The sequence below is a fragment of the Diceros bicornis genome, chromosome X (assembly GCF_020826845.1).
Source record: "Diceros bicornis minor isolate mBicDic1 chromosome X, mDicBic1.mat.cur, whole genome shotgun sequence".
NCBI lineage: Eukaryota > Metazoa > Chordata > Mammalia > Perissodactyla > Rhinocerotidae > Diceros > Diceros bicornis.
The window spans coordinates 35,682,742-35,971,099 of record NC_080781.1 but is presented as its reverse complement, the minus strand read 5'-3'; the positions used below and the strand labels follow the sequence as shown (position 1 = coordinate 35,971,099).

At 39.6% G+C, this 288,358-nt stretch overlaps 1 protein-coding gene and 2 pseudogenes across 6 annotated transcripts; 1 reads left to right on the top strand and 2 right to left on the bottom strand.

Moving 5' to 3' along the window:
• Positions 1-40,091: 40,091 nt before the first annotated feature.
• LOC131400259 (GTP-binding nuclear protein Ran-like) lies at positions 40,092-40,735 on the bottom strand (annotated as a pseudogene).
• Positions 40,736-65,199: 24,464 nt separating this feature from the next.
• USP9X (ubiquitin specific peptidase 9 X-linked) lies at positions 65,200-233,722 on the bottom strand. 6 transcript variants are annotated; one of them, XM_058535664.1, is made up of 45 exons: positions 233,605-233,722; positions 168,261-168,517; positions 163,894-164,039; positions 161,401-161,480; positions 158,770-158,882; positions 157,224-157,442; positions 154,141-154,256; positions 153,683-153,934; positions 153,468-153,606; positions 151,365-151,517; positions 150,092-150,196; positions 145,958-146,164; positions 144,387-144,523; positions 142,417-142,565; positions 127,931-128,018; positions 124,894-125,236; positions 122,711-122,806; positions 121,686-121,897; positions 120,081-120,321; positions 119,585-119,734; positions 118,795-118,915; positions 109,425-109,555; positions 108,954-109,232; positions 106,615-106,740; positions 104,988-105,113; positions 103,617-103,783; positions 98,140-98,248; positions 97,355-97,501; positions 96,618-96,764; positions 95,572-95,794; positions 93,004-93,224; positions 90,352-90,542; positions 86,051-86,224; positions 83,494-83,635; positions 81,588-82,341; positions 80,872-80,995; positions 79,909-80,134; positions 79,351-79,480; positions 75,412-75,597; positions 74,494-74,714; positions 74,315-74,403; positions 70,668-70,824; positions 70,025-70,285; positions 69,583-69,678; positions 65,200-67,931 (listed from the first exon to the last, which is right to left on the bottom strand). In XM_058535664.1, exons 2-45 carry the CDS (start codon positions 168,354-168,356, stop codon positions 67,794-67,796), a joined length of 7,728 nt encoding a protein of 2,575 aa, XP_058391647.1. In that variant the 5' UTR covers positions 168,357-168,517; positions 233,605-233,722; the 3' UTR covers positions 65,200-67,793. The 6 variants fall into 6 exon arrangements, with proteins under 6 accessions (XP_058391647.1, XP_058391646.1, XP_058391645.1 ...); XM_058535663.1 differs by lacking the exon at positions 233,605-233,722 and adding an exon at positions 231,991-232,196; XM_058535662.1 differs by lacking the exon at positions 233,605-233,722 and adding an exon at positions 209,022-209,695.
• Positions 93,356-94,686, top strand: LOC131400646 (large ribosomal subunit protein eL33-like; annotated as a pseudogene).
• Positions 233,723-288,358: the final 54,636 nt, after the last annotated feature.

Sequence of the window (288,358 nt, the reverse complement as noted above, 5' to 3'; positions counted from 1 at the left end):
TTATTTACCTCTATGGCAGTAGTGAGCAATCTCTCTCTTTTTTTTTTTTGTATGAGTGCCCATTTAAGAACTATATCCATGTTTATAAGCTATTTTTTTCCACATAGGGGAAAAAAGCTCAAGCCTGCTCTTGATTGTCCCAGGAACTTCCTCACTCCCCTCCTGCCTCATTCTCTCCCCCTCTACCCTACCCTTTACACATCTGCCAGAGTTTTCTTCTTAAAACAGTCCTATTGTATCACTTCCCTGCTCAAAAACATTTGACACCTCCCACTGCATTCAAGGTCATTCCCAGCCTAGCTTCCATGGAGCTCTCCAGTCACGTTTTCTCCTGTCCCCCACCATTCCCCACCCCTCTTGTCCACCTTGCCCCCTGCCATGACCCCTGGCACCATCCTCGCACTTTTTGCTCTTCACGGCACTGCTCACTATTCTCTGAATATAATCAGATTTCTCCATCTCTGTTCCTTTGTTCACAATGTTCCCTCTACACAAAATGCTCTTCCCCTCTGTTCCTGCCTTTCAGATTCCTACCTGAACCTTCACATATACATGCACACATGTACACACGCACCCATCCAGTCTATGGTGGTTAATTTTAATGTGTCAACTTGGGTAGGCCACCATACCCAGATATTTGGTTAAACCCAGTCTACATGTTGCTGTGAAGGTATTTTTCAGATGAGATTAACATTTAAGTCAGTAGACTTTGAATAAGGCAGATTACCATTCACAGCGTAGGTGGGTCACATCCAATCAGTTGTAGGCCTTAAGAGAAAAAGATTGAGGTCCCCCCAAGGCAGAGGGAATTCTGCCAGCAGATGGGCTTTGGACTCGAGCTGCAACATCAGCTCTTCCCTGGGTCTCTAGCCTGTCAGCCTACCCTGCAGATTTCAGACTTGCCAGCCCCCACAACTACTTAAAATCAATGAGCCAATTCCTTAAAATCAATCTCTTGGTAGATAGATAGATTAGATAGATAGATGGATGGATGGATGGATGGATGGATGGATGGATGGATAGATAGATAGATAGATAGATAGATAGATAGATAGATAGAGACACACATCCTACTGGTTCTGTTCCTCTGGGGACTCCTGACTAACACACAGTTTCTCCTTGCTCTGTGCTTCTGCAACCCGTATTCCATTCCCATTGCTGCCTGTCTTGTATAATATGCAATCGTACACAGGTCAGTTTCCTCCATGCGTATACATCCACTGAGGGCAGAGACAGTTTCTTCTCATCTGCACATCTCCACAGAGCCTAGTGCCTCTTAAATGTCCTGCTCCACCCAGAAAAGAGATGCCCCAAAGCAAAGGCAGGAGAACTAGGGAAATGGAGGGCTTGAACTAGTCAAAGGAGAGAAAACCAACCCGGAAAGGAAACACACATGCCAGGGGTTATGAACTCAGATGGCTCAGGGCCAGACAGTTCAAATGGATGAAGGAAGGCAGCCAGATAGCAGACATGGAGTGGATTGTGGGAAACTGGAGGGGCAACCCAACGCAGGGCCAACCCATTATTTGCCTACGGGAATGTAGGCCCATGGTGCCAGGTTTTTCAAGAGAAGCTGGACATCCAGATTTTTGTGTGAAATGTCCTTATTTTTAACTGTTGCCACCTCATTCAGATTATTTCACGTACTGCGTATGCCTAGAAGGCTTCAGGGCTGTTGGTACTGTTCTATTTGTTAAGCTGGCTTGATGGGTACATGAGGATTTGTTTTTCCTGTATTCTTCTTGCCTCTTAGATATGTTATAAATATCCTTTTATACGCATTCCAAATTAAATTGAAAAATCTGTAAACCCTTTATGTGAGTCCAATTTTGCCAGCAGACCACCCATTTCCATCCTCTGCTGTATGTTAGTTTGTTGTTTTGCAGAACTTGCAGATTAAATGAAGGTTTGTAGCTATACACCTTCACTTGAATAATAATTAGATTAGTGAAGTGTTACTTGGTGCTGAAAATAGTAAAAGGAAGCAATGCTGTTCCTTCCACAAGAATTGTTCTATGAAAGGAAAAATGTTGCAACTCACCAACTGACACCCACTCTTTCCTCTCTGGAATGTTTTTGAATCTATCATATGTTACCTTTTCACACAACTTGATCTTGAATGTAAGAATATTAATTATTCTGCACAAACCAAACTATGACTTCAAACACAGACACGTTCCTCTTCGTGATTTTGATGAAGTCTGTATGTGCGTGTAATAGGGCACAATCTGTAGTCAGCGTCTAGGAGAGATATCTGAATACTGGCACCATTGAGATAGAGCTGTCTTTGGTTCCAAAACTGTTCAAGTTCTATTTTGAATGAAGCAACCATGACTCACTTGCAGTCTGGAACAAGTTACTTCACCATTCTGTGCCTCAGTTTCCTCAATGCTAAAAGACGGATAATGAGAACCATCCCCTAAGTACCACATATGGGTGATAGGAAATTATTTTATCTGGGTGGAGGAAGAAAACCACAGAGAGGGGAAAATATCAAATCAAATCAAAGTATTATTATTATTATTTGTGTGTGTATGTGTATGTGTGAGGAAGCTTCGCCATGAGCTAACATCTGTTGCCAATCTTCCTCAGCAAAAAGAGGAAGATTTTTTTTTTTTTTTTGCTGAGGAAGATTGGCCCTGAGCTAACATCTGTGCCCATCTTCCTCTATTTTGTATATGGGGTGCCTCCACAGCATGGCTTGATGAGTGGTGCATTGGTCCGCGCCTGGGATCCGAGCCTGTGAACTCTGGGCCGTCGAAGCGGAGCATGCAAACTTAACCACTACGCCACTGGGCCGGCCCCCACCAAGTATCATTTTAATCATTCAAAAGATGTTTATTGAACACCATGCTAAGGGCTGGGGGTGGGGAGGAGACAAATCAGTTTAAAACATGGCCTCTGCTGTCACAGAATTGGGGAGACAAGACATACACACAAAAAGGTCATTGACCCAACATGAGGCAATATGTGGTAAGTGGCATCTAGACCGTGAGCTCCTCTACCGCAGAGCCTGCATCCTGCTCATCTTAGTAAATGTGGAATGAATGAATGAGGAGTAACAAAAGTTCAGTAGCTGTTCTAAGGAGGAAGATACCATGGTGGGCTAGAAAGTTCTGGAAGCCTTCAAAGTTGGAGCTTGAGTCAAATCTGGAGACATGGACAGGACTCAGATAATCAGCGGGGAGAGGAAAGGCCGTTTCTGGCTGTGGGGATAAGGGAGAAGATACCTAGTGTGTGGAAACTTGGGAGTTAAGGTGGGAATGGCCAAGGAGCTTTTGGAAACTGACTTTTGGAAATGATGGTTGGAGGAGACAGTTCATTCACTCAAGAAGACACACAAAGCAGGAATACAATGGTGTTGAGAAAGACCAGTCCTTGATATCATGGAGCTGACCATTTGTTGACCATGTTTAAATGTGTGTTTAGAAAAATAGTGAGAGATAAAAAGGTAGGTTGGAAAGGTAGATTGGGGCTGATCATGGAGAATGAAGCATTTGGACTTTATTTTGTAAGCAGTGGGGAACAACTAGAGATTTCTAAGCAGGGGAGTGACAGAAGGAAATGTTGCATTTGGAATATAAATCTGTCCTTGTTGCTGTCTTAGTCAGCTTGGGCTGCTATAATGGAATACCGTAGACTGGGTAGCTTATGAACAACAGACATTTATTTCTCACAGTGCTGGAGGCTGGAAGTCCAAAATCAAGGTGCCAGCAGATTTAGTGTCTAGTGAAGGCCCACTTCCTTCATAGATGATGCCTTCTGGCTGTGTCCTCACGTGGCAGAAGAGGTGAGGGAGCCCTCTGGGGTCTCTTTTGTAAGGGCATTAATCTTATTCGTAAGAGCTCCACCCTCAGGACCTAATCACCTCCCAAAGGTGATTGTCTGTCTCCTAATATCATCACATTGGGGGTTAGGCTCAACATATGAATTTCGTGGGAACACAAACATTCAGTCTATAGCAGTTGTGTACAGGGTGGGTTGGGGCAGAGAGAAGCTGAGGCTAGGCAGCTGGATGTCAAGTGTCCCAGGACCAAACTGTAGTAGGAACAACAAGGAAGGAAGAATATAAGGGGGGACATCACCCAGGGAGAATTGACAGGATGAGGTATTGATTAGACATGAGGACAAAAAGCATTCTCAGGTTTTGAGCCTCAAGTATTTGTTATAATGATATTACACTTAAAAAATTCTTGGAGGAGAACTGTGGCCTAAACCAATGGTTCAGTCCTCTCTTCTCACTTAAGGATCTCTATGTTCCTCCCAAATGTGTCACTGGACATACTTTTCTAGTTACCTGGGAAGAGAACATCATACTCGGAATATAGGCCACTGCATAATAAATCTCATCTTGCCTTCCTTGAAGAGTCAGTGCAAAATGAGGCAGCTTGTCATGTGAGTCAAGTCCTTTAAGCTTCTCAGATGAACGTTGCTATATTAGGACCAAGAACTGTTATGCAACAAGACCCAGCTACACCTTTCCCTGATGCCTGTACTTCATAATGAAGACCACCTGTTGAACTAACAGGTGTCATTTTATTTTTGAAAAATGATCACATCCAGGGGTGAATTCTCCGTTAATCTCATGGGATCTCAGTTTTGGTATTAGTCATTTGGGGATGTGGAAAAAATATTCTAGAAAATGAAGCAGTGGTAATTTTGATGAAAAGAATGGATGGAAATGTTTTTACACAATACACTATGACCTGTGTATAGCTAGAATAACACTGGGATTTCAACTGGTCCGTAACTGACAGTCCCTCAGAAGCTGTGTGAAGGAGACAAGCAAGGAGCAGCCTTTCTCACCTCCCCCAGCCAGAGCAGGTGCTCTGTCTTGGGTTCCCACAGCCTGCTTTACATCCCTTACCACACTCTGATGGAAGGCATGTGCTCCATGTGCCTGTCCCCACTAGACTGTGAATGCTTGAAGGCAGCTGTATTTTATTCCTTTTCAGATCACTAGTACCTGGTACTGAACCTGAAACATCATAGGTGCTCAGTAAACACTGACTTGAATGGACAGATGCATGGACAGACGGGTGGATGAAATATGTACATGCCCTTGTTTGGCATGGAATACAGGGCAGGCCAGGAGGTCACTGTTATTTTTTTCAACTTTAAAATGAAGCCACATCAAAATTAAAAACTTTCATCTGCCAAAGACCCTGTCAAGAGGATAAAAAGACTTTAACTTGAAGACTGGGAGAAAATATTTGCAAATCACATATCTGACAAAGGACTTATATCTAGAATATATGAAGAGCTCTCGAACCTCAATGGTAATAAACAATCCAATTAGAAAATGGGCAAAAGACGTGAACAGATATTTCACTGAAGAGGGTATACAGTTGGCAAATAAGCACATGAAAAGATGGTCAACATCATTAGTCATTAGAGAAATACAAATTAAAACCACAATGAGATAGCACCACCCACCTATCAGAATGGCTAAAAGAAAAAATAGTGACAACACCGAATGCTGAAGAAGATGCAAAGAAATGGGATCTCTCGTACATTGCTGGTGGGAATGTAAAATAATGCAGCCATTCTGGAAAGCGATTGAGCAGGTCCTTTCAAAACTAAAAATGGACTTATCATATGATCCAGCACTTGCACTCAGGCATTTATCCCAGAGAAATGAAAACTTATTTTCACACAGAAATTTCTGCACAAATGTTCATAGCAGCTTTATTTGTAATAGCCAAAGACTGAAAGCTACCCAAACATCCTTCAATGGGTGACGGGTTAAACAAACTGTTACATCCATACCATGGAATACTACTCGGCAATAAAAAGGAATGAACTGTTGTGTTATGGACTGAATGTTTGTGTCCTCCCAAAGTTCATATGTTGAAGCTCTAACTCTCAAAGTAATGGTATTTGGAGGTGGGGCCTTTGGGAGGTAATGAGGTTTAGATGAGGTCATGAGGGTGGTGCCCTCGTGATGGGATTAGTGCTCTTATAAGAAGAGGAAGAGACGTCAGAGCTCTCTCCCACCCCCCACTCCCTCTGCCACAGAAGATAGGCCATGTGCGGGTACACCAAGAAGGCGGCCATCTGCAAGCCAGAAGGAAGGCCCTCCCCAAGAACCGAATATGCTAGCACCTTGATCTTGGACTTCCAGGCTCCAGAACTTTGAGAAATAAATGTCTATTGTTTAAGCCACCCAGTCTGTGGTATTTTGTTATAGCAGCCCAAGCTGACTAAGACGTATTAATACACATAACAGCATGAACAGATCTTCAGGGAATTGTGTTGAGTGAAAAAAAAAGCCAATCTCAAAAGGATACATCCCGCATGATTCCATTTACACAACATTCGTGGGATAACATAATTCTAGAGATGGAGAACAGCTTAGCATTGCCAGGGCTTAGGGATGGGGGAGGTGAGGGGAGTGGATGTGGCTGTAAAGGGATAAGCTGACAGAGCATCCTGGAGATGGTAGAGCTCAGTGTCTTGATTGTGGTGGTTACACAAAGCTACACGTGATAGCATTGCATGGAGCTACACACACACACACACACACACACACACATGTGCATGTAAAACTAGTGAAACCTGAAATAAGGTCTGTGGATTGTACATTTTGTAGTTTTCCTTGTGTACTATAGTTATGCAACTTCTTGTGAATTTATTTCAGAATTAAAAGTGTAAAAAAAAAGAAACCAGTCAGCATTTCTGACTTGCAACTTTGTTTTTTCTTATGCACGCCCTCTCTTAAACACTGCTTCTTACATCATGATGTGTGAGAACCTTGAGGGAATTAAAATATATCTAGAGCCTTCAAAGGTGCCTTTAAAGTTGTAATCCTTTTGTTATTGTTTTGTGGTGGTAACAGTGGGAGCAGATTTCTTTTAAAGGCCCAATACCGATTCCTTCCTTGATTGAAATCATCATCACCTTCCTCCTTGGTAAACTCTTCTGACAAATGTTGGGTGAAGTGTTTTCTGAGGATCCTGGAAGATTAATAGGATGTCCAGAAATGTAAACTAGTCAGCAATGTACTTTCCTTTTGTCGCTTCCCCCAAAGGTTTATTGGACAATTATGCTCTTCAATTAACCTAACTTTAATAGCAGGCAGGGCTCCTTACTCAGTAGTTAATTGACCGTCACGACCTGCTTGTGTTATTTCTTGACCTCATCACAAGGACAAGTGGAGAACTGTCAGTCCGTTCGGGCTGCTATAACAAAATACCACAGACGGGGTGCCTTATAAACAGTACGCAGTTGTTTCTCACAGTTCCGGAGGCTGGAAGTCCAAGATCAAGGCACCAGCGGATTTGGTGTCTGGTGAGAACCCGCTTCCTGATTCATCTTCTTGCTGTGTCCTCACACGGTGGCGAGGCTAGGAAGCTCTCTGGGGTCCCTTTCATAAGGCACTGGTCCCATTCATGAGGGCTCCACTCTAAGGACCTAATCACCTCCCAAAGGCCCCACCTCCTAATACTATCACATGGGGGCTTAGGATTTCAACATATGAATTTGGGGGGACACAAACATTCAGTCCATAGCAAGAACATTTCTTTTAGGTCCTCCAGTTTGAGAGGACACCTGGCCGGTTGGTTGGGGAAGCAGAGAGAAAAGAAAGGCAAGTCCCCTTCAGGGAAATGTTTTTCGAGAAAGACCTGAGAGTTGGCGGCTGTGGAAGTGGGATCAGGACCCTTCTTGTTCTGCTCCTGCCTTCCCTGCCATCGCTGTCACCATTACTGCTTCTGAGGGACCGGCTGGGGAAGGACTGGAGTGAGGTAACCCTTCCTAGCGTGCTGCTGTCTGCCGGCTTCTCAGGCCGCCTGCTTCTATCCTCGCAGTGCCTTTCGGGAGCCCGAGAGAAACCAGCTGTCACAGCCTGGCTTACAAGCACCTTTGTCACTTCTGAGTACCTCCTTCATACAAGGCTCCTTGGCAGTGCTAACAATAGGGTTTATGCTGCTTTGAACAAAGCCTTCCAAAACAAAAAAGATTTGTTACAGCCTCTGAGCTCAAACCAATAAAAGATCAGAAATGTTTGATGTTAATATACAGGATGTCCATAAAGTCTGGAAATGTAGATACTTTTTTTTTCTGAAGATGTCCTTGATGAGATTCTATATTTTTGCCTATTTCCAGCCTGGATGAATACGCTGTCTAGTTAGCTAGGGTGTAACTCAATTACAGCATGAATGGAGCTGTTTTAAGCCTGCCTATTTATAGCATCCCTGTGGGTTACCTGACTCCAAGTTATGCAGTTTCAGGAATTCTAAGTCACAGATGCATTCATTAGGCAGACATTTTTGAGTATCATCTGTGTTTCATGACAGGATTCCAGGTAGAGGAGGAAAGTGACTCCTGTTGATTATCTACCTTGTAAAGGAAACTGACCTAGGACAAATTCTTTGGTCTTATCAACGCCTCTAACATCATCACATGTGTCGTTCTTCTGAGACGAAGGATTTGGTGAAACTGGGATCTCTCAACCAGCTCGATGACTATATTGTCTTAACTGCCTTAATTTGTGTAATTGTTCAACAGTGAGTCTACCAACCTTGTCATAAAAACAACAACTCAGTGAAAACTCACCAAGAAAATGACTACTTTGTTAAAGTCCCTTCCACAGCACAAGGAATCTCAGGCAGTGTGCCCAGATGGTCTTTCTTTACTTAATTCCTTAAGCTAGGCCCTGAAACACACCTGCACTGCTCTATGTCTCCAGAAGGACCTGGTTCTTAGAAAGAGATCATACAGAAATGTGTAAGAGATTTTAACTAATAGCAGTAAACTTATAGAGACAGGAAGCTCTTTTTCCAGTCAGCTATGGAACACTGGCCCAGACTTACTTCCAGGGTTCCACCAAGACTGCCCCACCAGAAGGCTAGGAGCAGCTAATGTTACCTTTATTCATTCAAGAGGTTCATGGTCGTTGTTACTTAATTTCTTTTCCTTAATTCTAATCACTAGACTTCTAACCTAGCAAAGAGCCCATGAGTGAGATTTAAGGAGAAACTAATTGAGTTTCTCTAAAAGCTGAGCATGCTGGGAGATTCTTGATGTTCTGTTGTACTAAGCATGTGGAAGGATGGGGCAACACATCCTCATGGGAGTTAGACGGTACTTTGGAACTGAAATGTTGATGTGCTTTGTAGGAAAGCAAGTTTGGGGCTTAATCTGGGTGCCAGTTATCTCTTGCTGTGTAAAAGACACCTCAAAACTTAGTGGCTTAGAACAACCATTTATTTATTATTCCTCATAGTTCTAGGGGATGATAACAGGCTCAGCTGTGCGGTTCTTCCTTGAGGTTCTGAGTTCAGTTGCAGTCAAATGGTGGATAAGGCTGGACTTACCTGAATCTTCTTCACTCATGGCTGGCACCTGGGCTGGAGTGGCTGGAAAGCAGCTGTGGGCTTCCTTATAGCATAGCAGTCTCAGAGTACTTGGCCTTCCCTAAGCCAGCATGGCGGCTGGCTTCCCCTAGAGCACATGTTCCAGGAGACCCAGGTGGTAGCTGCAAGACTTCTAAGGATCTAGCCTTGGAAGTCACGCAGTGTCATTCCACAGCATTCTATTAGCCAAAAAGCAAGTCCCAGGGTCAGCCAGAATCCGAGAGCGTGAATCCCAGTCCATTGGGGAGGCATCTTGGGCGATGAGCTCTGATAACTACAGAGCAGGCATGCTCTCAGTTAAAAACACCAGGTATTACAGCAAGTCTTGAAAGTGAATGGCTGGATACACATGGTGCCTTCCATCCCTTTCCCAACACTCTAGGTACAGCACCTAAGCTCTCAGATGCTGATGGAGCCATCCTGCAGGCCCAGGGCACTGGCGGACCCAAGCCTTCTTTACCCTCGCTATTCTTTCTCCTCGCTGCCATCTGTCACCGTGCTGGGCGAAGTAATTTCACCTCAGACTATCTTTTATCACTTAAGTCCTCTTTAACTTTCTACCTTTATCTCCTAGAGCTTCTTTCCAACCAGTATGTAGTTACTTCAGTAAAATCTCTCCCTCTTTTAATTCCATGTAGGAGCCCAAACCCCACCCAGTCATGGCTGATGTTAAACCAGAGCGGTTTTAGTGTTATGATTGTTTTAAAAATAGAAAGGCCAGGGCCGGCCCGTGGCTTAGCGGTTAAGTGCACGCGCTCCGCTGCTGGCAGCCCGGGTTCGGATCCTGGGCGCACATCGCTTCTCCGGCTATGCTGGGGCCGCGTCCCACATACAGCAACTGGAAGGATGTGCAGCTATGACATACAGCTATCTACTGGGGCTTTGGGGGGAAAAAATAAATAAATAAAATCTTAAAAAAAAAAATAGAAAGGCCATAAATTGTGAAGTAAAATTAGACAAAAAGAACCCATGACTTCAAGTCCCAAACCCTTTGAGGGTTCCCAGAAGTACCTATTAACGTCTTCGTCAAAGTTAATGGCTTCCTCCCTGCTTTCTATTAAGTCTGATTTCTTTAAGCACTCGTGCTTCAGATGAATAAAACCTGTCTTATTTTCTGTTTTGAAATTTTTTTTTGAATTATTATTGCAAAATGACATTTTGTTTCCTACTAATTTTTCATTGTAAGAGATGGGTATTTCAGCCATAATATGAATTATATACAATTCTGAGGTCTGGCCCAAGAATTGAACAAGCATTTTAAACGTTGCTCTGTTTTTCTCTGAGAAAAAGCATTCCAAGCTCCAAACCACAAACTTCAAAATGGCATTTTGTGGACACGCCCCATTTGTGTGTGACTCCTGCCTGTTCATTTGCCTCTTTCCATGAAGTTATGTCATGAACTTGGATTTGGTTACATTACATTAAGGTATTGAAAAGCAAAGTTGATGGGGGACTTAAGGAATGTTCTATGTTGGTTCAGGACCAAGTTGTTCGTCTCCCTGCCATGCTGTCTCCATCCGTCGAAACCTTTAGCCTTACTGTAAACCAGAGAAGGGCGGGAATTTCCCTTTAGGAACAATTTTCCATTTAAACAAAGTGCTGGTTAACATTGCTGGCCAGTTTTGGGACACCACTGTCTGGGCTGGTGACCTCTGGGGTCACTTTCCACATTTATCTGCTTTCCCTCAGCTGTGCCCTTCCGGCTGTTGGTACCCAAAGGCCGAGAAGACAGTGGGAACACTTGTGACAGCAGCAGTGCCCCCAGCAGGAAGGAGGGACAGTAGTAGACCCAGCCTGTCAGGGTCTCTGCCACACTGCTCCATAAAGCCCCGAGGGACAGACCCAAACCAAAAGTAAAAATCCCTCCAACAGCTCCTAGCACAATGTTCTTCATACTTAGGCTCCCGGTAAGCGAACTAACTGACGAAGTGACTTTCCGCACTCCAGCTAGACAAAAATGTGGATTCGCAACAAATGGTATTTACTTTACAAACCAAATCAACCTGGGCAATCCTAGAGCAATTAGAAATAGGATTTCAGTCACACACAACATTCTGGAATCCCCACCATGTCCGTTATGTAAAATAAGAAATGCCTTTATGCAGATGTTTGTTAATTATGAGTGGTTTTTATTCAGACATGCTCATTTTTCCTCGAATTATCCAAAAAATTAGGGCATGCCAGGGGGGCTTTGGGATGAGCCACAATTCTTAAACTTTCACAGGACATAGAAATTTTGACTTAAGCTGGGGGTGAGAAGAGGGAATCTTTTTAAAGAACCACCAAATAATTATTTGCTGCCACTCAATTTCATGGACTCTAATCACTGCCTGGAATTAAGCTGTTACCATGTCTCAGGTCTCCTAAACAGACAAAGAAAATCAGAGTCATCTTCTATTGAATAGCACCTGTCAGAGGATTGCCAAAACTCTAGAGAAAATTCTCAGGCAATATTAACTGTGCAATCCACAGCTACAGCACGGACCAGCTTCCACATGAGACTCCAGTAAAACCCGAGATGCAATATGTCACCTATCAAACTGCAAATATTCCCCTCCCAACCTCACAAAAAGATAACACTGAATGACTACTGATCACATGAGGATGCAAGGGAATAAGAATTCTCACAAGCTGCTGTGGAAGAATAAATTGCAGTCAACCTTTATAAGGAATAATTTGGCACTATCAAAATCTTTAAATAAAAGCATTTACACCCTTTAATTCAAAAATTCCACTTCTAGAATTGTATTAAAAGAAAACAAAGAAATATTTTTAAAATGTATGTAAGAGGATGTTTATCACAACATTATTTATAATAGCAAAAAAAAAAAAACCCAGAAAGCAATATAAAATACATAAGGCACCCAAATGATTGAATACTATGAAGGCATTTAAGTCATAGTTCTAAAAGGATATGTAATGAGGTGAGAAAATGTCTATGATATTTTAAGTGGAAAGAAACAGGTTACAAAGGAGCATCTTGCCCCGATTTAGAGACATAATGTGTGTCTATGTTTGCACAAAGAAAGGGTAAGAGGGATGCACACCAAAATGTCCACATGGTTCTCTCTGGATGCTGGAATCAAGGGTGATTTTAGAGTCTTCTTTATGCTCTTCTTATTTTCGAACTTTACAATGAATATGGATAACATATAATCAGGATAAAACATATTCTAACAAAATAGTGCTTCTGCAAGACCCCTTGGTTCTACTTTTCTGAACATCATTTGCGTCACAAATCCCTTTGAGAAGCTGATGAAAATTGTGAATCTTCTCCCCAGAAGCACGAATACCCCTTATCAGATTTTACCAATAATTTCTGGGCATTCACCACCTAGGGGTTTGTAGGTCCCGAGTTAAGAACTGTCCACCCACAGTCTGGGTGGCTTCCACCCCATGGATTTGGTGGCTCTTTGCACATGCTCCAGTGGTACCAGTGTCCCCTCGGCCACTCCAAGAGCACGCTAGGCCTGCCCATCAGCCTCCGCAGATCCAGGGACCCAGCAAGTACTTTGAAAGTACCCCAGCTGGCCCGGTGGCATCATGGTTAAGTTCATGCTCCACTTTGGCGGCCCAGGATTCACTGGTTCAGATCCTGGGCGTGGACCTACGCACCGTTCATCAAAAGCTATGCTGAGGCAGCGTCCCACATAGAGGAACTAGAAGGATCTACAACTATGACGTACAACTATCTACTGGGGCTTTGGGGAGAAAAAGGAAAAAAGGAGGAAGATTGGCAACAGATGTTAGCTCAGGGCCAAGCTTCCTCAAAGAAAAAGGAAAAAAAAAAAAAAAGAAAGTGCCCCAGGTTAGTCTCTCAGGACGACATCAACAACTGAGAGATGTGGGTGGAGAAATCACAGTGTTCTGGAATCCTGCCCTCAAAGCCAGCGTAGTAAGAGTGGAGCAGGCAGGCACTTGTGTAGCTTCCTAATGAGCCTTGGCCACTCGGTGCTCCCAGGGGATTGAGGAGCATGTAGTCAGATGACTGTTATTTGGATGCAGTCAGCATGATCCTGAGACTTTGAAAATTAATAGCAAGCAGTCATCATTGAGAAACCTGACTCAATACAGAAATAAAACGATGAGAGCAGAAAGTAGTGACCGAGGACTGGAAAACCACACTCGCCAGGTTACTGTCAGAGACTAGAATTCAGGGACTTGGTGGTGGAAGTGAAGAGGGACATAGAGCTTCAAACCACAGTCCCACTGGACCCAAGGCATTGACCTTGGAGGAAGACCTCGTACGTGGGCCTCATACGTGGGCACAGGCTGAAGCTGAGGCAGGCTGTTAAGGCTGGTTTGTGAAGACTCGTATCTCTTGCTCATGAATTGAAAGCTTGCTGATCAGATGGCCACAAAAAAGGCTGCAAAAGTTTCTAACCCCAAAAGTGCTGTGAGTTGACTTGGAGAAAGATAACTAGAGATGGGAGGTCAGAGGAGGCAGCAGGCTGGAGAGATGTGAGACATTTGAGGGGTAGAACACAGAGGATCTGGGGATAGGTGGGATCAGATGGGGAGAGGAGGAGGAGGCAGAGCCTTAGGAAAGTCTCTGAGGTGGCTAGCCTGGGACACTGGATGACTCCATCCACCGAGACCACAAATACATGAGGCAGAGCTCAGTGGGAGGACAGGATGAGCTGCTGCGGGCTCGTTAACATGAGGAGCCTGCGGGCATCCACGTGGAAATGTCCAGAAGGCATCAGGAAATAGTGATCGGGAACTGCTAAGTAGCCAGATGACACAACTGCTAAAACGAACACAGCATTAGACTGCATTAATAGCTGCATAGTATTTAGGCAGAGGTAATCAGCCACTGTTTGCCAGTCAGGTCTGAGGTCGAGTGTGCCTCATTTGTGTCACTAGCAGTAAGGAAGGAGTGGGCATAGTTTCAGACTGACGTTAGTAACCCAGCTCAGAACAGGTCCGGGGGCGGGGGGAGGCAACCAGGATGGAAGGAGAGCTGGAAATCGTGTTACATACACTAAAAAAACTAGATGTCATTGTTTTCCGGAAAAGGAACTCTGGGTTAAATGATTAGTGTGTGAAAGGGTATGAAAAAGGAAGCTTCTACAGAGACACCAAGTGACAGTAAATGTCAACTTTCAGAGTGAGGTGCCAAGTTGGCATATATCACCAGAGAGAAATTTACCAAAAAAATGGTTTCCAGACCCGTTCAGTGAATCTGGGGGGTCAAGGATAAGAAAAGTCTGAGAGTGGGAAGAGGAAAATAGATGAAGAGATTTGGGGGCATGGCGGGAGTAGTTGCTGTGTCTGAGACCCCACCCACCCCCTAAAAATGAGAAGTTATATGGGGAAGGATGTATGTGGGGAGGTGAGGCCTTTTAACCCAAAGCCTAGTGAGGGGTCTCTGAGCCTGTCTCCTTACCATCTCCCGAAAGCAGAGCCTGAGGAACGGGCTTCCTTGCACAGTTTATTTGTGGCGTGGTCCCAAGGAACAGGAGTGAGGGACAGGGAAGAGTGAAACACGGAAGGACGGAAAGCCAATCGGTGCTCATCGTTATCACAGGTAACTGGGGCCTGATGTCACTGGGGACTTTCTGAGGAGCCATGCCTCAGAGTTGTCTGCCCCAGGATGGAAGAAGGCAGTATTTATGCCCGGGGTTCCAAGCCCAAAGAGGTCAAGGGTCACCCCCAGGGTGTTTGCACACATGTCAGAGTGCCACAGTGGGGTCCTCCAGCCCCCACCCAGGCGCAAAGAAGCCCAGGGCCAGAGTGAGAGGTGCAAGTACAGCAGAGGGACACGCTGCTATCCGGGACGTGGGGGACCGTGCCAGCTCCACATTCGAGAAAGCTAAGGCGGGCTGTGGACTGGAGTCTGCTCCCGCCGGGACTTCTTAAGGGCAGATGACGGTGGGCTCACTGCCGTGGTGGCCAAGACAGGGGGCGCTGCCGCACTGGATCAGCCTACCCTTCCAAGGTGTGTTGGGAGAAAGGTTGTCTGGGTGCTTCGTTGGCCCCCAAAAGAGACAGCCTCCTTGGGGTTGTCTTAGAGACTGCCCAAGAGGACTTCCAGGGTGCTGGGTGAGGAGACATAAAGAAGTTGGAGGGTACTGCCCAATGCCCAGGGCTGAGGAAGCTGATGCCTATGCCTCAGTATCCGAGACCTCTGGAGAGGCCCCCAGCAGTGAGACTCTTTGAAGAGCCCATGAAAACTCCCAAGGGAGAGAGAATTGGCTTTAGACACCTGCCAGGCCCAGAGAGAGAACCAGGTCAAGAGAGACACCACTCCTCCCTCAACTCACTCCACCCTGCCCCTGAGGAGCTACAGGTGGGGGAGGGAAGAGGAAGTGCAAGGTGGAGAAATTGACTGGAAGCCAGCCACACCCACTTACTGCAGGAGGATTCCAACGGGAAGCAGGCCTGAGCCGGGGGAGAGGAGAACTCATGAAGATTATCTTGGACTGGATACGCTAATTATGGAAGAGAGGCTGTATTTATGACTTTGAGGAACTGTAAGGCTACCTAAGACTGAGTTGAAAAGTCATGGGGCCTACTGGAGTATTTATCCGGTAACGGGGTTTATTTATCCAGTGTATTAGAGTTCTTCAGAAAAACAGAACCAATAGGATGTGTGTATATATAGAGAAAGAGATTTATTATTAGAAATTGGCTCATACAATCATGGAGGCTGACAAGTCCCAAGATCTGCAGTGGGCAAGCTGGAGACCCACAGAGCTGATGGCGTAGTTCCAGTCCTAGAGACAGCAGTCTTGAGATCCCGGAAGAGCTGATGTTTCAGCTCCAGTCGAAGGCAGGAAAAAAGCAATGTCCCAGTTCCCAGGCAGTCAGGCAGGAGGCGTTCCCTCTTACTCAGCCTTTTTGTTCTACTCAGGCCTTCAACTGATTGGATGAGGCCCACCCACATTGGGAAAAGCAATCTGCTTCACTCAGTCTACTGATTCAAGTGTTAATCTCATCTAAAAACTCTCTCACAGATACACCCAGAATAACGTTTGACCAAATATCTGGGCACATAAAATAAACCATCACATCCAGGTAATGTCCACTGAATGGATTTTAAAGGAGACTCAATAAAAGTAGTGTTTCATTATGTACAAGTCAAGCATAGATGACATTCCAGTTACATTATTAGTACTGGCTCAGGACCTCCTGTGGGGCCTGCTGAACCTGACCCTGCCCTGGGCTCCTCTGTCCCCTCTCCTTTCCTCCTCTGTCTTGACGCATGGTTAGTAGCTTCCTGGCTCTCGGTTTTGGCCTCCATCCTCTAAATTGCAGACAGCATCCCCCCCAGCCCTGGAGCAGTGTCTCCATAGTCATAACCCTGATGAACCCCGTTAGACATGGTCTCAGAATCATCTCAACTTGCTGAGAGACACAGTGGGTGCTTCAAGCCAGGATCTGTTTGGTTTCAACCATTCCAGGTTGGATGGAGGAAACAAATATTTATGAGACTGGCTCTCTGCCTCAGGGAGAAATAAACTCAATTACTACGCTGTGTTCTGAGGCTGAAAATCGAGAGAGGAATAAACTGTGCATGCACACGCGCATGTGTGTTGCTGTGTGTGTGTGCGTGCATGCGTGCATGTGCTGTAAGGGAGTGAGAGATGCAGGCGAGGAGAGGAGAAGCCCAGCAAGGACAAGCTTACAGAAGTCTAGCCTCAGCCTGATCCCACAGGCAGCTCCAGAGCACACATTGTAGCTCGGAATGTGTTCTGCCCTGAGACAAGGGAAAGGAGCTTTAATGCCTCTACACCACTCAGTCCTTGAAGATGCCTGACTCCGAGGAGCCTCTGGCCTGAGTGGCTCCAATCACCTAAGGGCCAGCAGGTGAAGATTGCAGGTGTGCACCGTTAGCAGCAGCACCTGGAGCACTCAGAGAGTGGCCAGCGGAACTGGTTAAAGAGATCTCAGGGCATCTGGGTGATGCTCCCAAAGTGTCTGCTGCAGCTTCCTAGTGGACAGACTGTCTGAGTTGGGCTTTTAAGAAGCAGATGGAGGGGCCGGCCCGGTGGCACAAGTGGTTAAGTGCGCGCGCTCCACTGAGGCGGCCCGGGGTTCGCCTGTTCGGATCCCAGGCGCGCACCAACGCACCGCTTGGCAAGCCATGCTGTGGCGGCATCCCATATACAATGGAGGAAGATGGGCATGGATGTTAGCCCAGGGCCACTCTTCCTCAGCAAAAAAAGAGGAGGATTGGCAGATGTTAGCACAGGGCTGATCGCCTCACAAAAAAAAAAAAAAGAAGCAGATGGAGTGTTTTGGGCAAAGAGGCTAGGAAGAGAACATTCCAGGCCTGTGCCATGGCTCAGAGACATGACGTGGCAGGCTGGGTTGAAGAAGAGTACAAAGCAGGTGGAAAGGAGAGCTGGAGAGGTGTGTGTGTGCGCGGGGGGTGGGAGGGAAGGGGAGGAAGGTGGGTTGTACAGGCCTTGAATGCTGTGCTGAGGAACGTGGACTCCGTTATGAGAGACAGAGGCAAACTAGAATAGGTCGAGAGGGTGGTGCCTGGGATGGCGAGAGGCCTAGATACACACGCTGTCTCTCGACTCCATTGCCGAGGATTGGACTGTGTGGTGGTGAGGGGACGGGCGGGAGCCTCCTAGAAACAGTGGCTCTTCTGCAGCCAGGAGCCAGCCTGACTCCCACTCTTCCTTGTGCCTGCTCTCGGCTTGCCTCTCCTCTCCCTACTTTGGAGAATTCCCTTTCCACAACCTCTCCTCTCTTCTCTTACCTCTTCTCATCATCCCAGCTTCTCTTTTCTTTTTCTCCTTTGCCAAGTGGCTGAAAGTCTACCTACAATGGGCATGCTGTCCTGAGAATGGCATGGATTCTTTATCCATCTCCTCTTCTGTTCCTGTGGGTTCCCTGGATTCAGTCCTGTGTTAAATGTAGTGCAACAAGGAAGGCAGCTGTACATATATATGCATAAACTTTTATTTAAAAATGTTTCAACTTTTTATAATGAAAAATGTCAACATATACCCAAGTAGAGAAGATAGTATAATAAACCCCTATGAACTTATCACCCAGTTTCAAAACTAGCAACTCATGGGGCTGGCCCAGTGGTGTAGTGGTTAAGTTCATGTGCTCCACTTCAGCAGCCTGGGGTTCACAGGTTCAGATCCTGGGCACAGACCTACACACCACTTGTCAAGCCATGCTGTGGCACATATAAAGTAGAAGAAGATGGGCACAGATGTTAGCCCAGGGCCAATCTTCCTCAGCAAAAAGGGGAGGATTGGCAACAGATGTTAGCTCAGGGCTAATTTTCCTCACCAAAAAAAAAAAAAATTATCAACTCATGGCCAATCTTACATCCTCTATTCTTTCACCCACTTCGCCACCCCCAGAATGCTTTGAAGCAAATCCCAGACATCATATGATTTCATCTGCAGATTTTTCAACATGTATCTCTGAGTTCAAACTTTTATAAAAGAACATGACTACAAAACCATTAACACTCCCTATAACAATAATTAGTTCATATCAACTATCTAGTCAATGATCACATTTTCCCACTTATACAATTTTAATAGTTCGTTTGAATCAAGGTACAAATAAGTCCATACTTTGCATTCCGCTGATATGTTTCTTAAGTCTGTCAGTCTGTTTACCCTCCATCTCATTTTTTTCCTGCAATTTATTATTGTTATTGAAGAAACTGGATAATTTGTCCATAAGAGTTTCCCAAAGCCTGAATATTGCTTAGTGCATCTTCATGGTATGATCTGACATGTTCCTCTGTCCTCTGTATTTCCTGTAAATTGGTAGTTAGAGCTAGGCCGATGCTGTCCAATAGAACTTTCTACAATGACAGAAATGTTCTATATATGCACTGTCCAGTATGGTAACCACTAGCCACATGAGAGTATTGAGCACTTGAGATGTGGCCAGTGTGACTAAGAAACTGGATTTTTAATTTTATGTATAATTTTAATTCATTTAAATATAAATAGCCACATGCAGCTAGTAACTACTGTATTGGACAATGCAGATCTAAAGGCTTGATCAGATTCAGTTTTGTTTTGTTTTCAAAACTACTTCAGTGGTGGTATGTACTTCCGTCATCCACCACTGTATTTAGTCCAGATGTATTTATTCTTGTCTGTAATCAGTCTGCCCTAGTGGTGTTCATGCCTTTTATGCATTTCCCAACGGGCCACAGGGTGGCACTGTGGGCCTGACCGCCTCTGAGGAGCCCACCAGCACTGTGGACACTTAGCCAGGACCCAGCTATGCAGCAATTTTTCCCTTCCTGTTTGGTTGAACTCTATGGTGTTTCTTTCACAAAGCTTATAAAATCATGGAATTAGAATATTTCTTCATTTTACGTATGAAGAAAATGGAGCAGGGAGGGGAGCAGGCTGCTTCTCAAAGCTGCGCTCCCCTCTTTGGTGAAGAGCCCCTCCTGAGAACCCCTTTGGAAGTGGGGGCGGGCACAAAAGGTTATACAGCTAGTTAATGGGAGAACAGAGAACTCAATTCTGTCTCCTAGTGCCCACACCAGTGTTCTTTCTTATTCTATCAACACTGTGAATTCCATGATAGATTTGCTGATGTTGAACCATCCTTGCATTCCTGCAGTAATTCTGCTTGGCCATAATGTTTGAGTCTTATAGACTGCTGGATTCAACTTGCTAATATTTTATTCAGGATTTTTGGATTTGTATTCATAAGTGAGTTTAGTCAATTTCTTTCCTATCTTGTTATTGTACTTGTCTGATTTGGATATCAAGATTCTAATGGCCCCATAAAATGAGTTGGGAAGCTTTCCCTCTTTTCTATTTTATGGAACAGTTTATATAAGGTAGGATTTCCTATTGTTTGAAGATTGGGTAAAATACATCCAAGAAATTGTTTGAACCTGGTTCTCTTCCTTTCTTCCTTTCATCCTTCCTTCCATTCTCCTTTCCTTCCTTCCTTCATTCCTTCCTTCCTTCCTTCCTGCCTTCCTTCCTGCCTTCCTTCCTTCCTTCCTTCCTCTTGTGGAGGGTGGAGTGGGGGCTTTGGGAGAGTTTTTTTTTTTTAATTTTTATTTATTTATTTTTTCCCCCAAAGCCTCAGTAGATAGTTGTATGTCATAGCTGCACATCCTTCTAGTTGCTGTATGTGGGATGCAGCCTCAGCATGGCTGGAGAAGTGGTGCGTCGGTGCGCGCCCAGGATCCGAACCCAGGCCACCAGCAGCAGAGCACGCGCACTTAACCGCTAAGCCATGGGGCCGGCCCTGAGAGAGATTTTTTTACTTTCTGTTTCTTTTCTTTTCTTTTTTTGCAGAGGAAGATTCGCCCTGAGCTAACGTCTGTGCCGGTCTTCCTCTATTTTGTATGTGGGTCACCACCACAGCATGGCTACCAATGAGTGGTGTATGTCCATGCCCAGGAACCGAACCCAGGCTGCTGAAGTGGAGCACGCTGAACGTAACTACTAGGCCACGGGGCCGGCCTCCCTCTGTTTCAGTTTTTTTAAAGTTATTGTCTTATTCTTATATTCCATTTCCTATTGAATTGATTTTGTTATTTTATATCTACAAGATTGTCTCTTTCATCTAATTTTCCAAATTTATTGACATCAAGTTGTTCATAGTAATCACATATGATTTTCAAATCTCTTCCAGCACACTTTCCTCTCCACCCTGCTGACTCCTGTCCAGTCCTGTGCCGCAAGGCCTCCGTAATGACTTTGTAATCATGATTCTGAATGCCAACCCCAAATGTGCAGTAAAAGTATATTGTCCATATATTGATGAGACAGGGAGTGTTAACCAGATCTGGAGAGAAAGCCATAGTCCTTTGGGCTTGCAAAGGACATTTAGTTTCGTTTAGTTTTTTTCCCCCATGGGAAACACAAATCTGCATAAAATACTGCTTGGTTTTGTCACTGCCATGCTTAAGAATGCCCCACCACCAAACCCCCAGCACTGAGTCTAACTTGTTTGGCCAGGCTCTCAGGATCCTATGGAATCAGTCCTCCATAAATCACTGTGTCCCGTATTGAACTTAAAGCCAGGGAGAATATAGAGACAACAACCACATATTCAAGGGGTGCCTACAGTTAGTTGGGAAGTCATAATCAAACAAACAAGAGGTAAATTATGTGCTAATCTATAAAGTGCTGCTGTGGGTACAAAGAGCAGGAGCTATTGGACGAGGAGAGAGTTAGATGAGTCGGGGAGGCCAAGAAGGTATTGGCTAGGCAGGGGGAGCACAGAGAGAGTTTTAGGCAATAAAAACTGCTAGAAGAAAGGCAAAATCAGTGGGACAAAGGCATGGAGGCAAAAAGCACTACAGGTTACAGAGTGTCAGAGGGGCTTGGCCTAGGGGACCACCTGATTATAGGTGGACATGGAAGGCAAGAAGGCACACCTGCTGATCGCTTCTGTGTAAAAACCAGATTGGGATGAGAGAGAGAATCAATGGGATTACCAATCTTCTTCCATATAAGAATAAATTCTTATATGTAAGAACACATTCTTGTGGAAACAACCCAAATGTCCATCAATGGATGAATGGATAAACAAAATGTGGTATAGCCATACAATGGAATATCATTCAGCCCTAAAAAGGAATGAAATTCTGACACATGCTACAACACGGATAAAACTTGAAGACATTCTACTAAGTGAAATAAGCCAGTCACAAAAGGAAAAATACTGTATGATTCTACTTATATGAGCTCCCTAGAGTAGCCAAACTCACAGAGACAGAAACTAGAATGGTGGTTGCTGGGAGCTGGGGGGAGGAGGGAATGAGGAATTAGTGTTTAAGGGATACAGAGTTTCTCTTTGGGAAGATGAAAACATTCTGGAGATGGATGATGGTGATGGTTGCACAACAATGTGAATGTACTTAATGCCACTGAACTATATGCTTAAAAATGGTTAAAATGGTAAATTTAAATTTTTATTTTAAATTTTATAAAATTAAAAATTTTTTATTTTTATATTTTATACAATGTTATAAATTTTTTAATGTTATGTATATTTTATCACAACAAAAATAAAAACAAAATAAATACATTCTTATATATAAGAATATATGTATATATCCTGAGGAATATAGACCAGAGTGAGCAGGGGCTATTTCTGGAAGGTGGAAGCATGGAGAATATTCTGTATTATACATTTCCACGTTGTTTGAATGTCTTCCAAGGAGCATGTAATTTTGTAATCACAAGATAATTAAAGATGAAAAAACTCCAACAGAGGATGTAATGTGATGGATTACCATGAAAAGTGCCTGTGCTCTGGCTGAAAGTCACCTCAGGTCACCTTTGGAGGAGGGAGGGGGTCTGCTTTCGCTTAAAATCCCAGGGGATGACTGAAAAGGCGGGGAGCAGACAAAAGGTTAGGGTTCTGGAGGAAGATAACCCCCAGGAACTTCTGACGATTCTCCTCCTTGAGCAGAGGGGACGTGGAGGCTGGCAGTCAGCAGAGCAAATGTACCCCTCCTCCCCCCAACCTGGGGCCTGGCCAGGGGTCTGAGGTGGCCAAGCGCACAGCAGCTGAGAGACACACAAGCAGAGGCCCCGAGACAAGGGCATCTGGCTAAAGGGCACAGGCCAGGCCTCAGGGCTGCACACTGGCCTCCCACCCACGGGAGACAGGCCCATCAGAGATTCTGTAAGGCCGGCCTGCCTGTGGGAGAAGCCAGCAGGGTCCAGGGGGCTGGGAGGGAACTGGCATTTGAAATGTTCGTTCCTCCGCATTGCTCCCAGGTTGCTAGGGTAAAATCCATAAACACTCTGACTGGCTTCATTACTGATTAATGAGCTCCAGCTTGATGTCTGAGAATCCCTGGACTCAAACCAGGCGGCTGGCTCCCTGCTCCTCCTAACAGCAAGTTCAGAGCCTTGGGCTTCTCTGCCAGCCACAGGCTCCCACAGCGCAGTCCAGGCACGTAACTGGGCCCTCCTTCTCCACCCAGGCCTGGTGAACTCGCAGCTGTTGTGTGTCTCCATTGCCTGTTAGGTCCTCCCTGATTCAGAGACTGGCTGAGTGGCGTGCATCTTCCCAAGGCTGCCCCAGCACCTGTGCCCTTGAACCCATCCTTCTCGTCAGCCACCTCTGAGGCCTTTCACGACTTCCCTAGTCTCTCTCATGTTTTCTCTCTCTCCTGCACCAGACTTCATCCTCACAGGCTGTACACATGATCTATATTTCCTCTGTCCTTGAAAAAAATAAAACCCAAATCGGGACCTTAGTGCAGCCTCTGTCCAAGGCCATACTGCATCTCTCTTGTCTCCTTCTTGCCCCCAAACCACTGCAAGCCGTTACATAGCTCGAACACCTCCCGGACACCTCCCACGCATTCTGTATTCTTTTTTTTTTTGGTGAGGAAGATTGTCCCTGATCTGTGCCAATCTTCCTCTACTTTGCATGTGGGACGCCACCACAGCATGGCTTGATGAGCAGTGTGCAGGTCCACGCCCAGGATCCAAACCTGTGAACCCCGGGTCGACGAAGCTGAGCATGAACTTAGCCACTACGCCACCGGGCGGGCCCCTGTATTCTTTTTGTAAAAACAATTTTATTAAAGTATACTTCACATACAAGCAAACGAACCAATTTTAAGTATACGTTTTGATGAGTTTTGACAAATGTATACACACGTGTAACCACTAACACACTCAAGGTATAGAAGACTTCATTACCCTAAAAAGTTTCATCCTGTTCCTTCCCAATCTCCTCCTGCCACCCCCATCCCCAGGCAACCACTGATCTGCTTTCTGTCATTCTAGATTAAATTTGTCTTTCTATACTTCCATACAAATGGAATCACACAGTATGTATCTTTTTGTGTCTTGTTTTATTCACTTGCCATATTTTTGGAGATTCATCCATATTGTTGTGTGTATCGATAGTTCATTCCTTTTTATTGATGAGTAGTATTCCATTGTGTGGATATACCACAATTTGTCTATCCGTTTACCTGTTGATGGATTTTGTGCTATTTCTAATTTTTTTAAGCTGTTATGAATAAAGCTGCCATGGACATTTGTATATGAGTCTTTGTGTGGACATATGTTTTCATTTCCCTTAGGTAAATATCTAAGAGGAAAATGGCCAAGTCATATGGTAATTCTGTTTAAATTGATAAGGAAGTGCTAAATCATTTTCCAGAGTTGCTATAACATTTGACATTCCCACCAGCAGTATATGAGCAATCTAGTTGTTCCACATCCTTGACAGCACTTGGTATTGTCAGTCTAATTTTAGCCATTCTAATTGGTGTGTAGTAGCACTCTGTTTTCTTTTAAATTTTTATCATGAAATATTTTCAGCATTTGAAATATTAACAGAAAATAATATAACAAATACCCATGTACCCAGCACCCAGCTTTGTCAGATGTTAACATTTTGCCATAATTACTTCAGATCTAATTTCTTTTTATGCTGAGAGTCTATTGAAAATTCCATGTGCTGTACAATCATATTTTTACATCTTGTTTGAAGAGAGAATTTAATTTTGACCTTAGAAATAATTTCATTAAGCCAACCATCAACAATTTAATAAATTTCAGTGAATTTTAGTGACTAGCAGCATCAATATTTGTTTTAAATAATTATTTAATCTTGATTAATATTTTTCCAAATGAGCGCTTTTTTTTTGCTGAGGAAGATTAGCTCTGAGCTAACATCTGTTGCCAATCTTCCTCTATTTTGTTTGTGAGCCACCACCACAGCATGGCCACTGACAGATGAGTGGTGTAGGTCTGCATCTGGGAACCAAACCCAGGCCGCCAGAGCAGAGCACACTGAACGTAATCACTAGACCACTGGGGCTGGCCCAAATGAGCACATTTTAAAAAAATTATTTTATTGAGGTCATATTGGCTTATAACATTGTGTGTATTTCAAGTGTACGTATTATGTGTCAGTTTCTGTATAGACTGCATTGTGTTCATCACCAACAGTCTAATTTTTAGGGTTTTTGTTTTTGGTGTGTGTGAGGAAGATTAGCCCTGAGCTAACATCTGTCACCAATCCTCTTCTTTTTGCTGAGGAAGACTGGCCCTGGGCTAACATCCGTGCCCATCTTCCTCCACTTTATATGGGATGCTGCCACAGCATGACTTGACAAGCGGTGTGTCAGTGTGTGCCCGGGATCTGAACCCTGGGCCGCCACAGTGGAGCACGTGCACTTAACCGCTACAGCACCAGGCCAGCCCAATAGTCTAGTTTTTATCTGTCACCATACGTATGTGCCCCTTTACTCCTTTTGCCCTTCCTCCACCCCCTTCCCCACTGGTAACCACTAATCTGTCCTCCTTATCCATGTGTTTGTTTATCTTCTACATATGAGTGAAATCATATGGTGTTTGCCTTTCTCTGTCTGGCTTATTTCACTTAACATAATACCCTCAAGGTCCATCCATGTTGTTGCAACTGGGACGATTTTGTCTTTTTTTATGGCTGAGTAGTATTCCATTGTGTATATATATATACCACATCTTCTTTATCCCTTCCTCAGTTGTTGGGCACTTGGGTTGCTTCCACATCTTGGCTATTGTGAATAATGCTGCAATGAACATAGGGGTGCATAAATCTCTTTGTATTGTTGATTTCATGTTCTTTGGATAAATACCCACTAGTGGGAAAGCTGGATTGTATGGTATTTCTATTTTTAATTTTTTGAGAAATCTCCATACTGTTTTCCATTGTGGCTGCACTAGTTTGCATTCCCACCAGCAATGTATGAGGGTTCTCTTTTCTCTACATCCTCTCCAACACCAAATGAGCACATTTTTTAAAATCAGAAAATTCAGTGTAAAGTATGAAGTGGTGAAGCATTTTCTTTTTTTTAAGCAGCTTTATTAAGATATAATTTACAGGGGCCAGCCTGGTGGCGTAGTGGTTAAGTTCACTGCTCCGCTTCAGCGGTCCGGGGTTCGAGGGGTTGGATCCCAGGTGTGGACCTATACACTGCTCATCAAGCCATGTTTTGGCAGTGTCCCACATACAAAATAGAGGAAGATGGGCCGGCACCGTGGCTTAGCGGTTAAGTGAGTGCGCTCCACTGCTGGCGGCCCGGGTTCGGATCCCGGGCGCGCACCGAGGCACCACTTCTCCCGCCATGCTGAGGCCGCGTCCCACATACAGCAACTAGAAGGATGTGCAACTATGACGTGCAACTACCTACTGGGGCTTTGGGGGAAAATAAATGAATAAATAAATAAAATTACAAAATAGAGGAAGATTGGCAACGGATGTTAGCTCGGGGCCAATCTTCCTCACCAGAAAAAAAAAAGATATAATTTACATACCATACAATTCACCCATTTAAAGTGTGCAATTCAATGCTTTTCAGTATGTTCACAGATTTCCAGGAATATGTGAGAGCTTTTCAAAGCCCCCATGGACATCTCCTTCCTCAGCTCCTCCTCTTCCTGTTGTGCCTGTCTCTGTTGACATCTCCAGTTTAATTGGGAGTTTTTAGGTTATAGGAGACAGTTACTCCTCAGTGAGGTCAACTGTAGTTCAGGGAGACAGGCCTCAAGGCCTCGTCAGGCCACAAGAGGCAGAAAGGAGCCCAGATAGCAATAGCTGAGACTCCTCCAGGCCGCCCTCTCATGGCTTCTCCCCTGCTCCTGGGCAATCTGCTGTGTTCTCTCCCTGATGACCACATCCTCTGCTTACTCATTCATTCTTTCTGTTCCCTCATAACCTCTGCTTACTCATGGCCTACCCACATCATGACCTTTTAGCTTCTGCTCCCATAGTTAACTGATGAGTCCCCCTGCGTGTCCTATTTTCAATCCCAAGTGAGAGGAAATCTTGTCCAGGCTCATCTTCTCTTGCAGGCCACCTCATAGGATGCCATTCAGCAGTGGATTTACTTGTCTCAGGTCATGTGCTCACCCTTGTCCAATTGGCTTTTGCTAAGGGAGTAGGGTGGAGTCAGGTGTTCCACTGAAAAACACCTTCCAGCTGCTGTGGGTGGGACAGTCTCACTCAGAAGGTGCTGAGAATTGGCAGACATCATGAATGACATCTCCAGGGCTGTCGCAAGCTATGGCAGAGCATGATGATTAAGAGCATGGTGTCTGAAGCTAAACTGCCTCAATTTTTATCCCAGCTCCTCCACTTACCAGTTATGTGTCCTTGGGCAAGTTAACTTCTTGGGACCTCAGTTGCCTTATCTGTAAAATGGAAATGGTGGTAACAATTATGCCCACTGCAGGAGGATTAAATGAATTAGTGCACATCAAGTGCTTAGGACAATGTCATGTGTATAATAAGTACTCAATAAATGCTAGGAATCATTATCCAGCCACTGAAGGTAAAAAATGCAGGCCCACTTTTCGCTCTCTTTTCTTTACATCTCTGACAAGAGATTTTCACATATTGAGATACATGGAGTAACTTCTGGTTCAAAACTGATTTGGCTTGAACTAAAGAAGCCTGACTTTTGGCCTAGCAAACATGCATTGTACGTCTGCTTTAAGCATTAAAGTAAAGAATGCACTCTCTTAAGATAAGAATGCATACTTTCCCTCCTATGCCCTATCAATAATGCCCTATTGGTAACGCCCATATTAGTCCCTTTCCCAACACAGGGTCTTGTTGACCTGCTAATTTGCTCCTGGATACCTCTTTGAAACTTTGATGAATATGTATCCTGGGTGCGTTTAATGTGGTTTAATGGTTCTTTGTTCTAAAAAGGTACAAGACTGTACTGAAAACCATGCTTCTCCAGATGCTTTCTTTCTTTGTGGAAACTGCCCTCCTGGGTTATAATCCTCACCCTGGCTCAAGTAAAACTCACCTGATTTCTCTTATCCATAGAATGGTTATTGGTTATTTTGCATTGACATCTCCCACTTCCAATGTCCCTACATTCTGTCAATTCTGTAACCAAAATCCCTTTAAAGGTACCATCGGGACTGCCTCATTGTTTCTCTGTGAGAACCTGGCAGGCACCTCCCCACTCCAGTCCAATCTCCCTGCTGCCTCCAGAAGCATTTTTCTAAAATGTACATCTGGGCGTGCCACTTTCCTTCTCAAGAAAATTCCAGTAGCTTCCCATGCCTACAGAATAAAGTTTAAGCTCTTTAGCATTCCCAGTGACAAGAAATTTTCACATATTGAGGGATATGGGGTAGCTATTCTGGATTAAACGTGATTCAGCTTGAACTAAAGAAGCCTGATTTATGACCTGTCATACATACATTGTACATCTGCTTTTTTTTTTCTTTTGCAGGGAAAGATTTGCCCTAAGCTAACATCTGTTGCCAATCTTCCTCCTTGTTTTTACTCATTTTCACCCTCAAAGCCCCAGTACATAGTTGTGTATACTTGTAAGTTCTTCTGGTTCTTCTGTGTGAGCCACTGCCACAGCATGGCTACCGACAGACAAGTGTTGTGGTTCCAAGCCTGGGAAGCGGAGCGTGCCGAACTTTAACCACTAGGCCATCAGGGCTAGCCCTGTACATCTGCTTTAAACATTAAAGAAGAGAAGGCACTAAACATTATCTCAAAGTAAAGGAACGCACTCTTTGAAGATAAGGGTGCATAATTCCTTTCCTACAACACCAGTACCAGTACTCCTGAAGACCAGTTTCCTTTCCTGGACGTCAGGGTCATGTTGACCTGCTAATCTGCAACTGAGTATCTCTTTCAAACTTGGATGAACATGTATCTTGGGCATATTTAATGTATGTTCTTTGTTCTAAAAAGGCATAAAACTGTAGTGAAAACCAGGCTTCTCCAGAGCGCTTTCTTCCTTTGTGAAAGCTGCTCTCCCGGGTTATAATCCTCAGCCTAACTCTAGTAAAATTCACCTTATCTCTTCTATCTATAGAATGGTTATTGGTTATTTGCACTGACACCAGCTTGATCTCAACCTATCACTCGAAGCAGGATAATGTATTGAACTATTATTTGACACACTCTCTGGGCAGGCCTAGCCAGGCCTGTCTAGTTACTTGCCTCAGGAGCTTTAGAGGGATGAAAGCTGAGCTGCCCAAGGCAAGTCCTCTTTCCAGTGTTTAGGAAAAGCCTGGGCTGACTGAAGAGGTCCTGCTGGGCGACAAGGGAGGAGCAGGGAAGGAGGCGCATCCCTTAGAATGGGTATGAGGGGGCAGAGAATCCCAAGGACAGATGGAGGGACAGAGGTTGGCAATCCTGTGAGCAGTGGGGGTGCTCTGCTTCGTGGCAGTGCCCTGGGAAGGTGGCTAGACACAAGAGAGCTGGCTGAGTGACACACCTGAGGGGCTGGACTCCAGTCTCCAGGACTGCCACCCTGAAAAAGATTCCTAGACCCCCACAATCAATCCAGTCTCGCAATATCCAAAGGCCCCCAAACTGATCTGTAGGCTAGGTGCCACTATATTGACTTAAAGAAAGACATGTTCTTTTACACTAAACAGGTTTACATGGACCAGAAATATCCATGTTCCCCATTAAGAGCCCTCCTGTTCTGAATAAAGGAACCTTGGAGACTAAGTTATTTTGTGGGAAGCTTGCTCAGCTGAAGTGGTAGACATGCGTACCCAGTGCCCTTTCTCACCTTCCCCCTTACCAACAGTACTCTGATATTATCGGAGGTAGCAATGTGCCAGATAGAAAATGATGTTCCCAGCCTCCCTTGCATCTAGGGATGACCATTGAGATGTAAGTGGAAGTTGGTAGGTGAGGTTTCTAGGAAAAGTCTTTTGTCCCTTGCCTTTCCCCTACTTCCTGCCTAGAATGTGGGTGTGATGATACAATTCCAGCAACAATTTTGTGATCTGAGGCATGGAAGTCCTGCCCTAAAGATGAAGGAGTAGAAAGATAGAAAGAACCTGAGTGCCATATGCCTGTGGAGCCACCGTATCAGCCTTGTTCTGCTTATCTCTGGACTGCTTTTAAGTGAAAGACAAATCAACTTTATCTTGTTTAAATCACTTATTTGTTTTCTGTTTTACCAGCCACATCTAATCCTAACTGGTAAAGCAAGCACAAAATCAGAGCTTAGGAAGGAGAATAGCCCAGAGGGATAGTTCACACAGGCCAGAGTACGAGTGCAGAACCTTAGCTGTCCACCCCAGAGGCCACCTGTGGCAGAAGCCTCAAAGATGGCCCCAATGATCCTCATCTCTGGGTGTTCACTCTCTTGTATACACCCCACTCACAATGAATAGGGCTGGCCTGTGTAGCCAATAGGATACTGCGGAAGTGACAGTACGTTTCTTCTGAGGTTAGGCCATAAGGGACACAGCAACTTTCACCTTGCTCTCTCTTGGATCACTCGTTCTGGGGAGGGCCAGCTACCGTGCTGTGAGGACAACTCTCACAGCCCTATGGGGAGGCCCATGTGGCGAAGAAGGTGAGGCCTCCTGCCAACAGCTAGCCATATGAGTCAGCCATCTTGGAAGTAGATGCTCTAGCCCCAGTCAAGTCCTCAGAGACTGCAGCCCAGGCTTTACTGCAACCCTATGAGAGACCCCAAGTCAGAACCACCCTGAGAGCCACTCCCAGACTCCTGACCCATAGACATTGTAAGATATGTCAAGGCAAAATAACCAATAACCATTCTATAGATAAGAGAGATAGGTGAGTTTTACTTGAGCCAGAGTGAGGATTATAATCTGGGGAAGGCAGTTTCCACAAAGGAAGAAAGTGTTCTGGAGAAGCATGGTTTTCAGTACAGTCTTATACCTTTTTAGAACAAAGAACACACATTAAACGCACCCAGGATACATAGTCATCAAAGCTTCAAAGAAGTATTCAAATTGCAAATTAACAGGTCAACATGACCCTGATGTCCCGGAAAGGGAACTTATGTTTAGGAGTACTGATATGGTGTTACCAATAGGGTGTTACATAGGAGGGGAAGTATGCACTCTTATCTTAAGAGAGTGCATTCTTTACTGTAATAGTTAAAGCAGACATACAATGTATATTTGATAGGCCATAAGTCAGTCTTCTTTAGTTTAAGCCAAATCAGTTTTGAACCAGAATAGCTACCCCAGGGGCTGGCCCCATGGCTTAGTGGTTAAGTGCGCACGCTCTGCTGCTGGCGGCCTGGGTTCGGATCCCGGGGGTGGCACCGATGCACCGCTTCTCCAGCCATGCTGAGGCCGTGTCCCACATACAGCAACTAGAAGGATGTGCAGCTATGACATACAACTATCTACTGGGGCTTTGGGGGAAAAAATAAATAAATAAATAAATAAAAATTAAAAAAAAAAAAAAAAGAATAGCTACCCCATATACCTCAATACGTGAAAATCTCTTGTCAGATAATAAGTGCTCACTGTTGTTTTTTGTGTTTTTTTCGGGGTTTTTTTGTGTGTGTGAGGAAGACCAGCCCTGAGCTAATATCTGATGCCAATCCTCCTCTTTTTTGCTGAGGAAGATTGGCCCTGGGCTAACATCCGTGCCCATCTTCCTTTACTTTACGTGGGACACCGCCACAGCGAAGCGGAGTGCATGCACTTAACCGCTGAGCCACCGGGCTGGCCCTGCTCATTGTTGTTTTAAGCTAAGTTTTGTTACACAGCCATGGCTAACCAATATACCACCACACAGGGACTTCTCGGCCAGCTCGTCCCTTGCCTCTGGCAGGTGGAACACTGCCAGATTCCTGCTCTGTGGGCCAGTGGGTTCTGGAGCAGAGCTTCCCAGCCAGAGTGCCATTGCTCTGTAGATGCTGGGAACCGACTGCAGGCCTGCCCCAAGAACTGATGGTTGTACATTTTATAGTAGTTTTGTAACCATGGGCCGATTTAGAGCCAGTTCAAACAGACCCCATCTCTTAGCAACAAAGTGATTAAGGATTGTCTTTCAGAAAAACTGCAAAGTCCCATAGCCAGGGCATGCGCAAAAGAAGAAATCATGACCTGAAGCAACCAAAGATCCTCCTTCTCACAGAACCCAAGGACTGGGACACGACCATAACTTGCAAGTCAGACTCTTATCAGAAGTGAGAGGTCCCTCATTCTGGAAGATCTGGTGTTAAAATTCCTTTCCCACCTCGTCAAAAACATTCAGAACCCCATCATAAAAGTTTAGAACCTCATCACAAATGCTTGAAGCCCACCAATCAAAACTTGTCCCACTAGTGTTTCCACATGCCAGCCGGTTCTCCCTAACCTCTTAAATTTTGCCCCAAGTCCTGAATCGGGGAGACAGATCTGAGGGCACACGCCCCCTGTCTCCCTGCAGATCGATCTTGCAGAATAAAAGCTGATCTCTTTTCCCAAAAGCTGATGCTGTAATTAATTGGCTTTTTTTATGCGCATCAGGCAGAGAACCCCAATTTGTGCAGTAACAATTTTATTCGAATTTTATACAAATTCCATGTTTTATATCATCACCAATCCTTTTTTATTCCCATAATTTTATGCTGTAAAGGAAATGTAATAGTTTTTTCTTTTACCAAGCCTCTTACAGGGACTCTCAACTGAATAATGCAAATATTATCATTTTCGGTGTGTGAAAAGGTTAGGAAGCCCTGGGCTAGACTCCCTACTGACCACTCCATTCTGTAACTTGTTCTTTCTTCGAGTGGGGCCATCACATAATTACCGAGGGAACCTCCTTCTTGGATGTGCACCCACATTTCTCTGAGACCACTACTCTAGTGAATTTGGCTATGGCCCCGATTTCTCAGCTGAAAGCTCAGACCATCGCCTCTTGTGCAGGATGGAGGTTGGGTCTGGTTGCAGAAGTTGCATGTTGATGTCTCCAACCCCACATATCTCCCCTTCCCAAATCTTCCTCCATTGTCTGTGGGATTAGCTCCACTTCTCAGGCCACACCACCTGGTTAGATAGCAGCCGGGGCTGAGATTTGTTCTGGAACCTGGGGTAGCCCCAGAGGAGGAAAGCTTGCTAATCAGAAATGGCTGGTAGCTACACTTCTCCTTTGTAGCATCAGTGGTTCTCAAGGTGAGCTTCCAGGACCACCAGCAGCAGCCGCCCTTGAGAACTTGTTAGAAATGCAAATTCTCTGGCCTCACCCTAGACCTACTGAATCAGAAACTCTGGGGGTGGGGCCCAGCTCTTTGTGTTTTAATGAGCCCTCCAGGGGTTTCCAGTGCAGCTCAAGGGCAAGAACTTGCAAAGCTCTTTTAAGTCTTTCCGGAGATTTGATTAGAGTGCTTCTTTCTTCCTCACTGAGTCACTCAGGGTAGTGTGGACCAGCGCAGTTCCAGAGCTAAGCTGGCAGGCCCTCTGGGATCTCAGTACTGCTAGGCAACCCCAGAGCTCTTCCAGGTTGGGGAGTGTGTGGGGGTGGGGGTCACTAATCCCTTAGGAAACTGGGTAGATGTGAAACCGGGAAATAGCCGTTGATGATTAAGTAGCTAGTAACTAAAGTTTTTTTCCTTTTTGCAATTACTGGTGGTTATAGCTTTCAGTTGTTCCCCTGCCCATTGTTAACTGCGCTGTTTAGGCAATATGCTATCTGACTCCCACTAGGGTCCTATAGATAACATCTCCTTGGAGCCTGGGTCACCATGGTAATGGACGTTTGAGCTGTTTTTCAGGAATTAGAACCCCTTGTTCACTTCAGGCCAGTTGAGACCACCAACCCATCAACCAGGCCTGCGCAGATGTCCGATAAGTGACCTTTTTGACGTCAAGGAGCTAAAAACTCCACGCTTGGATCATGGGCGGCCATTTTGTCAACACACATCCTGTGACGAGGCATGAAGCTTGACTACGCTTCTGCAGATCATCAGTTACCTCACTTCTTCTTACCTCCAATCATCTGTCTCCACACTTCAGACCACATTGCCCTTCATCCCATAAATTGTGCCCCAAGCCCTGGATTGGGGAGAAAGATCTGAGGGCAGATGCCCCCTGTCTCTTTGCAGATCGATCTCACAAAATAAATCTACGTTTCTTTTCCCAAAAGCTGATGCAATAATAATTAGGGTTTTTTATGTGCCTTGGGCAAGAGAACCCCAATTTTGTGTGGTAACAACCTCAGGTGCAGAGGATCAAATTAATAATACTCCTCTGTTTGTGCATATTAACAACATTGATCCACATAAGGCCTGTTGTGTGTGTGCATATGTGCACGTGCACATGTGTATATTTCATCTCCATTCCTCACTCCCACTCCCCTTGCCTCATAGACAATGATTTTAATGTATATCTTTTCCTTCATATATGCTCTTGCAAAATGGATATTGCTGTTTTCCTTGAATATAGTTTTTGTTTTAATGTAAGTTGTATAGCGTGTAACATACATACATAAAAATGCACACATGACAAGTGCATAGCTGGATAAATTTTCACAAGGTGAATACACCTGTGTAACCAGCTTCCCGCTCAAGAAAGAGAACATGACCAGCACTCCAGAAGTGCCTCATGCCCCCTTCCAGTCCTAGCTCTCCAAGGGTAATTTGTATCCGGACTTCTAACAGCACAGATTAGGTTTCCTATTTCTGAAATTTAGAAAAATGGCACCTGTATGTATATATTTTAAATTTACATTAATGGTATTGGGTTATATATTTCATCCCGTTTCTTACCTTTTTTTCACTGAGCACTAGGTTTTTCAGATCCATTCCTGTTACTACCTGTATGTATAATTCATTGCTTCTAATTGCTGCATGATATTCCAGGATGTGCCACCACCACACTGAACCACGTCCCCGTGACAGACTGCCTGGGAATCCCTGCCAGGGGTCTTTTCATCCATCATCTTTTCATCTGTGTCTGTGTTGGGAACAAGGTCAAAGGGTAATCATGTTCTTACTGAGTATTTACAGTAACCCTCAGGTACCCGGCTTCAGACCTGTGAGCAGTCCCATGGGATACATGTTGTATAAAAAGGGGTTAACACAGCAGGCCTGACTGCTTGTCCTTAGAAAGGCCTGCTTGCAAAGTTGGCCTTTGGCTAGCATCTGGGAACTTGGATTTCAGGAGGACCCCCACCATTCCAGCTGATAATAGTGGCTCACTGTGCCTAGTCTGTTTGCAAACATTAAGATTTTTGCTGAACATCTGCTTTCCCCCTAGGAGTCTGGAATTTGGGTACCTGACAGGCAGAGGGTGCCTATGTGACCAGCTCCCAATAAAAAGCCTGGGCACTGAGTCTCTAATGAGCTTCCCTGGTAGACAACATTTCACATGTGTTGTTACAACTCATTGCTGGGGGAATTGTTTGTCCTGTGCGATCCCACAGGGAGAGGACTCTTGGAAGCTTGTGCCTGGTCTCCCCTGGATTTCATCCCTTGCGCCTCCTCCCTGGGCTGATTGTGCTTTGCATCCTGTCACTGTGATCAATCTTAGCCGTGAGGACAATTATATGCTGAGTCCTGTGAGCCCTCCCAGTAAATCATCGAACCTGGGGGTGGTCTTGGGGACCCTTGACACACATGCCCAGGAGGGGACCTGCTGGGTCATACAGAATGCGTATTCTAAAGCTCACTAAGTCCTGTTCTGCCACCTCTCTCCTCTTCTTCTCTTCTATCTCCAGCCTCTTTCTCATGACCTTCCTTGTTCTCTCTTCATACATCAACTTGGTAAATAATTTGTAATTTGCTTGTCTGTGTCACAGTGTCTCTGCCCTTACTCTGCCTAGAATGCCATTCTCTCTCTTCCCTAGCCTTTCTCATCACTTCTTGAAAATTTGATTCACTCTTCACTTACAGAAATTTCCACTTTTACCGAAGCAGGTTTGTTTTGCCCACCACATGATTATCATCAAGACAACGAGTTTGCAAAGAGAAAGGGTTTAATCACAAGGCAGCCAAGTGAGAAGACAGGAGAGCTAATCTCAAATCCACCTCCCCAAAAAATGAGGATTAGGGATATTTATGGGATAAGGGGGAAGGGTAGTCTGAATTGTGGGAATAGATGATTGGATGTAAGGAGAAGTGAGGTAATTGACGATCTACACAAGCATAGTCAAGCTTCATGGCTCTTCATAGGATGCACATTCACAAAATGGCAGCGTTACCATGATCTGAGGGTGGAGTTTTCAGCTCCTTGAAGTCAAAGAGTCGCATATTGGTCATCCTTGTAGGCCCAGCTGATGAGTCAATGGTCTTTTTTGTGTGTGTGTGAGGAATATCAGCCCTGAGCTAACATCTGCCAATCCTCCTCTTTTTTTGCTGAGGAAGACTGGCCCTGGGCTAACATCCATGCCCATCTTCCTCCACTTTATACGGGATGCCTCCACAGCATGGCCTGACAAGCGGTGCATCAGTGTGCGCCGGGGATCCGAACTGGCAAACCCCGGGCCACCGCAGCGGAGCACGCACACTTAACCGCTTGCGCCACTGGGCCGGCCCTGAGTCAATGGTCTTAACCAGCCTGGACTGGACAAGGAGTCAACTCTCAGTTCCTGAAAAACTCAAGCATCTGTTACCATGGTGACCCAGGCATCAGAGATGTAACTATAGGGTGGGCTTCAGTAATGCATTATCTAACTACTTTTGAAACAGACAACAAAGGGGACAAAAGAGTATAGTTAAAGCAAGTTGGCCCCTGGTTTCACTACCACTTTGAGGAAGTTTCTAGGGAGCCAGTGGGATGTCACTTCCAAAGTGAAACAAGTTGTAACACATTGTACCACCTACCATCAAGAAAAAGGCACAGTGTTTGGTGTCATTTTGGATTTTAGAGGCAACGCGCACGCCATTCGAGCAAGCTGCTCTGACCCAATTGCCAAGTAACCCAGAGGCAGCCAGTTCCGAGGGGGCCTGGAGCAAGAGACGGCTATGCTACAGTCAAGGCTTCAGTACAAGCTGCTCTGCCACTTGGGCGGATGGTACTCAAAAAAGTCGCTGGCAAATAGGGATGCTGTATGGAGCCCCTGGCAAGCCCAGATAAGAGAATCTCACACAGACCCCCAGGGTTTGAGACAAGGTTGCGTCCCCTTCTGCAGCCAAGTGTTCTCCTAGCTTCCCATTGGATGCCTGACCATGGAACATCTTCTTAAAAATTTGGTTCACCACTTACTTTCAGGAACACTTCCATAGATAACTACATTCTGTGGCTTCAAGTTCCTTGGACTGAATTTGTGTTCTATTGAACTGGACTTGTAGCCACTTGCAGATACTAGGCGGTGTGTAGGGCTGGTGGCTTTCAGCCGGGCCTACTTCTCTGACATGGGACTGCTGTCCCCCCAGGAGCAGGAATATTGTTAGCTGCTGGCAGAACTTCGTCCCACTTTCTGTGCTGGTGCTGGTGCTGGTGCCGGCTTTCCCTCCGGATTTAAGGCCGGTGCAGGGGCTCTGATTTGGAGCGTGGCATTGGAGGAATTCTTCACTGCCAACTAGCTGAATTCGTCCTTCTTATATAACTCAATGGCAACAGAGAGGATGTTTGGATTCTGCTTACTTTTTTTTTCCCCCGTTGCAGTAGTTTATTTATTAATTCGTGTGCAAAAAAATAAAAAGGAAGTAATAAAATAACCTTGTTTATGTTCTAGTCCGCGTGTTCTGTGTGCTCATTTGTCTGCAGCCTGGCGTGGGGAACAGGAACGCGTGGCCCCGGGGGAGGGGGCCGGACCCAGGGTGTCAGCATCTTCCGCTGCGGATGCGCGGGGCCAATGCAATTCATTCCTCTTCCTCCCTCCACCCCAGCCCCCGCGCCCTCCTCCCTCCTTCCCTGCTCCCCCTGCGGGTTCTGGGCGTCCTTGGAAGGAAAGAGGGCTTCCTGAGAGGGTGGCTTCGAGGCCGGAGGACGCGCATCAGTCATTCCAAACGTCTTCAGGAAGCGGGGATGGGATCAACAAGGAGGTTGAAACGCGGGTTCTAGACCGCCTCGGGCGGCGCTGACCGCGGGGCCCAGCCGCGCCTCCCCCCTCCCCGGCCCGCCCGGCGCCCTGCTGGGGACCGCGCCTGCCGCCGCCACCGGGCACTGTGCGCGCCCCTTCACTTCGGGGCTGCACGCGGGCCGGCGCGGACCCCACAGTGCGGGGTTTACAGTCGTCGAGGAGGGGAGCCCGGGGTGCCGGGGCTCCCGGAGAGTGTGACTCGAAGGGGCAGAGGGTCCCCGCTCCCCAAAGCCCGGGAACCCCAGGGCGACAGTGAGCCCCAGGGCGGCGCGCCTGCCACCCGTCCCCCCCGCAAGGATGGACGCGGGGATCGGACGATGGCCTGATCGATCCAAGAGAAGCCTCTGGCCCCTCCCCGGATGGTTTGGAGCGGTTCGTAATTCAGGCTGGCCCGCCTTTTCCGGCCGCTCCCAGCACCCCTAGCCCCACCTCGAGGCCGGAGTCCGCGCCGTCGGGCAGGCGAGCCTGGGCAGGATCACTACTTGAGCTGCGACGGGAGGGAGGGAAGGAAGGCCAAGCTGGCTGCCCAGGACGCTGGCCTGCCTCATCGCCCCCTCCCACCCCAGGCAGGGGGGGCTAGGGCTCCTGCCCTGTTAGAGCCCTGCCTGGTGGGGGCGCGAGCTGCCTTTGGAGAGGTTTTTGGAGGTGAGGTCAGGACCACATCCTTGTTCACAAGGCCTCATGCTTGTTCACCTCATGACACACCCAGAAAATGTATATAATATTTCTGTGACCTTCAGGGGTGAACTGGAGAGTAGTTGGAGAGTCAAAATGGGGTCTGGTGGGAAAACAATGTATTTCATTCTGTGTATTATGCAATCATGTAAAGAAAATTAAATATAAACTATTAGAAAAGGTGTTACATATCAAGTATGTATATATATTTTTCTAATGAAATCTTTCCAACCCTCCCTTTTATTTTTTACTTTTTACTATGGACAATTTCAAACATATGCAAAAATAAATGAGTAGGTGATGAATCCCCAGCTTCAACAATTATCAAGGTATGGCCAATTTTGTTGCCGCTCTACCCCCAACCACTTCCCCCTCCTATTATATCTTTTCATTTTTTAATGGTAACTTGATCTTGTGTTTTAGTTAGCGTTCGCTGTGTGACAAGCCATCTCAAAGCCTAATGTCCCCAAACAACAATAGTTCATTATTTCTCGGGACTGTGGTGGTTGGCTGGGCACTTCCTCTGCCTGTTTTCACTGGAGTCGCTCAGGAGGGAGGGTCAGCTGGGCTGGAAGGCCCCAGATGGCCTCACTCTGATGTCTGACTATGGTCTAGGACTTCTCAGGTGTCCTCTCCTCCATGGCTTCTCATGCTCTAGTAGGCTAGATGGACTTCTTTATGTGGCAACCAGAGCCTTCCAAGAGAATCAAGGCCTCAAGCTTCCTGACCTAACCGTGGGAGTCCCAAGTCACTTCCGCCCCCTTCTATTGGCCAAAGCAAGTAGTCACAAGGCCAGCCCAGACTCTGGGTTGGGGGGATAGAGAAATATCCCCCTGGATATTTCTGGATGGGAAGAACAAGGGGGAGGGACACATTGCAAAGTGAATACTAGCATGGGAGGGATTGGTGGCCTTTCAACAATCTACCAGAGTTTGCTTTCATCGACGTAACTTTTTATATGAGGTTTTATGCTTGCAACAGCCATACACAATTCCTGACCTAGACTTTTTCAATGATGAACACTTTGAATGCTTGATGGTCACCATCAAGGAGAAACTTTGTTAGCACAGGTAAGCAATTAACATTTTTTTATCATCCATTTAAAATTGTGCAACAGTTGAAATTATATTTAAAGAATCTGGCAGCTCTTCCTTTTGTGGACAGGTGACACATTGAAATTTCGTGTGGTGATGCAAATGGATTTTGAATACAAACACATCTTTTCCTATCAGGCACTTGAAAATAAAGATGAAGGTCTAATTTGCAGAAGGCACATGGATTATGAGAGCAGCTGGCTTGCAGTTGGCTTGGACACCATAAAATTGCCCATCAGCCACAAAAGGATGGAGGTATCTAATGAATGTGGGGATGGTGTTTCAGGGCACGCTGCAGGGGCCCTGCCCTACCAGCCTCATATTGCATTACCAAAGCTCTGTCCGTGATGTCTGGCGGGGCAAGAGCAGGCATGGCGACAAACGTCACGTTAGGGTCTCCAATTAGTTTGCAAACAAGCCAAAGGAAGAACTTTTCAAAGTTGTACTTACTTTTAGCAAGAAATGTCATAGTACTGAAGATTCTTCTTTCAACGGAAGATGGTGGATTTTGCCTTAAATTTCCTGTCCTTAATATCCACTTTGTTGTCACATGACATGATGGGGATGTTTTCACATACTTGTACCAGATCTCTATATTAGTTAGGCACATTCTTGTAAGTAACTCTCAGATGTTACATCAAACATTATAATGGCACACTGGGTTTGGATATAATAGCCATCTCTTTCAGCCCACCAAATTTCTCCTGACCAGCTATATCCCATACATTGAACTTAATAGGTCCTCTGTTGGTGTGGAACACAAGCAGACGGAGCTCAACACCCAGTGTGGCTACATACTTCTTCTCCAGTTCACTAAATGATGTTTCACGAATGTAGTTTTCCCAGTACCAATACAACCAATACAAGTTTGAACTGAACTTGTGATTCTCCTTGGGCAGCCATCATGCAGTTTTTTCCAGAACCATCTCTGTGCCCCATCTGACTGAGGGTGCTAGAGCCATTATTCTTGCATTTACTATTTTTTTCCCCCAAAGCCCCAGTAGATAGTTGTATGTCATAGTTGCACATCCTTCTAGTTGCTGTATGTGGGACGCGGCCTCAGCATGGCCGGAGAAGCGGTGCGTCGGTGCGCGCCCGGGATCCGGACCCGGGCCGCCAGCATTGGAGCGGGTGCACTTAACCGCTAAGCCACGGGGCCGGCCTGCATTTACTATTAATATGATAGCATTCCGCATCTGTGTACCCCCTTGTGAAATTAGGCAACAATCTACAAGACCACCCTCACTTCCAACACCAACTGCAGAGTTCAGGGGTCCCCAAAACCACCCTTAGGTTTGATTATTTCCTAGAAAGATTCCTAGAACTTACTGGAAGCTGTTATACTCATGGTTACAGTTTATTACAGTGAAAGGATACCAGTTAAAACCAGTCAAGGGAAGAGATGCAGGTGGCAGAGTCTAGAGAGGTCCAAACATGGAGCGTCCAATTGTCCTCTCCTAGTGGTGTCATGGACTCCTCCCAGCAACAATGTGTGACAATACGTCTGGAGTATCGCCAACCAGGGAGGCTCACCCAAGCTTTGATGTCCAGAGTTTTTGCTGGGGCTCAGTCATATCGACATGGTTGGTTGCCCACCCTCCGGAGGCTGAGCTGATACTGTCTGATCCAAAGCCCCCACCATCAATCACATTGTTAGACTATCTGGTGTGGCCCAAGGCCCCCAGGTAAACAAAGACACTTTTTTTTTTTTTTTTGCTGAGGAAGATTAGACCTGAGCTAACGTCTGTTGCCAATCTTCCTCTTTTTTTTGCTTGAGGAAGATTAGCCCTGAGCTAAAATCTGTGCCAAACTTCCTCCATTTTGTATGTGGGTTGCCGCCACAGCATGGCTTGACAAGTGGTGTAGGTCTGTGCCTGGGATCCGAACCCACAAAACTGGGCCACCGAAGTGGAGCACACAAAACTTGAACCACTTGGCCACGGGGCCAGCCCCAAGAAGCTCTTATCAAGCCAGATAGTCCAAGGATTTTTTTTTCCCCCAAAGCCCCAGTAGATAGTTGTATGTCATAGTTGCACATCCTTCTAGTTGCTGTATGTGGGACGTGGCCTCAGCACGGCTGGAGAAGCAGTGCATCAGTGTGCGCCCGGGATCCGACCCCGGGGGGCCAGCAGCAGAGCACACGCACTTAACCGCTAAGCAACGGGGCCAGCCCTATTCCAAGGATTTAGAGATCACCTCCCAAGAGCCAGGGGCAAAGGCCAGACCTTTCTTTGAGCAAGGTTCATTCTTTATTGCACACCCCTCATTCTGCTTTTGCTGTCTCTCCCTTTCTCCACATCCCTTTACCTTCCACCTCTCCTCTGTCCTAGGCTGGGAGGGGTCACACTATTATCATAGGAGGTTTGAAGGTCAATGAAAGGGATGGGACACCTCAGTGGTTCCATCCCCAGGGTCTCCACAGCTTTGTGTCCAGAGCACTGTGTGGCAGAGGCCAGCCACATTGCTGTCTGCCAGGTGAGCTCAGGGAGACAGCACATGGATGTGGAGAGTGCAGTGGGTCTGGGCAGCTAGTGGGGCTCTTGATCCCTCCACGACCTGGCCAGCTGGGGCACGTCAGAGGCATCATGCCTGCTCCCTGGAGTGTGAAGGAACTGACACTGAAGGGACAGAGAGAGAGGCCTGAGCAGGTCTGTGCTAAGTTGTCTGTGGCACTGACCACCACTCCCAAGTTCAAGTTGAAACTTGAGCTTCAGGCAGAATAAGATCTTCCACCACCACACCCTAGGTGGCCAGGCGCCTTAGAGATTACATGTGACTCTGGGAAGGATGCCTGCATCCAGAAGGCGAGACAGAAGTAGATGATGAAGAATTTGGAGCCCCATAAACCTACCTGTTATGCATTGTTTGCAAAAATGGCCACAATTCCACTTATATACGGTATCTAGAATAGTCAAATTCATAGAGACAGAAAGTAGAATAGAGGCTACTAGGGGCTGGGGACAGGGGAAAGGGGCAGTTATTGTTTAATGGGTACAGAGTTTCAGTTGGGGATGATGAAAAAGTTGTGGAGTTGACATCATCTAGTGCTGGCGAGGATGTCGAACAACAAGAACTCTCATTCATCGCCAGTGGGAATACAAAATGGTACAGCCACTTTGGAAAATAGTTGGGCAGTTTCTTACAAAACTAAACGTACACTTACCATATGACCCAGCAATTGTGCTCCTTGGTATTCACCCAAAGGAGCTGAAAACTTATGTCCACACAAAAACCTGCACATGGATGTTTATAGCAGCTTTATTCATAATTGCCAAAACTTGGAAGCGACTAAGATGGCCTTCAGTAGGTGAATGGATAAATAAACTGTGGTACATCCAGACAATGGAATATTATTCAGCACTAAAATGAAGAGTTATCAAGCCATGAAAAGACATGGAGGAAATTTAAATGCATATTACTAAGTGAAATAAGCCAATCTGAAAAGGCTGCATACTGTATGATTCCAACTATATGACATTCTGGAAAAGGCAAAACTATGGAGACAGTAAAAAGATGAGTGGTTGCCAGGGATTGGGGGAGAGGAAGGGATGAATAGGCAGAGCACAGAGGATTTTTGAGGCAGTGAAACGAAATGGGCCTGTACTAACTGTGAAAGTGCTAAATGAACGAAAGGTAGCATTTTTTCAAAAAAGTCTATTAAAAGAAAGTTCTGGAAATGGATGGTGGTGATGGTTGCACCACAACATGAATGTATTTAATGCTGCTGACCTTATATACCTAGAAATGGATAAAATGGTAATTTTTATGTCATGTCTATTTTACCACAATACAAAATTTTTAAAGAAAAAAAATGGCCACAGTTATTACCCTCTCGGTACTTGCACCCTGAACCTGAGCAGGTCTTGGAACTTGCTCTGATCAATCAAATACAAAACTCTGTGCCTGGTCCAGGCCTTTCTCAAAAAGCCTTGAATGTTCTTGCTGTTTCTGCTTGTCCTCCTGCAACCGGGCCACCTCCCTATGAACAAAGCCAGGCTAGCCTCCTGGGGGGTGCGAGACCACGCAGAAGAAAGAAGATCTGACCAGCCGAGGCCATCCCTGATCAGCCCGCCCCAGCCAATCTGGTAGCAGATATCGCAGCCGTGGCCTCGGGCCAAGGGCATCAGCGGAGCTCAGCCCAGATTGCCCGTCAGCAGAACGGAGCGCTAACTCAAGAGTTGGTGTCTGAAGGCACTAAGCTTTGTGGTTGGTTTGTTTTGCAGCAAAAGCTGACTGACTCAGAGTGTGGTGATGGAGGTAAATAAGGACCTTCCTGGTGAGGAGCCTAACCCACTCTGATGCTGGTTTCCCTTAAGTTGGAGAGTTTGAGGGACACTGGTTGCTAATGGTTTTGGAGAAATCTTTTGGAAATAGCCCTTACCTTCACTGATGCTGAAGAAGCCTAGAACTTCTTGGAGGTCAAGTTTCCAGCCTCACCAGGTTCAAGGTTCCAGCCTTATGGGTTTCGGACGTCAGAATCCAATATGAAGGAAATGTGGGTGAGTCAGAGAGCGCCTGGCTGAGGACTCCCGGTGTAAGGGTGGTGGGGGTGTGGGGATAGGAAGCGGATGGGGAGCCAAGCTGGCCCCCAAGAAGCAGGCCCACGGCTTTCCCGTGAGCCTCCAGGATCCTGTGCGGGCGGCCCTGCAACAACACCCCAGGCAGGCTGGCGGGCCCACCTTGCTTTGCCTGGTGGGAGGTTCAGAAGGCCCAAGGTTCATGCTAAATGTGGCGATTCTTACTCAGAGCTGGGTTTCACGCCTTCTGGCATTCAATACTAGCCTAGTTTTTAATAAAAACAGCACTATTTTTGTGCCGTAAACCTATTTTTCACCATCTGGCATAGCCTTATGCCTCTTATATTTCTTCTAGTACAGCCTAACAGGAAAAAACCATCGTGGGACTGGAAGCTCCCCATCCACGGGGACATTATTGTACATTCAAGCGGACAAGGCACCTCTCTTCAGGTTGCACCCGCTTAACTCTGAGCAACTGACTTAAAAAAAAAACCTCTTTCTACAAATGTCAATAGAACAAAATAAAAGAAGTTTAGCTCATGAAATATTAAGGTAAAAATGAAAGTTTGATTTTTTTTTGCATAACAGATGATGACAATCTTAAAATACCCAAGAGACTAAGGAGGAAGAAAAACCACTCCTTCCGTCGGAGGAAATGTGAAATAATGGCCCAAAGCTGTCCCCTGCAATTTCTTTGGAGGTGACACTGAAGGAATGGAAGGCATTGGGGGAACCAACAGGAAAATTAGCTTGATTAGTAAAATTAGCTTAATTAGTAAAAATAATTCTCATTGGATCAAGCTTTTAATAAATCTGTGGTAATTTTGTGATTCTATGAATTTTCTGGAGTAGAAGTCTGATGTTGGACTTATGTTCACCAGCACCTTTTTACTGATAAAATGACCTACTCCAGGGGCCGGCCTGGTGGCACAAGCGGTTAGTGCACACGCTCTGCTGCCTCGGCCTGAGGTTCGCCAGTTCGGATCCCGGGCGCGCACTGACGCACCGCTTGTCAGGCTATGCTGTGGCGGGGTCCCATATAAAGTGGAGGAAGATGGGCACGGATGTTAGCCCAGGGCCAGTCTTCCTCAGCCAAAAAAAAAAGGAGGAGGATTGGCAGATGTTAGCTCAGGGCTGATTTTCCTCACAAAAAAACAAAAGCTGCTCCAAACCACACCAATGTCTCCAGGGAAGGGGTCTTGTGCCTCTTTTTACCCAGCAAGCCTGTAGTTCTTCTTAGTTCTGTACGTGAGATGAGTGGGTGTGCGTGGGTGCTCGTGTGGGGGTGTGTGTTCGGGTTTAGGTGTGGGGTGGATCCAGGTTTTCTTTCTGAAGATTACATAATTGGGGGGGGCTTTAAAAAGAAAACAGAAAATTATGAATGCAGAATTAGATAGGAAAGGAATGTTATTTAGAATCAGAAAGAAAACACAACATATAACATTTTAAAAGCTGAGAAAGATCTCAAATATCACGTAATTCAGAAAACTGACATAAGGTTTTGTTAACTGCCTGACAAACCTTTACAACAACTTTCGTCCCGGCAATTTTTGGCTGCAGACTCTTTGATTGCCTTTTCGCATGACAACAATTTTGTAATATCATTTTACAGCAAGAGGATAGAAAGATAATTCATTCCATTTTTCTTCTAGCATGGTTGATGGAAATTTGGTTTATATTATTGATGGTGTAGAAAACTTTCAGCTCCACAATTTTGTTATTAGTAATGCCGTATACATTTTTAGGACTGATATCAAATTTGAAGAAACCTCTATCAAGTTTCTTTTATACAAAAGCTATAAATTTTCAGGGCATATCAAGGTTTCATATTCAGGGGCCAATCTTAAATACTCTGAATTGACAATACACATCAGCCAACTTGACCTCAATGTCTTGTAGAGGTCTAGTATGAGATTGATGTTATCTTTGTCAATGTCAGTATTTTGGTCAAATCAGCAAGAAATTGAAATTTTCCCCCAGCGTGTTCATATACTTCACTTCTTTTCATTAAGTAGATTATTAAACAATCCAAGAACCCATATATATTACCTCTATTCAAAATTTATCTCTTTCTCTTTTGGTATGATCTGAAAAAAAATTTTGTTACAATTTACTTCTCCATGCCAGAATAGCTTCTATTGGTTACATATGGACATACTTGAAAATAATTTCATTTTATAGGGAGTTTGCAATTATATTCACTGCATTATTGACGATATTCTTGACAGAAAAATCTTCCGTTTTGCTCTGCTCACAAGTTAAAGCATTTGATAATTGGAAGAATTTTCCACAGACTAGCTTCCGGCTCGGCACATTTCAAACCTCGTTTCTCCTCCTCCTCCTACGTCCCAGCTGCTGTTGTGCTCAGTGTCATGATGCCAGGTGGGCAGTGGGATTATTCCTGGAAGTCATTCCCACCCCAGGATGGCCAGTAATAACTCTGTATGTAAACAGAACCCATTCAAGTCGCACTCAATGTATCCCCAACTCAACTTCCCCTTAGCCAGCTCCCCAAGGCCCTCGGCCTCTCCAATGCTACAGGAACGGAGGGGAAGTGTGACAGAGTCAGGGTGGGAAAGAGAGCGATCTTAACCAATTACAGTTCAATACAGACCTTAGCCAATTTGCAGTTCACGTCTGCAAATTTTGCAAACACACATGACCATATGAATGTACTTCCGGGGCCCCACCAAGGGTCGTCTGCAAATGCGGGGCCCTGACACTTAAGCTTCGTTAGCTCTGTGTAGGTATGAGTGTGTGAGAGGTGTTTTGTTTTCTTTCTTTAAATTAACAAGCGGCAGCGGAATACCAAAGGGCCGATTCCGGAAGGCTTGGATCTGTGGCTCCCCGTGACCTTGAACAGATGGCTTACCTCTCTGGCCCCCTTGGTCCCGGACCTCCCAGCCTGCGAGGCGGGAGGGGCCCCCTGGCGCCGACCCGGTCACGGGCCGTGTAAGCCCGCGGCCTCTAGAGGGCACCACACCCCCATCGCGGCGCAGGGCGGTCGCTGGCTGCCGAGGGGCTCCGGCGTCTCGCAGCGGGGCTCGCTCTTGGGGACTTCCGATGCTTTGCGCGATCGTCTCCACGCGGAACGTCGACGCCGGCAGAAAGCGGGTGAACCGGGCAGGGCGTCGCGCGGCCCCGCTTGGTTTTGAACGACTGCTCGTGATGGGGCAGGAGCCTCAGGGGGCTTCCCCACTGACGTTCGTGGAGCCGTTTCGGGTGCACAGAAGCGTTTTCATTACCCACGACCCCCCATGAGCAAAGGGCCGTGACCCCTGCCGAGGTCTGTGAGGGGCCTTCCCTGCCATCAGGCCTCCCCTGGGGACTTTGCTACCCTTCAGGCTCTTGAAGCGCACAGGACACTCTTGCTCTTGATTTGGGGTGTCTGCGATGGGGGGCTCAGTAGGTGACCCCGGGGTGCTTGTGACGGGGGCGGGGCCACGGGCGCAGGGCCTCTAGCTGCCGCTCTCCCTGCTCCAGCCCTGGAGGGCCTGTGTTGGTGGCACCGCCCAGGGTTGGGCGGCAGGATCTGCTGGGGCAGAGCCCCCATTTGGAGGTCAGGCCATGCACCGGGAGGAGAGCCCACCCTGCCGTGGGGCACCCTTAGAGGGTGACTGGCTTCCCTCAGGGAGCGGTGGAAATAGCTGATGTCTTCAAGGAGATTCTGTCTTTGACCTCTCGGCCTCAGGGGCGGGAGGGGGCTCCGGGAGACTGTCCAGCGCTCCCCTCCCACCTCTGGGCAGAAGGGGTGGGGCGAGAAGGCAGAAGCAAAAGATTTAGGGGAGAAAATCACCTTGATGAATATGACAATTGCCAGTCCCCACAGCCCAACCCTGGGATAGCCCCAGTTCAGGGGTGGGAAGCTGCTGGGCTTGGCCCTTTGTGCGTGGAACCACTGTGTACCAGGCGGGGGGGGGGGGGGGGGCGGGGTACGAGAGCTCTTTGCAGCCACACGCAGGGAAGGCACACATATTTTTTTTGTTGTTATAGTAAAATACCCATAACATAAAAGTCACCATTTTAAAGTGTACAATTCAGTAGCATTTAATATATTCACGATGTCATACAACCATCAACATTATCTAGTCCCAGAACATTTTCATCACCCCAAAAGGAAACCCATACCCATTAGCAGTCACTCTCCGTTCCTCTCTCTCCCAGCCCCTGGCAACCACGAATCCACTTTCTGTCCTTATGGATTTGCCTATTCTGGACATTTCATACAGATGGAATCATACAATATGTGGTCCTTTGTGTGTGGCTTCTTTCACTCAATATGTTTCCCAAGTTCATCAGTGTCATAGCATGTATCAGTACTTCATTTCTTTTTATGGCTGAATAATATTCCGTTGTGTGGATATACCGTATTTGTTTAGCCATTCATGTATTGGTGAGCACTCAGGCTGTTTCCACCTTTTGGCGACTGTGAACAGAAACACATATACCTTTTCGTCTGTGTCTTGCCCACATCTTCAGGCCTCTCTGGGTCCAGTGCTCTCTGCTAATGCTGGGCTGTGAGCAGGTCTTCCAGCACCTAACCTCCCCCCTCCGCCACCACCCCAGCCCAGGGAATCTTTTTGTGGTCCGGGGAGCTTGGATTCATCAGGCACCACCTTAAACAGAGAGGGTCCACCCAGAGTTATTTTGTTTCCTCTCAGAGGCTAGGCCTTTACAGCTCAGATGCCAGAAGCAGCTCATTTTTCTCTGTTTTCTGCCAATACATCCCTAAGGCGAAAAACAAGACTGGTCTGGCTGCTGCCATGATGAGAGGATGGACAGGCCAGGGACAATAGGAAATTCTGAAAGGTAGAGGAGCCTGGGGGAACATGATCCTGCATATTTTTATCTTTATTTACTCTCTTTTGGATGACAACTGGTACAAATGATTGGAGGCTGGGACATGGAGGCCACGAACAGCCCAGGAAAGGGGAGAGGGGAGATCGTGAGGGGCCATCTTCCCCCACAGCACCCCCAGTCTGCCCAGGCCCTGATATGCAGCAAGAATAGGGGAGACTGTGTGTGTATGTGGGGTGGGGGGCGCCTGTGGAGGCCTCGCCTGGACAAGCAGACCACGGTGGTCCTTCTTTGCCAAGGGAGATGGGCAAATTTTGATGGCCAGTTCTAGAAAAGGTAGCCAGTGGGCCCTGAAGGGGAATTCTCCCCAAATCCACATGCAGGGAATCGTCCCTAGGTCCGTGGATCAGTGAACAAACCATATCAAGGTAGGATTTTAGTGGCCTGGGGTCCTTTGATCTGTCAAGTCCTCTAGTTACAGAAAATAAGCCCACCTCTTTCCTCTCTGTTCTACCCTGCCTTTTGCTAGACTCTAAATTGGCTGTTGAAGTGAACATGAGCAGCCCCATGCCAAGTCACCTCATTTGGAATTCAGCATTCACTAACCCAGATGCCAGAGACGAGCTGCTCTCAGACTTCCAGGTTTCATTTTCTTTTTTAAAGGGGACCAACATTGGTTTGCCAACTTTGTGTCGTCCCAAGTTAGAGAATTAAAAACAACAACAACCCACCACTACCACCATCATATAAGGATGGACATTTGAATTTCAAAAGTTTCAAAGATCCTATAATCTCATAGAACAGTCTTTTATTTTTTATTTTTCTTATTTTTATTTTTTTGTGAGGAAGATCAGCCCTGAGCTAACATCCGTGCTAATCCTCCTCTTTTTGCTGAGGAAGACCAGCTCTGAGCTAACATCTATTGCCAATCCTCCTCCTTTTTTCCCCCAAAGCCCCAGTAGATAGTTGTATGTCATAGTTGCACATCCTTCTAGTTGCTGTATGTGGGACACGGCCTCAGCATGGCTGGAGAAGCGGTGCGTCGGTGCGCGCCCGGGGTTCGGAACCCGGGCCACCAATAGCAGAGCGCACGCACTTAACCACTAAGCCACGGGGCCGGCCCAGGACAGTCTTTTAAATGGAGCAAATTCAGTTTGAAGATCTTACTATGTTGTCCCGATTTCTCTCATTCTGCCTCATTTTGACCAGACAAATCCTCAGAGTATGAGGTATGGGGACCAGCCCAGTGTTTAGAAACCCCCTCCTGAATCCCTTCCCCAGGGCCCCTGGGAGCTTCCTATCTGGTTATCTTGTTTCCTTCTTCAATTATTCTTCCTAGTTTGCTTTTTTAAAACATCTTTATTGAGGAAAAATTGACAAATATAATTGCATATACTTAGAGTGTGCAACGTGATGATCTGATATACATGTATATTGTGGAATGATTACCAGAATCAAGATAATTAACACATCCATCCCCTCACACAGTTAACATAGTTAACTCTTTTTTTTTTTTTTTTTTTTTTGATGTGGTGAGAATGCTTAAGATCTACTCGCTGCAACTTTCAATTACACAATACCATATTGATACCGGCTCAAGACAAGGTTGACATAAGGGAAGCCATCTTGTAGAAAGGAAACCCTATTGTAACTTTGAATGATCTCTGACAAACTAACCCAGCTAGATATGCAACCTCCAGGAGATCTAACTGCTCTGTAGATTTTACCACCTCTGCTTGTGCATGTACCTCCCAGCTGTGGTAAGATGATAACTTTGGTCTTTTGAGTTCCTTAGGAATGTGATGACCCCCGAACAGAGAGTCTATGCTGATAGCCATCATCAATGAAAACTGAAAGATCTGGTGTGGTGACTCTCAGTCTGTAACACCAGAAGGTCAACATTCCTAACACCCTCCCCTGTAAGCCACCAGCCTATATAACTGCTATAAGAATTTGTGCCCCTTAAGGTGGTTCTTTCAGACATTCGTCGGCCATCTTCCCCCTCGCTAGCAAGCTGTAATAAACTGCCCTTTCTTTTCCACCATCTTGCCTCTGGACAATTGGCTTTTGTCTCATGGCGAGCAGATCATGCCCTTTGTGTGGTAACAGTGTTATTAACTATATCACCATGCTGTCCATTAGATCCTCAGAACTTATTCTTCTTGTGATTGAAAATTTGTACCCTTTGACCTACATCCCCCCCGCCCCCCCAGTTTTTTTCCTCTATTTTGTATGTGGGTCACCACCACAGCATGGCTGACGAGTGGTGTAGGTCCACACCTGGGATCCGAACCCTTGAACCCCAGGTGGCCGAAGTGGAGCATGCTGAACTTAACCACTATGCCATGGGTCCCCCCACCATTTTCTTCATTAGGCATTCGTGGGGTCTTCGGTTAATTAGAAATCATGCTGCTCAAATCAGAACCTCTTGTAGCTTCCAGAAATCTCTATATTAGTGGTGAGCAACCTTTATTTTCCCCTACAAGAGCCAATTTAGGGGAAAAAATGATGTTTATGGGCTGTATTTATTTTCATTCCAAATGAAAACAGCTTTGAGTCCCGTGGGGGGAAAATGTATTTTCTTCCAGGGCAGAATGCCTGTGCAATCAAGTAGATTTATGCTAATGAGCAAACGGGGCTGCTTTCCCGTTACTAAAATGTTAATATCTGGCATAGTTGAGAACTAGTCACATAGAGCCAGCTTTCTAATTTTTTACCCTAAAATTAATTTAAAGCCTAAAGGTATAGATCAATAGAGAGGCACAAAACCATTTATTACCAGTGATCGGCTTCCTTTCTCCTCCTTTGATCAATCAGTTAGACTTGTTTTGATCCAACACAGGAAACCAACTTATTAAGAATTCTGCTTGTGGTTACTACATTGCAAACTGCACATTTCAGCTGGAACGCTGATGGTTTCTAAGGTGCAGCTATAAAGGCTGGTGCTCAAAACAGTTGCTGCCCACGGGGAGCAAAGGCTTCCTAAGAGGTCCTTAAGGAAGCCCAGAGAGAATCTACTGGAATCGCTCTTTTTAAAAACAATTACAAAAATAAGTGCTTATGTGTTATCAGGCAGATTTTACATACAGAGCATAACCCAAATTATTGTGTGGTTAAAACGTCTATTTACTACATTAGTCAAGTCGGCTTTAGCTGACCAAAGCTATGATATGAAGAATTGGATCCGTTTGATGCTGAGGAGCCCGAGTTTGCCCTCTGGAGTGCTGCTGCCTGGGTTGGAATCCCTGAGAAAAAAGCACCGTTCACTAATCCAGTTCCTGCTATGTTCTCGCTCCTGGAGCAGAGGGACTTACAACAGGGCCAGTGGAGGGTAAGGAACTTAGCAAGATGTCAAATATGGTAAGTGTTACTAATGATACGGCAGAGGAGGAACAGATGTAGGATACAGAAAACCTGGAGGTATCACATGGTCAAGGCTGAGACGCTTCAAAATTCATTTCCTTATGCTTGCAGTTTCAAGCAAGAATGTTCTTGACCATATCAAGACGAAATTGAATTGTCTGCCAGACTTTAATTCTCAAGTGGGTTTTCATTGTTAAGAAGTGATGTTGCAACTCCTGAAAATGGAGCTTTCTCTGGAACCTGCAGCATTGCAGATCTCAACACATCGGGGGCCATGAAAGCTACGGAAGTTGCACTTCTCCTATTTTCTGCGTTTCCAGTTTTATGCAATTTCATTAGATGTTCTGCTTTGGTAGTAAATTTAGCAGAAGAAAAAAGATCACATATTTCAAAATACAACACATTAGATTTTATTCACCAATATCATCTCTTAATGATACTCTAATCTTTGCAGCTCAATTTTTTTTTTTAAGAGGGTCTATTTTTTTGTGTGTGTGAGGAAGAGCAGCCCTGAGCTAACATCCGTGCTAATCCTCCCCTTTTTGCTGAGGAAGACCAGCTCTGAGCTAACATCTATTGCCAATCCTCCTCTTTTTTTCCCCCAAAGCCCCAGTAGATAGTTGTATGTCATAGTTGCACATCCTTCTAGTTGCTGTATGTGGGACTCGGCCTCAGCATGGCTGGAGAAGCGGTGTGTTGGTGTGCATCCGGGATCCAAACCCGGGCTGCCAGTAGCGGAGCACGCGCACTTAACTGCTAAGCCACGGGGCTGGCCCTGCAGCTCAATTTTTTTATTGAAATATATTTGACATATAACTGTGTAAATTTAAAGCTCAATTTTTCCTCTGTTTTCTGAAAGATAGCGTAAGCTGTTTCTGGACAAAAAACATCTTCAATATTTTCTCCTCTGGGTATGTGGCAGTTATCTTGTGGAGGTAGAATTGATTAACAAATAGCAGCCACAGAGCTGTGAAATGCCAATGATCTCCTCAAAGAAATAAAACCATATGTATACATACATATATATATATATATATATTTTTTTTTTTTTTTTGGTGAGGGAGATTGGCCCTGAGCTAACATCTGTGCCAATCTTTCCTCTCTTTTGTATGTGGGACGCCACCACAGCATGGCTTGATGAGTGGTGTAGGTCCGTGCCTGGGATCTGAACCCGAGAACCTGGGCTGCCGAAGTGGAGCACGTGAACTTAACCACTACGCCACCAGGCCAGCCCCTAAAACCATATATTTTTGTCCCCAATGCTGCAAGTGAAACCTTTCATGATTAAATGCTGGCAGCTTGCACAGTCAAAGGCAGGACACAAGAGGTCCAGCGGCCAGTGCCGTTCATAAGCCATGGAGTGCATTTGAAATGCTACCGCCTGTTTGTTTGATTTATTTGACCAATAGTTTAATACAAAGAAAGCAATTTCTCGTTTTTCTCTCTCCATGCTGAGCAACCCCAGAAGAGTCTTTTAAGCTTTGAGCTGAAATTTCTTGACACAGAAGATGAGGCTATTTTACCTACCTTATAGGGTGATAAGGATTAGGGCTGTCCTACTGCTGGCTGAGAACTAAATAATCCAATCTTCTCATGTCATCCTATTCTATAGAAAAGACAAAATAAATATAATACTATCTCGTGATCTCATTCAGCAAATCAATAGGAAAAAATCTCCATTGGAGTTTCCCAAAGCAAACAAAAAGTAAAGGTAACACCATTGGTCATCTGTGAAAATCATTTCCCAAGCATGACCAAGAACCACTTGGCGGCCAGCCCTGTGGCCTAGTGCTTAAGTTCAGCACACTTTGCTTCAGCGGCCCAGGTTCAGTTCCTGGGTGCAGACCTACACCACTCATTGGTGGCCATGCTGTAGTGGCAACCCACACACAAAATAGAGGAAGATTGGCACAGATGTTAGCTCAGGGCGAATCTTCCTCAAGCCAAAAAAAAAAAAAAAAACCACTTGGTGAACTAGTTAGGCTGTTGTTCCAGAAGATTCTTATTACTAATTTCAGCAACAAAGCCAAATTTAAACATAAAAACATAACCCCAAAGTTGTGACATCTCCACATTTTCTTTGCTTTTCTTCAAAAAGGAGAGGTGCCCCAGCAATACCAGAGCAGAGCGCACCGCATTTGTTGCTCTAAAGCAAATCACGTGTTACCAAAACATCTTGGATAAAAATAAATTAAGTTGTGATTCTTTCTGAGATAGAAATTGCTTTTGGCTGCTCCCCCAACCATGCTTTTTGCAAAACCCTGGGCTTTGTATTTGCTTTTTATTGAAGCAGGTTTATAAACACCAGAGGCGAAACGCACCAACTCGAACAGATGGTTTGAAGTGCTATTTCATTTGTCATTATTTGTTTGGGGAATGTTGCAAAGTTGGGCTGCTGGGATTGCAGGCTTAAAGCTAGAGGAATTATCTTGGGCAGAATCAAAGCCCCCTAGTAGCAAAGCTAGGGCTCAGTACTTTCCTTTTTAAAAGGAAAATTCGACAGACACAGAAACCATCCTCTTCTTGCTCATGAGACTAACCACAGGTGAGAAAAATTGGATGACTAGAAATCTTGTTTCCACTAATGGTGGAAGGCAGTCATGTTATATGCCACGTCTGTGGAGGAGAACACCACTTCTAATCCAGAACCCCATTACCACTTCTGCAGAAACACTATCAATTCCTTTGGACCTCAACACCTTTCCCTAGAAAATACCACGCTAAGGTCGTTTTGCTCACACAATACATTATCGATGTTCCTGAATTTACCAAATCTTTTTCTTTTTTCTTGGAATTCTTTAAGATCTTCCTCGTCCTTCTCTGGAGAAACACTACTTCCAGTTTTCCCTGTGAAATTCCCAGCCTAGGGTTGCTGCGGCATCCTGAATTGGCCATCTGTCAGCTAAGGTTGGGCACCATTACAAATTGTGCCTGAGGGCTACACACTGAATCACGACTATGGTGACTTCTGGAGCAGGGGAAGGCAATGAGACTGAGGACGGGGGAAACAGGGACTTTATTGTACTAACTGATTTCTTTTATTATTTATTTATTTTTGGTGAGGAAGATTAGCCCTGAGCTAACATCTGTTGCCAATCCTCCTCTTTTTGCTGAGGAAGATTGCCCCTGGGCTAACATCCGTGCCCATCTTCCTCTACTTTATACGTGGGATGCCACTATAGCATGGCTTGATGAGCCGTGCGTAGGTCCGGACCTGGGATCCAAACACGCAAACCCCGGGCCGCCAAAGCAGAGCATGTGAACTTAACCGCTGTGCCACCCGGCCAGCCCCTGATTTCATTTTTTTTTTTTTTGGTAGGACTCCTTTTTTATTTATTTTTCCCCCAAAGCCCCAGTAGATAGTTGTATGTCATAGCTGCACATCCTTCTAGTTGCTGTATGTGGGATGCGGCCTCAGCATGGCCGGAGAAGCAGTGCGTTGGTGCGCGCCTGGGATCGGAACCCGGGCCGCCAGCAGCGGAGCACACGCACCTAACCACTAAGCCACGGGGCCGGCCCCCCCTGATTCTTTTAATGAAAATAATGCTTGAAGCACATATGCCAGTTCCAGGTAATAGGTACATGGGTGATATATTTGTCTATATACTTCTCTATATTTTTAAAGTTTGGTAAACCCCTTCCCCATTTTTTAAGAATAGCAGTGCACTATGGAAATGATTTTCAAACCTGACTGTAGTTACATGGGGAACTTAAAAAATGTCACAGATTCCTGGCCACACTACACCTATACTCAGTTTCCAGGAGTGGGACCCAGGAATTGGTTTTTAAAAAAGCTGCCCAGATGTTCCTCATTCAGCCATTCCAGAGACAGCCCTCGGACCAGCTTTGAAGCACCGCTGCCTTGCAAAAGTCATTCTATGTGTACTTACAATTCACCCTATACAATGCCCCAAACCGTATTAACTCACATACTTAAAAAAAACAACAACCCAGCAGTGTATGCCCAGTGGAGATTCAATCCTTCTAATGCAGCATAAATCATTACTCGAACAAGAACACAAAAAGTTCTCTTTTAAGTCTCTATGTGAAAACTGGGTCAAAATTCATTTGACGACACATAGACTAGGCTCCTCATGCCAGTTTTAAAACTAAGGTTTTAAACTTTAATAGCTTAGATTACAAAAAATCTGTAAATGGCATTTCAATATAAATGGAATTTCCTTCTCAATCTGGAGCTTTAATTCTGCCAGCCTTAGGGCAGGTCAACTTGACAATAGCATCTTTTCATGGTAGGATTAGATATTATAGAATTATACATAGACTTTCTTCTTCTTTTTTTTTTTTTCTGTGAGGAAGATCAGCCCTGAGCTAATATTCATGCTAATCCTCCTCTTTTTTTTTGCTGAGGAAGACCGGCTCTGAGCTAACATCTATTGCCAATCCTCCTCTTTTTTTTTTCCCCAAAGCCCCAGTAGATAGTTGTATGTCATAGTTGCACATCCTTCTAGTTGCTGTATGTGGGACGCGGCCTCAGCATGGCCGGAGAAGTGGTGCGTCGGTGCGCGCCCGGGATCCGAACCTGGGCCGCCAGCAGCGGAGCGCGCGCGCTTAACCGCTAAGACACAGGGCCGGCCCAGATTTTCTTCTGATTGTCCTTATTTTTAGCTTTAACTTTGTTTCTTCTCTCACGTCCACTCAAAATGATTTTTTATGTTTTGAAGGTAATGAGTTTAAGCCCACCATACGCGTACCTGCATTTACATGCACACACACTCACTCCTTGGAACTGATGAGTCCCAAGCTGCGCACTTGAAGTCCTTCACTCAGTTCTTGCTTATTTAATATTATTTTTTGCCATTACCCCCATCCTCCATCAAATGGTGAGCAGCAAAACAAGGAAGTGAAATTAAATAGTCCTCTTTGCTACTTGACAGCAGCTTGGTACCAGGTAGCTAAAAAATAAAAACCAAGAAAATTTGATGACCGTCTATGGCTTCCTATCAAGCATATTTTATGGCTTGCTTCCATCATGACAGCTAAGACTGGGCTGTATTTTTCTTTTTCCTTTAAAATTTAAGATCGATCCTGTAACAGGTTAGAAGAACTTCCAGGTTAAAAGGGGCTCTTCAGGCCCAACTCTCAGGACCATATTCAGAATGAGTGCGCCGGTGAGGCTGGCCCGCTTGAGGTTGGGCAGGTTCTTGACCCAACTCAGCAGAAATCATCAGGTATTCCTGGGACACCTGTCACAAGTCCAACAGTGAGTGTCATACACACATTTCAGTAAAGAGCCAAAATTGAGAAGATTCCCTTCGTCTGAATGTAAAATTCTATCCTATGATTTGTTTACGGCTTCATTGATACGGAAAGGCTTATTACAAGAGCAGAGCCGGAGACCTAGCGATCTGCTGGTACTTGTGCCAAGTGTCCCTGCTCTTTTTGTCTGGCTCCAGGCCTTTCTTTTTCTTTATTGTGAAATTTTGGTTGTACATTATCGTTTGTCAGTCACCATATAAACGCCTCCCTCCACCCTTTGTGCCCACCCCCAACCCCCCTAGCCCCTGGTAACCACCAAACAGTTCTCTCTGTCCATGTGTTGGTTTATCTTCCACATATGAGTGAAATCATGCACTATTTGTCTTTCTCTTTCTGGTTTATTTCCCTTAACATAATACTCTCCAGGTCCATCCATGTTGTTGCAAATGGGACGATTTTGTCTTTTTTTTATGTCTGAGTAGTATTCCATGGTATGTATATACCACATCTTCTTGATCCAATTATCAGTCGAGGGACACTTAGGTTGCTTCCACTTCTTGGCTATAGTGAATAATGCTGCAACGAACATAGGGGTGCATAAGCCTCTTTGGATTGTTGATTTCAGGTTTGTTGGGTAGATACCCAGTAGTGGGATAGCTGGATCATAAAGTATTTATATTTTTAATTTTTTGAGGAATCTCCATCCTGTTTTCCATAGAGGCTGCACCAGTTTGCATTCCCACCAGCAGTGGATTAGGGTTCCCGTTTCTCTACATCCTCTCCAACATTTGTTGTTTTTGTCTTGGTGATTATAGCCATTCTAACGGGTGTAAGATGATATCTTAGTGTGGTTTTGATTTGCATTTCCCTGATTAGTGATGTTGAGCATCTTTTCATGTGTCTATTGGCCATATGTATATCTTCTTTGGAGAAGTGTCTGTTCATTTCCTCTGCCCATTTTTTGATAGGGTTGTTTGTTGTTTGGTTGTTCAGTTCTGTGCATTCTTTATATATTATGGAGATTAATCCCTTGTCGGATATATGGTTTGCAAATATTTTTTCCCAGCTGGTAGGTTGCTTATTCATTTTAATCCTGGTTTCATTTGTCCAGGCCTTTCTTAAGGGCACTGCAGTCCTTGCTGGTTTCTTAACTTTATAACATTAGAAAAAGGAAAGCAAGTTCAAGTCTACAGGAGCATTGGAACAGCAAAGAATTCAATCATTTTCAATGCAAATTAATTCAAACAAATACAAAGAGAAGTGCTAAAGTTGGACAAAATAATATTTGTTAAATGCGTATATGTTCAAAATCTGAGTAAGATATTAAAGAAAAAAGTAAATACAAGACAAAGAAACCACTTTGGGTTGTATCAACCTATCCAGGTAACCAGGCTAATGTAAGATTTTATTTACAGGCAATCTTCAATTTATCAATTTTCAATTTTAATTCTAAGCTGAGAGATTTTCTCGGTTCCCTTTCTGTAAACATGAAAGTTGCATCGACCGTCTGTCTGTAAAGGAAGTTGGCTTTTCTTGTAAGAAGACACAAGTACATCTGAAAAACCCCAGCAAGGACATGCCTGATGCTAGCATTTCTCCAGACCGAATGCAAATGACTTTACACAGGTTTAATGAATGTGCACCTGGGGACCAGAGACCAGAGCTTTCCAGAGACCAAGTTGGGACCCAAGTCCCCATATTCAAATCAAGAGAGCAACTGAGACAGAATACAATTTAAGGCATTGTCAAAAGACTGAGTTTGAGAGAGAAGTGCACTTCACACGTAGAACTTGTGCATCAGCTCTGATAACCACCCTCCCCTCCTTTCTTTACGTTATTTCTTCAGCGCCCGTAACATGTTTGCAATATTATTATTCCTGAGACTGTTACAGCAGAATTAACTCCCGATGAAAACTCATTTTAATAAAGACCAGAGTGAAATGCAAATGAGAAAAATTCCTGCCCTGAGGCTACCAATGTGTAGTTTAAATTGAGTCCATTTCAGAAAGCTTTATAAGGAGGTGGATCTTTAATCAAAATTACCATGGTAGGGTTTAATACGAACAAACAAGTCTTTTATTTTTTAATGGGAGAAAACCTTCATAGTTGAGATCAAACCTAAGAACGATACACAACGGAAGACTGCTTTCTTAGTTGGAGGCATTGCTATGTGACTGGGCAAGAACGCAGAGCTCACAGGCTCGCCTCTTCTTTGGTGTTGTACTGAAGTCACCACTGGGGCCTGTGACATTCACACTTTAAAGCTGCCGAGGAAACTGCATGGCTTGGTGCTGGGTCAGGGTACATCCTGCTGTCACTTGAAAATATGAGTTGCCATTTTCTTTTCTCCATGGACTTGTGTTTTTCGAAGAGCATGTTAGCACTTTTTCTTCTCATTCCAAGTAGGGGCTACAAGAAACCCCTCATCCGAGCTACCAGAAACGTGTCAGTATAACTTTTCAATGCACTGATTTTCAAATCGGAGCTAAGAAAAAGTAAAAGGCATATGTCAGTTTTCAAAGTTGTAACCTCACATGAAATTCATAACAAAAGCTGTTCCTCTGCGGGAGCTCACACTAAACGCATGGCCGAGAACTACTGCAGTTGATGCACGGACAGCATCATTTAAAAGACGGGATAATCTATTATTTCAGGCAGCTGTACTTCCTCTTTTAATCTAGACACAAAATGTAGCACCACATTTCAGATTTAATATATACATCCGTAAACAAATTCAGAACACAAAAAAACTTTAATCGGCTTTTTTTTCCTTATTCACTAGCCAAGTTTAGAAGGCCGAGGTTTATTGTTTTTTTTTTTGGTGAGAATGATCAGCCCTGAGCTAACATCTGCCAATCTTCCTCCTTTTGCTGAGGAAGACCGGCCCTGGGCTAACATCCTATGCCTATCTTCCTCCACTTTATATGGGACGCCGCCATAGCATGGCTTAGCCAAGCGGCACATCAGTGCGCGCCTGGGATCCGAACCAGCAAACCCCAGGCCGCTGCAGCAGAGCACGCGCACTTAACTGCTTGCGCCACCGGGACGGCCCCTGGAAGGCCAAGTTTTAACAACTGCTTTTAAACCAACCTACCATCAGACTTGGGGATTTCTTAGGAGATTCAGGTATGACATAATTTATGTCTTCCTTTGGTTCTAGCTTTATATTTTCAGTTCTTTCTTGACTTCAAAAAAGCATTTAAATATAAGCATTCTAGAGTCAAACCAGCTTCCCTATGATATAACTACTCTTCTTACATTTCAGCCTCAAACTGATTTTGTGATGACTATTGCCCATCATACTTCGGCATAGCGGAATAGCAATTAAAAACAAATGTGAATTGCATATGATAAATTATTACCGCTCAAAAGCACCTGAAAATATAAGTGCTGCTCCTGGTGACTTGGCACGGTGCTTTTCTAGACACAAGAACACGAGAGGGACATCCTGTAGCCATTTCTATTTTATCACGAGTCGTAAGGGTTTTTCAACACCACATTCTCCTCCATCTGCACTCCTTCCAAAACAGTACGTTGGATTCTTTTCCCTCTAAGAATGGAGTATCTGCTAACCTCAGTGTAAGAAGCCTATTTCAAGCGTGTAATGCCGTGTCATCGAGAAGTGCTCAACAATAACTCAACATCCAGTTTATCTCACACTTAGGTTACTAGCGACAATTACTAAACCAAGCTCCAGTGGCTATTAGAAAGACAAATCTGTTCAAATTTTACTGCAAATTTGCATTTTTCATTTCTGCTTTTTAATGAAAAATCCCAGCCTTGGGGCAATAGAGAAGACTACAATTTAAGAGCTTGGTATTTAAAACTTAGTAGCTTTAGCTTTTAAATCTCTTGAGTACATTCATGGTCTTAGACTTGGAGTAAGCCAGACTTCCTAAGGAAGATGTTGAACATAGCCTTTTGGGAACCTGCATAAGGTCCGTTCTGCTAAGAAAGCATTTATACTAAATGCATAAGAAGGCGTTCTGAAAGTAGATGGCTGAAAGAACTAATTACTAGTACTAGCGATTAATATTTTCAATAAAGGAAGGTACTCACCAAAGCCAAGCAGTCACACATCTTGATTTCTGATTTTAAACACACAGCCTGTAAAAGCTGTTTGTTTCCCTATTCACCCAACAGAACACACTAATTGACATGAAGAACTGTATCAGGGAGGCATCCTAAACCTATAGGGACCTTAGGAAAATGGATTATGAAGGGCTTTTCCTCAACACACACTGAGCCCTAAGTGTTGACCTATTTCCTTGGCACTCTGCAAATGCTTCCTCTTGCGAACAGCCTGGGGGCAGGCGGTATTTATGCAGGTCCGAAGGGAGATTCTGAACCCTCGGGATGCAAATGCTTCCTTCTCTGGTGCCACCTAAAACACCAGATGTAAGACCCCAAATTATCTTTACTTCTGAATTCTGAAGGTGTACTCAGTGCTTTAACGGGTGGGGCAGAATTAGATGAGAACTTGACAGAATGGCAGGTGATTCACAGCAGCACTGTGAGACTACTTTTCTAATCCTCATGCAAGTGAATCCCTCCTAAAGGACTCACGGAAAAACTTTCCAGTGCAAAGCATCTATTTTGGATATTTTTACATCTATACAATCGAAAATAGACAATGAACACAATTCTTATTATCTTGCAAGGTGGCCCCTACTAAGGATACCTTTGGAGAGGGAGGGTAGTGGTGGGAAGGGCAAGGAAGCCAGTTGCTATACTTGTTCTCTGACAGGCAGTGCTCTGACGGGCCCAAAATGAGGCCAGGGCAGCTGGAGAATACTGGTGGAGCGAGCAAGTCTGCTTGGTGTCTTAACTATAACGTACGTGAAAAGATAACTGGAGGCCACGACACAGAACTCTCTCAAGAGGGCCGTTTATATATGGCACTCCAATAATAGGTAGGCGACTCCTTAGAGGTTCAGTTCCATGAAGCTTTTTCTTTGTAAACTTGTAAAGTGGCCAGCTTTGTTACTAATTACACATAAAAATACGGTTTCTGTATTCCACTAGGTTAATGGAAAAACAAGCAATGTGAGAAAAACCCGCTACAATGAAAAACTCTCTTTTCAGATATAAAAAAGAAAGTATTTGCCATGACATGGATTACTACCAAATGGGATTTCCCCACATTTTAATACCCCTGAAAGTCAGTGATTTTGCTTACTGGTGCACCTTATAATACATGTATACATGTATAAGGTGCACCTTATAATACATGTATAAATACAAATAATCTTTGACTTGATGAAATGCAGTATATTCTAATATTGATGGAGCACAATGAGGTGACGCCTCGTTTTCAGACAGCTAAAAGCATTCCCATTCTACTCTCGAGTTCCGTACATCTTAATAGAATGCCTTTAAAATAATCAACTGATTTTTATATGCGTCTAACATTTGTTTTATGGAGGCAAGTTTCTTAGTATGGTTTAAAAACATTTCCCTTGAGATTCTACATCCCCAAAGTTATTAAATAAAACCTTTTATGTAACCCCAACTTCAAACTTGGAGGTATACAGATGAATAAAAATTTAACTGTCAATTTTTAACCTACCTAAATTTTTACCTACCTAAATTATCAGATTACAATGAAGCAGTTCAAAATACTGGTAGCTATGTAAATTGTTAGGTGTATTCATGTAGCTAATACTTGAAAATCAAATTCAAACGGTGCAATCCAACTGGAGTGTTCCGAACCGCGGAACACTAGTTTGTTAAGTATTAGTCTTCTGTTTTTAAAAGTACATAGAATTTCATGAAAATCTGGGATGTGCGTCTTCAGCAGCAGTCCTTGAAGTAACTCGAACTTAGGGGAGGACCAACAGGTTTCTACATAAGTCGTACTTCTTTGGAACATAGCAACAAAGAATTACTTTTCAAATACTAAAAAGCAGAGCAGATGGAATCGGCTAGAGAATTAACTGAATCTCCACTTCTATAACTCCCCTCAAAAGGTGTGACCTGCTTTATTTCTGATTATGTAAATGAACTTTGAAATACCAAAGTGTCTGCCGAATCTTGGTTTTAGAATGAACGGTTAGGCCAGCAACTGGAATCACAGCTCAACTTTGGAACTGCTCAGATGTGAAGATACTCTGGATAGAAGGCCGGATTCCTGTACTTATAAACATTTCCCTTTTTAAGTTCCCTTCAAATCTATTACACCTCTAATTTACCTTCTGTTTAGAAATCTTATTTTAATAAATAAAAGGGAAAATCGAAATTTAATTTATAAAGTTTTATTTTTGTATGTGCTAAATCTTAGGAACTGTGGACAATCTTCAGTCAGTCTGTTGGCTTGTAAAAGGCTGAGAAGTGTGTGATCTGGGTGGTGAAATTTCCTTTAGGGAATCTGGATTTCAAAATAAAATTTCACTCATTTGCAAGTTTAAAACATGGCGCACCTTTCCCCCTTTTTTCTTACACCTATAAATTTGGGGGAAAAATGCTACATTTCTGCGAACGTAAAATAATCATTATAAATACAATCGGCAGAAAGTTCTTAATACATTTAGCACTCCTGTAGTGATTTATCACACTCAAAACCTTATTTTCAAACACTAAACACTCACGTAGGTGCAGGGCCAATTTTGGTTGAGCCCTACCATGAAACCAGTACTGAATGGTTTTTTCTCAGTAACACAAAAACTGCAGGGAGGGGGGTGTTGTTTTACTTTCTCAGCAGTTATGTAGTACTTTCAAACTAGAGACCAAAATTGGGCACTTACAATGAAAAGGCAATTTGCTTGTCCAGTTATAATTCTAAGGCAGGATATATCCACCAAATTAACCACAAAATTCAGCAAAGAGTTCATGGGAGAACATAAGCTGTAAAAACACTAAGAAAAAACTGAAAGTAACTATTTTGGAGTGGTCATATGAATATTCAGACTGTTGCTTCCACTTACAAAGGTAATTCAAATAAAAAAAGGCTCTTCATCTTTTTAACCACTACTAGGATTAAGTACTTATCATTCACTAATAAAAGTTAATCATGAAAAAAATATAAAACATTTTAATAATTCTAAACTTGTATTCATAACAGCTGAAAGACACAAGGTTGGGAAATTATCATTGAAAGAAAAATTAACAGAAGACAAAAACCCCAAATGTGATTATGTTCTTATTTCTGCCTCTACAATGCTGAACATGAAAATTTGGTTGGTGGAGGGCTTAGAAACAGCAGCAATATGGTTTCTACCAAGTTGTGCACTGAAATACTTAGAGCCACAGGGCAAAGCCCTTGTTCACACAGATTAACAACAAAAATATCTTCAGTCTTTGTGTTAAGAGATTCTACTGTCTTCTACAAAGTAATCATGCCATTTAGAATCCTGGGGGTACTTCTCTGATAGGAAGACTAGCGATTCTGCAACAAACATTTAAAGTAGGAAATATATATATGGCTCAAGAAATCAGTTGAGGGAGAATTAAATAATCTTTAGGCACTTTGAAGACTTGAAGTTTAAAATGTGCCATTTATGTTCAAAAAAAGACCTCAAAATCACCACTATGTTGCTCTTACAATAACATGCATCTTAAAATTTCCGGTTATACATTAATGTTTCCTTACGAGTTAAATATAGAAAATAATTTTCACAAACAAACAAAAATAACTCTCTCCGTTCACTTTCCCTTGATCCTGGTCACAACACAGACCATGTTCCTCAAATGGAGGGGAAAATGATTCACAAGCCCTCACCTGGCACAAGGGGACTCATAAATTCAAAGCAACCAAGGCGGGATCTCCCTCCAAGGAGAAAAGTTCACAGCCTTTTAAAAATGGCAAGTTTTCCATATCTAGGAAGTCAGTCAAGTTTTTAAATTAAGTACATCACATACTTTTGTTAAGGAGCAGGAAATAGAAAAATCACCTCTCAGATGGTGAGATGATGTATTTTATGATAGCAACTTGTCCAAATAAAGTTAACCTTTTTTTGCTCCTTGTTAAGGATGCTTGAAATTGAGGAACTTTTAAATTAAAATTACCAACTGGAAAATTGCAGACTGTGTGTACAACTTCCGCTCAAACTTAAACTCATGTGAAATACACTTAAGGTAAAAACAGGATCTATCTGGTTCAAAATTTACTAATGTTACAGAAAACCTAGAAGCATAGATTGACTAGAGTACTGCAAATAAGATACCCAAAGCTTTATCTTAAATACCTGCCCCTTTTAATCACAAAATAATGCAATTCTCAATTTTGTTTCTGCTTTGTTCAGATCCAACTATAGCCTTATTGACAAAACATTTTCCTATTAACTGAATTGTAAAAAATACAACCAAGCTTGTGCTCATTAAATATACACGTATATAAAAAACATACAAAAAGTACAAGATTGATTATGTTAGGAAACTTTTACAGTGTTAACATCCTGTTTTCTCTAAATCTTTAGTCAAGGGCCAAGGTCAAATATTTCTGTGCACAGAAACTCAGTGTGACTGAACTCCTGAATTCAGTGTCATGCCTAGGCACGCTATGCACAGAATTCATTTTAATACGCAGTCCTTCAGGAAAAAGAAAAAAACAAAAGGACAAAAAAGTAACCAAAAAACCAAAAACACACCACAGGACAAAAAGTTCTTCTTAAATCAAATTCTATTTGTGAATTCAGCAAAATAATTTCTATAAAATAAAACAGCAAAATATTTAAATAGAATAGGGTGGACTGTATCTGTTTGCAGGGGGTATTTGGTTTTTAGACAGGTTCCAAAAAATTACACACATTCAAGTTACCAATTTTCTTTTAAATACAGTATTAACTGAGTTCCCTATCTTTAATTAAATGTTTATTCTGAAATTATGATACCTCAATGATATTAACTAACTAGTAGTTTCCTTTTTAATTAGACCCTGCTTCGAATGTTAAAATTTTTGGAATAATGGAAAAGGAGCTAGGACAATTCTTGCTTTCAAGTAAAATTGTGACTGAGCAGAAACTCAGCCAGACATCTTGGTGCAATGGTACTCCAAGTACTGTGGGATTCTGATGACTTCCACTTCACTGGTATCCAGCAGAAGGAAAGTTTTAGAAGATTCACCTAATAAGCTCTACCAAAGAAACACAACAAGCACACCAAATACAGTCTTCTATTATGCTTCAAGCATCCTGGCATAGCAAATTTTTGCATATTTGTTTTAAATCTTTTAAAATTCCCATTACTGATACTTAAGTTTCTTTATCCCACCCAGAGAGTGACCTGTCAAACATTAGATGTAAGTAACACATGTGTAACTGAAAACCGCCTGTTTATCACATTTCTCCCCTTGTTTTATATTTTATATTCTAGGTGTAAGAAGGAAAAGCTCTGAGCAATACAGCTGTCACACTGGGACAACTGCTGTCATTATGGTAATTTTTTTCCTCACTGGCTACACTAACCTGGTGTGAAGCCATGCTAAATGTTACAGCGTAACTATAGCTTCAAAGTGATTAACCTAATATCAGAATAAAAAGGCAATGAAAAAGATCTAGAAACAATGTTACATCACCAATTTTCCACATCAACCAAATAATTTAAAGGTTACCAGCCTTACATTGCTCATAGTAAAACTGACTCCAGTGGCAAAGAATTAACATGAAACTGTTGGTGTGGTTGACATGGATGGGCTCTGTTTTGTTGCTGTTGGTTTATTTTTTGTTTTGTAAAGGAGTTGATCCAACTGCCACGAGGCAGGCAACACTGGTTGCAGAGTGCAATGGGTATAACAAGAAAATTAACTTTTGTAGTTTTTGTAGATTTGTGAGTCTCATCAAGAAAAAAGTTTCTTGCTTAAGAATTAACAGTCAAACATTAATATACTATATACACCTTTGCCATTTACACATTAGCATCAGGCCATTTATTACAAAACACTATACACTTTCCACTGCAGGCGGGTTATATATTGACAGCAAATTTCTGCAGATAAGACAGTGAATAAACTCTCCACTCCATGTTGATTAGGAATAGTTTTTCTAGTTTTAAATATTAGCCAGACACAGAAAAAGGTTGGACTGTAAGGCCTGGGTGCACAGTCTTGATGGAACCAGTTAATTATGTGCATTTCACTGATCCTTTGTCTGAGGTGGGGATACTTCTTCACTGCCTTCATAATTTTCTTGTGCTCGTTGGCCAGTTCTCTGAGGGTTGTTCATGTGGTGTGCTGCTGGGCCTGTATATGGCTGTCCATGCACATGGTTATTCTGGGAGAGGAGAAGAGATCTGCATGTTAAAACTTTTCATGTATTAAACTTAATCACAGGCTGAAGTTTGTGGAAATGCAAACATTTCTTTTATTCTTGGGACTTACAAAGAATAAATATACTTGGGATAATGGTGGGGAAAAAAAAATAATTGGTTTCAAAAGAGAAAAGCTACCCTAAATGCAAACTCCAAAGCCCCAAATAAGAGCAGTGTAGGTCTGTATAAATCTTTGGCCAAAGTGATTTTTAGTGCCAAAAATTATTTAGACCCAAGTTTGACAAACAAGGGATCACAGCTCATGGTCAAAAATATTCACAAAAAAATGATATGTAAGCTAGAACACATCTATTCCAACTCTTCCAGGCACCTTGAAACTTCCATATGATAAATCTGATTGAGCATATGAAATCTGCATAAGCAATAACTAACACAGAATGATGTTAATGAAAACAAAATAATGTTGAAGAAGATAATGGATTAACCAGGCATGATTAATAATATATGAGCTTTCTCAGGGCTGAGGAAAGTAACATTTCCCCTTGAGGATTTGGTTCCATAACCTTTTATAATCCCTGAACCCGCACTTTTCTGTACATTCTCACCAGCCAAGCCAAGAAGATTTTGGGCTTTACTTTCTATAATTTGTATTATGAAAATAAATATGTTGAATATGCATTTTCTAACTACTCAGCATGCTTCAATTTCCACCCTGAAATATAAGAAAGAATACCTTAAATAATTATTTCTGAAAGTATGGCTCCAGACTAGCAGCAGCATCCCTTGGGAACTTGTTAGAAATGGAGAATTTCTGGTCCCATCCGAGAACTACTTAGTCAGAAACTCTGGGGTGGGACCCAGAACTCTGTGGTATAACAAACGCACCAGGGGATTTTGATGCTCAATCAAGTTTGAGTACCACCGCCTCAAAAGATCTGCATTAGATGTGCAACTATGACATACAACTATCTACTGGGGCTTTGGGGGAAAAAAAAGGAGGAGGATTGGCAACAGCTGTTAGCTCAGAGCCGGTCTTCCTCAGCAAAATGAGGAGGATTAGGAAGGATGTTAGCTCAGGGCTGATCTTCCTCACAAAAAAAAAAAAAGATCTGCATTAGTCACGTCTAGGTTTTAGAAAAAAAAGTCCTCATTTAGAAAATTTCTTCATGTAAATTTTATTTATTTAGTTATTGATCTTACAGGAAATTTTATAGAAATCTGTCAAATCCTTGATTTTTTTCAACAATTTTTGTCATTGAAGTCTTAGGCTAAGTAACCAAGAACTTCTTCCTTCATTGCCACATCTTAATGTCTACAGAATCCATTTGCAGATTTAGCCTAACAGAAAATGTTATCATAATCCTTTGTACTAAATAGTATCATTTTATGTTGACATGAATTATCACAGTTTTACTAACTTTAACTACTAGTACAAGAGGGGCACCTGTTTGACAAGGAAAACACCACAGGGGCAAGTTCAAACACACCACACTGTGATCCCACTCTAACCATTCCTCTTTTGATCATGCCCCCAAAGCTAGTTTAGATAATCCCTCTATTATTTTACAGTCACAACAAAAAACTTAGCCATCCTTTAAAGCAAGCATAAAAATTGGTTCTAAGGGATAAAAACACAAACCGATCCCTATTTACCTGTTGATACTGAGATCCAGGTGAATGGGGGTATAACGGGGCATCTTCAGGTGGAGGTGACTCATGCTCATCTGGGGCATCTTGGTCATCTGGTTCCTAATTTAAAATATTTAAAGATCAAGAATTATGTAGGCAAATTCAAGTTTATTTTTGTTTTTTTTTGTATTTGAAATAAATGTTTTAAAAAAATCTACAAAACTGACCCACTAACAACTTTCCTTTTACTGCAGATAAACAAATTAAAGCAACTGAAAAAAACCTAACTTGGGTTCTCTTAGAAATACTACATTTCAGGCAATTTCACAGAAATTTCTGTAAAAGAAGGCTCCCTCATTAACTTAAGGCCATATATAGTAAACATTAAAACAATCAAAACTTCAACATAATTTTTTTTTACATTATCTTTAATACATAAACACTGGCCTATAAAGTAAAGAATTACTTTGCTTTCTTCCATTTCTATCTGCTGCACACTGGTGGCTTTTTTTACCTCCTCTGGACAGAGTTCACAAGCTTTTGCAAGTGTCATCCTAGCACTATGTGATCTCTCCAAGAAATAACCATTTGATGTTTCATTGCTTTGCACCGGAGGAGACCAATTGTTGTAAGTGTATTGAGGATTGCCAGTGTATGGTCGTCTTTCAAGTTCATCTCCAAGCCATTCCACTGCCCAGGTCCACTTTCTTTTAAGATCTCCATTGCCCTTCAAAAGAAAATGAAACTATATATGTAAAAGGTTTCAGAATACTCTTCAAAGTTAACTTAAAACGACAACTCCAAATTCTCACGATTCTCTTCTTTTAAAACAGAATCCTTAATTATTAAGGTTTTTTTTTTGTTTTTTTCCCCTAAAGCCCCAGTAGATAGTTGTATGTCATAGCTGCACATCCTTCTAGTTGCTGTATGTGGGACGCGGCCTCAGCATGGCCGGAGAAACGGTGTGTCGGTGCGCGCCCAGGATCTGAATCTGGGCCACCAGCAGCAGAGCGCGCGCACTTAACCACTAAGCCACGGGGCTGGCCCAGAATCCTTAATTCTGATTCAGATTTCTACCAATTTATTTAAAAAAAAAAAAAAACCCTCACCTGTAGAATCTGGTAAGCAACAGGACAATTGCTAAAGAGAGCTACCATACATTTTATACATTGGTATGCTCTTTTTTGATAGTGATTCTTAGAGCGCTGGATTGTGTCAAATAGCCCATCTCGGTCATCTGGGATTCCTTTAAGTGCATTATGAATTCTGAAAGAGAACCAGATTATAAAATAAAAACTTCTAAAATCAAACAGCAGCTAACATTTATTGATTGCCTACTAAGAGCCACTCAATAAATGTCTTTGGTGTAGTCACGTAATCTAATGCTCGACGACAGATACTGTTATTAAACCCTTGAACAGATAAGAAAATGGGTACGGAGAGGTTAAATAGCTTGCCCAAGGTCATATAGCTGCCTAGCAGTCTGACTCAGGAGTCTGTGCTCTTACCAACTTATTACCAATCCAAAATGATTTTCCTATATATTTAATTCAAATACATTACCAGAAGTTAATTCAGGACACTAAGAGTAATACCAACTTTTAAAATTAAAGTTAACAACTGAGTTTATGGCCGTTGTACTTGAGAAGAATTTGCTTCAAGTCAGTTCCTTTTATAAAACTGCATTTCTGAAGGTAAGTTAGGATCCAGTGACTACGAAAAAGTAATATAATTTGAAAGTATACAATTTCTTGTTCTTGCCCCTCTAACAAATAATTTAAAAAATGACTGTAGGGGCAAAAATGTTTCTAGTTTCTTTTTTAAAAATATCACCTGACAGTAAACAAAATGTGGTACATACATACAGTGGAATATTATTCAGCCTTAAAAAGGAATGAAATGCTGACACATACTACAACATGGATGAGTCTTGAAGACGTTACGTTAAGTGAAATAAAACAGACACAAAAGGACAAACACTGTACGCTTCCACTTACACAAGTTACTTAGAACAGGCAAAATCAGAGAAAGAATAGTGGTTACACCAGGGGCTGAGGGGAGAGAGGAATGAGGAGTTATTGTTTAATGGGCATAGTTTCAATTTGGGATGACGGAAAAGTTCTGGGGATAAATAGTGGTAATGTTTGCACAACACTGTGAATGTACTAAAAGCCACTGAATTGTATACTTTAAAAATGGTTAAAATGGTGAATTTTATGTTAAGTGAATTTTACCTCAGTAAAGAAACATTACCTGTACAGTCAGTAATTTAACAAAAATATCTTATGTACACCACATATTTTACTTAATAGAATGTTCCAAATCAAAACGCAAGTACTTTTTTGCATTACACACATTCATAAAATCTTTTTTGTTTGGAAATTATTACTTCTGTAATTTTGCAAAGTTTAATTATCTCAGACCAAACAATCAACCATGTAGAGGCTTCTTGCTGTTTAATCTGAAACACTGCAGTCACTGTATATTGTTTTTACTTTCAGTTTTGTCAAGCGATAGTGGAGTGTACGCCATTATTTCCGCCATATCATGTTTTCTTCCCATTAGTATTAACTGGATTTGACTGCCGTTTTTTCAATATTATCTTTGCCTGCCTTGTTCCCCAATGCCTAGCAGTGCTGGGCACATGGCAGATGCTCCATAAATATATACATATATTTTTTGGGAGGAAGATCAGCCCTGAGCTAACATCCGTGCCTATCTTCCTCCACTTTATATGGGATGCCGCCACAGCATGGGCTGACAAGTGGTGCGTCGGTGCCCGCCGGGATCTGAACCAGGGCCGCCAGCAGCAGAGCGCGTGCACTTAACCACTACGCCACGGGGCTGGCCCCTCCATAAATATTTGAACACTGCTTATTCAATGAACTAAAAGCTCACTATGAGTAAATTATTTTGAAGCTTGGGCCAAAGGATTCATAACAACATAATAATCTTACTAATCGCATTACACAAATCAATTTCCCATATTTAATCCAGCATATGTGCCTTTACCATTATCACTTGCTCTAATGAAACAAGATAGCTAAGATGTGACTAATAGGTTTAAAGATATACATGCTTAAAATATTTTCTTGAAAAACTAGTAAAACATTCCATTAAAACCAACTCTTAAGAAAAGTTTCAAATCCTTTGATCATATTGAGAAAGCTGCTGGATAGTGCTCAAAATAAATGACTATAGTTTTGAACTACCAAATTTTGTGTCTCACGAAAATTGATTTCTGGTTTAATGCTATTTTTACAACATTAATTTGACTATTCAAAATCTATGATGGTAATTGTGGAGATAATTTGAAAATATTAATTCATTAATTCTGGCATTTGCAATCTCCACTAAGATTCAAGACTGTAATTTCTCTTTAAGCATTTTGTTGTTACAGAACTTGATTTGAAGTTTCTGTTTTAATTATTATATTGACAGATGGGAGGCAGTCTGTTATACAGATTTTAAATTGTTTCCCAAAAAAAACTATTATACTTTCGTTCACATGGGGAGGGAAGCTATAAAATCTGCCAGAGCTGTCAACTAATTCCATAGTTTATCATCATTTATATAACTCTTGGGATTAAAGATAATACATTAAGCTTTTACTGTAAAAAAACAAATAAGAGGAACTCTGGAAGAAGCCTGAGGGATAGTCTGGATAGTCTTAGTTCTTAAAAAAAAATTACACTCTAAACTTCTCATATACTAAAAAACTAACGATAATCGATGCTCATTATTCAGATTCCATATTTGCGAATTTGCCTACTTGCTAAACTTTATCTTTAATGGCAAAAATCAACACTCAAGGTGCTCGTGCGGTCATGTGAACAGTGGCAAAAAATGAGTTGCCCAGCATGCATGTTCTCAGCTGAAGTGGAACAAAGTGATACTCTGCTTGTTTCAGCTCATACTGTCAACAAGTGTCCTTTTTGCTATTTAGTGCCACGCTTTCCACAATTTTGTGCTTTTTGTTAAATTTCACTGTTTAAAATGAACCCCAAATGTGTACTGCTGAAGTGCTATCTAGTATTCCTAAGCCCAAGAAGGCTGTGATGTGCCCTGGAGAGAAAATAACATGTTAGATAACCTTCGTTCAGACACCGAGTTATCATGAGTTCAGTGTTAACGAGTCAGCAATATATATTAAATAAGGTGTCTTTAAAAAGAAATACACATAAAAAAAGATTATGTATTAATTGATTGACAAAAATGTAACTAGAGGCTTGTAGGAACCTAACTCCATATTTCTGCTAGGAGTATTCACTCATTCAGTGTTTTCAGTAACTTTATAGAATGTAACCATCATGAATAACGGGAATTGACTATATACTTATCTAAGGACTATTTTTAGATAACCAAATGTTATCTCATGTGACTAATTCTAAAACTAATGTAATCTAATCCTAAAATAACCCTAGGGCATGATTAATGAAATTAAAATATTTACCAAATATTACCAAAATATTTACCATTTATGCTAGTTTTCATTAACTTAAAAAAAAAAAAATCAGTTGAAAGAAAAGAGTTGGTATATTAAGTATACTCGGGCAATGAGAGAAAAAAATGAAAAACGAAATAAAATTGTGAGCGAAGGGAGGCACTTCTTATTCATTCTTGTCTTAAGTTTTTGTTTTTGTTTAAGATAAAACATTTATCAGATCCCCCAAGAGGTAAAAAAAAAAAATACACACTGACTGGCAATTTCAGTTATGACTAAAAGCTGGGCAAGTAACAAAAAAAGGGTATCTACCTGTGAGTCTGCCAGGAGTCCTCAATCAGTAAGATCTGCAAAAGCAGATCCAAATAGGGCCGGAGTTCGTAAGTGTAGGAATATGCAACCTAAAAACAGATTAAGACATGGTGAATAACTTATTTAAAGGAATAAAAAATCAAATCATGGAGACATATGAATATTTATTTTCCTTTAACCTGCCAGAGAAGTTCACTGAGGACAGTAGATGAGAACTGAGGATTTTCCCAGCAGCAAAAACGAAGCAATTTGACAGTTTCCTCTGAGTTACTGCAGTCCTCAATGATTTTCTTCACATAACTTGTTCTCACAAATAAAATGTCTGCCACATTCTGCTGAATTGGCATTATAGGTTGTGATAAATTAGGATCACCAAAAGGATTGGGAAGAGGAGGATTACCTAGAATACAGATTTGTCATCAATGAGAAACTAATAGGCTTCTCCACAATAACACACAGCTTTCACCATAGAAAACAGTTTGAGTTTTTTGTTTTAGAAAAATAACATTTTAAATCAAGTTTCCTAAGTACAATGAAGAAAGTAATATATTAGGCGTTAACAATGATCAGATATACCAAGATAATAAAATGCAAAGTTTAAATGACAACACTGGCATTTGCCTATATAAAAAATTCTTTTTTTTTAAATAATTTTATTTATTTATTTATTTATTTCCCCCAAAGCCCCAGTAGAGAGTTGTATGTCATAGATGCACATCCTTCTAGTTGCTGTACGTGGGACGCGGCCTCAGCACCACCGGAGAAGCGGTGCGGCGGTGCGCGCCCGGGATCCGAAACTGGGCCGCCAGCAGTAGAGCACGTGCACTTAACTGCTAAGCCATGTCGCCGGCCCAGTATAAAAAATTAATTCTTAAATTACTTCATAAACAAGGTATCCTCAGTAGCAAGTAGACAGAAAAAGATCTCCTTTAAATGTGAAAAAGGCGTAGGACTCAAAATACTATAAAATATTCCAAAGCATGGTCCTTTTAGACTCATTTTATATTTAATCATCTTCAGAATTACTTTTAATCAAGTACTATATATGCCCAGCAGTATTTTAAAACCAATGCAAAGCACGGAGAATTCAACTTTACCATTGATTGAAGACTGCATTCTTGATGAGACATTGCAGCAACGGATCAGCTGTGACACTACTGAGTATAATTTGCCTAATTCAGCATACTGATATTTAATTGGAGGACCTGGACCTTCATCTAAAGACACAAGCATAAAGGTAGCAGGTACACTCAATTTCAGAAGCTGTGTCTTCTCTGCCACACCTATAATAAAGAAGGGAGAAGTGGGAAAAGAGGGAGAATTATATGAGAGGAAAGAATTAGGAAGGCAAGGGCTTCATAATAAACTAGTTACCTAAGAAATATTTTTCTATCATTTTTATGATCAGAAACAGATCACTTTTACTGAGCATTCAGAGAATTATTTAACCAGAACAAAAAATCCACTGAGTTAGTATAACTGGATTTAAGTATTAAAATGGTTAAATAATGACCAAGACATTCCAATCCTACTGGGCCATAAGAAAGATGAATACTTTCTATGGCCTGCAGAGTCTGGGGGACTAGCATAGACTGCAATCCTACCATTAGGTAGGACGGTAAAAACCAAATTAAGTGAGAAATAAGAATTCTTTTATCAATTGCTGTCTCGCTTCTTTCTTCCACAGTTAAGCTTCTTGAAAAAGATGCCTAAATTTGGTCTCTACTTTCTCATTTTCCCATGCCTCAACCCATGCCAATTTGGTTTCTGCCCTCTTTCCTGGTGTAAAGCTAAGGAATAATTCTCAAACCATAACTCTCCTCCTTCTTGGATTCCTCTCATTTTCTTTCTACCTCTTCTCCTTGGTCTCATTTGTGAGTCCTCCTTCCCGTCTCTTAAAAACTGATGCTCCTCCTTGGGGGCCGGCCCAGTGGTGCAAGTGGTTGAGTGTGTGCACTCCGCTGCGGTGGCCCAGGGTTCGCAGGTTTAGATCCCGGGCGCGCACCCATGCACCACTTGTTAAGCCATGCTGTGGCAGCGTCCGATATAAAGTGGAGGAAGATGGGCATGGATGTTAGCTCAGGGCCAATCTTCCTCAGCGAAAAAGAGGAGGGTTGGCATCGGATGTTAGCTCAGGGCTGATCTTCACACACACCAAAAAAAAACCAAAAAAAACCCCTGATGATCCTCAAAGTTACTATGCCAGGCTATCTTCTCACACTGTATGCTTTCCCTGGATGATCAAACCCACTCTAATGGCTTCAAGTTCCAGCTATTTCCATTCAGATGATTCCACAATATTTCCAGACAAATATCTATCTCTATTTGGGTGTCACAGAGGCTCAAACAATTTGCCCAAACTGAACTCATCATCTTTCTCCTTCATCCCTGTTCTTACTTCTGTGTTTCCCCTCTCAGCACACGGCACCACTATTGGCTCAGTTCATCAAGTCAGAATTCTAGGCAGCATTCTTAACATCTCTTCCATGTCCCCCTTCCCTGAATATCCAATCACCAAATCCTACTGACTCTACCTCTAATAAAAAGCACCAGAATCTGTCCTACTTATATCCCTCTCACTGCCAGTTCCTCAGTACAGGCCACAATGATCTTCTGCCTATAGAACATTTTAACAATCTCTAGTCTTACTCTCCCTGTAATCCATTCCACACTGGAGCCAGAGTGATCTTTCTGGAAGGTATGTCTATTCAAAACTCTACAATGGCTCATCAATGCTCTCAGGGTAAACTCCAGAATCCCTCAGGAGGCTTGCCAAAATAGCATGATCGGAGAATCCTGCTCTCCACTCCTGCTATCCCCATCTTACATCAATTTGCCAGATTGAATAACTTTCATTTCCTCCAATGAGCCACGGTGAGTTTTTTCCAAGTCTTCGCACCTGCTGTTCACTCTGGATGGAAAACTCAACCAACAGATCCCCACATTTGATCAGGTATGATGTACTTCCATAGCACTTCGTATTTTCCCTATTACAGCCATTAACATACTTTATGGCAACTACCTTTTTATTTGCTTCTATATCCCATTAGACAGTAGATTGTCTTATTTATTGCCACGTTCCAAGAAGTATAATAAATACAGGCCCACAATCCCTTATCTGAAATCCTGAGATTCAAAAAGCTCTTATCATAAATATAAACAAAGTTCTTCATAAAGTTGGTATCAAAATATGTTTGGTGGGAACATCTGGCCTGAACTGACAAGAGGCTATTTACAGTCTTCATTTATCCTCTTCTCAGTGTGAACATCCATGTGTTACTGTAGAAATATTAATGTGTATGATTATAAGGTGCTGTCTCAGACCGTGCTAAAGGGATGTTACATATTGCATGGTACATGCACTACCTTACCTTTCTTAAATCCAAACAATTGTGAAGCCCAAAGCATATCTGTCTTAAGGATTTCATATTAAGTTTATAGACCCATATTTGCTTTTAGCAGGGAAATTTTAATTAGATTACATTATGGACAATGATATATGCTTTGTGAATAGGCAATAGCTAAAAAGAGAGTTAAACAAAATAGGATTTTTGTGATGGCCTAAATTTGGCGTTTCTAAGTTTGAAATACAGATTCCAATCATGCTTGTTTGTCTAATAAATATTCTCTTCCTTCTCAACTACAAATACCTAAACATCTCCAGTATGGAAAGGAAAGGGAAAAGGAGACAAACGGAAAGGAGAATGTTATGTTAAAAGGGCCATTGATCCGGGGCTGGCTCCATGGCCTAGTGGTTAAGTTCGGTGTGCTCCACTTCGGCGGCTTGGGTTTAGATCCTTGGCGCAGACCTACACCACTCATCGCAGGCCATGTTGTGGCAGCGCCCACATACAAAATAAAGGAAGATTGGCATAGATGTTAGCTCAGGGTCAATCTTCCTCAAGCAAAAAAAAAAAAAGGGCCACTGATCAATTGATGATTAGTAAGTTCACACACAAAAAACCCAGAATGACAGGGATGTTTGGGTACAGAACTTAATTCTGGATATAAGTTGTTTTTCTGTTTTTTAACTTTTAAGAAGTTATTCAAAACTATCTGCTAAGTCTCCAAATTAGTTCCCAATCTGGTCAAATATACATTATTATTCATTAAGATTCTAACTGGAATGTCTCAATAAATTAGTCATTTTGGGATCAGTGTACTAACATCTGATTGACTGATACCTAATTCTTCTAATTCCAATCATAGGAAAGTTATCCCCCCCAAAGCCAATTAACAAACACCAAAATGACAGTGGAAGCATTTTTGATGATATTCCTAACTATCCATCTATTCATTCAGCAAACATTTGCTGAGTGCTATTGTGCAAAGCTCTGATCTCCGCAATCTAGTCAGGGGGCAACACAAAAATATGAATGCTGTCACAAACAACAGAGTAAGTATAAGATTCTATAGCATTTTTTACGGTAAGTATTATAGAATCACTGAAAACAAACCATCAGGTGATGTTAGAAAGAGCAGGTTACTTTGAGAAGGAGACTTATTATACAGAGATAATAATGTATCGATAACGGGGTAATTTATGTGAATTCCTTAAGTGAATATTTATATTATCCTTAATTTTAATTTAGTTTACTTCAACAAACACGTACGTACGTACAAACTAAGTCTTCTACCCAAACTTGGTGAGTATCACAACCATCTGGGGACCTTTTGAAAATATAGATTCCTTTCACTAGCTTTGAGAATTCTGATTCAATTGGTGTGAGATGAGGCTTAGGAATTGGTATTTTCAAAAACCAGACAGATCTGGCATCACTGTTTCAGGAGATAAAGATATGATTAAGACACAGATTCTGACCTGTGTCTACTACAGAGATAAGAAAATGCATAAATTAAACTATAAAGTACAAGGTGAAAAGCACAGTAAAAAAAAGTTTCAGATAAAATTTACAATAGGTTTTATGGAATATTGTTTCTATTTTAGATCAGGTTATATTTCATCACTTGATTTAAATGACTTCACCACTTCATATAATACATTAAAACAGAATTATGAAACCTTAAACTCTTACCTAAATTGGCATACATTACAAACAGGTTGAAATATTGCTGTAAATGACGTCCATGTTCTGAAACTTCCCTTCTCAAGAGATTTAGTACTGCTCTTAGTAAGTGATCACTCAGGCTTAAGTTGTCATAAGCCTATAAAGGATAAAACATTGGCTGTTTTTTCAAAAGCAACAAGGTGCAGGTATGATATAATTCTATTTGCATAAAAAAGGGCATGCATATATATCTATGTAGAATACAGGCAGAAATTTTTGGAAGGACTGATCACACAAGAAAACTAAAAACGATTGCTTCTTAGGGAAGGGAATGAAGATCCCAGGTAGATTTCATTATAGAGCCTTCATGCTGTTCTAATTTTTAAAGAGCCAATAATCATTATTCATTGCTGTGAAGTACTTTTAATGGAACTCATATACATCAGATTGCGTGTTGTGTGTGCATATGTGCAGACATGTTAGTTATGTAAACATCAATTAGATGTACATATTTTTGTGACTTCAACTTCCAGGAAACAGAATTAATTTGTAAGCATTTAAATCATTAGAAAGTTGTGCAATTACCTGACTAGAAGGTCCAGGAGATGCAAAAGGTGAAGGACATGGTCCATCTTGCAAGGAAAAATGTGCAATAAAAACTATAAGTTTTGCAAATGCACCCCTCACTTCTGCACTAGGGCACTCCAGAAGGTATTCAGAGAAGCGATTTGAAACATTAAAAAGGACATTATGAGCAAACCAAAAACGTACATTCTTGCTGTGACGAAGGAGAATACACAATGCGTCATACCTAAGACAAAACAAAAAAACTTATGAATATCAATTCAGTAACATGTTTCCTATAGTCTAGGGATGGGTCTCTTTCTATGAACCAAATAAAAATCAAAGACCTTCTTTTACTACTGGAGAGAGCAGCAATGATTGCTTCTAATACTAACATTAAAAAGACAGATGAATATCATGACTTGGTCTATTCTCAGTGTGACAAAATACATAGATAAAAGCTTATACAGTCCTCTACAAGTCCATTACCAGTCTCTTCCTAGGTTCAATGACAAACAATATCTGCCCTCCAACCTTCCCTTAACATCTTCCTACTGGATGAGTAAGTAAAAATTGTTAAATCAACGTATCACAATGGCCTCTGAACTTTCACAATTATAAACTTAGGAAACATTTTAATTTTTCACCTTTTTAATCTACAGCAGAATTTAATCTAGGGAAGCTAAAACCTAATAATTTCATGGTTAAATAGCTTAGACTTAAGCATCATCCCATAATCTTTTGTACAGGAATGTCAACAACGTGATACAAAGTAATACTGCCAAAAGCCAGCTTTTGAATAACAAAAGGCCATGTTTAAGTAATTACTTCAATATGCTTTCTCTCACTATTGCTACCAAGAGTTTTTTATTCTGCATTCCAAATCTGAAAAAAGATTATCATGGTTTGGAAAAAATAAAGTAGTATATTAAAGAACCAAACTAAATGTTAGTATAATAGGAATGGAAATTCAAAGCAAGGTACCAATCACTGGCAGAGCCACGGATTACTTTCTTGGTGTGAAATCCTGTGGTAAAGAGGAACCTAGCAGCAAGCTGAATACTAATCATAGTAATTTCTTCTGCTTCAGGCAACAGGTGATCTTGCCCTATAAATAAAATGCAGATGAAAAAATTCAAACAAATTTCTATGTCCAAGCCCCATTTTCAAACAAGTCTGCATTCCCACTAATTTTCAGGAGTCCTAACTGTGTCAAAACCTCTTTTAGGCTACTTATGAAATAATTCTTAGTGGTTCACTAAAGCACGTTTCAAACTAATGCTTGAGTCAAAAACAAACTTAAAATAAACAAAAACTTCTCTGTTTCCAAATAGCAAGACAACATATACCACTCAAAGATAACAGTCATATGTTGCTTAACGATGGGGGTACGTTCTGAGAAACGCGTCGTTAGCCAATTTTGTCATTGTGTGAACGTCAAAGAGTGTATTCACACAAATCTAAATGGTGTAGCCTACTCCACACCTAGGCTATATAGTACTAATCTTAAGGGACCACCGTCATATATTCGGTCTGTTGATGACTGAAACGTCAGTATGTAAGACGACTGTAGTCATCTGAAATATGACTTTAAAACAACCAAAAGTAAAAAAACAAACATGTTAATACCTGCTAAGAAATCCTGCAAGTAAAATAAGAATTATGCTTTATTATCAAGAAGCTAAATTTTTGATTCTTACCTGGAGGAGGATTTAAGTAAACACCATTACATGTAAGCAGTTTTTTCATAAACTGAAAATATTCCAAACTGTACTGCATTCGGTTATGCATGAATTGCACATTCTGTTTCCGTACACTTCTCTCAATGACTGACGGCATAATAATCTGATGGGGTCTTGTGCTGATAGCAAGCTCTGATATATATCTTATCAACTCATCATCTTGGTCTATTGTGTCCAATCGTTCATAAAAAAGTATATAAGCATTCCACCACCTTTTCTGGCGCCTGTATGACATGCGCTTCATCATGTGATCAAATACTTCTCCCATGTACTCCCCACCAAAACACTGGTTTTTCATTTCTTCATCGTCATCCATTTTACACTCTGTTACATCTCCATCATCAAATTTATACCAGCGATTTCTCTCACCATCTCCACCATTCCTTTGAATGATATAAGAATAATAATGTCCCCCACTTGCTTGACCACTGTGTACAAGCACACCCACAAGTCTGTATTTTGTGCTTCCTGCCGTCTCACTTTCAGACTGCTCATTCTGTTGTATCAACTGACTCTCTGGGTTTACATTATCTCCTTCCAGCTTTGCAACACCTGCAACCGTGTAAGGTTCCATGTCCAGCTCTCGAGGAAATTCAAAATAATCATTGAACTTGATTGCACATTCTCTTTCCCAGTCATAGTCGAATCGTTTTAATTGGATAGCAAGAACAGGAGGTAATTTTTTAATTAGCAAGCGCTTTACAGTATCAACCTAAAATAAACAGAGTAAGTTACTAGATGTTCTCTTATAATCCACTGCAAAAAAACAAACGAACTTTAAAATTGTATTATTAAATTGTCTTAAGACTAGTATGAAATTATTTATAAGTGTAAACAACATGATAATGAACAAATCAAGGTAATTCTGTCACAGTTGATATTTTTTAAAATGTTAACTAAAATTAATAATATGAAAATGGCTTATGCCATTTGTTACAAATTGCAAAAATTAGTGATATAGACATTACTTGCTGCCTGGTTTCCATATTGTCATTGCTATCTAACCGTTATTACTTGTTTGATATTTACTGTTATTCTAATAAAAGTGGTTTGCTGTGAGCAAACTGAAGAAACACAATAATAGCAGTAATAGTTATTGGGAAATTAGATGCCAGGTAATATGTTAAGTGCTGCCCAGTACTAGTGAACCTTAAGAATGAGGATTAGGAATAGCAAAGCGATTAAGCAACTTGCCTCAAGTCTCAGAGCCATGGGTAGGTGGTAGGCAGTATGGCTTTACAGCTCAAAGTCTCAACCTCTAGACTTTAATACCTCTCTAAGTGGTGCGTAAGCTCACAACAATAGAGGTGACTTGGAGGTGAGAGGGTGTGGGAGCCCAGAAAGATACACATTGTTTACTTTATGTACGTGTGAATTGTCTCCCCCAAAGAGCTGTTAAGTGCCCACAGATAAAAACTAATCAGGTGAGAGAAGAAATCTCATGCAGCTGAATAAAGTAACTGTCTCAGCAAACTTCTTGGTCTTCACAAGTAATTCTAGACATGAGAGGAGAAATGTTTTCTGCTGTGGGCTCTGTAGTTTTGAGGAGTTCAACAGCAGTTTGGCTGGGTATAGATGGCAAGTGTGTAATTCAGAAAGGAGAATGTGGTATTAAGCTATTATGACTTCTAAAATGATTCACTCTTATTTACCTGTTTTGCCTAGCCCTTCTGGCACAACTTTCTCTCAATCTTCTTTCCCTGATAAGCCTTTAAATCAATTATCTTAACTACCTCTCTGCTACCACTATAACGAAGCAGGGTAGGGAAGAAAAAGAGGGTGAATGTTGAAGACAAAAACAATCAGCTTCTTCCAAATCCATTAAATGTGATTATAATTATTTTAAAAAGTGGACAATTCGTACCTTTTTATTGCATTTTTCACAATGATATGCATTTGCACCTTCTAATAAATCTCCTTTGACATACTGTTCCAAAGAATCAAGAAGATTTTGGTGATTTCTAATGTCTACATTCAAAGTTGTAAAAGATTCTTCACACTCGTATCTAAAGATATTTAGGAAATGATCAAAAAGGATTTATTCCTTAGTTTTCTAAACACTTTATTTAGTTATGGACTTAATGAAAACTACATTTGCAATATTTATAATACAAAACCTTTAAGTCATAGGATGTTACCAAAAAATGACAGTTATCATTTACTGGTCACTTATCCTGTGCTAGGCACTTTATTAGGTTGTTTACACATTATACATACTAGGTTCTCTGTCTTCATTACAAACCTGCTAGAGAACTATCTATCACCATCTACACTTCAGAGATGAGGGAACAGGGGTTCAGAAAAGTTAATTTGGTCAAGACTAGATAAAATGGTGTTTTGAAGCATGGTCATTCTGGCTTCACAGCTTAAGCTCTTTATAATCTACCATGCTGTTTCCTCTGTTATCTGGTTTCCTCTGTTATCTGTTTAGATAGTAATTCATGCCAAGGCCAAAGCATGAATTCATCAACTTCTGAAAAGGATATTTTAAACTATTAATGGGCTGAAGTTTTAAATGTTCCTCCTTTTCTGTAATGGAAACCTTACTAAAGCACAAGTTTGAACACAAATAAATAGGGGACAAGCAATTTGAGTAGGAGCCAGAATCCCATACTGTGGCAATTTTCTACCAAAGGAATTTTCAGATTTTTGATGAGACATATTCATAAATTGAGACCATGGGATGTGGGGAATACATTCTCAACCATCAAATTCATTCATTCAATAAATATATCGAGGGTGCCTTCCATTTGTAAAGCACTGTGGAATAGTCAATGTTCAGACAGTCCTTCATATTTTGTTTGATTAAGGGCTTAATAAATCTCCTTTCAATTTAGTTAGGGAAAAAAGACAGGTACACAAAGGCATTTATAAGTGACATGAATGGAAAATGAAGTAGGTATTAAGCAAATTGCTACTATAATCAGGGAACAGCCTATAGAAGAGAAAAAGGAAGTTAGATCTTATAACTCCAGTTAAAAAGTAGGACATCCCAAGACAAGAAGTCTGCCAAGTTTTTCTGTAAAAAGCCAGGTAGTAATATTACAGGCTTTTTCGGACCGTGAAGTCTCTGTGGCAACTACTCGACTACTCTGCTGTTAACAGTGAAAGCAGCTAGACAGTAGGTAAAGGAGTGGGTATGTTCCAATAAAACTTGACAAAAACAGATGCCAGGCTGGATTTGACCTATGGTCCATAGTTTGTTAACCCCTGTTCTAGACAAATAATGCCCTAAAACAGATAGACTTGAGACTTGTTATGTCACCTTCTGGCATATAACAAGAACAAGACTAGTTGTGGAGCAGGGATCTGAACCTTAGAGATCTTACTTAAGATCATGCTCTCCGGACATTTTAACTTAGCAAAGAAAACCAATAATTTCCAAATAATTTTGAAAACTGTCTAAAACAAACCAAGAAGGACTGACAAGAACAGATGACAAAAAGTTGGCTACTTGATCAGTAATTAAAAACAAGAGATTAAAATGACAATTTTATTGTCCACCTAATGCAAAAGGTCTTTCAAAAGGACCAACAGTTGTCCAGGTTACATGAACAATTATATGTCCTTATTCTCGACGAATGGTTTAACCTGATGGAAATTTCTCATTTATACAGTGTTACCTCTCTCCTAATCATTTCCCCATGTTCAAAAATGAAGCACCCCCACCAACCATGTACACACACAACCCAAGACTAACATATGATACTGTTTGGGCTTGTAGAAAATACTATCTTACTGTGATATTTTGGTGAAAAAGGATTTCAAACCAACATTAATTGATAACACAAAAGAGAAGTTCCAAAGTAAAACTTTCATGTAATAAGTATAAACGTGTATTTATCAGTAACAAACTTTAATAGTTATTTAACTATTTTCAATAAGAGCCCTTAATCAAACAATTTCCCTTTTAAGTCAAAACAACAATCTGTTTAGTCAACTCTTGCTGTAAATGTTTTGTGTGGAAAACATACCTTAAGGATAATGACAATAATCTACACTATTTTAAAAGTCAATATTTCATTTGTATAGGAAATACTGCTCCATGTCTGTCTGTCATCTTCTAAACTTAAAAATAATTATAATATTGTAAACACACTAACTCTAAAATAAAGGGCAAATTTATAAGTAATACCTGTAGATATATGCAAAATGCCATTTTACTTCCCCAGGAATGACCATACATGAAAGAATGTAAGAGTATGAAATAGTTAAGAGATTAAGTGGAGTAAAAGTTATTTGACAACAATCAAAAAAATGCCCACAGTACTAAGGTATGTACAGTATATAATTCATCCAGTCTCAGGTATTTAGTAATTGGTGGCATACTCTACTTTCATACATAACTTCCAGCAAAAATTTTGTTTTTGTTAGTAAATAAACAGTATGAAATATACTTTAAATATGTAATTAGCACTTACCTATGTGGGCAGCCTTGGCAAATCTTCTGATCAGCAAAGGAACCTCCTAAGACTTTACTTAGCATAGCTGGATGTCCTAAGGCTTTCAAAGCTTCATCTAAACTATCCACCAATGAATTAAAAAATTCTAAAGCATCATGTTGTTCACGCAGATTAACAGGCTCACCCCAAAGCCTAAGAAATGATGGAATAAAATATGTAATGTGCAACACTCCCAGAACAATATATACAATATATTTTTCAGGAAAAAAAAGCAATACAACCACAAATAACAGTATATAAACTGAGATTTTATTCCTCAACTACATGAGGAAGTAGAAAAAAAATAAATGCTCTTTACATATTGAGTGCAGTGGGGGAGAAAGTGAGGCTCACAGTAAAAGTGGTACTATAGTGGGAAGAATTACCATAAAACTACTGGTGTGGTTGATGGACAGCATGGCTCTAAAAAGGATGGTTACTTTAAGTGATATGATATATGCATGCATTTTGAATCCAACTGAAGATGCTATTAAAATGGGGTGGTGGATCTCACTCTTATGTAGATGTTATAATTACTGTTTTATTTGTTTCATTTTGCTTAAATTTCGGGTTATAGATACAGTGCCAAGATTATATCTATTTACTCTTAATTACACTGATTTTTCCAAGTGAAAAGAGAAAGATTTGACTTCTTCTAGAGTTGATCTCTTTTGAGTAATCTGAGGACTTAAATTAGGCAAATCAACCTTGAGAAAACAAACTATCAATTGTGTGTACCACAAAATGAGGACTGATACTTCTAAAACTTAGGCACTGCTAGAAACTATCAATGACATTGAATTTTGTATTTACAGAGTAATATACAGAGAATATAAATGAATTCATTTTAAGCGAGACATATGACCGCATTTTTTTCTTTTTTAAATTTAATTAGTTTTTATTGAGGTAACACTGGTTTATATAACACTATGTGAATTTCACGTATACATCATTATATTTTGACTTCTGTGTAGACTACATCATGTTCACCACCCAGTCTAGTTGCCATCCATCACTGACAAATGTATTTTAAATACACTACAGGAACTGACTTTTGATATTCTTTTATAGTAGATAATCTCATTCCAATTATATTTTAGACTTTAAATTTGCACATAGTGAGTTTAAAATCAAATACATCATTTTTTGTTAAAATCCATTTGTTTCATTATTGGAGATGACACCAATCCATTCTATTTACTTTCAAATTGTAGTTAACTCCCCATACTTTCAAACGTGTAGTCAACTATTAATTAAAAAGGGAAAAGGTACCTTTACAATGAGAGATCTGTTAAGACACCAAAAGATCAAAGTTAATATCACCAATAATCAGATAAACTGATACCACATGCCTCCCGATGCAATGCAATGAGAGGCATATAACATCACCTACACAGTTTTCTTACCAAAAAAACCCCACAAAAAACAAAACACCCACGTTTAACCTGAATCTAATCATGAGGAAATGATCACACAAATCAAGAAAGTGAGAGAGACTCTGCAAGACAACTGGCTTAGACTCTTCAAAAATTTCAGTGCCATAAAAGTCACTGACAAGTTAGGGAGATTATTTTAAAGAAGACTAAAGAGGTAACAATCAAATTCTTGTGATCCCTTCCAGGATATCAGACTAGGATTGAAAGAAAAAAAAAAAAAAAAAGTCAGAAAGAGTATTTTGGAGAAATCGGGATACACACTGACGAATTTCAGACATTATTAAATCAATATTAAATTTCGCGGGTGTGATAATTGTATTGTAGCTAAGTAGGAAAAAGTGCTTATTCTTAGAAGGTAAATGTTGAAGCATACAGGGGGGTTAAGTGTCATGTTTGCAACTTAGTATCAACTGGTTTAGGGAAAAAACAAACAAACAAACAAACAAAAACCAAAACCCAAGTATACACATAAGCAAATATGGCAAAATGTTAACACTTGGTAAACCTGGGTAAAGAACATAACATAAAGGAGATTATACTACTACTTCATCTTTTCTGTTGGTTTGAAATTTTTCAAAATAAAAAATTAGAGGTGGGGTGGGGAATGTGGTCAACTAACCCACATGTATCAAGAATATATTACGTGTCTCAAGTGTGGATAATCCAAACGTGCTAGTCTGACAAACTGTGAGATCCACTAGCATAGGAAGTAAATGAGAAGTCAAAAATGCAAATGAATTATAAGAAAACTACTTATAACTGAATGACAAATTTTAAGACAAAAGCTCAAAAAGTGTGAGAGTAATTTGGAAGAGGAAGAACAGAAATGCTAAAAGCCTAATGGCTGAGATGGGATGGGCTAGGGAAGAAAGAGAACAGGAACAGTCAGAGAGGAGTGTGCCAGGTGATGGGACTGAAAGAGCAAAAGTAGAGCTGGGAAGAAGGGTGGCGCATGCAAGCCAAGAATATGGATTAAGTAGTAGCCTAGGCAGGGGAATCAAAGGAGTTTACATGATGAGTCATAGGGAAGTTATCGTACTATAAAGCAGTGGTTTCAGAAAGAAATCTAAGTCGTATCCTTGTAGGGAAAAGGGGAGCTGCTCTGATCGAAGTAGGGAAAGCGGACCAGAGTGGCAGTGTCAGGTGACTCTTTGTGTCCCCTGTTCTCAGCTGTCTGGGAGATACCTTGAAGGGATTCTAAGGAGTATTATTTTAAAAACCCATTGTGGGCCGGTCCCGTGGCTTAGTGGTTAAGTGTGCGCACTCCACTACTGGCGGCCCGGGTCCGGATCCCGGGCGCCCACCGACGCACCGCTTCTCCGGCCATGCTGAGGCCGCGTCCCACATACAGCAACTAGAAGGATGTGCAACTATGACATACAACTATCTACTGGGGCTTTGGGGAAAAAAAGGAGGAGGATTGGCAATAGATGTTAGCTCAGAGCCAGTCTTCCTCAGCAAAAAGAGGACGATTAGCATGGATGGTAGCTCAGGGCTGATCTTCCTCACACACACACACACACACACAAAAAAAGACATTAAAAAAAATAATAAAAAAAATAAAAACCCACTGTCATGAAAGATTATAGCCTTTTTCACACTCGGTACCGAGTTACGTGGTTGTACTGTGGTATTTTAACACAGTGCATGACATAATAGGCAATGATTTTTAAAAAAGTGAAATAAATGAAGTTAAAGAAATAAGATCAAGATGTAATTGATGACTTTTAACGAAAAAGTTTTCTAAACGAAAGAAAAGAAAAAATGAATTTATCCCATCTTTCCTATAAAAATGTACATTAGGATAGCCAAATAGTTGGTGAAGGCAAGTTTCCCTTTATAGATCTAGTCTAGCTAATATAAACTTAGAATATTGCAACTCTGTAACCCCAATGAAATACTGTATTTAGGCAATGATGATCAATGGCTGTTATCATAAGAGAAAGAGACAGACACTATGTACCTCTCCTCACTGAGGTAAACATTACCACCTAAGAAGTAGCCTTGCCTACCCATTCCAAAAAAAGAATACCTCAATCTGATCAAGCCTCTAAATCTCACTGTCTATTTATAGGAAATACAGGGGACTGAGGAAAACAGAAAATACTAAAATACCACAGGGATCCCATCAATAAAATCCAGATGGTGGGAAAATTTACAGGGTAAACTACCTGTTTTTTTTTTTTTTCCAAATAATTGCAAGGTTGAAAAAAGATTAGAAAAGACTCAAGAGTCACAGCAACATTTGCCATTTACAGACTTCCTTTGGATCCTGATTTCAAAAAACACACAGTAAAAAATAATTATGAGATAATTGGGTAAATTCAAAGACTAACAAGGATATTAAGGAATTTTTAAAAGACATGATAATAGTATCATGGTTACGTTAAAAAAAAGACATTAGAGATACATACTACAATATTCATGGATGAAACTATGTATTTAAGACTTGCTTCAAAACAATCTGGAAAGAAGTAGATGGGAACGTAGATTAAACAAGATTGGCCATGAGTTGACCACTGTTGAAGTTGGGTGATGAATACATAAGGGTTTATACCCTTCTCCCTACTTCTGTACACATTAGAAGTTTTCAAAATAAAAAGTTATTAACACCTTAAGAGACTAAAGAATGCTGCCTCTCCTTACTATGACACTTTCTACCTCCTCCTTTGGGGACAATGAGAAAAAAAACCCAACTGAGAAGCGGGGTTTGAATATTACTATTGCTTATATATTAAACATAAAAATGCCTTCCAACATATATTTTAGAAGTTTAACATTAGTGTATTGAGATGTTCATAAAGCTTTAAGCAGTATCCCTATTACTATCCATCCATAGTTTACCTGAACTGTTTCCAAAATCCTCTTGGCACATAGTACTGTAGTCGAGAAGCAGCTAAATGACCAAAGATGACCTGAAGGTGTCTTAGAACACCAATATTGTACTCTTTCCTATCTTCTGTTTTACTTAATGCTGGTTTGTCTTCAAATTGTTGAGGATATCCAAATACATCATCTCTGGGATCAACATTGCTCTAGAAACCAAAAAATACCATTAATGAGTGAATCTAACTTTAAAGTGTGGTAAAATATGTTGAGACAAATGCCAGTTAGTGAACGAATGATCTGTACTTCTATTTCTTATCTCCAAAGCACTTAACTTTCAATTTATAAATTTTAATTTATAGTATTATTGCTTATTCCCACCACTTCACATAAGGAGTTGTCATAAAGGAATAACCCTATGTATTGAAGAGTTAGATAATACAGCAGAGTATAGTGATTAACTAAGACTGAACTGGACACAAATGCAGGTTCTGCCGCTTATAAGCTAAGTATCTTAGAGCAAGTAAGTTACTTAACCTTTCTAAGCTTCAGTTTTCTCAAGTGTAAATGAGGATACACATTCTTCATGTAGCTACTCTGAGGATTATATGAGATAATGTATATAAAGTGCTCAGAACTGTAAACATTCAATAAAATTCAATAAGATATACATATTAAGAGAAGCAGTACTCTTCAACCAATGGTGGTGGAAAAACTAGATATCAATATGCAAAAGAATGAAGCTGGACTCTTCCCTAACACTGTATACAAAAATTAACTCAATACGGATCAAACACCTGAAGGTAAGAGCTAGAACTATGAAACTCTTAAAAGAAAACATAGGGTAAAAAAAGCTTCACAACATTGGATTCAAGCTATGACTTATTGGATATGACACCAAAGGCACAAGCAACAAAAGACATATTGAACCTCATGAAAATTAACAACTTTTGTGCAAAGATTGGAACGCTTGTGCACTGTTGGTGGGAATGTAAAATGACGTAGCCACTATAGAAAACAGTTCCTCAAAAAACTAAAAAGAGAATTACCACACGATCCAGCAATTCCACTTCTGGGTATACACCCTAAAGAACTCAGAGAAAGGTCTCAAAGCGGTCTTTTTACACTCATGTTCACAGCAGCATTATTCACAATAGCCAAAAGGCGGAAGCAACCCAAGTGCCCAGTGATGGATAAACGGATAAACAAAATGTGGTATACCCATACAATGGATTATTACTCAGCCTTAAAAAGGAAATTCTGACACATGCTATGTCATGGATAAACCTTGAGAACATTAAGTGAAATAAGCCAGTCACAAAAGGAGAAACATGGCATGACTCCACTTACAGGAGGTACCTAGAATAGTCAAATTCATAGAGATGGAAAGAGATTGGTGGTTGCAGATCAAAGGTCTGAGACCCTTGATAGAGGAACAGACAATATCCAGTTCCTACCCATGAGAAACTTACATTCTAGGGAAGGAAACAAGCACATAGGCAAAAACCAAAAAACCCAAAGAAATCCACAGTGCAGTGGGGTGCCGAGACAACACAGAGCAGAGGGTACCATGAAGGCAAAGGTGGGACATCTTATTTGAAATTGTATCATATTTTGTCTGCCTTGTTTACTTCTTGCTGGTACAATTAGCTATCTCTACTCGTGCTTAACTCAACATTGCAGAGATATGATGGGCTACAGAACTAGAATTTCAATTTCAATTTTCACTCAGAGCAGTGGTATGAAGCTTTTTTAAAAAGTAAAAATGCTTAGACCCCAATTCCTGAATGATGCGGTTCAGTAGATCTGGGAAAGAGTTGAGGCAAGTGTATGTTTCAGAAGGCCTGTAAATGATCAACTACCTCAGAGCAAATAGTTCTGGTGACTGAAGGAGAGGGAATGAGGAAAGAACCATTCAAGATATTTACTACAACTAGAACACACTCTTGGCTTCTCTCTTCAGTTCTCACCAACACTACGAACAGGAAAAGGTAAACTAAAAATCGAAGCAATACAGGGTAGATAGAAACATGACCACAACTTAAGTCTTGCAATATTCTCTTCTTTAAAGAGCCATGCCACAGTTATGTCCACTCTGATCTGCCACTACAACCTGAACTTTCCCATAGCTTTTTCCTGCATTTTTTCGACTTGGCAGGCAGCCTTAATTTTGCCACGAGACCATGTAATATTTAAAATAGACATCTGTTTCCTAAGCAAGAAGAGCTATGATCTGGGGGAAATGTAAAAGTAACCTAAAAGTAAGCACAGATAACGAAACTGCCATAGTATACAACTTGGCATAAATTAATGGAGATATATAATTTAAACTATCAAATACAAAAGTGAAAATATAATTTAAACTATTATTAAAAATGAAGATTCTTATCATTATACAAACTCCAAATTATACTAAACACTTCACACAAAAGTGAGTATATTAACTTGCTTTAAAGACATATAAACTATCATAAAAATTAACTGTAGTTTAAAGTCTGGTAGATAGTGAACACTATATTATGTCAAGAGGTAGCAGTTCATACCTGAAGATTCTACCTTTATTTTCAAATATACATCAACATGTCCAATGAAAGTACAACAGTCTCTAAGAGAGAACAGTATCCAGTATCAGAACTTCAAACAGAAAACAAAGCACTAAATAAAATTTACCTCATTGTCTTGCTTCTCATCCCCAGACATATCATCATCTACATCACTACCTGTGCCTTCAATTGCAAGAATACCATTCCTGATGGAGGGAATCATGTAGAGCTGCTGAATCACAGAATTCATGTAACAAGTAGCACCAGCATTCTTTAGTCCCACAAATCCTTTTGGTGGGCGGGGTCCAACAGGTGGCAGATATTCCCACTCAGTAAGTGCTTCACAAGCTGAGAGAAGATAAAAGATTCTTATAGGATGAATACAACCATTTTGTCCACTTTCAGCGCTATTAAGCTGATAAATTAACATTATCAACAAATGCAACACTCCTATAGTCACCTGAAGCAGTACTACAAGCATGCAGTTCACCCTCGACAAACCTAAGTATAGAGCAACACTTACCACTATACAGATTCTTATCCCACGATCCACGAACCCATGTTTTATCTGATATTGCCTCCAAGCCAATCTCAGAAGCAGTCTCACAATATGGTATGATGCTAATTTCTACGTGCTAACTTTACTCTTAGCTGTACTGTTTAGTCATTATGAACTTTAATTTTTTCTACTTTTCTATGTTTTTAAAAGTGCCTTCAAACATTCTGGCATGAAACGCTATATAAATACATCAAGATTTTTATAGCTTGCTCAATTTTAAATAATCCTAAGACTACCTGGGTTCACATCCAGGTTCAGATACTTATCAACTCTTTCACCTTCAGGTAAGCCTGTTTCCTTCCTAATAAATGTAGTAATAAGACTAACACTTGGTTTGCCTATAATCACAACGTTATTTTGAGGAGCAAATGAGATAGTGGGTTTGAAAGTTCTGTGAGAATTATAAATTACCATACATCTCTCTCTACCTAGTATAAACCTGGAAACAATGTAAATATCATTGTCTACAGGACAAGTTAAATAAATTACAGTATACTGAACTGAAAGTTATATAGCCAATAAACGGAATTAGATAAATATGTGTTGATAGTGAACAATCACAGATATATTAAAGGGAAAACAAAGTGAAGAACACTGTGTGTACTATATGCCAATCTGTGGTTGAAAAATGAAACAAAAAAAGATCTTGTATGTAGATTTTGCGTACACAGAGATGCCGGGAGACAGACATGAACTGATGCTATTGCTTACAGTTATCAATGGATGGGAGGGGGGCATGGGGGCCGGGCAGGACTAGAATGGGCAGGAAACATACTTTTTAGTATATACTCTCTTTGGTACTTGAAATTTTTACCATGCAAATTTTTGAGATTTGTTTAAAAACAAGTGGCCTTTCTCTTTCTGCCATCTTGGAGCCTATGGAGGTGTGCTGGCAACAGGACTTCTAAAACAGCAAATATATCTGGAAGGCTGTGGTCCAAGGCTATTTTTTCTAGGCTATAAACAGGGTCCTCCGAAACCAGCCCATAGCTCCTCTTCTTAAAACTGAAGGTGTTCATGCCTGAGATGAAACTGAATTCTATCTATTCAAGAGATGTGCTCACGTGTACAAAGCCAAGAACAGCACAGTGACTCACGGCGGGAAAGTGAACAAAACCAGAGGAATCTGGGGAAAGGTTAACTCATGGCCATGGAAACAGTGGCATGGTTCGTGCCAAATTCCAAAGCAACCTTCCTGCTAGGGCCATTGGACACCGAATCCTTGTGATGCTATACCCCTTAGGGGTTTAAACTCATTGAAAACTAAATAAGGAAAAGTATGGATTTGTTTTAAAAAATGAACAAACAAAAAACCCCCCTTTAAGTTAAAACAAAACCCACCTTACTATATATACATTGGGTAAAATAAATAGCTAAAGGACTAACCTTTTAAGCAGTCACTTTAATCAGAATCTCCTAAAATGCTATTAAAACATTCTTATATTCAGAAATACAACATATCAAAATATAACTTGACATGCTTACTACAATCAATTGTATTCTTAAGATTTGTAGATAGTCGTTTTCTCTTAAAACAAAACAGCCTCCTTTGTGTTTGATTTCTTATTTCTCCTTTTTCAGTCATTTTATATTGGCCTCATCTCTTCTGAGCGTCAGTTCCATATCTGTAAGATCTGGAGTCTGCAGCCTATTTCATGGGCTTCATGTAAGCATTAACTGAGGACATAAAGTGCACTAGACTGTTTTCTCACATTCTAATTTTTAAAACCAGATTGTCTTAGAGTTCATATGAAAATAACATTAAAGAGCTTCTACATGAGGTCCTGAAAGGTTTTCCAACGCATGCAATTTGAGTTTTATGTTTGAACTCCAGCATTTATTTTGACTAATTATTACTCTGGAATTTGGGTTTTATTTCAGATGAGACTGAGATGAAATGTATTTTGCTGAATATCACCCTATAGGAAGACATTTAACAAACATTTGAAAATTTTTCTACATTAAGTCTTTTAGTTTGTAATCGTCTTAAATTATACATCCATTTGCTAAAAACGTTAAACTAGTTGCTGAAAGAACGAAAAACCTGAGTTGAAGATGTTTACTAAAAGAAAAACAGGAAAACAATTCCAACACATACAGAATGGTCATCACAACTCTGTATTTTAAAACACTTACTAGTTATTGCTGTGCCAATGTAATACATTTCAGTCAAAGAATCTACTATCTGTTTGAGATTCCTCACACAGCCAACAGCTAATGCTACAAGTAACTCAAAACCAGCATTAATGGTAGCTGATGAACTACAGACTGGAATAGCCTGTTCAGCTGGCAGTTCTCCATTTCTCATATACTGCAGGTAAACATTGGATGCAGGGAAGATGAAATCATCAATTAACTCCTACAAGAGTTAAAAAAAGGATTATGTATTAGCAATGGTATATATATATCATTATATACATGTTACACGTTATATATATTTACATAATGTTTATATATTATATATAAATATGTGATATAAAGTTATATATATGTGTGTGTATATATATATATATTTTTTTAAGGAAAGAAAAATGTCTCTTGGAAGGAAATAACGTTAAATTACGTATCAGAATTCAAGATCTCACTACATCTCAGAAAATGTACCTGGATTTTCTAATAAAAAGATCTCACTTCAAAACACTATTTACTACAATTAACAAACATATCCAATTTCTCAGGTTAAAAATTTCTTTAAGTATCAAGAGTGAGCTGACTGTAACACTTAAATTTACATTTTAAATAAGTTTACTTCTTTAATCACATGTATACCAAAACTCATTTTGAATAAAAATAAAATGTACTAAACTGATACTTTTTGTTTTCTTGAGTTACTATATATGTGAAGAAACTCATTAAAGAAATAAGAAGCAGTCTTACAAAATAGAGGTTTATCTCATTTTAAATAGTTCAATGAAGTGAAAAATTCAGATTTTCTACATGGAAAAATTAAATAGTGCTTATTTACTTTAAAAATGGTATTGAAATTCTATTTATATTCAAAACTCAGAAATTATATTTTAGAAATTACTGTAACCTCTACAAAGATTCTTAAAAAGTAGAAAAAAAAAAAGGGTCAAGATGATACACCAACGACATGACACTATAAATTAATCCAACAGATTTGCTAATAAACATTTAGAAGGTTATGATATCTAATTTAGGACCAGGACAACAGAACTTACTTTAATGAGATTAGCACCTCCTTTTTCACAACCAATATGATACTTTTTCTCAGGGGTTTGAAAGGCCAGTAACTCTTTTGTTACCCCAAGGTGGCCTTCCAAGATCGTCTCTTCAACACCCGTTTCACCTGTTCTTTTAACATCATCCTGCCAAAGAAAAAATGCCAAATGCCTAACTTATGAAAGGGAGGTCGAGATGGAGGGAGACACTAGAATAAGAGAGGGCTGGACTGACATGAGGATTTTCCCAAACCTTTCTATTCTGCAAGTTTAAGTTCTCTTTAGAACTTCCTAGAAGTATGCTTTACAAACTACTAGAAGAAATGCTAATCTGAAAGCTAAAAGCTACAAATCTCTTCAGAAATATATTCTCATACAAGTCTAAGAGTATCAGGTGTTAAGATCAAGAGTTAAATTAAGTGCTAGTATATTAGACTGATTTTTGATGAAAACAATTCAAGAATGCTTTTTAAAAGATGAAAATTTACGAAAAGCCTCAAGATTCTAAAATGAAAGAAGCTAAAAATCAGTATTCCAAGACTCAAGTAAAACAGAGCATTTTACAAAACTAGTTATGCATTTATTCTGTGAATCATGAGTTACTAATATTTACTTCGGTCCTTTTTTATTACTCTTGGGTATTTTTCATTTAACCAAAATGCTCAAAACTATAAACTATCCATCAATAAAACACCCTATTTATTGATATGGTAACCATAGCATTAAATGCAACTTACCCTAATTCTTTTAAGCCAATCAATTTCATTATTAAGAAGAACTTCAGCATTGGGTATATTAATATTACTATTGTAAGCATAATTAAGAAGGTGCCTTAGAAGAGTGAAGTAGTCGCCTGAATGTTTAGCTCTCTCTCTGGCTGTGCTCTGAAATAATAAAGTAGAATAATATGAATTTACATGTCCATGCTTAAAATCTACTTTTTAAAAACTAGAATAGATGACTAAAAGTATGGGAAATCACTAATATTTTATTTATTAAATAAATATAGACTGCTCTAATTTTATGTTTTTAGGTAAGAAAATATTTATGATTACACTGAAAATGACAAATACAACAAAATTCAGAAAAATAAAATTTAGACATACCCCAACTTTATTTGTCCATAAAAAAATTATTTCCACAACAACAAAAAACTACCAAAATAGCTAGTGGTCTTGGGATACAATGACCTATTCTAGTCCTTATTTTCTGAAGTTATGGGTGCTACATTGATTTTCCCTCCTTTTTTTTTTATTGAGGTAACATTGGTTTATAATATCATATAAATTTTAGGTGTACATTATATTTAGATTTCTGTGTAGACTACATCATGTTCACCACCCAAAGACTAATTACCATCCATCACCATACACATGTGCCTTGTCACCTCTTTCACCCTCCTCCCTCCCTCCCTCTCCTTAGACTACTCTAACTTTTTAATATAAGCTAAAACCATAAATTCCTGAATGTTCCTTGTTTAAAGAATGAGTTACACTGATAAGCAAATTAAAAGATGTCTCACCCCCAAAACGGTAAAGAGCAGAGTAATGAAGAAAAGTAGAGGCCTGTGTCCCATGCAACATCTGGTGCACATTAAAAAGAACTGCTCCTGTGCCACCTGTCGAACAGTTCTGAAATAAAAATGTTTCACATTTAATATATTATTTTCATGAGAAAAAAAAGATTCCAACACTTGTCTCTCTTGGGGTGGGGTGGGGATAGGGAGTAGGTAAATTAAAAGCAAAAATACAAGGTAACAATCCCATAAGCCAGCAACACATAATAGAGGAACTTAGGCTCTATGTCAAGAACTATAACCTCAAATTGCCACTGAAGAGTTTGAGGGATACCTTCTAACACCCCTTTCTTGGAACAGGCTGGGAATGCTTCTCTAGACACAAGATGCTCTACGGTGAGCATTATGCATCTTTTCTGCCTTCCACAGAATTTTTATTCAATTGTGCTTTGAGGAAAACTCCTCTATAGGAATTCTGTTGCAATTACAAAATAAGGATATTGCTGCATATGTCCCTTATATTATACTAGTGGTTCCCAAAGCATGATCCCCAGACCAGCATCAGCATCATCTGGGAACTTGTTAAAAATACAAATTCTCAGGCCCTATCCCAGACCTGCTGAATCAGAAACACTGAGTGGGCCCCAGCATCCTGTACTTTAATAAATCCTTCAGGTGATTCTAATGTGCACTAAACATGAGAACCACTGTATTATACAATATTTTCTCTATGATGACCCATGGGAAAAACCTGTCTCTGGTCCCAGTACTGGGAATTTTACCTGATCATTATGGATCTTATAAAATATATATATACACTATATAGATCTCACTAGAATAAACGCTCCAAGATGGCAGAGACATCATCTAATTAGTTTACCACCGTGCCTCCAGAACCTAGAATAGTGTCTGGCATATAACAGGTGCCAAGAACCAGTTAACAAATGTATAAATACTGTTTGTTTACAAGATGGTGGTCTGTCTCCATCAGAAAGTAAGCTCTTTCAGGGCAGGGCTCTGCTTTATTGATGCCCGAGTTCCTGGCACCTAGAACAATGTCTGACATAGAGAAGATGCTCAACAAGTATCTGCTGACTTAAGCATTTGTATATCTTATAGATATTACAAACTACATTTCGTGGATAACTGTTTCTGTCTTTGTGCTAGCTGACAGAGAGCTTAGAACCAAATTTATAGCTCAATGTAAAGGACTTGACAGCATACCTTCTCTGTACTAACTTCCTCCCGGATATTTTTCAGGTTTCTGAAACCCGTACAGGGTCCTATAAACCAGAGGGATTTTAGAAGCTGTGGGCTGAGTTTGGTGGAATCCAAGAAAATTGAAGTATGGAGTACCTAATTTTCTGGGGATAAAGTCCATAACTTTTATCAGATTTTCAAAGGTATATGTCATTCATGCTTCCCTAGTTTATTTTTTAAAAAGTTAGGTATGCAGCCCCAATAGAACAGGGGTCTATAAAGAGCTGGTGCCTTTCAGTTCCTGATGGAAACCTCCCTCACGCATGTAGATTTGTATGCTTCAAATGAAACACGTGTCTGTGTCTATCAACAAATCCTGTTGCCTCTATCTTCACAAAATACTCAAAATCCGATCATTTCTTACCACTTCTACTACTGCCATACTTCCAGCCTGTCATCTTTTATTTGGATTAATGAAATAGTCTGCTTTTCCTGCCACTCTATAACTTATTCTGAACAAAGCACCCAGAATAAACTTAAAATGTTTACTCAGAGCACATCATTCCTCTGCTCAAAACCCTCCTGTGGATTCCCATCTTACTTAGGGTAAAAGTCAATGTCCTTACAATGATGCATAAAATCCTTACACGCCACTTTTTACTTCTCTGAGCTCACCTCCTACAACTGCCCCCCTATCCCCCACTCTGCTCCAGCCACACTGGTCTCCCTGCTGTTCTTTAACATGTCAGGCATGTTCCTGCCTTGGGACATTTACACCTGTTGTTCCTTCTGCTTAAAACACACTTCCCCCATTCTCTACATGAATCACTACCATACTCTGATTTCAGAGTTTTGTTTAAAGGTCACTTTCTTAGTGACCTTCTCTGACTACCCTATATAAAACTGAATTCCACTGAGCCTCCACTCCCTATCCTCTTTCCTGCTTTATTTCTCTCTATAGTACTTATTACTACCTAATACACAATATGTTTTCCTGTGTGTGTTCTCTTCCGACTCCTCATCCCCTTTAGTACATAGACTCCGATAAGGCTGAAATTTTGTCTATTTTATTTACTTGTTATATTCCCAGTAGCTAGAATAGAGCCTGGTACATAATAGGTACTTGATAAATTATTTACCAACGACACTGCCCACCATACCAAAATCTAACACCACTTAGATCTCAGCATCAAAGGCCTTCTGTAAACTGACTCCTTCTAATCTCCTTTACAGTATTATCCTTTACTCCTCTTCTACACATCAAACCAGGCTACTTAGCTCTGTCCTGACAGCATTATGCCAGGAGTGGCAAACTCAATTGCCTCCATGGATCAGAGAAGTAACACAAAGGAGTTAAATAGGCAGGGTATAAAGCAACAGGTGCTGGAAAAAACATATCCACCTAAAGGAATTCAAATCCAATTGTGTGATTATAATAAAATAAGGTCCGTGTTATGATGTGAAAACAGACCTTATCTAATAGCAACACAGGTCTGGGAAACCTTCTGAGTATAGGGATAAGGAAAACAATGGAAAATGTGGCATTTAAGTTGAAACTTACGAGTAGAAGCAAGAGCTAAATTTTGTAGAAGCAACTGCCAAATCAGAGTGCTTATAAACCGAATTTAAATGTTTAGACTTAATTTAAAGGCAATGGGAAGACATGGAAAGATCAAGCAGGAAAACAACATAATCATATTTTGCAAAGATCACTCTGTCTGCAGTGTGGTCCACAGATTAGTGTAACACCTTAGTGGTGCGACACTAGGGGTGGGAAGATTAAGGATACTGTAGTTGTCCAGGCAATGGGTGCTAGTTGTTTAGACAAGGGTAGAAGTAGCGAGGAGGAAAGTGTGTGGAGTCCAAAAATACGGGAAGTAAAAATAACATAACGGGGAATGAGGGTGAGAGAGAGAGCACCACTAATGTCCACCTTTGATTTTTACGCACATATAAACCTTACCTAACCATGAGCTCACATGTTACATTCTGCATAGAACCTTCACTTCTGCTCCTTCCAGGTAGAAAGTAACTTATTCCTCTTCCGATTTCCAAACTACTTTGCCTTTTATGACACTAAATTCTGTCTCCAAGTTCCTTGATTGCAGGAACTATCTTATCTGACTTTGGACTTTCATTGCCAAGCACATTGTAAGAACTCATAGAATTTGCTGGTAGATTATAATTACACAGAGTCAGACTGTGTGTGTGGCAGAAATAAGTTAGAATTCAACAGATATGACCTTGTCATTTAACTTCAGTCTTAGTCCCTCCATCAGCAAAGTCTACTTCTGAGTGGCTATAGAATTAAGTGAGAAAATATATGTGGGAAACGCTTTGTAAATAGCTATACTGGTTAGTAATATGATTATTCAAGTATAAACCATACCTGAAGGGCAGGCTCATGTATACAGGTCCACAATCCCTATCTGAAACCCTTGGGGCCAGATGTGTTTGGGGATTCAGATTTTTTTTTTTTTGGTGAGGAAGATCAGCCCTGAGCTAACATCCATGCCAATCCTCCTCTTTTTGCTGAGGAAGACTGGCCCTGGGCTAGCATCTGTGCCTATCTTCCTCTAATACTTTATACGGGACGCCGCCACAGCATGGCCTGACAAGTGGCGCGTCAGTGTGCGCCCAGGATCCGAACCCGGGCCACCAGCAGCGGAGCACGCGCACTTAACTGCTACGCCACGGGACCCGCCCCCGGGGATTCAGATTTTAGAAAAGTAATGCTAACAATGTTCAGGTCAGGTTACAAAATGATTGAAAACTACAGGGCAGGGTGAGGGTCAGTACCAGAGAAGAAAAGCCGATCTAAAGCTCAAAAAGATCTTAAGCTTAGAAGACCCCCTTTGTTGTTGAAGACAAGATAACAGAGGCATAATGAGATAAAGTGCTGTGTACAGTACTTTACTTCATTGTGTGCCAAGTTTCAGGGAGGAGAGGAGTGAAATGGTTCTAACTTCCTATAAGGAGAATTTTCATAAAGGGTAGAGGGAACCTGTTAAACCAAGTTCCTTATACGGAGTAGCCAAGGAAGTGAAATAAGTAATAAATAACAGTTAATAATTTAGTTTAAGATTAAAAAAAAAATCAACATAAAATAAGAAATCTGCTACCTCCAGGTTTGATTTCATTAAAACTGTTGGCTAATCATCTTTCCTCTCCTCCCTCCACCTAGTGCTTTATTAAATGGAACTAGACTTAGTCAACCCATTTATCTTTCTTAACATATATAGGGGTCCAATGACGATAGTCTTCCCAAGGAGATAGCAAGCTTAACCTTTTTTCGGGGGATCCTGTCAAAGGACTTTCTGAATAGGCTGGACTAGATGTCTTTAAGGAAATTACCAAGGAACTTCTAAAATAATAGACATTCCCACTTGAGACCCACTAAATCACTTTACAGCATCCTCTGAAGTTATCGAGTTGAACGCACTCCATTATATTATGTACATTTTTTTAAAAAAAGCTTTATTTATCACTAGGCTTCATTTCAGCAAATTACTTATTTTGACTTTACACTAGCTTCTCATCAGTGATTCATCACATTCATGGCATGTGATTCATCAGTGATTCATGGCATGTGACAGAAAAAACAAAGTGAACATTTTCTGTGTCTTTTCACAAAATGTATATAAGACAGATTAATTATGTATAACAGTGACACTAATTAGAGCTCGAGTTGAAAGTTATCTTATGAAGGTCAGGATTAGATTGATATAAGAGGATGGAAATCAATATTTTCTACAAACCTGATTGACTTGAACAAAAAGCAACCCGAAACAAAATTAATGTCATTGATTATATGCTCTTGAATTGAAAATGAGGGATTTATAGTTGGTCTTCACTCTCAGTATAAAACGTACAGTTCTTACCATAACTCTGCCTTGTGAATTTCATATTGAATTAACAACTTCACACACACAGAAAAAACCCTGGCCATCTAGCTATCCAGATTGGGGGCTAATGTCCTATTTAATTTAAATCTTGTAAACCAGATTTAAAAAATGTGCTAAAATATATACACTTCTTAGGAGAAACTAAATTCTGAAATTAAATAAAAATTAATTTTACTTTGAGAATTAACGTTGGCATTTTGCAGAGACTAAAAACAAATTTAGGTCTAGGCAAAACATGTTTAAATAAAATTTTCCTAAACAATGTGCTATAGAGACAATAAAGATTTGATTTCCGGGATAAATTTTGCAAGCATAAATTAATTCATTTCTGCTTACAAAAATAAGATCAAGTTTCTTACAATTAAAAAAGATACTTACTTGCTGTGACAGTGTAACAGTAAGTCAATAATGAATGTCTGCCAAGCCTTTTCTTTACTAAGAGCATCTAAGGCTGTTGGAATCAAGGCAAAACATAACGTCATCACTTCCAATGCTTCACAGCAAACCTGTTCATCTTCCAAGTCTGGCTCATTGCCTGCATTGGTCTGTAAAATTATAGTCAGGGGCAAATTACCTAGAGATGCATTTAAGAAAAAATCTCATACAACTTCAAGTTAGTGCTTAAAACTTACCTACTCACTTAAATCATTTGGCCTCAGCCTCTACCTGCAACTCTTGAGGCCCCGTTGGAATAGTATGGAAATGACTATAATAGCCCATGAAGTCTAATTTCAGTATTTTGCTATGTCCCAAAGAGGGCCAAAGGAACACATTGAGCATATCACCAGCTTCTTTGTGCTTCAGGCTCCTGGAGACCTTCTGAACCAACAATCATTCCTTTCTCAAGAAGCACTGTGCCACTGCAATTAGGTATTTCTGACTAGGTTCTATTATGTAAGCTAACCTATAGTATCGTTTTATTTGAAAGCAATTGTCTGGGACAATTGTTCAGGAAGGTTTTGAAGGTTTTACAACCTAAAATATACTTGGGTAGGTAGCTAATAAATTCTAATCTTACTTTATCAAAAATAATTACAGTACATGCCTGAAAATGAATAGGCATTCAAATATTAGCTGAATGAATACCCAGCACTATACCAGACAAATACTATAGGACACCAACATATATCCCGGGCAAGTCAGGGTTATGTTGGCCATAAGAGGGAAGCTCTACTAAGCTGTAAAAGTTTCTATAACTTAACTTCCTCTTCTAAATATGCAGCAGTGGCTATCAGGGGCAGGTACAAATGACAAGAAACCAGAGTCAAACACAGCCTCTCTTCTGTAAATCATTTGCTTAATCTAACGGAAGGTCAGGGATGATACCTAATTGGCTGACATTCTTTCTACTTTTGATTGCTTTAAGAGAATCAAAAATACTTAAACCCCATCATACCACAACTGATAGTTACCTAAACCAAAATTTACACAGGACAGAAAGATTAGGAAAGAAGAAGAAAGAGAATGGGAGAAAGCAAATTCAGTATGAGACAATTATATCTGACTCCAGTGAGAAGCAGAAAAAGACTGTTGCATATTAAAATAAAAAAAAAGAGCCTCATGGCAGGGTTCTGAAGTACTTTATTTTCAAAGTAAAATTTTACTGTATTCTCAATTATAGCTACCAGTTAATTTTCAACCATTAAGATGCAAATGATTGGATTTTTAAAGATAGCAGACATAATAATTCAGCCTCACGTACAATTAAACATTTATTTAAAAGGAATATATTTCTGTAGTAATTCTTACCTTCTCATAAATTTTAGTGATTTCTTCATTTGGACTAAATACTAGCTGTAATGCCCCACATCCTGATGCCCAGGTAATTTTTTGTATAGCTCTAATTACACAAATATCAGGCATATATCTTGAAGCCTGCAAGATAATGAGTAATTAAAACTGTTGATAGAGTATGAGAGTAGAATAATCACTAGAAAAGCAAAAATGTTTTTCCTCGTAAAGGAAACAGGAATGGCTGTGAAGTACTACCACTGTCTTTAGGTCCCCAAGTTGCCTTTGTCCCATTTTCTTCCCCAAGTTGCCTTTGTCCCATTTTCTTGTTTAACAGCAACACCAAAAAGTATGCTCTCCAAGTTATTATCTGGCTCTATATAGTAGTACCCCCCCTTATCTGCGGTTTCAGTTACCTGTGGTCAACCGTGGGTCCGAAAATAGTAAATGGAAGATTCCAGAAATAAACAATTCGTAAGTTTTAAATTGTGCACCATCTTGAGTAGTGTGATGAAATCTCTTGCCTTCCTGCCCAGGACGTGAAACATCCCTTTGCCCAGCGTATCCATGCTGTTTATGTCACCCGCCCGTTAGCAGCTTAGTAGCAGTCTCAGTTATCAGATTGACTGTCTCAGTATCACAGTGCTTGTGTTCAAGTAACCTTTATTTTACTTGATAACAGCCCCCAAGTGCAAGAGTAGTGATGTTGGCAATTCGAATATGCCAAAGAGAAGCTACTGTTGTTAATCTTTTACTGTGCCTAATTTATAAATTAAACTTCATCATAGGTATGTACGTATGGGAAAAAACATAGTATACATAGGGTTAGGTACTATCCGAGGTTTCAGGCATCCACTGGGGGTCTTGGAACGTAACCCCTGAGGATAAGGGGGCACTACTGTACTACTTTCAGAAGACCCTTAAAAAGACTACAAAGGTGATCCAACCATTCAACTCCTAGTTTTTTTTTACCCAAGAGAAATAAAAAATCTATGTCCACACAAACACCTGAACAGAATGTTCACAGCAGCTTTATTCACAGCTAAAAAGGGGAAACAATCCAAATGTCCTTCATCAACTATACGGATAAATACAATGTGGAATATTCATAATGGGATACTACTCAGCAATAAAAAGGAATGGACCAATGGTCCACACAACACAGATAATTCTCAGCCATTATTCTGAGTTAGAGAAGCCAGACATAAAAGAACACACACTCGTATAAAATTCTAAAAAATGAAAACTACTATATAGCGACAAAAGATCAGTGGTTACCTGGGGCCAGGGGTAGAGGGAAAAATGGACTGTAAAGGGGCGTACGGAAACAGTGATGGAAATGTCTTGTATCTTGATTGTGTCAGTGGTTCCACGCACATATGCATTTGTCAAAAGTCATTGAATTATATACTTTGAAATGATGCTGTTTATTGTAAATAAAGATGATCAAAATCAGAAAATATTAATATGAGATAAAATTCATGTTACGGGAATTTTATCTAGACTGAGACAGTGATTAAAGTTGAGTGGGCCTAGGAAAATCAAGCACCAAATTGTGATAAGGGCTCCTTCTAAATTAAACAGAGGATCAAAAGTAGAAAATGAACCTTCCAGGATTTCAGAGCTTTAAAGGTTTAACACTAACCTCATCAGATATTTGCTGAGCAAGACGAATTGATACATTTCTAAGCATGCATTCAGAAGATGGATTAGGAATGCTCTGAAGGGCACTTTGTAGCACCACTGCTTGATCATGAGTAACTTGGTTGACCTGAAAAAAGACAACCATTTTACTTGGAGTAAATAATTTGTACATAACCAGACCCAACCATTTACTCCTCCCCCATCACCACTCCCTCAAGATGACCTCCTTCCATACTGTAGAACCCATGGTGACTTACAAAAAAAGCACTTGACATCGCCAACAAGAGGCTTCCTCTTTTTCTTGTGCATTGGAATGCCACATTATCCCTGTGCAAACCCCCATTCTACATCAATCCAATTGGTGTCTCTACATCTGGGATCACCATAACTTGTAGGGGTAAAGGATAAACTGAACCAACTGGTTCCAACCCTATCTAGAGATTCAGTAAAGTATTCCACATCTTTTACATGCATGCTCCTGGGCAGAACCTGCTCCCATTCCCTCTAGTCATGAAATTCTTCTTTGAAAAGGAGAAAAATTAAGGAATATCAGTAACAGAATGAAAACAGTAATGTATGAAAAGTACCAGTATTTTACGTAATAGTATAACCAAGTTTTTAAATCCATAAGAAAAAACAAATTACTTTTAAGTGGTTATTAGCCAGGCAATTCAGACCGCCTTTCAAATTCTAACTCCTCTTTTCTATAGTGTAAGAATTTCTACAATAGTATTTAAGACATGTCTGTTTTACTAATTTTGCCTTTAGCTCCCTACTGACTGTGTGGCTCCTTGAGATTAGAAGCTGTTATGTACCTTTGTATCTAGAGGCACATTTTCTGAATAAACTGGAGAAAAGTGAAAGAGGAAAGCATGTAATTGTTTTCTGTGTGCTTCATTAAGCACCTGTGTCAAGGATCATGCTAAAAATCTGTTTTTATCTTAAAAAGAACCACTTTTCTTATCCTAACAAACATGGGACCCTCAATACAAAACAATGTAAGACTTAGGCCATCTTTTCCTTTATCCTTTTTAACAGAAAATTTCTAACATATTTGAAAGTGGAGAGAATAGTATTATGAATTCCCACGCACACATTGCCCAGCATCAACTATTATGAACACAGGACCAAAACTGTTTTATCTAACCTCTCTCCCTCACCTTCCATCACCTCTCCACCCCAGGATTACTTTGAAGCAAATCCTAGACTATCACATTATTTCATCTGCAAATATTTCAACATTTTTTTAAAAAGCGGGGGAGGCTCTTCCTTTTAACCATAACCAGAGTATCATTATCACACCTAAAACTACTATAAGTGCTATTATCACAAATATATGTTTGAATTTTTTCATTATTACGGAATAATATTGAATATTACAGAATAATATCATGAACACTCCAAGCTCCCGAAGATCTGTCATTTCTAAAAAAGAAAATCTATATTTCTGAAGCTTTTATCTTCTATCCGTAACTTGGTAAACTATCACTTATGTTGCATATAAAAGAATCCAAATTTTAGTCAGAATTAAATGCCTAGGGCCGGCCCGGTGGCTTAGCGGTTAAGTGCGTGTGCTCCGCTACTGGCGGCCCAGGGTTCGGATCCTGGGCGCGCACCAACGCACCGCCTCTCTGGCCATGCTGAGGCCACATCCCACATACAGCAACTAGAAGGATGTGCAACTATGACATGCAACTATCTACTGGGGCTTTGGGGGAAAAGAGGAGGAGGATCGGCAATAGATGTTAGCTCAGAGCCGGTCTTCCTCAGCAAAAAGAGGAGGATTAGCACGGATGTTAGCTCAGGGCTGATCTCCCTCACACACACAAAAAAAGAATTAAATGCCTAGCTTGACCTCTCATAAATAGGCATTGAATTCTGGCTTTGGTGAAATGGATCAAAGATGCCACCAAGGCAAAGACAGAGTCAGAATAAGCTCAGAACTGGAGTTTAAGCCTGTCAAGGTGGGAAGAGAGGCTGGCAACAGGCTAAATCAATTACATCTTTATTACCACTTGTGTCTTTATCTATCTGGCAAGTATGAGTTAATAAGAGATTGATTTGGAATTTTTATTAGGTTTAAAATAATTGAAAGTCAAATAGGATTTAAGGGGGCCGTGGGGAACTGTCCTCTCAAATTACAGTGTAATCAGTGAAAAGCATTTGCACTTTTAATACAAATATAATTTAATAGAAAAAAACCTCTAAAATGAGGTGCCACTGGAATGGAACTTGAAACATTTTGAATCAACTTTGAACTCTATACTTAAGAGTTGCTGAGTTTAACTTTAAAAATTACCATCTATTACTATAAAAAGATTTTTAAAACGTCTGTATTACCGATGACATGGGATTCAGGCCTTCTACACCTGGCTGACAAGCTTCTGCTACAGCTCGAACGTGGCCATAGCCAATGGCAGTGAGCAACAGTTTGGCTATTTTAAGAGCATTGAGGTAGGCACCCCTTCGAGTTTCCATATCTGCATTTGGTAGGAAGTTATTTCTGGTTAGCATACTCAGGACAAGGGGTAGGCCACCACTTTTTAAGAAATGAAATTGAAAATCAGAGGAATCATCAGCCAGAGGTGCACCAGCAGGCATTAACAAGGCATAGACTACCTGGAAAAAAAAGGAGAAGGATTGTATTAAAAAGCTCTAAAAAGATAACTTCTATTTTCCCTATCACCATTGCTAAGACATTCTTGACCATTTCAAAAATATGTCATTACAATTTTATCCATGTTCTTCATACTACCATATAAAAGGTCAAATTTAAAGACTATGAAATAAATTTAAAAGGAAAAAACCAACCTCTGTTAGGTATAGCACTTGTGAGGCTGAAGGACCAAAGAAAAGTGAGTCAAGAGACGGACTAAGGCTGCTTTCTCCAAGTTTGGCGTGGTCTAAACAAATAGCTCTTAATTTTTCTATTGTTGTGCTATCTGTAAGAAAAAAAAGACAGTCTTTTTAAAACAAAACATAATTCATGCATTACTAATATTTCGCTTTTGATATTCTGAAGACTACTTTAGTACGGAATAACAATCAATTCAGTTGAGTTAAAGGCTCCAACTTCATAAGACATAACCAGATCTGGATTTAAGAAAAATCGAAATCAAAATCAACCAGGGCTCCTTAATCAGTCAACCCAAACACAAAGGAAGCAGTCTCCTCTACTCAGGGACCTCAAATAAACATGCTCTCCTCAGCCAATGGAGACAGAAAAAATACAATACACTTCAAAAGGAAGTAGTTCTTATAGAAAATAACAAAATAGAAAAAATGACAAGCTCTTCTCTCCAACTTCTCTATTGTTCGCCTCCATGACACTATGCATTAACTGGTTTGTTCTACTCAAAGAGGCTTAGTGGTAACCTAGCAACGGAACCTTAAAAAGCAAAAAAAAAAGAAGGAAAGAAAGAAAAGGGATAGTGTCTAATGTTCACCAAGGAGTAAGCATAGCTTTGATTTTTTGGGTCATAATATTAAAAGATGAGTTTCTTTTATTTATTTTATTTTTATTGATTGATTGATTGATCCCCCACCCCCCCAAAGCCCCAGTGGATAGTTGTATGTCATAGCTGCACATCCTTCCAGTTGCTGTATGTGGGACGCAGCCTCAGCATGGCCAGAGAAGCAGTGTGTTAGTGTGTGCCTGGGATCTGAACCCTTAACCACTAAGCCACGGGGCCAGCCCAAGATGAGTTTCTTTTAAATCACAGTGAAAAGACACAGTAAAAAAAGATAATCCCATGATACAATTAAGCATTAGCTACCACTCAAACTTAAGAATAGTCGATTGACTTTAGAAAGTACTTATATAATCAAATTATTTCTATGGTAAATGCCCTATGATTAAAATGCCACTTGATAAACAAGATTTTTTTTTTAAGTAAAAGCTTTTTTTGAAGAATAAAATAAAGATAACTGAAAATTATTATAAATTTTCTTAGCGTGAGCTAATTTTTACAGGCCTGGAAATATCTTATCAAAAAATCTTCAACTTGTGTTAAAATTGCTGGTTTTCCCTATTCTGAAGGCACAGTGAAATATAACTAAAGGAAATATTAAGTTTTTATAATATAACATTTGTGAATATCTTCTCAGGTCATTAAATATTTATCCCCTATATCATTTTTTTTTCTTTTGGCAGGGAATGATTCACCCTGAGCTAACACCTGTTGCCAATCTTCCCCCCTTTTTCTCATTTTTAATTAATGATTAAAATGACATTATATCATTTTACCACTATACCAAGTTTAATGTCTATTATTGGGCATTTAGGCTTTTTCCAATTTGTTTTTGTTTTTTTTGTGTGTGTGAGGAAGATGGGCTCTGAGCTAATATCTATTGCCAATCCTCCTCCTTTTTTTCCCCCCCAAAGCCCCAGTAGATAGTTATGTCATAATTGCACATCCTTCTAGTTGCTGTGTGGGACGCGGCCTCAGCATGGCCAGAGAAGCGGTGCGTCAGTGCGCGCCCGGGGTTCCGAACCCAGGCCGCTAGTAGCAGAGGTCAAGCACTTAACCGCTATGCCACGGGGCCGGCCCTCCAATTTGTTTTAATACTTAAAGATCCTAGCAGCTAAATCTTTGCAATTATTTTATCTGGAAAAAATCCTGAAAGCACAAAGAACTACATGATCCAAGAGTTCTGACAAATATCACCAAATTACTCTCTAAAAACAAAATAATTCTCATGCTATATTTGAGAATGTCTTGCTTGGTTTAAAAATATTCTGAGTGAAGGATGGAGGCAAAAGGGAGTAGGAGAAAAGAAACAAGAGCTCTAAGAAAAGGAAGCAGTGAATTCTAAGCAAATCATTTAATGTTGTTGGATTATAGTTCATTCACCTGAGGGAGATGACCAAATGATCACTAGCAGCCATTCCACCTTTAGCCTTCATGAACCTAAATGATTTTAGGTCCCTGATTATACACATGCTCATTTTACAAAATATGGAAAACAGAAAAATTTAAACCACTCATAATCCTGTCATCCAGATATAGTTAAGATTTTAGTTTATTCCTTTCTAGTCTTTTTAAAAGATATTTTAGGCTAATCAGTTATATGATTATAGCAGTGTATTATTAAAAGTACAGAAAACGATGAACAGTAACACACAGGTTAACAGTACAAACTATGAAGCCCAACTGCATGCATTTGAATCCTAGAACTGCCGTTTAAGCTGTGTGTCCTGAGTCAAGTAACCTCATCTCTCAGTTCCTCAGTTTCCCCATCTTTAAAATACATATAAAAATAGTAACTCCCTCATAGGAACGTTGTGAGGTTTAAATGAGTTAACAAGTGTGAAGTGCTTATAACAGACTTTGGCATATTTTAAGATATTAGTTAGACCAAAGTCCTGGGAAAAAAGAAGCTCTGAAGAGGAAAAACAAGTCATTTTGCTTGGCAAAGCAGTATACCTTTTAACCACTCAGTATCAAGCAAGAGTCTGTTTTCCTGATGTATGTAGGGAAATGTCAAAGGAGCTCTTGAGTACAGTCTAGGTTACAAGAGATTAAATTACCTACAGAGAAGAATGTAAAAGTTCTAAGTTTAATAGCAAATCATAATGGAAGTGCTTGACTTCAGGCAGATTCAGAATGAACTAACAGAGGTAAAGTCAATGACTAGAAAAAAAGCTACTAATTCCATCTTGGCCCCCCCTCTTTAAAATACATGCATGTGTGCACAAACAATAAATGATTCCTCAAATGCTACACAGCTAGAAACAAAATTTACAACTATTTCCTTTTCATAGAGCCCCTGCTTCCTTCCTTAAAGAAGAGTGTGTGTGCGGACTCACATGTGTGTGTAGCAACCATAGTGATAGAGAATAGGTTCACATTTGTTGAATACTAATTAAATACCAGTCACTAGGCTAGGCGTTCTCCATACATCACCCCATTAATCCCTGCAATTCTGTGAAATAGTTATTAAGTCCAGTTTTACAGATAAGGAAGCTCTGAAAACTAAGAAAACTTATGTGTAAGGCCACAAAGTAGCAACTAGAAGAAGCAGGATTTGCACTCAAGTCCATTTGAGTCCAAAGTCTATGATTTGTCTACTGTAATACAATCATTACTGGCTTTTTCAAAGTTGGCTATTTCAAATTTAGGAACTATACTTTGATTACATAAAATATGAAACAAAGCACCCTCTTAAGTTTCCTGCTTGAGCTGCCTGGCGAGAAGTCACTCTCGCCATCTGGTGGCATTATGCTCAAATCACACGATCAGGGATTCTGAGATGGGTTTGTTTTAAAATATGTTGTGAAGGTTGAATTTGCATACATAAAGCAACAACAACTGTTACGCAGATACTCGAAAATAAAATACAAATTCTAAACAATACAACTGATAAGGATTAAATTAAATAATTGACAGAAACGTTAGTTAAGAATCTAAGTAATATTTGAACTGAATCTGTCCTATAGGAATCAGAACACAGGATGGGAAATTTCAGTCAACAGGGTATTTACTTTAGAAAAAGGCAAAAATGAAAACACAAGACAGTTTTAAAAAGTAACTTGACCAATATTGAACTGTATTTATCAGAAATGCGTCCACAAACACCACTGAAGTGAGAATAAATGAATATAAAATATGTAAACTCAAAAGGACATACAAATAGGAGATGAAGGAACACTAGAGAGATGTCAGTGAATTATTGAAGGTATAGAGGGGATAGAAGATAGACAGCTGGCTTAGCAGAACCAAGAAACACTTGGGTAAGAGGGAGGGGCAGAGTATACCTGTTAGTACCCCACAAGGTACTTGGGAAGTTACAGATCAATCAAAGACTTAACCGAGTGGCTGAAGTCTGCATAAGCAAGTTTCTACCCTACCTACCCCCACCAGCAAAAAGATAAATTATAAGTTGGGAAGCAGATTTCTCACTAATGTAGCAATACATACGAATATGGAATAGAGAGAGACTAAGAAGCTGGATGTGAACCTATGCTTGTTTTTTCCTAATAGAGATAGATACAAAAATTGATGTAGATGTCTGTATGTATTACTTCCTCAGTCCAATGAAAAGGCCTAGAAACATTTCCTTGTTTCATTCCTGTAGTAATGAGCACAATTTAGCCCTCAGATTTTGGTTTCTAAATACACTCTCTCACTAAAAGGAGAAATGGCTGATTCCAGGGCTGCGATAGAGAAAGTACTAGAAGAGCTTTGACCATCTTGTGCCAGAAAAGTAATCAAGTACTCAAAAAATGATGAGACTGTATAAAAAAGGCATTGGGTCCATGTGAAAAAAAAAGACAAGGGGTCCATCCACTGACCACATCTGGGACAAGTGAGCATCAAAATAATGATTGGGGCGGCCCGGGTTTGGTTCCTGGGTGTGGACCCACACCACTTGTCATTGGCCATGCTGTGGTGGCAATGCACAGAGAAAATAGAGGAAGACTGGCAACAGATGTTAGCTCAGGGCGACTCTTCCTCAGCAAAATAAATAAATAGTGATTATAAAGGTCATAATCCAAGGGATAAAATAAGAATCCATGAGTAAATAGTTATAACACATAATAAATAGGGGAGAAGGCAAAGCTCTACCTTATAGTAGAATACCAACTAATAAATGTAGAAAGAATGATCAACTTAAAACAAAATCACCATTTTGCAACCATCATAGGAAAAACTGATTCAGGCAGTAATTAGTAAGTAAAAGTCTGATGAGGAAAAAGAGTTACACAGTCTCAAAGCATCTCTCCACAAAAGGAAAAATAACTTTGCAGAGGAGAAACCTGGCAGACATCAATTAAGTGATCTGTGATAATGTCACCAATAAAGGACAAACTGACATGTGCCTCCTGGTGTGATGCCCTGTGTAATCGGTCAAAAATGTACAACCTGTATATAATCATCAGGAAACAGACAAAATCCAAAGAGACATATTCAACACCAAACTGATCTGTGCTTTTCAAAACCATCAAGGTCATAAAAGACAAAGACTGAGGAATTGTTCCAGATTAAAGAGATGTACCAGCTAATCATGCAAAGTATGAACCTGAATTGGATCCTCAACCAGAAAACACTGTTGTAAGGAACATTATTGGGAAAACTAGGAAAATATTAGTAAGGTCTATAAATTAGATTACAGTAATGTATCAATGTTAAATTTTCTGATTTTGATTAATACTGTGGTAATGACAGAATGTCCTTGTTCTTAGAAAGCTCTAAGTGTTTAGGGATAAAAAGATACAGTATCTACAACTTGTTCTCCAAAGGTTAGAAAAAAATCATAGAAAGATTGATATAACAACTATAGCAAAATGTTAACAACTATTGATTGGGGAAGGGTACCTGAGATCGTACTATTCTTTGTAAGTTTGAAATTATTTCAATAGAAAAAGTTAGTTTTCTTTAATAGGGGGGAAAAAAAGAAACTCTATGAACACAAGACACATGCAGGAAACAGAAGAAAACAAATAAAACATCTATCAGTAATAGCCTCCAGAGAAATAAGTACAGTCTGTTATGTTGTAACGTGTGTCTATAACCCTAATTAGCTCGTATTCAATTGGCAAATAGAATGATGTCAGTAAAATGGTGAAGTGTGTTCATATGTGATTTCCCCCAAGCAACGGGAATCAGTATAGCAGGACAAGAATTGTCATTTCCAACAACCAAAACCAAAACCAACCAAACAAAAAGCCCTCAGCCTGGCAGCTGCACAGGAAGAATCCCTTTTAACTCTTTTAGGAAAATTAAAAGTTAGCACCTGTACCCGGGACTCACCCTGGGAGGTGAACTCCCAGACTTGCATGACTCTTGGCCAATTTTACCTTGTCCTGTGCCCACCTTAATGGTAGCCCATCTGTCTCAGAGTTCCACTTCATCTATATTACGTCAGCACTGTCAAGCCAGCATTTTCTCTCCATTGGTTTCATGTCTTTTTATTATCTCCTGAGGCAGCCTTCAGCCACACTGAACTACCTGCGTGGGCTGTCCAAGTTACCTCTGAAGATACTAATTACTTTTATTAGCAATCTGTTCAAACTCTATGTGAAAGGGCTGCCTAGCCTAGGGCATTAGAGCCCAAGCAGGGTGAGGAGGATACTCATGGGGGGGTGGGGGGGCAGTCGTATGTAGGGACTTAGATGCCAAGTAGAAGAGGAAGAAAGTGGGGTAGCTCAGCATGAGGATTCAACTCAGGTAGAGTGAGGAGGGTGTCCATGAGGTAGACTGAGGCCCAGCACAAATGAATATAAAATTTATAAACTCAATAAACTGAGAGCCAGAGTCCTTCCACACAGAGAAAGCGGTGGTAGAAGAGATGACTGATTACATAAAGAGGATTGATTAAATAGGAAAATACATCGAAGGGTAATGGGACCCAGGTTGCTCACTGTCAGAGAAGGGAGTAGACTAAAAGGAACCTTGTGATATCAGACTAGAATTGAAGGAACAGCATAAATGGTTTCAAAGTACCCCTTCCCCTCAAAATACTTAATTACAAAGGGAAAGAGTTATTTTCAAGTGGAGAAGCATGGCAAACACTCAAGTGGTCAACAGCGACCACCATCAGTAATGGGAAAAACAGAAATTGCCCACAATGTGACAGGAAGCACTGAGAAGAACAGAGTTTCACTTCTGTGGTGTTCCCTTGCAAGATACCTAACCTGAATCTAACCACGATGAAAACAACATAAATCTAAACTGAAGGATATTCTACAAAATAATTGGCCTATAATCTTCAAAAGTGTCAAGATGATGAAAGTCAAAGATAGAATGAGGAACTATTCCAGAAGGAACCTAAGGAGATGTATATATCAACTAAATGCAATACATGATTTATGAACTGGATCTTTTTGCTCTAAAGGAGATTACTGAAGAACCTTTAATGGGGACTGCTGATTAGATAGTAGTAATGAATCAATGTTAATGCCCTCGTTTAGATGGTTGTATTTTGGTTACAGAGACAAATATCCTTGTTTGTTGAGAACAGACAATAAAGTATTTAAGGGTGATGGGACATCAGATCAGCAAATTACTCTAAAATGGTTCCCAAAAAAGTTCTCAAAATATACTTCTAACTTTTTGGTAAGGCTGTAAATGTCACACAAAAAAATTTTTTTTCAAGTTGTACAGGATTGAATGATCTGCCCCAACTCTCCTTTTTTCAACAAGCCCTGTTACTTTTAGTGCATAATTTTGCAGAACATTAGGTTTTAGAGGAAAACACATATTATTAGAGCAGAAACACTGAAATATGTTCATGAAAAACAAAATCATATGGAAAAGGATCACTTGCAGGAAGGTCTTGAAAATTTAACACTAGAACATCTGGGTGCAAAAAGTCACAAGCAGGACCGGCCCCGTGGCTTAGCAGTTAAGTGCGCGTGCTCTGCTGCTGGCGGCCCGGGTTCGGATCCCGGGCGCGCACCGACGCACCACTTCTCTGGCCATGCTGAGGCCACGTCCCACACACAGCGACTGGAAGGATGTGCAGCTACGACATACAACTATCTACTGGGGCTTTGGGGGGAAAAATATAAATAAATAAAATCTTTAAAAAAAAAAAAAAAGTTAAAAGAAGAGCTGGAAAGAGCTAAGGAGACAACCCCGAAGATGCAATAAAATTAACAAGAGAAAGGAGAAAGAAAAGAAAGAAAATCAGATTTAGTAGATTCAACATCAAAGTCATAGACATTTCAAAGACATACAAAAAGCAAAACATTCAGAAAAAAATTAGCAAAGGAAGAACACATCTCTCTCACCAATTAGTAATCTCTAGCCCCACCACAAAACAGACCTACTCCAAGGCATCTCATCATGAAATTTCTTTCTTTCTTTTTTTTTTCATAATTTTATTTATTTATTTTACCCCCCAAAGCCCCAATAGATAGTTGTATGTCATAGCTGCACATCCTTCTAGTTGCTGTATGTGGGATGTGGCCTCAGCATGGCCGGAGAAGCGGTGCGTCGGTGCGCGCCTGGGATCCGAACCCGGGCCGCCAGCAGCGGAGCACGCGCACTTAACCGCTAAGCCACGGGGCCACCCCTCATCATGAAATTTCAAAACTCAATCATAAAACCAAAACTTCCAGAAACAAAGATCATATGCAAAGGAACAGAAAACAGGTGGGCTTTGGTCTTCACACCAGCAACATTACCAGCAAGACAGAGTAAATTTTTAACTTACAAGTCAATACCCAAACTACTAATCAAATGTGGGGGTTTAGCTGCATTTAGATAAGCTATGTCTCAAAAACAAATAAAACCATCTCCCATGTACCTTTTCTGAGATAACTGCAGGAGGGCGTGCTTCAGCAAAATGAGAGAGAACCTCAAGAAAGGCCCAAGACATAGGAGCCAGTGAATAGGGATACACGATAGGAAAGCTGAAGAAAGAAGCCCCCCAACGGTAGCTGTGTAGCCAACAACCAGATGAAAGAAGGAAGAAAAGTAGAGCTGACAGATTATATAATGCACATATTAATGGAAAATTATTTTCAGAGGTTATTAGAGCATATGTGGGAAGAATTGCCAATAGGTGTATGGGAAATCAAAAAAATGAAAAGCAGAAATTATGAAATCCAGGAAAAAAAGCTGTCAGTATTCCAGTGAACTACTTTTCACACACTCTTCAAAATGTAAATGCTGAATATGAATTCAAACAAAAACTGGGAGGATGTGGGAGTTAAGAGTTAAGTGGTTGTTTCTAAGGAACTAAAAAGGAACAATGCTATAGAGGACACATGACCTAAAATACAGTCCAGGGGTCAGCAAATTTTTTCTGTAAAGGGCCAGACAGTAAATATTTAAGATTTTGTAAGCCTTATAGTCTCTGCCACAATTACTGAGCTCTGCTGCTTTAAGATAAAAGAGGCCATAGACAGTATGTAAATGACGGAGAGTGGCTGTACACCAATAAACTTTAGGGACACTAAAATTTAAATTTCATATCATTTTCATGAATCACAAAATATGATTCTTTTGATTTTTTTCTTCAGCCATTTAAAAATGTAAAAACCATCCTGAGCTCTTTGGCTGTACAAAAACAGGCAGTGGGCTGGATTTGGCCTGTGGGCTGTAGTTTGCCAACTCCTGTTCTGGTCTATACCACAAAGCATGTTCCATCTAGGAAGAGAATTTGCTAACATATCCCATTATTGTCCAGCATGTTCTTTATCGACATTATTATTTTTTAAAAAAATTCTTACCTGGTGGCATAAGTTTCATAAGTACTCTTGCTCCATCTCTAAGAGGAGGCATATTTAAGCTGCTACCTAAGTCTGCAACTTGCCAAAGGAAAGAGATGTATCTGGGATGTAGTGACATTATCTAGAATGCAAAATACACAAAATATTTACCTGTAAATTACACCTCCACAGAAAAGCCCACAAATAAATTTGTTTGTTAATCTCCACACTTTTGCTTTTGTCATTTCCACTCTCTGAAATGGCCTGCCTTCCGCATCTTCTCACTTTTACAAATCCTTCATGATGCAGACTGAATACATTATCCAGCCACCTCCAGTAATTTCTGTGTGACAGCTCTTTTACTACTTTGTTAAACTATTTCACTCTACATACAAGTTAGACTCTGTACATACAAAAGGCTCCCATGCCCACTAATAGTTAAATTCCTAATCCAACTGCTGCAGGGAGCCAATCCTTCTGACACTGGAGTGGCTGGTATTATTAAATACAGCGGTATTTTTCTAAATTTATATATTCAATAGTGTTAATTAAGCTGTATAATAGATTAATTTTATGTCAACATAATAATACTGTATCTACAGGGAAATGTCGTTTTAAATTTTAACCAAGTTAAAAATCACCTTTCAGAGGGATCCATTCCGAAGTTGATGGTTAACTGTATAGTTATTTGATATTTTGCCACATTAAATTATAAGCTCCTCAACAAAAAATAACTATTCTATATAATTCTAGGTTCTCGAAGAACCTAGCATAATGCCTTGAATACAGTAGCTCAAAACTATCTACTCACCACCCCAGGCAAACAGCTTTCCACTTCTGGATTAGGACCATCACTGTAATGATTACCATGGTTTCCAGGAGACCCAGTTGAGGAATCAGAAGAGCTATCAGGGCTTGAAGGCATATTGGAACTTATTTGTGTAAGTTTGGCTGTAATTAGCTGAAAATGATATACTATGTTAGTATCAAAGACAAGGAGAAATACACAAAAGTTAGTGACATACCAACAAATAAACAAAAAAACTACACGCTATACTTTTAGAAATACAATTTATAAGTGTTGTCTAACATAACCACTTAAATAGTTTTGTTTTCAGAAATCCTTTCCTCTACTATATTGTAGGTACCATGATGCCTGTCTTATTTAGTGCTATAATCCAAACACCTAATACAGAGCCTCACACATAACAGATGCTCAGTTAACATTTATTGAATGAAACTTGACTAGTGAAATGAAAAATAGTCTCAGGTTTGATTTTCTTGAAAAGTTAATTATAGATACTTACTGATTTATCTTTTAAGTTTAATTGTCCAATCAATTTTCTATCATCTGCAGGATCTATCAGTTCACCACCCACAAAGAGCTCAATTTTTGTATGGGCTACATTGGCTTTAATACGATTGAGAATATATCGCCGTACTGAACCGATTGTATCATTTGTATGAGACCATACGTCCAAGTCATCAACCTGTCTGCCCTGGTTTGGAAATCGAACTATAAAAGAGAGGTGTTTACCACGGAAAGCTCTGCAGGAAAAAAGGGTAAAACATCATCATATTCAGCCCACTTTCAAATCTTCTTGCAAAGAAAATAAAGCTAGGAATTTAATACTGAGTATTTTCTTATTAAACAAGAGAAACTAAGTTAAGGATATTTATTATTTTTAGGCTCTTGAAAAAAAATTTACTGCTCCTTTTAACTACAAACATTATAAGTAATCTTCAAAACACAACAATCATATTCCATTGTTGTTACTCCTGTACCTATGGTTGCAGAAAATGAGGTGTCTGAGTTTTAAGAAATTAAAACAGAGACAAGAATAACACTCCAATATTTTTATGCTATAAAAGCTCAACTCACTATTTTTTTTTCTTTTTTGGCGAAGAAGATTCGCCCTGAGCCCACATCTGTTGCCACTCTTCCTCTTTTGTGCTTGAGGAAGATTTGCCCAAGCCAACACCCGTGCCAATCTTCCTCTATTTTGTATATGGGAGACCACCACAGCATGGCTGATGAGTGGTGTAGGTCTGCACCCAGGATCCGAATCTGTGAACCTGGGTCACCAAAGCGGAGCACACCAAACTTAACCACTAGACCATGGGGCTGTCCCCCCAACTCACTATTTTTAAATGTGAAAGATAAAACTTCCATCTTGAGACTATCAACAAAAATGCTAAGATGTACATTTTTTTCTGAAAAATTCTTAATATCAAAATTCATCCCCCAAAATGATGTTTATGTTGGCATATTATCTTCGTGCAGGTAAGATACAGAAGACAAAAATGATATTCAAGGAGCAACTTTAAATAATTTCATGAACTCTTTTAAAATAAATACTAATGGCACTCATTCTATAGACATGTCTAAATTATAAATACTATTTAAATTACTAAATAGTGAGACCTTAAGAGAAATGTTAGTAGACCATTTGAAAATATTTCTTGCTATATTGGCTATCTCTCAAAGTGGCTTTAGAGTTCTTTCCAATTACTTTCCAATCTGACTATGCTATTATTTTTAATGGTGTAAAGGAACTGCATCAAAACGCTTCAACTGCAAAATATCCCTGACAACACTTAACGGGCAATAAAGTCAATGGCAAAAAAAGAATAAAAAGAGGAAACTAGACTTAATGAGTAAGAATGCCCTACCAAAAAAACAACAACAAACAAACACAAAACAGATCCTGGAAAACGAACAAAGATCTACTATTAAAAAAAAATTCTATAAGATGCAAATGTTTTTAATGGCCAAGATACCAACATTTTCAAAAACAAAAAGTTTCCCCACTCTCCTTTTTCCTCTACATGGTCACTTTTTGAAAATTAAATGGCTAGGAAAATACCAAATAATTAAGAAAACAGCACTAGTAGATCAGTTATCCACAAACCTTGACATAGGTAGAATTGTTCTTTCCTCGTGATAATCACTGTCACATTCATTTATATACTCTCTTAACACAGTTAATACTCGAACCATTCGAACAGCTTCCTGTCTTGCACAATTAATACTGTCCTTGTCACCATCCAAAACACACAATGTGTCATAGGAGGCTTTCAAACGATCAAAGCAAGACTGAATGAAGTCTTCATGGATCACCACCTACAAATAATGAGCCAAATACAGTTCAAGTTGCTTTGAAATGTAAATATTAAATATATATATATATTTAAACAATCCAATTAACGACAGCAACAACTAATTTAAAGGTAGCTCTCAATTAACCATGATCACATTTAATCAGAGAGTCTATATTGATAATAAAACACATGATGTTTTGTCAAAGGAAGGTAGAGTTATGTAAGTTAACAAGTATAAACTAGATACTCAAAAAAAGAACGTGAGGATTAGGTGTCAGAATCAAAAGACATTCAGTCAAAATCTCTTGCCATAATTGCAGTTGTCCCCTGGTATCTGTGGATGCTCAAGTTCCTTATATAAAATGGTATAGTATTTCCATATAACCTACGCATATCCTCCCGTATACTTTCAATCATCTCCAGGTTACTTATAATACCTAATGCTATGTAAACAGTTGTTATTCCGTATTGCTTAGGGAATAATGAAAAGAAAAAAAGTCTGTACACGTTCAGTACAGACACAACCATCGTAGGCCTTTTGATCCGTAGTTGGTTGAATCCATGGATGCAGAACTCGCAGATAAGGAGGGTGGACTGAGAATATCCGCCCTCCTTATCAAAATAATCATTTCAAGATAAACACCAAAACAAGATTCATTTAGACAGCGTTTTATATGAGAGAAATATGGACTAAATATTTTACGTATATTTTTAATAACGATGAAACAAAACAATTTCTAGCTAACTCTGAATTAAAGAAAAAATTCCTATCAGCAAAAGAGTTCTTCAATCAGAATTCTAATTTGTGGAACTTTTAATGCATGTCAATCCTCACCTGATTGACCTGTAGCCTTGGACCAAGGTTTGTGTATATCTCTTTAAGGAGATCTATAGCTCTGCTGGCAATATCATCATTACTCTGAATCACCACCTAGATTCAAAAAGATTCAAGTGTAAATACCTCTCAAGAAATATTTCAAAATACAACAAAAAACAAACACATAGAGACAGAGATTGGACTGGTGGTTTACCAGAGGGGAAGGGGGGAAGGAGGAGGGCAAAAGGGATGATTTGCCACATGTACGTGGTGATGGGCTGTAATTAGTCTTTGGGTGGTGAACATGATGTAATGTATGCAGAAATAGAAGTATAATGATGTATACCTGACATTTATATGTTATAAACCAATGTTACCACAATTAAAAAAAAAGAGAAATATTTCAGTTGGGCATCAAACTAAAATGGGTTTAATTCAATTCAAACCATACCTTCAGTTACTTTTAATACAGTATTCATTAATTTAAGGGTACACTGACTTTGATAATCAAGTAAAATTAAGCGTGAAAACACACCAAAAAAAAAGAATAAAAAATGCAAAACTCATGTCTTTGAATAAAGGAATTTAAGAATAGAAGACACATTTTACTAAGGATAAAATATGCTTTGACCAGTACTATAAAACCTTGGAATTCAACACCTTGGTAGCCAAGCTGTGAGACATTAAAGGAGGAATTCAAATTGGTTAAAAGGAAAGAAAAGATTACATGAAATACAGTTTAGTATAAAGGGCTACCTACTCCATTTCTACAGATCTTTATTTTCTACAGATCTTTATCACTCATCTAACTATATCAGTGTTTTTCAAACTATGTGCAGAACTCGAGGGCTTCGAGGAAGTGTCTTAGAGCTGATCCCTATAATAGGCTTGGGGATGGGGAAAGGGGTGAAGCACAGGGAGACTGAGCAGAAAAAAAAAGGCTTTCCTTTCTCATTTCAACTACAGTGTTGCGTAAATTTTGATTTTTAAAAAGGGTTTCTGCTGTTTAAAAATGTTGAAAACCGCTTATTTAATGAAAAAGTTTGAACAATCAAATACCACAGTAAAAATCTTAGTCTGTTTGCAAGAAAAATATTTCATATCCCAAAAAAAATATAAAATGCTACTAACAGATCAGATTTTTTAAAATATGAATACTACGTTATACTATATTGCGACAACATGAACGGACCTTGAGGGCATTATGCTAAGTGAAATAAGTCAGAGAAAGACAAATACCATATGATCTCACTTATATGTGGAACCTAAAAAACAACAATAAAACCACAAACAAACAAAAAACTGAACTCATAGATACAAAGAACAGATGGTGGTTGCCAGAGGCAGGGGGTGGGGAGTGGCAAAATGGGTGAAAGGAGTCAAAAGGTACAAACTTTCAGTTATAAAATAAATTAAGTCCTAGGGATGTAACATACAGCATGGCAACTATAGTTAATAATACTGTACTGCACATTTGAAAGTTGCTAAGTGAGTAAATCTTAAAAGTTCTCATCACAAGGAAAAATAATTGTAACTGTGTGGTGACAGATGTTAACTAGACTTACTGTGATCATTTTGCAATATATACATATATCGAATCATTATGTTGTACACTTGAAACTAAAATAATGCTATATGTCAATTATATCTCAATTAATATACACACTACTATAAAGGTGGAAAGATGAGCCTTAAATAGACAATAATATTTTACTCCCTCAGGTACTTAAAAATATCAAGTTAAACAGTGATGATAAAGTATACACTCATAATCCCTTCTAAGTCTTCTCTTCTGTCCTCTATTTATATTAGTATTAAATGTATAATAACCTAAAATTAACACTGAAGAAGAAACAGATCTACAGTGAACGAAAAAAAGGGAAAAACAATAACTTCCATGGGGAGGCATAAAAGATTTGTATGGTTAGTGCACTTCTAAACATATCTGGAATAGACAGAGTCTAAGCCAAGACAAAAGGAACACCAGTGTGGCAGAAGAAGAGGGAGGGAAAAGGAGAGAGAGAGGAAAAAAAACCCAATGACAAATAACATAACAATAAGATAAAGATGATCACCACCTTCTGGGACAAGCATCAGAGCAGCATACATACATACAATTTATATGCAAAATTGTGATTCCTTACCTATTTGAAAAACTACATCAGATACAACTGTTTACAAAGTTCCTACTTTTCACTTACCCTCCAAAGGTAGTCTAATCCTATTAACTCCAAATCATCCATCATATAGGCTCTCCTTTTTGCTACTAGTTTTCCTTCTCGACAATTCACAGCTTTGAAGAATCGCTCAAAACATTTCATTCCATTTTCAGTTAACAGGGAAGGATCAAGCTGAAGCACATTACTTTCAAAGAAGTCCTTATTAATATCAGGATCCAAGTCTGGTTCATCCCCCATCAACTTGGAATACCACTTAAAACAGGCTTCACGATCACAAAGGTAAACTGCATTCTCTGCTAAGCATTTCCATATTTGTTTTGCCTGAGGAGCACATAGCCACAGTTGGCCATCCTTCAATAAAAATCTTGGAAAAACATAAAAAATTAGCAATTAGATATACATAATTTTTATCCTGAAAGACTGTGTGTATATATACATGAAATATACATATATATGAAATAATCCATTTATCACAATTATATTTTAACTACAGATAAACAGATGTCAGTTCTTATTGACATCTTAAAAGAACATTTTTCTCAACTTTTATCTGGTATTAAAAAATACTAGATGTTAATTCATTTATTTAACAAGTACATACTGGGCACCTACGATGTGCCAGGAACTCTGCTAGATGATTGGACCTAAACTGAATAAAAGATTTGTTTCTTGAATTTCAACAGTTTAATCTTTGAAACCAGCCATTTTGAAAGTATATTTAATAGGTTCTTTGAGTTTTAGCATTCTGCTTATATATCATCATTGGAGAATGAGGTATTCTAAGCGACTTTCACAGATACCAACTCATTAACATTCAGGAGTTAAAATTGTTACTTTATGATGATCTAATATCCATCACTAAGTACCTGGCCACATTAAACAGAATAACCTACATATGATTTAAACTTTTTATGTCAATAGTCAACAGGAGGCTTATCCATTATTCAGTGATATTCTCTAGGGTCTTCTTAGTTTTGTGACTGTTGGTTTGGTCATTAAAATAAGACAGTAATGAAGGTGAATTGTTACAACTACAGTCTCCTTCTTCACTAAGTTTTCTATTTCTTTCAGCATTCATCCACCCACCATGTCTGTCATTATCTCTGAATGACAAAGAAAGAGGAACACCTCATTTTATTCTGAATAACACGTAATTTTTAGCTAACATTATGGTGGCTCCATGCCCAGTTACAGAGTATGGAGCAGGTATTTAATGTCAATAGATTCCCTCTCCATTTCAAAGCATTTTGGGATCTCAATCCTAGGGTCTTTGATATTTTCACAGGATTGTTGAGCCTGAAGAAGGCTTCTAGCACATAGTCCTACCTAACCTTGCTACCTCTAACTTATACATAAGAAACTGAGGTCCAATGTAATGATAAAATGCAGTTGTTTTCTAAGTTTAGTAGTAGTAGTTTTTTTTTCAAAGACAACAGCAGAAAATTTTTTTCAAGCAAAAATTCCATTCGGAAGTCTGATGTATAAAATAAAAGCAGAGCTGCTCCAGTTGTTGGGAGGAGGAAAGAAAGGAGAAATGGGAATAAAACTCCCACTGCTTGTTCAGAAATCTTGGAGGAAGCTCCTTAGAAGCCTAAAGCTCCAAGGTAGGTTTGAAAAATCACTAGTCTAATAGAGCACAGACTTCGAAGTCAGATTGATTTGGTTGAGCAGTGCAACACCATTACATACTGGCTATGTGATTTCAAACAAGCATGTGAATCTCAGCTTTCTCATTAATCAAATGGGCATAATACCTCCCTCACTGCATTGCTATGAGGATTCAATGCAAATGTAAAGGTTAACACAGGTCAAACGTACAGTGGGTAAAGTTAGGTTCTTTTCCCTTGAGTGAGCTGCTATAGGTCATGTAGCTAGGCACTAATAGAGCAGCAACTAGAATAGGTCCTCTGATTCCAAACTTGAATATAGCAAAAGGACTCATAACCACTTTTCTGTCCTAAGAAATCTAAGGGATACAACACACGCCAATGGGTAACAATGGCTCACTATGGCAGTGATTCTCATTCTGGGGAGGCAGGTCCTTCTAGTCAGGTGGTTGAAAAACAAAACACACACACACAAAACACTTCATTTTAAACAAATGTCAAATTTCTTAAAATCTGGTGGCTAGAGTTTTTCCTCAAGTTAAAATTATTTAAATACCTATGTAAATGTTTCCCAGAAAGCAAGCACATAGTTCAATAAACCTAAGCCCATAATTAACATAGCCCAGAAGAAAATCCCCCAGTGTATCAAAATAATAAACATAACAGATTTTCTGAAGCACTGATAATCTGGCAGTTCCCTTAGCACACTTATGATCTGAATAAGCTCTTTTGCTATATGATGTGGTTTCTGAATTCACAAGAAACCTCTCACCATCAAAAATTTTAATTTCAAATCTATAAGGGTATAATCATTAAAAGCTAAATTATCACTGAGCAAATCTAGCCTGAGACTACATTTAGCTTTAGCTTAGGGAATAAACATCTTTTCCTCATCCCCATCAGAATAACATGATTAACACATGACTTCAGACTGCCTTTGTCAGCCACTGCTAGGATAAACAAGGCACAACGGGACTCAAACCACTCTTTTGGGGTGCTGCTCCAGCAGCCTTGTTGTCCCCATTTCCTTAGTGTCTATGATATCATTAAAGTCAGTATGGTTCTCTAGTTGGTTGTGTCAAAATATGAAAATTTGTTCTTTAAAAAATAAACATATTTTCGGCGTAAACAAACAAGAAGACCAGAAGTCTATACCAAAGCTTAAAATGTGTTCTCTTCCAATATTGCAAAGAAAAGTTAAAACTCAGCCAATAGTTTTAATTTCCAATATTGCAAAGAAAAGTTAAAACTCAGCCAATAGTTTTAATATATTTAATTATGAACACATAGGGAAATGTTTTCTGACTTTTAGGCAATGATTTCCATGTTGGAAAATAAAAGGTGGCAAGGGAAAAAGGCCACCTAACAAAGACCTAGCTATATAGTATATTAACTTGGCATTCTTTATCTGTGTCTTAAAAAGAGAGTAACACTAATTGTTTAAAACAAACCTAAGGAAGTTAAGCCGTTCTTGGACTTCTTGAACATGACTATATCTACTTCCCAGCCTCACAGTTTGTGGGTCATAGTCTTCATGGTCTGCAAATTAAGAAAAAGCATGCATTATACACATAGATACCCATATCACTGCTGACTTTAACCAAAGGAAATTAACCCAGTTAAAAAGTCATTAATCCTTTATAATTAAAAGGCAACCTGGGGCTGGCCCAGTAGATTGGCGATTAAGTGCACGCGCTCCGCTACTGGCGGCCTGGGTTGGGATCCCGGGAGCGCGCCGACACACCGCTTCTCCGGCCATGCTGAGGCCGCATCCCACATACAGCAACTAGAAGGATGTGCAACTATGACATACAGTTATCTACCGGGGCTTTGGGGAAGAAAAAAAGGAGGAGGATTGGCAATAGATGTTAGCTCAGAGCTGGTCTTCCTCAGCAAAAAGAGGAGGATTAGCACGGGATGTTAGCTCAGAGCTGATCTCCCTCACCAAAAAAAAAAAAAAAAAAAAGGCAACCTAAAGTCTACTAATTAATTACTGGTGGTTTCTACCCATCTCCTATTTTCCCCACAAAAATAAACTTTCCTTTTACACAACCAAAAAAAAAATGATCTGTTAAATGTGCTGTCAGGGCCGGCCCCATGGCGTAGCGGTTAAGTGCGTGCACTCTGCTGCTAGTGGCCTGGGTTGGGATCCAGGGCTTGCAACGACGCACCGCTTGTCAGGTCATGCTGTGGTGGCGTCCCACATAAAGTGGAGGAAGACTGGCACGGATGTTAGCTCAGGGCTGATCTTCCTCACAAAAACAAAATAAATAAATAGACTCTTTAAAAAAAAAAATGTGCTGGGGCCGGCCCGGTGGCGCAAGCGGTTAAGTGCGCGCGCTCCGCTGCGGCGGCCCGGGGTTCGCTGGTTCAGATCCCGGGCGCGCACCGACGCACTGCTTGGTAAGCCATGCTGTGGCGGCGTCCCATATAAAGTGGAGGAAGATAGGCACCGATGTTAGCCCAGGGCCGTCTTCCTCAGCAAAAAAAAGAGGAGGATTGGCGGATGTTAGCTCAGGGCTGATCTCCTCAAAAATTAAAAAAAAAAAAATTAAAAAAAAAAAAATGTGCTGTCAAATAATTCTTCATCACAACCCCTTCACCCAATCTTCATACACAACGAAGCAATTTCTGATCACAGCCTAAGACTGACCTGAGGGGTCTGTGAACATAAACTAATCACTAAGATAAAGCTTTTTCTTCAATTTCCTTCCTGTTATACTGAAAACTGTCATTATGGAGGAAAAAAATATTGTTATAAAAATAAATTATATTACTAATTTCTACCTAGGAAGTTAGAGTAACACAAGATGCTACTCTATATAATAAAGTTACAATAACAGTTATTACCATCAGCATGTTACGCAAGTTTCAGACAGAAATGCAAGAAAATCTACCCTTTCAGTTGGAAATTCCTTTATAAAAAGAATTAAAAAATAAAACAAAGCTAGTAAACTCTTTGGTTTTACTTTCAATACAGCGTACAATGGGTGAAAAAGTTTGCAATGAAAGACGGCAGCAAAAAAAACTTAAAAAGCACCTATTGTCCTAAAAATACTATGGACAGTTTTTCATTTTTTTAATTTTATTGGAAAAAGCTGTATGACCCAGAAATGGTCAAGTTGATTTGTGGCCTGGAGCACAAGAAAGCTGAAGCAATTGCTCTGACAATTGCTGTCAACCACTTGGGAATCACTGACATTTCTTCCAGAAAGTTGAGGCACGTTATGGAGGAATAAGAAATTGTGTAATTTCCCTTTAATATTAATTACTAACATTTCCATACCAGATCCTGGACCCTATGTGTGCTAGTGTCATAGACTTCTAATTGTATGAGACCCTCTGGAAATAGTCAAGGTAATCAAAGTCTTCAAAACTAGTAAGGTTTCGGGCCAGCCCCAGTGGCCTAGTGCTTAAGTTTGGCGTGCTCCGCTTCGGTGGCCCAGGTCCTGCTCCCAGGTGCGGACCTACACCACTCATCTGTCAGTGGCCATGCTGCAGCAGTGGCTCACATACAAGAAGAGGAAGACTGGCAGCGATGTTAGCTCAGGGCAAATCTTCCTCAGCAAAAAAAAAAAAACCCCAAAACCGAAAAAGCAGTCAGGTTTCTTCTCGGAACAAAATCTTGACATGTAGTAAAGATGGAACATTTACAATGTCTAGAAACATCTACTTTTGATGCTTTGGTAAAAAAAACAAGCCCACTATATTATAACTACCTACCTTCTACTTCCACATATATTGCCATCTACCAAAAGTCCTAAACACATAGTCTACTTTCATGAAAGTCAATTTCAACAAGGTTCAAGACCTGAAGCATTACTTCACAAGAAGTTTTCTCAAGAAACCGGATAGAATATAAAATTCTACTCTACTCTGCAGAAAACTTCTTTTTCAGAGCACTAGTCTTGAAGTATCTGAATAAACAATAGAGTTCAGCTGCCTTTTTTTTTTCTTTTTAAACAAGGAGTTTATGCACAGTTTTGTTTACTTGGCAGGTTCTTTTTTAGGAGAAATGCTAAATTTTAATAATTTCAAACTTAAGTTTCAAAAATATAAAAATCCCCTTATAATCTTTATCCATATTCACCAGTTGTTTACATTTTGCCCCATTTGCTTCCTTAGTTGCCACTTAACGTGTGTTAAGTTTCTAAACCATTTAAGAATTGAAGACATGTCCCTTTACTCCTAAATACTTCAATATTTCTGAATAACAAAGACATTCTTTTACATAACCATAGTATACTTATCAAATTTACACTGATACAATACTATTATCTAACCCAAGGTTTCTCAACAGCACACTATTGACATTTTGGGATGGATAATTCTTTGTTCTGCAGAACTGTCCTGTGTATCTTTAGGATATATAGCAGGATCCTAGCCCAACCACCCTCCCCAACTTAAGACAACCCAAAATACCTCCAGAAAATTTTAATTCTCTCAATAATGTCCATTTACGCTTTCCTTTCTCCACATCCCATATTAAATACACATTGTATTTAGTTGTCGTGACTTTTTATCCTTCTTTAATTCATCACATCCTCTCTTTGTGTTTCTTGACTTGAGAAAAGCATGAGCCAATTTGGTTGCATATTGCTTAATTTGGGGTTCTGTGATGCTTCCACATGATTAGATTCAGGCTAGGCATTTTGGCAAAGAATACCACAGAAGTGACCATATGGCCTCCTCCGTGTATCATTATCAGAATGAACATCATCTCACTTTGTGGCAATATTCTTTTTTTTTTTTTTTTTGTGAGGAAGATCAGCTAACATCCATGCTAATCCTCCCTTTTTTGCTGAGGAAGACCGGCTCTGAGCTAACATCTATTGCCAATCCTCCTCCTTTTTTTTTTTCCCCCAAAGCCCCAGTAGATAGTTGTATGTCATAGGTGCACATCCTAGTTGCTTTATGTGGGACGTGGCCTCAGCATGGCCGGAGAAGCGGTGCGTCGGTGCGCACCCGGGATCCCAACCCAGGCCGCCAGTAGCGGAGCGCGCACACTTAACCGCTAAGCCACGGGGCCAGCCCCATGTGGCAATATTCTTAACGTTAACTTTGATAACTTGGTCAAAGTGGTTTTCAACAGGTGTTTCCACTGTAAGGTTACTATTTTTGTCTTCATAATCAATAAGTAATTTGTGAGGAGATACTTTGAGACTATGTAAATATCTTGTTTCTTATCAAACTCTTACCCACTAGTTTCAGCATCCCCCCTTTTTTATTTAGGTGCCAGCACTTTTCAAGAACTGGGACTCTGAAAACAGGGAAGAATTTTAAAAACATGCAATGAAAGCCAAAAGTCAAGAAATATGAAGATCCCTCTATGCTAAATAGGAATGGAGAGGCCCAAACTTTGCTACAGAGAAGCTTCCCGGCTGTAAAAACATAAAGAAGATGGTTGGTTTTCCTTATAAACCTTCAGCACCAAACAAATACTGTGATTAGTTGGCAGTCAAATGAAGAGAATGATCCATTTCTTATTCACACTGCCTAGCTAGTAGATATCCCACCGAAAATAGCAGCAGAAATTAGATGAGACTAAATGAACTCAAGTGTCTACAGCTAAGGTAAACATAAACTGTTTCTTGTCATTATAAACTGCACGTTGTCGAGTCCATTTCAGAACCTATTATAAAAGAGAAAGTTCCCCTTTAAAAAAGCACCTTTACTGACACAGTTGAAATACCATAAAATCCACGCATTTAAAATGTACAATTGAATGGTGTTTAGTATAGTCAGAGCTGTGTAACCACCATCACGATCTACTTTTACAAGATTTTTCATCACCTCAAAAAGAAATCCTGCACAGTCATTCCCCATTTTCTCTTGTCCCCAGCCCTTAGTCTATTTGAGACATTTCATATAAATGGTATCATATAATATGTAGTCTTTTCTGACTGGCTTTTTTCCACTTAGCAAAATGTTTTTCAGGGTTCATCCATGCTGCAGCATTCTTTTTATTGCTGAATAGTATTTCATTGTATGGATAAATGATATATTTATTCATTCATCAAATGATGGACATTTGGGTTGTTTCCACTTTTTGGCTATTATGAACAACACTGTTATGAACATTCATGTACAAGTTTCTGCATGGATCTATGTTTTCATTTCACTTGGGTATATAACTAGGAGTGGATCATATGGTAAATTCTACATTTACCATTTTGAGGAACTGCAACCTGTTTAGTAAGGTGGCTGTGCCACTTTACAACCTCAAAAGCAACGTATAGAAGGCTCCAATTTCTCCACATCCTTGCCAGCACTTGCTGTTGTCTTTATTTTTGTCATCATAGTAGGTATCTAATATCTCACTGTGGTTTTGATTTGCATTTCCCTAATAACTCATGATATTGAACATTTTTTTTGTGAGGAAGATCAGCCCTGAGCTAACATCCATGCTAATCTTTTTTTTTTTTGCTGAGGAAGACCAGCTCTGAGCTAACATCTATTGCCAACGCCCCTCTTTCCCCCCCGGCCCAAAGCCCCAGTAGATAGTTGTATGTCATAGCTGCACATCCTTCTAGTTGCTGTATGTGGGACGCGGCCTCAGCATGGCCAGACAAGCAGTGTGTCCGTGCGCGCCCAAGATCTGAACCCAGGCCACCAGTAGCGGAGCGCGCACACTTAACCGCTAAGCCATGGGGCCGGCCCAGATTGAGCATTTTTGAATGTGCCTATTGGCCATATATACATCTTTGGAGAAATATCTATACAGATCCTCTGCACATTTCTTAATTGGGTTGTCTTTTAATTGTTGAGTTGTGAGAGTTCTTATATATTCTGAATAGAAGTCCCTTATCAGATACATGATTTGCAGATATCTTCTCCCATTCTTGGGTTGTCATTTTACTTTCTCGATGGTATTGTTTGCAGGATTATCAGTAGGAACATAATGTCACTTTGTGGCAGTATTCATGTTAACTCTGATCATTTGATCAAGGTGGTTTCCACCAGGTTTCTTCACTGTAAAGTTACTATTTTTCTCTTAATTTTGAGGTAGCCCAATATATCACTTCCCCCCTCCCCCAACAATTTTGCTTTGCCTAACCCAAGGCCACAAAGATTTCTTCCTGTATTTTTTTCTAAGAGTTTTATACTTTTAAGTCTAAGATCCATTTCGAGTTAATTTTTGTGCATGGTGTGAGGCAAGGGATTCAACTTCATTCTTTTAGATGTAGGTATCCAGTTTTTCCAGCAACATTTATGAAAGAGATTATTTCTTTACCACTGAATATTCTTGGCACCCTTAAAAAAATCAATTGACCATAAACATAATGGTTTATTTCTGGACTGTCAATTATAGTCCATTGATGCATACATCTATCCTTAAGTCAGGACCACACTGCCTTAATTAGTGTTGTTTTGTAGTAAGTTTTGAAATCAGGAAGTATGAGTCAGCCAACTTTGGTTTTTATCATCAAGATTGTTTTGGCAATTAGGGTCTCTTGCATTTCCATGATTTTTAGAATCAGCTTGTCAATTTCTGTAAAAAGAAAAAATTATGGGATTTTTACAGGGATTATGTTGAATCTGTAGGTCGACTTACAGAGTATTGCCATCTTAACAATATTAAGTCTTCCATTCCATGAAAAGCGGATGTTTTTCCATTTTTTTAGATCTTTAATTTCCATCAATAATGTTGCTTTCTAGTTTTCAGTGTACAAGTTCTGTACTTTTGTTCAATTTATTCCTTATTCTTTTCAGAGCTATCGTAAATGGAACTGTTTTCTTAATTTCATTTTCAGGTTGTTCATTGCTAGTGTGTAGAAATACAATTGATTTTTGTATATTGATCTTAATTCTTGCAACCTAGCTGAATTCTTATGAGTTTTAATAGATTTTAGTGGATTCTTTAGGATTTTCTGTACACAAAATGTTATTTATGATTAACATTATTTCTTTTCTAATCTGGATGCTTATTTCCTTTCCTTGCCTAGTTGCCCTGGCTAGAATCTCCAGTAGAATGTTAAACAGAAGTGACTAGAGCAGACATTCTTGTCTCATTCCTGATCTAGGGGTAAAGTAGCCAGTCTTGCACCATTAAGTATGACGTTAGCTGTGGGTTTTTCAAGGCGCCCTTTATCAGGTTGAGAAAGTTCCTTTCTATTCCTAGTTTGCTGAACATTTTTATAATGAAAGGCGTTAGATTTTGTCAAATGCTTGTTCTGCGTTTACTGAAAAGATCACATACTTTTTGTCCTTTTAGTCTATTAATATGCTATATTACAATTGACTTTTGAGTGTCAAATCAACATCGTGATCCAGTGATACATTCCATTTGGTCATAGTGCACGATCCTTTTTATATGTTGCTGGATTCTTTTTCTTTTTTTGGGGGGGGGGTCTATTTTCACAAGGGACATTGAGCTGTAGTTTCCTTCTGATATCTTTGTATTATTTTGGTATCAGGGTAATAAGGGCTTCACAGAGTGAGTCAGGAAGTATTCCTCTTTTTTCTTCAAAGAACTTGTGAAGGATCAATATTAATTCTTTAAATGTTCAGTAAAATTCACCAATGAAGCAATTTGGTTCTGGGTTTTTCTTTGTGAGAACATTTTTTGATTACTAATTCAATCTTTACTTGTTACATCTACTCAGATTTTTAACTGCTTCTTGAGTCGATTTCAGTAATGTGGTATTCTCCAGGGGGCCGGCCTGGTGGCGCAAGCGGTTAGGTGCTCGCACTCCGCTTCGGCGGCCTGGGGTCCGCAGGTTCAGATCCTGGGCGTGCACCAACGCACCACTTGGTAAGCCATGCTGTGGCGGCATCCCACATAAAGTAGAGAAAGATGAGCATGGATGTTAGCTCAGGGCCACTCTTCCTCAAGAAAAAAGGGGAGGATTGGCATTGGATATTAGCTCAGGGCTAGTCCTGCTCACAAGAAAAAAAAAAAAAAAGTAATATGGTATTCTCTTATATTTTCTATTTTTGTAAGGTTGGTAGTGATGCCCTCTCATTTTTTTTTAAGACATTCCTTTTTTTTTTAAGTTTTATTTATTTATTTTTTTGTGAGGAAGATTAGCCCTGATTAATAGACATTCCTTTTTTTTTTTTTAAGTTTTATTTATTTATTTACTTTTTTGTGAGGAAGATCAGCCCTGAGCTAACATCCATGCTAATCCTCCTCTCTTTGCTGAGGAACACCGGCTCTGAGCTAGCATCTATTGCCAATCCTCCTCCTTTTCTTTTCCCCCCCGCAAAGCCCCAGTAGACAGTTGTATGTCCGAGCTAGCATCTATTGCCAATCCTCCTCCTTTTCTTTTCCCCCCGCAAAGCCCCAGTAGATAGTTGTATGTCCTAGTTGCCCATCCTTCTAGTTGCTGTATGTGGGACGCAGCCTCAGCATGGCCAGAGAAGCGGTGTGTCGGTGCGCGCCCAGGATCTGAACCTGGGCCGCCAGTAGCAGAGCGCACGCACTTAACCGCTAAGCCACGGGGCCGGCTCTGCCCTCTCATTTTTGATTTTCATAATTGATTCTTATTTTCTTAGTCAGCCTAGCTAAAGATTTGTCAATTCTGCTGATCTTTTCAAAGAACCAACTTTCAGTTTCATTGATTTTCTCTTCCTTATTTCACTTATTTCCACTCTAATCTTTATTGTTTCCTTACTACTTCTAGCTTTGGGTTTAGTTTGCTATTTTCTAGTTTCTGAAGGTGAGAGATTAGTTATTGATTTTTTTTTTTTTTTTTTTGTGAGGAGATCAGCCCTGTGCTAACATCTGCCAATCCTCCTCTTTTTTTGCTGAGGAAGACTGGCCCTGGGCTAACATCCTCTACTTTATACGGGACGCCGCCACAGCACGGCCTGACAAGCAGTGCATCTGTGCGCGCCCGGGACCCGAACCAGCGAATCCTGACCGCCGGGGCGGAGCGTGTGCACTTAACCGCTTGCGCCACCGGGCCGGCCCTGCTTTCTTCTTTAATACAAGCATTCAGAGGTATAAGTTTTCCTCTAAGCACTGATTTAGCAACACTCTAAGTTTTGGCATTTTCTGTTCTTTCTCATTCATCTCCATATATTCTCATTTCACTTGTCACTTCTTTTTTTGTTTTGTTTTGTAGGGAAAGATTCGCCTTGAGCTAACGTCTGTTGCCAATCTTCCTCTTTTCATTTTTATTTTTTCTTCCCCAAAGCCCCAGTGCATGGTTATATATCTTAGTTGTAAGTTCTTCTATGTGAGCCTCTAGTTCTTCTATGTGAGCCACTGCCACAGCATGGCAACTGACAGACGGGTGGTGGAGTTCTGCGACCAGGAAGTGAACCTGGGCCGCTGAACTTTAACCACTAGGCCATCAGGGCTGGCTCTGTCATTTCTTCTTTGACCCACTGGTTAGTTTGGAGTATATAATTTCCATATACTTGTGAAATACCCAAATTTCCTTTTTTCTGCGGCTTTGACTTATTATCTGGTGTCACTTCCCTTAGTATTTCTTGTAAGGCAAGTCTGCAAGCAACAAATTCTCTCAGTGTTTATCTGGGAATGTCTTTATTTTGCCTTCATTTCTGAAAGAGAGTTTTGCTGAACTTTCAAAAGAATCTTAGTTGTCAGGTTCCTGCCCTGCCCATAGCACTTTGACTGTGTTGTCCTATTGGTTTCTGGCCTCTAATATTCTCATAAGAAATCAGCTGTTATTTTTATTGGGGTTTCCTTATGCACGATGAGTCATTTTTCTCTTACTACCTTCAAGGTTTTCTCTTTCACTATGACGTGTCTGCATCTGGGTCTCTCTGCATTTAACCCACCTGGAGTTGAGCTTCTTGGATGCGGTTAATGTCTGTCACTGAATTTGGGAAGTCTTCAGCAATTATGTTTTTCTGCCCCCTTTTCTCTCCCCCCAGATCCTTCTGGTACTCCCATTACACGTATGTTGGCATTCTTAATGGTGTTCCATATTTCCCTAAGCATCTGTTCATTTTTCTTCATCCTTTTTCCTCTGTTCAGACTGTATAATCTCTATTGATCTAGCTTCAAATTCACTGCTTCTTTCTTCTGCCAGCTCAAATCTACCGTTCAGCCCCTGTAGTGAAATTTTCATTTTGGCTATTGTACTTTTCAACTCCAGAATTTCCATTTGGTTCTTTCTTTCTTTTCTTTCTTTCTTTCTTTAATAGTTTCTATCTCTTTACTGGCATATTCGACTGAAACAATGTCATGATACTTTCCTTTAATTTTCTAGACATGAGTTCATTCAGTTCCTTGAGTATATCTGTAATAGCTACTTTCAACTATCTGTCTGCAAAGTCCACCATCTGGGCCCCTTCAGTTGTCTGTATATGTATGGGTCACACTTCATATCCTTTTTTTGCTGCAATACAGGTATTTTAGATATATTGTAGCAACTTGGAGACAGATACCACTCCCTCCCAGGTTGATGTTGTTTGCTATGTTTTATAGTGACTATGCTACACTAACCTTGTGAAGTCTATCTCACCCACAGTGCTTTCCCCTTTTTATCTTTTAGCCTGGCTACCTATAGGTTGTTCCTGGGTCAACATAATCCCCTTATGGGTCAATGGTTGTGCTTAAGTCCCCTTGACTAGTCAGATTTTTACCCTTTATCATTGGATGTGTGTGTGGTCTGGAAGATACCGTCACAGTTCAAGGAGTCTACATTTTTGTTCCACGTTCAATCAGGGACTAGTAGCTCGGATGTTCTCTTTCCAATCATTCCTGAGAGGGTGCAATCTTGGGCACGGCATATAGTCTTTCAGACTGCTAGGGATATTTGCAATTTTATTTTCAAGCCTGGCTTCCTAGTAATTGCCCCTGGGTCACGGTAGCTTATTATTCTTCCAGCGTTTGGTCAGAAGTTGAATTTAAGTCCCTGTGCATTAGAGCCTTTGTTGATGTATCTGTGTGTGGACTGGGGAATGTATACAACTTGTCCCACATCCTGCTGAGTGCTTCTGAGTGGGTGCAGCCGAATGCATATGCACAGCATTCCTGACCTCCCAGGGCTGACTGACCCCAGGAGGGCTCAGCTTGGTTGTTTCTTTATCTACATCTCTCTGTTCAACTCCTGGTTGCTCTGCTGTTTTTGCTTGTTGATATGAATACATGGAGCTACAAGTACCCTCTTAATTGCTCTTCACCAAAATTTCCACTGGTTTTGATAATACCCTTAGGAATAACATGCGCTGGTCCAAATAAACTTAGTCCCTTCAAGCCTAACTGCTAAGCTCTTCGTCCTCACAACTCATCTCTCCCTCTGGGCAGAACTTCTGTGCCACTGCACAGGAGCTGGTGGCAACACAACAAGCAGCTTCTCCCAGAGTGATATCCCTGGCTCTATGATGGTGCTGGTCATGGCCCCTGATTTTCTCAGTGTGCCCGTCCTGGAATGGAACTTCCACCTCATGAGCAAGCTGCAGTGGGGGTAACCAGGACTCCAGTATTCTCAGCCTACCATACCTGGAGTAAAGCTTCCGCCCTGTGAGTAGACACTGAGTAGGATAAGGGACTCTTAGTCCTTCTGTCATGATTGTCTAGAATAGAGCTTCTGCAATACAGGATTAGAGAAGATAAGAAATACCAATAGCTTCCCCTTCCTGTGGTGGAACCCGCAGCTGTGGGAAGGGAACAAGTTGTGGCTCAAATGCTACAGACTCTTGCTGTTCTTTCTGAGATTTAGCAGATTTTCTTGAATAAATGTTTCCCCATTTGCTGTATCCTCGTAAGACAATTCTCAGATACTTCAAATTATCTCTAGTTAAATGGCTGTTAAGGAGAAAGTCCACTGAGCATCTTATTCCCACCATTCCAGAAGTTAAATCCCTCATCCCTTGGTTTTTATCATCATATGTTCTATATTTATTAGTTGGTATTTTCCTTTCTTTCAGTATAGACTGAAGGGTTTGTATTTCATTTAATGGTTTGTTATTTTCATTATTTCTTTTGACCTAGTTTTGGGCAGTGAGAGGCAACTCTGTGTTTCTTTGACATGTCAACATGATTCTTTAAGCACTTTCTTACTTTCTAGAATAAGATGGTCAAGGACCATCTTGTACTTTCCCTACACCAAGCCTGGAAATAGCCATTACTCCAGAGAGCTATAAATGGTTCATAAAATAGACACTAGTTTAATTTTTTTTAAATCACAAAGAACCCATATAGACTTAACAGTATTTCATGGCTGATGTGTAAGAATGAGGCAGAGCTACTGAGAAAATGTAGCCTAAGATCTGCATCCTACCTAACACAGAGCACAGTTGGTGAACGACAACTCATGAAGAAATTTTTTATGGGGGAAAATGTTCTTAAAAACTGGTAAGAGACTGAAAAGAGGTCATTGAAAGTGGCAATCCTTAGAAAACAATGCAAAAATGTGATCTACAATGAAGACAAGTCCTCCAACTCTATCCAGAAACCAGGAAAACTGGTAAATAAAACTTTCAATAAGCGTTCAAGTCAGTATAATGACTATCCTACCAATGAGGCAAAACTTGAGTGAAAACTGAAAGGTGGTTTTATACTTTGTTGTATACACATAAAAAACTTTTAAGGAAGGATTTGTTAAGTACCAGTGCCTGAAGGCACTAGTAGTAAAAACACATGAATAAATATTGTAGAGAATATTAAGTAATAAGTTCATTACTTTAACTGAATATCATTAAAACAGGAGGTACAATCACGTGACCATATGACTGAGGAAATTTTTTCCCAAAGCTGAGGATGCCAGTGGAGACGAAATATGGGCAGGACAAACACTTAATATTGGTGAAACAGTTATCAGAAATTGAGATTATCAGTGAAGCGTGGAGGCCTGAGTTACTCTGCTAAACAATGTGTCTCATACCTAATGGGATCCGTACAACACCTTTATTATAGAGAGGCAAAAACAGTAATTTACTTTAGAATCACAAATTCGGAAACTGGTGGTTGATGTTACCACAGAAGTGATTTAATGCTGTGAAAAGTTTAACAGGAAAATTTTTTACTAATTTTAAAAATTACGTTTCCCTCCATATTTAAGTATCTACAGACTGATCAGTATTAATCAGAAGAGTACTGTAACAGAGGAGGAAAAGTTATCAAAGTTAGGAAAAACAGAAGGTATGGTGTCAATGAATTCAAGGGAACATATGAATAGGAACAAAAATTCAAGAGTTTACTAGGTGTCAGGTATTGTTTTAGCATAAATAACTTGTCCAAGGTCATACAGCTAATCTGTTTGGGACATGTTTCAAATCTAGGCAATCTGACCATACAGATTCACATCTCTTACTTCGTGGAGATACAGACAACACAAGGAGGTGAAACTGAAGACTGAAAACGTTCCTGGGACCATGAAATTGAGATGAGGCAATGACTCATGTAGAATTTGACTAAAATAGGGCAGAAAACCCTAGTGAAGCTAAAATGCACATGCACCATCTCCTGACTGCCCTGACAGCAGGGTTCTCAACCTCTGATGATAAAATTAAAGGAAACACCACATACAAATGAAGTAAATAAAAATTAGCATTGCAGCACATATGATTTATATGGCTCCACTTTGGGGGGCGGCATTCATTGGCATCTGTGAGGGCTTTGTACCAGAAAGAAGAGATCATAACAAAGAATCCGAGTTATGTTCAACTGAGCCCAGACTCTTGCACGGTTGGATATACTACATGCAAACCTCTTGTGCCACTCTCTGATTTCGGTTGCATTTGGTACAGAATATAATTCACATGTTCACATGCTTATATTGCGCTGATTGTTCTACCATGCTGCTTAGAAAAAACTTAGGACTGAAATGATAAAAGATCACTGCCTGGTGCCTACTAGCTGCCTGATACTTAGATTGCTAATCCAGCTCTACAATCTATTGCCTAGGAGGACTCAGCTAGCCCAGAGGGGGTAAATGGATGAACAAGTCAACAAAATCACCAGAAGTATATGAAGAGTTGCTTAATTTTTCAATTATATTTATCTGAATTTTATATGGGAATGTACATACTATAAGTGTTAAGCATAAATCTCAGGATTTATCAGTACCTTGGGGTTTTATTCAATAATGCCAAGAGTCTACTCTTCAAATAATGAGTATTAGAAATATCCTCATTTTTAATATATACTGTTGGCTTCTGGAGATTCTATAACATGTTAAATGAGTGTTACGTTCAGTAACCATTATACTCAAGTCTATCGTTAACATTGGTAATATAAAGTTTTCTTTCTATGGCTATGGGAACAAACGAGCCCTACAAGATAGTTTTTGGGGTTTTTCTTGGGCCTGTGAATTTGGTCTAAGCCAGGAGTATGTACTAAGAACCCATCTGTACTCTAGCACAGGCAGACTCAGACACAACTGTCACAGGGTAAAAGCATTCAAACAGAGCTCCACATACCACAGGCACTTAAAAACTGGATGTTGAAACCACAGGAAACTACCCTAATACGTCTAAACAAATTCACACTTTGAAAACCAATGTAAACATGTGGATTCTTGTAGCCTCGCATCTCTATTCTTGTGAATTTTTAATGAAGTCTGAAGCACTTATATGAAACATAGACTTAGGATTATAAAAGAACTATAATATATCCAAGAACAGACAAACAAAACAAGCGTTCTTGAAAAGATAAAGGTGGCGGGTAGTAAGGAAATAAAGGTTGAAAACGAGTCAAGTACATACCTAAGAAGGTAACAACCAATTGTAGTACAGGCAGGCAGAGCTCCCAGGCAGGGAAGAAAAAGAAATCAATTGAACAAGGAGAGTGGGGAATGCCTTGGAATGCTGGCCCGGAATTTAGGGTGTGTAAGAGTTGAGAGTAAAAGTGGATCATAAACTCCCAAAGAAACACAACTTATAAACTCAATATCTTGTATCTTTTAAAAATGCATTTGTTGTCATTTCTAAGGTAATGAATGCAAAAAAAAAAAAAAATGCTAGTAACAGAAGTTGCTGTTATTTTCCATAGTTCATGTTAGCTTATAATACATACCTCTAGCATACAGTCTCATGCTTTCCATATAAGTTGCAAGGTTTTCTGCTACCAAAGTAACTAGAGCATGATTGTGCTGAAGTTGATTGATTAAGTCATGGCGATAAAATACATGGGGACTTCGCTGAGTTTGACTGAAACGAGAAGAACTTAACAATATAATTAGGCAATTAAACTCTGTTGTAATCAAAAGAGCTTATACAATCTAAATTCTTAGCTACTAATTTAAAAATTTAAAATAGTTCCCATTATAATAGAATTCCACTTTTGGCCATTTACTTTCTTTAATGACAATATCAAGCAATTTAAAAGAAAATAATCAACACCTCCAAAAAAAAGACAATTATTCCATTATTCTTATTTTACATGAAAACTATGAATTAATATTCTCCAATTTCACGCCATGGGAGTCTACATCAATAACTGATTTTTACTCCTATACTATAATAGTACCACAGCATTTGTATAAGTTTACATGATTATTTCCAGAATTATAAAATAGAAACATCCCTTGCAAGATTAGCACCACAAAGATTATGCTTTAATTGTAGTGAAGAATTTAATCAAAGAAAATGCTTTCAGTAAGGATTTATTAGCCATTCAAGGTACATTCTGGGACACTTGGTTTATAGCCAAATTTACCCACATGTATCACCAGAAAGATAGCCAGTTCCTTTCCAACCTATTTTGCCACCTTCAGTGAAATCAATAAACTCTTATAGCCATTACTATTCTAATGGAGATGAAGCCACTGTTCCTTAGAAAGAGTATGTAAACTACTATGTCTATCTGCAACAGACAAATGAATTCATTTGAGAAAGGCCAAAAGGCATTATGTACAGTGGGCCAAACATAATCAAAATATGTCCCTGAAATAAATGTTACTGTTAATAAGATACATGTCTGAATTTTCTCCACTGTTTACCCCTCCAGCTTTTCTAATTTCATATTATTTTTCCAGCTTTGGGAAAAAATGACACAAAGTTCACCTGTTAAAAACAAAACATATATGAAGTTTTCTACTTCTGCCTTAGGCATAATCATAATAATCTAGAGCTGTAAAGGATCCTGGTAATCATTTAATTTTATACATGGAAAAATAAATTCTTTTGATTAGAGAATTTTTACAAGATGATATGAATGGTTAGACACAAAGGTCATACCCAGGAATCCTGACTCTACCGTGAATATTCTTTGCACTACTCCTAGCTCTCTCTCTTCATTATTTTTCCTTTTCATGTTATCAGTTTCAACTCTTACAACCAGAAAATACAAGGACAAATTATTCCAGCAACCAGAATTTGGCACATAAGATAATGTATTTAAAGACAGCTATTTAACAGAAATTTAGCTAAAATAAATCAGAAAAATACATTTTTAAACTATATTTAGTCATCTTTCATCATTTAAACATACAGCCTAATCTCTGAAATTAAATTTAAAAATTAACTAAGAAAAAAATAATAAATAGGTTTATTTTACTTTGAAAACCTAGTATGATGTTTTGCAGTTAATAAAACGTTAACTATTTCAGAGTGAACCAATTAAGGAAACAACAAGGTCTATAAGAAATATATAATATGGGATATAAAGGATGGACAGTGGGCAGAGACACAAAGCAGGAACGATAAAATGAAATGAGGAATGAGATTAATAGATATAACACATGCCATGAAATTGTCTGGTATACTTGCTGGAAATAAGAGATTCTGAACCAAGAACCCAAATGGTAATATTATCATCTTGATTCTGACACTTATCACTTAGTTGTGGATTACCTCCTCATTAATAAAATCAGAGGTGTATATGATAAAGGAATCTTCTTTTGTCCAAATTAACTCTTCTCTTAGCCTCCTGTTACCCCACTCTAATTTTCTTTTTTAAAATCTGTTTTTAGCAACTGATAATGCTGTTTCTTTTCAATAAAATACACCAATAAAAACATTAAAATATTCTATTAAAAGGCTTACCTCAAATTTTGAGGTGCTTCACCAAACAAACTACAAATTTCTCTGATTTGTTTCAGTGCAGGAATAACCCATTTGTCATTTGTACGAAGTTCTTCTATAAAACGATCTATCCACTGGATCTTCTGTGTGTCACGGTCCTTAAAGAAACAATTTCAATGTTTTAAATAGGTCAATACTCAAGAGAATTCCACCTTCAAATTATTTTGAGAATTACAAAATAGAGTTTTTCTTGTAAGGCTTGCATCACAAACATTTTTCTGTAATTGCAGTAAAGAGTTTAATAGTAGTTAAAAAAAAAAAAAAAAGCTGCTTTAAATACATTTTTATTTCACATTTACTACCAAAACTCTGAAAAGTAAAACACTGTTATAAAAGCTCAGTATGACATGGACTCAGATATAAAGGTATAGATCCTATTAGGCACACTGACAGAAAGTTTGATTTTAAAAGTTTGCCAGAAAGTGGGCATTTAGCTTTTATCCAATGTTTTAAGAGATTCTATCATAAAATAAAATTCTGCAATAACATATAACCTCAATTGTTACTCTTTATAGGTTTGTTTTTAGCACAGTGAGGAACACTGAAAATTTATATTTGACCAAGAAAATAACGGTACGGCAAATAAATTTTTAAAAATTCGCCAAAAATCAAAATAAGGACATATCCACGTACACAGAAGGATAGAAAGGAATAGAAACAGTATAAGCAGTTAAAATTTAATGTTATAAACTCAAAATTATTTCAAATACGACATTTTACTTCTTCGGACCTTATTTACTTACTCCTTCCCCTAAGTCAATAGTAATCAGAAATGCGGGTTTGTGTACCCCAAAATTTTAAAGTCAGAATTATTTGTGTATATGTGCCTCCGTTTAATGAAATAATTCAAACTCAATGTTCTTAGTACTATTTGATATATTGAATAGTTAATGAACTGTCACAACAAGCAAGTATAGTCAAAAACTGAGTAGCATCAGAATCACATACACCTACTTGAGCTTATTTTCTTAGCTCTTACCTAATTTCAGTTCACTGATGTAGCCAACAGTTTTAACAAGTGGGACATTAGTTATTCAGCAACGTGCATTTTATCATGAGTCAAGAGATACACATGCTACAAGTTAGAATGCAGGGAAGGTGTTGTGTGATTTGCTCATAGAGAAGGCAATAATGTCTTGCTGTTTAGCAAATTCTATTAATTTTTCTTATCTTCCCTATGAGCAAAGAAAACCTAATTTCTCTTACCTCTAAAGTCTCTAATCAGCTTTAATATCTTAGGATCTATTTGAAACTGGTATTTCAGCACCATATATTTGACAATACTACCACTATATAACCTGTTTTATTTATATTGTCTTTCTCCCAAGGAAACTAAAATGCTTTTCAGATACACAAAACTTTGACATAGAGACCTAGGAAAGGAAGGCAGACTTACATGAAGAAAGTAAGTCAATTTTGAAGTCATCTCAAAAATAACAATGTCAGAAAAACCTGGAACTATTCTGTATCTAAGCTAGCCTAACTGTGAAGGAGAAAGGTCACAAAAAGTGAGCAAAGCAGCACACCCTTACCTGGGAGCAACTATAATCTAATATTTTTATGTGGGCACTGAGAGCCAGGTCCATGATGTCTACAGGCACATCATCACTGTGGGCCAGATTCCACAGGAGGTTCAACACTTTGTGTGCCATCACACCATCCTTATCATCTTCTGCAAGACGACGTATCAGCTCAAGTAGCTTTTCACGTTGCTTTTTACTTGCATTTGTCCAACTGGCCTAGAAAAACATTTTAAAATGACATGAAAACATATTTATTTCTCACTGCTTAAATTAAGTGTCACCGGATTGGAAAAAAACATAGCTGAGCACAGAATTATTCAAATGATATCTGAGAGATAAGCCAGAAAAACTCCAGGAAAAAAGAATCTCTATTTACAGTTAAATACCTTTGGATCAGGGTTTCTCAACCTTGGTACTACTGACATTTTGGGCTGGAAAATTCTTTGTTGTGGGCGTTTGTCTCATGCATTATAGGATGTTTAGCAGCATGCCTGGCCTCTACCCACTGGAAGCCAGTAGCAGCTCCTCCTCCCAGCTATGACAACCAAAAAACATCTCCAGATATTGTGAAATATTGGGGGGGCGGGGGGGCACTGGGCAGCAGCGGCGGCACAGAATCGCCCTGTTGAAAACCACTGCCTTAGATTCAGTCTGTTATTTGTGACTTTAAAATTATCTTAAAAGATGACAAAGACAACTTGATATACAAAGATTCATAATAAATGAAAAAGCCAATTATAGAGCAATGTGTATTACACATTTGAAAACAAAATAGTCTGTGACAAAGTCCGTTATTAACCAAGAAAAATAACTTCGAACTTATACAGAAATGATATAATGCTATTTCAAGTTAGAAGATGAAATACTCATTTAAAAATTCTAAAATGGAACAAAAAACCTCTCTAAAAATGGTGTTTTTCGGGCTGGCCCCGTGGCTTAGTGGTTAAGTGAGCGCGCTCCACTGCTGGCGACCCGGGTTCGGATCCCGGGCTCGCACCGACGCACTGCTTCTCTGGCCATGCTGAGGCCGCGTCCCACATACAGCAACTAGAAGGATGTGCAGCTATGACACACAACTATCTACTGGGGCTTTGGGGGGAAAGAAAAAAGTAAAAAATAAAAAAATAAAAAATAAAATAAAAATGGTGTTTTAAAAAAGCCCAGTTTATACAAGGCCAGGGGTGGGGGGATTTGCTAGTGGCATCTAGTGGGTAGAGGTCAGAATGTTGCTGAACAGTATGAGAAAAGCTGCATGTTTAAAGTTGCTAATCAGTGTTTACTGGAAAATAAACTGAAATCGTCATAATGGCAAACAGTAGAAGGATGATTAAGAAAATTATAGAAGATCATTTCAATGGAATTATCATACAGACAACTACAATATGATAAATGCAGGATGTCTCGGAAGATGACTTGAGTGCATACTTCTAATTCCTCCTAGCCTCTCAAAACTATGAAAGGAATATGAAAACTGCTAAGGATATAAGACTGAAATATCAGATTATAATTAAGAATATCTTAAAAAGAGAGAGAACCAGGCATTACGTGCCTCCTGAAGGAAGAGGACATCACCACCTATGATGTATTCTAGCAAAAGAGGGGGTGGGGGGTGGGGGTGTGTGTATGTATGTGTGCAATCAAGTCTCTACATTCTACTATTGATATACAATAAAGCAACAATCAATCCAGTTTCTTTAACAAATAAATTGCAAGGAAAGAAAAAGATAAAGGGTGAAACTACAGATTCAAAGAGACTTGAAACACATATGCAACCAATTACAAAGTATGAATCCTGATTCAAACAAACTTCAAAAATAAAGTACAATCTGAGACAATTAGAAGTTTTAACATTATTTGATGATATTAAGGAATTATTCATTTTTTAGGTATGATAATGATACTGTGAAATTTTTTCTTCATGTACTCATCTCTAAGGGATATATACTAAAATGACTACATATAAAAAGGAGAAATCAATTAAGAACATCTGTTCATCAAAAACCACCATAAGGAGAGTATAAAAGACAACCACAAACTGGGAGAAATTATTTGCAACACCTGAACTGATGAGAACTAGCATTCAGAATATGTCAAGAACTCCTATGAATCAATAAGAAAAATACAAACAACCCAATAGGGAAAAATTAGGCAAAAGACTTGAATAACGGTTTTCACAAAAACATAGAAGAATACAAACATGAAAAGATGTTCAACCTCATTAATGATCAAGGATATAAAAACCAATAACTCAATGATGTAACATTTCACACCAAGCAGATTGTCAAAAATCCAGAATTCTGACAAAAACAAGTGTTGACAAGGATGTGAAACTCTTGATGGGACCGTGAATTCAAACATTTAAAAACTAAACTAGGCAAATACATAAGTAAAGTCTAATCAACGAGCTTGAAATCATTTGGTTGCAGTCTATAAAGAACTGCAACAAAGTGACCTGGACTTCAAGTTTCCTTTGAATCATCTTTAGTAGAAAGAATTTAAGACACACTCCATAAGAATTGCCAGATTTACCAAAACTTCAAAAAATAGTGCTTGTTACCAAATAACAAGTGCTCAATAAACATCGGTTAAGCTAAAGGGGAAAAAAATAGATAATGGATTTTTATATTTAGACTATTATTGCATTTAGACCATCCTTAGAAGAGGCATGTCCAGGTAATCTAATAACAATCGACCTCTTCTTTCTTTCTCCCATCACGGCAATCACTGGTCACGTACCACCATTTTAGAAGTCATCTCAAGATTAAAAATGAATGGCAATTAACTTCAGTGTACCCATGATAACTGATTCTATTATTTTCTCAGTTGCCTTTGATGTACTTGAAACTGAATTTTTCCATAAGGCAGTGAGTTACAACTTTAATGTGATGAAGATTCATCTGAGAATCTTTCTTAAAATACTGATCCCCAGGACCTATACCTAGCAATTTAGATTTAATTGGTCTGGGGTGGAAATCAGTAATTGGTATTATTGTTTTCTTCTACTGTGAAATACACACCAAGAAAGGTACCAACATATACCATTACTACACAGTACATAATGTAAACACCTGTGTAACTATTACTCAGGTAAAAAATAACACATGGTAAGCAGCACTCCAGAAGCCAGCTGGGTCTATTACTGAAGTCTATGTTAATGCAATCAGGGTATATGAATTCTTGTGTGACTTTATTCCTTTCTTCAACCTTCTTTTTAGACTCATCTATATGGTTGAGTTGCTCAAATTTGCATTCTCATTGTTGTGAAATGTTTCATTATATGAACATTCCACAATTTATTAATCCATTCTACATAGCAATTTTTTGCTATTAACAAATAATTCGGCTACAAATGTTGTTGAACATGTATGCTGCTGCACATATGCATGAGTTGCATGAGTTTCTCTAGAGTATATATTCAGCAAAGTGATGAGTCAGAGAATCTTCCACTTTTCCAGAAATACCAAACTATTTTCCAAAGAAGTTGTAGCAACTTACGTTCCCACCAGCAGTCAGTATAACTGTTCTTTTTAACAAGATAATGCCAGTTGTTAATGGAACATCCTATAAGGTCCTATGTTCTTGATCCACAAATTCACCAATCATTTGGCTTTTACAAACCCAACACTAGCAACAGGAGAGAGACCACTACATAACATGGCTTTAAAAAGTGCATGATGGAACCAATGCAGGTATAACTACAGCGGCTCTTGGACTACCTTATGAACTACATTTCCTTCAAGTCCATGAGTTACATTTCCAATTTGCCTGTGCATATCACCCCAGAATACCAAGGCACTGGTAATCCCTTGCTGTCTCCTCTTTATTTTTTGTTGTAACCAATCGTCCTTCCCTGCAGTCCTACAGTTCACTTGAATCTATAATAAAAATACAAACTGCTGGAGGAAAGGAATCCAAATTGACAACCGGAGTTAAAAAAAAAAAATTCCTTATTTATGAGGGCTATTATTATAAAAGTGAACATCAAGTTCTCATTGGAAAAGAAAACAATGGCCAATTCCTTCACACTAGAAATAGTTTAATGATTTCTATTTAAGTATTTCTTGGCTAAGCGCAACTCACAGATCTAATGAATTAATTCTATTAAAAATGAAATGGTAATAACTTTACTCTGTTAACTATTACCTTAAAGCAATCAAAAAGATGATCAAGTTGTTCAGGAGAAAAATCCCACGCCAACTTTGCCAGTAGATCATGTACATTCTTCACAATGGCTTCATGCTTCCCCGCCTATTGAAAAACCAAAGAAAATCATAGCACACTAGAATTTGAACAGCAGGTAAGTAGTGTCTACTGCCTGAGGACAAATATTAAATTAATTAATTAATTATTTCTATCTCCTTCATCTAACCGTGTAACTTAAGAAAAGTCTTAATATTTTAAATGCTTTAGAACTGCCGTCTAAAACCTGACAACTCAATTTCTTGATAAACATGGTTAATGCATATTTTGGGAATTCATGTGAACCTTTATTAGTTTATTGAATTTAACGTGCCAATTTTAACACTGCAAGGAGGAGAAAAATAAGGCACACCAATGGTATTGTTTCAAAACTGGAACTTTAAACACTCAAAGGTAAAACTGAATGTTTCCTTGGTTTCTATAGACTGAAAAAACAAAGCTTTGTAATCTAGAACTCAACAATACTTCCCAAGTGATCCATGAGTAGAAACTTGTCATTAAGAAAATCAAAGGAATTATATAGTTTCTAGCTCTGAAACCAAAAAAGTTACTTATCCTTCTAAAAAGCTATAAATCCTTTAGATTACTACAGGTCTTTATAAGTAATCCAGTGATTTAATAACTCTACTGACACTGAAGTTTTCTTTGTACTGTTTATGAAGAAACCAATTATAGATGTCCTATACTCTTTCAGTAGATATTCCTTACTATTTTACTCTCAACCTCTTATTTAAATCCACCTACAAATTGCCAACTTTTACCAAAAACATACAGTAGATGGAATTTTGTGTGTGTGTGTGTGTGTGAGGAAGATCCGCCCTGAGCTAACATCTGCCAAGCCTCCTCTTTTTGCTGAGGAAGACTGGCCCTGGGCTAACATCCATGCCCATCTTCCTCTACTTTATATGGGACGCCACCACAGCATGGCTTGACAAGCGGTACATTGGTGCACTCCCGGGATCTGAACCGGCGAACCCTGGGCCACCACAGCGGAGCGCGCGCACTTAACTGCTTGCACCACCGGGCCAGCCCTGGAACAAAATATTAGTGGCTATTTCAAAAAGATTCTTGACAAGATTTCTGTAAACAACAAGCATTTAAACATACAAAAAGTCAAACAACATAAGTCTTCATCCCATTTCATGACGACTATATTTCTTTAGTTTTTAGTATCTTTCTTTTACAAACCAGATAGCCACCATCTTAAATTCCTTACCTGTGCTGCCCAGATATTATCAAGATCTTGTAAGGTTAGAGCTTTTTCTTTGATGACAAAACGAAGAATCTTCTCTAGCTTTTCTACATACTGTGGTTGATGAAGACTATCTCGCAAGACTATGGATAAGATGTTGTTCTGCTGTATCCATTCCTAAATAGAATTCAAAAGCTTGTTTCAAAGCAGAAACTAAAACACAGAAGGTTTTAAAAATATATATAAAGTATTGTTCACTTTTCAACATTAGTAGAAATTGAAAAACACTCACAAAATATAATACACTAATGTAATATACTTATACGTTGTTTTAATACAAAATTATGAAAAATCACAATAACTTCATGGAAATATTTCATTAAAGATAATTTTACACATACAGAAATGCTTCCATGAATTTGAAGTAGTGAAATCATTAAAGATTCTACTCCAGTACTGACTCAGAAAAATATTATTGAAGTGCAGCAATCACCATGGTTTAAACAGGGTGGGTACAGGATCCATTTTAGGATCTTTGGATTCCTTATAGCAGTTTTTTTTTTAAAGATTTTATTTATTTATTTATTTTCCCCCCAAAGCCCCAGTAGATAGTTGTATGTCATAGCTGCACATCCATCTAGTTGATGTATGTGGGACGCGGCCTCAGCATGGCCGGAGAAGCGGTGCATCGGTGCGCGCCCGGGATCCGAACCCGGGCCGCCAGCAGCGGAGCGCTCGCACTTAATCGCTAAGCCACAGGGCCGGCCCTATATAGCAGTTTTGATTTGGGTGAAAAGGCATCCTTTTTATTTTTTGCTTTTCTTCATTAACCAATTACACTATTATTGCTTATCCATTAGCTCTTAAATCTTCCAAATAATCCTAATGAGGGATATGGTATCTTGTTACAGAATAGTAAACAGGCTCAGAAGTATTGGAACTGGAATCTGAATCAAGGATCTATGCTTCCCAAGTCTGTGTTTTTGTAACACTATGCAATGTTGCTTGACTGACATTTATTTAATAACTATCCCAATAGAAGAAAACTCTTTAACTCATGATATAAAAAGGTAATAGTTCACACTGTATGATTTTATAATATTCAGATTAATGAGAATAAAAAGTATTTAGCCCCAAAATGTGCTAGAGAGGTATACTTCTCAATTGTAAAAGGTCTCGTTATTTCTAATCTGTTGCAGATATTTTTGTAAAATACAGTAAAAATGTGGCAACAAAAAATTGCTACACAAGTTTCTAAACTCTTAATGCCATTTTCTGTACTCATCTAGGACTGGCAACAGTTCAAGGACCAAAACCAGACCTTGGAACACACTAAGTAGCTCTGTGCTTGACTTTCCACAAGGTGGACAGACAAATCATATACACAAAACCAGATGTCTACTACCTGACCCCCTAATACAGAGCCAACGTCTAGGCATCCTCCACATACTTTTTACCACATTCTAATCCTTGTCTCCCCTATGAAACTGAGGCCTCCTTGAGGGCAAGGACAGTTCTTTTAACAGATGTCTCCCCAGTACTGTCCGACAGTATGCACTGAAGTTATTCAACCAATATTTGTTAAGTGGCATACTTATTCATTTTTAAACTACAACATATACAAATATCTATGGTAAATAAAATTTCCTAAATTTTCAACATCAAAAAAGTGCTTAAGTAAAGTTCTTAAAACGATGATAAAACCAATTCATATAGATCTTATTCAAGTAATTATATTTCCTATTTTAAAATCTTTTAAGTGGAATTGGTCAAACGAACAATAGGCCACTTCATTTATTAGGTACTAGATACTACCCAATCTATTTCCAAGATCACCTTTATCTACTCCATTTCAACTAACCCCCCCAGCAAGCTAATAATTCCTCAGAACACCTACATTCAGCAATAAGTTTATCAAAGATGTGTTAAGCTACCCACATCACGACCAAATAATAAACTATGTTACTACAAAAAGTTCTTAGGATTAACAGAGCTCTAAATCAATCCAAACACCTCCCAATTTCAAGGTTTTCTTTCAAGTGTTAATATTACTAACTTTACATAGAGCTATTCTAATTTTTGCCTCAGGTAGATTCTTATTCATGAAAGAAGAATCAAAGGACTTACTGCCATTCGTTCAGCTGTGAGCCATTCTTCCTCCTCAGGGTTACCATGCCGATGAGTGTAGTATGATACACTAGATATCACCTTATTAACTTCATTCAGTGCATTCATCTTTCCATTGAAAGAAGAAATTTGCAATAATCTAAAAGAGAAATTCAGTGTCAAGTATGATTCTAAACGTTCACATAAATAATTATTTCAAGAGGTAAATATCTTACCTAAGTATCATTTTTAACCTAAATATTTCTAAATTTTTTACAGTTTCTTCTTGTCCTGGAACCCGTGAAGCTAAATTCTTCAAAGATTTAATAATCATTGAAAGGGCATCATTTTTGGCTTCATTCTTTGCTTCTTTTTTCAGTTCTTCATCAGTTAAGTTTTCTAAAAACTGTGGAACCATTTCTATTACTGGAAGAAAGTACTTTTTCACTGTATGAAGAGTGAGAAACTCATAGCACTGTCCAAATGGTCTGAAATAAGACAAAAAATTCTTGTAAAACTCAATTTCTTACAATCAACTAGGACTGGACTCAGACTATTAGTACTACTTTAAAAAATCCAAGTTACCAATTAAAGATAAAAGGAAACCATACTTGAAAAAAGAAACAATTTTTATCAAGCAATAAAGTAGCAATGTCTATAATGTGCTTAAGATTCACTTTAAAGCATAACTTACTTAATAAGAGCTGCAATTATTTGAACGTTTAATGCTGATCCATTAATAAAACGATCATGCAAAATCTGGAACCCATTTAAAGTGCCGAATTTGTTGAGAAGATCCACTAGCCAACCCTGCAATATAGTTAACGAAAAAAAAGTTAACTTCCTTCTTTTAGGGGAAAAAAAAAGTACTATCTGAAGTAATTTCTTGATTGGAACATAGCAGGAACAGGAAATTCAATACAAGAAAATTATTATGTAAAACCATCTTTGAAAAAAACACAAAACATTGCATATTCTTCACAGTAATCCTGTCTGTGAGAGAGAAGCATTAGCGGCAGTACAGATTAGATCGCTGGGGCACAGCTGGCTGTTTATACCAATATAGCTGGTGAACAGGAATGAGAAGCCATGCTTCTATTTCAGCAATCCCATCATATCGGAGAATACCTTCTTATTATCTAAAAGTATGTTTTAAAAAATTTAAGGGGGAAAAAGATAGTTGTAAAAAAAGTAAGAAAAAGATATTTAGTAACGTAAGATAACATTTGAATTCATTTTTTGTGGTAGTTGTAAATAACTAAAAATTGCCCACAAATACAATAATCTTAATGCCTGAGAGTGAACTATCAATTAAAAACTAACCCCTGGTATTATATCTGTTGCTCCTAACTAGAACATGCTGGTTGATACTTTTGCTGACTCATGTGAATGCACCCAGTTCTCATCTTTGAGGTACCACGATGCAAGACTATGGATTGTCTTTCAATCTCTTCCCTAAGGAACAGCAGTAACTCAAAATACAATGCAGCTGGGCTAGGGAATGTTTGTGTAGTTAAAAGCATGCTTATATGTAAGAACTTAAAATGAATTAAAAGATTATATAGATACAGTTGTCCCTCAGTATCCACGGGGGATTGGTTCTAGGACCCCCCGCAGATACTCAAGTCCGAGGATGCTCAAGTCCCGTATGTAAAATGCATAGTACTTGCATATAACCTATGCACATCCTCCTGCATACTTTAAATAATCTCTAGATTACTTACAATACCTAATACAATGTAAATGCTACGTAAATCATTGCTATACTGTATTTTTTAGGGAACAATGGCAAGGAAAAAAAGTCTGTACATATTCAGTATGGACAGAACCACGCTAGGCCTTTTGACAGGTGGCTGGTTAAATGTGAGGATGAGACCCATGGATATGGAGGGCTGACTGTATAAGACTCAAATGTGTCTAAAAACTTATGTACCCAAGACAACCCTTTATACCTTGCTTTCTTCTAAAAGGTCACGGAGGGAAAAACAAGGGAGGGGATGGGCAATTTGTCTACTAAGCCTTAAGACAAAACAATTTCTACAGCTCTTTAAAAGCAAAAACAAAAAAACATGTCCAGGACAAAGGGAAATGCTAAGTAAAAGGTAACTGCTTTAAAGAGACAATATGGTAGCTAAGGGTAGTTTTGATATGATTTTATGAGCATCTAAATCAATTAAATTCTCTAATAAATCAACTACCACATTTCTAAGAATTATAGTATTTTCCTACATTTTTATTTGGTCTTAACAAGCTATTTAAAAACAATAAAAAATCTGAGCATTTAATTCACCAGGTCCCTTTGGGCATTCAGCAACTCTAAGAAAGTACATACTCATTATGTTGTATGTATTTTCATTTCTCCAGCAACTGGAATGAAACTATTAGGCTGATACACTCAATAGTTACATATAATATATATAAAATAATATATGTGCACAAAGTAAAGAATTAGTCTAAAGCTCATCTTCCCATATGTTTTCAGCTGCAATGCATATTTAAGCAATGAGGAATACTCAGTAATTAGTAATACTCAAGAGCAGCTAGGCTTCAAAGATAGATATAAAAATATCTTCAACCAGAAACCATCTTAAATCAAGTTGTTCCCTGTGAGTCTCTTACAGATTATTACTCACTTACAGAGCAAAACAAAGTAAAATAAGAAAGAAATACAGGTATGTTTTGGAGACTGCCATCATTTAGATATTAATTTGATTTACTCAAACAAAAGTAAGCCTGAAGTGGAAACAACATGAACCTTGGGAAACGTCAGAAAATCCCAGCTCCAAGTTCAACACATTTTGAGGATTTCCACTTTTTTTTTTTGGTGAGGAAGATTGGCCTTGGACTAACATTTGTGCCCATCCTCCTCTACTTTATATGTGGGATGCGTGCCGCAGCATGGCTTGATAAACAGTGCATGGGTCCGTGCCCAGGATCTAAATCCTCGAACCCCAGGTGGCTGAAGCAGAGCACATGAACTCAACCACTACGACACCCAGCCGGCTCTGATGATTTCCACATTTAATAGAATAAACCAAGCACTATATGTATAAATTCAAATCTTCCTGGCTGGTTTTATAAGGCCCATAATATTAAAAATGTCTCCCTAAAATCTGAAATTTAAAAACTGTATATTGCTAATTATTTAATATGTATTAAAAGGAGGATAGTTTATTTAGAGAAACATTTTTTAAAGTGTATATTCTATTTTTTTAAGTGTATACTCTGTCTATGCTGGTACAGAAAATTTACTTTGGAGAACTTTTACATTTATGTATATAATATATATATTTCATTGATATTTAAGTTTTACTATTTGCTTTCATTTATAATTTTTATAATTTTACTTTTACAACACATTATTCGACATTTATAGGATATACTTGATCCTGGAGTCAAAATCTTAGAATGTCTAAAATGATCATGGCTTTGGTCAAAGAAGTAACCTCCTACTCTACTCATATTTAAAAGGAAAAATATGGTCTGTTTCATACTAACCCAAATTATGTCTACTTCCCAAGAGGCTAGGCAGAAGACAATGGGGACTAACTACATGGAGAAAGAAAAAAAAAGAAAGGAAAAAAATTTTGACAATTATACCTCAATAAAGCTGAGGGGGGAAAAAAAGATTCAAACACAAAAAATAATGCAGAATCCCTTTTAGAGTAATATGAAATTATTCTTCCCCACATTAACAGGAAGTTCAGATCATTTAAAGTTCTGTGGCAGAGCAAAATAACTGTAATATTTAATTTTGAAAATAACAAACCAACACACTTTTGGTGATCGAGGGTCTGGTGAACGAGCAAAGAGTTCATCTTCAGGCAACTGAACATTTGAGGAAACGGATTCACATGGACGTGTACCATTGTAGATATGGAATTTGCAATGAGGATTTAAGGCCATGGAGAGAAGTTCTAAAAGTGGAAACCAGTCTTGGGACAACTTGGCCACACATAGCTCCACCAGGCGATGAGTATTGTTGATAATACACCTCTGTTATATAAAGGAAAAAGGTGGTTTATAAGATCAAAACATTGCAATTCCAAAAAGAAATATTTTCCTATCTTAATTATATCTTAATAATCATCTTTTTTCTATACAAATCATTTGAATGTTTAATTTCACTAATATCAGGATCAAAATGATATACCAAAAAAGATAAATTACCATTTATTTTATAATTTATATATTATTGTACTTACTTTCAAAAGCCATTTGTAATGCCTTACAAAACGAAGTAGGCATTGATTGCTCTATGTCCACAGACAAGATGCAAATTACCATTGCTTTTCCTTTGGAATTTCTACACTAGAGGCAGCAATTCTAAAATCTAAACAATTTATCAATTGTTCAAGGAGTAGATTTGCTATGTAAGCCTCAATGCAAAAGTCTGACACCACCTCCAAAAATTTCCATTTCTATGCTTATAAAGTTACATGTTGAATCAGAAAATGTTATGATTTTTATGCTATGGTTATATTTGAGAAATAGTTCAGAGCACAAAAATATCTCCTTCACAACTTATGACCATATTTCCACAGTATAAACAAGGAACAGAGACTTGGAGTAATTATGGCATTTCATCAATCTAAGATGCACATTTTTCCACTCTTTAAGATCTCTGGAATCTGACTATCTTATAATCAATGCATAGTCCATTTTCGTAGACTGAAGGTGTTTGTAGAGAAAGATCTGTGTTTGCTTCGACAGTCACTTGGGGACACCACCAAACTGAGACCACTTTAAATTCTCTGTTTGAGGATTTTTTGTATCACAATTATAATTTGAATTCGGACTACAAAACTGTTTGAATACTGTCTTGTAGTTTAAATTTTCAAGAGATTTCTTCCCCCGTCTACTAGGTGCCAAGGTTGGGACATGCATGTTTCTTTGCTGTCTCTTTCTATATGGTTAAGTTCATTCCTCTGCATTGACTCTTTTGTGTCCCAGATATTAGACTCACCAACTTGGATGTTTCTCTTCCTTAGTGGTACATAAAATGAGTGAGTGGTGCATCTCAAAATTGATACCATCATATTTTCAATGAAATGTGGTGACTTGCTTGAGGTCACAAGGCACTTGAGAATCCAGGAGACAGATTAAACCAAAGTTTGCTAACTATAAATCTCACACTCATTCTAAATGATCATACTTTCTTCAAGAGACACTATAATTTATAAAAACTATTTTAAAAGTTTCTCATTTTTAGACCTTTTAATTCAATTAACAGACCAAATATACATTTTATATATATATAAATGAGAAAACACACAGGCATCACTATGTAAATCTGATTTTTTAAGTCAAATGCAAGACTCACATGAATTTCAAACTTCCAGCCACTCACTGCCTCATCTGTAAGGATTTTAGTGAATGATATTGTTAGTCCATCTCGAAAAAATCGCTGACATGCTTCACTTTTAACATCAAGGCCTAAGAAAAGGAGAGAAAAATTAACGTAATCAAAATATTTCTCTGATGGTCTTTTCAATGTCCAATTATATGATAAAAGCTAACAAATAATTGTTAACTATTCACTGACAGCTAACAAATACAGACTAGCTTTGGGAAAAAACTCAGAGCATTATTTATCATAAGAGGTCAAAAAGGTAACTTAATTATACTACAAGTATTATCAAAGTTCCTATGTGTCAAAAAGGTTAACTGAATCAAAACAAAGATAATCTTCAATGAATTTCAAATGTACTTAACTGTATAAAAGTACATTAAACCAAATAATATTAAGATGAATTGAAAATATTTCAAATTATGACACTGGACCTTAAACACAAAATGGTTACCAGTACCATGTGATAGGGAATCTAAATACTTCATAGCATTTTACTATCTGGAAATAAACCTTAAAACTTAAAAAAACGATGTTTCACAACTATTTTTAAAATCTTATTTTGGTTGTAAATTATCCATTTAACATCAATATCCTTATACTATTCTATATAAGTGTTTTATCAAATAAGATGAATTATCTTGTCTTCCTTAGTTTCTTTCACTGTCTCAGCATCTATGCTTCTTACATCTTTGCTTAATTTCATCTGATTTGAGAATGGCAACAGAGCCATGAGCCCCCAAACACAAACAAAATCTTTAACTCTTGATGACAAAATGAAAAGCTATTCAATTTGTATATAAAGTATTATTTGATTTTAATTGTACACGAGATGACATTTAAACCCAGTACTGTACTTTAAGAAATCTGAACCTTGCCTAAAATAAACCATGGTCCCAGAAAAGAAATATGGAGGTAAGGGAGATACATGTCTGGTGAATGTCAATAATATTAAATGAAACACCATTATGTGTTTTTACCTATCACTATACAGTCAGGACCTAGAACATGCCTAGGACAGAAGTCTTTAAAAATTTGCTGAATGTAAATGTAAAGTGACCCAACCAATATGGAAAACAATATGGAGGCTCCTCAAAAAATGAAAAATAGATCTACCATACCATTCAGTAATTCTACTTCTGGGTATATACCCAAAGGAAATGAAAACGGGATTTTGACAAAATATATGCACTCCCATGTTTATCGTAGCATTATTCACAATAGCCAAGATATGCAAACAACTCAAATGCCCATTGATGGATGAATGGATAACAACATACATGATGAACTATTATTTAGCCATGAAAAAGGAAGATAACCTCCCATTTGCAAAAAAAAAAAGGATAGATCTTGGGAACATTATGCTAAGTGACATATGTCAGACAGAGAAAAACAAGTACTGTATGATATCACTTGTATGTGGAATCTAAAAAAGTTAAACTTGTAAAAAACAGTAAATTGGAGGTTACCAGGGGATGGGGAGGGGAATAAGAAGTGTTGGTGTTTAAGGGTACAAACTTCTAACAAGCTGTAAATAAGCAATAGAGATCTAATGCACAGTATAATGAATATAGACAATAATATTGCACTATAACTATGTAATGTGATAAATATCATTACATTGACAACCATGTTATAATATATAAATGTATCAAAGTAACATGTTGTACACTTTGAACTTGCACAATGTTATACATCAAATTTATTCAATAAAATATTTCTTTAATTAAAAAAATTTGCTGAATTGACGAATAAATGTGTAAATGAACAAAAGAAATTTGACCAGTGGAAAATAATTGTAATCTGATAATGCATTTTCATAGTTTATTAGATTATTTTTACATAATTAATAAGACATAAAGACATTCTTTAAAGGAAGAAGGGTAATTATTCTAAGATAAAGGAAATTTTACCCTTGCCATGGAGTGAGACAGACTTAAGTAAGGTACCAAAGATATTAATTTTTACAATAATCAATTTTAATTTTGATAATGCCTACTGATAGTCAAAACACATCCATGGCTACCCATTTCAGAAACTGAAATGTTACTGCCACTTATTTTAATGTCCAATGCCTTAAAAATGAATAGACAATATTATGAAGTAGTCCTTTGCTAACAGAATTCAACTGCACCTAAAGTAGACCAAAGTCATTGGAAAAAATAATGATTAATTCTAACATTAAGCCTTTACTTCTAGACAACAGATTAAAAACCACCAGATTCCTTTTTATTGGCTTATTTTTTTAAAAACATAGGAGCTCATCTTTCAAGTCTTTTTTTCTTTTAGTGAAAAATCAAAGATTTTCTGTGTATTAAAAAAATAATCAACATATAAGCCAGAGAGTTTACTTTAAATATTAATATACACAGATTTTATGTATAACTTCAGAGAGTTCACAAACACCCTTGAAGGCTGTCCAAAGGATATAAACCCTTGCTCTAGATATATATCATAAGCCATAGCAAGAAAGCTTAGTTAGATGTTCTAATCTAGGAATACACAGTAAGTGTTTATAAGAGAGGAAAACAAAGTCTTCAGGGATGAAGTGAAAGTATATCTAGTAGCATACATTATGGAAAGCATAACAACGTCTAAACTTACCTTTTTTACTAAGATCAATAGCAGCTTCTAAAAGCACTTCTAATTCCCCTTTTGGCAAAACTGGAACCACCCATCGAGGCCTAAGAGTTTTAATAATATAAAAAGATGTTTATTGGTTGCACACTAAAAGAGGCACCATAAATGAGTTACTAATTACTCACCTCACCATGAAAATATTAAATATTAAAATAACATTAAAATATTAAACCAAGGTTCACAGAATATCTGCTTTGTGGGACTAAGCGCCATCTGTTGTCTCTACAAAAAGATTTTTTTAAGGAACTGTCAAACAAAAGATACAGCAATGAGGGGAAAAAAATGAAATTATTTTAATAACAGAACATAAAACTACTATAATAATCAATTATCAATTAAATGGATACCTATCATTATAGTTCATAGGAAAGTGCTCTTTCAGGATTTAGGTTAGAGGAGACATTAAGATGAACCTCTCAGATGTCTTTAACTTCCTTGCAAAGAAAAAATTTCGGTGGCAGATGACTGATTTCTGCCTCAATTCATCATAATTCATCAACTTTTCCTGAAGTTAAGTGAGACGTGGGTCTCCAAGTCTCTATAACTCCACAGGCACCCTCCCTCCCTCAAACAAAGATGCAGCATACACCCAGGTGGGGTTTTCTCTGATCCTAGTGGCAGCCCAATCATCTGGGAGTCCATCTTTTTCCTTACCATCACTCAACTACTCCACTGACTGCTCCAAAAACCCGTTTTGATAAAAAGTGTTCCATGATCACATAATTAGAAGCAAACGTATACTACACCTTTGTCATCGTTTTTATTTAAAAAACATCAATTGTATTTCTCTTCCCCTGAGGATTTGCTAATATGCAACTTCATCCTCGAGTCTCCATAAGTACACTTTACTAACAATCACCAACCACCAGACAAAAATCAAAAAGCAACAGTGTACAACCTTTTGCTATGATGTCTCTGCTATAGAGAATGGTCAGGGACACTACAAACAACTTTATATGGTTTTTGTTTGTTTGACTATAATTCATTATATACCACTACTATAGGAATCTGTCAGAATCACATTTAATGTGTTCTTTCAAAAATACCATTAAAGGGGCCGGCCCGGTGGCGCAAGCGGTTAAGCGCGCGCTCCACCGCGGCGGCCCAGGGTTCGCCAGTTCGGATCCCGGGCGCGCACTGACGCACCGCTTGTCAAGCCATGCTGTGGCGGTGTCCCATATAAAGTGGAGGAAGACGGGCATGGATGTTAGCCCAGGGCCAGTCTTCCTCAGCAAAAAAGAGGAGGATTGGCAGATGTTAGCTCAGGGCCGATCTTCCTCACACACACACAAACCATTAAAAACAGTGAGTTAAATATACATTTATTAATAGAAAAAATATTCAAGATAAATGAAGTGAGAAAAGCAAGTTATAAAATAATATTATAGTTAGAATCCCGTATTTGTAGAAAAATCAATACATGTGATGGTAAACGCAAAGATATTCTGGAAGAACATATTCCTGACTGTTAGTAATTTTTGGTTGGGATGTGTGTACATAAGCAGGAAATTATAGAGAACTTTATCAACATAATATATTTCTATGTTTAACAATGCATAATTACGCAATCAGAATTAAAACAAAACAAAACAAACAAACCAAAAACGCAAAGTGTTTCTATTTGCCCTGCCATTATATGTAAGAGTGTTAACTGATTTTTAGAAAGTGAAATACAACAAAAAACTTAGTAAGGTAAGTGCCCCTGAGTGTGTTTTCCTTACTTTCCTTTTTGGAGATTGAGGGGATGTGTCACATCTCCCTAGCGCTCACCTGTTGAGCCCACTGCCATGAGGGGTTCCCCAATATGCTCTTCCCTTATCTTCTTTAAATCTGTTTAATTCCCTGCACCTAAGCTTAAACTTACAGTCTCTGGGAGTCCTCCTTCAAATAACCAAAGTGTGTGCGTGCGGGGGAGAGATGTTTGTACTACAAGTGTGAAAAATTATACTCTGAACTGCCCCGAGATGAAGATCAAGAGAAACAAATAGCTGAGATGGTTAAATGCCTCAGACTAGTCAAAGGTTCACAAGGGGCAGGCTCCAAGGAACTCAATTTCCTTATGACCTGGTTTACCTCAGGGCCATGCAAAAATTATTTAGGTCATCTAGCAACCCTAGCAACCAACATACCAATAAGAAAAAAATCTTCATAAACTCTCAAAAAGGAAAATCACACATACGGTTCTATTTCAGAAACACACCAGCTAGCGTCGTCATCATTAATCTCAAAAACTTAATGACACTGTTACTCCCTTTCATTTTTAAAATCCGTTAAGAACCATGGGTTACAAAGTACTTGGCAATGAAGAAGATATTATATTAAGGAGGCAGTATGGTTACTGTGATATTCCTGTTCACTCTGTCTCTGTTCTTATCTATTACTAATTACTATGCTGAGAAATTCAGTTGGTTTTCCAGTGTATTACACATATTAAAAAACAAAACATAATCACCTCACCTATTGATCATGTCATCTAACTTTGCCAGGTCAGTATGTGGAAATGCAGGTTCCTCATCTTCAAGCTGCGGTGGGGCATCACCTTGACCTTGTTCATCTGGGGGAGTTGCCGGGGAATTTTCATTGGAAGAATCAGGCGATGAAGTCTTAATTAAAAATTAGATATTCCAGATTTAGGTTTCTATAACATCTAATAATTCAAACACCAACACAGATTAGGGGAAAAGAATGTAAATTTTTAAAGAAGATACGATCATCGTAAACTTACCATGTTTCAGGCAGTCTCTGTGTGACTTTGCTTTAAAATAATTTCATTTAATTCTCAAGGGCACAAAGAAGTATTCCACCACCATTTTATAGATGGAAAAAAAAACTCAGACAATAAGTAATTAGCCCAAGGTCACACAGTCTGGTAAGGATTTGAATCCAGGTCTAATTCTAAAGTTTGTGTTCTTAATCACAATGTACACTGCTTCTCTGCTTACATTTCCCATTATATAAGCCCTGAATTACTATACAAATATGAAACATCACATTTTACAGATAAAAAAGTTTGCCTTATTAACTTTTATTTTTTATATTGAAGGGAAAAAAATAAATTTTATTCTGTAATTTCCCTAGCCTCAAACTATTATCCAATTATTAAAACTTTCATGATTGCGGTTTCTAAATAGTTCACATCATTTTCAATTAATGTGGCTAATTTTATTCTCTTTCATTCTTCCTTTTTAGCACGTCTTTCTCTTTCCACCCTAGTTTAGCTGTGCATAATATTTTGCAACTAAATGAATGAACTTTTATGACCTTTATTCTTAATTTAGAAAGCAAATGGTATTTTTTCTTTCAAATTGAAACCAACCTAAATTTTAAGCTGATTTTTACTCCTCTGTTCTTCAATTTTCTACCCACTGTAGGTTGGTGGCCCTTTTAGAGAAGGTCCCTCTTCCTATCATTTTAGCACCTATTTAACAGTTGCAAAAGTAAATGCTTGTATTGAAGATAGCTGGGTATACCACCATGAATATGTTCTACTTACAAAGTTTATACATGAACTCACAGAACCAATTTGTAACTAAACAGTGAACTTTTACTTAAAATGGTGAATACTGTGCAGGTCCTATAGGGCTAGTCTCAAGGAAAAAACCTATAGCACAGAATTCAAGTTTTGGAAGCCCAACAGAAATATTTGCATGTGAAATATGCAACTTAGGAAGTCTGCTTTATTATGTTTAAAAAAAACCCTTTCCCCCTGGTGTGTGTGTGTACGTGTGTGTGTGTGTGTGTGTATATATATATATATATGTTATATACATGCTCATAGAAATTGTAAAGACAAAAATAACAAAGCACCTGTAATATCACACCAACAGATAAGAACCAAAAACATTTTCAATTATTTCCTTGTAATCTTTGTTCTATGAGTCAAAAAAAACCCCATCTATCCATATGCATAAATTTTCCATAATATTGGGATTATACCTCAAGTCTATGTCCTTTTCCATTTAACATTTGAGTATTTTCACACATCAAGAGTATTTTTTAAAAAGCTGAATCATGGCCACATAGCATTAAATGAATTAAACAAAATTAAGGGACATTTAGTATTTTACGATTTTTAACGCTAACATAAAAAGAGCTGTAATGAATCTTTTTATATATAAATCTTTCTACTGAACTTTAATTTTTCCTTAGAACAGGCTCCTGGAAATGTAATTATTACAACAACAGCATAAACTGTTTCTTTTAGGGCTACTAACATATATATCGCGAAATTCCATTCTAGAAAGTTTGCATCCTCCCAGGAACAGTACCCAAGAGCTGTTCATCCCACAGTGCCTTCGCCAAGGCTACTTCATTTATCACTGAGTTTTACTACATAGTAGAGCCTAAAATCCTCTCCTGTGGGAACACCCTTTTAAAAAATATTATACATTAAGTGAAAAATCTGATTGATCTTAGAAATTCCCTTTATGCCGATATGTAAAAAGCATATTCCAAAAGTGAGCCTTAAGTTGGCAGTGATTAATGCTATGGTTGCTTTTTCGTGGTCCAACAGTACGAAATCTTGTGAAATAACTAAAATCCTAACATTAAAAAAATAGAGAATAAAAGGGGCCGGCCCAGTGGTGCAAGCAGTTAAGTGCGCGTGCTCCGCTGCAGCGGCCCGGGGTTCGCCAGTTCAGATCCCGGGTGCGCACTGACACACTGCTTGTGGAGCCATGCTGGGGCGGTGTCCCATATAAAGTAGAGGAAGATGGGCATGGATGTTAGCTCAGGGCCAGTCTTCCTCAGCAAAAAAAAAAAAGAAAAGAAAAGAAGGATTGGCATCAGATGTTAGCTCAGGGTTGATGTTCCTCACACACAAAAAAAATAGAGAATAAGAAAGTGACAGAGTGAGGGATTCTACAGATAGTTAAGAAAGTAATTTGTTTTGTTCCTTTGTTGTTTTAATTACCAGTCATCTTCAAAAATATAAAGAGCTATTAGAACAGAATGTAGATGCATAATATTAAGTTGAATATCACAAACTCAAGAGCTCTAAGAATTACTAAGTACACTTTTAAAAGTAAGTTTAGAATAGAGGTTTGATTTTTGTCTCAAGTCATACAAGCCCCAAACATGGCAAAAGATATCAGGAGTCCACATACAATGCAAGTATAAAACGGAAAAGAGAGAGCAAAAGATACTGGAACTCTAACTACTAGCTCCTGGTTTAAAAATAGAAATCTTTGGCATCCAACAAAAACCTCTGACTATGTTTAAAGAAACCTGAATACTGGCTAACAAATTTATGACACAGGAAAGACTTAACAACTCTGTCCAAGACCTGTGACAATATACTTAAGTACTTTATATCTTAAAAGTGGGAACTGGAGAGGAAAAGAAATAAAGTTGACACATTTATTCGGGAAAAAAAAATTTTAAACCTGACTGGCTCACTTCTCTAAAATGGCTGAGGGAGAGGAAGAAATGGGGAGAGGGAAGGGAGCAAAGGGAGAGCCCACCCGCAGCTCTTTTCTAGCATACTTGTAACAGAGTATCTAATCTATAATGGCTGGACAGTAAGAATTTATCCCCAAATGACAAATCTAAGCACCCTACAATAACAATACTTTTGCCTAAAAACTTATATCCCTAAAGAATTCTACATAAACACATACCAGCTGTAAGCAGCATGTTTGTGATTCACGTGCACGCACCTCAGCTATAAATTCACCTCTAAGAGCTACCTGAGCTGCACAGCACAAGTTTTAGTATGTTTGTCTTACTCGGTTTAATGTCCCCAATATAAAAGTGTATACATTAGAAAAGAAGGCTGAAAATCAACTACCTGACTTTCATTTCAAGAAATGAGAAAAAGAGCAGCAATCCAAATCCAAAGAAGTAAAAGGAACAAAGAGATAAGGGTAAAAGCATATAAGTGAGGAGGGGGAGAGAATTAAAGCCAAAAGTTGGTTTGGGGGAAGAGGTAATGAATTGATAAATTTCTAGGAGAGTGAACACAAATTAGCAGTATCAGAAATGAAAAAGGAGATGTTACCAACAGATCTTAAGACATTAAAAATAAAAAGGGTATTATAAACAACTTTACTCCAATAAATTTGATAATTTAGATGAAATGGACAAATTCCTCAAAAAACACAACTTATCAAAAGACACACACACAAAATCAGAAAATTCCCCTATTAAAAGAAAAGTTGGATCTGCAATTAAAACCTTTCCACAAATAAAACTCCAGGCGAGATGGTTTCACCAGTAAAATCTTCCAATGATTAATGAATAACAGAAATCTTACAAAAATTCATCCAGAGAACAGAAAAAGAAAGAATATTACCCTATGAGTTTTGAGGCCAGCACAAAATCTTGATGTCAAAATCTATTTTAAGCTCTTTGCAAACATTATTTCACTTGATCCTCTTAACAATCCTATGAAATCCTATAACACTATTGTTATCCCCATTTTATAGATGAAAAGCTGAGGCTTAGAGGTTATATAATTAACCCAGAGTCATAAAGCTAGTGCGGTGCAAAGCTGAAATTTGAACATAAGCAATATGACTTTGAGTCCACGCTCTTCACCATAGACTACACTGAATGATTTAATGCTTTGCTTTGCAATTGACACAGGGCTTAAATACTTAATTTTAATGACGAATGACAGTATAAGATACCAAAAGAAGGGCTACATAATCAAGCACCACCATCTACAGCACTTGAGCTCTCGTTACTGTATAAGACCTCTGTTTACTTTTCTTAAAATAACACTTTTATGGTTACTTCATCAATTATTCAGAACATGCTCCATTATTGAGTATCCCATAGTAGGCATACCAATGTAGCTTTAACTAGCATCTTAAACATCCTACCTGATTCTGTTGGAGGGGTGGCTGAGACTGTCCGTCAGGAGCCTGGCCCTGGCTGTCATTCCCTCCTACTGGAGAGCCACGAGTCGTGGCTGTCATACTCGACACAGGGCAGATCTTTGCAATTTTGTCTGCTTATGTAGTTGTCTTGAGAAAAGAAATTATAGTAGTCCACTTATAGAAGATGAAGTACCAGCATTTGTCAGTCTTAAAAAGCTCCAATTCAAGAATAAACCATCTTGCAGAGACCATTGCATAACCTACAAATAGAAGGAAAAAAGTACATATGTTTTAGATATAAAAAACATGAATTAAGGAACTGTTCAAATAAAATATTACCAGTGAATCTAGTCAGGAGAAGGTGGCTATATAAATGAGAGAGCAAAGTGAAAAGCTAAGTTTCATTGATGCTATAGTCAACTAAATAAACTGATAATGGTACATCAGCTGTTATATCAAGAAAACGTAACAGTATAGCCTTATGACATAATATTTCTCTTTTCTCCTGGGATTCCAATGACATTATCAAGGTACGTACTTAGTTGTCATTTTAATTCAATTACGCAATGGCAAAAACTGTCTTCAATTTGCTAATGCCTTCAACGGACCGTAAAAATGTATATACTCAAGACATAAACCAGGCAATAAAATCTGATTTTTAAAAACATTTCAGGAAGGATTGCACAACTAACATTTATCACTGATACTGGGGCATTATAAACGATTTTTAAACAACCTTACAAGTGGTTTTAACAGAAACTTCAAAACTTTGGGGTAATTTTTCTTTGGAGAGGGTTCAAACTATATACTACTACTCCAATACGACCGAGTTTGTCAAGTGACCCTGACATCCCACATTTGGCAAGGCCCTGACACTCCCAGTGCCATGACAGGGCTCAGACCATAACTGTTTAACAGTGGATTCTTTGCTACCTGACTAACAAAGGTGTATGGGGAAAGTGACCAAACTCTCAACTCTCAATGGGTCTCATCCTTCCCTGCATGGTAAAATCATCTGAGGTGCTTTTAAAAACACTGATGTCCAAACCCTTCTCCAGACTGAATAAATTACAGTATTTGGGAGTGAAACCTAGGCATCAGTAATTTTCAAAAAAATCTCCCCCGGTGTTTGGTTCTAATGTGCCACAAGATTAAGAACCTTAGCTGGGGGCCAGCCAGGTGGCGTAGAGGTTAAGTGCGTGCGCTCTGCTGCGGCGGCCCAGGGTTCACCGGTTCGGATCCTGGGCGCGCACCGACACATCGCTTGTCAAGCCATGCTGTGGCGGCGTCCCAGATAAAGTGTAGAAAGACGGGCATGGATGTTAGCCCAGGGCCAGACTTCCTCAGCAAAAAGAGGAGGATTGGCAGATGTTAGCTCAGGGCGGATCTTCCTCACAAAAAAAAAAAAGAAGAAGAACCTTAGCTGACTGGTTACAGCTATTCACAAAAGGGTGGGAGAAGATGGATTCATTAGCATCTCCTGGGAGGTTTATTTTCCCCTCCCCAAATAAACACAGCCTTTACCTCGTACCGCCTCCTTCTGAGAGTGAGGGGGTCACAATCTTGGGAGGTGGGAAGAAGTATCATAACATATTCCCAAATGTGGGGCAAGTTGGGTAGAGAGGACGAACCCTGAGGCACACTCAAATTAAAGCGGTATTTTTTAGGTAAATCTTTACAGTTTACACAGAATTTGTGGTATTTTTCTATAAATTAGAAAACCAAGGCTCTAAGAAGTGACTTAACCAAAGCACAGACAGAAAGTCTAGAAGTAATTCTATTACCTTGTCCATTAAACCAATACTATCTCTCTTTAAAGTCTTTCCAGGAAGCAACCCAAGGACAAATGAATGGATAAACAAAATGTGGTATATACATACAATTGAATATTATTCAGCATGAAAAGGAAAGCAATTACGACACATGCTACAATATGGATGAACCTTGAGGACATTACGCTAAGTGAAATAAGCCAGTCACAAAGGGACAAATATCCTATGATTCCACACTTACATGAGGTACCTACACTCAGAGAGACAGAAAGTAGAAAGGTGGTTATCAGGGATTGGGGAAAGAGGGGAACGGGGAATTATCGTCTAAGGGGTATAGAGTTTCAGTTTGGGAAGATGAAAAGGTTATGGAGATAGATGGTGGTGATGGTTACACAACAATGTAAATGTACTTAATGCCAGTGACCTGTACACTTAAAAATGATTAAAATAGCATATTTTGTTACATATATTTTCCCCAGGATAAAATTTATAGATAGCACTGACTGCTCTCTTGCTTTGCAGATCATTTGAGTTAAAATAAAATTAGATTCTTGTGTTGTTTTGTTTATGCTCAACATCCTTCCGTCTATACATATCCCAATAACCCTCCATCTACAGACAAATAAAAAATATCTGGCAAAATTCAGGGGCTAAATTATTCTAGACAAAAGTATTCTGTGGATAACTAAGGGACTATCCCTTTAAATGAAATAACTTTAAGGTAAACGGAAAAGGTGGCAGTGTGTAACTTCTCCCCCAAACAAAAATACCTTTCTCTCAGACCACAGAACTAAATCATCTGCTTCTTGCACAATATTCCATCAGCAAAGCCTCAAGCTGCTTGCCATCCCTATCTTATATAGTCTCACCTTTCTTTCTCTTGGTTTCTCATTTTCTTCTACCTCTGTCAAGTTCTCCACACTTCTAGATTTCCAGTACTGCTGGGCAGGTACGTAAGGTCTCAGCATAGCATACTCTGATCTATTCTGCTATTTTTAACAGCCACCTCCCCACCACCACATAAGAATTGGATACCTTTTCCTCAGTACGTTACCTTGAGAGATTATGAGCAAGAAACAGGTATGGAGCAATTAAAAATAATTTCTGGATTCAAACATAACTCTTGTTCAAAATCCCACCTCTGCCACTTACAAGCTGCCTTTTTGTGTGTGTATAAGGAAGATTAGCCCTGAGCTAACATCTATTACCAATCCTGCTCTATTTGCTGAGGAAGACTGTCCCTGGGCTAACATCCGTGCCCATCCTCCTCTACTTTACATGGGACGCCGCCACAGCACAGCTTGACAAGTGGTGCGACGGTCCGCGCCCAGGATCCGAACCCACGAAGCCCAGGCCGCTGAAGTGGAGCGCTCGAACTTAACCGGCTACGCCACTGGGCCGGCCCCACAAGCTGCCTATCCTAAAGGCCAGTAACAACCATTCACTATTTTTCTAGGTCTACCCACAAAAATCCCATGAGAATTATTTTAATAAAGATGTTTCACAAATACCAAACACACAGTAATTCTCAGAAAATGTAATATTCTTTTCCCTTTCTATAACATACTGTGCAGGGTTCTTGAATATTTGAGGTTTAAGAATTTGAAAATAATGTTTTCAGATATAATTTAGAAAGGTTTGAATGGAAAAAAATTATCAAACGTACACTACAACTAAGTTATCCAAGAATAACACTGCTACCTTTCTTAAATCCCATTCAGTCCAAGTGGAGGAAACACACACTGCTTTACTTGATTTCAAGAAGCAGTCTCAAGGCTCTAACCGAGCTTGTTTTCCAAGTCAAGGATATTCAGGCATATATAGCAGGGCTAGAACAAGCTTTCTACCGAGTCAAAGCAGCAGTATCCTACACAGAACTGAGCAACTCAATAATTATTCATATCATTTAGAATTTAACACAATAACAATCCCTTCCTATAGGAATGCTCAAACAATCACAATGTGAGAATTTACTATATGAAGTAAAGTTTTAAGCTTTACATAAAACTTAGTTTTATTTTAGAAAAACAAAAGTACCGTAAGGGCCACTGTCCTCCCTCCCCTTCATTCAGATTTTACCGGAATGCATCTTGGATTTCCTGCAATGCAAAATGTAACCAAAATGGCAATATGAGATTGCCTTTATAACACACAGCATCTTTTCATAGTCAAACTCAGCATCTCAACATCTTCCGAGATGGGAAAAGCATCACCTTTACCTGAATAAAGGTTGGCATCATGTTCTTTTAAATAACCTAGTATTGCATAAGATGCAACCATTTATATTTATTTTAAACTTTGCAGAACTGAATTTCTACAGCAGCTTTCAAGTGGGAGGGCCTTAATATCAGAGAAACTCTCAGGACAAAAAATAGTCCTTCTCTACCCAGTCATTATTCCATCTCTGCTCCAACTTTCCCTATATTCCAGAATCTCTCTCTTATACAGCACACTGAAACTCTCTACAATTCCATATGTATGATCCTACTATACTTAAAGAGTTCCTTCTCTTTCTAAATTTTTCTCTCTTCATCCAAAAAATAAACTATGGTTAAATAAAAACTCAAAGTTTAGTCATTCAAGAAATATGTGCTAATAAGCATCTACAACAGGCCACATATTGTTTTAAGCACAAGAGAATATGGCAGTGCACAGCAGGCAACTCTCTCTGCTCTTGTGGAATGAACATTACAGACTGAGGAAAGAGACAATAAACAAGCAGCAAGTCCAACACTCCACCAAATTATTTCCTTTACTGGACACCCAAATGAGTTAAGTTTCTTAGAAAACAACTTGATAGATCATCCTTAAACTCATCCATGGAAATTACCTTAACTTGTGAATTTTACCTATTCCGGTTTTATGTACCAAAATCAAAGGGGAAAATTATTCAATTATTTGTCTTCCTTTCTATGTTTAATTGACACCCATAATTCTTGATTTTCCCTTCTTAAAATACTTAACTCACCAGCAAGATGTACCTGTGAAACACAAGCTGTACTTTTAGCCTTCACCAGGCACTAGACCTCACTACTTTTGCTGATCACTAAAAATTAAAACTTTAATTACCACTGTCTCACACGAACTATTATTTTACAATTAACACACTAGCATATAGAGGAAAGAAGGCAAAACAAATTATGCTGATTTAAAATGTTAATGTAAAATGTATAAATAATAAATTGTTCCATCTTTATTATAATCCATGAAGCATCTTTTAAGTACTAAGCTTTATCTCACAATAACCACCATTTTAGAACATGAAAATACTTATTTTTAAGCCAATAGTACTCAGACCTTTTTGAATTTTAAATTGAATTTCTATTGCTATGAAAGATTCGATATGCTTAAAGGAAAACTTTTTATGCATTATTGTCTGGAAGAAAAAGTATCCTATCCTACGTGGCAGTTTTTCTACCACATGAGAATGACACAGGGTACTGCAGGCTTGACACACTTCCACAGACACATGAAAACTGCCAAAACCCAAAAACTGTATGAAACAGAACACAAAATAACAAAATAATAGTTATGTGCTGTTAGTTATCTATGTAATAGCTGGACTTTTAGGGTTTTTTTCAAATCCCTTCTAAGAAAACATATTGAAATGTGAGTAATTATCGAGGAATAATACTGACTCGAATTTTTAGGTAATCTCACTTGCAAACATTGTTGCTATATTTAATTACTTAACTACCTACTTGTGACATACCTCACAATCAGTTATATTCAGACACTATGATCCATAACCACTCTAGTGGGTAAGGCCAAACAGGTTTCAGTATTTATGCTAAGGAATTTTTTTCTCTTGTGGACTCGTTGGTTCCATTCCATTCAAAGTTTCTTTACGATTCTGCACCCAATTACAACATGTGGGGTTTTTTTCTCCACACCAAGCAATTCTTGACATCAGCTGGGTGTCCTACAATTCAACTCAATTCTGACACCGTCTACCTGGAGATAGCATCAGATCCTACAGGTTAAGGGCTCAGTCTTACAAGACTGCCCCCCTCCACCACTTCAGAGGCCAGTCACAAGTCCAGGTTGTCATCTGTGCGTTTGACTGACAGGCTCTGGATTGGAGGTTTCAACAACCCCCTCCCTTGGGTTTGATTAATTTGCTAGAGTGGTTCACAGAACTCAGAGAAACATTTTACTTACTAGATTACCCATTTATTATAAAAAGATGTAACTCAGGAACAGCCAGATGGAAGAGATGGACAGGGCAAGACGTGGAGAAAGGGCAAGGAGCTTCCACGTCCTCTCTGGGCACACCACTCTCCCCAAATCTCCATGAGTTCACCAACCCAGAAGCTCCCTGAACCCCATCCTTTTGGGTTTTTATGCCAGCTTCATTACACAGGCATGACTGATTAAATCATTGGCCGTTGAGGGTTGGACTCAGTATCTAGCCCTCTCCCTCTGACCAACGGGGTGGGGGGGGGGCAGGGGCAGGGACAGGACAGAAAGTTCCAACTCTCTAGGTTCCTCTGGCAACTAGCCCCCATCCCTGGGTGACCTAGGGGCTTTCCAAGCCACCTCATTAACATAACAAAAGACACCTTATGGTTCTCACCACTTAGGAAATTCCAATGGTTTTAGAAGCTGTGTGCCAGGAACTGGGATAAAGACCAAATATATATTTCTCCTTATAAATCACAGTATCACAGGCTCCTTTCCAGTTCCATCTTGATTTGTACATTACTCCACATTTGTACATTTGCTCATTACTCTAGAAAAGTTATGAGCACTTACGTATCAGGCACAATAGTAGGTGCTTTATTTGTATAACCTCATTTAATCATCAGGATACCTATCCCATATGGCTATCAGTCAATTTAATAGACACAAACAGAAGCTAAGAGATTAAGTAACTTGAGCTTGTCCAAGATGGCAGTTAGTAACATCTGTTAAAACTCCAAAGCCATTGACTCTTCCATTATACCATGAAGGTTCTCTACAGCTCCCAAGATACTGATGTTCTCTCTGAAGGGGGAGAATCAAGAGGGACAAGGACAAGAGATTGATCTTTCTCTTAAAAGCATGGTTACTGTCAGGCCTGTGCCCCTCCTTACAATTATGTTTTATCTTTTTTGGCATTAGGAATGACCTCCATGAGCCTCATTAAAATGCAAACCATATCATGTCATAGCCCTGTTTAAAAATCTTCGAACACCAGGATGAAGACCAAAATACTTCTCTCAAGGTCTACAAAGCCCTCAAACACCCAACTCCAGCCTCATCTTGCAACTACCCCACTCAAAGCTTGTTCTAACTCCAATTCAATTTGCCTTCTTGTGGTTCCTTCAAAATGTACTCCCTTCATGCTGACTCTGGGGCCTTTGCACAAGCAACCTGCTTAGTTTTGCCCATCCTGATTCACCAACTCGCAACTCTCCTGACTTAGAATTCATCAAGTACTCCTATCTGAGGCTCTCAGAGCCACTGCACTTTTCTTTCATAGCATCTGTGTGATGATCTCTCTCCCTACCAAAAAATAAAACTCCCTAAGGGCAGAAGCTGTACGGACTTTATCACTGAATCCCAAAGATTCGTTGGCACACAATAGGTAGGTGCTCAAAACAACAATGGGGGAGAGGGGTAGTAAAAACCACAACAAAGTCAAGGCCTCTCCCTTCCCATCTCCATCAATTCCTCTTTTATCATGTGTCCAACATTATCTTTCCTACTCCCATTCATACCACTCTAGGTGACACTCCAATTTTAACAGCAACCTGGCTGGTCTCCACACTACCAATCTGTTTGGTATGTTAATGCTAAATTAATCTCCTGATACTTTCAATCTCTGAAACCTTTAGTGGCTTCCTCCTCTCCACCTTTTACATAACTACTATTATTCAAGGTCATTCACAATCAGCCCCAACTTATTTTTTCAATGTCGTCTCTCGTTCCCCAAATTTATTATCACAGCCAGGCTGACATACCCCCAAATTGTAAATAAAATTTTTCTTATTAATAGTGATGATAATAGCTAACACTTGGGTTTACTTTGTGTCAGGCACTATTCTACTCAGGTTATATGTATAAATTTATTCAATCCTCAGAACAAGTCTATTATTAGCCCCATTTCAGGAGTAAAGAAACTGGGGCAGAGGGAATAGGTAGTCAAAGTGGTAGAGCCAGGATTCTAACCCAGGTAGTACAAGCTCCAGGGTTCTTCAGTTTTAACCACCATGCCATACATTAATAATGCTGGGAAAAACTACTATTAATCTCACCACATCCACATTTCCAAAGATAAACTCGATCAAGATATTTTTGATGCAGAATCACGTTTTAAAAAACTGGATTTTTCACTTAATTTATAATTTCCCCATGTTAAGTATTCTTCTACATCATTGTTAATGGCTCCAGACCACAGAATTTTCTTCTAAAATGCAACAGCTGCTGGGGCCGGCCCCGGTGGCGCAAGCAGTTAAGTGCGAGCACTCAGCTGCAGCGGCCCGGGGTTCGCCAGTTCGGATCCCGAGCGCGCACCGACGCACTGCTTGTCAAGCCATGCTGTGGCGGCATCCCATATACAGTAGAGAAAGATGGGCATGGATGTTAGTTCAGGGCCGGTCTTCCTCACAAAAAAATAAAAATAAAATAAAATGCAATAGCTGTGTTCCTAGAAAATACGGAATAAACAAAAATCATGTTATAAAAACTATTGTTCGAAGGGGAGATGAGATTTCATGTTAAGGAGTTTGAAATGCAGCAAATTATTTTCAATAGCTCAGTCCAACAGCTATAAACCTAAATATCCCTAAGCAATTTTAAAATGTAGCCTTGAGTCAAGAGTGAAGGCCTTTCTTTCCTAGGTCCACTGCCATTATCATTAGCATCATTCTTATCATACATTATTATGCTAAATTATACACAAAAACAGTTGAGGCAGCTATATTAAGCACAGGTGTGTCTCCCTGCCAGCTGTGATGCTAGTTCTAGACAGTCTCATGTCCTATCAACAACTCAGGCTAAAGCAAATGAAGATGTCCAATTAATCTTTGTTAAATTCAAATATGTTACTTGAGCTAAATGTCCACATTCTATTAACACCACTATTAAACACACACACACCCTTAACTTTTGTCACTAAATCACTATGTACATCCACTGCTACTTCCTATGGATAACTTCCTAGAAGTCATCACAACAGAAAGGCATCCTGCATTCTAAATTTTTTGTGGCAGCAGAAATTTATTTATTTAGAAATGCTAGGTAATCGGCCAAACACTCTTATTCAAAATGTCTCCATACTAAGTGTCTGTCAAGCCATATATACACAATTAGGGTACTGGAAGGTTTTATATGTATATAAAAGCTTTCATAAATTCCAGCATCCTTTCCAAGACATTCTCAAACACGAATTTTTAAGCGGCTGCAGGCAACGAGTAACTTGAAACTAAAAATGGGGTCTGGGCCGGTGGCGTAGTGGTTAACTTCACACACTCCGCTTCAGTGGCCACGGGGGTTCGCAGGCTTGGATCCTGGGCGCACACCGACCCATCGCTTACCAATGCTGTGGTGGCGTCCCATATAAAGTGGAAGAAGATGGGCATGGATGTTAGCCCAGGGCCAATCTTCCTCAGCAAAAAGAGGAGGATTGGCATCGGATGTTAGTTAGCTCGGGGCTAATCTTCCTCACAAAAAAATTAAAAAATAAAAATATGGGGCCAGCCCAGTGGCACAGCGGTTAAGTGCACGGCGCTCCGCTGCGGCGGCTCAGGGTTCACAGGTTCGGATCCTGGGTGCGCACTGATGCACCGCCTGTCAGGCCATGCTGTGGCAGCGTCCAATATAAAGTAGAGGAAGATGGGCACAGATGTTAGCCCACAGCCGGTCTTCCTCAGCAAAAAAGAGGAGGATTGGCATTAGATGTTAGCTCAGGGCTAATCTTCCTCACAAATAAATAAATAAATAAAAATTAAAATTAAAGATGACTTCTGGAATGGTGGCATCAGAAGTTCTAGACACTCTCCCCAGTGAAACAACCATAACTGGTGAAAATTATTAAAAAAAAAAAATTGGGGGGCCAGCCCAGTGGCATAGTGGTTAAGTTCACATGCTCCACTGTGGTAGCCTGGGGTTCGCGGGTTTGGATCCCGGGCACGGACCTACACACTGCTCATCAAGCCATGCTGTGGCGGCATCCCACATACAAAATAGAGGAAGATTGGCAGGGATGTTAGCTCAGGGCCAATCTTCCTCAAAAAAAAAAAAAAAAAAAACTGAAGTCACTAGAAATTGTCCTAAGGGTATACAGGAAATAAAGAAACACTTACCAAGGAAAATCTACTATACCTCAGTAAGAACAGAGAGTCTGTGGCATTCTGAGCCAGCTCAGCAGCATAGAAGCTTCATTCTAGGTGGGTGCAGCCAAAAACACAGGGCTCTCTCCCCCAAACTCCCAGTCAAGCTATCTCCCCAGGAAAAGAAGGCAGCTAGCATTTCTCATCACCCCCAACTTTGAGTTGCAGAGGTTCTACTACAGGGAAGAGCAGCTGATAAGTCTCAGGCTCTTTTCTTCCATCCAGGTACTTGTGGAACAGAACCTCGACCCCAGGTTCACCAGACCAAGAATGTGGTCCTAATAGCGCCCCACTTCATTTCGTTCATAGGACTGAGGGTCCACATCAGGAGAGACAAGCTGAGAAGACCATAGGCTGCCACTCCCACCCAGCACCCTGCTCGGGAGGCAGGGGTACCACTCTAACAGAAATGGGCCATTGTTCCACCCCAGTTCTGAAACAATGTTGTAAAGGTTTTGCCCTGGAGGAGAGGCATGCCTCAAGAGAGCTCTGAAGTTCTCTCCAAGTGAACTGACTTTATTTAGAACACAGTACAGGGAAGTTCAAGCCTGAGGGTGCACTGGAAAACAATGGAGACCCAGGCAATAAGCAATTAAGAGGCTAGTTGTCTCATGAGAGCAACAAGCTCAACTTTAAACCAGGTAGCAGTTTACCAGAAAGAACCAGGGAAAGAGGCAGCTAAGAAGAGCCTCCCTGGGGTTAGAACAAACCCAAAGACTGACCTCAAAAATTATCCTCTGGAAAGCAGGAAAACTGAATTGGATCAGTCTGTGGGGCAATTAAATACCAGGGCATCACCTAAAGCAATAGAGTAACCAGCCAACAATTAGTGGAGACTAACATTTGCAAGTGTATGATACAAACAGAGGGAGACACCTTAACAGAGATATCATGGAAACACAAAGAAAGCCTCGCTGTCATCCCAGGGTGACTGTGTGCACCCTCTGAAGAGCAAAATCACAGGCTGCACACTGCAGGGAAAACAGACTTCATTAAAGTAGTCTAGTCAGTCACTAGACAAATAAGCAAGCAAATAACAACAAGCCCCTGGGGATGGGGAGCAACGGCTAATCAGGATCCAAAGCTGCTACGTTGTACGAAAGGCCCAGTTTTCACCAAAAAAATTACAAGATGTGCAAGGAAACAGGAAAGTGTGGCCCATACACAGGGGAAAAAAGCAGGCAAAAGAAACTGGTTTTGAGAGGGCCCACATGTCAGACTTAGCAAAGACTTCAAAACAGCTATTATGAGTATGTTCAAAGAACTAAAGGAAAATATGATAGCGACGTTTACACAGAGACTATCAACAGAGATCAAAGAATTAGAAATTAACAAAAAGAAAAAACCAAATGAAAATTCTGGAGTCAAAAAGTACAATAACTGAAATGAAAAATTCACTGAAGTGGTTCAACAGAAGATACGAACCGTCAGAACAAAGAATCAGTGAACTAGAAGATAGATCAACAGATTAAGCAATCTGAAGAACAGAGAGATAAAAGAAAAATGAGTCAGTCAAGTTTCAGAGAAATGTGGGACATGATTAAGCATATCAACATATGCATAATGGAGTTCCAGAAAGAGAAAGGAAGAGATATTTGAAGAAATTTATGGCCCAAACTCTCCCAAATTCAATGAAAACATTAATCTACACATCCAAGAAACTTAACTTCAAGTAGGATAAATGCAGAGAGGCCAGACTGAGAAACATCATAATCAAAATGGCAAAGCCAAATAAAGAAATTAAAAAAAGCCAAATACAAAGAAAACCTTGAAAGCAAGAAAAAGCAAATCATCACGTATAAAACTTCCTCCATAAGGCTGGCAGCTGATTTCTCATCAGAAAACATGAAGGGCCGGCCCGGTGGCTTAGCGGTTAAGTGCATGCGCTCCGCTGCTGGCGGCCGGGGTTCGGATCCCGGGCGTGCACCGACGCACCGCTTCTCCAGCCGTGCTGAGGCCGCGTCCCACATACAGCAACTAGAAGGATGTGCAGCTATGACATACAACTATCTGCTGGGGCTTTGGGGGAAAAAATAAATAAATAAAATCTTTAAAAAAAAAAAAAAAAAAGAAAACATGAAGACCAGAAGGCTGTAGATGACATATTCAAAGTACTGAAAGAAAAAAAAACCTGTCAATCAAAACTCAAAATTTTCAAAAATGAAGTCAGAAATCGACTTCTAGCATGGCACAGCATAAGGGGCTTGGGAGACTTAATCCCCAGTGAAAGAGCACTGGTAAATACAATTACAAAGACAGTACAGGGGGCTGGCCCCGTGGCTGGGCGGTTAAGTGCGCGCACTCCGCTACTGACGGCCCAGGTTCGGATCATGGGCACGCGCCGACCCACCGCTTGTCAGGCCATGCTGAGGCGGCGTCCCACATAGAGCAACTAGCAGCATGTGCAACTATAACATACAACTATCTACTGGGGCTTTGGGGAGAAAAAAAACTATCTACTGGGGCTTTGGGGAGAAAAAAAAAGGAGGAGGATTGGCAATAGATGTTAGCTCAGGGCTGGTCTTCCTCAGCAAAAAGAGGAGGATTGGCATGGATGTTAGCTCACGGCTGATCTCCCTCACAAAAAAAAAAACCCAGTATAAATACATTTCTTCTCCATTCTTCTCTTAAGTGATTTAAAAGCATTGTATAAAACAATAGGAATATAATACATGATTGGGCCTATTACATATAGAAACATATTTCCCAAAACAAAATGAATTAACTCAAGATGGATCAAAAACTTAAACATAAGACCAAAAACTATAAAATTCTTAGGAGAAAACATAGGAGTAAATCTTCATAACCTAGGACTTAGCAATGGATTCTCACAGATATGACACCAAAAGCAGGAGCAACAAAACAGATAAAATGGACTTCATCAAAATTAAAAACTTTTGTGCTTCAAACGGCACTATCAAGATAGTGAAAAGAACCCACAGAATGAGAGAAAAAAATTACAAATCATGAATCTAATAAGGGATTTGTGTCTAGAATATACAAAAAACTCATACAATTCAGTACAGTCATGCATCGCTTAACAACGGGGATATGTTCTGAGAAATGCATAGTTAGGCAATTTTGTCTTTATGCATCATAGAGTGTACTTACAGAAACCTAGATGGTATAGCCTACTACACACCTAGGCTATATGGTACTAATCTGATGGGACCACCATCGTATATGCAGTCTGTCATTGACCAAAACATGGTTATGTGGCACATGACTGTAATAAAAAGACAACCCAACTTAAAAATGGGCAAAGGACCTTAATAGGCATTTCTGCAAAGAAGATATACAAATGGCCAGTAAGCACATGAAAAGATGCTCAACATCATTAGCCATCAGGGAAATGCAAATCAAAAGCCACAGTGAGATACCTCACACCCACTAGGATGGTTATAATCAAAAAGACAGGGAAAAAAAAAGTGTTGGCGAGATGTAGAGAAATTGGAACACTTGTGCATTGCTGGTGGGTGCATAAAATGGCACAACCACCATGGAAAATGGTATGGTAGTTCCCCAAAAAAATTCAACATAGACTAGATGACCCAGCAATTCCACTTCTGGGTATATACCCAAAAGAATTGAAAGCAAGGACTCAGATATCTCTACACTCGTGTTCATAGCAGCATTATTCACAATAGCCAAAAGGTAGAAGTAATCCAATTGTCCATCAACAGACAAGTGAATAAACAAAAGGTGGTATATACAAACAATGGAATATTATTCAGCTTTAAAAAAGAAATCAACACATGCTACAACACAGATGAACCCTGAAGACATTATGCTAAGAGAAATAAGCCAGTCACAAAAAGACAAATATTGGGGGCCAGCCCTGTGGTGTGGTAGTTAAGTTCAGCACACTCTGCTTTGGCAGCCCAGGTTCATGGGTTCAGATCCTGGGCACGGACCTACACCACATGCTGTGGCAGCAACCCACATACAAAATAGAGGAAGGTTGGCAGAGATATTAGCTCAGGGTCAATCTTCCTCAAACAAAAAGAGGAAGATTGGCAACAGATGATAGCTCAGGGTAAATCTTCCTCAACAACAAAAAAAACAAAAAGACAAATATTGTATGATTCTACCTATATGTGGTACAGAGTAGTCAAATTCAGAAACAAAAAGTAGGATGGTGTTTATCAGGGATTGGGGTGAGAAGGGTAATGGGGAGTTAAGTGTTAAATGGGCACAAAATTTCAGTTGGGGAAAATGAAAAAATTCTGGAGATGGATGGTGGTGGTGATGGTTGCACAACAATGTGAATGCACTTAATGCCACTGACCTGTAAACTTAAAAATGGTTAAAATGGTAAATTTTACATTATGTATATTTTACAATGAAAAAAAAGAGGGACAGACAACAAGTGTCTGCGAGGATGTGTAGAAATTGCAACCTTCACGTACCGATAGCAGGAATAGAAAATGGTGCAGGCCTTTTGAAAAACAGTTTGGTAGTTTCCCAAAAAGTTAAACACAGAATTAACATATGATCCAGTCATTCCACTCCCATGTATATATCCAAGAGAAATAAAAACATATGTCCACATCTAAAACCTGTACATGAATGTTTATAGCAGCATTACTCACACTAGCCAAAACTTGGAAACAAGCCAAATATCCGTCAACAGATGAATGCACAAAATGTGGTATATCCATACAATTGAAAATTCTTCCGTCATAAAAAGGAATATAGTTCTGATACATGCTACAACATGGATAAGCCTTGAAAACACATATGCTAACTGAAATAAGCCATATACAAAAGGACAAATACTGTATGATTCCACGTATATGATTATCTAGAACAGGCAAATTCATAAAGACAGAAAGTAGAGGTTACCAGGGTCTGGGGGAAAGGGAGGATGGAGAATTATTGGTTAATAGTTATGGAATTTCTGTTTGAGGTGATGGACAAGTTTTGGAAATAGATAGTGGTAATGGTTGTACAACACTGTAAATGTAAACAATGCCACTAAATTGTAGACTTAAAATGGCTAAAATAGCAAATTTTGTGATATGTATTTTTTTAACACAATTTTTAAAAATGACAGCCCCAAAACCACTGAATTATATAATTTAAATGAATGAATTGTATGGTATGTAAATATCTCAATAAATCTGTTAAAAGAATATTAACAAAAAATATAGTGAAAAATTTAAAAGGAATTAAAATATCACATTAGAAAATATTCACTTAAGGCAAAAGAAATCAGTAAAGGAGGAAGAGAAGAACAAAAAAAGGCATGAAATACAGAAAACAGTAAAATGGCAGACATAAATCCAGCTATATTGATAATGACATGAAATGTGAATGGCTTATAAAAGCCAATCAAAACGCAGAGATAGACTGGATTTAAAAAGGAGGATCCAACCACATGCTGTCAATGGGAGACAGATTTTAAATTCAAGGATACAAATTGGTTGAAGTTAAAGGATGGAAAAACATGCATCATGCCAAACAGCAACCATAAGCAAGCTGAAGTGGCTGCAGATTTATCAGGAAAAAAAGACTTTATGACAAAAAATATTACTAAAGATAAAGAGGAACATTTTATAAAAATAAAAGGGTCCATTCATCAAGACGACGTAACAACTATAAATATATATATATATATGCAACCTAAAAGAGCCTCAAAATACATGAAGCAAAAAATGACAGAAAAAGAGAGGCCAATAGACAATTCAACAAGTTGAAGATTTCAACTCTCCACTTTCAATAATGGATAGAACAACGAAGCAAAAGATCAACAAGGAAAGCGAGGATTTTAACAACACTAGACACCAACTAGATCATAGAGACATCTATAGAACACCCTACCCGACAACAGTACAATATACATTCTGCACAGGAACATTCTCCAGGACAGACCCCATGCTGGGCTGTAAATCAAGTCTCAATAAACCTAAAAGATTGAAAGTTAAGTATGTTCAAAGTTGAACACAGTGGAATAAAATTAGAATTCAACCGGCACAAACTTGGGAAATTCACAAATATGTAGAAATTAAATAGATTTATTTTCGCACAGTAATTCTATTCAAACCACTTACTAGTTCCTCAGTTGATTTTCCTGATATAAAATCCTGCCATCTACAAATAATAAAAATTCTGAATTCTCCTTAAAGGTAAAATAAAACTAAGGCAAGATCTTGTCACTGAAATATATTATAACACCACTTCTTTTCTTGTTTTTCATAATGTGTATATAAAATGCAAGAAATTTAGGCACACAAAAAGATGAGACTAAAATAGCACAAGCTATGTACTCAGCTTCACAGTACTACCTTAAGAAATAAAACATTAAGTCCTCACAAACCACTACTTTTTAAAACTGTCCAGCCCTGCAAACAACAGGCATCCAAACACATATACCCAAAACATTAATGAAAACTCACGAACTATTAAAAACATCAATATTCAGTAAGCACAATCTATATTTAATCTATTTCAAATCAATGATAAGAAGAAATGCGGAGGGAAGGGAGAAATTAGGAGAACAGTATTGAATAAGAAAAGAAAGAACCAAAAAGGAAGAGAGAGAAGCAATGAGGGTGACAAATAACAGTTAACATTTATTGAGTATTTACCATGTGCCAGGTATCATTTAAACTGTTTTAATCTATTTAATTTATTTAGTATTCATAAAAATCCTAAGAGTTAAGTACTCATTATTACCATTATCCAGATTGTAGAAACTGATGTGCACAGAGGTAATCTGACTAGGACGAAATAGCTAATATAGGAGACAAAGCTAGCAAATCTAGATTTCAAATCTAGACACCTTGGTACCAACGGCTCTGCTCATCCTCTTGCTAAACTACATCACTATTTTTATCTATTTCAGTGCTTTGGAGGAGAGATCATAGAGGAAAGAAATAGAATAACATCATCAATCCTATTAGGTGTGTTAGTCAACCACTCTTGTTTAAAGGCCTCATAAAATTATTTTGCCAGAAGCACTATGGTATACAAAAGCAAGAAATATATGAACATAAATTTCTACTCTGGTACTTACTGTGTGATCTCAGGCAAAGTTCCCAAACCTCTCTGGGACTCAGTTTCCTCACCTGAGGAAACAAGGCTATGGTTGTGATTAAATGAGGTAATGATTATCTTTAAAGGCAAAATCCAGTTAAGTATCAGTTCCCTTTCCTCTCAAATAACATTCCATCAGAGGGAGGTGAGACACTTTAAAGACAACTATTTGTAATTTAGTACTGAGGATGGAACATGAGTGTGGGTTTAGGAGTGAAAAAGACTTGGTCAATATGAAGTCTATTCTGCTACAAAACATGTAGTTTTGTAATGGGATTTAGCTCATTAGCAAAGGCCAGTAAACACACCTGCAAGTTACATTAATTCATAAGCAATTTTCATCCCAACACATTAATGTTTTGCTCCAAGTAACAGCAGCTGAATGCAGCATGAGGGCAGGATATAAAGGTTTGGACCACGTAGCTATCACTCCACATTCTTCTTGGCTCAGTGTAGGCACACACTCTGTCTTGCAAGTACTTAATGTGGTTCTCCCTGATCTTTCTGTATTTTACTACAGCCTTTTGTCCCTAATTCAGTAACCTCAACCCTTCCCTATATGGAAGGGTTCCACTAGGTTACCTTTTTTTTAAGTCCTATATTTACTCCAGTTTGTCAGGAATTTAGGACCTTTTTAACTATGCTATTTATTTTATTAGAATTTTTAATGTTTTTGTTAGTGCTCTAATTACAAAGTTACACAGCTTTTGAGTGATCAGTTTGTTCTTAATTCTATTTTTCCCTGTAAATCCTGTTACTTTTTGGTGTGTGATTTTGCAGAACACGAGGTTTTTCAGCAACTGTAATAAAAGAGATATGCCTATAACAGATAATGTTTAATCTCCAATCATTTTTTTTTCTCTCAAGGTGGGTAATACCTTGCGATTATCGGGACGCTTTAACAGGAGAATGTATGTGAAGTGCCTTGCACACAGAAGACACCCAATAAATACTAAGTGTTCTAACAACTGCTGGTTATTTCTCCCTTGAAATGCTAATTATATTATGTACTCTTGACAATTCTTATTTTTGAACTTCCACAGACTCCCTATAAATATGATCTTTAGATCAGTCCGGGGAAAAAGTATTCTCTCAACTATACATTACCAGGATTCTATGCTCCTGATATACATATCACAATTGCTCAGGTTGATCTTTTTTTTTTTTTTTAGATTTTATTTTTTTTCCCCCCCCAAAGCCCCAGTAGATAGTTGTATGTCATAGCTGCACATCCTTCTAGTTGCTGTATGTGGGACTCGGCCTCAGGATGGACGGAGAAGTGGTGCCTCGGTGCGCGCCCGGGATCCGAACCCGGGCCACCAGCATCAGAGCGCGCGCACTTAACCACCAAGCCACGGGGCCGGCCCTCAGGTTGATCTTTAAAATAAACAGCCTCAACAGTTTTACTAATATAGCTGCTTTTATTAGTCTACTGCATTAATACAGAATCCTATCATATTTCAAAATTTTTTTTAAAAAAGTTTCAAAGATATCTTACCACATGTAAGACAATTCATAGCACAGTATTCCTATCAGAATTTGTGCTAACTCTAAAGAAAATGTGACAATAGAGAGACTAAAGAAACCAGTTAACAAGACATAAAAATTATGCAGTGCTACACAACTTAATAATTATATGCTGAGAAAAAGAATGAACAACGCTTTTAGGTAGAAATATATTTTTCACTTAATAAATAGGGAAATAACCTAGTAAATATGGTATTGGAGTCCCAGCTCCAGCCATCTCACACGAAGCACCAGATTTCTATCAACAACACTAAGCTGGCTCAAGTCTGCCAGTTCTGGTTCTACTCTAACAGAATTTTTAAAAGCTAATTTAAATTACTTTCTATTTTAATGCTGCTTAAATATATGCAAAAATGAAATTATGAATTATTGCTCTTCTACACAAATTTACAAACTAAATACAAACAAAACTATTAATATTAATATAATGTGACAGATGGCAGCGTATTACTGACTGCTAAGGCATGGGTTCCTTTGAGTTTTGTATGGCTATCCTACCACCATCATATGCCATGTGGGAGACTCAGTTCTCCTACTTGAATTACTGTATCACTCTGTACACATGATGTGCTCTGACATCATTTATGTGTTTAAGTCGGCTTCTATTGTTCTCATTAGCCCACAAATTTCAAATAGTACAAGTGAGAACCAATGTATTAAAAACACAAAGCTAACACAAGTACCAAAATGGTGTGGTAGTTCTTGATCATGAGGCAATCATCCAGACAGTCCAAAATACATATATTAATGTTTAAGAATATCATAAAAATGAAAATAGACTTGTTTAAAAAAGACAATACTCGTTTTAACTTGAGCACAAAAAGAGTACCAAAGAAATACTTTAAAGACTAGAACCTTGCAGGGAATGGGTGAGGGGTGCTCAAAGACTATGACGATTTGGAAATTAACTGCTCCAAATGTAGAAAATTCTACATCTAATCTCTCCTTGAACGTTTTCTGTTACAACAATGTGAAGCCCATTGTTGTCAGCAAGAAAGTCTGTCTTCTATTGAGTCAAGCCTATTTCCCTTGTCACTGATACCTACTGGTTATAGTTCTGCCCACTGCAACAGAAAATTAATATTCACCATTTTCTACATTATAATCCTTCAAAATATTGAGATTTATAGTGTACATACAGCCAGATCGCTTTTCAAGAGAAAAATATACTTTTACCTAAATATTTCCTTATTTATTAAATCCTTACAAAGGGTGCAAGGTCCCAATAAATTCCAGTCCCTAAAAAAAATCAACCTATTAATAAGCAGGTGAGCAATGTTGACTTAAAATATTAGGCATAGTCACATATCAAATGTCACAGAAGGTATGTCCACTTATCAGTATAGTCTTTGTTAAATGACAGGTTAAGATAAACAACTCAAAGTTATCTATTAATAGCTCTTACCAATCTTTATCAAAATTAGTTAACACTCAGAAGTTACTAATCCAGTCATGAAATGCTGATCCAATACACTGAAAACAAAGATCTCATTTCATTTAGTCAACATTTTAAGCAAGGTAGATAGATTATCAACAATTACCATTTTCAATGTGCATCCAGTGGGTACTATTTTTTTTGTGCTTGAGGAAGATTAGCCCTGAGCCACCATCTATGCCAATCTTCCTCCATTTTGTATGTGGGTGGCTGCCACAGCATGGCTTGACAAGTGGTGTAGGTCCACACCAGGGATCCAAACCTGCGAACCCAGGCTGCTGAAGCAGAGTGTGCCAGACTTAACCACTATGCCATAGCGCTGGCCGCCAGTGGGTACTCTTTTTGCCTGAATCTTTCACAACTAGATTAAGTCACAATTATAGAATAAAGAATTTGAAAAGGAAACCAAAGAATTTGAAATTCCTTTTAGTCAATGAGATTATCTTCACTGTATTTTAAGTTACAGAATAGTTTTTTAAATAACAGCCTTGATATAATTCAAATACCACATAAATCACCCATTTAAAGTGTACAACTCAGGGACCGGCCCGTGGGGCAAGCGGTTAAGTGCACGCGCTCCACTGCGGAGGCCTGGGGTTCGCTAGTTCAGATCCCGGGCACGCACCGATGCACTGCTTGTCAAGCCATGCTGTGGCAGCGTCCCATATAAAGTGGAGGAAGATGGGCATGGATGTTAGCACAGGGCCAGTCTTCCTCAGCAAGAAAAGAGGAGGATTGGCAGATGTTAGCACAGGGCTGATCTCCTCACAAAAACAATAAATAAAAAATAAAGTGTACAATTCCATTGTTTTTAGTTTATTCAGTTGTACAGCTATCACACAATCAATTTTATAACATTTTCATCACCCCAAAAAGAAACCCCAGACTCATCAGTAGCAGTCACTCCATATTCCCTCCTCCCTCACCCCCAGCCCCAAGCCAATTTACTTTTTGTCTCTATACATTTGCCTATTCTGGACATTTCACATAAATAGTATCATATAATATGGAGTCTTTTGTGACTGACTTCTTTCACTTAGCATAATTATTTTCAAGGTTCATTCAAGTTGTAGTATATATCAGTACTTCATTTCTTTTTACTGGCAAAAAATATTCCATTGTATGGTACCCATTTTATTTATGCATTCATTAGCTGATGGACATTTGCACAGTTTCTGTAATATAGTTTTATACATGTAGATTCCATTAAGAGAGATCTAAGAGAAAAAGTATCCTGTAAAGTTTGTATGTCTTTACAATTAATCCTAAAGGTTCAAAACAAGCAGTACACCATAGCAGTACACCAAGCAGTACACCATAAAGGCTAATAATCAAGAGAAAAATCAAAAGTGAAAGCTACACCAAGTTACTGAAAATGAAATTTTTAAAGAATACAATGTTGAAGCAAAAATGAAAGCTCAACATTAAGATTTTTAAATGTAGTGTAAAATTTATAAATATAAAATATAAAAATAAGACATTCTAATTCAATTATGGCACTCCTCCCCTTATTATATTGAGACACTATTATTAAACAAAGAAGCCAGAAGTTGGCAATTCTGACAGATCACAAATGAAATGAAAAGCAGAAGAGCTAAATGCAAGGGAACCTCATCTTTAAAATGGGAGAGCTGCATGCTAAATCTCTTCTAGCTGTATTTTATGAAAGAGCAAATAATGCCTGTGTGCTGTTGGCAAAAGCAAGGCAAAAGAAGGCCAAATAACAAGGAAAAAATGCTAACAGAGCTTATTCACTCAGACATTATATAGTGTAGTGGTTTCGAGTACAGAATGAAGATGAACTGCCTCAGTTGAATTCTTTTTCTGCTACTTATCCAAGCTAGACAAGTTCCTCAACATCCTTGCCTTGGTTTCCCCTTCTATATAAAATGGGGATAGTGGCATCTACCTTTTAGGATTGTTGTAAGAATATAAAGAACTTCCGTATGTGAAGCAATTTCACAGTTCCTCACATACAGGTGCTAAGTATTTCCTATTGTTGTGAGAGGTTTACAAAACAGAATAAGAGAATATGGAAGAACTAAAGTAAAAACCTGTAATTTACAACAGAGAAGGGCAATGTGAGCACCAAGGAAAAACATCTAAATTAGACTGGGATACACTAAAATATTTATGATGAAATGCTGTCTGGGATTTCCTTCAAAATTGAGAGAGTACATAAGAAAGAATAGCCATGAATTGAAGCTCGTTGATGGGAGTTTACCTACATCTGTGTACAGGCATACCTCGCAGATGTCACGGGTTTGCTTCCAGATCGCAACAAAAAAGCAATTATCGTAATAAAATGAGTCACACAAATTTTTTGGTTTTCTAGTGCATATAAAAGTTACGTTTACACTATAGTCTATTAAGTGTACGACAGCATTGTCTAAAAACAATGTACATACCTTAATTTAAAAAATTATTGTTAAAAATGCTAACCATCATCTGAGCCTTCAGAGAGCCATAATCTCTTTGCTAGTGGAGGAGCTTGCCTCGATGTTGATGGTTGCTGACTGATCAGGGTGGTGGTTGCTGAAGGCTGGGGTGGCTGTGGCAATTTCTTAAAATAAGACGACAATGAAGTTCTCCTCATCGATTGACTCTTCCTCTCATGAACAATTTCTCTGTAGCATGTGATGCTGTTTGATAGCATTTTATCCACAGAATTTCTTTCAAAATTGGAGTCAATCCTCTCAAACCCTGTCACTGCTTTATCAACTAAGTTTATGTAATATTCTAAATCCTTGGTGTCATTTCAACAATCTTCACAGCATCTTCACCAGTAGATTCCATCTCAAGAATCCTTTCCAGAAGGTTTTCAATTTACTTTGCCCAGTTCAACAGAGGAATCACTATCTATGAAAGCTATAGCCTTACAAAATGTATTTCTTAAATAATAAGACTTGAAACTCGATATTACTCCTTGACTCATGGGCTGCAGAAAGGTTGTGGTGTTAGCAGGCATGAAAACAATATTCATCTCATTGTACATCTCCATCAGAGCTCTTGGGTGAGCAGGTATATTGTCAATGAGCAGTCATATTTTGAAAGGAATCTTTTTTTCTGAGCAGTAGGTCTCAACATTGGGCTTAAAATATTCAGTAAATCACGCTGTAAACAGATGTGCTGTCAATTCAGGCTTTGTGGTTCCATTTATAGAGCACAGGCAGAGTAGATTTAGCATTATTTTTAAGGGGGCCCTAGGGTTTTCAGAATGGTAAACGAGCATTGGCTTCAATTTAAAGTCAACAGCTGCATTAGCCCCTAACAAGCGAGTCAGCTTGTCCTCTGAAGCTTTGAAGCCAGGCATTGACTTCTCCTCTCTAGCTATGCAAGTCCTAGATGGCATGTTCTTCCAACAAAAGGCTGTTTCATCTACATCGAAAATCTGTTGATTAGTGTAGGCAGTTTCATTATCTTAGCTAGATCTTCTGGAAACTTGCTGCAGCTTCTACATCAGCACTTGTTGCTTCGCCTTGCACTTTTATGTTATGGAGACAGCTTCTTTCCTTAAAGTTCATGAACCAACCTTTGCTAGCTTCAAACTTTTCTTCTGCAGCTTCCTCACCTCTCTCAGCCTTCACAGAATTGAAGAAAATTAGGGCCTTGCTCTGGATTGGGCTGTGGCTTAAGGGAATGTTGTGGCTGGTTTGATGTTCTATCCAGACCACTAAAACTTTCTCCATATTGGCAATAAGGCTGTTGCACTTTTCTTATCATTTGTGTTCACTGGAGTAGCACTTTTAATTTCCTTCAAGAACTTTTTCCTTTATATTTGCAACTTGGCTAACTGGCACAAGAGGTCTAGTTTTGGCCTATCGCAGCTTTTGATATGCCTTCCTCACTAAGCTTAATCATTTCTAGCTTTTGATTTAAAGTGAGAGACGTGCGACTCTTCCTTTCACTCCAGGACTTAGAGGCCATTGTAGGGTTATTAACTGGCCTAATTCCAAAACTGTTGTCTCTCAGGGAATAGGGAGGCCCGAGGAGAGGGAGACAGACAGGGGAACAGCCGGTTGATGAAGCAGTCAGAACACACACAACACTTATTAAGTTCACCATCTTCTATGGGTGTGGTTTGTGGTGCCCCAAAACAACTACAATAGTAACATCAAAGATCACTGATCACAGATCACCATAACAAATATAATAATAATGATGAAAAAGTTTGAAATACTGCAAGAATTACCAAAATGTGACAGAGACAGGAAGTGAGCAAATGTTGCTGGACAAATGGCACCGATACACTTGCTCCAAGCAGGGTTGCCACAAACCTTCAATTTGTAAAAAAAAAAAAAAAAAATGCAACATCTGCAAAGCGCAATAAAGTGAAGCACAATAAAACTAGGCCTGCCTGTATGTTTGATTTTTCCTTAATAAAAAGTTTGGAAAGGGGGGAAAATAAGTTACATGAGGGTAGAGAATATCTACAAAAGCTTCTCATAAGAACACTTGAGTTGCATCTTAAATGATAAGGATGAGTAGTAGGCCAAGTAAGTATGCATAGGGATGGAGAAGGGAAAAAGTATAAGAACTAGTATGAAATAGCCTAACGCAGTCAATGTAACAGAGTGGCACTTCTGAGTGGCATGTGTAATAACCTCATTTCTCCTATCTCTGGCATTAGGTGTTAATATTTAACAAAGAAAATCTGGCCTATGCAAAAAGTTCACTGATGATTAAAACATATGCAGTCATGTGAAATCTGGTTAAATAATTAAAGGCAGGGTGAAAAAAAAATCTACGAAAAAGAACTTGTCTTGGTGACATTATTGAATACCTGCTTTGTGCCAGACTGTGGAAAGAGAACAGTAAATATGACTCAGTTTCTGCCCTTAAGAAATTTACCAGTCTAAGCACCCCCTCCCCCCACCCCCAGGGGCAAGGTAGCAAGGAAATTCTTTAAAATGAATTTCACACAAAAAATGATAGCTAAGCTTAGACATTTATTGGGATACATTAAAAAGTCCTGAAGCAGAACAGAGGTAGACTCGAATAAGCTTCCTGGCTTCTTTCTCTTTTTTTTTTTGACATTCAATACATTATTTTTTTACTTTTTGACCCCTGTCACCCATTTCTCCCACCCCCTACTCCCTGCCTCTGGCAACCACAATCTCTTCTCTGTTATCTATGAGGTTGGGTTTTTTTTTTCTCGATTCCACATATGAGAGATCATATGGTATTTGTCTTTCTCTGTCTTATTTCACTTAGCATAATGTCCTCAAGATCCATCCATGTTGTCCCAAATGGCAAGATTTCATTCTTTTTTATGGCGGAATAATATTTCATTGTATATAGATACTACCATTTCTTTTTTTTTTTTTTTTTTTGAGGAAGATCAGCCCTGAGCTAACATCCATTCCAATCCTCCTCTTTTTGCTGAGGAAGACCGGCCCTGAGCTAACATCTATTGCCAGTCCTCCTCTTTTTCCCTTTTTCTCCCCAAAGCCCCAGTAGATAGTTGTATGTCATAGTTGCACATCCTTCTAGTTGCTGTATGTGGGACGCTGCTTCAGCATGGCTGGACAAGTGGTGCGCTGGTGCGCGCCCAGGATCCGAATCCCAGCCACCAGCATCAGAGCGCGCACACTCAACCGCTAAGCCACAGGGCGGGCCCCCTACAATTTCTTTATCCATTCATCCATCGATGGACATTTAGGTTGTTTCCATATCTTGGCTATTCTAAACAGTGCTACAATGAACACGGTGTTGCACATACCTTTTCAAGTTAGTGTTTTCATTTTCTTCAGATAAATACCCAGAAGTGAAACTGCTGGATCGTATGGTAGTTCTATTTTTAATTTTTTGAGTAAACGCCATACTGTTTTCCATAGAGGCTGCACCAATTTACATTCTCACCAACAGTGCATAGGGGTCCCTTTTCTCCACATCCTTGCCAATGCTTGTTATTTCTTGTCTTCTTAGTTTATTTACTTCTAAAGGCCATATTTTAGTATGGAGTATCGATTTTCTCAAGAGCAAAGATCTTTCCAGACATACTCTAAAGCCAAACATACATAATTTTTAAAAAATTATTAGGAATATTTAACCCCTTGTTACTAATAAATCAATTAAGTTCATTTTTGAAAATCTCTTATTTCAGAGAATTCACTCAACTAGTGATTTTGAGCTACAAGAGACTTCAAGCTGTCTACTGGTCAAACTTCAGATTTTACAGGTAAGGAAGAATTCAACAGCTGAAAGACCCCTACGCACATGAAAAGGCTATAAACATCATGAGACACAGGCAAATGAATATTTAAGCCATGATTAGGTATTCCTAAATCTCCATGAAAATGGCTAAAATTAAAAGGACTGACAATAAGTGTTGATAAGGAAGAGCAACCTGAACTACACTGCTGGTGGGATTTTAAGCTGGTACAATTCTAACCTGGTACAATCAACTACTTGGGAAATCTGGTTGGCAGTATCTACTAAAGCTAAACACGCATGATACCCTATAAGCCGGCAATTCCACTTCTGGGTGTGTACCATTCCACTTCTGGGTGTGTACCAAAAGACGAATAAAAAAGGCGTACTAAAATGATCATGGTAACACTGTTTATAATTAGTGAAAACACCGTAAACAATCTGAAAGTCCACCAACAGTAGAATGGTTAAATAAATCATGGTATATTTCATACAATGACTACACAGTAATGAAAAAGAAGAAATTATTCAATCACATGTTTGGCAAAAGAAACCAGATACAAGAGTGCATATTGTATTATTCCATTTATATAAAGTTCAAAAACAGGCATAACTAATTCATGGAATATGAATCAGAGGTCAGAATATCACTTGGGGGGGGGGTGAGTAGAGCCATGAGGGAACCTTCTGAGATGCTGGAAATGTTCTATATGTTGATCTCAACAGCAGTTATACAGATGTATACATTTGCGAAAATTCCTCAAGCTACACACCTAAGATTTGTGGACTTCACAGTATGCAAGTTATAGCTCAATTAAAAAGTAAAAATTTATAGTAGGTAAGCCACTCAAAAGATAACGTCAAACTTCCCTTGGGAGTCTAAGGCACTGGTCCACTGAGGTCCTTTCAGGATATCCAAGAAATCAAAATTGTTTTCATAATAGTAAGACGTTATTTGCCATTTTCACTGTCATTCTCGCTCAGATATACGGTGGAGTTCTTCCAGAGGCTACATGATGTATTATATCACAAGAGACTGAAGGCAGAAGCAGATCGAGAATCCAGTTGTCTTCTATTAAGCCAGATATGAGATATTTGCAAAAATGTAAAAATAATGCCACTCTTCTCACTAATTTCTGCTTTGGAAAAGTTATTTTTCATAAAAGTATTATTTACATTAACATGCAGTGAGTTTTGTTATTTAAATGCATACATAATTTTTTAAAATATCTCCATTTTAATTTCTAATATAGTAAATATCAATGGATATAATTCCACATAAACAAAAGCTCTTTGGGGTCCTCAATAATTATAAAGGGGTCCTGAGACCAGTAAGTTTGAGAATGACTGGCCTAATGATAGACAATAAAAACAATAAGCTTCTTTTGGTACTCCTCTTATAGTGATGAAAAAGTAGGTACCAACGTTTTCTCTGAAACCGTCTGTGCCAGACAAAATCACTGCTACTATATTTATCTGCATCCTTTCATCTTCAATTCAGAAAAAACAATTTCCCCTGAATATTATTTTCCTTAGCAACCTACATCACTTTTTAACAGCAGTAAGTTCTTAAAGCTTAAGCTAGACTTCAGATGAAAACTTAACCAAACTTTAAGCTGCTCTGCCAGCAAAGAAATTATACCCCTGGCTACCAAGTCTGTGGTCCCTAAATCCACACTACAAGCACAATTAACCCACAGGATTCTAAATAAAATAAAGCCCTCCAGACCGACAGACGGACACACAGACAAACGCAAAGGAAAAACAAAGGAAACATTCAAATTATTATATTATTCCTCCCTTTACTTGTCAATCCAACAACTCCTAAACCTACTTAACCCTTTTTACTGTTCCTATTTTCCTTTACTTGAAAATTTCTCTTCTTTAGACTCGTTTTTCCCACATCTCTAGGGATAAAGATGAAATTTACTGATTCCTAAAAAAAAAAAAAAAAGAAAAGAGGTAGCTTAAGTCATTTCTTGTCCAACACCTTGGGATCTTACAGATAAGAGCAGTGAGGACCCAAGAGGTCAGCTAAGACTTCACACAGAGAGAGCGGGATAACTGAAACTAAAATACAGCCCCTCTGACTCCGAGTCCAGTACCCTTCCACTGACTACACCATTTTCACTTAAAATACGAACGCTATTTTAAAACAAACAAAAAAATCTCCAAAATAGGAGCCAACTGAATTATTGCTACTATTTAAACGATAAGGTTATTCACCTATTTTTGTGTATCCACCTATTTTAAAAGCTATAAAATAACACCTATACAAACCATGGAGAGCCTATAGTTAACACTCTCTGGATGCCAGATCCTAGTTCCCTACAACATTTAGGGGGAGGGGGGTGGTAAGAAAGACATGTGCTTTGATAATCCACTGTTTAAGTAATGGAGCCACATTAAGAAAATACAGTCATTCTATAACCCAGATTCCTCTCTCTCGATGACCTTTCAACAGATCTGACAGCAGCTCAGTGCGGAAAGGGAATTAGGGATGGGAGAAAGAGTTGAAAAAGAAGACAATTAAAGGTGTTTTGCTTTCCAGCTCAGTACTCCATTCAGCAACAGAGAAGCCAAAGTCAAATTAGCAGCACCTCCCTCATAAAAGGGGAGTCCCAGGTACCTCCTTCCTTTATTCCATTCCCTAAACCATTCTCTTATCTCTCAGCTGAACTATTACAAATACTGTCTCAATTCCTCTGCTACTCACTCCCCCAACATGTTCACCATGCCATCAGAATTATCTTCCAAAAAACAAACACAAATCTAATCATGTCTCATTTCATTTAAACTTGACAGCCCACCTCATTACCCTAACAAAATGTTTAAGTGCCCTAACACGGCACTTGAGGTCATCCTTTGTGATCTAGCCTCACTCAAACTACCTTTCCAGTCTCATCTCCCATAATGCCTTCTCTCCCAATATCTCCAGTGTTCCTTCTACATTCTACTACTAGTGTTTCTCTAAAAACACTACACTGACACTTCCATTCCTCCATTTCAAGTAGTGGTTCTCAAATTTTGCCCCCAGGACACATTTGGCAATGTCTGGAGACAATTTTAGTTGTTACAACTGAGGGAGAGGGGTACTACTGGCACCTTGCAGGGAGGGGCCAGGAGGAATAGAACAGCACCCCACAACAAAGAATTATCTGGTCCAAACTGTGGATAGTTTTGTGGTTAAAAACTCTAATCTCAAATTGCTCCCTCTGCCCAGAAATCCCTGCTCTAATTCATAGGGCCACCAAAATAGTAAACCTTTGAAGACCAGCAAACCTCACTCAACCCCAAACTAGAACTTCTTCATCTCTTCTACCACTCCATTTTTCACAACTCCATTTAACACAGCACTTATCATACTATATAACTGTCTGGCCCACTAAACATAAGAGCCTAGAAAGTAAGGATTAATCATCTTTATATCCCCTTGTGCCAGAATGGTACTAAAGGAATTCAATTGTTATAAGACAGCAATCATCCAGTCCAAATCCTTTATTTTACAATTTCATGGAGGTTAACTAACTTGCTCACTAGTTGGTAGAATAGTTACAATTGTAATCCAAGCCTTTTGACTGAGATTAGAGCTCTTTACTACCCACTACACTCTTTCATCAGGCTGAGGGAGGTTCTGACCACCCACAAAGGACAGTTCAGACTTGGAAACTATCGACTGGATCTCAAGAAACTTCTCAGAGCCACCTTTCCCAGGGGCTGTTTCTGAAGAAACACAAAGAAAAGAAAATGGAGTAGAATGAGTTAAGACTAAAAGCGTAAAAAATAAAAAGTTACCAGAATTCAGAGAAAGTAAAGACCACTTCCAACTAGAGAGAATCAGAAAATACTTCATGAAGATAGCATGTGAGCTATCACATTGTAGGCTAGCCATAGAGGAGAGACGGAGCTCCAAGAGTAGAGGCATGGGAATAGGAAAGGCTAGAGGTATCCATATCAACTATGGATAGTTTGATTAGGTGGGAAAACAAGAAATAACTTTGGAAAAGTAGATTGGAATTATGTCAAAATGACCTTGTTTGGGTAGAACTGGCATGGTAAGAGTTTTGAGGAGTATCTGGAGAGAGAGCACAAAGAGATAAGGAGGTACTTGAAGAACTTGATTCTTGTGGCTGTGCAGATGAATGGTAGCCAAAGTATCTTTCCATGATTCTCCTTTCACTGACACAATTCTTCTATGATGTGCTGAGGATAACTAAGGTAATCCTCGAGTAGGAGCAATCCAAGACATCTGACATTTATATAGCCAGATAATGACATCCACTATCAGACCAGGAATACCCCTGGCAGGCACTACATTAAGTTCTTCCTCCAACCCTCAGCCTGGACCCACAATCCCTCTCACCCCAGCTCAGCAAACTCCAAGACAAAAACTCTCAAGAATCTTGGATAATTGATTAATATTTATCTACAAAGGACACAGTAAACAGATATAGACATACTGATTAAATAAAAGTAAATGAGATTTTCTGTAGTCATCTCCACAAGAGTTGAGGCAAACTCTATATACAGGCAGTACTCTCCTTTCATACATAATACATTCCTGAAAATGTGACAGAAGTCAAATATTTCAAAGCCTAACAATAGATTCACATGTTTCTAGGGGTTTTTCCAACTCTCAGAGTCAGAATGCAAGGAAACATTAAAAAATCCCTAATTACACCTTATCTTTCACATATAAGCCTAATTACATATTTGCCATACTTATGTTCTTGTTTCATTCTAATTATTTCATTCACCATTGAACAAAGTCAACCAACATAACCAATGAGCACAGCCTAACCTGGTAAGGCTAAAGATTCATATCCCTAATTAGTTCTCCATCTCAAGGATATTAAGTTTGAGAGCTCCAGCTGATACACTTTTGTTTTCCACTCATTTTCATAAAAGCACAAAATACAACCAAACTTGCAAATTAACATACAAGACACTAATGGTCAAATACAGCAAAGCTACTGAAACAGAACTATTCTCAGGCAGGCAATAAGAAGAAACTTCTTTCATCAGCTAATGGACAGAAGTCTGGACTTGAAGGGAGGTTCAGGATTGTTAACACATGTATTAAACAGAGACTATACAAAAGTCAAATACATCACAGCTGACGACTAGCTAACATTTTTCATTGGGAAAAGGTATAGAAACACAAAGCAGAGCTCATTACAAAGTTCTTGTAAGAGATCCTCACTCTTTATACACACATTTGTAATATGCATTGTTATCTCATTTCCTAGTCCACAGCACATTAAAAAGAAAGGAGGAGGGCCGGCCCCGTGGCTTAGTGGTTAGGTGCGTGTGCTCCGCTGCTGGCGGCCCGGGTTCTGATCCTGGGCGTGCACCGACGCACCGCTTCTCCGGCCATGCTGAGGCCGCGTCCCACATACACCAACTGGAAGGATGTGCAGCTATGACATACAACTATCTACTGGGGCTTTGGGGAAAAATAAATAAATAAATAAAATTATTAAAAAAAAAAAAAAAGAAAGAAAGAAAGAAAGGAGGAAATTAAGACTGGAACCATGACTGACAACTGTGAAAATAACCATTATTGAGAAAATGAGATAGCTTAAAAAAAAAAGCAAAAACATTAATTCAAAAAAGCCTAGCACCTTTTAGTGTATATGTGAACATCCTGTAAACCTCAATAGCCACTGAAGATGATAAGCAACAGACGCATAAAATGAAACAGGCCAAAGAGCAATTAAATTATGTTCATGATGTTACTGGTACTAGCAAAGAAAAAGAAGCCTCTGATATGCTCTTCCACATCGGTCTTAGCAACATCTTTTCAAACACCACATCTGACTGGGCAAGAGAAACAATAGAAAAAATAAACAAATGGGACTACATCAAACTAAAAAGCTTCTGCACAGCAAAGGAAACCATCAACAAAACGAAAAGACGACCTAACAATTGGGAGAAGATATTTGCAAACCATACATCTGATAAGGGCTTAATCTCCAAAATATATAAAGAACTCATGCATCTCAACAACAAAAAAACTACCAACCCAATTAAAAAATGGGCAAAAGACCTGAACAGACATTCTCCAAAGAAGATATACAGATGGCCAACAGACACATGAAAAGATGTTCAAAATCACTAACTATCAGGGAAATGCAAATCAAAGCTACAATGAGATATCACCTCACGCCCGTCAGAATGGCTATAATTAACAAGACAGGAAACAATATGTGTTGGAGAGGATGTGGAGAGAAGGGAACTCGCATACACTGCTGGTGGGAGTGCAAACTGGTGCAGCCACTATGGAAAACAGTATGGAGATTCCTCAAAAAATCAAGGATAGAACTACCATATGATCCAGCTATTCCACTGTTGGGTATTTATCCAAAGAACTTGAAAACACCAATTTGCAAAGGTACATGCACCCCTGTGTTCATTGCAGCGTTATTCACAATAGCCAAGACTTGGAAGCAACCTAAGTGCCCATCAAGGGACGAATGGATAAAGAAGATGTGGTATATATACACAATGGAATACTACTCAGCCATAAGAAACGATGAAATCCAGCCATTTGTGACAACATGGATGGACATTGAGGGTATAATGCAAAGTGAAATAAGTCAGAGGGAGAAGGTCAAATACCGTATGATTTCCTTCATTAAGTAGTAGATAATAACAACAATAAACAAACACATAGGGACAGAGATTGGATTGGTGGTTACCAGAGGGGAAGGGGGGAGGGAGGAGGGTGAAAGGGATAATTCGGTACATGTGTGTGGTGATGGGTTGTAATTAGTATTTTGGTGGTGAACATGATGTAGTCCATGCAGAAATAGAAGTACAATGATGTACACCTGAAATTTTTACAATGTTATAAACCAATGTTACTGCAATAAACAAAAAATTAAAAAAAAAAAAAAAAGAAGCCTCTGAAAAGGACACTGAAGAAAGAAGTAACAGAAGTGGGAACACAGGCAGTGCTCAGAGAACTGGGAGAGTCAAGTAAACGGAGAAAAGGGGGAAAAATAAAGAAAGAAAAAATGGTGGGAAATTAACTTGGAAAGTTATATTAAAATTAACTCCATGATGCGAGTTTTGAGCAGTCTTTACAAAAGTATCTAAAAAAAAAAAAAAAAAAAAAAAAGGTGGAGAAGGGTGGAGGGACATGAAATGAAAACAGTGTCTCCTGGGCAGGATGAACAAATGGCACACACTCAAGTCCTGAGGCAGGATTAAGTGGAGGCAGAGGACAGGAGGAAACACAACTTAGTAAACTGATTATGTAACTGTGAACCTTTGATTCAACACACATCTAATAATATGGTTGCTTCTACATGATGGAATTATCAGAGGTGGGGTTTGCGTGTTTCGCTTTTTGCTTTTATTCCCTCATGCTCCCCAAACTTTTTCTTAACAACAGAATACATTAATTTCATAATCTGATAAAAATTATAGAGAAAGTACATAACTTCTTTAGAAAGCTTTCCGTCAAACAATAAACCAGTTTAAGTATTTAAAAGTAAGCTTTGGTGTTCTGAAAAATTCATTTATACAGAACATTATCCCCTAAGATACCAAATTAATGAAATATTTTGATAATGCCTCCTTCCAATTTAGCTTTCGTTTAACATGAGTATACAACACCACTGCCCTGCTTTTAAAATGATGCTCTTCGTCTCACAGACTAGCTCTAAAGGTTTGTGGAAACTGATTTTTAAACTCACTCTTAACCAGTATCTATGAGAGGGACAATTCTATTTTGCTCACCTTGTATCCCTGTTACCTGGTACAATACTTAGCACATAATAGGCATTTAACATATAATTGTTGAATTTAAAATAAAGTACAAAACAAAGATTCAAGAAAACCAGATGAAATGATAAGCCTGAAGAAAAGTGAGATATACTGCAATTCATCTCTAAACCAGTAACTCTCCAAGGGTGGTTCCATACTTGGGAACCTGAGAAATGCATATTCTCGGGCTCTATTCCATACTTACTGAATCAAACTCTGGGGGCAGAGCCCAGCAAACCTGTTTTAACAAGCCCTCCAGGCTTGAAAACCATTGCTCTAAACAAGGGCTGGCAAACTATGGTTACAGACCAAATACAGCCTCCTGTTTTTGTACAGCCCACAAACTGAGAATGGATTTCACACAGGAACATTTACAATCAATTTGATGACAAAGAACACTAACTTTAAACTCCAGTTAGGCAAAATACTATATTATTAGCCCCCCCAATTCTATTCTTCTCATTAGACCTGAATTACAAATAATTGTACTCAATTATCCTTATATTTTGAATTTAATCAATAGAAAATTTACCTAATATCCTCCATTTTGCCTCTTAGCACGCAAAGCCTAAAATATTTATAATCTGGGCCTCTACAGAAAAAGTTTGCTGATCCCTGCTCTGAACTTGGGAGGTGTTATCAAGTGGAGCAACCAAATCTTTCTAAACTACCTTGATCAGAGATAAAATACTCTGTTAGAGTAGAACATGGGTCTAATACTACACAATAATTTGCATGCTCCCTGCTGTCCAAGTTAATTGAGTAGACTTGCTTAGAAGTTCTAAATAACTAGCTGAGATAAAAGACCAGAAAACAGAGATGTAACCAACAACCTACACTTACAACTCTCAATAACCACCAAAGTCAGTAGGAAGGAAATGGACATAAATAGGATAGGAAAGGGAGGCTTCTCCTACTCCTTCTTTTCTTCCTAAATTTTCTTCTCTTCCCACTTCACAGGCTCTGTGGCTGAGAATTGGATCTAAGACTACCAGCTCAAAATCACCCCAAGGAAAACAATTCCTTTGATAATGGTTGGCCAATATGGGTCTAAACTGTTCAAAACTTACATGATTGATCAATTACAGAAAGGATAAACTGAAACGGGCCATAATATGACAATATATAAATTTTGTACAAGCAGTTCTAGGCATGGGAGGCAAATATTCCTCCATATTTTGCCCTTCAGGCAATCAAACAGTTATTGTCAACAATCCTATTCTATGTGCTCTATAACACACAAAAGGACAGAATCCCTGACCTTATCATCCATTATGAGGGAGAGATGTAAGTGTGAATTTTATGCAAGTGACCACAAAGGTAATGGAATTCAAAGAATTTAATAATTAATTTGACTTGTTAGATACAGAAATACCTTCACTCAGAAGGTAGTCTATGCATGCTATTTTAATCAAATTACTTCACCTCTTTGAGCCATGTTCCTCATCTGAAAAACAAGGAGTTTGACTAGATCTAAAGATTCCTTCCAGGACTGCTCATCATAAAAGGATTATTAGATGAAGTTAAGTGACTCCAAGTAATAAAGAGAATTAGCAAAGAAATAGAGAAATCATACCGAGAATATAATATGGTGAACTGATTATTCATCCAACAAATAATTACTGAATGTCTATGTGCCAGGCACTTTCTAGGAGCTAGGGATGTATCAGTGACTTAGGATCTTGAGTCTCACCAGATGGATGCCACCAACCTAAAAGAATTTGGAGGACAAAATTAATCAAAGCATCTGAACAAAATAAATAAAACAAAAAGAAAAGTATACAAACAGTATAGAGATAACTGAAAGAGCATCAATACAGAAAAGGAATGGCAGGAGGAAGGGATGGTACCAGAGTATGTAATTTCCAGCCAAAAATTAAAAACATCAAGTACAGCTATTCCTAAAGCCAATATGCGAGAATTCCAAAAGAATTCATTTCTACTGTACTTGACACTTGAGCTCCCTGGAAAAGACTGGAATTCTGAACAAAATTCTATTTAACTTACTTAAAGAAACTGCAAGGTAAAAGGAAAATTCCATCAGCTTACACCATCTACGTATATTTCTTAAAACAGCTTAATTCAATCTCTTTCTACGAGACACAATAATGACAAAACTAGAGCTAGTAAGGACTTTAGAGATCAGCTAGTCCAATGCCCCTCATTTCATACAACATAAGCTTCTAGACAACAATAACCTCTAGAACAGTGCCTGGCACATGGTAGATGCCCAATAAATATTTGTTGAATGGATAAAAAGAAAACTAATGCCTTAACAGATAATAATGTTAGTATTAGAGCTGGAACCATAACTCTAAGAAGGTGCTCAGTAAGAGATAATAAACAAATATATTTTACATGTGTGTATAAAATTCTAAGTGGAATTCCAGCCTCTCCCAATTATTAATCTAGTGTCTGAACTTTTCACTACATTTGTGTCTGGAATTTTTTGGCAGTGTGACAGACAAAACTAAACTCAATGAAGAATATTACTGCCGAATGTTAGGACACAAAACTCAAGAGTCTCAGAGCTCCCCTTTCCCTACAATGAATTGCAAAAAAACCCTCCAGGTGCACATCAGAATCATCTTTTGAGGTTTTTTTTAATGCCCAGTTCCCATCCCAAACCTACTCAATTATAATCTCCAGGGAGTAAGAACTAGGCATATACATTTTGGAAAAGCTCCACAGGCGATTCTGTACACAGCTGAGGTAAAAAATCACTGCTAGACAGTGGCTGAAAATAGAATTGGAAACCCATTTGTTGTCGAATACATGTATTGTGTGTGTGCGTGTGCACACTGAAGCCTGCAAGACTAGGACAGGCACATTTGAAGAATAAATTTAGGTAAGATATTTCATCTTAACAGTATACTTTTTCACACCTTAATCCTTCAAAGTATATTACATTGGTCATTACTTTATATTCGACAGTAACACCTGAATGATAAATTCAAACTCCAATATACCTAAGTATCAGAAGTTTCATAAAGTCTTTTTTCTTTATGATAGACTTTATAGCATAGAAAATAGGACTACGGTGATCATTAATTCTCTGACAAATCTCGTGCCACATTAAGAATGCTCACAGGTCCTACATTAGCAGGCTTCCCCCACCCCATGCAGAATTTAGCACAATGGACCAAGGGAAATAAACACTAAATAAAGGTGTTCTTTTGCTATTTCATTCATTCTATTAAATTATCAATACTACAAAAATGCAAAATGAAACCCTTAGTTTTGAAAACTGTGAAAGTTACACTGATTTTCTAAGTGTTTCTAAGATATTTAACTAAGCTAAATAAAACTAAGAATTCTCAAACTGAAATAACAGAAGTTCACATGACGTTAAATGTTCATTTATGGGATGATTTAAATAAATTACTGGGAGACAAATGTCTGGGTCTTGCATCTTTTAGCAATATTAGTTGTCTAACATTACTTTAGTCATAAACACACCCATCAACTGAACTATCAACCTGAACATGTTTGGAGACATATGGAAGAGCAAGAACCTATTTGTTACAAAGCTTTGACATCTCCCTTGACCAACCAAGATAGCTCCCAAATTGCAGACTATTGTCATATTTTAATTAAAATTTTAATCTAAATCTACTCTAGTACAGGAAACAAACCAAAAGTTCCAAATGTTTTTTTAAAAATAGTAATCAGTGTCATTTCACTAATGTGGCATAGTAGTCGAAGCACCACTGGTTGAGTCTGACAGACCTCAGTCCCTCCGTCTGGTATAATGGAAACAATCCTATCTACATAAGGTAATAAATGGAAAATGTTTAACAGTACGGGCACGTAATTAATGCTCAATAAATGACAATTATGCTGATAACTGAAAATAGTTCAGGGAAAAAAATCTCTATTTATCCATTTGAAAGTTCACTAAGAACAGGCTAACAGCAATAACGCAATGGTTTTCAACCCTGACTGCGTGAGAATTATCCACAGTGCTTCTAAAATATACCTTTGCCCAGGCCCCATATCAGACCAATTAATCAGTCTCTGGGAGTGGGACCCAGGCATCAGGGGTTTTTTTTTAAACTCCCCCAAGTAATTCTCAAGTCAGGACTGAGGTCCAATGCATTAACCCTTTCCCAAACACTAATGCTAAATTCTGTTAAAATAAGACAAGCACTTAATAGTAAATACACTAGCTTTCAAAGATACAGCTCCTAAAAGAATCAAATGGAAAGTAAAATTTTTTTCAATTTTTGAAAGAAAATTTCAAGATTCAGAAAACATACCAGCAAGAGGCGGCTGTTATAATGCAGGCTATCATGAAAGCATTATATTCTTTTAGAATTTAAACAAAAAAAAACTAGCTCAATAACCCCAGAATAAGATTCTCCCCGAGGTAATTGCCCAAAAGACAGACAAGAGGACTAATTCTTTAACATACACATCTCTATATAGTATTTCAAACAACTTCCTTTAACCTGATTTAAACAAAGATTGGTTTCAGTATTAAAATTCTGAAAGTATAAACACTTGATTCGTTTTAAAATTGACCTTATAAAATAAAAAATAATCTAAAAGAACGCTTGCGTCCAACTAATCGAGAACCTGATAACTAGCAAATTCATGACAAACATCCATTTTCAAAAGCTGTAAGCATTACTACTACCACGTCAAAGAAAAATTATCTTTGAGGAGATATCCACGAAACCTCTCATCTTCTTGAGATGTCAGAAAATTTATTTCAAGATCCTGGAAGAAAAAAGATCCAGAGTAAATCCTACTTGAGCATTCCATTGGTAAAACAAGAGAACTATGGAACACCAACTAGAGATCCCAATAATTTGGTGAAAGGTAAAATCTGCCCTTCAGAGTTATGTTCTGAAGATTTTAGATTCTCACATGTACTGTTCTTGCTGTTATTTAATCTCTCTAGAAATTTTCCCCCTCAGAAACTACCAAGGTCAGTAAACAAAAGGAAGAAACGGCAAGAGAACATTAAGATAACACGTTAAGAACGACAAGTTAAATGTTCATGCAAAAAATAAAGGCAAAAGGGTAGGGAGAAAAAAATCGTATAGTCCAAAAGTCTTATTTTTAAACTAGAGAAAGCAAAACATAAAATATCAGAAACATTTTTGAATACACCCTTTGTACACCAATTCCAAATACTTCTGGGTTTGCGCTCTACCCAAACATTGGAACAATAAAGCTTAAAGGGTTAAAGTTACAAGTATGACGAAGCACAAGTTTTAAAATTGAGAAAACAAATGTTGACATCTTTGTATACTTAATACATAAATCTTGAAGAACTTGGAAGGCGTTCGCTGAAACCAAAATGGCAGCCCACTGAATCAGTAGACCACTGAGATCTAAAGGAGAGTATGTAGTATCTATTTTTAAGTTCAAGTGTACGGAATAAGAAAGCCAAGCTAGTCATGGCTAACGAGTCCTTGCCATATAATCACTAAGAGTAGATAAAGAGCTACAACAGAGGCTTAAGTACCTGCTGAAAAGTTTCCTAATCAATGCCCCCCAGATTCTTCCTCAAAAGGAAGGTATACAAACATTAGGTAGACTGAGGGGACTCATGGGTTTCCACGTAAAAGAATGCTACAAACATTTCCCTCCCCCCAAAACAAAGCATGGCTATTTAACCAATATCTACAACCCGCTCAGTTAAATGCAAAGACAATCTGAAGAAATCACACACACCTGTAGACTGCACGGTGGAAAATCCAATTAACGTTCTAACTATAGAACTTTCAAAACATAAGATGCTTAATTTCAGCAGGTTCTATTGGAAATGTTAAACATTCCCGTAGAAGTTCCAGTCGCCACCGAAACCCATACAAATATTACAGAACGTGTATACACCTGTTCCATAACTCTTTAACTGATTATTTCATAATGAATGAAAAATAAACCGTTCCTCAAACCTGCAGCCTCGCATCACAAGAATCGCAAGGCTTTATCATTCACAACCCCGCACATGCTAATATTTTTGCAGAAACAGTTAAAAATAGAAAGGTGGTGGATCCAAGCTGGCTTGGAAGCGATTTCGGCATCAAAACACCTTTCGCGGCTTTGGCTCTCAGCAAATGAAGGGGGGCGAGGGAGGTGGAGGCGGCCGATAACCCAGCTCGGGCGCCTAGACCTCAGGGCCCAGGAGAAGCTGCGGGTTATCGCGGGAGGGTGGGGGGAGGCGGACAAGTCGCCGGGCCTGATAGCCAGGCGTCGCCGAGGCCTAGCTCTCCGGCTCCAAATCACTCCACCTCAGTAATGGCGTTTGGTGTCAAGTGGAACGAGCCAGAGGAGGAGAGCGGCCGCGAGTCCGCCGAGCGCCGGGCTGCAAGTCCCAGGGTCGGGGGACCCCCAGCCGCCAGCCCCCGGCGCCGACCTGGCCCCGGTGCGGATGCGGGGGCTGCACGCCGCGCCGGGAGACTCCATCCTCCCACTCGGCCCCAGACAGGACGGGAAGGGGGAGGAGGAGGAGGGACGGAGCCGTCAGCCATTTTCCCTTACAGTCCAAAACACAGAGACACGCTCCCGGGACGCCGGCTCGGCCCAGAACCCAGCCCCGCGCCCCCGCCGCGCCGCGCGCGCCCCACCAGCCCGGGGCGGAGGAGGGGCGCCCGGCAGCCCCAGCCCGCGGGCGCGGAGAGAGGGCCCGCGCACACGCACACCCCCCTCGCTCGCCCGCCTCGCCTCCCCTCCCCTCCCCTCCATCCAGCTGTTGGCCCCGGAAAAGCGCGTTGTCCCGGAGCGGCTGGCTACTCACCGCACGACACGAGCGTCTTCTCTTCAGGACCAGGGCACGCGGAGGCGGCAGCAAGGTTCAGTCCCGGGACAAGGCCGACCCTGGGTGCATCCCAGGCCCGGGGGTGACGGGCGACAAAGTGTGTCGAGAAGCTGCGGGCCGTTGAGGACCGGGGGCTGCACGGGGGCGCCGGAATTCGCTGCTCGCCGCGCCCGCCCTGCAGCGGCGGTGGCCGCGGCCGCCTCCTCCTCCTCCTCAGCCGGCGGCGGCCCTCTTCCCCCTTCTCGCCTCGGGCTGGGGCTCTCGCTGAGCGCAGACGAGCTCCGGGCGGTGCGTTTCTCCTGCGTCACCTCCTTCTGCTCCTCCTCCCGCAGTGGCGGCTTCACCTTCCTCTCGTCGCCGCCTCTGTCCCCGCTCTGGGCCTGCTCGCTTTGCAGCGGCTCGCTCCTCGCTCCCGGCGCCGACCCGAGCACCGGGCGCTAAGGCGGCCGCCTCCCGTGAGAGAGGCGGCAGCGGCGGGCTCCCGCGAGGCCTGTGAGCTGAGCGGGGCGGGGAGGGGCTCCGCGCGGCAGAGGCCCACACGGGCCGGGTGCGGGGAGGCTGCCGCTCCGGCGGCGGCGGAGACTAGCTTCCGCAGCCGCGGATGCCCGTCCTCGTCAATATGGCGGATCTGGCAAACGAAAAAAAAAAAAAAAAAACGCTCGGCCAGTGGCGGCGGCGGTAGCGACGGCGGCAGCAGCAGTGGCGGTGGCGGCGGCGGCGGCGGCGGCGGCGGCAGCAGCAGCAGCAGCAGCAGCGCGGCGGCGCAGACTCCCACTAGCCCCAGCACCGCCCAAAGCCCCGAGGTTCCCCGCCCCCATCAAGCCCCGCCCCTCTCGGAGCCCGCCCCCTCGGCCCTCCTCCTTTTATCCACCCTCCTTTCGCTCAGCTGCTGCTTCTGCTAGCTCCCTCGTCTCCTCCTCCACCCAGGGCTGTCGAGCCACGGAGAGTGGCGCGTGTCGCCGGGGGAGTCGGGCCTGGCGATACGCTTGGAACCCGGAGAGCTGGGGTGGGGGAGGGGAAGACAATGCGGTAAAGAATGTTTATGTAGTTCCGCTTCTTCCGGCCGGCCCTCCAGGGTCGCGCTAAGGCCAGGAACTCTGTACCATACCCCTCGGCTCGGGAGTGGTGTTAGGGCAGAGGTGGCACGAGGAAGGGCAAAAGTGGAGGAAGGGAGGCCCGAGAGGACCTGGCATACCACACCAGAGAAGGGGCTGGAAGGTCGGGACTGGCAGGGTGTGTGGCTAGTACAGGGTTAATAGCGCGAGCCACAGCTGCGTCGCTCACAGTTTGACTTGGGCCGCTTGTTTTTGTTCCATTGTGAACCGTGGCCCCGCGACGAGTGCCCGGATGATGACGTCACCAGCCTCCCCTTTTTCCGGGATGGGGGGGAGGGGTAGCGGAAAGACGAGATCTCGAGACCACGCGCCGGGCGGTCGCACCCGCGGTGCCTGGGGGTCCTGGCAGCACCGCTGCCCCGCGTCACGTGGGCCGGCCGGGCCCATGGGGCGGGTACCTTGGGGGCGGCAGCAGTGCGAGGTCCTGAGAGCCTGGCCACCTGCTCCGCGCCGATAGGGGGAAGGTGTGGCTATCTACTGCAGCGGGAGTAGGGGGAGAGTTAGGAGTGGGGGCCTTCCCCCCACCCTATGAAGCAGGTGCTCAGAGAAACTCATTCACATGATTCTGCAGCATTGGTACCTGAAGGCACTTGGGCTTCCTCACAGCGCGACTAACTGTGATCGACCACCCTTTGGCCATAAGAGCCCTTAAAACAGAACAACAAAGAAAAAATTACAAAGTGCCACGGACAGCATAGCGACTAGGCAGTACTAAATGTAGCAAGATTAGCCTCTTTTGCCAAATCATCCGCACGATTCAGTTAGAACCCGGAAGGGCCTTATGAACCCGTGACATTCACTATGTCATGGACTATTTTCTACATGTTTATATTCCAAAGTGAAGGTTAACAGGCTAATCTCAAGTAAATGGAGAGCTTGGAACAATTCTATATAGTCTACCTCAGATGCCCGCATAAAGAGAAAAGAAAAGCAGTTCTTAATTTACCACAGATTTCCTTTTGATTTAAAAATGCTTATGAACATCAAATTGTATGCAAAATCATAGCAAAATCCTATAAAAGAAGGTTATTATATTTTGCATAGAACAGTTGGGTTTAGTTATAATTATACTAATTTGTAATAAAGGGTTGTTAAAATGGAATCCAAACTAATTTAGGGTGACAGAGCAAAACGTTACTAGTATCTTAAATTTTAAAACCATTTCCCAATACAGTACTAGACTCTACAAAGGTCCCCCCCCTGAAAATTAATAAGGTGTCCATGACACAAAATTCATAGCTCTAATAATTCATAGCACATTTTATCTTGTTTTCATAATTACTTCCATGAATGGCTTGTCTTCTCCACTAGTTTAGGAGCTCCTAAAGAGTAGACACTACCATCCATGTACACTGTAGGTTTGCTAAGTGCATGGTTGTTTTATTTAATCCTCAGAACTCGGTGAGGTAGCCAGAACATATATCGCTATCATTGATTTTAGATAAGGAAACAGAAAGGGTAAGTGATTTTGCCCATGGTCACCAGACAAGATTGGTAAATGTTGAACACAGGTCTTTTAACCCTATCAAAAGTGCACCTTTAACAAGGATGTCTGCTCTCACCACTTCTATTCAACCTTGTACTTGGAGTTCAAACCAGGGCAAGAAAAAGAACTAAAAGGCATTCAGGTAAGAAAGGAACAATTAAACAATTGACCTGATCTTGTATATAGAAAATCCCGAGGAATCTATTATAAAAAACTATTAGAACTAATAAAGGTTTAGCAAGGTTGCAGAATATAAGATCAATATTAAAACTTCAATTACATTTTTATATACTAGCAATAAACAATCTGAAAGTGAAATTAAGAAAACAATTCCGTTTACAATAGCATCAAAAAGAATAAAATACTAATGAATGAATTTAACAAAAAAACTGTAAGATTTGTACACTGAAAAGTACAAAACATCATTCAAAGAAATTAAAGATAACCAAAATAAACGGAAAAACAGCCTATGTTCAAGGATTAGAAGACTTAATACTGTTAAGATAGCAATACTCCCCAAATTGATCTAGAGTCAACTCAATCCCTATCAAAATCCCAGCAGTCTTTTTTGCAGTAAGCACATGAAAACATGTTCAACATCACTAGTCATTAGGGAAATACAAATCAAAACCACAATGAGATACCATTTCATACCCATTAGGATAGCTATTATCAAAAAAATGGAAAATAAAGTGTTGGCAAGGATGTGTAGAAACTGGAACTCTTATACATTGCTGGTGGGAATGTAGAACAGTAGAGCCACTGTGGAAAACAGTTTGGCAGTTCCTCAGAAAGCTAAACATAAAATCACCATATGACCCAGCAATTCCACTCCTAAGTGTGTACTCACAAGAATTGAAAGCAGGGACTCAGATACTTGTTGACCCATGTTCATAGCAGCATTATTCACAATAGCCAAAATATGGAAAAAATCCAAATGTTCATGAGTAGAAACAGATGAGTGGAAAAACAAATATGGTATATACAATCAATGGAATATTATTCAGACTTAAAAAGGAATGAAATTCCAATACATGCTAAAACCTGGACCTTGAAAACATGCTAAGTAAAGGAAGCCAGACACAAGAGGTCACATATTGTATGATTCCACTTAATGAGGTACCTATAATAGAAAAATTCATAGAGACAGCAAGTAGAATAGAGGTTATTCTACTGGAGGCTGGGGGAAAGAGGGAATGGGGAGTAATTGTTTAATGGGTAATTAACGGTGTTTCTGTTTGGGATGATGAAAAAGTTCTGGAAATGGAAAGTGGTGATGGTTGCACAGCGTTGTGAATGTACTTAAAGCTAAAGAATGGAACACTTTAAAATGGTAAATTTTATGTTATACATATTTTACGACAATTTTTAAAAAGTGGAAAAAAATTCACTGTCATATGGTTTAGCTTATAAATTATGCTCCCACCAGCATTTCTAGGAAGACTTAGTCTATCAAGTCAAGCTCACCAGCAACTCACTCCTTCCTATGCTGTGGAGCTACCCAGTGTAGACCTTGGCTCCCAGGGTGGGTGTGGCCTACAGAATTGCCCACTTTTCATACCTTCCACTCAGTTACTGGGATAGGAAATGAACAGTTCTGCGTTAAGAGACTAGGTTCAATGCCACAGTTTAAAGTCCATATAGTCCAGGCCTTCCTTATTTCCTCTGTTTTGGTTTCTCTTTTCTAACACCTGTCCTTTAGCTTTAAAACTGTAATTTTTTTACTTCCCTGTTCTGCCTTGGTAGGGCAAAGCCTTATTATATTTCCTCATAAAATTTCCCATTGCACTCTTATTTTTCCCCCAGAAATGCTTGATAAGTATACTCATTGTTTACGAGGACATTTAGCTTAAAGAATAGAATTTCCTGGATAAGTTGATGATATTTAACACTTTCAGCGCTACAAATTTTAAAGTTCTATAGACAAGGGGTTAAATGCTTCATACCTATGGAAATGTCTTCTGGTTTAATGGCCAAGCTAATATAAAAGAGGAGGGAACTTTGATATGTCCCCTAGAGAAGACTTTGTGATTTGAATGGAATGTGGAAAGTCCACAATGACTTAGTATTTTTAATATAAAAATATGATAACTGGGGCCGGCCCGGTGGCGCAAGCGGTTAAGTGCGCGCGCTCCGCTGCGGCGGCCCGGGGTTCGCTGGTTCGGATCCCGGGCGCGCACCGAAGTACTGCTTGGTAAGCCATGCTGTGGCGGCGTCCCATATAAAGTGGAGGAAGATAGGCACCGATGTTAGCCCAGGGCCGTCTTCCTCAGCAAAAAAAGAGGAGGATTGGCGGATGTTAGCTCAGGGCTGATCTCCTCACAAAAAAAAAAAAAAAAAAAAAAAAAAAATATGATAACTAAGACTCTAACAAGATAGTCCCATTTCATTTTCCTTCATAACAACAGGCAGAGAACGTAGATAGGGAGAACAAGGTACAATATAAAAGATCACAGCTAAGAATATGCTATTGCTCATGGATATTCAATTGAATTTTAGACACCAGTGCCTAGAACAGATATGCTTAAAAATAGTCTGTTCATCCTGCTGTGAGAGAACCTCTCTGAAACTGACCTGTTCCCAGCCAGGGACTTAATGCAGAGTCCAGGGTATTAATTTCACTCCTTTTACTCCAGTTTTTGGATCTTGGGTTTTATTTAAACTCTGAAGAGTTCTATTTCATGTATTTTATGTAAACCACCACAGTGCAAAATAATCTGACCTTTTTCATTTGTTTTTACTAGCACAGTCTTGCTTATTTCATCTAGGTCTAAGAAGTACATATTTTCCCAGTTGGAAAGTAACAACTACACCTCCTGAGAAGCTTGAATCTTCCTAGCGCCAGTTTGTGGCACAAGTGAATTGCCTCAGCCCGATTTAGGGCTGCTAATTGTGCCTCACTCCTGACCCTATGCTAGTTCTTATAGTCAACTCAGAGCTCCTTAATAGTGGTATAGCTCAGCTCCGTCCACATGTCTGTCCAGAAGATTCCAAATTTTCCAGGTCTTACTTAGCTAAAATATAAGCCTCATGATTTAAATGTAGACCTACGAAGTCAACCTGATTTTCTCAACCATCTTCACAATCAAAACTGCACTGTGGTTTTGGTCCAGACCGACCATTTGGTAATTCAAGTCAGACATCAAGTCAAATTCTCACTACATTCTCTCTACAGGATTGCAGCCTGGTGAAGCTTCAGCTCCATCTTGGTTTCTGCTTTAGCACACCCTCCTATTTCTTCTTGGCCAGCCTGTAAGTTTTGTAAAAAGGCAAATTTTCAGCCAACTCTTTCTTTTGCTAGAGTTTCTTCAAAGCCTACTCTAATTTGGAAATATTATTGCTTATCCCAGAAAAAAGCAAACACTGTTAAGCTCTAAGGTTCTGATCACCGATTTCAACATGTGTGAGGGGAGGTGGTTTTTCCCACATGACCAACTAATGATTCTCTGACGCCAGCTGGGTGTCCTACCGTTCAACTCAATTCTGACACTATGCACTCAGAGAAAGCAGCCGATTCCACAGGTTAAGGGTTCAGTCCCACAAGACTGCCATCCACCTCAGATGCTAATTTCAAGTCCTGGTTGTCACCTGTGCTTCTGACCAACCACCTATAGACTGGAGGTTCCAACGACTCCCTCTTTGGGTTACAGGTTAAGGACTCAGTCCTACAAGACTGGCCCCCCTGACCCCCACTTCAGATGCCAGTCCCAAATCCAGGATGTCACCTGTGCTTCTGACTGAATGCCTATAAATCAGAGATTCCCAAGGAGGCTTGGTTCAATTGATTTGCTAGAGCAGCTCACAGAATTCAGAGAAACATTTTACCTATTAGATTTTTTTTTTCTTTCCTCCAATAACAGGGCAAGCATAAAATTCTAGACAGTTTCTGTTGGATACCATGTTCTAATTTAGTAAGATCCAAATTAATGATATTGTAGTATATGAATTACCAGCAAATGAGCATATTTGTTTATTAGCTTATGATGTTGTGATTTATAAGAAATATATATTTGGTCTTCATCCACAGTTCCTGGCTCACAGCTCCCAAAATCCTTGGAATTTCCTGAGTGATAAGAGCAATAGGAGCATCTTTTGTCATAATATTTGGTCTCTTTTCCTCAGTTCCTGAAACTTTATGGCATTAGTCAAATCAACAGTATACACAAAATTATGAGAATTATTTACAATCTAGTCTCTCAATACAGTTGTTTTGAACATTTTAGAAAAATACTAAACTCCTAAATCATTCTTAGTAATTAAAGTAGCTTCTCTAAGGCACCTGAAACCAGCATAGGAATGACTTGAGGGCTCTGTTTTGCACAGAGCTCTCTAGAATCAAGAGAGGGAGGGCTAAGGGTCCAAGTTAAAGAGGTGCCCCTAGGTGACTCTACTGCTGGCTACAAAAGTTTGAGATTTACTTCCTTCAGGACTTCTAAGACAAAATTCATCTGCTAAGAATATATATATATAATTATATATACATATCATGTATATTCTAATAGATAATTGCATTATATATACTATATAATAATATAATAAAGTACTATTTGTCTAAATATATTCTCCAATTCAAACTTTTCACAAATACAAAGAGGCTTTCAACAAAAATTGGTGAGGTTTTTTGTTTTATTTATTTTTGTATTCTAAACATTGCATTTTTAACTGCTAGAAACAGCTATTCTTTCTTGGCTCTTAGGTATATTTTTTGCCTCATTCTTTTAGATAAAATTTATTCTTTTTAGAAAAAATGCAAATGATGAGTTGTCAACTATCTAGCATCAATTCTCTCTCTTCTTTATACTTTTGGGCTCATTTCAGGACCTCTTGCTTCTTTCTGGGGTTGACCTAGGTAGTGCAGAGGACATCACAGCTCTGCTCTAGGGTTTGCAGACTCAACTGGCTGTTTGCAGAAGGTTTGTGGCTGCACTGCTCCCTCATAGTTTGCTCAAGGACTGGAGAAAAACTACACTGTTTCCAAATCAGCCACTTTTCTGCTTGGTCAAGTCCTTCAACAAACATGAGATTGCATATCAAAATAGTGATTTATGATAGCTTTTAAATGTGTACTAGAAATGGTAGTGTAACGGGTGGTATAACCAACAGAAGCAAGCCTGGTCCAAGCACTATTCTCTAAAAGGGTATTCCACTTAGCTTGCCTAATTTGTACACCAGAAGCTTAAACTAAACAAAACCCACATGTGTGTCACAAACAAAAAACATTATTGTAAATGGAATATGATGACATTACAAAATGTCTGGCAAACGGGAGAAATCTTCCTTACTTCCATCACCAAAACCAATGACCACTATCATTTTTGTGTATTTCCTTCTAGATTTTTTTTTGTATGAATAGCCCCTTAAAAAAATTTATAGAAATAATGTAATCAAATTAAGGAAGTTTGGTAAATTGAGAAACAACAAAAAAATAACCCTCATAATGCTAAAATGTGACTGCTATAATTTTGGTGTATTTTCCACTAAACTTTTTATTTTTATTTTTTTGTGTGAGGAAGATCAGTCCTGAGCTAACATCCATGCCAATCCTCCTCTTTTTTGGTGAGGAAGACTGGCCCTGAGCTAACATCTGTGCCCATCTTCCTCCACTTTATGTGGGATGCTGCCATAGCATGGCCTGACAAGCGGTGTGTTGGTGCACGCCCGGGATCCAAACCCTGGGCCGCCAGCAACAGAGCGCATGCACTTAACCGCTACGCCACGGGGCCGGCCCCTCCACTAAACTTTTAAAATTGCATTTTCTGTATTTATTTTGAAGATCAGTAGGTGTATATACATATCCTTTTTTAAAACAAACAATCATTCACTTCAAAGAACATTCAGCAAATGTTAGCATGCTAGGACATCAAGAGCTGACTTTTGATTACATAGTATTACATTGAGTGGATGCAGTATAATTTGGATAAGCCAGTCCTTTACTAATGCACATTTGGCACATTTTTAATCTTATGCTATTATAAGAAAATGCTGACTTTAAGTTTCCAGTCCAACATGTAAGGAGCTTGGACGTCATCACTCCCATCCTCACAGCAAGAAAAAAGTTGAACAGATTGAAAATCAACAACTCCTCTTATATCCAACAGAAAATACAAATACAGAGAGTCACAGCTTATCGGAGCAGAAGCCTGGGAACAGAAGCCTGCTGCCAGTACCAGGGTAGGAAAACTTAACACTGTAACTGATGAATCACTGCAGGCTCAGTGTGGACAAGCTAGAGAGTTAAAAACTCCAGGGTGGGGGTGGCGGGGTCCAGTCTTAGGAGGGCCCCCATGATTTTGTAAGTTTTACCTCTAGGAGCTCCCTCATGTTTTCAGGGTGTAGACTAGAGAAAAAAATCCCCTCCTGCTTCTTAGTAGGGGGAGGGGGAAAGTAACCTTTTTAAAATATGCCCTGATTATTCTGTTCTTAACAAAGGCCTGTGCTCAAGGGAAACTTCCCTCTAGCCTTCCTGTCTCACCTAAATGGGGGAGGGGGGGGCGGGGGAGGGTGATGAGAAGAACTTGTGAAAGTCACAGCTCAGGGATGCAGCCAGACTCACTAAAAGACTGAGACCTAATCATAGGACTATAGAATGCCTCCCCTCCCCCACACATTACCACCACATCACTACAGGGCCATTTCCCAACGTTCCTTTTACCCAGTACATCACGTCCAGCTTTCAACCAAAAATTACAAGGCCTACCAAAAGGCAAAAAACATAGTTTGAAGAGACAAAGCAAGCATTAGAACCAAACTCAGATATGGAAAAGATGTTGGAATTATCAAACCAGGAATTCAAAAAAATCTATGATTAATATGCTAAGAGCTCTAGTGGGAAAAGTGGACAGCATGTAAGAACAGATGAGTAATATAAGCAAAGAGTGGGAAACTCTAAGAAAGAATCAAAAGGAAATGCTAGAAATAAAAAACACTATAACAGAAATGAAGAATGCCTTTGATGGACTCATCAGTAGACTGGACATGGCCAAGGAAAGAATAAGTGAGCTTCAATGTATGTTAACAGAAACTTCTAAAACTGAAATGCAAAGAGGAAAAAAATAGAAAAGAACAGAATATCCAAGAACTGTGGGGCAATTACAAAAGGTGTAAGATACACATAATGAGAATAATAGAAGAAGAAAGAAAAAGGAACAGAAGAAATATTTGAAGTAATAAAGGCTGAGAATTTTCCACTATAAATGACAGACACTCAACCATAGATCCAGGAAGCTCAGAGAATACCAAGCAGCATAAATGCCAAGAAAAATCTATAGGCATGTCATACTCAAACTGTAGAAAATCAAAGACAAAGAGAAAATCTTGAAAGAAGCCAAAGGGAAGAAACACCTTACTTATAGAGGAGCAAAAATAAGGATTACATTGGATTTCTTTTCAGAAACCAAGCAAACAAGAAGAGAAAATAGTGGAGTGAAATATTTAAAGTATTGAAAGAAAAAAATGACCAACCTAGAATTCTGTATCCAGCCAAATTATTCTTCAAAAGTGAAGTGGAAATAAACACTTTCTCAGACAAACAAAAATTGAGGGGATTTGTTGCCAGTAGACCTGCCTTGCAAGAAATGTTAAAAGAAGTGCTTCAGAAAGAAGGAAAATGATGTAGGTCAGAAATTTGGATTTACATACAGAAACAAAGAGTATTAGAGAAGGAATAAATGAAGGTAAAATAAAGTATTTTATTTTTCTTATTCTTCATTGCTCTAACAGATAACAGTTTTTTCAAAATCATAATAACGATGTTAGTTAGCAATAATAGCAACACTTAATAAGTATGATAGCTTATAGATAAATGAAATGAATAACAGCAATGTTATAAGGAACAAGGGAGGAATTGGGAATACTCTGTTATAAGGTACCTGCACTACCCCATGAAGTGGCATAGCATTATTTGAAAGCGGACTTGGACTAGTTGCAAATGCATATTGCAAACTCTAGGGCAACCACTAAAAAAAGAAGTATAATTGATATGCTGAGAGAGAAAATGGAATCATATAAAACGTTCAGTTAAAACCAGAGAAGGCAGCACCCCCATGTTCTTTGCAGCACTATTTACAATAGCCAAGATACAGAAACAACCTAAGTGTCTACTGACAGATGAATGGATAAAGAAAATGTGGTATATATATATTATTCAGCCATAAAAGAATGAAATCTTGGGGCCAGCCCTGTGGCATAGTGGTTAAATTTGGCACGTTCCGCTTCGGCGGCCCAGATTCATGGGTTTGGATCCTGGGCACGGACCTACACCACTCATCAGCCACACTGTGGCGGTGACCCACGTATAAAGCAGAGGAAGACGGGCACAGATGTTAGCTCAGGGCTAATGTTCCTCAAGCAAAAAACGAGGAAGATTGGCAACAGATGTTAGCTCGGGCTAATCTTCCTCAGCAAAAAAAGAAAAAAAAATGAATGAAATTTTGCCATTTGCAACAACATGGATAGACCTTGAGGGCATTATGCTAAGTGAAATAAGTCAGACAGAGAAAGATAAGTGCACTATGATCTCACTTATATGTGGAATCTTAAAGAAAAAAACAAGCTCATAGATAAATAGAACAGATTGGTGGTTGCCAGAGGTGGGGTGTGAGGGATGGGCAAAATAAGTGAAGGGGGTCAAAAGGTACAAACTTCCATTTATAAAATAAACAAGTCATAGGGATGCAGTGTACAGCATGGCAACTATAGTTAATAATGCTGTATTGCATATTTGCAGGTTGCTAAGAGAGTAAATCTTAAAAGTTCTCATCACACTAAAAAAAAATTTTTTTTTGTTTTTGTTATTTTTTGTGAGGGAGATCAGCCCTGAGCTAACATCCGTGCTAATCCTCCTCTTTTTGCTGAGGAAGACCAGCTCTAAGCTAACATCTATTGCCAATCCTCCTCCTTTTTTTTTTTTTGTCCCCCCAAAGCCCCAGTAGATAGTTGTACGTCATAGTTGCACATCCTTCTAGTTGCTGTATGTGGGACGCAGCCTCAGCATGGCCGGAGAAGCGGTGCGTCGGTGCACGCCCGGGATCCAACCCCGGGCCACCAGTAGCAGAGCGTGCGCACTTAACCGCTAAGCCACCAGGCCGGCCCTAAAAAAAAATTCTTTAACTATGTATGTTGATGGATGTTGGCTGGACTTATTGTGGTGGCCATTTTGCAATATATACAAATATCAAATCATTATGTTGTACACCTGAAACTAATATAATGTTGTATGTCAATTATACCTCAAAAAAAAAAAAAACCAGAGAAGTCAGAAAAAAAAAGAAACAAAGAACAAGGAGAAGGAACAAATATGGTAAATATTAATCCTAATATATCAATAACCACTTTAAACATCAATGATCTAAATATACCAAATAAAAGACAAAAGTGTCAGAGTGGATTAAAAATTAAGACCCAACTATTTGTTGTCCACAAGAAACCCACTTTAAATATAAAGACACAGATAAATTAAAAGTAAAGGGATGGAGAAAGAGATACCATGCTAACACATCAAAAGAAAGCTGGAATAACTGTGTTAATTTCAGACAAAAATGCTTCAATGAATATCATTGTACATATACTTTTTTTTCTTATTTATAACACAGATGATCTTTTTTCCTCTAAACTTTTTTGTTTTGGTTGGTTTTCCTCTTTTATTGAGGTATAAAATACATACAATAATGTGGGTAAAATGTACTAAAGAGTATAGCTTGAGGAATTTTTGCATACATACATTTTTCACATTGTTTACCAATGTTATCAAATTATTTAGCAGTTATGTGCTTCAGCAGTGTTCTAAGCACTTTACATGTATTAATTCCTTTCATCCTCATAATAAACCTATAAATTACGTACTATTATCATCCCATTTTAGAGATGAGGAAACTATGCACAGACAGATTAAGCATTTGGCCACGGTCATGTGGTTAATTAGCTCAGAGCCAGAATTAAGACTTATGCAGTCGGCTCCCGTGTCTGTGCTCTTATTTCAATACTGTAACTACATATAAAGATAATCATGGAAGGGGCTTAGCACAGTGTCTGATGCACAATATTAATATGCTCAACATTATCATCATCATTTTTACTACTATTATTACTGTTGCATTGAATCTGAGGAGCCATCAATTCTAAGATACATCATTATTTTAAATGCTACTAACAAAGAAAGAAAACACTGTCAATCATAATAATTGAAGACTGTATTGAGTGTTGTAAGATGTATTCCAATTTCCAAGGTGTGACGATATCAAAAAATGTACTTTGTAGAATGAATGAAATTCAATATTATCGTATATACAGTTTTGCAGTTAGTGTTATCCAATGACTTTAAATACTTCTATGTCCTGAGGGCCCCAAAATTTATATTTTCAGTCCTGACCACTCCTTTGAACTGTGAAACCTGCATATCCAACTGCTTATTTAATGTCTCCAAGTGAATGCTCCCAGGCCCCTCAAAAATCACACACCTAAAACTGAGTTCTCAATAGTCTTTACCATCTCGGTATATGACAACTCTATTCTTCCAATTATTCAGGCCAAAAACCTTGGCGTTAACAAATTCTGATGTTTCTACCTTCAATATAAATCCAGAATTCAGCCACTTCTCACCACCCGCACTGCCAATACACTATTCGATAGCACCCTGTGGAGGAGATTGCTAGCTGCTCACCTAATCCATGCTTTCCTCTTCTTCCTGGGCACATATTTCCCAGCCTCCTTTGCAGTTAGGTGTGACCATTATGATGAATTTATAAGCAATGGAATGTGAGAACAAATTTCATCAGCCACTTTCAGCCTGCCCACGTAGACCTTCCAAGCATACTCCTATATACTTTTCTCCCATTCTATCTTGCTACAACGGAGATGGCTCTGTACCTTACCTCTAGGGATGACCTTGGTAGCCATGTGTTGACGATAACAAAGCCCCTGTCAGCCTGGTTTCTGAATGACTGCGTGGAGGAAGGGCTGTCCCAATGACCTAGTCACCCACCCAGTATGAAAGATGAACAATAAAGAAATTTCTGTTGTGTTTGAGTCAGTAGGCAATGAGGAAGCTGATACCGGAGGATAGAAAGATGGAGAGTCTTGTTAAATAGCAGCAAAATGCTTGATTAAGATGTTACCTGTAGGGGCCGGCCCCATGGCTTAGCGGTTAAGTGCTCGCGATCGGCTGCTGGCGGCCCGGATTCAGACCCCGGGGGCGCACCAACGCACCGCTTGTCAGGCCATGCTGTGGCGGCGTCCCATATAAAGTGGAGGAAGATGGGCACGGATGTTAGCCCAGGGCCAGTCTTCCTCAGCAAAAAGAGGAGGATTGGCACGGATGTTAGCTCAGGGCTGATCTCCTTCACAAAAAAAAAAAAAAAAAAAAAGATGTTACTTGTAATTAAATGAAGTCGGCCCAAGTGCCTCCCGAGCCTATAGCTTTAGGGAAGGAGGATGGAACACAATGTTAGTAGTGTGTATTGATGGTTACTTGCTGTGTTTACCAAGGTATTACAAGAAAGAGAAAAAAGCTCAGGCAAGAATTGGCTGATCCAAGGGCAAAAATGAAAAGAAATAAGATTTTTGAGGATACATAGTTAGAAAAGCTGACTGCTTCTGTATCCCAAATAATAAGAGAGTAGAGTGAAAAAGGCTTTGTGTAACAAAGCATAGGGGAAGGGCTGCATCACGATGCTGGTGACCTTGCACATCTCCATGTAGGCCACATAAGCAAAGCTTGTCTGCAGTCTGACCCGACTCTTGGCAGAATGCTCTGATTCCTCCTGGAACAAAGGGAGATAAGGACAGGGAGCTGCTGCAAGAAAGTTTCTTGTCCCTATCTTGTGGGAGACTGACACAAGGCTCTTTCTCATCCCTCTCCCTGGTTTGGGGGAGGGCAACCATTTCTACCTTCCCCACTTTCCCGTGGTACAGATGCCAGCTTCCATGGCTATCTATATAATTGCTTGGCTGTAGTTTAGAATTGGCTTCTCCATAACTTAGCACTCTGGTGGTCTGGCATTTGGCTGCTCATGTTTGGTGTTATCCTGTGGGACTAGGGACATGGGGAGCTGACACTATGCTGATCTTCCTTATGTTGTCGCTGAATTTACCATCTAAATCCATTTGGCCTCATTATCTCTCACCAGCCTGACAGCTTTAATAGCGTCAGCCACCATGCTGCCACTTAGGGACTGCTTGAGCACTTGACACAAAGGCGCATTAAGACTCCTCAGTTAAACAAAGGAACTCCGCTCGGGAGCAAAAATCAGATTGAGGGTGGTGCTGTCCTTCTCATCTTAGTCTGCTGTTTGAGCTGGCATCAAGGTAGCCATCACTAATTTAAAAAGGGAGAAGCATGGGAACAAGGAGGCAAATACATAAAGTAGACTTTACAACTATGTCTAGGAAAGGACTTTGGATGTGGTTACAGCACATGGAACTGCCTAGCAGCAAATAGATCAGAGGCCTACTAAGGTTTTTGAGGAAATTGAATCACCAAAGAAACCAAGAGCCTGGCCTGAAAAAGATGCAAGGTGTAAAGCAACCCTGGGGCAGGAAGTGATCTGGGAAAACTGATGCAGTCTCCAATCCCTGTCATTACCTCTCTGACCTCGTTCCCTACTTGCCCCCCTCACCCTCAGCCAGCCTCCTTACCAGTCCTTAAACACCATAAGCACATTCCCACCTCAGATCCTTGGCCTTTGCTGTTTCCTCTGCCTGAAAAAAATTTTTTCTTCAGATATTCACATGGCAAAGTACACCATGGATCCCAGCCCCAGGTGTACTTGGGGGTAATTGAAATAAATTGCCTAGCTCTCCTCCTACAGCTGCCACTCCCACACGCACCAAGTCCGCTGTTGGTGGCATAAAACAAAAGCTAGGTGTAACCTAATTGCCCTGCCACCTGGTCATGCAAGGACCTCAGAGCCCCCAAAAATGCACCTAATTATTTCCAGGAGTTGCTAGGGGTTGTCACGTGTGCTCAGGAACAAGTCCACTCCAACAGTCTCTGTGAGACTCTGCTCTCAGCTGGATATCACAGACACTGCTGCCACTCCGAAGGCTCCCTGAGGGTGTTGGTATCTCCCGCTGGATTACAGTGGTTCTGCCCTGGTGGCCCCCTGGACAGTAGGGTGCAGAAGGTGCCTGGTGGTTTGTGGGGTGGTTGGGGTGAACAGCTCTCCCCCCACTGTGTTATACCACCAGGGTGTCCAAGAATTCAACTCAATTCTGACACCATCTACCTGGAGATAGCATCAGATTCCACAGGTTAAGGGCTCAGTCTTACAAGACTGCCCCCCACCCCACCCCCACTTCAGCCACCAGTCACAAGCCCAGGCTGTTACCTATGCTTCTAACCAACCAGCTAGACATTGGAGGTTCCAACAACGCTCTCCTGGGCAACTCAATTCAGACGCCAGTCACAAGTCCAGGCCGTTACTTGTACTTCTGACTGACTGGCTACGTTCCCACTTCCCCCTCCTTGGGTCCAACTAATTTGCTAGAGCGGCTCACAGAACTCAAGAAATATTTTACTTACTAGATTACCAGTCTATTATAAAAGGATATGACTCAGGAACAGCCAGATGGAAGAGATGGACAGGGCAAGGTGTAGGGAAAGGGCAAGGAGCTTCCACGTCCTCTCTGGGCGCACCCCTCTCCCTGAATCTCCACGTGTTCACCAACCCGAAAGCTCTCCCAACCCCGTCCTTTCGGATTTTTATGGAGGCTTCATTACATAGGCGAGATTGATTAAATCATTGGCCATTGGTGATTGATTCAACCTCCAGTCCCTCTCTCCTCCCTGGGTGGGACTGAGAATTCCAGCCCTCTAATCACATGGTTGGTTCCCCTGGCAACCATCCCCCATCCTTAGGTGCAGTCCAAAAGTCACCTCATTAACATACACCTTTGTTGCTCTCATCACTTAGGAAATTCCAAGGGTTTTAGAGGCTCTGTGCCAGAAATGGGGACAAAGACCAAATATACCTTTCTTAAAAATCACAATATCAAGGGGTTAATCTCCATAATATATAAAGAACTCACACAACTGAGCAACAAAAAAACAAATAACCTGATCAAAAAATGGGCAGAGGGCGGCCGGCCCGTGGTGTAGCAGTTAAGTGCACGTGCTCCACTGCTGGCTGCTCGGGTTTGGATCCCGGGCGCGTACCGATGCACCACTTGTCAGGCCATGCTGTGGTGGCGTCCCATATGAAGTGGAGGAAGATGGGCACAAATGTTAGCCCAGGGCCAGTCTTCCTCAGCAAAAAAAGAGAAGGATTGGCATGGATGTTAACTCAGGGCTGATCTTCCTCACAAAAAAAAAAAAAAATGGGCAGAGGATATGAGCAGACATTTTTCCAAGGAAGATATACAGATGGCCAATAGGCATATGAAAAGATGTTCAACATCAGTAATCGTCAGGGAAATGCAAATCAAACCTACACTAAGATATCACCTTACACCCGTGAGAATGGCTATAATCACCAAGACAAAAAATAACAATTGTTGGAGAGGATGTGGAGAAAAGGGAACCCTCATTCACTGCTGGTGGGAATGCCAACTGGTGCAGCCTCTATGGAAAACAAGATGGAGATTCCTCAAAAAATTAAACATAGAAATACTTTATGATCCAGCTATCCCACTTCTGGGTATTTATCCAAAGAACTTGAAATCAACAATCCAAAAAGGCTTATGCACCCCTATGTTCATTGCAGCATTATTCACTATAGCCAAGACGTGGAAGCAACCCAAGTGTCCATCGACAGATGATTGGATAAAGCAGGTGTGGTATATATATAAAATGGAATACTACTCAGCCATAAAAAAAAGACAAAATCATCCCATTTGTAACAACATGGATGGACCTGGAGGGTATTATGTTAAGTGAAATAAGCCAGACAGAGAAAGACAAACATTGTATGACCTCACTCATATGTGGAATATAACTTATGGACAGAGAGAACAGTTTGGTGGTTACCAGGGGGAAAGGAGTTGGGGGTGGGCACAAGGGGTGAAGGGGTGCATTTATATGGTGGCTGACAAATAATAATGTACAACTGGAATCTCACAATGTTAGAAACTATTATGACATCAATAAAAAAAAAAATCACAATATCACAGTCTGCCCCCTGGTCTTTCAAACACAGATCTCCAATAGCAAAACAATCATAAAAGTCGAAAGATACTGGCACATTACTAGAATCCCATTCAGTCATTAATAACTATGCAGTTCAGCATCCTATCCTATGAAAATGCCTCCCAGGGAGAGGCCACTCCTGTTTGCAGGCTTCCATTAGATCTTGTCAGGTTCCAGAAGCAGAAATGGTCTCAGTAATACATGGCTTCACCCTTTCAGGCATCTGATATAATCGAGCTAAGAGACATTATCATCTCTTGCTCTGAGCCTCTTTTGAGATGTTAATGTAATATTGGATTTTCCTCATTACACACCCATTTCTTCACTCCCTTACCCTCAGTTACTATTTTTCCTTCTCTTCATTTATACCCAAACTTTCCCACCTTTGGAAGGGACATTAGGTTTGGCCACTGTGCTGGTCTAGATTGCAGGCAGCAATGCTAGTCTAGCAAGTCCCTCTCCCTCAGTCCACTTCCTGTCAGAGAAGGTAAGGCTACACATGTGCAGAACCAGTGGGCTATCTTTCCACCAGGCAATACAGCTGCCTTCACCATTAGCCCCAATTTTGCCAGATGGGGGGAAGGCACATCCTGCCCCATCAGGCCCTCAGGAATTCTGACATAAAGTTTAAAAACACAGTTACAGTTTCTAAATATAATTTTTTTTTGAGTAAGTGATGCATTCACGTGCTTTATTTTTTATTTATTTATTTATTTTTTTTTTGTGACGAAGACTAGCCCTGAGCTAACATCCGATACCAATCCTCCTCTTTTTTGCTGAGGAAGGCTGGCCCTGGGCTAACATCCGTGCCCATCTTCCTCCACTTTACATGGTTCGCCACCACAGCATGGCTTAACAAGCGGTGCGTTGGTGCGCGCCCGGGATCCGAACCGGCGAACCGCTGGCCGCCGCAGCAGAGCGCGCGCACTTAACCGCTTGCACCACCGGGCCGGCCCCAACACAGTTACAGTTTCTTGCTTAGGAATCATCTCTGCTTCCAGCCCTTATAGTTGCAGCCCTGGTACTATGACCACCGCATCAAGTAGGGGGGAAAGAAGTTGAGGTGATGTGGGGAAGAAAGAATACCAACACCTTCCCCACTCCCTCTTCTCCAGATCCACCAGGAAAACAGACAAATCTATCTAGTAGGAATACTCCTTTAGCCTCACTCATGTTCATGTTGAGTGTGAGCACACACTTGTGAAGGCGTGTAAGCCAGCCCTTCATGCTTTTACCTCCGTTTTAGACAACCAATGTTTTACCTGCCCGTTCCAATTCTCTATCAAACTAGTACTCTGAGGAGGATAGCTCTCTGTCCATTGTTGGACATTATGGGCTGTAAAGTGAGTCCCATGGTCTGAAGAAATGACAGTCAGTTGTCCAAATTGGTGCAGTATCTTCTGTTCTGGTTCTTTCATAATACTGAGTATTTGCATCTACACCAGGTAAGCAAAGCTCAGTCTAGAGTCAGTGTCTACTCCTGTCAGGACCCATTTGTAGACCCCCAGGGGTACCAGCATCAGTCTCACTTGCCAGCTGTGTTCAGGGCATTCTCACCAGGGAATCTGCCACATGGCCATCTGCACTGTCTCTTTTGCTGACAGAACAATTCTTTTTTGTGTGTGTAAGGAAGATCAGCCCTGAGCTAACATCTGTCGCCAATCCTCCTCTTTTTGCTGAGGAAGACTGGCCCTAACATCCGTGCCCATCTTCCTCCACTTTATATGGGACGGCACCACAGCATGGCTTGACAAGCGGTGCATCGGTGCGTACCCCAGATCCGAACCTGCGAAGCCCAGGCCACTGAAGCGGAGCGCGCGCACATAACCGCTACGCCACCGGGCCAGCCCCAGTAACGGAACAGTTCTTGTCGGCATTTTGTGCCTCAAAGGGTGCCAGAGGACCATGTCTAGAATCATCCCATCTCTGCATTGCTGCAGTGCCCTCATGTCCACTCATCTCATGGACTCAGGTGACCATCTCAAGCGAGCACACAAGGATATCTGCTTGTTTGTTCCAGTCACTTTCCAAAGCTGGAAGGGAGTTCTTCTGATGGGCATCGCCACGTCCTACTTGAATGCACCCCTCTAATTTCCATGGGGCTGTGCCCCACACAAGCATCCCTTAAACAGGCCAGGTTTCCATTGCCCTCCTGCCTGACCATATGGCCAAGCCATTCGCCGCTGCCCAGGAGTCAGTAAAAACCCAAATATAGGGGTTTTTACCACCATCCAATTCTTCCATCACTGAAGGAAAAAGCATGCAATTCAGCCCACTGATTTGTTTTTACCTCCTTCCATCAGAGTGGTGGCCTTCCAAACAGGACGTCCATTCACCGTGGAACTGCCGTCCACAAACCAAGCAGCTCTTTGTCGGTCAGCTGAGAGCTGTTTATAGGGCCCTGTCCAAGTGATGATAGAATCCAGCAGCTCCTCACACAGTTCCCGAGTCCATCCTAGGGGAGAGGCTCCCTGCTTGTGAGCATCTCTTTGTATTCCCCAGGCAGTATGATCCTGGATAAACCATTTACATTTTATTATGGAACTCTTCTGGGCACTGCCATCCCCATTAGAGAGTTTCTCTGACATCACCCAAGACATTGTGGGTGTTTCAGGTTTCAGGATCATTTTATGTCCTTCAGTCATTGGGATAGCTTCAGTTAACGTCCAATAGCAAGGCAGTAAATGCCCCTCAAATGGAAATTCTCTTGTCCAAAGTCCCAGGAGTGGTCGCTGGGAGGGGCTCACAGGCTCTTGCCATATGCCCCAGTCTAGCTCCACGTAGGGCCATGGCACAGAGAATTTGTCCCTACCAGCGCTCTAGCTTCTATTCCACACCATGTGGCTCAGGCATCTTACTGGTTCCCATTCAGCAGGTCACATTAATATTGCTTGAAGGACGGACTTACATGCCTTCTGTTTTACAATATTAGGTAGGGGAAACATCCCCCAGTCAGGTAATAACACAATCAGGTAAAAGAGACGCAACCTCTTCACATAAAGCCTTTTCAAACATGCCAAGTCTCCTACAAACTTTTACCGTAATTCCATCAACCGTTACATTCCCAACTGCAGCCTCCCTTAGGACTTCATCCATAGGTTTTGGTTTTACAATACTAGGAAGGGGAAGTGTTCCCCAGCCAGACATAATATCTATTCCTATAAAACATTCAGGTAAAGTTGACACAACTTCTTGATATAATACCTGCTTAGACATTCCAACTTTCATAATCCTATCGATCACTACACTTCTACATTCTCTCAATCTAATTGCAGCAGGAGTCAGGGTTTCACCAATGAGTTTTGGTACCACAGTTCGGGAGACTCCCGTATCAATGAGTCCTGGAAACTTCTGTTCTCCACTCCTTGACCATTGTAACCACTCTTGTGCAAAAAGCTTTGGGTTCCTAGCAAGGGATCGAGTCAAGGGACCCTGGCCCTTCTGTCAATCTTTATCTTGATTAATAGACCTAACCGCTACCCCAAGCGATTGTTGGTCGGGTTTCTCATAGTTATCTCTACCTTCCAGCTTTTTAAATTTCTGCAGACTGGGGTAAATAGAGCGGCCTTGTCTGAGGCCCTTTAATATTGGGGGAACGACAGGGGGTCCCTTCGGCCAGCCCAACCTTAGGTACTGCTGTATTAAAATCTTCGTTTTAATCCCATCAATGTCTGTTTTATTCATCCCATTTCTTAATAACCATCTAAAGATTCCCACCCTGCTGGGACGAGTCCCAGGACTCTCCCCTTTCTGTTTCCTCTTTGTTTCACTCCTATCAATATTAACTTTATTCATCTTATTTCTTAGTAACCTTTTAAAAATTTCCACCTAGTTGGGAAGAGTCCCTGGCCTCTCCCCTAGGCCCCTTCCCATTCTCTTGTTAATTAACCTAATGTTTCTATTAGCATCTATAAGACCCATGAGGGGAAGCTGCAATAGCAAATTCATAAGGCTTTACGAACTGTTTTTTGGTTTTGTAACAAATAAGGTTATATGAGGTGCCCATGTGGAAGGGGACCCCTAACCACAGCATTTACCATGACCTGGGAAATGGGCATATTCAGCGGGTGAATATCCCGGTCATCATAATGCCAGTCCCGCGTGGCTTGCACACGAAGCATATCAGCCGCTTCCTCTGGGGTGTTCCACTTGACATTCACGGCGGGGATGGACAGTCCCCCTTCTCGGGGTAAACAGACCTTACAGCGGCTTTTATCCAGTCCGGCAGGCTGGCTGTTTCCTCACAAATACCTTTCTGTGTGTCTGGATCACATATAGCCACCTGAGATTGTTCCATAGTGAGCTGTGGGTCCTGTATCAACCCAAACACACTCTTCCCCTCTGCAGCACTCGAACCCAGTACACAGCCCCCAAATTAGTCACTCTCATAATCCAGTAAAAGGTCCCTCAGGAAGCTGATGATACCGATCCACAAAATGAAACAACTCCTTCACACTATATTCCCTGGTTTCAGTAGTTTCTTCGGTTCGCCCTTCCCCCACGTTGATTCTTCCCTTGGGGGGCAGCTTTGAGGCTAGTGGCCGAAGCTCAGACTCACTGAAATCTGAGCTTGGTCTAGCATCAAAGTCCGACCTAGCATTCTCTTTGACTTTTAGTTTAGCTATTACAGGTAACAATAACCAAGGCATTGAATATTTTGCCTTTTTCTTATCAGTGTGCCTTTCCTTATGCATCCAGCGAACCAACTCCCCAGGAGCTGGATCTACCTTCCTAACTGATTGCAGCATGGCTGCTGCTCCAGATCACGGGTGACCACGTGGACACCCAGCAATCAAAGGTTCCTCACCCCCCGCCCTTTCATCCTTTCTCTTCCCAAACCACATGTTTCTGTGAGCCACGGCCGTTCTAGCAAATCCCACTTCACTGATACCAACTATTTTGGGTTCCTGGACCCAATTTCCAACTTGTGGGGGCAGTGGAGGGGGGGGCTTCCCACACAACACCAAGTAATTCTTGGACATCAGTGGGTATCTAAGAATTCAACTCAATTCTGACACTATCTACCCAGAGATAGCTTCAGATTCCACAGGTTAAGGGTTCAGTCCTACAAGACTGCCCCCACCCCCAACCCCCGCTTCAGACGCCAGTCACAAGCCTACGAAGTTACCTGTGCTTCTGACTGACTGGGTAGGCTCCAGTGACCCCCTCCTTGGGTTCAACTAATTTGCTAGAGCGGCTCACAGAACTCAAGAGACACATTTTACTTACTAGATCATCGGTTTATTATAAACGGACATAACTCAGGAACAGCCAGATGGAAGAGATGCACACGGCAAGATGTGAGGAAAGGGCAAGAAGCTTCCATGCTTTCTCCAGGCGCACCACTCTCCCTGAATCTCCACGTGTTCACCAACCCGGAAACTCTTCAAAGTCGGTACTTTGGGGATTTAATGGAGGCTTCATCACATAGGCATGATTGATTAACTCATTGGCCATTGGTGATTGATTCAACCTCCAGCCCCTCTCCCCTCCCCGGAGGTCAGGAGGTGGGACAGAAAGTTCCAGCCCTCTAATCACATGGTTGGTTCCCCTGGCAACCAGCCCCCATCCTTAGGAGCAGTCCAAAGTCACCTCATTAACCTAACAAAAGACACCTTTGTTGCTCTCATCACTTAGGAAATTCCAAGGGTTTTAGGAGCTCTGTGCCAGAAATGGGGACAAAGACTCCATTTATATTTCTTATTATATTTCTCATTATAAATCACAAATATATTTCTTATTATAAATTACAATATCACAGCTTGCAAATTGGAACTACATTTTGGAGGACATATTTTTAACATCTAATGCAAGTTTTAAAATATGCACTCTCTCTGACCCAGCATTTCTCCTACTCTGTATCTACTCTAGAGAAACACTCCTGAACAGGTACGAAGACACAGGGACATGGATATTAATCAGAGAATTTTGTTAATAGCCAACATAGGACAACAGTGAAATAAACAATGGCATATGCACACTAGGAAATATTATGCAGCAGTTAAAAAGAATGAGATGGATCTATGTGTCATATGGAATGACTTCAAGACAAATTGTTTAGTGAATACAGCAAATTGCAAAAATATATGTATACTATGAAATAAAAACAAAACGCCTGCAAAATAATGCCATATATGTTAATAAGCATATATATGTAGAAAAACCCACGTAAATGATAACTGACAACAGTGGTTACCTCTGGGGAGGAAGTAAGAGAAGGGAATCAGGATTGGGAATGGTGATTGAGAAGACTTTAGCCTATGCTTAATAACTAAGTGTCTTTCAAGGATAATGAACGCTTGTGTAAGTAGAAACTAATTTTTTACAAAGGGCATTTGGCTGTGTAGCAAACACTGTCATGCCCGCCCCCACTCCTCTCTCCCTTATCACCTTAGTGCACACTGGCCCAAATTCCAATTGCTAGCTCTTGCATTACTTTGCCTGAGGGCTTTCTCTGGCCACTGGAGCCGGCTCTGCCACCCATGTGTCAGCCTAGAAATGCTGGGGAATGAACTCCCCTGGGAGCAGCCCTCAACCAATGACTGATGGGAGTTGGTGTACCTCTCAGTCTGCGGCCAGTCAGGAGGCAGAAGCCACATTAGTTATTTGAACAGACAGGATTTAATATAAAAAATGTTAATTAGGCATAAAGTTGTTAAGTAGGGAACTTAAATAGTGGAAAGAAAACTCTAAGATATCATAAAGAGAGTAATCGCAGGAAGCTGCTACCACTCCCAGGGCTGGGGTACAAAGGAAAGAGAATGGAATTATTACAGCTTAGAAGCTTGGAGGAAAGGCTCCATGGGGCTGGGACCCAAACCTCTGAGGAGGGGTGCTGCTCACCTCATGCTGGTGTTTCTGATGGAGGTGTGATGAGGCTGGTTCTGTGCATGCTGGAAAACTGCAAACTGGAGTCAGCTGTAGACACGGAAAGGCACTGCTGGTGCAGGGGTGAAGAAATGTTCCTGAGGGGATGCTGACAGAAGCAGGAAGCTGACAAGAAGGAACAAGGAAGAACACAAGGGAGTTGAATTTCCTTCGTTCTCCTCCAGCCTTGCAGTCTCCCTCTATCGCCCCCTATAGGCAGAGTCTAACAGGGAGCCATTGGCAAAGCAGAAATGTGGATGGTAGAATCTCATTCCCGGAACGAAAGCTTAGAGTATAGAAGGGTGAGTTTGAAGCTTAATAATTTAATAGCTTAATAACATACACAAAAATAAAGAGAATAGTTTAATGAGTCCCGGTTTATCTATCACTCAGCTTCAACAGTTACTACTACTTTGGCTTTCTTCTTTTTTTTTTTTTTTTGTGAGGAAGATCAGCCCTGAGCTAACATCCATGCTAATCCTCCCTTTTTTGCTGAGGAAGACCGGCTCTGAGCTAACATCTATTGCCAATCCTCCTCCTTTTTTTCCCCCAAAGCCCCAGTAGATAGTTGTATGTCATAGTTGCACATCCTTCTTGTTGCTGTATGTGGGACGCGGCCTCAGCATGGCCGGAGAAGCGGTGCGTCGGTGCGCGCCCGGGATCCGAACCCGGGCCGCCAGTAGCAGAGCGCGTGCACTTAACCGCTAAGCCACGGGGCCAGCCCCCTACTTTGGCTTTCTTGCTTCATCTATTCCCCTCCATATTTTTCCCCTGGAGTATTTTAAAGCAAATCACATAATTTCACCCACAAATACTTAAGTATCCACCAGGATACGGACTTTAAGAGCACAATACCATTACCACACCTGTAAATTAAAACTAATTACTTAATATCATCTAACACCCAGTCTGTGTTCAGATTTTCCTGATTGTCTCAAAAATGGCTTTTCACAGCTGGTTTGTTAGACTTGAGACCCAAACAATGTCCAGGTATCGTTTTAGTTAATATGTCTCTTAAGTCTCTTTTAATCTATAACCCTTGCTTTCCCCTTCCCTTTCTCTTTTGTATCATTAATTCACCAAAGAAGCCATGTCATTTGTCCTACAGAATGTTCCATATTCTATTTGTCTGGTTGTATCCTGTTGGTATCATTTAACATGTTCCTCTTTCCCCTTTATTTTCTGTAAGCTGGTAGTTTTACATCTGGAGCACTGGTTAGATTCAGGTTCACTTTTTTGGCAAGGATATTTTATAGAATTCTGTGTATTTCTTATTACTCCTCATTGCAAGGCACAATGATAATTTTTTTTAATTGAGGTATAATTTTAAAATTGAGGTAAAAATTATTAAATTGAGGTATACTTTACCTAAATAAAATGCACAAAAATTAAGCGAACAGCTTGATGAATATTTACATATTATGCATCCATGTAACTACCACTTAGATCAAGATATTAAAGCATTTCCATAACCCAGACCATTCCTTCATGAAATGGTGATTTTCCAATTCTATCATTCTTTCAGAGCTTGAATTCTTTTATAATGAAGAACTTTCCCATCAATTCTGGATGCTCTGAAATACAGTCAGGCAGAATGTTTAATTTTTTTCCTTTCTTTGCCACTTTTATAATCAATAAATTGGTGTCCTAGCTGCCTCCAAAAAGTGACCCTTGAAGTTTTATTTTTTAGTATCATTATGAACTCATGGAGTTTTGAAACATTTGATGTATAAATATATATACCACTTTGCAGTCATTATGCTTTTTGATGCTCATATTGTCCTATCCTGGGCCATTGAGAACCCCTTAAAAAGTTACTTCCTTAGTCCTTTAATATGACTCTTGTAGTCCTTAATTTCTAGTAAAACAGGATATTCCAGATTCATCTTTTACATTTCCAGCCTCAGAATTAGCCATTTGCCTAAGGAGTTCTGCATGTTTGTTTGTTTTAAATTATATTTAGTCACCACAATCTGGATGCTGAGTATTGATTGCTATTATGTCGTCATTTCTTTTAGGTCTCTTCAGTGCGTAGAGCTAGGAAAGATATTTTTTTAGAAAAAGAAAAACAAATTATGAATTAATATTGCTATTTCCAATCCAAACTAAAGATTAAAGGATTTTTACTTAATTTTGTTCATTTTTTTTTTCCCTCCCCAAAGCCCCAGTAGATAGTTGTATGTCATAGTTGCACATCCTTCTAGTTGCTGTATGTGGGACGCAGCCTCAGCATGGCTGGACAAGCGGTGCGTCGGTGCGCACCCGGGATCCGAACCAGGGCCTCCAGCAGCGGAGCGCGCACACTTAACCGCTAAGCCACAGGGCTGGCCCTGTTCATTTTGTTCTTGTATCTCTTTTCTCTCATGTATAAAATTTTGGTTCTTAATTACATTGACATAATGACTTATTTGCTTTATTCTGCTATATAGATAGAATAGTGTCAGGGTAACAATACCAATGTTATTGCTAACAGTTAGACCACTGAAAGCCATTTAAGATTTATTTGCAGTTCTTTTTGTCCTTAGGAACTAGCCCACTGGGGAAATACAGTAAAAATACCGTGTTTGCAAGTCACTTGAAATAATTATTCTCTGTGTAGTTTTGCCGCCAACTTGATATATATTAGGTTCACTTGTTTCCGTTTGTCTTCAATTTTTGAAGACTGCTTTTTTTTCTTTCTGATTATATTCAGTTTTAAAATTATTTAAAACAATTTTATGGTTCCAACGCATATTAGTGATCTATTGATGCATACCAAATTAAACCAAACTTAGCAGCTTAAAATAACAAATATTTATTAGCTCATGGTTTCTGAGGGTCAGAAATCTGGAACGGCTTAGCTGGGTGGTTCTAGCTCAGGTTCTCTCATGAAATATAGTCAAGATGTCAGCCAGGGCTGCTGTCATCTCAAGGTTTAACTGAGGCTGGATCAACTGCTTCCAAGATGGTTCGCCCCCATCTTGGCTGTTGGCAGACCTTAGGTCCTCACCACATGGGACTGCTCAACAGAGCAACTGGCCTCCTCTAGAGCAAATGATTCAAAAGAAAGAAAGAGTAAAATATAAGCCACATGGTCTTTTAGAGCCTAATCTTAGAAGTCACCATCATTTTCTGCCAAATTCTATTGGTCACACAGACCAACCCTGATACGGTGTCAGAGGGCACTTCACAAGGATGTCAATACCAGGAAGTGGGGATCCTTGGGGGCCATCTTTTACACAAAGCAAAAATATAAAACCAGACATATTCAGAGATCTAACTTCCATCTTTGTGCTTTCCACATTCGCTCCCTCCCCTTCTAGGAGACCACTTTTATTAGTTCTTGTTTTATCGTTCCATTGTGTTGTTTTGAAAAATATCAGAAATTATGTTTCTGTATTTATATTCCCCAAATATATTCCCTACTGTACAACTTTTCTGCACCTTGTTTTTTCCAGTTAACACCATATCCTACAGATCACCTAATAGCAACACACAGAGATTTTCCTTACTCCATTTTACAACTTCATTAAACTCCATTATATAGATATACTATAGTTTAAATAACATTTTAATGGCTTTGTCATTTACTAATTCTTCTTCATTTTGGACGTCTAAATCGCTTATAATTTTCATCATTATAAATAATGCTGCAATGAATATCTTTGTGTATACAAGTTTCTCTGGATGTAGGATTATTATCTTAGACTACTAGACTCAGATTTATTAAGTCAAAAGTATGAATAATTTTTATGCTCTGTTTATGTATTGCTAAATTGATTCACAAAAGAGCTATACTGTGTTACATTTCCACCTACTATGTATAGATGCTCATTTTCTCTGTATTCTTACCTGAATTGGGTAGTCTAATTCTTTTTAATCTTACTATTTTGACAGATATACCTAAGTATATTCTTGTTATGGCCATTTATTTTCACATCATGCTTTAGTACTAAGTTAATTTACTTTATTACTCTGTATTTCAAAGATAACTCTTACTAATTTAGAAGCTATATCAATATCATTTTTGATTATTTAAATTTATTTTTCTATATCTTTAACCTTAAGTGCATGTGGACTTACAGAATATTTTTCTGAGCTAGTAAATATTTAGTACTTACATGCAAGATTATGTGTGCAAAACTATGAAGTGCAACAATGATTATATGAATCATATAAAATACAATAAAAATTACTCCAGTAATTTTTAGTGCAATATATTCATATATTTAGAGATAGTAAAATTTTCAAGTTATTTTGTCAGATTTATAGCACTATGGTTTTATTTTTGCTATAATAATAGCTGTTAATCCTTTTTCACTAAAAATATAAACTGGAGTTAGAGATCTATTATTCATGAACTACATGTTCAGTAAATGTTTTTAAAACAGCACTACCATGTTTCCCAATAAGATAGCTATGGCATATGTTTCTAAATTCACATCATCATTCTTCATTGGATTAATTAGCAAAATTATTTTTCTCCTTTTGCCTTTCTGAGTGATATTTAAAAAACATTTTGGCACTTATACAGAGTGCAATTTATAGGTAATAAAAATATTCATCTTATAAAGTACTTTTGCATGGCTCTCCTGCTGCTGTGAATACTATTTATGTATATATATTTAGGTATTCATAACACCTAGCCATGTTCCTGAAATGTAACCAGACTCAACAGCAGAGCCCTCCAGGGGGTGTGGGTGGGGGTGGGGTTGGTAACACCAAGACCACCTGCAAATCATCATTCTCATTGTTATCAGTAAACAATTCTAACAAACTGTGTCATAATGTCCTTAAATTCCAGGGTTAAAAGGAAACACTGTTAATCAGTATGCTTCATGCCTTGACCAGCAAAACAACTCAGGCCTGCTGAAATTAACCCCTCCCAGCACAATAGCAAAACACTGATTATATCTCAATACTTTCCAGAAAGCTAAAACAGTCCAAAGCGCATTTTGGGGGGCCACAATGCAAAAATTAGCAAATACGGTCAATAACAATCAATACAAAATGCAAATTAAAACTAAGTACTTTTCAAAGAATATAAAATTGATGAAAATTAACGAGAATGCTAATATCCAGGATTAGTGCACTGCCCAGGAAAAACATAAATGTGTAGAGCCTTTCTAAGGTACATTTTAGTACTCGGCATCAAAGTTCTTTAAAAGGTACATTCCCTCCGCCTAGCAATTACATATGGAGCATTTCATCCTGAAGAAATAATTGAGGATATGGGCAGAGAAAAATTACAAGGATGTTTATTACAGCACAGTGGATGATAGCAAAAAGCTAGAAACAACCAAATGCCTAGCAATAGGGATTGTTTCAGTAAGTTATATCCATATGGAATTATTCAAAATAATTTTATAGAGATCTATTTGTGGCAGGCCTTGTTAGTTGCATGTCTAATATCCTTTTCCCTTTTCTTCTATGTTAACAGAACCCAGAGATTGTTCACGGCAGCAATGTTCACTGCTCCAGGCACAAAATCATGACAGTCCTGTTCCCACTTTCCCAGCTTCCCCTGCACCTAGGGATGGACCTGTGATCCAGTTTGGGACAATTAAATATAAGGGGAAGTCTACTGGGGGCTTCTGAGAAAGTTTTTGCTTTCCTGATAAAAAGGACGGATACTGTTGATGCCAGCAATCACCTACTGCAGACCTGTTAAGTGAGACTGACTCCTATTTATTAAGCAAGGGTCGACGGGTTTTCTGCCGTTCCGAGTCAAAAGTGTCTCTAACTATGGTGGATTCTGTGATATGCTGCTCAGATACCCCTTCAGGACGCCCAGCTATTGGGAGTGCTACAGGCTGACAGCCTTTATCTGCCAGCTATCGCCAGGAATTGTACTCCGTTGAAGTCAGCTGCCTTGCCCAATTTCATGCCCCCTTGAGGTGGGGGGTGGAGTCAGCCCACATCTAACAACATGAGTCTAAAGGCCCAGCCTTCTTTCTTCAATAGGAGACAACGTTACGAGGCCCTCTAAACTGCAAAGTTGGAGCCCTTGTTGCTCATGCGCCGTTGCCTAGCTGCCCTCCTGTCTAACCCTACCTGCTTCCTTCCCTTCCCCTATACATGTTGATCCTGAAAGCACTACCTAATAAACTTTCTGCACACAGATCTGTGTCTCCGAGGCTGTCTCCTGGGAAACCCCACCCACAACACTACTGACACATTTCTTCACATGAAAAGATGTTCAAAATATATTGCTAAAGGACAAAACAACAGGTTATAAAACTATGCATGATGTCATCCTGTTTTCTTATATAGATTATACATCTGCAGAGAAAAAAATTATCTGGAAAACTTTTTAGGAGATAATATAAGAATATCTTTATGATCTTGTGATGGTGGAAAATTTCTTAAATAAGACATAAAAAGTGCAAACCATAAAAAAATGCTTATACATTTAATACACTTAAATTAAAACTTATGTTAATCAAAGGACACTATAAAGAAAGTGAAACCCTAAGCCACAAACTAGGAGACAATATTTTTATATTTTCAACATGATAACTGACAAAAGATTGTATCCAGAATATATAAAGGATTAATCAGAAAAATCAAATCCAATAGAGAAGAGGGCAAAGAATATGAAAAAGCAATTCACAAAAGAAAAACCATATATGGCCCATAAAATGTTAAGAGACTCATGACCTCACCAACTCTCAGGAAAATGCAAAACATTTTTCACCCACTGGATAGACAAAAGTAAAAAAGATTGATAATATCCAGTGCTGGCAAGAGTGTGGGGAATCAGGCATTGATACATAATATTAAAAAGCAACCTTTTTATAGGTAATTTGTCCCAGTCCTTTTGGAGAGTAATTTTTTTTTTTTTAAGTGTAAAGTCCTTTTATTTATTTATTTATTTTTAGTTTAAAAAAATTTTTTTGTGTGTGAGAAAGATTGGCCCTGAGCTAACGTCTGTTGCCAATCTTCCTCTTTTTGCTTGAGGAAGATTGTCGCTGAGCTAACATCCGTGCCAATCTTCCTCTATTTTGTATGTGGGACACATACATGCCACAGCATGGCTTGATGAGCGGTGTGTGTGTGCACCCCCGGGATCCAAACCCGCGAACCCTAGGCCAGTGAAGCAGAACGTGGGAACTTAACCACTACGCCACCGGGCAAGCCTGAGAGTAATTTTTAATAACAAAAAAATTTAAGCAACCTAAATTTCTACTGGGGAATGGATAAACTATGATACACTCTATGGGGTAGTAGGCAGCACTTAAAAAGAAAGAAGCCAATGTATATGTACTGACATAGAATGATCTCCCAAGGCAAAATATCAAGTGAATAAAGAAAATTACTCAATACGTGAATAGTATAAGCCCTTTTATGTTTTAAAAAGATCACTGTATATTTCAACATACACACATATGCAAATTCAAAGAAAAGGATTTGGAATGATATCTACCAAACAGTTAATAGTGGTTAATTCTGGAAAGGGGTAAAGGTTGGGGCAGGAAAAAGGGGACTTTTACTTTTTACTACGTATTTTTCTGTGTTCTTTTAATTTTTCTCAACATTTTATTATGAAAATTTTCAAACATACAGCAAAGTTGAATTTTATAGTGAACATTGATATACCCTATCTAGATTTTACCATTAACATTTTACAGACTTGTTTTTATCACAAATCTATTGATCCATCCCTCTATCCATCCATTAATCTATCTTATTTTTAATGCACTTTAAAGTAAATTGTAGACACGTCCCACTAAATACTACAGCAAATAATTAACTAGAGTTGAACATTTGTTTCTTTGATATAATATCTACCTATAATTGGAGACACAAATTTTAAGAGTACATTCATTGACTTTTGATAAATGACATGTTATCCAAACCCCATCAAGATATTGAACACTTCCATCACTCATGAAAGTTTCTGCATGTTCTTTCTGTGTCATTACCCAACCCCATCTGCCAGAAGCAACCACTGTTCTGACTTTTTCCACTATAGATCAGTTTTTCTCATTCTAGAATTTCATATAAATGAAATCATACAGTATGCACTCTTTCGTATAAGACTTCTTTCTCTCGGCATTATGTTTTTGAGATTCTTCATGTTGCATGTTATCAGTCCATTCCTTCTAAGTAGTATTCCATTGTATGAATATACGAGAGCTTGTTTATCCATTTCCTATTGATGGACACCTGGGATCATCTATTGTCCTACTGATATTTCCTCATCTTGGCTATTGTGAATAGAGCTGCTGTGAACATTCACGTACAAGTCTTTGTGTAGACATATGTTTTCATTTCTTTCGGGTAACGATCTAGGAATGGAATTGCTGTATTACAGGGTAGTAAATGTTTAGTTTCATGAGAAACTGCCAGATCTTTTCGCAAAGTTGTTATACAGTTTTACATTCTCATCAACAGGATTTGAGAGTTCCAGTTGCTCTACATCCTCACCAACATTCGGGGTTGTCAGTCATTTTAATGTAGCCATTCTAATAGGTGTACAGTGGTGTTTCATTGTGGCTTTAATGTGTATTTCTCTAATGACTAATGACTTTGATCACTTTTTCATGTGATAATTGGCCATTTGTTTATTTTCTTTTGGTAAGTATCTGTTCAAATCTTTTGCCCTTTTTAAGTTGGCTTGTTTGTCTTTTTATTACTGAGTTGTAGAGCTCTTTATATTTCTTGCATAACAGTCCCTTGTCAGATATATATTCTCTGAATATCTCTTCCCAATCTGTAGATTCCTTTCAATATTCTTAATGGTGTCTTTCGATGAATAGAGTTTTTAATTTTGATGAAATCTAACTTAATGTTTTCTTGTATGGTACTGCTTTCTGTGACCTGCTAAGCCAACTTTACCTATCCCAAATCATGAAGATATTCTTCTAAGGTTTCCTTTAAAAGATACATGGTTTTACCACTTAGATTTGGGTGTGTGATCCGTCTTAGATTAATTTTTATGTATGGTGTGAGGTAGAGGTTGACATTCATATTTTTCCATATGGATAGCCAGTTATTATGGCATCATTTGTTGCATAAGCTTTCCTTTCCCTATTGGACTGCTTTGGTGCTTTGGTAAAAAATCAAATTACTATATAAGTGTGGGTCTATTTCTAGCTCTTTATTCTATCAATTTGTCAATTTATGTGCCATACTCTCTTAATTAGCATAGCTTTACAATAAGCCTTGAAGTCAGGAATGTCAATTCTCAAACTTTGTCCCTCTTTTTCAAATTCTTTGGATATTCTAGGTCCTTTATATTTCCATATGAACTTTAGAGTTAGATTTTCAATATCTATAAAAATAACTGCTGGTATTTGGATACAGATTGCATTAACTCTATAGATCAATTTAGAAAGAATTGACAGATTAACAATACTGAGTCTTCTAATTCATGGACATGATCTATCTCCCCATTGATTTAGTTTTTCTTTGATTTCTTTTTTTCTGTGTGTGTGTGTGAGGAAGATGGGCCCTGAGCTAACCTCTGCCAATCCTCCTCTTTTTGCTGAGGAAGACTGGCCCTGGGCTAACATCCATGTCCATCTTCCTCCACTTTATATGGGACGCTGCCACAGCATGGCTTGACAAGTGGTGCGTTGGTGCACGCCTGGGGTCTGAACAGGTGAACCCTGGGCCGCCGCAGTGGAGCGCGCGCACTTAACTGCTTGCGCCACTGGGCCAGCCCCTCTTTGATTTCTATCAAAAACGTTTTGTAGTATAGAGGTCTTGCATATGTTAAATCTATTCCTAAGTATTTTATGTTTTTTGATGCTATTATACATGAAATTCATTTTTAATTTTATTTTGCAATTGTTTGCTAGTAGCATATAAAAATACAATTGAGTTTTTAAAAACTAACTTTGTATTGTGTGACTTTGAAAAATTAGGTAGTAGTTGTTGTGTATATTCCTTAAGGTTTTCTAAATAAATAATCACGTCATCTGCAAAGACAGACAGTTTTACTGTCTCCTTTCTGGTTTGTACGCCTTTTATTTTTCTTGCCTTGTTGCCCCGGGTCAGGATGCCAGTATGATGTTGAGTAGAACTGCTGAAAATGGCATTCTTACCTTGTTCTTGATTTTAAGGAGAAAATGTTCAATATTTCACCATTAATTATAATGTTAGCTGTAGGTTTTTTTTGTAGGTGCCCTTCGTGATTTTGGAGAAGAAAACAATTAGTGAATTTGAAGACAGAGTAATAGAAACGATCCAGAATTAAACATATAGAGAAAAAGGAATTTTAAAAAATTAAAGAGCATCAGTGAGATGTTCGACAACTACAAGTGGTCTAGTATATGGTAATTGAAGCCCTTGAAAGGGGGGAAAGACAGAAAAAAATTTGAAGAAATAATGGTCAAAACATTCCAAACTTCATGAAAACTATAAACCCACAGATCCTAGAAACACAACAAACACAAGAAACAAGAAGAAAACTAGAATTCTATACCCGGGAAAAATATCTTTCATAAAGTAAAGCAATATAAAGTCATTTTCAAACATATGAAAGCTGAAAGAATTCATCACCAGCACATGTGCAATACAAGAAATGTTAAAGGAAGTCCTTCAGGCAGAAGGAAAGTGATACCAGATGGAAATCTGGATCTACACAAAGGAAAGAAGAGCACCAGAAAAGGTCAACTACATGAGTAAATATATAAGATTGTTTTCTTATTATGTAAATCTTTTTAAAGGATAATTGACTGTTTAAACAAAAATAATCACAGTGTATTATGAGGTTTATAACATATATAAAATTTAAGTGCATGGCGACAAAAGCATAAAGGACAAGAGGAGAGAAATGGAAGTATACCATTGTAAGGTTCTTATACTATAAGTGAAGCGGGATGATATCACTTACAGATAGCCTGATAAGTTAAATATGTGTACTATAAACCCTAAGACAACCACTAAGATTAAAAAAAAATCTGTTGTTATTTTCTTTTGCTGCATAAAAAGTTACCACAAATTTGGCAGCTTAAAACAACATGCATTTATTAGGTCATAGTCCTATAGGTCAGAAGTCAGGCACAGTATGGCTAGGTTCTCTGTTAAGGGTGTCACAAGCTGAAATCAAGTTGTTGGCCAGGCAGAGTTCTTGTCTGGCAGTTCTGGGCAAGAATCCACTTCCAAGTTAATTCTTGTTGTTGACAGACTTCAGTTGCTTGTGCTTGTTGAACTGAGGTCTGTGTTTCCTTGCTAGCTGTCCACTGGGGGCCACTCTCACTTCCTAGAGGCTGCCGATATTCCTTGACACATGGACCCCTCCATCTTTAAGGCAACAACAACACAATCAATCCTTCTTATGCTTTGAATCTTTGACTTCCTCTTCTGCTATTAGCCAGCAAGGCTGATAAAATGGAGTCATAGAAAATACTCAATTAAGACCAAAAAAACAAAATCAGAAAAAGGGGAAAAAGGGAACAAAAAGCAGATGGGACAGACAGAAAACAAATAGTTAGACGTGGGACTCAAACCTAACCATAAAAAAAATTACATTACATGTAAATGGTTTAAATACACTCTCAATTACAAGGCAACTATATGCTGCCTATGGCCAGCCCTGGTGGTCTGGTGGTTACCATTCGGTGCTGTCAATGCTGCGGCCCAGGTTCCTTTCCCAGTCAGAGAATCACACCACCTATCTATTGGTTGTGGCAGCTGTGTGTTCCTGTGATGCTGAAAGCTATGCCACCAGTATTTCAAATACCAGTAGGGTCACCCACGGTGGACAGGTTTCAGTGGAGCTTCCAGACTAAGACAGACTAGGAAGAAGGACCTGGCCACCCACATCTGAAAAAAAATTGGCCGTGAAAACCTTATGAATGGCAGCAGAGCATAGTCTGATATAGCCCCAGAAGGTGAGAAGATGGCGCAAAAAGACCAGGCAGGGTTCTGCTCTGCTGTACACAGGGTTGCCAGGAGTTGGAACTGACTTGACAGCACTAACAACGAATATGCTGCCTGTAAGGTACTCAAGTACTCAGGAAGGTCTTGCCTCAGCAATGGGGAGTAATTAGCCCTAGACTGATAATTGCTCCAAACCCACCTAACAAATCATGAAAGCAAGACCCAAAAGGACAAAACTATGTCCAAGTAGCTAACTGCATCCCAGAACAAAGCTTAAGAATATTTATAGGAATACAAAAATATGCAGCACCCAACAAGGTAAAATTCACAATATCTGGCATCCAATCAAAGATTACCAGGCATGCAAAGAGGCAGGAAAATGTGACCTGAGGGTTAGGCAAAGATTTCTTAGATACAACAGCAAAAGTATAATCCCTCCCCAAATGATAAACTGGACTTCATCAAAATTAAAAACTCATCCTTTGAAAGACAAAAGAAAATGAAAAGACGAGCCACAAACTGGAAAAAAATATTTCTAAAACACACATATGTTAAATTTTTTAATTGTGGCAAAATTCACATAACATAAAATTTACCATCTTAATCTTTTTTGTTGTTGTTGTTTTTTGTGAGGAAGATCAGCCCTGAGCTAACATCCATGCCAATCCTCCTCTTTTTGCTGACGAAGACTGACCCTGGGCTAACATCTGTGCCCATCTTCCTCCACTTTATATGGGACGCCACCACAGCATGGCCTGACAAGTGATGCATCGGTGCGCGCCTGGGATCCGAACCCAGGCCGCCAGCAGCAGAGCGTGCGCACTTAACAGCTATGCCACGGGGCCGGCCCCCCATCTTAATCATTTTTAAGTGCACAGTTTAATAGTGTTAAGTACATTCATATAGTTCTACAACCAACCTCCAGAGCTCTTTTCATCCTGCAAAACTGAAACTCCATACCCATTAAACAACTCTCCATTCTCCCCTCCCCTCAGCCCCTGGCAATCACCATTCTACTTTCTGTCTCTGTGAAATGGACTACTCTAGGTACCTCACATAAGTGGAATCATACAGTATTTGTCTTTTTGTGATTGACTTATTTCACTTAGCATAATGTCCTCAAGATTCATCCATGTTGCAGCATGTGTCAGAATTTCCTTCCCCTGCAAGGCTGAATAATATTCTGCTGTGTGGACACACCACATTTTATTTATCCATTTATCCATTGATGGACACTTGGGTTGCTTCCACCTTTTGGCTGTTGTGAATAACGCTGCTATGAACGTAGGTATACAAATATCTCTTTGCATTCCTCTTTCAATTTTTGCGGGTCTATAACCAGAAGCGAAATTGCTGGATCATATGGTAATTCTATTTTTTTTTTTTTAGGAAGATTGGCCCTGAGCTAACGTTTTCTGCCAATCTTCCTCCTTTTTTCCTTTTTTTTCCTCCCCAAAGCCCCAGTAGATAGTTGTATGTCATAGTTGTAGATCTTTCTAGTTGCTCTATGTGGGACGCCACCTCAGCATGGCTTAACGAGCAGTGGGTAGGTCCGCACCCAGGATCCAAACTGGCGAACCCTGGGCCACCGAAGTGGAGCACGTGAACTTAACCGCTACACCACCAGGCCGGCCCTGGGTAATTCTATTTTTAATTACAAAGCATATATTTTATAAGGGATTTGTGTCCGAGATGTTTACAGAACTCTCAAAACTCAATAATAAGGAAACAAACAACCCAATAAAATTTGGGCAAATATTTTGAACAGACACTTCACCAGAAAAGGTATAAGGATGGCAAAAAAGCACTTGAAAAGTTGCTCAATATCATTACTATCATTAGGGAAATGCAAATTAAGAAAAGTATTGGCATGCATGCAGAGGAACTGGAACTCTCCTACACTGCTGGTGGAAATGTAAAATGGTGCAACCACTTTGTAGAATATTTGGCAGTTTCTTAAAAGTTAAACATACACCTACCTTATGATCCTGCTATTCTACTCCTATGTATTTACCCAAGAGAAAAGAAAGCATATATCCATACAAAGACTTGTATGTGAATGTTTATAGCAGCTTTATCTGTAACAGCCAAAAATTGGAAACAACCCAGATGTCCATCATCAGGTGACTAGATAAACAAGTTGTGGTGTATCCATACAATGGAATACTACTCAACAATAAAAGGGATGAATTATTGATACATGCAACAACATGGATGAATCACAAACTAATTATGCTATGTGAAAGAAGCCAGACAATAATGCGTATATACTGTATAATTCCATCTATATAAAATTCTAAAGACTGCAAAATAACCTTTAGTGACTGAAAGCGGATCAGTAGTTGCCTGGAGCAGGGGTGGGGTGGGGAGGGGCTGGAGGGAGGAATTACAAAGGGGCACCAGGAAAATTTTGAGAGTGATAGATATGTTCACTATATTGATTGTGGTGATGATTTCATAGATATATACATAATATCTAATTAATATAAAACTACATATATATTTATATTATATATATATATAGTTTTCAAATTGTACATTTTAAATATGTACAGATTTTTGTGTATCAATTGTACCTCAATAAAAACATGCAACCTCTGACTTGGGTTCATCACTCCCCTAAAACTGTGGCTATGTGTTGTCTTACATAATCTCGACAGCAGGGAGAGAGAAAAATTTTGGCAGTGACTTCTCTTTTCAAGATTTGTGTTTAATCCAATAATTCATTTTCTAAGGCTCTTCCCCATTCACACATGGATTCTCTTACAATAGAAAAGGCCCACCAAACCCAAATATAGAAGCAGTGGAGCAATAATTTCCTGGCTGTGGCTAAATATCAAAAGGCAACCTTTGGGACTTCCGCTTCTGTGAAGCTGGAGTAAATGTACTTTTCCCTAGATTTTATATGGAAAATAAGCATAAGAGGACTCTGAAAGGTGGAGAGAAAAAGGCAGACCAGTTAGGGGCCTCAGGACCCAAGCAACAACATGGTGGTAAATTCCTAGACTTTTCTTTTTGTCTCACATCTCCCGGACTGGTTGCTGGAGCAGCCAGCAACTCAGAAACATCAACAGGCACAGGAAAAGAAAAAAAAAAGTTCCAAGAAAAGCCTGCTCTTTCTAGCCAAAAGACCAGGAAAAGGACAGCCTAGCAAGACAGAAAACTTTTAGACAATAATCGCTTTACTCTAGCCAAACACCACAGAAAAAAACTGTGGCCCCATTTTGCCAGCAGAGGCCAAGTGGGGAACCCGACTCCACCCCTGCCAGACTGGAAGGAAGTGTCCCAAACCAACCCCCCACCCCCACCAGAGCTGGTATCACAGAAGGCTGAGTGGGAAGGCGGGACTTACATCCCTGCTGGGTAGTAAGGAGTCTTCCACCTCTTGGTGCCAGTGGAAATCACAGGGGGACCCTGGACTTCCACCCCTAGCAGGCAGTAACAAGGTGCCCCTCTGTCTCCTCTCTGGGGTGGTAACTGAGGAGACTTAGTGGAGGATCAGGACTTTCACCACTGCTCAGTGGTTATGAGGCCACTCCCCACCACAGCGTCAGTGAAGGCAGTGACAAAGCACCTTTAACCTTCCCAGCCAGGGTGGTATCAGCGAAGGCTTCATGGGGAGCTTGAACTCTCCCCGGCTCAGCAGTAAGGAGGAGCACACCCCCACACACATGTCAACAAAGGCAGAATGGTGAACCTGGACTTTCACCTCCATCTGGCAGTAGCATAGCAGTGTTCTCACTTCTCCTGTCTGAGCGACTTCAGTGGTGGTTTGCTAAAACACAAGATTTAAATAATATTTGGAATGTTATAACATCACGCCCCAATGTCCCGGTTTCAATCAAGAATCACTCATCATACCAAGAGCCAGGAAGATCTCAATTTGAATGAGAAAAGACAACTAAGATGACAGAATTGTTAGAATTATCTGACAAGGATTTTAATGCAGCTGTCATAAAAGTGCTTCAATGAACAATTACAAACATGCTTGAAAGAAAAAAAAGCCTCAGCAAAGAAATCCAAGATATAAGGAAGAACCAAATGAAAATTTTAGAACTAAAAATTGCAATAACTGAAATAAAAAAAAAATCATTGTGTAGACTTGAGAGTAGAATAAAGAGGACAGAGGAAAGAACTAGAGAATTTGAGGATAGAATAGAAATTACTCAATCCAAACAGCAGAGAGAAAATAAACTGAAAAAAAAAAAAAAAGAACAGAGCCAGCCCTGATGGCCTAGTGGTTAAAGTTTGGCACTCGCACTGCTTTGGCAGCCGGGGTTCATTTCCCGGTCGCAGAACCACACCACCTGTCTGTCAGTGGCCATGCTGTGGTAGCAGCTCACATAGAAGAACTAGAAGGACTTACAACTAGGACATACAACCATGCACTGGGGCTTTGGGGAGGAAAAAGAAAAGAGTAAGATTGGTAACAGATGTTAGCTCAGGGCAAATCTTTCTCTGCAAAAAAAAAACAACAGAGCTTCAGAAACATGTAAGACTATAACAGAAAAACTAATATTCGGATTACAGGTGTCTCAGAAGAAGAGGAGTAAGAAGGTGGAACTGAAATAGTATTGAAAGGAATAATGGCTTAAAATTTCTAAAATTTGGCAAAAGACATAAACCTACAGATTCAAGAAGCTGAACAAACCCCAAACAGGATAAACCTAAAGAAATCCATGCCAAGGCTCATCATGGTCAAACTTCTGAAAATTAAGACAAAGAAAAAATCTTGAAAGCAGCCAGACAGAAACGGCACTACCTATAGGGGTAAACCAATTTGAATGACAGCAGATCTCTTCTCGTCAGAAACCATGGAGGCCAGAAGGAAATGGCACATTTTTCAAGTGGTGAAAGAAAAAAACTTTCGATGCAGAATTGTATAGCTCGCAAAAATATCCTTCAGGAATGAAGGAGAAACCAAGATATTCTTTGATGACAAAAAACTAAGAGAATTTGCTGCCAGCAGACCTACCCTTATGAATGGCTAAAGGAAGTTCTCTAAATAGAAAGAAAATGATAAAAGAAGAAATCTTGGCCCATCAGAAAGGGAGAAAAAATGACGGAGCAAAAACATGGGTAAATTGGGCCAGCCCTGGTGGCCCAGTGGTTAAGTTCAGCATGCTCTGCTTCGGTGGCCCCGGTTCAGTTCCTGGGCGTGGATCTACACCACTTGTCTCGGTGGCTATGCTGTGACGGTGGCTCACATACAAAACAGAGGAAGATTGGCAACAGGTGTTAGCTCAGGGCAACTCTTCCTCAGGAAAAAAACGGGGGTAAATACAATAGACTTTCATTTTCTTTGTGAGTTTTCTAAGTTATGTTTGATGGTTGAAGCAAAAATTATAACATTGGCTTATGTAGTTCTCAATGTATGCAGAGGAAATATTTAAGACAATTATATTATAAATGGGAGAGGATAAAGGATTGTAAAAGGAAGTAAGGTTTCTACACTTCACTCGAACTGGTAAAATGTTGACGCCAGTAGACTGATAAATTATGTACATATGATGTAATACTTAGAGCAACCACTAAAAATGCTATACAAAGAGATACACCAAGAAGAACACTACATGTAAATCAAAATGGAATTCTAAAAAATATTCAAGTAACCCACAGGAAGGCAGGAAAAAGGTTATTCTGGTGGCAAATGAGAAGCTGATGGGGGTGTGGTAGGGGAGATGGAGTGGAGGTATCTCCATTTCTATGCCAGGGTTATTCCAGAGCTAACCTAGACCCTTTTTGCCCAAGTCCATCCTCCTGCTTTGGAGTACAGTGGGGGTAGGGACAGGGAGAGGAACCTGCCAAGCTTTTCCATGGAGCTTCGCCTTGGGAGTTATGGTGGGTTGGTGAACTGTTTATTCTGGTACTTAAGGAAGGCTCTTCTACAGGCCAGCAAGTTGACCAGCCATCACACTGGAAGGGTCTCCCTGCCAAGGCTTGGGCTCGGCTAACCTTCAGCACCATAGGGGCTCCCTCCTGGAGCAGGATGGTACCTTTGCATTCTGAGTATAAAAGCCAAAGCACCTCTTTGTGTGTGACATATACTGCTGGAAAAATGGAATTAAGATGGCTTTGAAAAGGGCCTGATGCAACTTTGGCAAGGGGGAGAAGAAAACTCAATACATTGGGAACTGTGCCCTAAATGCTTAAGCAATATTTGCGTTCAAAATCAGACAACCCTGGCAATCTCTCCCTGCCAGAATATAAAGATCTATCTATTTTCTATAGAAGAAAATGAATACTGAGTTCCAGAGTAGTTCAACTTCCCTTTCATTTTATTGGGAGCGAGAGTTCTGTGTTCTTCTAGGTAGGTGGTAAGCCTCCAGGTGTTGTAATAGATCACCTCCTAGGACCTGCTGGCTCTGTATTTCTGGCTCTCCAATCCTGAGTCTCCCAGAAGACTGCCTCTGAACACTTTCCATTATAGTTTATAATTTTTATACTGTTAAAAAGAAAAAAGGTGTTGGGGCTATCAGCCTTATATGTCATTCGTTATTCCAAATGTCATTTTAATCATTTCAACATGAAAGCATCTTAATATTCTCAATAATGGCACTGGTAGTTTTAAAGATTAAAATTGATACTAGCAAAAAAGAATAAGCTAGCCAATCTGCCCTTATAGACCCAATATATACATGCTTAAGTTTAGCAGATTTGTGGTGAATTGCTATCTTCACAATATGAAGTCTTCCAATCTAGGTTTCCAGGCATTCCTATTAATATTATTAATAGTATTTTATAGCTTTCTCTGTAGAGTTCTTGTGCAACTATGGTAGATTTATGTATTTAGTGTTTTTGATGTGAGTATAAATAATTTCTTTTAAGTTTCATTTTCTAATTATTTTTTGATGGCATATTAAAATGCAATTGATTTCGCGTTTTGACATTTTATGCTGCACCTTGCTGACCTTCCACATACGCACCTTTCCACATACAATCATGCTGCTAACAAATAGTGACGGTTTTATTTCTTCCTTGCTAGACATGATGCTTTCTCCTTTATTCTTTTTTGCCTTATTGTGCTGGCTACATTACAATGGTGATTAAACGGTGAGAGTGGACATCCTTGTCTTGTTTCCATTTCAAAGCCTTCAATAGTTTATCGTTGTGTGTGTTGTTTGCTGTAGGGTTTTAGTAGGTGTCACTTTAAGGAAGCCCATTTCTATTTGGAGCTTTCTAAGAATTTTTATCATGAATGGATATTATATTAAATGCTTTTAATGCATTTCGAGATACTCATAATTTTGCTCCTTTATTCTGTTAATACGGTGAGCAGCAGTTATTTTCAAATTGTACACCAATCCTCCAGTTCTGAAATAAACATATCATAAAAATAAAAGGCCGTCTTTGCCAGTTCTACCCAGACTGCATCATGATGACTCACAGTGGCAGCCTTCTACAGCTTTGAATATTTCTGATGTTAGGTGCTGGAATTTTGTGGAAAATTCATTCTCTAAGAGGTAATAACCTGAATGGGGATAATCTTTAAAAAGATTTACTGGTTGGTTTCTTGCGTGAGTGAGTGTGAGTGTGTATGTGTGTGTGTGTGTGTGTGTCTGCTTTAAAACCAGATTCATGATTATCCATCCTTTTCTTATTAGTGTAGGTGTTATCTATTTTGGTTATGCATTGCTATATAACAAACCACTCCAAACTTAGTGGCGTAAAACTGGTACTTTATTATAGTTGGATCAGGAATGGACAAAGGACACAGTGGGTTGGTTTGTCTCTGCTCTATGATATCTGGCTCAGCTGGGAGACTGAAATATCTGCGGATGACTTGAACAGCTGGCAAAAAGAATCACTTGGAGGCTTTTCATTTATATGTCTGGTGTCTGGGATGAGATATTTTGAAGTCTAGGCTCAGCTGGGATTGTCTGCAAGAATGCCTACATTTGGTTCTCCTTGTGGCTTGGGCTGTCCACAGCATGGTAGCTTCAGGGTGGTCGGACTGCTTACATGGCAGCTCCGGGCTCAGAGAGAGAGTATGCCAGTGAGCAAGGTGGAAACCGCATGGCATTTTATGACTTAGCTCAGGGGTCAGCAATTTTTTTCTGTAAAGGGTCAGATAGTAAATAGTTCAGGTATGTGGGCCATACGGTCTCTATTGCAACTACCCAACCCTGCTGTGGTAGCATGAAAATAGCTGTAGACAGTACAAAAATGAATAAGCATGGCTGTATTGGAATACAGAATAAACTGTATTCCAAGAGCAGTTTATTGATGGACACTGAAATATGAATTCCATATAATGTTTCTTTTTCTTCAATCATTTAAGAAAAATGGAAAAGGCATTCCTAGCTCACTGACTGTACAAAAATAGACTGTAGGCTAGATTTGGCACCTGGGAGTGTAGTTTGCCTCTGATATAGAACATTTCTGTCCCTTCAAAAAGTTCCCTTGTTCATCTTTTCAGTCAATGCCTACCTTTAGCCCGGGCCCCAGGCAACCACTGGCCTGCTTTCTGTCACTATAGATTAGTTTTGCTTAATCTAGGATTTCATATGAATGGAATCATATAGTATGTCTGGCTTTTATTACTCATCATAATGTTTCTGAGATTCATCTATGTTCTGTGTATAAATAGTTTGTTCTTTTGTATTGCTGAATAGTATTCCTTTTTTTTAATAGTATTCTTTCATATGGATATGCCCTGATTTGCCTATCAATTTTTCTATTGACAGACTCTCATGTTGTTCCCAATTTTTGGCTACTGTGAACAAAGTTGCTGTGCACATTTGTGCACAAGTCTTTGTATGTTCTCATTTCTTTTGGGTAAATACTTAAGAGTGGAATTGCTGGATTGTATGGTAAGTGTATGTTTAACTTAGAATCTGCAAAATTGTTCTCCAAGGCAGCTGTATCATTTTTTATTCCCAATAGCGAGGCAGGAGAATTCCAGTTGCTCCACATCCTTGTCAACTCTTAGCATTGTTAGTCTTTTTAATTTTAGCTATTCTGGTGGGTGTGTATAGTACCTTGCTGTGGTTTTTTTTTTTTTTTTTTGATTTTTATTGATATTTTAATGGTTTCTAACATTGTGAAATTTTGGGTTGTACATTTTTGTTTGTCCATCACCCCATATATGACTCCCTTCACCCCTTGTGCCCACCCCCCACCCCCACTTCCCGGGTAACCACAGTCCAGTTTTCTCTGTCCATGTGTTGGTTTATATTCCACATATGAGTGAGATCATACAGTGTTTGTCTTTCTCTTTCTGGCTTATTTCACTTAACATAATACGCTCCAGGCCCATCCATGTTGTTGCAAATGGGACGATTTTGTCTCTTTTTATGGCTGAGTAGTATTCCATTGTATATATATACCACATTTTCTTAATCCAATCGTCAGTCGAGGGACACTTAGGTTGCTTCCACTTCTTGGCTATGGTGAATAATGCTGCAATGAACATAGGGGTGCATAAGCCTCTTTGGATTGTTGATTTCAGGTGCGTTGGATAGATTCCCAGTAGTGGGATGGCTGGATCATAGGGCATCTCTATTTTTAATTCTTTGAGGAATCTCCATACCGTTTTCCATAGAGGCTGCACCAATTTGCATTCCCACCAGCTGTGTATGAGGGTTCCTGTTTCTCCACATCCTCTCCAACATTTGTTGTTTTTTGTCTTGGTGATTATAGCCATTCTAACGGGCGTGAGGTGGTATCTTAGTGTTGTTTTGATTTGCATTTCCCTGATGATTAGTGATGTTGAGCATCTTTTCATGTGCCTATTGGCCATCTGTATATCTTCCTTGGAGAAGTGTCTGTTCATTTCCTCTGCCCATTTTTTGATCGGGTTGTTTGTTTTTTTGTTGTTCAATTGTGTGAGTTCTTTATATATTATGGAGATCAACCCCTTGTCAGATGTATGTTTTGCAAATATTCTCTCCCAGCTGGTTGGTTGTTTGTTCATCTTGATTCTGATTTCATTTGTCTTATAAAAGCTCTTTAGTCTGATAAAGTCCCACTTGTTTATTTTTTCTTTAGTTTCCCTAGTCTGGGTAGGCATGTCATCCGAAAAGATTCCTTTAAACCCAATGTCAAATAGTGTGTTGCCTATATTTTCTTCTATGAGTTTTATAGTTTCAGGTCTCACCTTCAGGTCTTTGATCCATTTTGAGTTAATTTTTGTGAATGGCGATAGCACATGGTCCACTTTCATTCTTTTGCATGTGGATGTCCAGTTTTCCCAACACCATTTATTGAAGAGACTTTCCTTTCTCCATTGCATGTCCTTAGCACCTTTGTCGAAAATTAGCTGTCCGTATATGTGTGGTTTTATTTCTGGGCTTTCAATTCTGTTCCATTGATCTGTGTGTCTGTTTTTGTACCAGTACCATGCTGTTTTGATTACTATTGCTTTGTAGTATGTTTTGAAGTCAGGAATTGTGATGCCTCCTGCTTTGTTCTTTTTCTTTAGGATTTCTTTAGCTATTCGGGGTCTTTTGTTGCCCCATATAAATTTTAGTATTCTTTTTTCTATTTCTGTGAAGAATGTCATTGGGATTCTGATTGGGATTGCATTGAATCTGTAGATTGCTTTAGGTAATATAGACATTTTAACTATGTTTATTCTTCCAATCCACGTGCATGGGATATCTTTCCATTTCTTTATGTCATCGTAGATTTCCCTCAATAATGTCTTGTAGTTCTCATTGTATAGGTCCTTCACCTCCTTGGTAAGATTTATTCCTAGGTATTTTATTCTTTTTGATGCAATTGTAAATGGTATTATCTTTTTGAGCTCTCTTTCTGTTAGTTCATTATTAGCATATAGAAATGCAACTGATTTTTGTAGATTGATTTTGTACCCTGCAACTTTGCTGTAGTTGTTGATTGTTTCTAACAGTTTTCCAACAGATTCTTTAGGGTTTTCTATATATACAATCATGTCATCTGCAAATAGTGAGAGTTTCACTTCTTCGTTACCTATTTGGATTCCTTTTATTCCTTTTTCTTGCCTAATTGCTCTGGCCAAAACCTCCAGTACTATGTTGAACAGGAGTGGTGAGAGTGGTTTTAATTTGCATTTTTCTATTAACTAATGATGTTGAACATCTTTTCATGTATTTATAGGCCATTTGTATATTTTTCTAAAGTATCTGTTCACATTTTTTGCCTATATTTTGGGGGATTGTTTGTTTTCTTATTATTGTTTTAAGAATTCTTTCTTTTGTTTGTTTTTTTGAGGAAGATCAGCCCTGAGCTAACATCCATGCCAATCCTCCTCTTTTTTTTTTTTTTTTTTTTGCTGAGGAAGACTGGCCCTGAGCTAACATCCGTGCCCATCTTCCTCCACTTTATGTGGGACACTGCCACAGCATGGCCTGACAAGTGGTGCATCGGTCCGCACCTGGGATCTGAACCTGGGCCGCCAGCAGCAGAGCGTGAGCACTTAACCGCTAAGCCACGGGGCCGGCCCCCTTAAGAATTCTTTATGCATTATGTATAAAAATATTTTGCCAGATATAGTTATTGAGGATATTTTCTCTCAGTCTATGGCTTGTTTTTTCATTTTCTTATTAGTGATTTTCAATGGGCAGTAGTTTTTAATTTTGATTAGGTGCGATGTATTAATTTTTTCCTGTATAGTTCACATTTCTTGTGTCCTATGAAATCTCTTCTTACTCCAAGATCACAAAAAATTTCTCCTATGTTTTCTTAGAAAGTTTTTTTTCAATTTCATAGAGTTGTTCTTTTTTTTGAGCATTTTATTTTTTGTTGTTGGTGAGGTTAACACTCGTTTGCAACACATAAATTTCCAGTTTACATCATTATATTTTGATTTCTGTGTAGAATAAAGACTAAACCATCATGTTCACCACTCAAAGACTAAACCATCACTGTACACATATGCCCTATTACCTCTTTCACTCTCCTCTCTCCTCCCTTATAAAAGTTTTATATTTTAGGTTTTACGTTGAGGCCTATGATCCATTTTGAGCTGATTTTTGTGTATGGGTAAAGTAAGGTAAAACTGCATTTTTTCCCATATGGCTATCCAGTGGTTTACTAAGTCTTAAAATCAGGTAAGGTAAATCCTCCAACATTGTTCTTCTTTTTCAAAATTGTTTAGGCTATTCTAGTTCCTTTGTATTTCCACGTAAAGTTTAGAAATAGCTTGTCAATTTCTTAAGAAAAAAGATTGGTAGGATTTTTATTTGGATTGCATTGAATCTATAGATAAATTTGGGGAGAACCAATATGTTATATAGAACCTTCCAATCTGTGAATATGGCATATCTCTCCATTTATTTAGGTCTTCTTTAATTTCTTTATGCAATGTTTTGAAGTTTTTGGTGTATAGGTCTTGAACATATTTGGTAAATCTATTTCTGTTTCATGTATTTGGATGCCCTTGTAAATGGTAGTTTCAAAATTTCAATTTCTCATTGTTCATTACTTGTATATAGACATATAATTGATTTTTGTATTTTTGCCTCGTTATCTTGCAAAATTGCTAAACTCACCTATTTGTTCTAGTAGCTTTTTTGTAGATTCTCTAGGATATTTTATGCACATGATCATGTCATCTATGAATAAGTACAATTTTACCTTTTACTTTCCAATCTGTGTGCCATTTATTTCTATTCTCTGACTTACTGCACTGGCTAGCACTTGCAGTACAATATTAAATAGAAGTGGTGAGATTGGCATTTTGATCCTGTTCCTGGTCTTACTGGGAAAACATTCTTTCTTTAACATTAAATATGATGTTAGCTGTAGGTTTAACATAGATGTTCTTTATCAGGTTAAGGAAGTTGTCTTTTATTCCTAATTTTCTGAGAGATTGTATCATGAATGAATGCTGAATGTTGTCAAATGTAGGTTTCTTTTTGTATTGAGGCGATCATATGATTTTTTTTTTTTTTTGTGAGGAAGATCAGCCCTGAGCTAACATCCGTGCTAATCCTCCTCTTTTTGCTGAGGAAGACCGGCTCTGAGCTAACATCTATTGCCAATCCTCCTCCTTTTTTTCCCCAAAGCCCCAGTAGATAGTTGTATGTCATAGCTGCACATCCTTCTAGTTGCTGTATGTGGGACGCAGACTCAGCATGGCCGGAGAAGTGGTGCGTCGGTGTGCGCCTGGGATCCGAACCCGGGCTGCCAGTAGCGGAGTGCGCGCACTTAACCGCTAAACCATGGGGCCGGCCCTGATTTTTTTTTTTTAGTCTGTTAATATGGCCAATTTCATCGATTGATTTTCAAATGGTAAACCAACCAATATTCCTCAGATAAATACCAGTTGATCATGTGCATTATCCTTTTTATATATTGCTGGATTTGAGTCGTTGATATTTTATTAAGGATTTTTGTGTCTATGTTTATGAGGAGTACTCATCTGTAGTTTTATTTTCTTGTAACCTTTTTATGAGGTTTGGGTATCAGGAGAACGCTAGCCTCATAAAATGAGTTTGGACATGTTCTTTTCTCTTCTATTTTCTGAAAGATTTTAGTAGGATTAGTATTATATCTTCCTTATGTGTTTTGTAGAATTCAGTGAAGCCATCTGGGCCTGGAGTTTTCTTTCTGGAATGGTTACTTGTGAATTTAATTTTTGTAATTGATATAGGGCTTTTCTTTCCTACTTTTTGTTGAGTCCATTTTCATAATTTTTGTCTTTCAAGGAATTTGTCCATTTCATCTAGTCTTTAAACTTATTGACATTAAGTCATTATATATATACATGTATATATATAGTCTCTATGATCTATATGATATACCCTCTTTTATTCCTGGTATTGATAATTTGTGTCTTCTCTCTCTTCTCAATCAGTCTACCTGGAGGTTTATCAATTTTATTGACATTTTCAAAGAACCAGCTTTTGGTTTCATTGATTTTCTTTATTGCTTGTCCATTTTCTATTTTATTGATTTCCGTTCCTATCTTTGTTTTTCTCTTCCTTCTAATTACTTTGGGTCTAATATATTCTTCTTTTTCTAGCTTCTTAAGGTGGAAGCTTAGATCATTGGTTTTAGACGTTTCTTCTTTTCTAATGTAAGTATTTAAAGTTATAAAATTTTCTCGTGATTTCTTCTTTGACATGTGTTATTTAGAAATGTGTTGTCTAGTTTCCAAATATTTGGACATTTTCCAGATATCTTTCTCTTATTGGTTTATAATTTAATTCTGTTGTGGTTAAGGAGCATGCTCTGTATGATTATAATCCTCTTAAATTTACTGGCCAGCATATGGTCTATTTTGGTGAATGTTCCATGTGCACTCGAAAAGAATGTATATTCTGTAGTTGTGTGGAGTATTTTTAAAATGTCAATTAGGTCAAGTTGAATGATTGCGTTGTGTTCTTATTGATTTTCTGTCTGCTTTTCTATAATTACTATGGGAATTACATTGAAATCTACAATTATAATTTTGGCTTTATCTGTTTCTTCTTTCACTTCTATCAGTTTTCGCTTCTTGTAGACAGCATATAGTTGCGTCTTGCTTTTTATTTTTTAAACCCTGTCTGATAATTTCTGCCTTTTAATTGGAGCGTTTAGACCATTTACATTTAGTGTATCAGCATGATTAGCTTTAAATCTAACATTTTCTCTTTGTTTTTTTATTTGTCCATCTGTTCTTTGTTCCTTTTTCCCTCTTTTCCTGTCTTCTTTTGGATTGATTGAGTACTTTTGTATTCCGTTTTATCTCCACTATTCGCTTATTCTTAATACCTTTTTGTTTTGAGGTGGTTGCTCTAGGGTTTACAAAATGCACCTTTATCTTATTGTGATTTGTTTTCAGATAATATTATACCACTTCATGTACAGTATGAGAACCCTACAACAGTGTACTTCTCTTTCTCCCCTCCTGGCCTTTGTGTTAATTTCTACATATGTTGTAAATCCCACAGTACATCATTATTATTTTTACTTTAAACGATGTTGTAAAAGAAATTAAAAATTAGAAAAATGACTTTTATATTTAACCGTGTATTTACCATTTCAGCACTCTTCATTCCTTTGTGTAGTTCTAAGTTTCTTTCTGGTATCATATTCCTCTGCTGGAAAAACTTCTTTTAACATTTCTTGTAGTGCAGGTGTGCTGGTGCCAAATCCTCTCAGTTTTTGTTTGTCCGAAAACTCTTTCACCTTCATTTTTGAAGGATATGTTTTCCAGGTAGAGAAGTCTAAGTTGACATTTTTTTTTCCCTTCCAGCTCTGTAAAGACCTGCTTTTATGCCTTTCATAGTTTCTGAAGAAAAGTCTACAGTGAATTTTACCTTTGTATATTTGTATATAATATGCCTTTCTTCTCTGGCTACTTTTAAGATTTCTCTCTCTCTCTTTTTTTTTTTATGTGATACAAACAAACTTTATTTAATACGTCATGAAGTGGACAGTCACCTTTTGGAGAACTGTCAAGATTTTCTCCTTATCGCTGTTTTTTAACAATTTGATTTTGATGTGTCTTGATGTGGTTTTCTTTGTATTTATTATGTTTGGAGTTTGTTGTGCTATTTGGATCTGTGAGTTTATAGGGTTTTTTTAAAAAGACTTTATTTTTTTAGAGCAGTTTTAAGTTTTCAATAAAATTGAGAGGAAGGTTCAGAGATTTCCCATATATCCCTTGCCTCCATATATGCATAGCCTCTTTTATCATCAATATCACTTACCAGAATGGTACATTTTTTACCAAGGATGAACCTATATTGAAACATCATAATCACTCAAAGTTCATAGTTTAGAGTTCACTCTTGGTGTTGTACTTTCAGTGGGTTTGGACAAATGTATAATGACATATATCCATCATTATAATATGACACAAAGTATTTTCACTGCCCTTAAAATCCTCTGTGCTCTGCCTATTCATCCCCGCCTCCAGCTGCACCCCCCCCCCCGCCTGGCAACCACTGATATTTTTACTATCTCTATAGTTTTGTCTTTTCCAGAATGTCATATAGTTGTAATCATGCAGTATGTAGCATTCTCAGATTTCACTTAGTAACATGCATTTAAGATTTCTCCATGTCTTTTCATGGCTTGATAACTCATTTCTTTTTAGTGCTGACTAATATCCCATTGTCTGGATGTACCACAGTTTATTTATCCATTTACCTACTGAGGTTTATTAGATTTAAAAAATTAATTTTGGAAAATTTTTGGCCATTATTTCCTCAAATATTTTTGTATTCTCCTTCTTTCTCCTCTCCTGGAATTCCAATTGCACATATGTTAAACCGCTTGATATTTTCCTATAGATCATTGAGGCTCTGTGTATTGTTTCTTAGCCATTTTTCTCTTTGTGCTTCGTTTTGGATACTTTCTGTTGCTATGTCTTCAAGTTCTCTGGCCTTTTCTTCTGTAGTGTCTAATCTGCTGTTAATCCCATGCAGTAAAATTATAAATTCAAGTATTGTGTTTTTCATATCTAGAATTTTCATTTGGCTCTTTTTTCCATAGCTTACATTTCTATTTTCATTCTTTTTTTTTTTTTTTTGTGACGAAGATCAGCCCTGAGCTAACATCCATGCCAATCCTCCTCTTTTTGCTGAGGAAGACCAGCTCTGAGCTAACATCTACTGCCAATCCTCCTCCTTTTTTTTTCCCTAAAGCCCCAGTAGATTGTTGTATGTCATAGTTGCACATCCTTCTAGTTGCCGTATGTGGGACGCGGCCTCAGCATGGCCAGAGAAGCGGTGTGTTGGTGCGCGCCCGGGATCCGAACCCGGGCTGCGAGTAGCAGAGTGCATGCACTTAACCGCTAAGCCATGGGGCCGGCCCTCTATTTTCATTCTGTTCATATTTTCTTTTACTATACTTCCTATTTTTACCATATTGAGAATACTTATAATAGCTGTTCTATCATCCTTATCTGTTAATCCCATCATTTCATAATTCCTGTGTCTGTTTCTATTGACTAATTTTTCTCCTTATGAGTCATATTTTCTGTTTCTTTGCATGGTAGGTAATTTCTGATTGGATGTGAGGCATTATGAATTTTACATAGTTGAGTCCTAGAATTTGCCATATTACTTTAAATACCCTTGGACTTCGTTCTGGCAGGCAGTTATGTTATTTGTAGGTCAGCTTGATCCTTTCCTGACTTCCTTTAAAGAATTTTTAGGGCGGGTCTAGAATAACCTTCCCTTTAGGGCTAGATTAGCTGCACCACTAAGGTATGACATTTCTGGGATCAAAGTCTCTACTCGGGCTGGTAAGAACTTGAAAATCCCTGATCCTGTGTGAACTCTGGGAAGTGATTGAATACTACTTCCTGGTAGTTCTTTCTGCAGAAGTTGTTCTTTGCCTAGTCATGTAGAGTTTCATTCTATTTATGTGGGACCTCCACGCAGATTTCTGGAACTCATAAAATTCTGCCTACTCTATTATTATGGTACTAACCCACAAATTTTATTTTGCAGCTTGGTGCCCTGAACAACAGTGAGGGTGAAATTCTATAAATGTTTTAAATTATCTAATCTTTATTCCAATGGCCTATCCAGTAATAAATCATTCTATTTGTTTTGCAGTTTCATTTAGGTCTAATGTTCTAAGCATTACTAGACCAAATTATATAGTACGATGAAAATATGAACACAAACATGTAATTGGTATCACAATAGATCACTTTATTGGGAAAATTACCTTGAATAATTCAGAATCTCCATTTCACCAAAGAGTACCCTTGTTACATTTGTTACTGCTGCACCAATGGTTGGAATGAAACAAAGCTTGCATGTGCACAAAAAGCCTACCTATAGTTCACTGGTGTGTCAAGAGCATTTCCCAATTCTTTTTAAGTTTGCTGGCTTTTCAGTCTAAAGGATTCTGAAGCCTTCGTTGGTAAGGTAAAGATAAAGCGCTGTGGCAGAGGTGGATTAATAATTGGCCATTTCTTAGCTGCAAGTATGAGGAAGTCAGTTAGAGTTACATATTATAAAATATATAGCAATAGATAAAGGATTGTCTTAAAACATAAGGGATAATTATATTTTTTTCATGTTATCTGCATGGATGACTCCTTTGGTTACATGTTAGCAAAATTTCATGATACGTTAAAGATTTTTGCTCTGCTTATATGATAGTACCATAAGTTTGGCACTTTTTCGGAGGAAGGAATTATAGTTTACTATTTTTAATCATGTAATTGATAGAGTAAGTGCCCCACTAGACACATGATTTTAAGGACAATTGCTGACTTTCCATTTCTTACTCCAAATTTTTCAAATGCGTAAAGATTTTGCTGTGAAGGATGCAGAAAAGGTACCAAGGAACATTTCAAGTTCAAAAGAATCATTGCCAATGAAATTATAGCTTTGCATTAAACTAATAAAAATTTTTAATTATTTGTTATTTTGCTGAGGGGAGTAGAGGCTTTTCTGAAGTGCATTCTTTATTAATTTCATTTTTGACAATCACTATCCTTGATTACCATATCACATGCTCAATAAATATTTGTCTTCTTTTTTTTTTTTTGTGAGGAAGATGGGCCCTGAGCTAATATCCATGCCAATCCTCCTCTTTTTGCCAAGGAAGACCGGCCTTGGTCTAACATCCATGCCCATCTTCCTCTACTTTATATGGGACGCCATCACAGCATGGCTTGACAAGTGGTGCGTCGGTGTGCGCCTGGGATTCGAATCTGCAAACCCCAGGCAGCAGAAGCAGAGCGCACGCACTTAACCGCTATACCACCGGGCCGGCCCCAATATTTGTCTTCTAAACTGAAAATAATTAAAACTCTTGAGGAAACATGTTTAATTGTTAATAGCATTAGCATTTAGTGGAGAATGTCAAGCTGCTGAAAAAACAGATGTTGCCAAAAAATCAACACATTTATTAATGCTAAATTACAATGATCATTCTAAAATGATCATATTTTACTTTAGATTTTGTTTGATTATATTGTAATTTTTTTGTTTTTACCAAAACGAATACAGTGATGTAGTGACAGTTCTGGAGTAAAAACACCTGGGTTCAAAATTCTGGTTCCACTACTTATTAACTATGTGACCTTGGGCAAGCTGAGGCCGCATCCCACGTACAGCAACTAGAAGGATGTGCAACTATGACATACAACTATCTACTGGGGCTTTGGGGGAAAAAATGAGGAGGATTGGCAATAGATGTTAGCTCAGAGCCAGTCTTCCTCAGCAAAAAGAGGAGGATTAGCACGGATGTTAGCTCAGGGCTGATCTTGCTCACACACACAAAAAAAACTTGAAACCTTAAGCCTCCATTAAATGTGTATGTTGCCAATGAGTGAGTGATTATAGATATGTAAATAAAACTTCAAGCAGACTAAAGTTCAGAGGAGGTACAGAAGACCCTCCAATCAGAGATGTACATTTTTTTTTATAATTTATTTATTTATTTTTACCCCAAAGCCCCAGTAGATAGTTGTATGTCATAGCTGCACATCCTTCTAGTGGCTGTACGTGGGACGTGGCCTCAGTATGGCCTGACAAGCGGTGCATCGGTGCGCGCCCGGGATCTGAACCCGGGCCGCCAGTAGCGGAGCACGAGCACTTAACCGCTAAGCCACGGGGCCAGCCCTGAGATGTACATTTGTGTGTGTGTGTGTGTGTGTGTGTATGTGTGTGTGTGTGTGAGAGGAAGATGAGCCCTGAGCTAACATCCATGCCAATCCTCCTCCTTTTTTTTCCCTTTTTCTCCCCAAAGCCTCAGTAGATAGTTGTGTGTCATAGTTGCACATCCTTCTAGTTGCTGTATATGGGATGCGGCCTCAGCATGGCCGGACAAGTGGTGTGTCAGTGAACGACCAGGATCTGAACCCAGGCCACCAGTAGCGGAGTGCACTCACTTAACCACTAAGCCACGGGGCCGGCCCCAGAGATGTACATTTTTAACAGTGGACTTGCTCCCAGTGTCCAGCTTGTCTGGTTTTGGGCAATGGCATGGGACAGACTGGGAGGAGATGGACTGCACCTTGGACCTTGTTCCCTAGCTCCAGGCACAAAGACAAAATTCATTCCAGCAAGTCTAACACAGTAAGGAAGTAATAATAGTAACAGTACTAAAGAGTTTGACAGGGATCAACAAATAAAATGGTCAGCATGGGAGGACCAAACATGGGAACGGAGGAATGGGGTTTCTCAGCAAGAGGGCAGAACTTAGCAACCAAGATTCCAGGGGAAGGCAATGTTCAGAGCCTGAGGTGGGTAGACAGTTAGGCAGGGAGTCTATCTAAGGGACATCTGCCAGCAGATGCAAGGACTTCAGTCCCTGGGACAAGTACTGACAAAAGCCTGGCAGGAGCCAGTCCTACAGGGGGCAAATTACTAACACTGAGTATTGGACACCCAAGAGAAGGAAGGTGACCACATGTCAAGAATAACGTGGGCATCCGCTTACCAGTCCTCACATAAGAGTCAAATAGCAGTTGGGTCAACATTTGTGTGTGTGTGAGGAAGATCAGCCCTGAGCTAACATCCATGCCAATCCTCCTCTTTTTGCTGAGGAAGACTGGCCCTGAGCTAACATCTGTGTCCATCTTCCTCCACTTTATATGGGACGCCGCCACAGCATGGCCTGACAAGCGGTGCGTCGGTGGGCGCCTGGGATCTGAACCTGGGCCACCAGCAGTGGAGGGCGCGCACTTAACCGCTACGCCACAGGGCCGGCCCCGCAGTTGGGTCAACTTGATGCTGGCTTCCAGTATGGTGTTAGGGGCCTCCTATAGTCTTCTTATCCAAGGTGGGTGTTTGGTCCTAGGGCTGGCGTCAGGCTGAGCCCGTATGTGCATCAAAGAGGCTGGAGCTGTGGGAAGAGGTGGGCTACCGGCAAGGTCACACATAACCCAGAGAAGTGACTCTGATGAATTTTCCAGTCAGCAAGGAGCAAAAGGGTGGTAACATGGCCAACTGGTTAGACTCCTCCACAATCTGTAGGCAACTGTGCTTTAAAAGGAAATAGATAAGTACAAATGTATATATTGACTTTTTCAACATTTAAACATTTTGAATAAGTAATGAATCCACATAGTTGTAAGTTCAAAGTGTAAAAGAGTGTATAGTGAAAAATCTCCTTCATATCCCTGTCCCCCAGACATCCTGTTTCCCCCCCGCAGCAATATTATTTGCTGTTTGTGTGTGTGTATATATATCTTTTTTATTTATGCATATACATTTTCTCTTTTGTGCTTGTGTATGTATATATAATGTGCCCCTTTTACCTAAATGCTAGCATACTATATTGTTCTGCTCCTTGCTTTTTTCCATTAACAATATATCCTGGATATATTTCCATATTACTACAGAGGGTTTCTTCATTTTTTTCCACAGTTGCTTGGTATTCCATGGGTGTACCATAATTTACGTAGCTAGTCTCCCATTGATGAATATTTAGGTTGTCTTTAATCTTTGGTGTTCAAAACAGCCTTGTACATACATTATTTCACACGTATGTAAGTATTTCTGTAGGATAAATCTCTAGAAGTGGAATTGACGGTCAAAAGATTTATGTATTTGTAATTTTGATAAATTTTGCAGAATTCACCTCTGGGGTTATACCAATTTACACTCCCGCTAGCAATTTATGAGAACAACTAGGAACTGAATATTTTACCTGTGTAGTTTATCTGTGTGAAAAGGCTGATGCTATGACTACAGAAAACATCTCACGGAAATGGTTCCTACAAGTGTAGGTCACCAGGTAAGGCAAAGTTAGGCAGAGCATGTCTTTCATGAAGTTGTGGAAAGCTGCTACTTTATTTAGGGAAGCTCATTAACTAAGTAACCTTTATAATATGGAATATTACATTTCCTGCCTTTTATAAAGCTGAAATGTGAAGCATAATCCCATTACAGTAAACGAAATAAAGATGCTGTTTTTAGTTTATGAAGTGTTTTCCCACACATATCTTTTAAAGCTATCTTTCTCCAAATCTAAAATCTAGGTTTAAAATGATATACTAAATTTTAAGAACTTTGCTTCAGAAATACTAGAAAAGTGAAAAGAGAACTAGAGCAAGAAATCATTTGTCAAATTTATACCAGCATGTTCCTCATGTCCACAGGCCCAGTTCTGTATGTCAAAGCGGTTATTCTTCTCTCTAATAGTGTTTGGAACTCTCAGTGGCTCTTGAATCCAAGCCTATGAATTAAAAATGAATGACAGCACCATATTACGGTGGCTGATTCCTGCTTTAATCATTCCTGCAAACCTCTTTTGCATTCCAAGACAATGAAAAATGCAAAAAGCTGTTACAAACAGCTGAGTCAAGATCTAATTCCCCAGTATGTCCATTCTTATTGAGTAAATTCTACATAACCGATTGGCAAAGGAGATTGAATAACACATTCTGGCAGAAATGGAAATTACTGACAAACAGCTACATGGTGTTAAATGCAAAGGCATGACAAGAATCCTTCTATGGAATCTTTTACCCACCCATTTATTTAGCACCAGTCACATGACCATCTTTGCAGCTTGTGGGAGAGGAACAGAATTTGCTGTGCAGCGCAGCAAGCCTTAAAGAGGTTTATTTTTTCCTTTGCAAAGTCCATGGTCATAAGAATCGTGAAAAGCTTAACAGCAAGAGATAGTGCTATTCATTAGGAAAAGAACCAAAGCCCACTTTTCACTAGTATATTGTCCACAGATGTTTCATAAAATGATGGATCAATAGGTCAATCAAATAATACTAGCACTGCAAAAGACATATTTTTAAAGACCATTTTAACAGATGATTCCTATATCTGTATTTAATCATATTGGCTGTCTGAACAGCCTTCCATTCACACTCTTTGCTTGTGTTGGCCTCAATTCTTCCTTGTTTTTCTTCAATAGCTGCGGATAAGAGCTCACCAATGACTTCCAGTTAAGAACCATTCATCTACCTCACCAGTCCTAGAAGAAAATGTGGGTGAAATTCTCAAGAATTGTGCTTCTCAAATATTAATATGCAAATTAACTACCTAGGGAGAGCTTGTTAAAACGCAGAGTCTGATTCAATAGGCCTGGAGGTGGGGGGGTGGGGCAGAGATTCTGCATTTCTAACAGAATACAGGGGATGCCTATGTTGCTGATCTGAGGACCACACTTAGGTAGAAAGGCTGCCCTATAATCCGAGAGATGGTAAAACTTTTACAACTATGACTCAAAATATGAAGCCATAAGGAAAAAATAGATAAATGTGGCTACATTAAAATAACTGTTTCATGCAAAACCAGCCAACCAATCAAAAATACCTTAGATAGAATAAAAAGATAAATGACAAAATGGGAAAAAATATTTGCAACTTGTGTCACAGATAAAGGGTTACTATCCCTAATATATTATAAGCTTTTAAAAATAGAGAAGAAAAAAAAATTCCAGAAAACAGGCTAAAGATATGAACAATTGATTTAAGAGAAATAAATGCAAGTGGCTCTTTACCATGTGGAAAGAGCTTGGTCTTGCTCATAATAGAAATGCAAATTTAAACTACATTGGAGTACCTTTTCTCTCCCATCAGGTTAGAAAAATCCAAGTTTGACAACATTTTCTGTTGGTATTCCCACTTTTGGGAATCTACCCCAACGGTACAGTATAAAAAGATGAAAGCACATATATTTATTGCAGCATTGATTATGGTAGCAAAAAACTGGAAACAACGCAAATGCCTATTGGGGGCCTAGTTGAATAAATTCTGATATATCTACACAGTGAGATAATATTTAAGTGTAAAGGGGAAAAAAGAATATCTCTATGCACTGCTATGAAATATTCTCCAGGATATAACAAGTAAAAAAAAAGCAAAGTGGAAAAATAAATGGACATAGTTTACTACGGTTTATCTAAGAAAGGGGGAAGGATGCAAATATGTATGTACCCATATTTTGAAAAGACAATGAAAGGATAGACCATAAAATAAATAAAATGTTACCTATGGAAGGAGGAAGGAAACAGAGTGGAGGGACAGAACCTAGATTTGTCCCAAGATACTTTGAATTATAGATTTAACTTTAGAATCATGTCAATATTTTACATAATTATAAACGTAAAATTAATAAAAAATTTAAAAAAGCAATATCTAAAAATCAAAAGCATAATGAAAGAAATGGATCTGTGTATTGAGTTAATGGCTTAATCACCTGGAGACAAATTATATCAAGTGAACTTTAAAAGATAGTGATTTGACTCTAAGTTTCTAATGGAACATACCCCAAGGATAAAAAGGAAATACAAAAATAATCTTAACCTGAGAGTAATATATTGTTTTTGTTTTTCTGATAATATTATATATATTTATATATTACATTTATTAAATACATGTATTTAATGTTAAATATATATTTAATAGGATAAAACTTATAATTAATTGTGTTAATGTCATTAGGAACCAAGATTTTCAGTAGAGAAGAGAAAAAATATAAAATCAAGCTCTTTAATCCTGTGAATAGAAACTACCAGTATGAATTTACGATGTATTTTTTCTTTAAAATAATATGTATTTCCTAGCTATATCCAATGGAGGTGCATAGCAGAAATGACCAACTCAGTAACATTGAGCAGTTGTATCAGTCTGGGTCCAATGAGAGAGAAATTACACAATAATTTGAACAGGGAAAGTTTAATATAAAGAATGATTAACTGTAGAAGGAGATTAGAGTAACAAGGGATTGGCTAGTAAGAAATAAAGACAACGGCAAATGTAGAAGTAGCAGACATAAGGTGCAATCACTACCAATAACGCTGAGATGGAACACCCAATGAAGAGTTCCCCTTCCACCCCTAGGCCTGAGATCAACACTGTGTTGGAGAGGTCATGGCCGTGGCTCACTGAATGGCAGAGAAGTTGTGGTGCCCCACTGATGGAACATGCTATTTGGATCTACCCTCTGGGAATTTCTGGAAAACAGCCCTCTGGAACTTGCTAGAAATCCACCCTCTGGAACATGGCAGAAATCCACCCCCTGGGGTGCTTGGGAAAGCCATTTGTTACTGGGTCCTGCTGGCACACTGCAGGAGTCTGGGGCTGGGTAATGCCACCCATGCTGCAGGAGCCTGCTGAGAGAGACCACCAGAACCAGGAAGCAAACCCCTTTCCTCCAGCAATGTCTCTCCAGAGCCCTCTACTGACAATGTTTCAGCACTGGCTGGCAAAGGAGAAAAGATTTAAAGGGCCCAGATCCATTTTCACAGAGCAGTCTAAAAGGATGAATTTGGATCTAAGAGGCAATACATTGATAAGTGGCACAGCATTCCCAGCACCCAGATTATGGTTTTTGAATACCATTTCCTACTGAAAGAAACCAGGGCTCTAGGAGAAATGGTTGATTCTAGGTCTGAGTCAGGACAAGTACAGTATGACCATAGAATATCTTGTCCTGCAAGAAGGCAAGGAAGCTATCAAAGATTACAGGGGTCGGGCCGGCCCCATGGTGTAGCAGTTAAGTGGGAACACTCCGCTTCAGTGGCCTGGGGTTCGCCGGTTCAGATCCCAGGCGCACACTGATGCACCACTTGTCAAGCCATGCTGTGGTGGCGCCCCACATAAAGTAGAGGAAAGATGGGCACAGATGTTATCCCAGGGCCAATTTTTCTCAGCAAAAAAAGAGGAGGATTGGCATCGGATGTTAGCTCAGGGCAGATCTTCCTCACAAAAAAATAAATAAATAACAAAACTAAAGAGCAGAATTTCTAAAAAAAAAAAAAAAAAAAGATTACAGGCGTCATATCAAAAGGACTCAGTAGCCAATGTGAAAAGGCTACCATTAGCAAATGATGGGACAAGTTAAGTGTCAATAAAAATAATAACTTAAAGGGATAGAAACACATTGAATATGTTAAAATGTGTAAGTTCATAATGAAACAAACTAACAAATATTATCATTGATCCCCTTGGAGGATGCTAGAGAATCATTTTTTTTAAAACTGGTAAATAAAAGGGAAAAATCAAGAATTTAACTTGCATTTTTTTTTTTTTGGTGAGGGAGATTGGCCCTGAGCTAACATCTGTTGCCAGTCTTTCTCTTATATCTGAGGAAGATTGGCTCCGAGCTAACATCTATGCCCATCTTCTATTCTGTACGTGGGACACTGCCACAGCATGGCTTGATGAGTGGTGCATCGGTCCGCACCTGGGATTCAAACCTGTGAACCCCAGGCTGCCAAAGGAGCACGTGCACTTAACCACTACGCCACCGGGCTGGCCCCTTGCCTTTTCTTGTACAAACTGACCTCAGGGTAACCAAATAGTTAATGAAGGAAAGTTTCTCTCTATGGAAGTATTCTAATTTTAAAATGAAGAGGGAATGATAGAATTATTTTTATTTATTTTTTTTAAAGATTTTATTTATTTATTTTTCCCCCCAAAGCCCCAGTAGATAGTTGTGTGTCATAGCTGCACATCCCTCTAGTTGCTGTATGTGGGACGCGGCCTCAGCATGGCCGGAGAAGCAGCGCATAGGTGCGAGCCCGGGATCCGAACCCGGGTCGCCAGCAGTGGAGCGCGCTCACTTAACCACTAAGCCACAGGGCCGGCCCGGGAATGATAGAATTAAAACTGCAGTTCTCAAAGTGTGGGCCCCTAGATTTCTTCAGGGGTCCATAAGTCAAAACTATTTTCATAATAATACTAAGATGTTATTTACCTTTTTCACTAGGTTGACATTGTATTGGTGGTGCAAAAGCAACAGTGGCTAAAAGTGCTGGTGCCTTAGCATGAGTTAAGGCAGTGGTACCAACTGAACTAGTAGTCCCCGTATTCTTCACTGCCATATTCACAGTAAAAAAACTGCCAGTTTCACTTAAGAATGTCCTTGTTGAAGCAGTAAAAATTATTAATTTTATTAAATCTCAACCCTTGAGTACATGTCCTTTTAATATTCTGTACGACGAAATGGGAAATACGCATGAAGTACTTCTGCCATACCCTGAAGTATGATGGCTGTCTCCAGGAAAAGCAACTGTGCAATTATTTAGTTGCGAGGTGAACTAGCCGCTTTTTTCGGGCAACACAATTTTTACTTAAAAGAACCACTGACAGGCAAACTATGGTTATTCTGACAGCAGTATTTGGCAGACATTTTCTTGAAAATTAAGATGTGAGCCCTGTCACTTCAAAGAAAACAACTTGACAGTATTTATTGCCAATGATAAAAATCAAGCTTTCAAGTGAAAATTGGAATTTTGGAAAACTTGTATCCACCACCATGAGTTTAATATCTTCTCAATATTTAAAGACTTTTCTGATGAGGTTGGTGGTGACATTAACAAATGGGATCTTTTTTGGATATTGTGCAATTAAATGTGTCAACATTTGCAATATTTGCATAACTCAATGAACGAATATTTTTGAGATGACTAATGCATGATGTTACAAAATCGTGGATGGGTAAAAGATCCATTCAAAGTATGACACAGATTTTAATGAAACAGAATATAAAAAGTACCTTGCTGTGGCTTCCGATTCCACATCCCAATTAACCTTTAAGAAATTACTATTTCTTTTTAAAAAGAATAGCCGCAATTATCTGTAGAAGCTTTTAAAATGCTCCTCCCTTTTCTACCTACATATCTGTGAGAGGCTGGATATTCTTCACTTACTTGAACCAAAGCAACATTTCACAACAGACTGAGTATAGAAGAAGATATGAGAATTCAGCTGTCTTCTATTAAGCCATGCATTACAGAGATTTACCCAAATGTATATTTGTTCTCACTAATTGTTTTTGTCTTGAAAAGTATGGTTATTTTTCATAAAATACGTTATCTATGTTATACTTATTATTGTTACTTTAAAATGAATATAGACATTCTAAAATTTCTCAGTTTTAATATTGCGTGTGGTAAATATCAATAGATATAACCTACATAAACAAAAGCTCTGTGGAGTCCTCAATAGCTATTATGAGTATAAAAGAATTCTGAGTCTAAAAAGCTAGAATATCATCGTTTTCCAAATAGTTAATGAAGTAATGGGTCTGGGCATTTATCATCAGTGACCATGTCACAAAAAAGGAGATATTATGTGCCTCCTGATGGAGGTTTAAATATCAGCTATGAAGTATTCTTGCCAAAAAGTCAAACCTGACTCTGATAAAGCTTCTAAATTCTATTACCAGTTTACATGAAGTACAGGGGCAAGATGAACCTGTTAAAGGCATTCTGGGGATGCAATAAGCAAAATCTAGCATAACAGGTCATTCTCTAGGAGAAAAAACTCCATTTCTTCAATGAATAAATTGCAAGGAAAAAAAAAACAGGGAGGAGCAACACACGGACTTCTGTTCCCATTGTTTGGAATGCTTTGCCCTGCTTTTCCGTTTGGTGAACTTTTACTCTTTTTTCAAGTCAAAGCTCAAATGTTACCTCCTCCCTAAAGCCTTTGCTGCCTTCCCCAGGCAGAAGCCTTTACTCTCTCTTTTGTACTCCAATGGCATTTTGTACAAATCTCTAATTTAGTGCTCACCGTACTTTATGATAGTGTCTGCTTACATGTTTATATACTCTCTTTGAGTGCCAGCACCGTCTTCTCTACGCTTATGTGGGGGATGAGAATTGGCCACTCCAAAATGTGTCTCTTTGGCATGAGGATTATTTTGGGCTAATGAGGATTATTACTTTTAAAAACTGTAGACATGGGAGAAGCTCTGAAAAGTAGAATTTACCCTTTGTAAGAGACATTTACATTCGTAAGGGAAATCTCCATCTGTAAAGGTATTTCCCTCTCTGTACCAAGAAGAAGAGGGGATGACCTTATCTCTAGAAACTTTTATCAATGCGGAAGGCAAGGACTAAAATCTGCATAATAATCTTACTCTTTGTGTGCTTTTCTGGTAATCTCCCACAGCTGACTCCCCCCACCCCCAACATCTTCCTCTGTCTTTAGATGAAGATGGCATTTAAGATGAGAGCCCCCGCCATTTTGGCAAGTTACCCAGTTTCCTGGGTGTCTCCCATGTATACATGTTATAAAGCTTTGTTTGATTTTCTCCTGTTATTCTGTCTCATGTCAATTTAATTTGTAGCCCAGCCAGAAGGACCCAGAGTGGGTAGAGAATATGTCTCCCTCCCCTATACTTATATGTTTCCCAAGGCTCAGCACCATAATTTTGGTTCATAGTAAGCACTTAACAGATGTTTGTTAAATGAACGAATGGAATGGTAGTTGGGTCCATGCTCAAAGTCCATGAATCTACTCTTCATTCCTTTTCTAATGAATTCCACTACTGCAGTGGACTGAATTGTGTCCTCCCAAAAGTCATATGTTGAAGTCCTAACCCCCAATGTGGTGGTATTTGGAGATGGGGCCTTTGGGAGATGATTAGGATTAGATGGGTTATGAGGGTGGGCCCCTCATGATGGGATTGGTTCCTTTATAAGAGGAGACACCAGAGAGCTTGCTCTCTCTTTCTTTCTCTCTCTCTTTGCCATGTGAGGCCATCTGCAAGCCAGGAAGAGAGTTCTCACTAGAACCTGAGCATGCTGGCACCCTGATCTCAGACTTCCAGCCTCCAGCACTGTGAGAAAATAAATTTCTGTTGCTTAAGCCACTCAGTCTGTGGTATTTTTTTATGGCAGCCCAAGTTGACTGAAAAAACTACCTTTGCTCATCCTACATTTTCAGGTTCCTCACCATTTTCCTTTATCCAGGAAACCAGACTTGACACGATGTCCTAAGGTTCTGATCAGGACTAATCTTGACAGAAGGCGAGTTGAACAATAAGCACAAATAGTTATTGAGGGCCCACCCTATGGCAGGCACTGCTCTGGGTGGAGGATGGTCTGAGGATTTAGAAATCAGGGGCCTGCTGTCCTGTGCTTATATCCTAAGACAGCCAATGATCAAGTGAATCTATAAAAATAATTCCGGCTATGGTAAGTGCTGTGAAGAAAATCAACAGAACGTTGTGATGGAGAATCAGGGTGTGTGGGGGGAGGGGAGTGGAGGGTACTCAGGCTAGGGTGCTAAGGGAAGAGGTGACAGTTAAGCTGAGAAACAAGGCTGCCAACCATGTATGAAAATGGTAAGAGCTTGATTTACAGGCTTAGCGAACAGTAAGTGCAAAGGACCTGAGGCAAGGAAGAGCTTGCTGTGTTCTAACTGTTGGAAGGTGAAGGGGAGCAGAATTTGCCACTCAAAATATGCCTCTTTGGCATAAAGATTATCTTGAGCTGGTTGTTTTTAGGAAACAGTAGACATAGGAGAAGCTCTGAAAACTGAGTAGAGGTTACCCTTTTGTAAGAGACATTTACATTTGTAAGAGAAATCTCTACTTGTAAGGGTGTTTCCCTCTCTGTACCAGGAAGAGGAGGATGACTAAAACTCTAGAAACTCTTATCAGTGGAGAAGGCAGTGACTTAAATCTGCATAACAACCATACCTGTGCTGTGACTGATAACCTCCTACAACTGATTCCCCATCCCCTCAACATCTTCTTTTGTCTTTAGCTGGAGATGGTATTTAAGGGGGTGTCTTGGGCCATTTCAGAGACTTACTCAGTTTTCCTGGGTCTCTCCCATGTATACAGGAGGTATACATGTTATTAAACTTTTGTTTGCTTTTTCTTCTGTTAATCTGTCTTGTTACAGGGGGTTCTCAGCCAAGAACCTAGAAGAGTAAAGGGAAAATTATTTTCCTCCTCTACAAAGGCTAAGGTGACTAGACAGTAGTGAGTGCAGATGAGAGGAATGCGAGATGAGAGCAGAGGGGTACAAAAGCTCTCAGTGCCCTGCACACCAGCGTAAGGGTTTTAGATTTCATTCAAACAGCAATGGGAACTCTTTGAAGGGTTTCACGTAGGTAAATAACATGGTCTGATTCATGTTTCTGGCTGCTGTGTGGAGAGTGGATTGTAAGGTGGGCAAGAGTGGAGCAGGGATGTTACCAAGCAAGGGCTTGCCACCTGACATGCACAGAAGCTGACACCATGGCACAGCAGCTTTTGAGAAAAGAAAAGGCTTTATTGCAAGGTCGACTGGCAAGGAGACAGAAGGCAAGGCTCTCAAATCTGCCTCACCCATCCAAGTTTTGGGGTAAAGTTTAAAGGATTAGGAAAGACTGGCTGGTATGTGGAAGCACTGACAGGATGAGTTTCAATTGGCAGGTCAAAATTTTCTCTTCTGCACATGGTCCTGGCTGGCTCGCTGTCCCTAAAAAACAGCTTTAACATTCTGTTGTTAAGATGGGGTCAGTTATGGGAGGTTACTGGGAAAGGCACAGCTTCCCCAGTAACTAGTGTGACTTTGGGAAATAACTTAAAATGTGAGCCTCGAATTCCTCTATGTAAAAGAGGACCTGTATTTGCTCATAGGTTGGTTGATATTTAAATAAGAAGATATGTATAAAACACATTTCCCAGGACTATATAAACAAACCCAAGCCTGGCACTCCTTCCCTCTTCAAGTTGTGGGAAAATCATGCAAAATTGGCAAGCAGGGTTTTCTCTTCCATCATTCAATAGGTGGAGGTAAAATTTTAATGTGAGTGTAAGGAGAGGACTGACCCCTGCGGAAAGCCATTTGTTACATTGAATGTCTCTCTTGCCCTCAACTGGCTATAACCAACCCCAAGGTTGAGCAGCTCTTTCGAGTTGGGCTGACACCCTCATTTCCCCTGGCTCTGTTGAAATACCTGCAGAGAGTCTTTGAGGTATAGTTATGTCTCTAATTAGTTCAGTTCTTCTTTTAACGAAACCAGAGACATTTGCCTAGTGGCCTGTGGGCAGCTTGCCCAGACTCCACACCTTTGCTGGCCTCTCCACCTCAGCCCTCTTCCCTCTGGTGACATCACAGGCTCCTCCTGGGGAATTTCCCTGTCTCTTCTCTGCTGCTCCAGGCAGGTCAGCTTCTAGTACCTGGTTCTTCCCTTGTTCTCAGCTCGGCTTCCCTTTCCTCTCTTGAAGCTGCTCCCCACCAAAGCAACTGGCCAGTTTCTTCAATGCCCCCTTTTCTGTAGGTCCCTGAAGACAATCTGTCTGCCTGTTTTCGTTTCAAAGGATGACAAGAGCAACACCTCCTGTAATGCAAGGGCATCCCCTGTGCTGTCTCATTTTACTCTTGCAGCTGCCTTAACTGTACAAAGGCTTTGTGGTGTTGTGGAGGCAGCATAGGGTGGTGGTTAAGAGAGCACGCTCTGGTGTTAGCACACTTGGTTCACATCATGGCCCTCCTACCTATTAACTCAGTGACCTTGGCCAAGTCACTTAACATCTCTTTATCACCATTTTTCACCTCTAAAATAGGGAAAATACCACTTACCTCCAAGGCTTGTGAGAGTTAAAAGATATGATGATGTGGCATATAAGAAGTGTTCAATTAAAGAATCTTTTTTTTTTTTAATTTTTGTTTTTATTTATTTTTTCCCCCAAAGCCCCAGTAGATAGTTGTATGTCATAGCTGCACATCTCTAGTTGCTGTATGTGGGATGCGGCCTCAGTATGGCTGGAGAAGCAGTGCGTCGGTGCGCGCCCGGGATCCGAACGCGGGCCGCCAGCAGCGGAGCTCGCGTACTTAACTGCTAAGGCACGGGGCTGGCCCAGAAGTGTTCAATTAATGAAGAAAATCATATAATAAATTGTTACCACACAAAGATGGGGTTCTTCTACCTCATGCACATAAAAAGCCAATTATTATGGCGTCAGCTTTTGAGGAAAGAAAAGGCTTTATTGCAAGATTGATCTGCAAGGAGACAGGAGGCATAAGCTCTCAGATCTGTCTCCCCTTTTCAGGATTTGGGGCGAAATTTGAGAGGTTAGGGAGAATAGGCTGGTACGCAGAAATGCTGGTGGGGCAGGTTTTGATTGGAGAGCTTTAAGCATTTATAGTAAGGTTTTAATCATTTATAATAAGTTTTCTTTTTCCCCCCAAAGCCCCAGTAGATAGTTGTATGTCATAGCTGCACATCCTTCTAGTTGCTGTATGTGGGACACGGCCTCAGCATGGCCGGAGAAGCGGTGCGTTGGTGCGCGCCCAGGATCCGAACCCAGGCCGCCAGCAGCGGTGCACACGCACTTACCACTAAGCCATGGGGCCGGCCCTATAATAAGGTTTTAATCATTTATGGTAAGGTGTGGAAGGGGTTTGAACACAAGATGTTCCTAGACAACGGATCCCTTGCCTCTGATGAGAGTCCGACTTTCAAGTTCTGTTCATGTTCTGGTGCTTTAGTTCTGTGGCAGGGAGAATCTCTGGTTCTGGTGTCATTTAAGGTCAAGATTTCCTCTTTTGTGCATGCTGTGGCGATGTGATTTTGCAAATTTTCTGAAAAACAATTCTTAATTACTCTGTTGATAAGAGAAGGGGTCAGTTTGAACCAGTCCTAGTGGGTCTGTGGTTACAAAGGGTTCAATTAATGAGGAAAATCCTGGTCGCTCAAGTAGTGCCAGATGGCTTTTGTTGCCCCTTCAGACCCACTCTCCATTCTTCTCTACCCTGCTCTCTGTCCCTCTGGCTTCTGCTTGGGTTTGGGCAATGGGGAGCCCCAGCAAGAGATCAAAGGCAGGGGGTAGAATAAACTCAGAGATCCATTTCCCTGGCTTTCTCCCTGCAGGGTCACCTCACTTTGGCTGTGTTCCTTGACACAGGTCATGGCTCTTCTCAAGGCAGCTCTCTGTATGAGACTTTTCCCTTCTGGGTTCCAATTACCACTCTCTCTCCTCGATCTTTGGACCTAGCAGTGATAATAGCCTCAGGGTACTGCACTGACTCTAACTGGCATAGCCGGGAACTTCCAGAATGACCTCCTTCTTGGTAGGCTCCTTACTTCTCATAGGCCTGGGCCTTTAAGGCATCTCTCCTCACCAGGACTTGAGGAAATAATCCAATGAAAGAAAGCACGAGAGTACTTTGTTGACAATAAAGCACTGTATGAGTACAAGGGTTTTATTGCTACTATGAGTTGACTGAGCCCTAGTGGGTGAAAAAATGACTATAAGAGTCATGTAGGAAAACCATCTGGTGACCTGTGATATTTACCTTAGGCCTCTCCTCCTGTTTAGGTATTTGGGTTATAATTTCAAAATACATCAAAATGGTGCCCAGTTATCACTGAGAAACTGAGAATGCAATGTTTTTAGGCATCTGTGTTTCAGGCAATGGGCCCCTATGGTGGTCTCTCCTCTTTTCTACTACATGACCTGAGGAATTAAAGGTCTATCTCCTCTTTATTTTTTTATTTTATTGAGGTCACATTGGTTTATAACATTATATAAATTTCATGTGTACATCATTATATTTCGACTTCTGTATAGACTACATCATGTTCACCACCAATAGTCTAGTTTTTATCCATCACCATACATATGTGCCCCTTTATCTCTTTCACCCTCCCCCCACCCCCTTCCTCTCTGGTAACCACCAATCTGTTCTCCATATCTATGTGTTTGTTTGTTTATCTTCCACATATGAATGAAATCATGTGGTAATTATCTTTCTCTGTCTGACTTATTTCGCTTAGCATAATACCCTAAGGGTCCATCCATGTTGTCACAAATGGCACGATTTTGTCTTTTTTTATGGTTGAGTAGAATTCCATTCTATATATATACCACATCTTCTTTATCCATTCATCTGTTGACGGGCACTTGGGTTGCTTCCAAGTCTTAGTTATTGTGAATAATGCTGCAATGAACATAGGGATGCATAAATCTCTTTGAATTGTTGATTTCATGTTCTTTGGATAAATACCCACAAGTGGAATAGTTGTTTCATATGGTATTTCTATTTGTAATTTTTGGAGGAATCTCTGTACTGTTTTCCATAGATGCTGCACCAGTTTGCATTCCCACCAGCAGTGTATGAGGGTTCCCTTTTCTTCGCACCGTCTCCAACACTTGTTATTTCTTGTCTTTTTATGTTTTAAATTTATTTTTATTTTTTTCTTCCCCAAAGCCCCAGTACATAGTTGTATATTCTAGTTGTAAGTCCTTCTAGTTCTTCTACGTGAGCCACCACCACAGCACGGCTACTGCCAGATGAGTGGTGTGGTTCTATGCCCAGGAACTGAACCCCAGCTGCCAAAGTGGAGAGCGTTGAACTTTAACCACTAGGCCATTAGGGCTGGCTCTTTCTTGTCTTTTTAATAATAGCCATTCTGACGGGTGTGAGGTGTCTATCTCCTCTTTAGGCTGCAGCCCCACAGTCTCATTCAGGACTCCACCTGCTCTGTTTTGGTCACCGACACATCTGTCTTACCAAAAGGAGAGGAAGTTTGATCTATAAGTAGCTATATTTTCTTGGTCTGTGAATTATAGGAGCTTTGCCTAGTCCCTGAATACAGTTTGACACAACTTAATTTGCATGTCAGGCAATTTCATTTCTGACCTCTTTTTCCAACTCAGGCTGTCTGGGTAGAGACATCTTAAAGCTGGTGGGGAGAGATATCTCACCCCTTTTGGCACTGGCTTCAGGCCAGAATTAAACTTTTTGGTGGCCCTGTCCCTTGAGTTAGCAGCTTCTCTGAATTGTACACGCAGATATCTCCCAGCAAACATGTCTCTCTACCTTTCAAGTGAGGTCAGTATTTCAGCAGTCTCCTCTCTTAACTAAATCCTGACCCACCCCTTCTCGACCATCTTGGCCAACTTCCTTTCTATTTATATTAATAAATGTCCCCTCTGGTTCTGATTTTTCTACCACTCAATGTCCTCCCTTTGTCTTCTTCTCTCAAATATCATTCTCGAAGACACGTTCCCACCCTGTTGTCCAGCAGCCTCTCAGGCAGTATATGTCATTGTTACCTTTACATCCCAAACTCATCTTAGTTATGATGGAGGCATAATAACAATTCACATAATGAAGGAAGAGTCCTTCATCACACTGTGGGCAAATCAAGGTACTTGTGTCTGTGGCCACAGAATTTTGGCTGAATAAACTCTGAAGTGTTATACATGCGTAGGAATATGGACCCTACCTAAGGCCAATTTTTATTATTCACCCATCTTTTCCCCAAATTAGTTCAATTTAAGTGCCTACTAGGGACTACTTCCTGATTTAGGTTGTTTTACTGGATAGAACATCAGGAGAGAGAAACTCTCAGCCATTTTCTTAAATTGATACCCCAGGGTGACTCTTTCCTCTCTGAATATATAATTACTTTTCATTATAGCCTGTTGCCGTTCTCCTCCAGTCTTGTGATTCCATAGCCATTCTTTCCCTCGAAATAAAATTTTTGTTCTTGCTAAGGTCAGCATTAAAAAAAGAGCCAAACCGGGCTTAAGATAATGGCAGAAATGTGTTTAAAAGAAATAAGGTAACAAGCTGAAATTGCCAACATGGTCAATGTAAACCCGGGCTGTCCACTTACAATTATGGTTGATAGAGAGAGCTGGAATGATCCAGAAACCCGAAGGACATAAGTGAATGGCAAAGTGCTCAAACCAGCACCACGATTTGGTGACATCCTAAACTCACTCAGGAACAGGGTCAGGGATTCAGCTGGACCCCCAAGGTAGCAAAACCACCTGGTTTGACACACTCGTTTTGTTAGAGTCAGCAGCAGAGATAGGTGCAATAAGCTGTCTTTTAAAGGAAATGGAAGCATGCTGGCTTACATGTATAGAAAAGTGCACAAATCTTAAGTGCAAGCTCACTGAATTTTCACAAACTGAGCATGCCCATGTAGCCAGCACCTAGATCAAGAAACAGAAAATGACCAGTCACCCCCAGGAAGTTCCTCTTATGGCCCCTTCCAGTCACTAGCCAACCCTTCTTTACTGCTTAGCACTTCTATCTAGCACACAAAATATTTTAGTTGTTTATCTTATTTATAATCTGTCTGCCCCACCAGAATGTAAGCTTCATGAGGGCAGAAATTTTTGTTGTTTTGTCAAGTGCTATACCCCCGACTCCTTGAACTGTGCCTAGCACATTGTTATCACTCAGTAAATATTTGTGAAATGAATGAATAAAACTTTGCAATAAGGAATGTTAAAAAATAAACCTAACCATCAACAGATGAATGGATAAGGAAAATGTAGGGGCCAGCCCAGTGGCGTAGTGGTTAAGTTCGCGCACTCCACTTTGGTGGCCTCAGGTTCACAGGTTTGAATCCTGGGCACAGACCGACACACCGCTTATCAAGCCATGCTGTGGTGGTGTCCCACATACAAAATAGAGGAAGATGGGCACAGGTGTTAGCTCAGAGCCAATTTTCCTCAGCAAAAAGAGGAAGATTGGCAATAGATGTTAGCTCAGGGCCAATCTTCCTCACACATAAAAAATCAATAAAAAATTAAAAAAAAAGAAAATATAGCATAGCCATATAATGGAATATTATTTAGCCATAAAAAGAAATGAAGTGGGCCGGCCCCGTGGCTTAGTAGTTAAGTGTGCACGCTCCGCTACTGGCGGCCCGGGTTTGGATCCCGGGCGCGCACTGACGCACCACTTGTCCTGCCATGCTGAGGTCGCGTCCTACATACAGCAACTAGAAGGATGTGCAACTATGACATACAACTATCTGCTGGGGCTTTGGGGGAAAAAAAGGAGGAGGATTGGCAATAGATGTTAGCTTAGAGCCGGTCTTCCTCAGCAAAAAGAGAAGGATTAGCACAGATGTTAGCTCAGGGCTGATCTTCCTCACAAAAGAAAAAAAAAAAGGAATGAAGTGCTGATACATGGTATGACATGGATGAACCTTGGAAACATGCTAAGTGAAAGAAGCCAGATACAACAGGCCACATATTGTGTGATTCCATTTATATGAAATGTCCAGAATAGGCAAGTCTATAGAAACAGAAAGTAGATTAGTGGTTGCCCAGTGCTAGGGGAGGGAGGGAATGGGAATGACTGCTTAACGGGTAGGGGTTTTCTTTTGTAGTAATGAAAATGTTTTGGAACTGGATAGAGGTGATGGCTGTACAACATTGTGAATGTACTAAATGCTGCCAAATTGTACACTTAAAGATGGTTCACTTTATGTTATATGAATTTCACCTCAATAAACTAAATTTTTTAAAATCCTAAAATGGACAAAACTTGTTGAACACCTTTCCCTTTACTACCAGAAAGAGTGGATTCTGGTAACTAGAGGATCCTTCGTTTGAGGAGGGTGATGGATATGCAGGCATGCATTTGGAGTAACTGGGCTAGGCTACATTGCTCTGTGTAGGAAGGGGAGAAGGGATTTCTAGTCTTAGGAACTGGAAGACTGGAGCCAGCAAAACTGAGTGAAGGTAGAAGTGGATGGAGGAAAAGATGTAGAGATTGCAGGTTGAGAGAAGAAACCTGGGATGAACCACTTTAATGGGATTCTTGAGTGACATGCAGCCCTTTGTGGTGTTAAGTATCATTTCTGAATACAATAGGCAATGTTAATGAGTACAGCACTGTGGATACAGGTTTGAAAACTCTTAAAAAGACCAGCAAAGAAAGACTTCTGAGTCCAAGGAGATAAGGCCTTGTAGAGGCTTGAATGGCGGCTGCCAAAAGATGCGTCCATGACCTAACCCCTGGAAGCTGTGAATGCGGCCTTATTTGGCAAAAAGGTCTTTGCAGATGTAATTAAGTTAAGGATCTCAAGCCTTAGAGATCACCCTGGATTATCCGGGTGGGCCCTAAATTCCAATGACAAGTGTCGTTATAAGAGAAAGGCAGAGAGAGAATTAGAGACAGAAGAGGAGAAGACAGACACAGAGTTGAAGGTGTGACCTTGGAGAGAGAGATGGGAGTGATGTGGCCACAAGCCAAGGAATGCCAAGCAATGTTGGCAACCATCAGAAGCTAGAAGGAGTATGGCCCTCAGACACCTTGATTTTGGACTGGCCTCCAGACTGTGAGAGTTTACATTTCTGTTGTTTGAAGCCACCAAGTTTGTGGTTATTGTTACGGCAGACCCAGGAAATATATACAGGCCTCTAGCAGTAAACCCAACAAGTTGGAGGTGAAACCACATGCAGAGCCAAGAGTGGGTCTCCGGGGATCCAGGGAGTAGAGAAGATCCCTTCTTTGTGTCTGTGAGAATGAGCTGGTGGTTGTCTGGCTTGTACAGCGGCAGAGGAGGAGTCCACGGGCTGAGGGCTGGCTTGCAGCTTTTCATATCCTTTGGCCACTGTCAGCATTCATGCTGCAGGGATAGGTGGATGCTCTGGACACACATGAGAGGGAGAAGACTTTTAAGCCGCAGCCAAGGAGAAAGTAATCTATATTTGCATGGTGGAAATAAAATTTGACTGCTCTGTGAGCCGGGCTTATTAATTCAGAGTAGGGAAAGGAAATTGGCAAAGTCTGCCACCTTTTGTTTGATAATGTGACCAGCCACCCGAGGTGCAGGTGTTTTAAAGACACTGGGCAAAAGTGCTCTCTGCGTGAGGATGGAAAGAGGGGACGAGCAAGTTTGATTTTTGAAAGAACAATGCCACAGAACGTTTATTCTGCATATGTGCAGACTCCTATGAATAGAATGTTGAATTTCAAAATTCTCCTCTATTGAAAACTGTTTTAAAACTTCCTTTCTCTGTTGCAAAGAGAGGGAGCTAGGACAGGGAGAAGAAAGAAGAGGATCTTTGACATATTTATTTAACATCAGAGCCTTGCCTACACACCTCAGCAATAACAGGTGGATATTATCCTGTTGGGTTTTATAATGTTTAAAAATCCTTGGACATTGTCTTTGCTCCTGTTCACATGTAATTTCATACTTTATGTACGAAGAACTAGACTTCCTAGGTAAGAGTCACTTGTCTTCTCTTTCAATTCACAGGGGATAGCACTTGGAGAATAGGGACTGGACTGATGATTTTCTTTGACTATGTCCTAAGGAATTATGGTAAAACTTGATGGAAAATTTCCAGACTACTGTGGGAGATCAAGATTTGGCCACCCTGAAATATATCTCTTTACCTTGATTGTTTTCTCTGAGGGACATTTGACCTCCCCCACTAACTGCCTAAAGAATTTGACATGGTGGCTCCTTCCTGGAACAGATCTTCTATCATGATGGCTGTAAAGATAATGTAGGATAGAGGTTACAATAGGAAAGGCACCAAGTCCCTTTTATCAAAAACTCTGCCTCTCCCTGACCACATTATCTATAGATGACCCTGAAAAGAATTGTCTTCCTGGCCTCTGAAGTCCCAGACCACTACCCACCCCCAACACACTCCTCGCCTTTAGCTGCAATACTTAAGCAAGCAGCTTAGATAGAGCGACGAGTTGCTCATTTCTGAGTTTCTCCCATGTATACATGTTATTAAACTTGGTATTATTTTCTCCTGCTAACCTGTCTTGTTGATTATTTGGCCAGCCATAAGAACCTTAAGGAAAAGGGCAGAGGGGGATTCTCCCTCTTCCCCCGACAGTACAAAAATAACTTCACTTCCAGGTCCTCCCTCTCTTCCATCTATTTAGCTCATAAAAACAAATGGAGAAAGTTATATGGTCTTGGTTCTTCCTTTCTCCCTTCGGTCTATACGCAGGCATACATTATTCCTCCTCCACTAGTTCGTTTAATAATCTCCCTTTTTCCCCCACACACCCACAGTCTGTAAATCAAGCATCTGGGATATAAAGATTCGAAATAGAAGGTGGAATTCTGCCTTACAATCCGGAACATTGCTTTTCTTATGTTATTTTTTTGTTTAAAGTAAAGCAAAATCTATGAGTATTGTATCAGTCAGGCCTTAGACCGGGAAGTAGAGCCTCCATGAGTATTCTAGGAATGAAACCCTTCACAGATGTAGGAAGTACTGGGGGAGTGAATGTCTGGAAGGGGGAGAGGATCAGAGAGTCCTTAGCCACTTTGATGCAGTTGGACAGATCAGAGCTTCTGGGAAAGTTCAAGAAGACAAGCGCATCCGCCGCCCAAGCAGGGCAGTGAAGGGGGATTCGTGGAGAGGTTTATTGGAAGCTGTGGCCTCTCTGTAACTCCGCCTGTCTGGGGCTGCAGCCAAGCCCCTGGTGGTGGCCTGAGGCAGCTGTTGGCCAGCAGAGCCAATAGTAGAAAATGCAAGCTGGAGGTGGAGCAGGCGAGAGCCTGCTTATGATAAGCTAGGATCTGCAGGGCACCTCTGTTTCTGTCCTTCGCTGTATCTGACGGGAAACCTGCCAGGGGTAGTGACTGCTGCTCGCCTTCTGCCCCACAATTCTCGCACAAGTTCCTCTTTTGGCCTCCTCTAATCTGGAATCATACAAGGGAGGGGTTTCTAGGAAATGTAGTTCCCTGCCTTAATCAAGTTGCCATTGCACAATTCAGCACAGCACCCACCACCATGATAACTGAAATGACACCCAAACAAAAGCTGTTTTTAAATGACTCTTCCATTCTCCTGTCCCTCAGCTCAGAATTCCAAATGCATAAGTATGTCATCCTTTTTATGACGGCCAAGTAAACCTGCTTTGGATGGTGTTGGACTTTGCAGGATATCGTAGTACGGAGGGGATGGCATGTGTTGAGAAGCTCATAGGATTTCTCGTTGTGGCTCTGACTAATACGTAATGTGTAACTCTGGGCAAATCACTCCCCTCTGTGCCTCGTGTTTCCTCACCTGTAAAATGGGCAGAACTGTACTCAGTTGGCTTTTGTATAGTCCGAATGAGATAATGAAGTGAAAGCACCTTGTAAACTGCTAGATACCATAATGGTTGTGTTACCGAACCAAGTGGCTTCACCTCCTGGCGAGTTAAATCAGACTCTCCACCAGTGGAAGTTGTTTCACAGAGTAAAGTGCATTTGCAGCAAATAGGAGACCATGCGGAATCATTTCCAAAGTCATGGTGTCCAGAACAAAGGGAAGCAGGGACCTTTTATTTCGGATGGGGAATGAATATTCAAAAGGAAGAGGCAGGTATTCACTTGTGCAGGCTCAGTTGGAAAACCTGCTTCCACACACTACAGGTTACGCTAATGAGGCCTAAGCTCCTCCCGGAGGGATGTTAGCATTAAAAATAAGGCAAAGGTCATGGGTGTAGCTCTTGTGGTGAGGCTTGGTCTGGTTCAGGGTGGTTGGTGGTTGCATCTCATTAACACAACAAAAGGGGAAAAAAACAATTTGGAAAAACAGTTAAACGCTTCCAAACCCACCGTTGAGTATCTCGGGGCACTTAGTAGGTGACAGTTGTACATCCCATCATTTCAAGGAATATTCTTCAGCTTCGCAAATGTTTAGAGCTTACGTAAAAACAGATGCTCAAAAGTAATTTTGAAGTGAATGAATTAATGAATGAACATGATTTGGCATCATGGAAAAAAAAATTTAAGGTGTTGGTGAGGACGTAATTTCAGATATGGAAGCTGCCAGAGAATATCTTTACTCCCAAAAGTCAGCACACCTCATGAACCCTCATCAGAGGCATGATAACCCAGAAGTTGCCCTGCCCCTACAGAGATCTGTTTATTTTCTAGTTAACAAAGAGTCAAGGGGGCATCATCATCATCATCATCACCATTTGCCTGAAGGCCCAGAATACCCTGGAGCACTGCTGATGGGAGAGGGATTAGTGTTGACCTCTCTGGAGGGTAATTGGGAAGTTTGGCTCATGACCTAGTCATTCCACTCCTGTGAGTTTATCCAAAGGGAGTGCTCTAATGTGTATAAATGTGTAACTGCTGGGCTTCTGCATTCTAGAGGTGAGAAACTTCATCTCAGAGGTGGCTCTGTCTTGAGGAAAGCACCTGTAGGGAACTTGATGGTATATTCTAACTGGGGAGAACTTAGACAGGCGCAAGGTAAACTAAGAGAGTTAACAAGAAGTTATGGAGCTCCTTCTCTCTGTCAGTCCCTCGTCCAGATCATGGGAATATAGCGACAAACAAAGCAGACCAGGTTTCTGCCCTCTTGGGGGACAGAGGCAATACAAAAATGAACAATGTAATCAAATGTCAGGTTAAGTACCATGAGGGAAAATAAAGCAGTATCAAGGATTAGAGAATGATGTGGGCGCCATTTTTAGATAGGGTGGTCAAGGAAGATCTCTTTGGGGCGGTACCATTTGCTCTGAGACATGAATGAATGGAAGCAGGAAACTTGCTGATATGTGGGGGTGGAATATTTCAGGAAGGGGAACAACAAGTGCATAGCCCCCA

Coding starts and splice junctions, on each gene's coding strand:
- USP9X (XM_058535664.1), bottom strand. CDS start 168,356: ATGACAGCCACGACTCGTGGCTCTCCAGTAGGAGGGAATGACAGCCAG. Junction 151,518..153,467: donor TCACAGCTGAACGAATGGCA/GTAAGTCCTTTG, acceptor AATTCTATTTAG/GAATGGATACAGCAGAACAA. Junction 70,286..70,667: donor TTGCTTACCAGATTCTACAG/GTGAGGGTTTTT, acceptor TTTCTTTTGAAG/GGCAATGGAGATCTTAAAAG.